The sequence below is a fragment of the Mytilus trossulus genome, chromosome 1 (genome assembly GCF_036588685.1).
Source record: "Mytilus trossulus isolate FHL-02 chromosome 1, PNRI_Mtr1.1.1.hap1, whole genome shotgun sequence".
NCBI classification, from domain to species: Eukaryota; Metazoa; Mollusca; class Bivalvia; order Mytilida; family Mytilidae; genus Mytilus; species Mytilus trossulus.
The window spans coordinates 73,488,194-73,735,936 of record NC_086373.1 but is presented as its reverse complement, the minus strand read 5'-3'; the positions used below and the strand labels follow the sequence as shown (position 1 = coordinate 73,735,936).

Genomic DNA, 247,743 nt, shown 5'->3' with positions numbered 1-247,743 from the left:
TTCAATTTAAAAATAAAAAGCACAAATATTTCCTCATTTAATAATCAGGATAATCAAATCAGTAAACGGTTCGATATAAATATTTTTATCGCTGAGTCGTCGTTTTAGGCGATATAAAAAATTGCAGGTGAGACGTGGACAATAAAGCGGCTTATGTTCATTTTGAATATTCCAAAAAGGGGGAGGGGTTGATTTCACGATATATATATACAAAAATGTAGTATACAATCGACCAAATTGTTTAGTGAAAATTCTAAAAACTCGAAATTACGTTCATTTTCAAATTCTTGAATTAGCCGCTGATAAGAGCTAGTTTTTTTCTGGAAATACATAATGTTAAAGAAAAAAACATTAATATCATGAGTTGAACAGCATGCACTCAAAAAGATTCTCATATAAACATATGCATGTAAGAAATGTATGTTCAAATATATATCTCAATTTCATATACTGAGAGTAAAAAAATGCAACCAAATAAAAACAATTTGGCATATTTTCATGTCATAGGTATTAAAAAAAAATACTATAGGTATTTCAAAAAATGACCTCATACTAATGGTAGAAGTAAAACAAAATATGAACCAGTACAATTAATCAGGTAAAAGGTTGATATTTGGCCATATGAGACACTTTAATTAATTGTATACTCATGTTTTTTCTTCTGTTTCAGTTGACATTTGTTAATCTTGACGCTTTTCAAGAAGAAGATAAATAGTTTTATACGTTTAAACATCTTTCAGTTACATTTGTCACCATGTTTCAAACGTGATATGACGCGAACAGTACTGTTTAGTTTTTGCATGTGGTGTCGTTAAGTATTGTATTGGTCAAAGTAATGGAAATATGTGTAAGAAGATGTGATATCAGTGCCAATGAGACAACTCTCCATCCAACTCACAATATTTGAAAGTAAACCATTTTAGGTCAAAGTGAAATCCAAGTAAAATCCAGTAAAACTAAAATGTGTAATTTAAGATGTATTTCATATTTTTAGGCACTTTAAATCCTATTATTTATGGTAGACCTTCTGAAAATATTTAAAAAAAAACATACATTTTTACAATTTTAAAAAAGTAAGTCGTTAGTACCTGTATACGAATAATAATATTTCTTCGACATTCTTGTTAAAAAAATACTAGACAGTTATATCCACATTCCTTCATTTCTAGTCAATCTACGCCAAAAATAGCCTGACTTAGTACTAATTGCAACCAAAAACTTTGAGTATTTATTTTACTAGTTTAAGGTATTTGTATTCACACTTTTAAAATCGCCATCAATCCACCAAGGCATTTAATAACTTTTTGGAAGAGAAAATTGGATTTCAAAGCAAAAATGTGACAAACTGTAAATAACATGTTCAACACTTTTCTTTCAAAATTCTCACGGATTTTTTTCGTTATTAAGAAATAAACGTTGCTGTCTTCGCTACCAAAAAAAGGCAACAGTAGTATACTGCTGTTTGAAATTCATAAATCGATTGAGGAAAATAACAAATCTGGGTTACAAACTAAAACTGAAGGAAATGTGGAAATGTGGAAATGTGGAAATGTGGAAATAATAGGATTTGTAGTACCAATATAAAAAAGAAGATGTAGTAATATTGCCAATGAGACAACTATCCACAAAAGAACAAAATGACACAAACATTAACAACTATAGAAAACCGTACGGCCTTCAACAATGAACAAAGCCCATACCGCATAGTCAGCTATAAAAGGCCCCGATAAGACAATGTAAAACAATTCAAACAAGAAAATTATCGGCCTTTTTATGTAAAAAAATGAAGCAAAAAAAATATATGTAGCACATAAACAAACGACAGCTACTGAATAGACAGGCTCCTGACTTGGGACAGGCACATACATAAATAATGTGGCGGGGAAAAAAATCGATAATCAATATTATTGTAGTTTTGGGTGAAACAAATCTTTTAATTTCCAAAAGACAGACAATTACTGCTAGTGTAGAAATTAGTCAATGTCTTCTTTCATGCTTTTATTTTCAGTGACATCCTTCATTATTTATTTTCAATTATTATTTTGCCCAGAAAATGAATGGGAGGAGATGATTTTTATAATTGACGTATAATTGTTACTCAAAACGACGAATATAGTTCTATCAAAAATTAATTTGACTTGAACAGTAGTTTCAATGATTCATAGACTTGTGTGACAATATTTCACGCCTTGACTGGCGCTAATACAACATTTCAATCCGGGTAATCTATGATGAGTTTATTATCATGCAGTCTATAAGAACATTACTGTATGAGATTAGAAATTTCTTATTTGATAAATTTCGGATAGCGAACTAGTAAAGATGTCTTTATTCAAAGGTTGAATTATTTTCTGATAAAAAAAAACCCAAAGATAACACTGTTTTATGATTAAGATATGTATATACGACAAAAGTTCACTATTCTTTATGAAAAAGGTTAATGGTCAACTCCTTTTTACTTGTAGCGATATTTGATATATGTTTGTAATTAGTCAACAGTTTATTTACTTGTAACATTTACATTGAGGATTATGTATGGACAGGTGATTTGTTATCAGTCTAGATTATGAAAAAAAAGGAAATACTAGTATAACGTGAGGGTATACAAATTGTACCTTTGAACAATTTTTCATCTACGTCCAGATAAAACCTTCCATTTTGTGTTTATTTTATAGATTTATCTTTATTTACTTTATAGTCCCACCAATTCAATTCTAAATCAATATTAAATCATAGACCACCAAACTACTACTTTTGTAATAAAGAATACCCAAATTGCATCAATGCTTAAATCTACTTCCGTTAAAAAAAGAATAATTGATGTAGTTCGTTTTATAACGTCAAATGTCATAAAGCAAAAAAAGACAATATCACGGCTGGTAATCTACACACGCAGAACATTTGGTTCTGCAATGAAAACCGTGAGAGGATCTTCCGGTTGTGCTTGAGTGGAGTAATTCTCACCGCTTCAAACGGTATATACATTTCTAAATCGTAATTTTCTTATTCAACAGATCAAAATATTGAAAATCGGAGAATGCTATGCTGTGGTGAATACTTTAACGAAGAGATACATGTATAATTTATTATTGTACGTGGAGCTTAACTCCGACAAAATTAGTTGCCGCACGAGAAATTGCATTTAAAAGTGACATTTGTATTCTGAAATGGTTATTTTAACAGACCTTCAAGTTCAAATTTCGTTTGTTTTCGGTCAATTCGTATGAATGTCGTTTTGGGTGGCGTGTACGCTGTCCGGTGTTGATAGACGTCTTATTAAATCTAAAAAGTACATGTTTTCATTATTTTATGCGTGAGGGGATCGGTTCTGATTGAGGACATCGTGAATGCGTGAGGGAACGTGAAATCATATCTTTATATTCAAGCTATGAGTTGTTAAAAGTTACCTAAATTTGGGTAGGTTGTTCATGAAAAAACACATTTGAGTGCATAGATAAAATATGAGAGAAATAAATTGTGGGAAGATAGGTTTTATAATATCTTTTACGGGGATAGAAAAAAGAAAATGTATAGGCCTTTTTGGTTTTTTTTTATTTAAGAAAAAAAATATTCCTATCAACCCAATATATACTTTTTACAAAAATAATTTTCTCCCCTTTATTGTTTATTTCAAAAAAATGATTGTGAAAATACAAATCTTGATGTTTGTTAACACAGCTACTTATGCATAGGTACTATTTCTGTACTAAAAAATGCAGTACTGGAAATTCACTTTTAATATTTAGTACTATTTCTTTACTTTCAAACTATTGTTATATTTAGGGACGAAATCGAAAGATCGATGAAGCATAGAAAAAAACTTAAATCAAATAGTTTTGGGGTGGAAGGGAGGGTTAAAATTCTACAAGTTTTGTATATCTAAAATCCATTTCTACATATATCCCTATTAGTAAATCAATGTTTCCCAAATTAAATTACGAGGGGGGGGGGGGGGGTTAGTGAAAAAACTATGTGAATTAAGTTTTTTATCCTTCATTGAACTTTTGATGTCGTCCCTTAAGTACTTGTATTTAACAGTACTTGATTTGTACTAAATATATTGGTACAGGAATATTATAATATTACATGTTTGAAAATCATAATTTTCAGAGATTTCAAATAGAAAAACTTTCTAAATATTGGAAATGTAACGATAGTAACAAAAAATCTGTAGTACCTAAATTGCATGTACAAATAAAGTACTGTAAAATACATGTACCTAAATATTACAATAATTTTAGAGTAAAAAAATAGTACTGAATATTAAAAGTAGATTTCCAGTACTACAAATTTTTAGTACAGACATTTTGATTTTTACAATAAACCACCAAGTCTTTGTGGGGCAGATTTGGGCAAATAATCGGTTAAGTTATTTGCCCAAATCTGCAAATATTGAGATAGATTTACAATTCATTGGTTAGACTGTTTATTTATATAAAGAAAAGTTCGGCGCAATTGAAAGATGAAATTTAAAAAAATGGTGCAAATGTTATACGCCAAATAATTCACGAATTTTCTTATATGAACTAGCAGTCAAACCATCAAATTGCAAATCTGTCTCAAAAATTTTCAGATTTTGGCAAATAACTAGGCAGATTATTTTCCCAAATTTGCATTTGAAGACAGATTTGCAATTCATAAGTAACACATATAATGACAATTATCTTCCCTAAATTTGTTTCAAAATTCTATCTCATATTTTATTTATGCGCTCAAATGTGTTTTTTCATGAACAATCTAACCAAATTTAGGTAACTTTTAACAACTCATAGCTTTGATATAAATATATAATTTCACGTCCCCTCACGCATTCACGATGTCCTCAATCAGAACCGATCCCCTCACGCATAAAATAATGAAAAAATGTACTTTTTAGATTTAATAAGACGTCTATCAACACCGGACAGCGTACACGCCGGCAAAAACGTCATTCATACGAATTGTCCGGGAAAAAACCCCGTAATTTGATCCTGTAAGTCTGTTAATATAACCATTTCAGAATACAAATGTCACTTTTAAATGCAATTTCTCGTGCGGCAACTAATTTTGTAGGAGTTTAGCTCCACGTACAACAATAAACTATACATGTATCTCTTCGTTAAAGTATTCACCACATCATAGCATTCTCCGATTTTCAATATTTTGATCAGTTGAATAAGAAAATTACGATTTAGAAATGTATATACCGTTTGAAGCGGTGAGAATTACTCCACTCAAGCACAACCGGAAGATCCTCTCACGGTTTTCATTACAGAACCAAATGTTCTGCGTGTGTAGATTACCAGCCGTGAATATATGTATTGTTTTATTTAAATGCAGCCTGATATAACAAATTAATACAAATGAAACATATTTTAAGTCAGCCAGCCTTCACAGGTTTATGATGTACTGTTCTTCTAAATTTTCAATAGTTATCTGTTAAATAGTACATGCTTACTATTCGTTTTTTAAGAAATGGATGCCTGTAACATATTTTAATTGCTTACTTTTTTTTGCCGTAAATTAGGGGTAAATACATCATCTGTGGATATATATTCTATGAACGTTTTGTGCATATTTGATTCTGATATGACGTGCTTCTTTCGATTTATAAATAAACCCATGCTCTAAATCCAATAATTTTTTTTGCACATGCGTATACTACTGTAGAATAATGAATTTTATCAAATTGGCATGCATTAACTGAAAACACTTCTAAACTCTTAAATGATGCACATGTTGATACTAATTCATTTATTATGACTGTAATGCGTTGTATTTCGAAATTGACATATTTAACCTAGGTTTTACGACAACCGTTCATGTCGGCTGTTCAAAACTTCACCCTCTGGAAAATCATAGTGTTTGCCAACAAGAAAGGGAGGTTCATGGAAGAGCCTACACGATCGCTTTTTTTCGTATACACATCGGACATAGAAATTAACTTAATTGTCCTAATGAGAATCGAAATAATTGATGCTATACTTTATTGTAGTTTTAACATGGCTTGGCATTATATTCGTGATATTTTTAGCCCTCACTATCGCTCGGCCAAAAATAATCACGAATATATATTTTATCCATGTTAAAAATACAATAAAATATAGCTTGCATCAATTATTTCTTGAATATATTTAGCTATGTTGAAAAAAGTCCTTCATGTCAAATAATAATAATAATTATCAATTCTTTGTGAAAACTTGTAAGATTTACGCTGCTATTTTGCTAAATGCGTGCTGTTTGCACAGACTCCTTCATGAATTAGAGATCTTATCTTTTTATTTGTAATTTACAGCTTAGACTCAAACATGTACACTTACTCGTAGCTTGTTAGTTGTATCATTGGCAATCACATCGTATTTTCTTTTCCATATATATACAACGAATTTTTAAAACATCTTTTCTTCTATGTAATGGTATATAAGGGAAAATGATTATGGTGAAAAAATGCAATATGTACATATAGAAAAACACATTCGAGGAGGTTTATTTCATTGAATATTATGCCAAATAATGAGAAAAATATATGGCTAACGATCACGTTTTTTGTTTATTTGATATATTTAAATATTATCATCAATACATATTTTGTTAACAGTTTCAGGAACATAAACTTCCATTATATTGGTGAATTGAGATGTGCTGCAAGATAGACGATATAGATTGAAATAAACAATTAAGTTCCCCATAGGCGACAATGGTAGCCTTTTTCGAGATACAGACTTTAGAAAGTTGATTTTCTTAACGAAACCTTGCTAGAATCAAAGAAAAGTTACTAGGACAGTATTTTTTGGTCTAAAATATATAGGGTCGCGTTGCTTTTCTTAGCGTATTTTGTACTTATCTCCCATGCCTATCAATTTTGCCCTTAAAAATACGGGTCTTGTCCTAGCGTTGAAAAGTCATCTCAGTGCCTTTAGGGCTACGGAATAATTTTTATTTTGCCTTTTGTATAAAGCAGAGTGCACGAAGTCTCTAAAAATAAAAAATAACGGGAGCACATATCGACCAATCAGGATTCGCCATACTCTTAATTCTGAATACCATGTTATGCTCATAAAATGGCTGCGCCCATAAAATCTAATGGTGTATTGTAACCTATAATATGGAAGTGACAACGAATAAGATGGAGTAGACATTAGTAAACACATTAATACATGAATACCATTTTAATCAGTGAACCCTCATTTTATGAACTTATTTGATAATTTTACATGTTTTTTAAGTTATATATTAAACAGTCAAATATTAAATTATACTAGTTTACAAGTAATATAGTAAAATGCAATACAGATTCTTAAATACTATACTTTTTAGGTTTGCTATTGAATAAAAATGTTAGACAAATGAATTAAATTACAATTACATTTAAAACAGTCGAATGTGTTTAATGCAAGGCTATGTAGAATATTATTCATTCGAAGCGTGTCTGATGATATATACTCCGGAGTATAAATCTAGATAAAATTTAAAATCTGAAAATTGACTTGACAAAACTTATCCCTGCATTTAACACGCCTTGTAACCAGTTTTGTTTTTTAGTCTCATCTCGGATATTTTGAATTTCTTGTATTAATTTTTGTTCTCTTTCTTTATATTGTTTTCTTAGGTCATCATCTATTTCTTTTCTCATTTCCTGTTGCATTTTCAGTATTTCTTTTTCTTTTTCCTTTTTGTTCTCCTCTATCTGTTTTTGCAGTTCTAGTTCTGCCTTTTGGTAATCTTTATTTGTGTAATGTGACCCTCCATTTTCTCTCACCATTTTTTCGACCATTCCTAGGAGTCTTTGCACTTGGCTGTCGGCGCTGGTTTCTTTCAAGGTATTGTCAAACTCAATGAATCGATTCCCGCATTTACTTAAAAATTCTCTCAAGGGGGGCGTAAGAGAGTCAATGAATCCTTCCATACCTGGATCAAGAGAGTTCTCTGTCCTATCACGTTTCCAATCGTCGAATCGCGTGAATAAAACAATAACATACTTTGTTAAGTTTTCACCAAAATGGGAACAAAAATGTTTTACTGTCTCCACATCTTCATTTGTAAAACGACCAATGGGAACGCATAGAATTATTGCATGCGGGCCTTCACATGTAAGCCATATGCACTTCTTTATTTCCTGTTGAACATTTTCATTATCATTCCTGTTGTCAAACACTCCTGGGGTGTCTACCAAGCTAATCTTTTTGCCAAATCTATGTGCATTTCTCAGTTGACAAGTAGTTGTCAGGGACATCGCACCGCTTCCAAAAGGGAATATCTTCTGCCCTAAAATTGTGTTCCCAGTCTTACTTTTACCATTTCCAGTTTTCCCAATCAGGACCATTCGTAATTCGTTTTCTGGAGCTTCTGCCATTTCTTTTCTGAAATTAAAAAAAGAAGATTAATAGCACTTAAGATTGTTAAAACCTGAAGAAGTAAAATCGTTATACTTTCCTTCGCAAAGCTGAGTTATCCCTTCCAGAGTATGTACCTTTATCAATAGACTCAGGCTATCCAAATCATGTTTTTGTAAGCAGCTGTTATTTGTTAGTATGTCATTTGTTTCGCGGGAGTCTGTGTGATCTGCTGAACCGTTCTGTATGTTTTGGGTTTCCATTTACCCTTTTACGTATTACATTACTGGAAGGACGTTGTTTTTTTGCAAAATTGGTGTGACTCAATTCATGTATATGAATGGTCTAGGCAGTGTTGTCTCGATATCCAAATAGCATAAGTTCGAATATCGGCGACGGAATAAAAACAAATGCTTCTACAAATTTGCAGATTTTATATAGTTATGTTGATTTTTCGAGTAGTTATGTATATTATACTATAGATATACTATAAGTCTCAATTGAAAAAAACGTTCAAATCATTCTATGATTTCCATGGATAACAATCGCAATGTGTATAGATGTGCATGAAAACATAATCTGTTAGAGGGGTATATTCATAGCACATGGAACTTTTTCCAAAAGACAAAAAAAGTGAGAAAAAAGTATAGTGTAACAAAACACCTTTGACCAGCAGTACGAACAACGGATGTTCTTTTGAAACAATGTTTACTGCCATGGTTAAGAGATATATATAAATATAAGAGAAAACCAAATGTAACAAAATGGATTTCAATTTTCAATTTAATACCAAACAGAAAATAATAAACTTGCGGAAAAAATGGTTTACCACAAACAAAAGGTGCAAATATTGGTACACCATATCCAGATTGGTACAATACATGTCTCTTTGTGTATGTTCTGAATCGAAACGGCATTTGGAAAGCCATTTAAATAACCTCAATTTAGCAGGTTTAGGATAAACTCTTGAATTTTTAAGAGTCGAAATATGTTCATGTGACACTATGTGTGTGTTTGTACATGCTACTTCTTGGGATGATATATAGTTTAATTAAATATATAAAAGTGAAAGTTTCAATGATCAATTTGAAGATACACTATACCTTTGATAAAGCAACGCCTTGAATAACCTCCAAGTGTTTAACACATACGTTATTTATACAGATATATAAGGATTTTCCTCAAAGAGAAAGCAAAATCCCATCAATTATTTTAATAAATTCTATTTATAGAATCCAGAAAATCCATATGGGTTAATATATTATGGCTATATATAAAACTTTCCCCAGTGAGTGACAACGGTAGAAAGAAAAGTAGAACCCAATATTCCATATGACTTATAAATAGTATATGGGATTTTTAAAAGTAATGGGATAAATAATACATGCTTAGTTTTGATAAAAACGTATTTGAATACTCGATGAGCTTGAATCAAGATAAGTGAATCAAACTTAACGAATTATTTAATTCCTTTAATGAAAAATACCAGAGAGTACTTAATTCTAGACTCTGGAAAATCCAGAAAGTCAATATATCATGGTTAAATTTAAATCTTGCATTAAAGTATAATTTTCTAAAAAAAGAAAAGAAAAGTAGATCTCTCATGTACTTTTACGTAGGACTTATCAAAAACATTCGGGGAGTACTCAAATTGATGAAATGCATGATTAATTATCATAAAACGTACTTAAATACAAACGTAAATTATGAGTTTGAAGTGAATCAAAATTTTGAAAAAAAACCATTTGCGACTTCTATCGCTCCCTTCTAAGTATCACAGCCTAATGTGTTTATCCTCAGGTTTTGACAAAACCATGGCTTATTTAAAACAGATCTCCTGATTACGAATACCAGAAATAGTATAAAACATACATTTTGATACTTTTTGAAAGTTTTGAGTGTTTAATAATCCAAAACTAAATATAGATAACATCGTTACACAAAGCCACAAATCTTTTTGAGGTAAACTATGGTTTCGGAATGCAAACTAATTCATTTACGTAAGCGAGGTCTTTACGTGATTTATTTTACAAAAAAAGTGAAAATTTGCAATTTTGTATCATGATGCCTTCAACAGCAACATGTAACGTGTTGAATGACATTTAATATTTCCATGAATACCTTTATATATTCAGCTGGAAGTATAACAAATACAGGGGAAATATGTCGTACCTCTTTCAAATAATCGTCAATGTCAGTAAAGTGTAAACACAGCAATGGTACCAATTATACTGTTTGATAATTAAATCAATTCAGAATGTTGAAAGCGTTGATTTCCAATTGAATTTGGAGAACAAAGAGTTACTTGATCGAATTCATCACGTTTGTTTTATGCCGTAATTTTGAAATGTATGATTACAAAACTTGGCAGTATAAGCTAGAACTTCAAGAACCTTTTTGTACCACACAATGCTGATTGTAACAATATTTTTTTTTTCAGATAACTAATATATAACTGTTATATTTGAATAATCGGACTTTCGATCTGTGTTTTTTTGTTGTTGTTGCATAAATGGGGCTTTTACTTTATGACATTATCTGCTAGTATAAAGAACCATGTTTTTACTGTTGACCATTCTCTAGAATCAAAGGACCGACTGTTTAAAAGTTACGTTAAGATGTACAAGCATGATACAATTATCCAAAATCTAGCTATTTCCTACAACTTGCACCATACACAATTTTTTGTGTTACCGGATGGACGTTGTTACATAAAGCATACAATAGTTTGGCCTAGGAAGGGGTCAACTAAGACATTTAAAATGACAAATATAACACATCCTACATAAGCTTACAAAAATGAAGATGTCAACAAACTTAATAACTTGATAACTATTAACACCACTGGGTCGATGCCACTGCTGGTGGACGTTTCGTCCCCGAGGGTATCACCAGCCCAGTAGTCAACACTTCGGTGCTGACATGAATTTCAATAATGTGGTCATTTTTATAAATTTCCTATTAAAAAAACTGTGAATTTTTCGAAAAACTAAGGATTTTCTTATTATAGGCATAGATTACCTAGCCGTTTTTGGCACAACTTTTTAGAATTTTGGATCCTCAATGCTCTTCAACTTTGTACTTGTTTGGTTTTATAGATATTTCGATTTGAGCGTCACTGATGAGTCTTATGTAGACGAAAAGCGCGTTTGGCGTACTAAATTAAAATCCTGGTACCTTTGATAACTATAAATAAACTGGCATTATTACCAAAATACATTTCCAAAAATGTATATGAACATCTCACAAATATCTTAATAAAAAGCTTAAGGTGTTGAAAGGGGATGGAGGATGAGAAAGTTTATGGTGGGTTCGTGTTGCTTATTCTGTTGTTTTCTATGTTGTGTCATGCGTTCTATTGTTTGTTTGTTTGTCTTTTTCAGTTTTAGCCAGGCGTTGTCAGTTTATATTCGATCTATGAGTTTGACTGTACCTCTGGTATCTTTCATCCCTCTTTCATGAAATCCCAAAATAAAAATCTTGTTTACAAAACCTGAGATCTGTAGATAACCTAGGATATGTTCTAAGATATATAGTGAAGAAACTAACCAATGGTTATCCAGTCAAATAATCGAAATGCAGGGTTTATCCAAAGGGTAAGAACATATTTGTTTAGTTTGTAACACGGATTTTATTTCGCTCAATTGATTTATGACTTTTGACTTCTGTACCCATATTTTGACAATTTTATTTATTGTGACTGTTTAGTTAACGCATCGTTGTAAATCTAATGGAATTTGATGAGACTGTTATCAAAATGAGAGGGTTAGCGCTATAAAACCAGGGTTAATCCACCATTTTCCACATTTAAAAATGCATGTACCAAGTCAGGAATATGACAGTTCTTGTCATTTGTTTTTAATGTGTTTTGTTATTTGATTTTGCCATGTGATTATAGACTTCCCAAATTGATTTTCCTCTGAGTTCAGTATTTTTGTGATTTTACTTTACACTACTGTAGCCTTTATTTAAACTAGGGGAAAACATCCACATTTCTTAAGGCGGAATAGGAAAATAGTATTCAAATCCTGGACAGCAGCCATATGTTTAATTTTGATTTAACAAGGCTTCAGTGCACCGGAATTTAAACTTATTGAGTTATCAAACAAAATAGAATTGGACAACACACTACAAAAACAGGTCACATCCGTTACCGTTGGGCAAAAGAAAAGTGGTTGATGGGTCACGAGAAGACATGCTATGAGCTAATGTAATTGAAAGGTCAAAGTCAACATGGTCATTACCTTTAGTAGTAGTAAATAGCTCAAACAGGATATGAGTAAACTTTAGAAAAACGCAATGAGGTACACCCACGAATCTCTTTTCATTCAGCTCTGCTTGATTACATACTAGCCTCTAATGATAGCGTTTGCTAGCATTACAACTTTTAAGATTTCAAGAGAGGCTACTGGCAGGTCCAATTGGAGCCGTTAGTAACGAACGTTGTGTATATTTCACAACTTGTTCCAAATGCCAGTCGCATTTAAAATTTCAGCGAACTTGATCAATCTATAACTGATGAATTAGTAAGTTCGGGATTTCGTAACAAAAAATTAATTGAAACCTTCACCAGGCTATTTTATAGATACAAAATTCGGTTGAAAAAAAGGATTGGCAATACACATAAGGTTATGCTTTTCTCAGGCTGTTTATGACGTTTTTACACTAATTCCGTTTGATAGATATTGATTCATACTTGAGCTTGAGAGAACATGATTTATGTATTTGTTGAAATTGCATTTGAACTAGCTGCGATTTCTTGCATTTCGCTGCTGTGTTTCTATTATTTTTATGTCAGGTGTGTAGTGTCTCGTACTTTTATGTTTAGTTGCATCAATGGCAACTGATGATTACAATTCTCCATATACTTTGTTGTTACCTCACTGTCCCACGTAAGAGGAGTGTTGAGCGCTCACAAAGATGTTTAACCCGCCATAGTCTGTAGTAAATTGTTTTGTTATAAATTTTGCGGATTGTCTTTCTATTTGAATGGTTTAACATTTGTCATTACAGAGTCTTTTATAGCTGACTATATGAGTATGGAATTTTTTATCAATGATAGGTCATACGATTGCCTATTATTGCTTACATCCACTTCATTTGAAATCTAGTTGGTAATTGTCTTATCGGAAATCATACCACATCTTCTTAATTATAAATGTTAATAGGAAACGAGATTTTCCTCTGACTATTAAGGGCAGAGATTTTTCATATTTTAATTCTATACTGTAAAATTCTAACTATGACTCATTAAAGTTTCACTTATGAACTTTTGATATGTATTCAATTCTTTTTTTGGCGAATAAGTCCCTAAATTTTCACTTTTGTTTTAAAGAGGGGAACATATACATGCATGCATATCATGTGAAAAATAAGATCTTTTTGATCATTGTATGACAAAGTTTTAATTCAAAAACCTAAATATTCTACAGCTTATCAAATGACGAAGTGAAACGTCTAAGCTTTAAACATGTATTACCAAAAATAAACCGAACTCAAATTTTGCAAGGTTAATTAGAAAAATGGAAAGTCCTACCAAATCAAATGTTCGACTAAATCAAACAACGGAACGAACGGATTTTTTTTTAACATATTCCTGACTTGATGCAGTCTTTTTCTTAATAAAATTTTGGTTATATTGGTGTCTTAAACTTCAACTTGTATGGCATGGGAAGAATTTGGTTAGTAACACAAAAAGACATAATTTGTCAACGTGACAATAATTTTGAAAGTGTGTAAAAAGACACAGATGATTTGAATATTCGAACAAACATGAATAAATCTGTCAAAGACTTCAATTACAAAAAATAATCAGTTATTCATCAATATTTTGTTTAACTATACCACAAGGAAAAAATCGAAAGTGGTTTTTGCAGCTTTGATTATTTTAGGGTTAAGTCTCTTGTCATTCCTTACCTTTATTCTCTACTATCATGAAATGATAAATACGAAAATTAGGATTAACCATTTTACCAAAACATGTTCTCAAAATATGTCACCATAATATCTTAATCACAAATACTACTAAAAAATATTTAGCAAGACATCTTCTAAATGAAAATTAAGTAAAATAAACTCAATTTTTTCTTTCAAGTATGCGTTTTCTAACTTTTAAAAAAATTATATATCTGTATTCTATTGTTTACAAATATAGAGTTTTATTCATTCTAATTGTGATAGCAATATTTAGATAGATCTATTGAATTGAACAATTGTTTCTGTGACGACTTCGGCGAGCTTGAGCTTCAGCTTCAGCTGCTTGAGCTTGAGCTTGAAGTTTCTGAGCTTGTAATTTTTGAATTGCGACTTCGTGTTCACGCTTCAATTCTTCTTCCCTCTTCCTTCTTATATTTTCTTCCCTCATTTGTATGTCTCTTATTCCTTGTTTTCGTCTGTTTTTTTCCTCTTCTATTACTTTCTTTTCTGCGTTTTCATAATCGGAGTTAGTATAATGAGTTCCTCCGTTTTCCCTTACAGTGCGTTCGACTAAAGCAATCAGATCCTTTACTTGTTGATCTGCAGATGGCCCTTTGAGAGTATTGTCAAAGGCGATGTATCGGTTATTACATTGTCCAAGGAATGACTTCAGTTCAGTTGATAACGAGCTGATATATCCATTTATACTTTGACATGCTTGTGGATCATCTTCGTTGTCGCGTTTCCAGTCATCAAAACGCGTAAATAGTACGATGACATATTTCATCAACTGCTCTCCAAAATGTTTGATGAAAAAGTCAACAGTTTGTATGTCTTCTTGTGTAAACCGAGTTATAGGAACACATAATATAATTGCATGCGGCCCTGGCAGAGTAAGAGATATGCAATTTTTAATTTCGGAAAGTACATTCGCATTATCTGTTCTGGTATCGAATAGTCCTGGTGTGTCAACTAGACTGATTTCTTTTCCAAATCTATTAGTGTTTTCTTTCTGACACTTTATTGTGACAGAACCGCTTTGACATCTTGAGTTGAACAATTGTCGACCTATTACAGTATTTCCAGTTTTGCTTTTTCCATTTCCTGTTTTGCCAATTAGAACCAATCTGAATTTACTGAAATTTGTCATTTTCCTGTTTCAACATAAAATTTTATATATAATTATTTATGTCATGTTGGGTAAATTATTCGCCTACAATTCTGATCGTATTTTATAAAAAACAAACCTTTACCTGACCGTTGAATTGTTAGTGGTTGTTATTGTTGTGGTGTATAATATGTTGCACGGTTATTTTCTTTTACTTATATTGAATTTAATTGTGCGCCACGAATAAATGCGAAAATGTCTTACATGTGGTATAAGATAAAATTATATGTGAAACCTGTAGCTCATCTTCAACTTTCTTAACTCTACAAGCCTGTTGTTTCAAATATTGTTTACATATGCTGGAAAAAAGTTAGTATCTCAATCCATACAGCGAAATAATCCATATTTACTACATGTATAAACATATACATATATGGTTTTGTTTTGTGTTTCTTCTATCGTCTTTACCAGCCAAATGTACGTTACGATTCAGTCCTTTGATCTTGACCCTTTGATAGCGAAGATGTACGTTTATAAGCTAACGACTATATACAATAAAATTGAGAATGGAAATGGGGAATGTGTCAAAGAGACAACAACCCGACCAAATAAAAAACAGCAGTTGATCGACTAGTAGAAGTATTTGGTTTGTCCTGGGATCTGTAGAACTAGTATGGTATACGCAAAGTTTGAAAAAATCTATAATAATAATAAATAAAAAATAAAAACTCGGTGAAAGATGCGCATTATACATTTTAGATAGCTTGAAAAATCGTTGCAAGAATTATTTAAGGAATGACTGTAATATTTTTTCTGTCTATGAAGAAATAACATAAAAAAATATGGTGCACACTGAATAACGCGCGTAGCGGGTTATTTAACAGTGTGCACCACATTTTTTTATGTTATTTTGATATTATTATTTATATAATATATTTATATAATTATCTAACATATAAAAACATACCTCAAATATAGTTTAACACTACCGTGAAGTCAACGTGTTTGAATATCCAAGTTTGTTTTAAGGTCTGGATATATAATACTTTTATGACGCTCTGTGGAATTTTCCTTTCCAATAATATCTATTTTAAATGTAATGCAAATTGTCTATTTATAGAATATGGAAAATTACATTGTATGATTCTGTAATATTATTAAGAAAATGGTATTATTATGAAATGCTAGCGATTCGTAACAGATTTAGGTCTGTATCAAACGAGATAAAATTTATGACTTTTCTTCATCATATTTCAATATTTTCATTTGACGAAAGGTAAAAAAAAAAGGCAATTTCTACCGTGGCGTCGTTTCATCCTTTTCCTTATCAAACATCAAGTTAGTACATTAAATAATTGTACGATATAACTTATATAGATATCAAATCATAGTACAAGTTGATTTTTTAGAGATTATTTCTATAGTCAGTATGTTTGACTAAGTTTTACTATATCACAAGTGTACGCGTACTTTCTTGTTAAAAAAAATCCTTTAAGCTAATATTTTCAAAATCGTGATCATGGTAAGAATGTACATTGAAAGGTAAATAGTAATAACTGATTGTTACAAAAAACAAACATTAAAAGATACCAAACCATTTAACAACTGTTAATGAACTGTTTAAATTAACAAATGGGAATATATGGAAAACGTGTACTTTTACGTGCTCTTTGTTGATTATCAATGTCACGATTCATTTAATTTCGGCAGCAAACTCTAAAGTTTTAAAATAAGCTCATATATTTGTCGATAATAAGTCACTGGTATAGATTCGTATTAAATGGTTAAAAATACGTACACACAAGACGTGTTTGGTTTTTTTTTTTGCCGCATGACAACAAACTTTTCGTTTTGAATACTCGGAGTTTGGTATTTTTTGCTATTTCACTTTGTAAGTCTATCAGCAGGCATTGGTTCAATGATCCCAATAAAAAAATAATAACAATATATGAACAAATTTTCATACAAAATTGAGAATGGAAATAGGGAATGTGTCAAAGAGACAACAATTTGATCAAAGGACAGAAAACAACCGAAAGACAACCAATACATATTTAAGTATTTCGTATGACAAATATAAAAACAAGATATTAAAATCAAAAGTCAGAATGGCCTGGGTTTTTTTTTATATCAAGTGGTAATACTACAAAAAAATATACATTCATTATTATATTTTAAGCATGTATTAAAAAAAACCACTATATTTTGCATGAAATACAATTCATATACAAATAATTTTATTGGCACAAACTCATTAAACAATAAATGGTTAAGACCTATGGTATTACATATAACTATAATAAATGACATGGTATCTAATGAAAGGTTCCATGATAACAAACCATGCTATAATGAAAAGTTACATATATATGTATCTGATGTATCATATAAGTTCACTATTTCTTATGTTCAGACACTCTGATATTAAATATTGACAAGCCGACATTTCAATATAAACAGATCACAATTGAGAGAAAACAATATGTATAGAATAGGGACACTGTAGCATATAACCTGTGTTTGATACAACATACAGCATCTCAAGATCAAAACACACTCAACTCGGGTGTCTGTATATGCAAAAGGACAGTGTCTGGTTTTCGTTGGTAAAAGAAATCATGCAAATTTTTGAATTAAATGGAAATAAATATGCACGCAATACATATAATATTTTTTTCCTACAACGTTACCGAACATACATAATCAGCAAATGATAAAAAGAACACGGTATAAATCTTGTGTTCGAAACGCTTAATTTCTGTATTTACTTTCATCTGGTAAGTTTTAAACCAAACATTTGAAAGTCAATAATATTTGTTTAATAACTGAAACAGTTGAAGAACTATGTGACTAAAAAGGACATAAAAAAATACCGAAAATAGTCTAAGATTAATTTAGCCTATGGAGTTGATTTTATTTTTTCTTTATAATTTCAAAATTAATTAACACAGGCAGGTTATCGTCTCACAGCTGGGAAAAAACCAAACAAACTACACGTTATAAATTTCATGCATCCGAAACTTTCAAAGATTTTAACTTCCTTCTCGAAGATCTGATAAAAAAAACTAAATTTCTACACAAGGAATTAAGTGCTTGCACATAGTGTTGTTTTCAATTCGCTTGATGAGTTTGAGGTTTTGATTTTGCCATTTGCCTAAGAACTTTTCGTTTTGAATTTTCTTTTGAAATCGGTATGTTTGTTAATTTACTTTTTGCTATAAAGCATATTCGTTTTTTAAAGATCTGCTTGTAAAACTACATTGTAATTTATAAAATGGTTTTCGCGAAAAGATAAATTAAACAATTGTTTTTGGTTTTTATTTATGTCATGCGTCCGACACGCTTTTCTGGATTTATTTTCATCGGGCACGGCTCAAAGACGAATATTTGAAAGCCACGGATGTACAAACTTTGAAAGACAGAAAGTGTTAAAGAGCTATAACGCGGAGACTTTTGGAAAATGTATTGCCTAAAATCAGACATGGAAAAATCAATATGTTATTTTTAGCATTTTCTTTCTCACCAATTTGGCTAAAAATAAGAAGTTTAAATATAGAATTTTAAATTACTGGTTAAAAATACGAATGCAAATTCCACCCACATTTGGTATTTAAATGCAGTTTGTTTATACTTTATTCCAGGTCTATAGAAGCATAAAGTTAGGCTGAGAGTATAAAAAGTCCTGAATAATAGTTAAAAATACGTATTATACAGAGGTAAGTCTTTTTCTTAACGAAAATATATATTTTGGTTTTAATGCAAAATACTTTTTATTGAAAACAGTTGATTTTACGTTGAATTAATGAATTATGGTATCATTTTTAGCTCCATCATTATATATATGTAAGGTTACTAATAATATTTATTACGAATGTTTAAATCTGACTGTATAACATCCATAACGGTATGCCCAGATCTATATCGCACTGAGTCTATTTATAAAGGCTGTGAATGAATTAAGCATACAATTCTGATTTTGACTCATTAAAAATTTTATCTTTGAAACATGATTTATCTATGAGTTGAAATTATTTACTTGAACTTACTTCCAAGTTTGTATACTTGCATGAGAAACATGACGACTGCCATATGTGGAGCATAATCTGCTTACCCATACGGAGCACCTAAGATCACTCACAGTTTTGGTGGGGTTCATGTTGCTAAGTCTTTAGTGTTCTTCGTTGTGTTTTGATAACTGATTGTTTGTGTTTTAGCCGTGGTGTTGTCAGTTTATTTTCGATGTATTAGTTTGAATTACCATCTGGTCTCTTCCTTCCGTCTTTTCCCGTAGATGCGAGTAGATTCAGATCTGTATCATGAGATTTTTATATATTTTGAGTTTTTTGTGTGTACTTTGTTCTCATTTGATAATTCGTGTATTTCCCATTTAATTTTGGTAGTTTGATCTTATTTTCTGACCCAATCCTGAAGCTGTACTCCAGTGGTTGTCGTTTCAACATAAATTCTTATTATACAATAAGATTTCTCGTTTGGGATATTCAAATTTATCACAACGGGTTCTTTTAAGGTAACTATGAGGTATAGATTTTACTTATTGTTGAAGACTGACCCTATGGTGATATATAGTTGTCTACATCCTATTGTGGACAGTTTTTTAATTGGAAGTCATAACACAGCTCCTTATGTTTATTACTATGGTATCATTTCTGCAAATCATCTAGTTATTACATTATTTCTTATTTCTTTATATTCCATTTCAGATATAGAGATATTGAAAATGGCACAACTACCTTTTGAAAACGTGCACTTAGCACCAAAAGATGAAATGCGTATAGTGTTACTTGGAAAAACAGGTAATGGAAAAAGCAAAACAGGAAACACAATTTTAGGAAAGAAAGAATTCAAATCTGCATGCAGTGGTCAGTCAATGACAGCAATATGCGATTTAGGGGTGGTAAAGAGATTCGGAAGGACTTTGAACGTTGTAGATACGCCAGGAGTGTTTGATACAAGGAAAGATAATGATAACACTCAAAAGGCAATAGAAGGTTTCATTCATCTAACAACGCCAGGCCCACATGCTTTCATCATATGTGTGCAAATGTGGCGTTTTACTGGAGAAGACGTAGCTACTGTCGATCATTTTGTAAGCCATTTCGGTGAACCATTGATGCGGTATGTTATAGTCTTGTTTACCAGATTTGATGACTATAAACGTGTTATGGAAGATCAAGGTATAGAAATAGGTCATGATGGCGAAATTATTGACAACTTTATAAAAACACTGACAGATGTTCCCAGAAATTTTCTTCAAAAATGCAACAATCGGCACATTGCATTCGATAATACTTTAAAAGGTAATGAATCAGATGAGCAAGTCAGAAGATTAATAAATCTTATTGAGAAAATGGATAAGGATAATGGAGGATCCCATTATACAAATGATGATTACAGGAAGGCCGAGAAAATTCTCCAGGATAAAATTGCAGAAGAGAAGGCACAAAAAGAGCGAGAAAGGCTTGCATTGCAGCAAAGAATACGAAACGAAACAGACGCAGAGTTGCGGAAGGAATACCAACAAAGAGAGAACAAAATTATAGATGAAATTAATAACATTCGCAATGAAATTAGGCGCGCACGATCAAAAAAAGATTGTACTATCCTATAATAAACGATTAGTAACTAACAAGCTTAAAAATCAGACTTTATACATTGAAACGTGGACTATAGTTTATACATGAAGTGTTGCATTTTTCTTTAAAATTTTCACATATTGTAACAAAGGAGTATTGATGTTAAGATATAAAAATGAATAAAATATGTGAATGTCAAAAATAAAATAGGAAACTGCCTTTGGTGTATTTTCATTCCTTTTTATTTTATACAACCGGAACCAACCCTGGCCACAACTCATCGTCGGGGTATCCAGTTGTGAACGATGATCCCACCTGCCAGCTGACATTGAAGATTGTCGGTGTAAAATGTATTCTTTTTTATTATCTGGAATCCAATATAGATATAGGGAAAAATTGAATGATCAAACTGTATGCATCAAATCTGTCAGACAACCGTTCTTATAGCAGTAATTGTCCCTTAAAGACGAATTCAAATATTTTCAATGTTGCCTCTTAAACTGAAACAGTAATTGCTCCATAATGACGATTTCAAATAAAAAACTCAGGATAGCAACAAAATATTACCAAGATCAGAACTAGCTAATCGTTTCTATATGAGGTGAAATCATATAATAACATTTAATGCTTTCCAATATTGTATGTTTTAAAACTAAGTCGCTTTGTTATCACTTTTTGACTATATCAATTCTGTATACAGTTATGTCTTCCATAGATTTGATTATCAACAGTAAAAAAAGTTAAAAATAATTCCTTTAATGTATATCTATTGAAACAATCTGCATTTATTTACCATAAAATATTGCAAAAAGAGGGGTGAAACTGTCACTTATCCCCCCAAAATTTGGATCAAACTAGAATTTCAATGCCTATGAGTGATACCTTTTTAGAAACTGTTGATATTCCTAATGATCAAGTAAAAAATTGGTGTCTTTCGCCTCATTTTTCCGTAAAATTTAATCACAAAAGTGGAAAAAAACATAATAATAATTGACGAACCAATGTATGGCATGGTATGTAGATAAAGGAAAATGTGGTGTGAGTGCCAATGAGACAACTCTCCATTCTAATAATAATTTTAAAAAGTAAACCATTATAGGTCAATGTACGGCCTTCAACACGGAGCCTTGGCTCACACCGAACAACAAGCTATAAAAAGGCCCACAATTACTAGTGTAAAACCATTTATGTAGATCCCGTCAGTATGATATTTGTCTATTATATGTCATTATGATATATTTCTATTATGAATTACTATATACGTTGAACCACAAACGTCCAAATCATTCAATGGCGTAGTGGAATTAACAATTGTTGGATTCTCATAAATTCTATGTATAACTTTTGAGAACTAGTTTGAATATCGGTCTATTTCTGTAATTTATTCTTACATACTTTGGATTTTTTAACCCTGTATGCGTACATTGCCTATGTAAATTTTAAAATTGTGTGTATGCACATTGAACGACAAATTAATGTGACGTATATAATTTTTCTGACGTCAGACACTCAAATCAATCCATGTGTTCGTAGATACTAGATGTTTTTGTGTCCTGTTAAATTGTTCCTTTTAAAAGTTTTGGATTCTCATAAATTCTATGTATAACTTTTGGACTAGTTTGAATCTCGGTCTATTTCTGAAATTTTTTCTTACATACTTTGGATTTTTTAACCCTGTATGCGTACATTGCCTATGTAAATTTTAAAATTGTTTGTATGCACATTGAACGACAAATTTATGTGACGTATATAATTTTTTTGACGTCAGACACTCAAATCAATCCATGTGTTCGTAGATAGTAGATGTTTTTGTGTCCTGTTAAATTGTTCCTTTTAAAAGTTTTGGATTCTCATAAATTCTATGTATAACTTTTGGACTAGTTTGAATCTCGGTCTATTTCTGTAATTTATTCTTACATACTTTTGATTTTATAACCCTGTATGCGTACATTGCCTATGTAAATTTTAAAATTGTTTGTATGCACATTGAACGACAAATTTATGTGACGTATATAATTTTTCTGACGTCAGACACTCAAATCAATTCAACAACAAATGGAAGTTTTTAACGACCTTGACTGGCTAAACAGCCCTTGCACGGTCGGCCCTGGCTTGCGCCTTTTTGGGCATTAAATAATTTATATTTTTACCATGTGGTAATTTAAATAATTTAGAATAATAAGAAAGTTTAATAAAAACAAAAAATTTGAAAAGCAAAAATTTGGATAAATAAATGAATAAAAAAAGTAAAAGTTTTAAGATTAAGTAAAAAATAAAATAATAAAAAGTAATAAAAGAATATAAAAATAAATATAATAAGATAATATAGCAATAATTTTGTATAAAAATAAAAATAAAATAAAACAAAATAAATAAATTATTATTAAACACGGAGCCACCGGAAGTAGGAACAGGAGGAAAGCTTGGCCAAGCAAACAGCAGTGAACGGCAGCAACGTTGTCCTGGTACACCAGCAGCCAAGTAAAGAGCGGATAATTTTGATGTGCCAAATTGTGTATGTGAATTTTTATGCCAAATATTATGTATAAACCACAATAAGCCTAAATTTGTGAATGTGAGTTTTGCAAAAATATTTAGTGGGATGTTTTATATGTACTAGAAAAAAGAAAAGTGAAATAAAATAAAATAAAATAAATAAAAAACCAAAGGGTGTATGTAAATTTTGACTGCTTTGTGCTAGCCTATCGTAGTTGCAGGACTTTAGAGTGCTAGTACACTGGAACACTTATCCGCAGGAAGACAGTGCCCCACGCTAATTAAAACTGGATTAGTGCAAACCAGATCTTGCGAAGTACCATTTTTTAAGTCTTAGATTTGACTTGCGGCTTAATGACAGGAAAAAATTATATAATGACCAAAAGTAGAAACAAAAATAATTTAGGGTGCCGCGAATTTGGAAAAAAAAACCAAAGGTTATCGTGCGTTCTTGTTTAGTTAGCATAATTCTAATAGTTTAATTAACTTATCCCTACATTCTTTTTATTTAATTTTAAATATGTTAAGTTATTTTAAATGATTAATTTTTATTATTTTTTTTTTTTTTTTTTTTTTTTTTTTAAATCATATTTAATTTGGATTTTATTTGTCTTAAAGATTTAGTTTTTACTGCCGGTTATGGCCTGACTCCATTTCTGAGTCACTGACCGGATAACTCTTGCAGTATGTTTTGCCCCTTTAATGATGCTGTGGTAAGTCGTCTTGAAGATCCATCTGTACTGCCGGTTATGGCCTGACTCCATTTCTGAGTCACTGACCCCGGATAACTCTTGCAGAGTAGTTGGTCTTCTTAACGATCTTTTCTAGTAAGTACGTACTGTATTTGTATTGAAGATTTGATTTTTACTGCCGGTTACGGCCTGACTCCATTTCTGAGTCACTGACCTGGATAACTCTTGCAGTTTGTTTGCCTATTTAATGATGTTGTGGTAAGTCGTCTTGAAGAGCCTTCTGTACTGCCGGTTATGGCCTGACTCCATTTCTGAGTCACTGACCCCGGATAACTCTTGCAGCGTAGCTGGTCTTCTTAACGGTCTTTTCTTTAGTACGTACTGTATTTGAAGTGAAGATTTAGTTTTTGACTGCCGGTTACGGCCTGACTCCATTTCTGAGTCACTGACCCGGATAACTCTTGCAGTGTATTTTAATTATTTTATTTCTATGACTGTTTTTTTTTTTTTATATATATTCTTATATAAATTTATGATAATCAATTTCTGTTAAATATTGTACCAAGCACGACCAGACATATTGTTGTTTGTCTTTAGGAGGATCTAGTAATATTTCATCAATAAATCAATTCATGTGTTCGTAGATAGTAGATGTTTTTGTGTCCTGTTAAATTGTTCCTTTAAAAATTGTTATACGATGATGACTGATGTACCCATATTTTGACTATTTTATTATTTGTGACTGTTTATTTAATGCATCATGTAAATGTAGCGGAATTTGATGAGACTGTTATTAAAGTGAGAGGGTTAGCGCTATAGAACCAGGTTTAATCCACCATTTTCTACATTTGAAAATGCCTGTACCAAGTCAGGAATATGACAGTTCTTGTCCATTCGTTTTTGATGCGTTTTGTTTTTTGATTTTGCCATGTGATTATGGACTTTCCAAATTGATTTTCCTCTGAGTTCACTATTTTTGTGATTTTACTTTTTAAACGGGAAAAACCAACGGTCTAATCTATATAAAAAAAAAGAAAAACGAGAAACTTGTATAAATTACATAAACAAACGACAACTACTGTACATCAGATTCCTGACTAAGGACAGGTGCAAACATTTGCAACGGGATTAAACGTTTAAATGGTACAAAACCTTCTCCCTTTTTCTGAAACAATAGCATAAAGCATCGCAACGTAGAAATGTAGAAAAACACACGCTTAAATATCAATTGGCAGGCATAACTCAATCAAAAAACGTAAATTAATACACTATGAACGAATAAATTTGATCTGCGATATCTGAATACAAATGCACAGTTAATTAATTATTAGGGACAAACATTCAATCCAAAAAGCAAACACACATGTCCAAACAAAGCCATGGCAAGACACCACTGCGAAATATTTAACCCTTCAAAAATAATCACTTTTGACCAAAAATAACGTTTTTTATAATACAGGTAAATCTTTAAGTTTATACAAATGAAGTAAGACGAAGTGAAAATAAGAAGATATTCAAAATAATCAAAGCTGCTATATAGACAAGATACATATTAATATAAAATAACAAAAAAGCATTATAAACAGTATCAACAGGTCGAATTAACAAGAAATTACGATTTGAGAGTACTTGCAGTTACTGATAGCTAGTTAAAGCCAAAAACAATTAATAATAAAATCATGCATCAGAGACTAAAATCAACTAAAACACATCCCAGGGATTTAGTTTTTTAACGTCATGAACATGGTATGGATATGCAAATACAGACTTTTTTTTTAACAGAAAACACCCTATATTACATACATAAAATAATCTAAATGGTCATATAAACCTAATAAGAAGGCTTTTTAATCCTCAGGTTCCAAAAATGAATTTTATTCCACACTAGCTCTCATCTTTTAAAAAATCCACGAAACTACACACCTTACTGTGGAATGCTACCTTACACCAAACATGTTTTTTTCCAGGTTTTAATAATAGAAAGACGTATCTGATTTCGAAAGTGTTTGTATTGACGCCAATGACAGAACAAATAGTACCGTTTTCCCTGTACATATAATATTGGTACGATATAATTTAACGTGTTGTTTTCAATATATTATATATTTTATATAGATATCAACATCATGGTGCCAGTTGATCTTGAGTAGATTTTAATAGATTATTTCTATAGAGTCATAATTCAAACAAAAAATTAACATATTTTATATACTTGAATGGCTAAGTTTTACTGTAAAACAATTGTACCGAAAATCTTTTATATTATCGATCGTAATCGTGATGAAGAATGTGCTCTGGAAGGTAAAACTGATTCTAAAAACAAACATGTCTATAGTTGTTAATTTCTGTGGCATTTGGTCTATAGCCTGGGATCCCGGTCCGATATCTAGCTGCGCGTCGTATACTGACAAGATTAGCCAAGAACCAGGCTATTTGGTCTATTGTGGAGAGTTGTCTTATTGTCAATCATGCCACATCTTTTTTATATTTAAAGGAACCGAACCTTTTAACAACTGTTAATGCAATAGTCAAAGTGACAAGAAAGAATGTATAGAAAAGGTGAAAGACTATCATGGCTCTATTAATTCACTTGATTTTTACGTGCTCTTGGTTATCAGTGTCACTTCGGTAACACACTCTAAGGTTACTTAATAAGCTTGCGATCTACAATCACAGAATTTTAAAATCATTTGTCGATAATTCGTTATAGATGCGTAATAAATGCATAAAAGACTTAATTAAGATATGCATGCATTGGTTGAATAATTCCAATAAAGTTATAATAACAAGAAACTCGTTTTATATGAAATATAAAATTGGGAATGGAAATGGTGAATGTGTCAAAGAAACAACTATGCGACCAAAAGGTAGAAAACAACCGAAAGCTAACCAATATGTATTTACTAAAAGTATTTCGCCTGGGAAATATAAATACATGATACTAAAATCAAAAGAATGGCATGTTCTATAATATCTAGCGGTAATACTACCAAATAATATACATTCAGTGTACCATAAATAATTAAGCAAAAACTCGATCAAGTCACTCACAAACAAATAAAAGTCCGAAGTAGTTTATAATATGTTTGTGAGTGACTTTGTCCAGTTTATACACCAATTAGTTCCTTTCAAACGCCTTTTAATCCATGTATTTTTTTAAAATGGGAGATAAGGAATATATTTTCCCTACTGGTAACCTAAATCACACATAAATTGTGTATTTGTGTCATTGAAAAAAACTGGCGCATGAATATATTTGTTGGTTAACGCAAAAATATAAACTCCATGAAATGTCCTAAAAAAAAAAACTACAAAATCTCTTATTATCATTCAAACAAATGTGTTTGTGTTTACTATTTAATTCAACCATTATCGTGCTGTGAAAATGATTTTGTTAACGTCAATGTTATTTTCGCCGCTATCTTGTTTACATTGGTCACGAAAAAAGTTTGGCCAACGTAGTCTATCGAAAAATAAACAACGTCAAGATCAACTACCGGAAGTCCTCTCAGCGATCATTCATATCAACGTATTCCCTAATATGCGAATTCTATTAGAATTATTTATCCGTAACGCTCAAAGCCGAATATTTGAGTGCCAAGGATGTATATAAGAACCGATACATTTGACGGGATAAATGCCTATAACTGACTGAAAATAGCAAAATCAAACTATAGTTAACTTTGTCGAACGGAGTTGAAACCTTATTTCTTGATAATTCAAAATTTATTCATTAACAATTTTAGAAAGTTTTTTTTTTAATTATTGTCGTGCCGAAGTAATGAGAAATGATCAGATGACACACCCAAATGACTTGTGATCCACCATCAGAAGTACCAACCCAGTGTAAAAATACAACAAGTCATAAATTTCATGCGTTCGAATGACTTAAATAAAATAAAATCAAAACTGGATAAAGTCCTTCGAATCGAAACTAACCGATAAATAAGGTTATATAATATATGTTCCTTTGTAAACGTACGTTGAATACCGAGAAATAAAATTACGGTTCAAGTTAATGAGGTTGGTTTGAGTTCTACTTGACAAATTGCAAATGTGTCATTTATGAACATATGGTATCAGTTTCAATGTTATAGGATTGAGCCAAATAGTAGGAAATAACATAAAAACAATTAAATAATATCATGTTTTTGCAAATGTGTACTTTTTAACAATAACAATTAAATTGTATCATGTTATTACAAATGTGTACTTTTTAACAATAACAATTAAAATGTATCATGTTATTGCAAATGTGTACTTTTTGACAATAACAATTTTAAAATGGTATCATGTTATTGCACCATGTGTACGTTTTGACAATGAAAGTCTTTTGAATGATGCTTGAGACCAAAAGTTTAGAAAAATCTTAAACAAACAGAAGCAAAAGTATAACAAAATCAGTACAACGATTCTCAGACTTGCAATTGATTAAGGGTATACATTTCTTAGTTTTATTCCAGCAATTTTGCGTAATTGAGTTTGGCGGGTACAACATTTAAAAAAAACAAAACAATTTGCATTCCGAGTTGGCAGCGAAAAAAATATTATCGTACAGGTTATGTAGAGGTCGATGTTATTTTAAGCCATTTTCAATTTTCCAAATTATTATTTGAAAATTTTCTGTCAATCGATAATCTGGAAAATTTAATTTCCAAATTAAGCATGGAAAATCGAACATAATTCAAATTTTCAAAATCATTCTTTTAAAAATTTGCAATTTTGCAAAAAATGAAATCGATTTTTCCATAAGGTATACAAGCAGTTTAAATATAGCAACTCGAAAGGTTTAAATATAGCAGTTCAAAATCCAACTTTGTCAATAAAGTTAAAAATACGAATGTGAATTCCAACCAAATATGCTATTTAAATACAGCTTGATAACACATTGACAAGTATTGTAATTTGGAGCATAGAAATAACGGAAAGTTGTTAAAACTGTTTAAAGTGCTATACAGCGGTAAGTCTTTTTCGAAATATTATAATTATTTTGATTCAATCTATTTTTTATTTAAAAAGACAGGTGGCTGGCCGGTTGACGTTCAATTTATGATTAATGGTATAATTTTCAGTCCTATACTTACATACTTATATGCAGTTAGAAATATATTTAAATAACACATAGCTGATCGAGAGGGTGTAAGAGCAGATTGGTACCCAGAGAAAACATTGTCAAACCATGCAAAGTGGCGCTACCGATCTAATTTTGGTAGTTTGTTCTTATGTTGAGATGTTGCACCAATATTTCAATCCTGAACCTGTACTCCATTATTATTCTTTATTATGTCAAAGGTTTTATCGTTTGAATTGTTCGTTTTTATTATGCCAGGTTTTTTTAAGCTTACTTTGAGGTATGGGTTTTGCTTTTTGTTGAACACAATACGGTGATATATATAGATACTTACATCCTATAGTGGACGGGTGTTTCATTGGAAGTTAAACCACAGCTCTAGAGAACTATTTCTGTAATTTTTCTTGTTATTAGTCATTTCTTAATTTTTAATTTTTTTTCTTCAGATAAATACTTTTTAAAATGGCACAATCACCATTTGAAAACGTGCACTTAGCACCAAAAGATGAAATGCGTATAGTGTTACTTGGAAAGACAGGTAATGGAAAAAGTAAAACTGGAAACACAATTTTAGGAAAGAAAGAATTCAAATCTGCATGCAGTGGTCAGTCAATGACAGCAATATGCGATTTAGGGGTGGCAAAGAGATTCGGAAGGACTTTGAACGTTGTAGATACGCCAGGAGTGTTTGATACAAGGAAAGATAATGATAACACTCAAAAGGCAATAGAAGGTTTCATTCATCTAACAACGCCAGGCCCACATGCTTTCATCTTATGTGTGCAAATGGGGCGTTTTACTGGAGAAGACGTAGCTACTGTCGATCATTTTGTAAGCCATTTCGGTGAACCATTGATGCGGTATGTTATAGTCTTGTTTACCAGATTTGATGACTATAAACGTGATATGGAAGATCAAGGTATAGAAATAGGCCATGATGGCGAAAATATTGACAACTTTATAAAAACACTGACAGATGTTCCCAGAAATTTTCTTCAAAAATGCAACAATCGGCACATTGCATTCGATAATACTTTAAAAGGTAATGAATCAGATGAGCAAGTCAGAAGATTAATAAATCTTATTGAGAAAATGGATAAGGATAATGGAGGATCCCATTATACAAATGATGATTACAGGAAGGCAGAGAAAATTCTCCAGGATAAAATTGCAGAAGAGAAGGCACAAAAAGAGCGAGAAAGGCTTGCATTGCAACAAAGAATACGAAACGAAACAGACGCAGAGTTGCGGAAGGAATACCAACAAAGAGAGAAAAAAATTATAGATGAAATTAATAACATTCGCAATGAAATTAGGCGCGCACGATCAAAAAAAGATTGTACTATCCTATAATAAACGATTAGTAACTAACAAGCTTAAAAATCAGACTTTATACATTGAAACGTGGACTATAGTTTTTACATGAAGTGTTTTTTATCACATAACAAAAAAGTATTGATGTTAAGATATAAAAAAATTAATAAAATATGTGAATGTCACAAATAAGACAAGAAACTGCCTTTGGTGTATTTTCATTCCTTTTTATTTTATACAACCGGAACCAACCCTGGCCACAACTCATCGTCGGGGTATCCAGTTGTGAACGATGATCCCACCTGCCACCTGACTTTGAGGATTGTCGGTGTAAAATGTATTCTTTTTTATTATCTGAAATCCAATATAGATATAGGGAATAATTGAATGATCAAACTGTATGCATCAAATATGTCAAACAACCGTTCTTATAGCAGTAATTGTCCCTTAATGACGAATTCCAATATTTTCAATGTTGCTTCTTAAACTGAAACAGTAATTGTCCCATAATGACGAATTCAAATATTTTCAATGTTGACTCTTAAACTGAAACTATAACTCAGGATAGCAACAAAATATTACCAAGATCAGAACTAGCTAATAGTTTCTATATAAGGTGAAATCATATAATAAAATTTAATGCTTTCCAATATTGTATGTTTTAAAACTAAGTCGCTTTGTTATCTCTTTTTGACAATATCAATTCTGTATACAGTTATGTCTTCCATAGATTTGATTTTCAACAGTAAAAAAAGTAAAAAATAATTCCTTTAATGTATATCTATTGAAACAATCTGCATTTATTTACCATAAAATATTGCAAAAAGAGGGGTGAATCTGTCACATATCCCCCCAAAATTTGGATCAAATTAGAATTTCAATCTTATGAGTGATACCTTTTTAGAAACTGTTGATATTCCTAATGATCAAGTAAAAAATTGGTGTCTTTCGCCTCATTTTTCCGTAAAATTTAATCACAAAGTTCGTGCCACACAAAAGTGGAAAAAAAACATAACAATAATTGACGAACCAATGTAAGGCATGGTATGTAGATATAGGAAAATGTGGTGTGAGTGCCAATGAGACAACTCTCCATCCAAATAATAATTTAAAAAAGTAAACCATTATAGGTCAATGTACGGCCTTCAACACGGAGCCTTGGCTCACACCGAACAACAAGCTATAAAAAGGCCCACAATTACTAGTGTAAAACCATTTAAACGGGAAAACCAACGGTCTAATCTATATTAAAAAAAACGAAAAACGAGAAACTTGTATAAATTACATAAACAAACGACAACTACTGTACATCAGATTCCTGACTTAGGACAGGTGCAAACATTTGCAGCGGGATTAAACGTTTAAATGGTACCAAACCTTCTCCCTTTTTCTGAAAAAATAGCATAAAGCATCGCAACGTAGAAACGTAGAAAAACACACGCTTAAATATCAATTGGCAGGCATAACTCAATCAAAAAACGTAAATTAATACACTATAACGAATAAATTTGATCTGCGTTATCTGAATACAAATGCACAGTTAATTAAATATTAGGGACAAACATTCAATCCAAAAAGCAAACAAACATGTCCAAACAAAGCCATGGCAAGACACCACTGCGAAATATTTAACCCTTCAAAAATAATCACTTTTGACAAAAAATAACGGTTTTTATAATACAGGTAAATCTTGAAGTTTATACAAATGAAGTAAAACGAAGTGAAAATAAGAAAATATTCAAAATAATCAAAGCTGGTATATAGACAAGATACATATTGATATAAAATAACAAAAAAGCATTATAAACAGTACAGTATCAACAGGTCGAATTAACAAGAAATTACGATTTGAGAGTACTTGCAGTTACTGATAGCTAGTTAAAGCCAAAAACAATTAATAATAAAATCATGCATCAGAGACTAAAATCAACTAAAACACATCCCAGGGATTTAAATTTTTAACGTCATGAACATGGTATGGATATGCAAATACAGACTTTTTTTTAACAGAAAACACCCTATATTACATACATAAAATAATCTAAATGGTCATATAAACCTAATAAGAAGGCTTTTTAATCCTCAGGTTCCAAAAATGAATTTTATTCCACACTAGCTCTCATCTTTTAAAAAATCCACGAAACTACACACCTTACTATGGAATGCTACCTTACACCAAACATGTTTTTTTTCAGGTTTTAATAATAGAAAGACGTATCTGATTTCGAAAGTGTTTGTATTGACGCCAATGACAGAACAAATAGTACCGTTTTCCCTGTACATATAATATTGGTACGATATAATTTAACGTGTTGTTTTCAATATATTATATAATTTATATAGATATCAACATCATGGTGCCAGTTGGTCTTGAGTAGATTTTTATAGATTATTTCTATAGAGTCATAATTCAAACAAAAAATTTACATATTTTATATACTTGAATGGCTAAGTTTTACTGTAAAACAATTGTACCGAATTTTCTTACAACACGCGAAAATCTTTTATATTATCGATCGTAATCGTGATGAAGAATGTGCTCTGGAAGGTAAAACTGATTCTAAAAACAAACATGTCTATAGTTGTTAATTTCTGTGGCATTTGGTCTATAGCCTGGGATCCTGTCCCGATATCTAGCTGCGCGTCGTATACTGACAAGATTAGCCAGGACCCCAGGCTATTTGGTCTATTGTGGAGAGTTGTCTTATTGTCAATCATGCCACATCTTTTTTATATTTAAAGGAACCGAACCTTTTAACAACTGTTAATGCAATAGTCAGAGTGACAAGAAAGAATGTATAGAAAAGGTGAAAGACTATCATGGCTCTATTAATTCACTTGATTTTTACGTGCTCTTGGTTATCAGTGTCACTTCGGTAACACACTCTAAGGTTACTTAATAAGCTTGCGATCTACAATCACAGAATTTTAAAATCATTTGTCGATAATTCGTTATAGATGCGTAATAAATGCATACAAGACTTAATTAAGATATGCATGCATTGGTTGAATAATTCCAATAAAGTTATAATAACAAGAAACTCGTTTCATATGAAATATAAAATTGGGAATGGAAATGGTGAATGTGTCAAAGAAACAACTATGCGACCAAAGGGTAGAAAACAACAGAAAGCTAACCAATATGTATTTACTAAAAGTATTTCGCCTGGGAAATATAAATACATGATACTAAAATCAAAAGAATGGCATGTTCTATAATATCTAGCGGTAATACTACCAAATAATATACATTCAGTGTACCATAAATAGTTAAGCAAAAACTCGATCAAGTCACTCACAAACAAATAAAAGTCCGAAGTAGTTTATGATATGTTTGTGAGTGACTTTGTCCAGTTTATACACCAATTAGTTCCTTTCAAACGCCGTTTAATCCATGTATTTTTTTAAAATGGGAGATAAGGAATATATTTTCCCTACTGGTAACCTAAATCACACATAAATTGTGTATTTGTGTCATTGAAAAAACCTGGCGCATGAATATATTTGTTGGTTAACGCAAAAATATAGACTCCATGAAATGTCCTATCTGATAAAAAAAAACTACAAAATCTCTTATTATCATTCAAACAAATGTGTTTGTGTTTACTATTTAAGGGGGCTCCTGGGTATAAAGGATTTTTTTTTTCTAATATAGGATTTCGCTATATTTTTTCATAAATGATCTTTATCATATACTTAAAAGAAAAATGAAATAAAAAAATGGGGTCACCGTTCATTTAAGCTAAAATCTGCCTCTGGAAGAAGCATACATTTTTGTCAATGTCATTTTTTTCTGTTGAACTAATAGGAGAAAAAGAAGAAATATTGAAATAAAAAAATAACCTAATATAAGAAATCGCTTAAATGTTACAATTATTTAGTTTATGTACAGCTTATTTGAAATCAATAATAAAAAATATAGGTCACCGATGAGTTAAAAAAGATATTTCAAAGTTAAGGCCAAAAAATGGCATGTTTGCACCAAAGGGAGATAATTTGGAGCTTTTTCAATTTTTAAAGTCATCTGGGGCCAAACCAAATCATTTTTGTGGGTTGTTTTTTGTACCATATCATAAAGTAACAACTAACAGTGTAATAAATTTATTCGCCGCTATCTTGTTTACATAGGTCACGAAAAAAGTTTGGCCAACGTAGTCTATCGAAAAAATAAAATGAAATGTCCTATCTGATAAAAAAAAAACTACAAAATCTCTTATTATCATTCAAACAAATGTGTTTGTGTTTACTATTTAATTCAACCATTATCGTGCTGTGAAAATGATTTTGTTAACGTCAATGTTATTTTCGCCGCTATCTTGTTTACATTGGTCACGAAAAAAGTTTGGCCAACGTAGTCTATCGAAAAATAAACAACGTCAAGATCAACTACCGGAAGTCCTCTCAGCGATCAATCATATCAACGTATTCCCTAATATGCAAATTATATTAGAATTATTTATCCGTAACGCTCAAAGCCGAATATTTGAGTGCCAAGGATGTATATAAGAACCGATACAGTTGACGGGATAAATGCCTATAACTGACTGAAAATAGCAAAATCAAACTATAGTTAACTTTGTCGAACGGAGTTGAAACCTTATTTCTTGATAATTCAAAATTTATTCATTAACAATTTTAGAAAGTTTTTTTTTAAATTATTGTCGTGCCGAAGTAATGAGAACTGATCAGATGACACACCCAAATGACTTGTGATCCACCATCAGAAGTACCAACCCAGTGTAAAAATACAACAAGTCATAAATTTCATGCGTACGAATGACTTAAATAAAATAAAATCAAAACTGGATAAAGTCCTTCGAATCGAAACTAACCGATAAATAAGGTTATATAATATATGTTCCTTTGTAAACGTACGTTGAATACCGAGAACTAAAATTACGGTTCAAGTTAATGAGGTTGGTTTGAGTTCTACTTGACAAATTGCAAATGTGTCATTTATGAACATATGGTATCAGTTTCAAAAATATCATAAAAACAATTAAATAATATCATGTTTTTGCAAATGTGTACTTTTTAACAATAACAATAAAATTGTATCATGTTATTACAAATGTGTACTTTTTAACAATAACAATTAAAATGTATCATGTTATTGCAAATGTGTACTTTTTGACAATAACAATTTTAAAATGGTATCATGTTATTGCACCATGTGTACGTTTTGACAATGAAAGTCTTTTGAATGATGCTTGAGACCAAAAGTTTAGAAAAATCTTAATCAAACAGAAGCAAAAGTATAACAAAATCAGTACAACGATTCTCAGACTTGCAATTGATTAAGGGTATACATTTCTTAGTTTTAATCCAGCAATTTTGCGTAATTGAGTTTGGCGGGTTCAAAATTAAAAAAAAAAACAATTTGCATTCCGAGTTGGCAGCGAAAAAAATATTATCGTACAGGTAATGTAGAGGTCGATGTTATTTTAAGCCATTTTCAATTTTCCAAATGATTATTTGAAAATTTTCTGTCAATCGGTAATCTGGAAAATTTAATTTCCAAATTAAGCATGGAAAATCGAACATATTTCAAATTTCAAAATCATTCTTTTAAAAATTTGCAATTTTGCAAAAAATGAAATCGATTTTTCCATAAGGTATACAAAGCAGTTTAAATATAGCAACTCGAAAGGTTTAAATATAGCAGTTCAAAATCCAACTTTGTCAATAAAGTTAAAAATACGAATGTGAATTCCAACCAAATATGCTATTTAAATACAACTTGATAACACATTGACAAGTATTGTAATTTGGAGCATAGAAATAACGGAAAGTTGTTAAAACTGTTTAAAGTGCTATACAGCGGTAAGTCTTTTTCGAAATATTATAATTATTTTGATTCAATCTATTTTTTATTTAAAAAAACAGGTGGGTGGCCGGTTGACGTTCAATTTATTATTAATGGTATAATTTTCAGTCCTATACTTACATACTTATATGCAGTTAGAAATATATTTAAATAACACATAGCTGATCGAGAGGGGGTAAGAGCAGATTGGTACCCAGAGAAAACATTGTCACACCATGCAAAGTGGCGCTACCGATCTAATTTTGGTAGTTTGTTCTTATGTTGAGATGTTGCACCAATATTTCAATCCTGAACCTGTACTCCATTATTATTCTTTATTATGTCAAAGGTTTTATCGTTTGAATTGTTCGTTTTTATTATGCCAGGTTTTTTTAAGCTTACTTTGAGGTATGGGTTTTGCTTTTTGTTGAACACAATACGGTGATATATATAGATACTTACATCCTATAGTGGACGGGTGTTTCATTGGAAGTTAAACCACAGCTCTAGAGAACTATTTCTGTAATTTTTCTTGTTATTAGTCATTTCTTTATTTTTAAATTTTTTTTTCAGATAAATACTTTTTAAAATGGCACAATCACCATTTGAAAACGTGCACTTAGCACCAAAAGATGAAATGCGTATAGTGTTACTTGGAAAGACAGGTAATGGAAAAAGTAAAACTGGAAACACAATTTTAGGAAAGAAAGAATTCAAATCTGCATGCAGTGGTCAGTCAATGACAGCAATATGCGATTTAGGGGTGGCAAAGAGATTCGGAAGGACTTTGAACGTTGTAGATACGCCAGGAGTGTTTGATACAAGGAAAGATAATGATAACACTCAAAAGGCAATAGAAGGTTTCATTCATCTAACAACGCCAGGCCCACATGCTTTCATCTTATGTGTGCAAATGGGGCGTTTTACTGAAGAAGACGTAGCTACTGTCGATCATTTTGTAAGCCATTTCGGTGAACCATTGATGCGGTATGTTATAGTCTTGTTTACCAGATTTGATGACTATAAACGTGATATGGAAGATCAAGGTATAGAAATAGGCCATGATGGCGAAAATATTGACAACTTTATAAAAACACTGACAGATGTTCCCAGAAATTTTCTTCAAAAATGCAACAATCGGCACATTGCATTCGATAATACTTTAAAAGGTAATGAATCAGATGAGCAAGTCAGAAGATTAATAAATCTTATTGAGAAAATGGATAAGGATAATGGAGGATCCCATTATACAAATGATGATTACAGGAAGGCAGAGAAAATTCTCCAGGATAAAATTGCAGAAGAGAAGGCACAAAAAGAGCGAGAAAGGCTTGCATTGCAACAAAGAATACGAAACGAAACAGACGCAGAGTTGCGGAAGGAATACCAACAAAGAGAGAAAAAAATTATAGATGAAATTAATAACATTCGCAATGAAATTAGGCACGCACGATCAAAAAAAGATTGTACTATCCTATAATAAACGATTAGTAACTAATAAGCTAAAAAATCAGACTTTATACATTAATACGTGGACTATAGTATATACATGAAGTGTTGCATTTTTTTTTTAATTTTCACATAACAAAAGAGTATTGATGTTAAGATATAAAAAAAAATAATAAAAAATGTGAATGTCACAAATAAGACAAGAAACTGCCTTTGGTGTATTTTCATTCCTTTTTATTTTATACAACCGGAACCAACCCTGGCCACAACTCATCGTCGGGGTATCCAGTTGTGAACGATGATCCCACCTGCCACCTGACATTGAGGATTGTCGGTGTAAAATGTATTCTTTTTTATTATCTGAAATCCAATATAGATATAGGGAATAATTGAATGATCAAACTGTATGCATCAAATATGTCAAACAACCGTTCTTATAGCAGTAATTGTCCCTTAATGACGAATTCAAATATTTTCAATGTTGCTTCTTAAACTGAAACAGTAATTGTCCCTTAATGACGAATTCAAATATTTTCAATGTTGACTCTTAAACTGAAACTATAACTCAGGATAGCAACAAAATATTACCAAGATCAGAACTAGCTAATAGTTTCTATATAAGGTGAAATCATATAATAAAATTTAATGCTTTCCAATATTGTATGTTTTAAAACTAAGTCGCTTTGTTATCACTTTTTGACAATATCAATTCTGTATACAGTTATGTCTTCCATAGATTTGATTATCAACAGTAAAAAAAGTGAAAAATAATTCCTTTAATGTGTATCTATGGAAACAATCTGCATTGATTTACCATAAAATATTGCAAAAAAGAGGGGTGAAACTGTCACTTATCCCCCCAAAATTTGGATCAAACTAGAATTTCAATGCCTATGAGTGGTACCTTTTTTTTGTTATCACTTTTTGACTATATCAATTATGTATACAGTTATGCAGGCGAAATATGGGGTGCACATTAAGCCCAAGCCATAGAAGATCATAGAATACACATGAATGAGTAAGAATATACTTGTTGCAAATTGTCTTCTATCAATGTTATGATTTATCAAGTACTCAGTAATTAAGTAGATTAATTGCCCTTTATTTTCACAAGAAATGCTTAATTCTCCAAACTGTATATTGAAAAATTTAAAATGTTACTATGTTGTGTCATGTGTACTATTGTTTGTCTGTTTGTCTTTTTCATTTTTAGCCATGGCGTTGTCAGTTTATTTTCGATCATATGGAGTATGAGAGAGCCGGTTTGACTGTGCCTCTGGTATCTTTCGTCCCTCTTTTGTTTATTAGAGAGATTTCAAAATACATAAATAAATAACTGCAAATAAAATTAATAATAAAAAAAAAATAATAAACGTTTTCCCATTCAAATAAAAATAGTCTCAAATCTGTGAGACTTTACAGAGTACTACAGACTATGATCAATAATCGGATACTGTTGAAGTCACCAGATCAGCTTCTTCAGGAGGAACTACTCCTAACAGAGAGAATATCAGAATAACAACCTGTAATATAGAGGGAGTGAGATCAAATACATCTTTTCTCCAGCTCCTATCTCAAGATTCACACATTGTATGCCTGCAAGAACATTTTCTTTGGGATTGCCAAGCAAATATACTACACTCAATTCTCCATGACCCCTCATACTAGTTGCCATGACACAAACGAACCGTTATCAGGCTTTAAACTTCCTAAGTCGTGCAGGAGTATCTATCTTGTGGCCAAAACAATGGAACAGCCAAATTCAAAAGCTTCCTGATAGAAAATGAGAGGGTGATAGCTATTCTGATTTCATCAGACGTGGACGTATGTTTGATAAACGTCTATATGCCAACTATGGACAAATACTCGTCTTACGAATATGGAAAATGTCTCGATCTAATTCATAACATAGCAACAAAATATCTGAATACCGTAATGCTATTATACTTTGCGGGGATCTGAATGGGACAATTCTACAAACCAGAAATAATAAGCATGATCAAACAAGGAATTCATTCAAGAACTTAACCTTACTGCTGATAAAGATAAACCTGACAGACAAACATTCTTTTACCATTCAGGACAATCATGTTCCCTAATAGATTATATCTTCTCATCTAAAGATAATCTGTTTAAAACGTATACAATATGGAATAATTCATCCTCAAATGTTTCAGCAGCATCAGTAACGACTAACAGTATCATACCCACTGGTGTAACCAAAGCCAATAAAGAAATGCAAACAGTTCAAAAGCTTCAATGGGACCAGACCGATCTCCCTCTATAAATAGAATCTGTTCAGAATGAAATTTCAAAGCTGCCACTCACTCAAAAACCATCCAACAGTATCCAAAATGTCACAAAAGCCTTACTTACAGTCTCAAACAAAGCAGTACCAACAAAACCCATTTAACTGAAAGGTCCAAAATGGAAGGCATCACCTAGAGTAAAAAAAAAACATCTAAAAAATTGCGAACAGCTATACTCAAAATGGAAATCCGAAGGCAAACAATTAAGCAGACCATCTATTCAGGAAAAAATAAAAGCAGAAAAGAAAAATCTCCGCAGTCAGCAAAGAAAGGAACATGCTGAAGATAGATTGTATTTATATCAGCAAATTATGGATAATCCATCCACAGACCTTTTCTACAAATTAATACAGGAATAGATCCAAACCTAGAACAATTAAATTCAACAGGTATAGACATAGAGGGTGAATAAGAATTTAATCCTGCTATACAGAGAAACGCATTTGCAAAGTACTATGAAGATCTTAGTATCCCAAAAGAATCAAAATTTGATAACTCATATTTGGAACTATGCCAAATAAGGCAGCATCTTGTGGAAGAAGTTCTATATAACCAACAAACAAATATAGAACCATACAAAGAAGATGACATCTCCAAAGCTATAGACAATCTAAACAGTGGCAAATCACCTGATGAGTACGGACTATGTGCAGAACATCTAAAACTTGCTAAAGAAACTGTCACACCGACGCTTACAAAGATATTTAATAACATACTCATTAACAGAACTGGCCCAATATTGAATTCAAGTCCGGAATTCTAACTCCAGAACGTAAAAAGGAAAAAAATCAATGCCTATTTTCCAGCTATACAGAAATCACTGTAACCCCTGTAATCTATAAACTCCATGAACTCTGTATCATTGGCAAACTCAGTATTACTCCTAACACTGATCTACAATTTGGATTTACAGAAGGGCTATGTCCACTAATAGCTAGTATCATTATATCAGAATCAATGCAAAATGTGAACCGGGAAAAAACAACACTCTCTATCTGGCTACTGTTGATGTCCAATCTGCCTTTGATGCAGTCCAGCATCTGATACTCCATGACAAAATGCTAGATAGGAATATACCCCCAGATCTAAGGTTTGTCATTTTAAAAGATCTATACTCTGGCCTTACATCTAAAGTCAAATGGCAAGGCTAACTTAGTGACAGCTTCAATATACTCCAAGGAGTTAGGCAGGTTGGAATATTGTCAAATCATCATTAAATTTTGTAGAGTATCGTGGAAAGTTTGGCTTCTTGTCTTACCCCTTGTCTCTGAATAAATTGATCTGACAAAGTATTGTCCCATTTCACTTTAACTGCTACGTTTTTTGTACATATTTCTAAGCAAAATTCAAATATTGCCAGTTATGCCGTCATGGTACAGTTTTTTATTGAAGAGAATCTCATGGTCTAATTTGTCAAATGCTTTCTGAGCATCAAATGTCAGGAGAACAAGTTGTGCAAGTATTTCTTTGTAAAAATCTGCGTGTGACTTTGGTTTACAATGAAGCGGCTGCATTGATTGAGTGACGATGATTTTTCAGTAAATCCACGTGGTCAATGTATAGCGCACCACCACTGGATTTTACCTTGATGTAATATATTTTGTCCCTGTTTCTTCCCCCTTTTTTTAATATTTTAATATTACCCGATAAGGGGTGTCCCTTATAATAGGAAGCTCATACGAAGAAAAGAGAGAAGAAAGAAGTCAATTTCCGATTCCTTTTTGCATTTTATATATTTCTGCACAAAAAATGATGACGTGAACACAACACATAAACCAAACCTATGAAAAATCATGCCTACAAATGCTTCAAAAAGACTTTATACACAAACCCCGGATCCAACGAGTGAAGTAATGCAAGAATAAGTCAATAATGACATAAATAGATCTTAACGCAGTTCATTTTAATCCTAATGGCATTGGTTTGTCATTTTAGAATGGTATTATGGTCAAATCATACATGCAAGTCCAAATGGTTAGGGTATCTGTATCTGTATCTGTATCCTATGAATTTCTGCCAATATAGGCACACCTCCGTTATATGGAGTAAAACAATAAAAATAGTTCCACCACCGCAACAGTATAGAATATCAATCCATCAATATATATACACTATGAGGATTATGTACACAGTTCACAGTTTTTGATATTTATTTATCCTTTTATATGTAAAAGATAAAAATTGTCTTTATACTAATAAAATTCTATTTATAAAACTTAATATTAAGCCTAGGCGATCTGCAAAAACCCTATTTGACCTATCTAACTGACTTTAAAGTTCATCTTTCTCCTGCTACTTATCAAGTCCATTTTTGAGAGTATTTCGTACCTCTTATTATGTAATTTATAAATTAATTGTCTACACAGAGGTTCAATTCTATAGCTAATATCTTTTCTGACTCAGCACTGCAAGCATAGTGGAATGGATTAATAATTAGTTGCAAAATGTCTAGCTGACTATTAGAATGTTGCAAAGCAGGAAGCTCACTACATTTATATATAATGTTTTTCAAAATTGGTGTACGAAATTGGTCAAGTGCTCTACAACACAGCAAGAAATGTGAAAGTGATTCTTCTGCTTGGTCACATAATTTACAAGTTGGATCAACGTTGTTTTGATTGTAAGCTGCTCTATTCGTTTGTAGAATGTAGGTTCCAGTTGCAATTTTTATTCTTATTGGAATTCTATTGATGTCTCTTTGATTAGCACTATTCGCTAAGGCCAAAGGATGAATTTTCCCAACTTTCCCAACCAAAATAAAGATGTTGGAATGTATTTCAAGCTTGAGTAATACATTATTTCTTCATTAATTCTTGTTGTCCAATATTTATGTACTGCTGTGGTAGTCAATTTCTTCCATTTTCCTTTTGACATATCAATATATAAAGTAGTGATAATGGGTTTTCTAGACTATATTTGATACATATCTTTTTCATGTCTATAAACCAGCTGTTACTATCAAAGCTCTTAATCTGTAGTTGTCTTTCTGCTAGCTTCCACTCAGATGAATTTTTATTTGATCTTGCAATATTTCCAAACAATGAGAGGATTTTTAAGTGTATTTCTGCTTCTATAGGTAGTAAACCAGATATTAAGTATACAGCAGGGTCAGCCACATTATCAGGTCCGTTCGCGCCCAATTTACTTTCGCACCCTACACGTTCGCACCTCGCACGTTCGCACCCAAGGTCCGTTCGCACTCTACACGTTCGCGCCCAATTTTAATTCAAATTCCAGTTGAATATTTGGAAAATCATGATTGTTGTTTTTAATTGCTTTGCTGTAAAAACTGAATGTATTTATAGCTTGGTATGAGTAAAAGATTAAATATTTTAAATGAAAACTCAAAAGATAATTGTTTTTAACAGCTTGGTCCCTTTGATCTGAAACAATGAAATAATAAAATTAGCAATACACTGTTGTATAAACCAAAACATGATAAAATCTATTCAACGCACAGAAAAAAACATAGTCAGAATCTCACTTCATTTTGAAACAAGTCAACGAAACAAAGTTATAGGCAATACACTAAACATAACATGATTAAGTGTTATTCAACACAAAATAAAACGTTGACAGACTCACATTAATTAGAAAGGAATATTATTATTTTTAACAATACACTCTCAAAAACATGATTAAGATTTATTAAACACATAAAAAATGCTGTCTCGCTTTATTTTGAGACATTGAAATCAATTATATTTTTTAAGAACACTACTTGCCAAAACTTGATTACAAAGTTATTAAACACAAAATCAATTAGAATTGGGCGCGAACATGTAGGGTGCGAACAGACTTTGGGTGCGAACATGTGGGGTGGGAAAGTGAAAGGTGGCGAATGTGAATGGGCGCGAACAGACCCGGATTCTGTAATTCAATGGTTAGGACCTCTTGCAAGGCTATATTAATTCTACAATGGAGGCATTCCAGAAAGAAGAAAAAATAGCCCTACAAGACGTCATAATTATTTGGACTAGTCTGATGATATGTTTTGTTCTGTCATCTTAATATGTGCTATGACTATGCTAGTCCAAATAATTATGACGTCTTGAAAGGCTATTATATTTTTTTTCCTAGACGCCTTACTTCGACGAAGTAAGGCGTCAAAGAAAAAAAATTATGATAGCCTTTCAAGACATCATAATTATTTGGACTATGACTATGCATGCTTTTTCAATGGAAATTGTGAAATCAAATGCATTCTTATTTGCATGAACACATTAAGACAAGGGGAGTGTCTTCTTACCACTGAATACCACAGAACCCTCAAAATGTACCATAGGACTTCGAAATTTTGATACTTCAGACATTTATTTTGTAACAAAACCGGAGCAATAAGGCTGTAGTGTTAAACTATAAATGTGTAACCCTTAGTGTGTTGCTAAATGTATCAGTTTGTTCCAGGGATGGGGTAATCGTAATCTGTAATCGTAATCGATTGTAATTGATTACATTTTTTCAAGTAATTAACAGTAATCTGTAATCGAAGACATTTTTGATTACATGTAATCGTAATTTAATCGATTACAGCAAAAATTTTGATGTAATCATCGATTACTTTCCGATTACATTTCGGTTACTTTAGTAAAATAGTTTGATGAAATATAACCTATTCAGAGGAAAATATGTATGTTATCACTTTGTAGTACAGATAAAAAATTATGCATCAACAATACTTGAGAGTTAAGCAACTGCCTATTTCTATCTATTGTCTCAAACTGCATTATGAGTAACCAGATCACCTTCCTGAATTTACTTTATATCTAGCTTTTGAAACAGATGGATGTATTTGCTTGTCAATAATTCAAGAGCTTTAATATTTAAATAAGAAAATAGATTTGAAATAATAAAATAGATCTTAAATAAGAAATGTGTTTGTCTTTCGTTAAGTTTTATACTACATTTTTAGCTCACCTGGCCCAAAGGGCCATGTGAGCTTTTCTCATCACTTAGCGTCCGGCGTCGTTAACTTTTACAAAAATCTTCTCCTCTGAAACTACTTAGCCAAATTAGACCAAACTTGACCACAATCATCATTGGGGTATCTAGTTTAAAAAATGTGTGGCGTGACCCGCCAAGCCAATCAAGATGGCAGAGATGCAAACACTTTTTTTTCCCTGTCTGACATAAGGGCCTACATGGTACCAAGTTTTGCCAGACCCATCACATTTCTGCCGGACCTCTATTTTCACTCAAAAATCAAATGAGACCTGCTTACAAATTTTCTCAGCCATGACATATTTCCTAAACTTATCAACTATGTTTAATAGACCTCCTTCCTGAAGAAAGAATTTCTAAAACCAGAAACATGAAGGAAATACGCAGAAGGGTTTGGGGTGTGATGGACATGGTATGAAAAGACTATCACTGGGCAGAAATACTGGTTCTTGAAGTTAGAAAAAGCGAGGGAACAGGAAATTTACCTTTATTTGAGATGATCACAAATTTATTAACAAAATACTCTACCAGGACAGACAGGGAATTAAGTTTTGGGGGACCCAAGAAGACTAGAATATTGCCAGCCATCAGGTCCTGCACAGCAACAAGTTTTGCCTGACCTGCAGAAATTCTGCCCCTCAGGTCTGACAGGGCTGACGATTAGTTGCATCTCTGAGATGGCCGCCATGGCTAAAAATAGAACATAGGGGTGAAATGCAGTTTTTGGCTTATAACTCAAAAATCAAAGCATTTAGAGCAAATCTGACATGGGGTCAAATTGTTTATCAGGTCTAGATCTATCTGCCATGAAATTTGCAGATGGATCAGACTACCCACTGTTAGGTTGCTGCCCCTGAATTAGTCATTTTAAGGAAATTTTGCTGTTTTTAGCTCACCTAGGCTGGCCCAAAGGGCCAAGTGAGCTTTTCTCATCACTTGGCGTCCGTCGTCTGTCGTCTTCCGTCATCTGTCGTCTTCCGTCGTCCGTCGTCGCCTGTCGTCGTTGACTTTTACAAAAATCTTCTCCTCTGAAACTACTGGGCCATATTAAACTAAACTTGGCCACACTCATCATTGGGGTATCTAGTTTAAAAAATGTGTGGCGTGACCCGTCAAACCAACCAAGATGGTCGCCATGGCTAAAAATAGAACATAGGGGTAAAGTGCAGTTTTTGGCTTATAACTCAAAAACCAAAGCATTTAAAGCAAATCTGACATGGGTTTAATTGTTCATCAGGTCTAGATCTATCTGTCCTGAAATTTTCAGATGAATTGGACAACCGGTTATTGGGTTACTGCCCCTGAATTGGTAATTTTAAGGGAATTTTGTCAGTTTTCGCTTATTATCTTGAATATGATTATAGATAGAGATAAACAGTAAACAGCAATAATGTTCAGCAAAGTAAGATTTACAAATAAGTCAACATGACCAAAATGGTCAATTGACCCCCTTAGGAGTTATTGTCCTTTATAGTCAATTTTTAACGATTTTCATAAAATTTGTAAACATTTTCCACTGAAACTACCAGGCCAAGTTCAATATAGATAGAGATAATTGTAGCAAAAAGAATGTTAAGTAAAGTAAGATTTTCAAACACATCACCATCACCAAAACATAATTTTGAAATCATGAATCCATCTGCTTCCTTTGTTTGATATTCACATAGACCAAGGTGAGCGACACAGGCTCTTTAGAGCCTCTTGTTTGTTATTATTATTATTATCAGCAAAGTAAGATTTAGAAATAAGTCAACATGACCAAAATGGTCAATTGACCCCATAAGGAGTTATTGTCCTTTATAGTCAATTTTTAACAATTTTCATAAAATTTGTAAATTTTAACTAACATTTTCGACTGAAACTTTTAGGCCAAGTTCAATATAGATAGAAATAATTGTAAGCAGCAAGATTTTTCAGTAAAGTAAGATGTACAAACACATCACCAAAACACAATTTTGTCATGAATTCCAATGCCTCCTTTGTTTAATATTCACATAGACCAAGGTGAGCGACACAGGCTCTTTGGAGCCTCTAGTTTTATATTTCCTTTATAAAAATTATAATAACTATGCTAAAATATTTTTTTTAAGAGTAAAACAAAAAGCTAACATAAGTACAGTAAGAAAGCTAAATTTTTGAAAAACAATTAGTTATGAATATGTTATTATTGCAATGCGATGACATCTTTCATTTATGTTGAAAGTCAAAATTTCAAGATTTTTTAATTATTTCTAATCTTCATCAAGAGATTTGATCTAAAAAAAAAACAGCTATTAACTTATATTTTAGAAACATTGCTTTGAATGATGCTTTTTTTTCATATCTTAAAGGGGCACTAGCTGTCAAATTCATGGTCACCGATTTGACTCAAATTCTCATATTTGATTTATAACAATGTAAAACATTTATCCAAACTACCAAAAGTCTAAAATAAACAGTATACAGAGCATGGTATAGATGATATGTAGATTCGTTTCGTGTGTATGTTAGTCCAGACCCCATCTAATTAACTATTGCTTTGACCTCAGATGACCATATAAGCGATGTAAACATAAATAACAATATGAATAGATTAAACCGACATGTGCAATTGGATTTTTATAGGTCTGTTTGATTTTATCTTATAGATTAACAATTTTTATGTCTCATTGTTTTTAACCGTATAAGAATGATTTTTTATAGATCGAATCAGTAATCAAATGCTTTACCGTAGTTTCACTTTCATTGTTGACATTCTTTTTCTTTAAATAACCTGTACACGTATAATGCATGCATTGTCAATCTCTAGCAAGGTGTTAAATTAAAGTTCACATGAATAAGAATTTAATAAGGTTGGCTAATTCACTTGCAAGTGAAACAGTAGTTATCAATGTTGTTTCATCGCTTAATTTGACAATATTAAACCATTTTGGCTGCTAAAAGCGAATTATTATTTCACTATTTCACTTTCATTATTGATTGAACAAAAAAAAAATATAATTTAAGATTTTTTATATATCTCGTAGCTAGTGCCCCTTTAATTTCCACTATACAAATGTTAAGCAATATAATTGTGTTTTACTCCTGTTATTTTTTGTTGAAATGTATGTAATTGATAGTAATCGAAAAGTAATGTAATTACTTTTGATAAAGTAATCGATTGTAATTGATTACATTTTTAAAATTTGAGTAATCGATTATTAATCAGTTGCACAAAAATCCTTCATGTAATCGATTATTATCAGTAATCGTGCCCATCCCTGGTTTGTTCGTTATAAAGTTCCAGTTAATCTAAATGCATACATAATTTGGTAAAAATCTGAGGAATTGTCAAATAATTGAAGAATGGTCCAAATTAAATGAAACTTTAAGATACTATAACTCATAATTCGAAAGCCTGAAGTCCATCTTAAAAAATTCCAAATGGCTATCGTTGCCATGCAGTCAGAAACCAGGTTGAAATAGAACAAAAGAATCGAAGCTCTCTATTAGAGAAGGCGATAAATGTTTACTGTATTGTTTACTATAGTGACAAATTTTTTTTAAAGTTAATAGAAACAAACAAAACTGCAATTTTCTTCTCAATTACGAGGTGTTTTATTTCAAAAACACCATTTGCATAAGTTTTCAATTTATCTAGTACATAATTAAGCAGAACAATTAGATATCAAGTCAACGACATGGGTATCTTTCAAGTTGGATGACAAAAATGCATAACCTCCGATTTTTTTGAAAAAATTACCACGGACGGAAAACATTTCAATCTATTAGTTCAGTTATTTTCGTGTCAGCCCTTCCATTATGTGACTGAAGAAAAAAATCCGAAAAATAGGTAACAATTGTATCCAAAAGAGAAAATCGAGTGCACCTTTTTATGTTAGGGCGTGTTTGAGTTGAGTATTTTGTCTTGATATCGTTCAAAGTAAGAATATTTCATACATCGTCTCGCTTCAGATTCTATCATTTTTATATATTAAAGCTACAGGTTGACTTTATAACACAAAAAAATAACAGTACTAAAAGATGAAATATATGGGTCAAGTGAAATACCTATCTAATTAGTCACAAAAACAGGGAAGGTGTGTTCGAATAGCTATTTTTTCACTGAAAGTACTTGACGACAGTCTTACAAGTTGGATGATGAAAATGCATATCTTCGAAAAAATTCTAATTTTTGTGTGTGATAACTAGGGTTTATAGTCATCAACCACTAAAATAATCTAGTCTGCCCTTCCACGAAATATTTAATTAAGATTTTTTTTAAATGTTTATGATTTTTCGAAAATTCCACCTGACAACCGATCAGACAATAGTTTTAAGTTGAATCAATGCAGACAAGATCATTAACTGATGCTCATTTGCTAGTTGATACATTTGTCTTTTAAAATATAAGTGACATATATATGGATCTTATTGGTGCAATGTGGATAAATTTATGTTTCCAAGAGCAAAATTGGTAACGCGTCATCGCTACAATGGCTTCCATTTTTACGATTGTGAAAATGAACTGCCGTAATGGGGAGATAATTTTGACGAAGTAAGATCCTGACTGCATGAAAACGGTCCAAACCTAATAAAAACGAAAATAATTCCTTAATTAATTCATAGTTAATCAACTCTTGAAAACCTACCCCTGCATAACAATAGAATGAACTGTAGAATTCATTGCCGTTGGAATTTTTTAGACTGCTGCTGTTACCATGGATATAATAAGTGTGTCTTTTAATTGTCAAAAGTTTAAGTTAGATGACTGTTATTAGAGTCTTCTCACGAACAGTAGGTTGTATGTGTATCTTCTTCAATTATTTGACAATTTTCAGATTTTTACCAAATTATGTATGCATTTAGATTAACTGGAACTTTATAATGAACAAACTGATATATGTAGCATTTACATATATAGCTTCTATAGTTTTTAGTCCAAAATTAATGTTGACCTTTATAGCAAGTTAATTCACCTGTACAATTAAAGTTCCATGATGTAATTAGATTAAACATAAAAAATGACCTTACTACAACAATTAATACCATCAATAAATTGTATGATTGAAGTGATGCAGATACACTATGGAACACCTTCAAAAACGATCTCAAATCAATAGCGTCAAATGTACCTCACAAAATGCTCTCATACAAGCATAGACTACCGTGGATAAACAACAACCGTAGGAACTTCTTAACAAGAAAAACAAGTGTTATATAAACAGAAATAAAAATCCTTCTAAATACAAGAAACTAAAACAAACAGTACAAAAAGAACAAAGGGAGGCCTACTGGAACTACATAGAACAAATTATTTGTGATTTACCAATCAATGAACCGGACCAACATCAGTCCACAAACACAAAACCAAAAAAGCTATTTCAGTTCATCAAAAGAACTAGAAATGATAATACGGGAATTGCGCCTCTGAAAAAAGAAGGTATACTTGTTACAGACACTACTGAAAAAGCAGACATTCTTAACCAACAATTTAAGTCAGTATTTACTAAGGAACCACCATCTAATATTCCTGATAAGGGTCCAAGCCCATACACAAAAATGCCAGAAATAAACATCACTACACCAAGTGTGGAAAAATTGTTACATAAACTAAATCCACACAAAGCAGGTGGTCCAGATAACATCAGTGGATGTGTATTAAAAGAACTAAAAGCACAAATAGCACCTATCCTTACCACCATATTTACCAAATCTCTGGAATCGGGAAAAACACCAAAAATAGATAAAGGAAGATGTGGTGTGAGTGCCAATGAGACAACTCTCCATCCAAATATCAATTTAAAAATTAAACCATTATAGGTTAAAGTACGGCCTTCAACACGGAGCCTTGGCTCACACCGAACAACAAGCTATAAGGGGCCCCAAAATTACTAGTGTAAAACCATTCAAACGGGAAAACCAACGGTCTAATCTATATAAACAAAACGAGAAACGAGAAACACGTATATATTACATAAACAAACAACAACTACTGTACATCAGATTCCTGACTTAGGACAGGTGCAAACAACATGCAATTGTTGCATTAGCATTTAAAAAGGGCAACCGATACAAGGCTGAAAATTATAGACCATTTCACTCACTTGTATTTGTTGTAAATTGATGGAGCATATACCGTAGTGACAAGTTACATCTGTCAGATATTAACTATTTAGACGCAAATAACATACTCTACAACCTCCCTACATGGTTTCCGAAAATCGAGATCATGTGAATAACAACTAATTCAATTTATACAAGAACTTCATAACAACAGCAGCAAATAATACAAACAGACCTCATTATTATGGATTTTGCCAAGGCCTTCGATAAGGTTCCCCAAAAACATCTACTCTACAAACTAAAATACTATGGCATTCAAGGTAACACTCGAAAATAGATTCAGGCTTTCTTATCAGACCGTACACAAACAGTGGTAATAGACAGAATAACCTCAAATACAGCACCAGTAACATCAGGTGTCCCCCAAGGAACTGTCCTTGGGCCTATACTCTTTTTAATTTACATTAACGATTTTCCAGAATACCTCGAACACAGCAAATTACGACTCTTTTTTCGCTGATAATAGTATTATATACCAAGAAATTTCATGTCAACAAGACTGCACAAATTTACAAAAAGAGCTTAATGCAGCAGCTAAATGGGAGGCTGATTGACTCATGCATTCCATTCAGGAAAATGCACTATCTTAACCATCACACAAAAAAGAAACCATTTAAACACGATTACATCCTACATAACCATATTTTAGAATTAGTAACATCTGCAAGATATCTCTGCATAACCCTACAGTCTAACTTAAAATGGAACTATCAAATGCAAATACCGGTAAATCTCTTGGCTTTCTGAGGCGAAACTTATTTTTTTTTTACTAACACCAATATCAAATCCCATGCTTATCAATCAATAGGGAGACCAAAACTTGAATATGCCTGTAGTGTATATATGGGATCCACACACAGCAGAATATAAAAATAAGCTAGTAATGGTACAGAAGCGTGCGGCCTGATACGTATGTTACAACACCACTAGTGTTACATCCATGTTAAACGAACTACAATGGCCCTCACTCACTGAGCGCCGCCTCAAAACCAGAATTATCATGTTCTACAAGGTCATTCATGGACTCATTGCAATCCCATCACTAGTCCTCATACCATCAGATACTAGAACAAGAAAATTACATACTCAAACGCCAAATATCCACCTCTAAATACAGCTACAAATGGTCATTCTTTCCACAAACAATCATCCAATGGAACTTGTTACCACAAGTTGTGGTAGCATGTCAAATCATTAAAACCTAAAGAGATCAGTTGACACCAACTGTTCTCCACGACATAATTTAATTCTATAGATAACAATCTACATATTTTTTAATCACTTGTTGTTTTCTTTCATGTAAATATCACCAAGTATTCTACAAATTTAAAGATAAATTTTTGTTGATATTTTTAATCATATACGCCGCACATGCTTCGCAATCTTCAATATTAATGAAACTGTAATTGTATATCAGAAGAAGAAACAATTTTGACACTTTTTGTAATCCTCAATCAAGCCAATTAAAATGCCATTTATATTTTCACACAGGTCTGAAACATCAAATACACGTAATTGAATTACCTTATTCAATCAGGTGGCAATTAAAAAAATAGAATGTTGATAGCAGTCTTCTGGTTCTAATTATCATGATTATTGTTTAATAATTCCAAAAATACATCTTTTACCATCATCATAGTTGAAAAGTTAAAATTAGTCTTGTAAGGGACATAACTCAGCTAAGTATTTTTTTTACCTACATGTGTATATAAGTAAATAAAATTCACTTGTATAAGTAACCTACAAATTGGAATATATAAGTATATAAAAATTACTTGTACAAGTAGTACCCCTAACTTTATGAATTGTCCTTTTTGTAACTAAGAAGATTGCTGTTAGCTGTCTTATTTGCTCTTTACTAAATGTTGTGATATTTAGGAGTTTTCAATTTTTCTTAGGCCGAGTTCACTTGAAACTCTTCAATCGACTTCAGAGTTAATAGATTATTACGTAGAGTTGATATTCGGAACTCTAGAGTAAGGCCACGACCAAGCATAACAAAATAAAATATTCTCATTGGTTTGATGTCATTCAAGAGTTTCTCGAGTTTAACCCTGGCTCGGCAAGGGTTAGAACAAGGGTCAGAGGGGTTAACTCGAGTGGTTTAACTTAAATCGTTTTATTGAAACCCGAGTAAGTAAAGTTAACTCGAGATTTTCAAGTGAACTCAGCCTTATTGAATTCTTGTTAACAAGTTTTTATTATGTTTAGTAACAACAGCAATTTCTTAGAAAATAATAATTTAAAAGAAAACCATTAAGTTTGAATTTATTTTTGTTTAGCCTATACAAACAGCAACTGTAGTGATTATACATCCTGGCTCATTAAATCTCAGACTTGGGAGGGCCTCAGACACATATCCAGTAACCATACCTCACTGTATAGCAAGGAGAACTACTTATCAGAAAACAGAACCATGGATTAACAGACCAGAATGTCAGGTAAAAACATAAACTGTAAATATGTTTATTTGTTTAGGAGTACTAACTGATGCTTTTGTATATGTATATAATATTCATTGACATTGTGGTCCATGTGCAGACTTGTGTAGCTAGATTACTTTTGTTGTGAAAACATATCTTCCCAAAAATGGCATAATTTAAAAAGTGATCATGTGTCACCAATACGGTATAAGAATATTGGGAATAAATTTCATATCATGCCTTGAACAAAATTGATAGTTAAAAGCTTCATTGAAGACAAAAAATATACAATGATAGTTTAATAAAAATGGTTTTTATGCCCCATCTACGATAGTAGGGGAGCATTATGTTTTCTGGTCCGTTCATCTGTTCGTCCGTTTGTCCGTCTGTCACGCTTCAGGTTAAAGTTTTTGGTCAAGGTAGTTTTTGATGAAGTTGTTCGTCCATTCGTCTGTTTGTCCGTCTGTTCGTCTGTCCCGCTTCAGGTTAAAGTTTTTGGTCAAGGTAGTTTTTGATAAAGTTGAAGTCCAATCGACTTCAAACTTGGTACACATGTTACCTATGATATGATCTTTCTAATTTTAATGCCAAATTATAAATTTTTACCCCAATGTCCCGGTCCACTGAACATGGAAAATGATAGTGCGAGTGGGACATTCGTGTACTGAGAATACATTCTTGTTTTATTGTATTTAATGATCGACCAATGTAGATCTAATTTTAGCACAGTGATGTAAAGGCATTACAGAAGTATGGACTGAAACAGTCTGAGGAAGCTGTGGCCTCCAGACCAACATCTACTGGAGAATATAGACAACCAACTTCACAAAAACTGGTCAGATATTCTAGAACATTCAATTTTAGTTATAGTTTATGATTAATTATTCAACATGGATAGAATGATCTTACACTGCCATAAACATAATCATTGCTATGTTACATGGAAAATAAGTTATTAGAATGTTAAATGTTAAAAGTAAACACACAATATTTAAAAAATAATTCATGGGGGCTTGAATATATGGTGATTTTACCACAGCTTGGCCTTTTATGACAAATATTTTAAAACATTGGCATAAATGGACAACCCGTGGTAAAATCATGATATATTCAAGGCACAAATAAAGAGTCTAATGCAGATATGAGCACGCTGATGTGCACGTTTTGAATGATGCAATGCCAATTTTAACAGATTATGTCAGAACATCAAATTAATATCGATTTTAATTCAATGTCAATCATTGGGATGGCCATCTGACTACCATAATTGCCTTTTGTGACTTTGTCTTAGGAATTAAAATTCGGATCAGATATAAAATGTCCGGCTGGCTCAGAAAAATTTTGGAAGCCCTGATTCAAGCCCCCATGAATTATTTTGATTCTAATAGGACAAATACAGTATTTCTTTTGGATCAAAGCTCTCTAGGGGTGGCGGCAAATATTTGCAGTTCTCATAAATAAATGCACTATTTAATTGGCATAAAAGAACGGAGCAAACTGAATTAGAGACATGCTTTTACCATTAAGTATTTAGATAGTTTTGGAAGGATTTAACTGATAATTTACTTATATGTCTTATAAGTATAAAAAAAATGGCTTATACCACATTTTAGTACCGTTTGTTTACGTTTCCTTGTTGTGATGATTTATGGTTTCACAAGCGTGTATTTTTTAGTAAAATGTGTATATTCTTTCGTCATTGTTATATGAGGTTGGGTACCTCATTCACAAAAAAGCATATAGAGTGGGAATATGATGGGAACAGCGGAGGCAATATATCCATATTTTACTAGGGTACTCAAAGTGTTTGAAGGACTTCAAGTTAGAATAAACTATAATCTCGTACAATTCTTAATTTTAAATAATTTGAAAATGAATAAAAGAGATGTATGCATTTTATTACTCATCAACAACACAATACAATAAAACACCAAAAAAGCCGTTGAAAAGACTACATATGACTGTCCTATTTATCAAGCTCAAATTTGAGTCTAGACTGATAGCAGTTTTTTTTTTTACTGAAAAACATAGATCTGTCATCAAAACCAAATTGATATAAGATAATTTTAACAATTCAAAGTTTAATTCTGATGCTTAGAAATTTGTCCGAATAATGGAAATCACAGAATAAAACCAAAGCTAAATATATAGGATAAGAAACTCTAAAATATATTGTTTTTACAATCTTTCATAATGTGTAAACTGTATTCTTATTTATATTTTTAAAATGTAAATATAAGAAGATATCAGATTTGATAAGATTAATAGAATAAAGATGGACAACATAGTGCAGGTGGTGCTCAGTGCTTCATTTGTCACTGTTAACTATTAAGCATTATATTTTATAGTTGAAAAATAATTATGCCCTTGATTTTTATATTGTAGATATACAGTTATAATAATAATGCAAGAGGCCAAGTTACTGATGTAGTATGTCCTCAAAAATGGTCAGACACCAAGCAAACACCATTTCTGATTGGAGAAGAGGTCAGGATTTTTTGTTTTGTTGATAATATATTATTTTCCTTCAGAAATTCCTTTTTTGCAACAGAAATTTTGTTTGGAAATTTCATATTTACAAGCAACAAGTTAGCATCATAGACCTCACATACTGAATTCTAATTAACAACAGAGTGAAGGTCACTACATACAATGATTTTCCAGACATATTGTATTGGTAGATACCAAGGCCAGATACTTTCACTTGTGAATTTTACCATTAAAAAAGGTGGTACCCAACACCTGAACTAAAACTAATTTGGCTCTTTTAATTTACTTAAAATTTTGACAAAGTATTTACTTTGGCCCTTTGACAAAAATATAAAAATTTCAAAAAATTTGAACCAACCGTTGAATCAGAAAAATTACACTGGTTATATAGCAGTCTGACCAAAACTTATTTTGATCCTTGAGAAGCTCAATATTCTCTTAACAACACAACGTCATTAAAATGTTCTGCTGATTTTACAGAGTTATCTCCCTGTAGTGTTAGGTACCACCTTAAGAGTGTTTATTTTTCATATATTAATTGATTAACAAGTAAAGAAGAATACCTTCAAAATAAAAAAAAAATCTTCTGAGAATTGAAAAGGTAAAGTTTATTCACCTAGAATTTTTTAGAGTAAAATGAAATTGTACACAGTTGTTGATTGAGAAAAGCTACCATTTTACTCTCACTTTTTATCTACTGAAGGAATAGATCTACTGCTTTGTTTCAACAAATATTGTTTTATTTAAATTTAACATTATAAAATTATAGATATTTCAGTTGTTTTAAAATTGAATTTGTATGTATATTGGATAGGATATAATATCATCTAGTCTGATCATCTATTTGTCAAGCAAGTCCTTGTTTGTTTTCTAGTGACCTTTAGAAAACCATAAGTGTATTGTCAAACAGACATGTAATTGGTTCTTTACATACCACAGCTTTAATATATACAAATTTTAAATGGCGTATAAAATTCATCAAAGTATACTTGTTAAGTCAGCTCAACCTAACTTTCATAACTGACTTTACAATGATCAATCTTTTAATTCTATCAGGCACTGCATATAAAACCAAGTGATAAATTTAGAATTCACTGGCCAATGAGAAGAGGGCGTTTAAACTTACATGATGGACCAGGGGGCACTTTGACAGCTGTGATGGAAGACTTGGAAACTCTTTGGTCTGCTGCTATACAGACTTATCTTGATATTCCTATTAAAGATCTTAAGGTAAATAGAATGTAAGATGGAATCATCTTTTACCATTTTAGAAAAGATAGATTTATATATAATTAATTTTCCCTTCCGGAATTTTTTCTCGTTATATTAAATAGAAATACTGTAAGAAGATGTGGTATTAGTGCCAAAGAGACAACTCCCCATTCAAGTCACAATGTGTTAAAAGTTAACCATTTTAGGTCTAAGTTCCTCCTTCAACATCAAGCCTTTGCAAATCTTACATATGTCATATAAGATGTGATCAATATTTTTGTGCAGAATGGAAATGATTTATGTGGGAGGAATAGCTAGACAAAAAACAAACCGTTAAATGTCTTGGACAGATAACTTTCACTGATTTAACTTATTTTATCTCTTGAAATAATATATGACTATTTTTGAATCAGCTTCTTTTTTATTCTCAGCGATATACACTATATAACCCCACTGGTGAAAAGGGGACACACTTTCATATGTTATCCTTAAAAGGATATCAACCCGAGACTGCATTTTAAGATTACAGTATTGTTTTATTTCATATTTTTATTTGAATATACATGTGTATATCTTTTAAGCTGTACTTGTATATACCGGTAGTTGATATTTATTCTTAAATGAATTTTTCCTTTTACCTTTATTGTGTTAATTTCTTAATCTACAGTAAAACCGTAATTTGACATTTTGATACAATGCTATTTGAGAAATGATCAGTTGTTGAAAATGCACACTTTTCCTAAACCCCATTTATTTTATGTTCCAGATATACAAAGTGTTACTGCTTGTACCAGATGTGTTTGTACATAACCATGTTAAACACATGACAGACATACTATTAAATAAACTTGGATTTGGTGCAGCTATTGTTATACAGGTATGACATCATTTAGTCACAAAATGGTGACTTTAATAAGCAATTTATGCGTGCAAATCTAAAACCTTTAACAACACAAATCTAAATATTTATTTAGATTTGGAACTCCAACTATCCATGTGTACTAACTTATATGATAATTTACAGGAGTCTGTGTGTGCTACATTTGGTGCTGGTGTAGGAAGTGCATGTGTTGTTGATATAGGAGACCAAAAAGTCAGTGTGTGTTGTGTGGAAGATGGAAATTCTACATTAAAAACAAGGTAAAAATTTATGACATTTTTAATAATCATTTATGGGTATGGGGATGTGTCATGTAGGAATAAAAAAACTGCAGTGACAAAAACAAAATTACTTTAATTAATGATAAGTTTTTATTGTTTAAAATTTCCATGACTTAAACTATATAAAATTTTAGTGTTGTTGTCTTTTGTGGTGACATTTTTTCATTTATTTTAAGGATGATTGCTTGTCTTGTTTTGAAATTGTTGTTCGATTTTCGGAATGCTCTGGTTTTATCCATTTGAATGCCTTAAAATAAATTGACCATTGACCCCCATTTTTAGCTCACCTGGCCCAATCTTTAACATGTATAATGATAAGCCATCAGTGAAAGTCATATAAAGTTTTGATTTTTTTTTAATAGTTTTTGAGAACTTAAACTTGTCAATGATATTTAGCTACGAAAAGTCAAGAGAGAACATTATCCCTCCAAAATTTCAATGGCTTATATTTCAAAAACAAGCACATTGACCTATATATTATTTTTGCTCTTAGGATCCCTTTATATATCCCCTATCAATATATACTAGTGTTTTGAAAAGCTTATCATTTTGAAACTGAGAAGCAAATTCCCCTTATAAGACAACTGTGAATATCTAGTGGAATCCACTGGTTTTTACCCTACCACACCACTTCAGGTGTTGGTTTACTTGATAGAAAGTGTTTAATTATATACTAAAAACAAATTCCTAACCTTCTAATAAATTATTATTAGTTTTACCCTGTAATATTTTGATTTAAACTGACCTTTATATACCATAGAATTACAATGGAATATGGTGGGAGTGATGTCACTCGATGTTTTCATTGGCTGCTTCAGAGGTCAGGGTTCAGTCCAAAGGAAATAGACCTGAATAAAGTAACAGATTGTAACATAATGCAGGAAATGAAAGAATCCTACTGTCATTTAGACCAGGTAAAATTTATTTCTGATCTCAAAATTAGTTCTCTTTGAAGGGAGATGGAATATTGAATGATTACAAGTAAGAGGCAGTAAATAGATAAGTTTAGAATATGTGAATCAGATAATATCCTTGTAAAAGTTTTTCCTCATTCCAAGCCTTCTTGGAATTTATCTCCCTCAAGAAAGTTTCAACTTTGTGGTTGAGGTTGTGTATTATTTGATGCACACCATGCTTTGTTAATGTGCAGTGGCATATTGGGATTTTAATTGAAATGATCATTTCAGTGAATTATATAATTTAAACGGTTGAGGATATTTATACCTATGCAATAAATGTTTCTGTCCTATATTGGTTTTTGTTAATTTTCCACTGAGGTTATTAAGGTATGAAAATATATATTTCTGAACCTTTTTCTAGCAATGATACCATGCTAAAGGATCAATCAATTGATTTAAATATATAAAGTGTCCAGACTAGGAAACCAAAAGAGTCTGTTTAGAACAATGTAAGGTTTGATGATAATTTGGCTGTAATTTTAGTGTATGGTTTACATATTGACATATGAAGAAAAATTTAAAATATTTAACGATTTGTTTACAGGTTTTATTTTGTATTTGTAGGATAAAACTGGTATATCAGATCATTCACTGTTAATAAGGAAACCTCAGCAACACATAGTGAAATATCCTGTTAAATTAGGTGATGAGGCTATCGTAGCACCAATGTCATTGTTTCATCCAGAACTGCTAGGTATTATGGGACCACAACTTGTAAGAACCCAGGGACGTTGTACTGGTGACCCTGAAGATCCCCATGATGAGTTTTATCTTCAGATGACCTCAAGGGAGGTAAGAACTTGGACTGTCTTCTCAAGTTATTTTATGTAGAAAATTTTTCGATTAAGAATTTGTAGACAGAAAAAATTGCTGATATTTCCTATTTTAGAATCACATCTTTGGTTTTATTTTTTAAAAAATCCACATTTTTCTTTGATTGCTTATCCATTTCTATGTTTTAAAAAGTTAAAGAGAGCAATGCTAGAAGATAAAAGTTTCAAAGGATACAAATACAGGTCATTAATTTTAGGTTATTGTACAAATACATGGTTATTAAAAATGGATTTATTAACTGTAGAGTCAGATTGAATTTTTATAAAATTGCAGGCATTTGTTGATTTACAGTGGGTTTTTTTAAATTTTTATAAAAAGTTGAACATGAATATTGAATACACATGTGGTCAATGTAAGGACATGTATATGGTAGCATTCTGGCTGAATTATAAAATTATCATACAATGATAATTTATAAAAGAACCCTTTTGTTTTACAGGCCAAACTTTCCAAGAAAAAGGACACAACAGAATCAAAAGACAATTCTGAACTGAATGTAATGGATGACTCTCAGCATCAGACTCAGATGGACGATGACTCTAATGATGCACCAGACACGTTAAATGTGACAGACACAGTGAAAAGTGGGAGGAGGGGCGAGGAAGAGGAGACTGATGTAGATACAGAAACTGTTTTACAATTAATGGGAATAGACCAAGCTATACTCAAAAGTATAGAAAGATGTGGTATGTAATTAGTGTGGTTAAAAATAAAGCAGAGAGAAATATTTTAAATGAAGATTTTCAAAGCTCTTTGCATAGTGATTGCTCTTTCTCACTATTTAAAACTTATAAACTAGGCAAGCATTCTAACTAAAGTTTTGGGCAAGTGATCTGAGTATTCATGTTGTATATACATGTTGTTTTTTTTTGCATTGTAGTTTATAAAAATTGCCATTTCAAGGTCATTTAGCAAATTAATGCAGATAGCTGCAAAGTAACAAGCAATAATGTTTCTTTGGTTTCAATGACATATTAATACTGATCTTAAATTGCAATCTTTTGCTTAGCCTGGGGATGCACTATAATGAAGAATAAGTACTATGGAATCCTCTTCCCAAAGGATTGCATCCTCTAATAAACAAGATGATTAGCATTACTGTAAAAACAAATTATTTGTTGAACAACTAAAGATGCTAGCATATTGTAATTTGTTATGCCTCCTATTCTTGTTAATCAATTAGATTTCTTTTGTTTAAAATCTTAACTAATATATGAACCAAATTATCAGGATGATTTCAAACATATGCATAAAAGCTAGATGGACAATACAGGATTCTTCCAGCCTCAGATTTATATTTTAATACACTGTAAGTTTGGAAGGTGGTAAAAGAAATCATAGAACACTTTTAAATTAATTTATATTTATTTAAGAATTGAATGCTTCTTTTTGTAATTTCATTGGGGTGTTAAAGCGTTGATGTGAAGTACGTTTTCTTAACATGTGCGCAAGGTCGACGCTTTTACAACCCTATGAAGTTACAAAAAGAAGCATTCAATACATAACACTACTTTTTTAAGCTAGGATCATGAAAACACGAATTTTATATTTTTTTAATTAATTCACTTGTGCACTTTATTGTGGGACCTCCTGTTATCATGAATGATAAGTTTTATTGAGTAATGCAATTGCTTAAGGAATAACATGTGATGTGCAGTTAGCCAATCAGAATAACCTATTATAATGAAACATACATGTAATGTAATTATTTCTGAATATTTGTATGTATTTTTTTAAGGCAATGATGAGATAAAGAAGAAAATGTACAGTTGTATAGTAGTTGTCGGAGGAGGTTTAAAGTTTGAAGGTGCACAACAGTGGTTACAGTACAAAGTGTGGGTAGGAATGCCACCACAGTATAGACTGATGTTAGAAACCATGGATGTCATCACTAGGCCTAAGGTATGTCTTATATAGAGCAGATAATACTTTATAGGTTAAGGCTAATACAACAACAAAAAAGACACTCCAGGAGTCCTCATAGAAATATTTCTTCCAACCCCAAACGGTAAATGGTCAAGACACAGAGCACTGTAAATTTAAAATTGTTCATAGCTCTTTTTTGAGTAAACTTATTTGCTTGAAGATCATATGCTACATCTGTGCATCGAAGAACATGGCTGTTGATTTGTTTCTTTAATTTGGATGATCATCCTATTAGTTCTATTGTATTGCATTGCTGTTTACCCAAATCAATGTCATATTGCATGTAATAAGTTTGGATTGAAGAAAATTAAGACTTTGAAAATCAACTTTTAAAAATGTTTGACCTCTTTATTCTCAGAAATTGAGTTATGCCTGTCGACATAATTTAAAGATATCACCTGAATTGAAAACATCAAATGTTCACTTTTAGGGTTAAGAAATTTTTCTTAGTTTGGTGTACGGTATTTCAATGTTGCAATCAGATAACAAGCTGTTTACTATAATGTTGACATGACAAGTATTTTGTCTTATTCCAGGACATGGATCCAACATTTACCTGTTGGAAAGGTGCTGCAGTTCTAGCTTGTCTCGATACAGCACAGGAATTGTGGATTAGACAGAAAGAATGGAAACAGTTCAGTGTACGAATGTTGAGGGAAAGAGCCCCATTTACATGGTGAAAGTCTTGATGACTGAAATAGATACATGCATTTGGATTATAAATCAGTTGAGTCCTACTCCAGTTAAAAACTGTTGGAACATTTAATCCAGACAGCTATGCTTGCGTTGACCAAGTAATATAAGATGGAAGAACTTGAAATGTTTTGGAATTAATACAGTTTATAATACTACGCACTATGCAGTGCTAAAGGATGGAATCCACAGGTCTGGAATGTAATAAATATGTAATGATGTTTACTTCTTGTTTTGTTTATACTCTTTACATATTTTTCTTTTAATTCACCTGGTCAACATACTCCACACAGGTAAAAAAGTTGATGCTCCCTCTGCAATTGTAGGGCCATGTTTCCTTCTATACAAGTGGATCAGTTTATCTGGTTGTTCATCCCTCCTAGATCAGATTTTTGGTCAAGGTAATTTACCATGAAGTTTTGTTAACATCTTGATACTTAGAACACATATAAATAAGAAGATATGGTACTTCCAGCGAGTAAACTCTCCATCCATGTCACAATGTATAAAAAGTAAACCATTATTAATCAAAGCATGGCCTTTAACACTCACTTATTTTGAGTATAGAATAGAGCCCGACTAATTGAAATAAAGGTAATAATTAATTTCAAAATGGCATATCTTTACCAAATTAGCAATTCAGTCTCTTAGGAGCTTCTTGATCTGAATTAGGACATAATTGCTATCAACATGTCCAGGATATTTTCATAATTTTTTACCCAGTACAATATTATACAGAATGATTTTACAATTGTGAGCTGTCCAGCAAGGTTGAGTTTTCTGGGATCTGTAGGCCACCTTCTTTTTACCAATACTTTATTTTTTTAGTTGAATGAACTGAATAGTTTCAGTCACACTTTTCTCAAAATCTATGAAAATAGAATTACTTCCTTTGGTCAGCAAATTGACAATACTGATTTGTAATGTGTGAACAATGAAAATACCACCTTCTTTCATCAAATATTTTGAGGTTTTAGCTTGTTAAATTATATGAATAGAATAACACCTTTTTATGGTATACATATTTCTATCTGTCATCTGACCTTGGTAGATAACTTTCATCTTGGCTTCAATCATCATTAAAGATGCTTTAATATACATGTTATATCTCAATCAATTGCAAGTAAGGAGTAACTAATGTAAACACTAGCCAATCAAAACTGAGGTTGTGAGTTCCAACTCCACCTGTGTGGGTGCACTCGACTCAAATCTTAATTGACAAGGATTGTCAATTTTCCTATCCAAGGTCATGAATTTCCCCCCAGACTCCGGCTTCCTTCAACAATACAAGAGTGCACACGCTAAAATGTCTCGCCTTCTTTACTAATCATTGATATTATGTTGATAGTCCTAAGCATAAAGCTTTATTGAAAACTGTCACATAAACTTAACATTAACCAAGATAACTAAACAAAGACCAATGAACCACGAAAATGAGGTCAAGGTCAGATGAACCATGCCAGGCAGACATGTACAGCTAACAATGCTTCCATACAACAAATATAGTTGACCTATTACTTATAGTTTAAGAAAAATAGACCAAAACACAAAACTTAACTCTGAGCAATGAACAGTGAAAATGAGGTGGAGGTCAAATAAAACCTGTGCGACTGACATATAGAACATAAAATATTTCCATACACCAAATATAGTTGACCTATGGCATATAGTATTAGATAAAAAGACCAAAACTAAATTTTTTTAACTTTGATCACTCAACCATGAAAATGAAGTCAAGATCAGATGACATCTGCCCGCTAGACATGCACACCTTACAATCATCCCATACAACAAATATAGTAGACCTATTGCATAAAGTATGAGAAAAACAGACCAAAACACAAAAACTTAACTATAACCACTGAACCATGAAAATGAGGTCAAGGTCAGATGACACCTGCCAGTTGGACATGTACACCTTAGTCCTTCCATACACCGAATATACTAGCCCTATTGCTTATCGTATCTGAGATATGGACTTGACCACCAAAACTTAACCTTGTTCACTGAGCCATGAAATGAGGTCGAGGTCAAGTGAAAACTGTCTGACGGGCATGAGGACCTTGCAAGGTACACACATACCAAATATAATTATCCAATATAAACCTATAAGAGATAATTCAACATTACAAAAAATCAGAACTTTTTTTTCAAGTGGTCACTGAACCATGAAAATGAGTTCAAGGACATTTGACATGTGACTGACAGAAACTTCGTATCATGAGGCATCTATATACAAAGTATGAAGCATCCAGGTCTTCCACCTTCTAAAATATAAAGCTTTTAAAAAGTAAGCTAACCCCGCCGCTGGATCACTATCCCGATGTCGAGCTTTCTGGCAAGGCTTCCAAAACGGTCATATATGCCGGTCATTTGTATAATGTCCGGTAAAAGACCGGCTGGGCAAAGCATGAAACGGTGAGTTTCTGCAACAAAAGTTGAAGGCTCAACAAAAAACAAGCCCCACTAAATAGCCCAAAAGTGCTGCATAAAAGTGGCATTAAAACACTTAATCAAACCCAGTATTGGTCCTTAGTAATGATGGATGTTGCTCGTTTTGAAAACTTAATACGCACTTTCAGTCACCAATTACATATAAAGTGTAGTTCCAGGTTTAAAAAGTTTTAGAGAAAATGGAACTTTGCACATAATTTAATTTTTATTCTATTTAGCACTGTCTGTAGATGAGAGCTCTTTAAGTATAACAACAGATTTCATAACTCTTTAGGGTTTCCAAGCTTGAGGGAGTGTTGGCAACCCACAAACATAACCAACCTTGCCACATTATATTTGTGTCTGCCCCAAGTTATGAGCCTGTAATTCTATGGAGTAAAACACAAAATCAGATCAGATAAATTTCATTTATTTTTCAGATACTCCATCTTTGGCCAAACAAAATATATTTCTATTAAGAATTACATAACTGGAACTTCTCATGTAAGCATTTTTGCAATAAAGAATATTCATGAAAAGTAAAAGTACTTACTGGCTATGACTGGATATCTCCAATTAATGATTACCATATCAATAAATATCTTTAAAACATTTTCTTAATGGAGATTTTATATTCTCTTGTCAGTAATTGTACAATTAAACAGATCCTTTTGGTTTTCCAATTTTGTTCATGCAATATCAAAAACAAATATTTATAATAATATAGTGAACTTGCTTGCTTCTTTATGGAACTCTTGAACAGACACATTTATTTTCTTGGCCTAACTTTACATAACAGTAAGATGACAATATGATGACTAGCACCAATACAACAAAATGACGAAAAATACAATGAGTTTTACATGCAAAAGTTGCTCTTAGTCATGCATGTTATTTCTTTAATACATAATAAGAGTTTTATGGCATTGCATCTTTTTGATATTTTGAAAAGTGCTATTTTAAAAAATCTTTAATGAATTATAATACATAATACTACAATTTCCTATTTCTAAAATAAATTTAATGGTCACTTGTCAATTTTCTAATAAAAAACTAAAATTCATTAAAAATAAACCAAGTCATTCACTTAGAAAAAAAAATGTTCCAATGTTTTTGAATATTAGAATCTAAAGCAAGAATAAGGAATATTTATAACGAACTTAGGTCATAAACCAACATGTATAATCAAAAATTTACAACAGATATCAATAATTTCCCTTTTATTTTAACATCAGATTTACATATATAACAATAAAAGAACTTATTTCAATGTCTGTGTTCTAATTATATGAAATATGGGTAGCTTTCACACAGATAGAATAAGAGCATATGACATCCAGTATGTACAATATAAATGCAGCTGTATAACAATATTAAATGTTTTAACTTGGAATACAATAAAAGGTCAGCAAATGCTATTCCTTTTATAATATTTAAACAAATGTGGGGATATTCAAAAATTAAAAGGTCAATATATCTTAAAGATTTTCAATGTTAGGTTTTCTAAATTATGCCATCCATGACTAATTTATAATAAAATTATGTAAGTTGAATATTTTGATATTGAAGAACATTTACATGTGACAAATCTGATGAAAACATAATCAACACAGTGTTTGTCATTCCTGGACTAGTATTATGTAGAATGGATTTTTTTATGAACACAATAAAGGTTATTCCTTTGAGGAATATGTGTTTAATTATGCCTCTTTAAACAATGAATTATTACAATATGCTGCCTTTCTCATCTGTGGTAGTTGATCAATATTCTGTCTTCTGAAAATATAGAAATAAAAAGGAAAACTTATAATAAATTCTACAAAAAGATTCTATAATTTTTCAGTGTTATCCAATCTTAAAAGTATCTGATAAATTATTCAAGTTATGTTTTCTTTTTATCATTCAGAGAACATTTAAAGATGTTTATTAAAACAGTCTTCATTTACTGAGGTAGCACTCTCAGTCTCAAGTTTATCTTGCATATAAATGGTTGTCACTTCAGGTCTCCTTCCTTTAAATGTTTTTTTTTATGCTTCAACTATAAAACATGATGCATGTCAATTTAATGTTATTTTACATTGTATCTTTCAGTTCGATATACAAAACTCATTAGGGTAACCAATGCTGATGTTCATAAAAAATCTACATAGCACAGTAATATAATATAAATATATATAATAAATGAATTTCAGTAATTCAGTACTTACAAAGAGATTCAAATGGGACTGTTCTAGTTATATTAAGTGTATCTTTTAGCATCAGATCCCTTAATGCCCATAATGCATTAGAAACATTGCCATGGTAACCTGCACCTTGAGCTAACCAGCTGGCTGGCATTCGGCTTTCATCAGTTTTGGTATTTTCTGGAGTTGCTGTTAAATTCTTCTCCCAATCCCCAACATTTGGTTTATCAGCATGTAATCCTTCAATATACCTGTAAAACAAAGAATTGTTCTAAATATCTAAATACATCACTACTTTTACCTTATATTGAAGAAATAATCAGTGAACCATGTAATCTAACTGGTTACTTTGACAGTACCTTCATAAGTAGATACCTAATTGTGTGGATTGCTGACAAAAAAAAAGTTTTATGTTCATGGAATTGAACAAATTCAGTAAAATAAATATTTTGATATTAAAATGTCTTAGTATTGATGAACCATAAACTTTGGACCCCCGAAATTTGTTATCTATAGTCATATATGAACAAGCATACTATTTCAATTGCCAGATTTGTCAAGTTGGCTCAAGTATGTGTATATTTTACTATCAGGGACACTTTTGTAAACAACTTGATTAATTTTGGTAAGGTAATCAATGCTAATTAATATAAAATATCTTACCTCAAATATGCCTCTGAATGTAGAAGTCTCTGTGTCCTTGGTGGGACGCTGACAAACACAGGTGATGGAGGCTTTGGAGGGGGTAATGGTACAGGTCCTAAGAATAAAACAGACAATTTGAAAATGTAGGGATTTCATTTTATAAACAGAAACGTCAACAAATTCTGTTAACCATGCAATTCTGGAGCAAATACTCACATAACATTGTCAGGTCTTTATGGAACCAATTTATTTATTTTGTTCGACAATTCATAAAATCAAAAACTTGGTAACTACATTGAAAATTATTTTTTATGCCCCACCTACAATAGAAGAGGGGCATTATGTTTTCTGGTCTGTACGTCCATTCATCCGTTTGTTCCGCTTCAGGTTAAAGTTTTTGGTCAAGGTAGTTTTTGATGAAGTTGAAGTCCAATCAACTTGAAACTTATTACATATGTTCCTTATGATATGATCTTTTTATGCAAAATTAGAGTTTTTACCCCAATTTCACGGTCCATTGAACATAGAAAATTAAAGTGCAAGTGGCCCGGGCATTTACTCGGGACATATTCTTGTTTTGTTTAAAAAAAAAAAAGAAAAGAAAAAAAGGATAGGTTGTAAATGTACCTTGTATAAGAATATCAGAATATTTGTAGTTTATTAATTTCAGTTAAGTTTTGTAACATTTTATTGGTTTTACTTTTGAATCGAGTGTCAAATTTTTTTATGTTACTACTTCATTATTTAATCTGGCAGATTACATGCTCTGCATTGTTCCATGCAATGTTGAAAAAGATTGTCATGTTGTTAAATGTTTATTCCTTTTATCAGACCACTCACTCTTATGTAAATCAGTATTAAACAAAAGATAACTAAGATAAGAGAGATCCCTGGATTACAGTTTTAGACACAATCTTTCTTAGCAAGAGATATGTCAGGACTATTCTTAGGTTTAGTTTGACACATACTGTTAGCAAAGGAAAAAGTCAGAATTATTCTATAGGAAACTGTTTAGATGTTATTAGAAAAACAATTTATATGCATTATATTCAAAACATTATTACATCAAAACAACAATCTAGCAATACCATACATGCATACCTATAATAACTTGGATTTGAAATAAAAACCAAAACCAGCACTAATACTTGCTTGATGAAATTTGAATTATAAAACTAGATGTGTCTGTACAACACAAATGCCCTCTCCTGAGACTTATTGAAATTTTCAGACTTATCATCTGCGGTAATTTCAACAATTCATAGATTTAGACAATTTGCTTGCAGTCAATTCAGAACTGTTCAGATCCTTTTCAGACCATTCATTATGATGTTGATGCGACTGAACAGATCGTCATTGACAGCAAGGATGGAGTATCAACACTTCTAGTCTAGACATAATAAATCTGACTTCAATTTATAACAGGTTCTGTAATCCAAAAGTATTACTTTCACCATCTTTTGTAAAAGGTAAGAACATATTATAGCTGAGGAAACTGTGGAAAGATTAATTAAAATATTCATACTATCAAATAATTTTTACAAAAGTGAAAAATTGGCTCAACAAGAATCTGTAATTTAACACTGAGCCAAAAACAGTTGTTCTTTTGTATTAAAAAAATGTGCCTTCCTTTTGCTGTGATCATTGAAATAAATCTTTACAATTTTGTATAATAATATTTAACAAAGTCTTAGCTAAAATTGAACCTGATTGGATACAGAGGTAACAGAGAAGACACATGGTATTCTTAAAAACATGGTAAGACATATTAATAACCCAATAATTCCACAGTTCCTACTATTCATACATATACATTGACTTCAGTCATACCTGCAATAGACTGTGGAGGCACATTAGCATGCGGTTGTGCATGAGGGTGGGGAGCATACTGAGGGGAGGGACTGTAACCTCCTTGTCCCATAGGTCTCATTCCAGGAAAACCTTGTTGCTGGTATGGAGACATAAATCTCTGATTGGGTGGTGTTGCTCCTCTCTGCATTGGATGATATCCATTTGTATAACCTTTATTTAGGGTGAAACAACAGAAAGCAAATGAACCATGCAAGCAAAAATAAAAATCCGCAACAAGAAGCTACGGGATGTCATGCTTAAAAAGTTACAACAATATAAACATGCTTTCATTACATCAGATTTGATGTCAAATATTTTAAATACTTAACTTGCACATTTAATTTATTTTATAAAGGTTTTTGGAGTAGCTGTGTTTGTGTTTTGGGATAATTAGAAACTGTTTTAAAGTTTTTTTAATTAAAAGATTTAGATATATGCATAAACCAAAATAATAGAAAATTCTTTTTTGAGTTGTACACCCTACACATTTGAATCAAAATTGTGAGTTATATATCAACATTGTGACTTTGTTTAACAAATTTCAAAAGTGCTGAGGCCTAACACCCAATTTCATGTGCAGACTATGGAAACATTTGGTGTACCATTTGAAAAAAATCATCAGAAACGACTGGACATTGTTGAATATTCGTGGTCAGATCAGATATGAAGTGCAGTTGTTAGCATATTAAGTAAATGTTCTGTTTCAAGAAGAGATGCTCTTTTATTTTGAACATGTTTCAATAAAGGTTAAATGAAGTGCTTAGAATTCTTCCATATTTAAAATCTTAGATTTCAAATACAAATGGTTGCAGCCCCTATTAATTAATCTGAAAATTTTTAAAATAAAAAGCTTTTTTTTGGTTTTGCCAAAGCAGAGTATATCAATCCACTCAACCATATTATAGGAAATGAAATATCATTTGAAAAAATAAATAGAAACTAAGGCATTGTACATTTATCTAATGAACAATATAACCCAAATTTTTTTGTTTCAATACTCAATCCCAAGTAACCTTATGCTGTATTTATCAAGACTTAACAAAGTTTTGGACTACCATGTAGTTGTCATTTTACATGTCTAGTTAATACAAAATGCTCTATATTTACAACTTGTTCCATACATTTATTGACCAATTTTCTAGTAAGTAGCTAAATCTTTTACATATCATCAACAGCATTTAGGCAATATTTCACAGGTGAAACTCCTGGTGATCTAAGGGAAATGTAAGTCTAAATTTTTATTCAAAAGCATGTCTCCAACACTGCATATTGTTCAGATTACAGATTCAGAGAACTGTAAAGGGGACACCACAAACATTCATACTTGATCTGTGTTTTTCATAGTAAGAAGCATAACATTTGGTTGAAAGAGTGTAAACATGTTACTTTCAAAACTCCAAAGGCAAATATCATTTCCCTTACTAAATATAAGAATAATATTATTCTCTTGTATTGAATTAAACAGTATTGATAAACCAGTTATAAATGAGTCATATTAATACCAGTTTCTTAGGCTGGAAACAAACACAATTTTCGAGGTGCAAATTTACATTGAACAAGACAAACAATATTGACACAGTTAGATATATACCTTGAGCTGGTGTGGAAGGTCTAGATATCGAGGGAGACATCTTTGATAGATCTCCCCATGGACTCTGTTGTTGCTGTTGTTGCTGCTGCTGTTGTGAAAGACTCTCATTGAAGGCACGTTCAGCTTCTTGCTGCTTAGCCACTTGTTCCTCTGCTATTTTCTTGGCTCTACCTTCATACATTTGTTTCTCATCAAGACTTAAATTTCTCCACTAAAAGTTGAATACAGTAAAAAGAAATCATATAGCATGCAAAGTTAAACAATTTTTAGATAAGGTAAATCCTTTTTTTTTTTTTTCTTAAAAATCTTACATTTATTGTTTAACTACTTTTGCCCAACAACAGTAAAGAATGATAACTTTGATAAATTTTTTGTTCTTGATTTCTTTTAAAATCTTCTTTTTAACATCAACTAAGATTCATTCTTAAACAATTTTTGTTCTTGATTTCCTTTAAAATCTTCTTTTTAACATCAACTAAGATTCACTCTTAATGTTTAAGTAGTTTTAAGGCTTCCAGAAACTTGTTACCTCAGGCCTGACACACTTCAAATAATCCTTAATAAGAACTTTTGCATCCCAAGAATTTTAACTCTATCACTTATTGTTTAATGTTAAATAATACAATATTACAATGGGAAAGAAAAAAATTCTTCTGCATTTTATCATCCATTAGCTCTGTGATTAATCAGTAAGGTGCAAGATTTCTAAAAAAATCTTGCTGAACAATGCAATGTCATGCAGACAGTCCATTCTGATTTTTTATACTCTACTTCATTTTTGAAAAGGATTTAGTAAAATAAAATATTGAATCAACGGTGATTAGATCGAATGACTCTACAGAGGAACACCTTTACAGCAGATTAGTTATGAGTTATTCATTTTACTTTTACTAAACTTTTTAACCTGTTAGGTTAATTATGGGATATTATAAGAAAGAGACAATGAAAGAACAGATCAAACTTTTTATATGATTTTTTTTTTAGTTTCTTTATTTCTTTTTTTTTTCCCCTTATTTTTTTTTTTTAACAAGGAATGACTTTGAATGGCAAGTGGTGTAATCAAATCAAAAGACTGGTTTATAAATAGTTAAAAGTAATCTATAAATTCTCAAAATCTGTACCTTTAACTTCACACAATAATTGTTCGGATTTCTGTTGAAGGATATTAATTTATTTATTTAATTATGAAATCTAAATTTAAAAAAAAAAACAGGAAATTCATGCTAATTTTTTTTCAGTATCCATGAAGATATTATCCTTTTCTCCAGGTGCAAAGAAAGGTTTTTTAATATTGGAAACAATAACGACTTATGTTTATATTTTCACACAATGCATTTATAGCTTTTGATGAAATCAGATAATGAATTCAGCATTAGATGGTTTATTATGATAATTAAATATTGTAAATTTACTATCTCAATTTATTATCAATCAGTTATTCAAAGTATTTCCTAATGTAACTAAATATGTATAGAATATGTAACATGCAAAAGCTATTAAATATGAAAATGATGCTAACAAAAATTAAAAATAATGAAATATTCTTAAAATTAGCATATAACTTGCATGCCTCTGGGTTTTTAGAATAGCGCGATGTAGTTTCTCAACTTTTTTTGGTTTAACTTTCAATTAAGGTGAATAAAACAGTGGTTTTTTTAAAACTTTTTAACAATAATCATGCTTTTAATAGCTCACCTATTCAAATTAATAATGAAATTGTACACATTACAGACATTAATGTAATTACTTCAGCATAATCAAATTCAAACCATAAAGTAATGTTTAAAATTAGAACTTCGCATTGATAAAAAAATCTTGCAGACGTTTTTAAATTGTATTTGTTTATACATGACATATAAGTTAGCACATAACACATTTACATCTATCTATTCTAGGTTAAAAACAAAATTCAAAATGCAGGGAATGTAAATACACAAAATATTTTGGGAGCTACTATACATATATACAGTACACAATATACATCTACATGGACAAAACATAACAACATGTCAGCACATAAACAAATAAATGTATATAATAAAACTTTTTCAAAGAGGACACCAGTAGCGCTATTTTCTCATGAAGTGTTTAAGACCCATTGTTGTCCTTGGGCTGTTTTATGCTCTTCGACTCATTCCCTGTTTACGTTCTCAATTTTATTTTGATTCACCTATGATATCTTCTGATCACACTTTATGATGATGAGTGTTGGGTTGATGAGCAATAAACCAATGTCATTTGAAAGGCAAATAAACCATTTGCTTGTCCTCATTTAATAAGCTTCTAGAACTTTTACCCTTCTGCCAAAATATTGTGACGGAAATGAATAAAACTTTTAATTGTGCTCTCATGTCAAAAGTTCATTAAAATTAACACCTAGCTTATTTCATAATTCTGGGAAAAAATTATTCTTAAATAAGCAGATATTGTTTAAATCATTTCCTGTATTGTTGTAATCTTTGATTCTTAGTATGTAACAAAATGTGATCTTAACTGACAACTTGACTTTAGAAATGCAGACAAGACTATATTCACTTTACCTTAAACAAGTAACACAGTTTTGTTATCCCTAATTGTTAAATCTTATTTATAGATAGTACCAGTTTTATATTAAATCAAAGAAAAATGTAAGATTGGGCTATGATTACTATAGAAAATATATACAAGTAACTTTCTTGAGGTTAAAGGTCAATAAAGACTTCCTTACTTATGTAAAACCATTTATCAAGTTATTTAGATATTTTTACCTTTTCTCCCACCATACGACTCATTTCACCAAAAGATATTGATTGATTTTTCTGTTGAGTCTGTCGGCGAAAGTCCTTTGAAAACAATATATAACCGCTAGGTACTCGTGGCTTTCTATCCTACAAAATTTATATAAATCAAAACAAAATGCAACATAAAAATAATGTTACTAAGGTCCATTTAGGAAACATTAAACATATGTAATGGTCATAGAGAGTTTCTTAGTTTTACTTTTGTTTTCCTATATGGACCTTTGTCATGCATCATGCACAGTTAAACACGAGGCAACTTGGCTACATGCCACATTTTACCTTTGTCCCCACAATACGACTGATGTCCCCAAAGGAACAATCAGGATTATCATGCTGTATTTGTTTTCTTATTACTCCAGAATATACAATATATCCACTGATCTGTCTCCTCATTCCTGGTTTGGCCTAAAATATCAAAACTGCTATAATACTGAACATTTTTATTCCATTCCTTTTTAAATTATAAAAAAAAATTACATAAAAAAAAAAAAAAATCCTATTTCCTTGAATTCAAGTGCCTTCACTGCACTTCTGTGAACATACAAATCTATTTTGTAAACTCTAAAAATAGTGTTCAGGGATTAAAGTTTAGAAGACGTGAAGTTTAAATAAATAGTAAAGAAATAATAAATGAAAGTGTCTCATATAAAACTTTCAGTTGATATCAACAACTAATGCTCCTATAGGTTTACACCCAAAAGCATCCTATTAGCTGATTCTTTTGCAGACGTGGGTCAAATTTCATGAGAAAGTAATTAATTACTTGTTGATTACTGTTGCAATATAAACTGTATCATTCAAATAAAATGTAAACCATCAAGAATGAGATTCCCTGTTCTCCATAACATGGAAAAGGCAATGTAAATATTAACTTACAAGTACATTTTATTCAAAATATGCTCATATTCTTTGTTTTTTCTATTCACTTACACATAACATTAAATTAATCTACTTAGTGATCAATTCCATGCAATTACATTTACATTTGTAATTACCCCAGATCTGTTCTTTTGTACTACCTTTTTACTAGAAGATGACATTTGTTGTTTTTCTGGCTGTGGAGTAAACGATTCGAATACAGAACTAATACTGGTATCCATGGATCGACTGTCCTCATCGATGAACGACTCCTGCTCAACAAAAGAAGTGTTGGTATCTTCATTTACTTTCATCAACAAAGGAGAAGGCTCCTGAAAATCAAGACATGAAGCAGGTTAAAGCATAAGCTAGCAAACTTGGTGTTAGTGACAAAAAACAGTAACAGCACAACACTTACAGAAAATGTATAACATTTAAAAAAACTTTAAAGGAACAAGACTCCAATCTTGATCTTCTCTAGGCACTCTGGCTTCCTCCACCAATTAAAAGTGGCTGCCATAAAATAGCCCAAATGTGGCACTTAAAAGTGGCGTTAAAACACCAACAACAATCAATCAATCAATCAATCACTGACCATTATTCACTCACATCACCAAAATGTTTTATGAAAATCTGTCAAATTCCAATGGATCAAGCAAGCATCAGGCATTTGGAAAATTTAAAACGTTAAACTTGAGATAATACCAAATGTAACAACTATAAGCTAAAACTGATAATTCATTTGGAAAAAATGTTTAGTGATTTAATTTTTTTTTTCATCAATGCAAAAATTGATCTTGAGATTAAGAAAAAACAAGAATGTGTCCAAAGTACACGATGCCCCACTTGCACTATCGTTTTCCATATTCAATGGACCGTGAAATTGGGTAAAAAATCTAACTTGGCATTTAAATAAGAAAGATCTTACCATAGAGAACATGTGTTTCAAGTTGATTGGACTTCAACTTCATCAAAAACTACCTTGACCAAAAACTTTAACCTGAAACTCCCACTTTCATTTTCTATGCTCAGTGAACCATGGAATTAAGGTCAAAAGTCTAATTTGGCTTTATAATTCGAAAGATCATATCATAAGCAACAAGTATACTAAGTTTGAAGTTGATTGGACTTCAGCTTCATCAAAAACTACCTTGACTAAAAACTTTAACCTGAAGTGGGATGAATGGACAGATGAACGGACAGATGAATGCACAGACCAGAAAACATAATGCCACTCTACTATCGTAGGTGGGGCATAAAAAACTTCACTTAAACGGATATAATAACTATCTGGTTTTTAATTTCTGCCCCCAAATTTCTTATTCAGGGACAGTGTATTGACATAACTGGATCGGGTACATAAAATTAACTATATACTGTGGATTCATTAATATTCGTTGGATACCAATTTTCGTGGATTTGTGGGTACAAAGGAACCACAAATTTAAATGTTCAACAAATTTTCCAAAGAAATGTATGCTGACTTTGCCAAAACAATGAAATCAAATATCCACGAAAATAAAAGTTTTCCTCAATACACGAAAAGTGATGCTCAGTAAATAAATGAATCCACATTATCACTAGTATTTAACACAAGTAAAAAACAAAACAATAATAAACAATACTGTATCAAAGTATACTCTCAATTACAGAAAGTAGGTTCTAAAGACTAAACCTTGTGATTCAAAATCATACTGTCCTATACTCTCTATACACTTCTGTTTATAGGATTATTTGAGTCTATCAAATGATTTTCATAGATAGGTTTTGCATATGTCTATGTAATAGGCAATAGAACATTGTAATTCCAGAAACACTTTAATTTGTGTTTCCCACAAAAATTGGTAACCAACAAATAATTATAAATCCACTATAAAAGAAATCAATATCATACCTTCTTTCTATGTAAACAAATAATGTCTTATCAACGAAATAAAATGTTATTAATGTCATGCTTAAAATGGAATAAATGACTAACTAAACATAAAAACATAAAGGACTGTACATTATGAGTAATGAAACATAAAGCTAAAGTTGGCAAAATAAAGCAAGAATGATCGAGAGCCATTACAGAAATATTTTATCTCAGACTTTGTAAAACTTTTTAAACATGGATATCTGTATATTCACTAAAATGGCATTTTTTGTAATATTGTGTAGGATAAAAGAGTCAAAGAAGTAACAAAATGCTTTATTTTTAATATAATACAAAGAAAAAGTTGGTTTTTTTTGCAATCTTTTCCTAAATCTTGAAATTTTTTATAGTTGAATTTTTTTTTAAATTACAAATTTAAAAAAAATGACACAAAGCAGCACAAGTATTTTATGGTGATGATCTGTAATAACTCTAATACATAAACAATGAAAAAGCAACAGACAGATCCCTACTGTAGTTTTGATTCCATAAAGTTGACTAGAATTTATCTGGAAATACACATGCAATAATGTACATTGTCAATAACTAACTAGGTATGTTTATGAAGATATGAAACTGAATATAAGGATTATTATAAATACCGCATTCTACATAAATAAGCAATTCCCTTTCTATTTTTTATATTCAAATTATGTCATGGAACATAGTTGGCAATTCTCATTTTCCTAGATTTAACCATTACTGTTTCCTTTTCAACACAACTTCTCTCCGAGAATGTAGACATCTTGCTGTTGATATCGTAGTATTATCTACAAATCATTTTTCCCTACCATTTTTCATAAAGATGATCTAAAAAGGCATCCATACATGATAGCAAATTTCAGAATGCCTGTCATCTCATTTTTAAAGGGAACAGCTACTTTAGATTTTTGACATTCAATTTCTTTATATAGGAAACTTTTATTAACAATTTTTAATTTATTGATTTTAAGTGACATATTTTAAAAGATCTTTTATGTATTCAAAAGTTCAATATTTTGTAGACATGTTTGAACACTGTAAAACACAATTTGCAAGTGTCTTTATTTATTGGTTGTGATATCTATTATGCATATTTTCTATCTTACAAGTGTTTTAATGACCCTCTGAAGCCTCGATAATCTGTACATTCTTCATTTTTCACTCAAAATTTAAAACAAAATTGAAACGTTTTTGAAGGCTAAAATTTTCAATGGAAAACCCTATTTATAACTAACTATTAGAAAAGTCCATTAAGATTGTGTCAACAGTTTACGGTAGGTGAAATAAATGTAGTGATTTAAAACTGTGCAATCTTGTTGCAGTGAATAAACACCTTTTACTTTTATGTAAAGTTTGACCAATTGCTTTTAATCCATGCAAACTATTTTTACATTTCTGCACATTTATAATGTCACACTAAAATAATCTGAGGTCACACAAACACTAAGAAAAGCATTTCTTTTGATGTGATATAATTACTGTTACAAATTTAGTTATAACCCCTCCAAATACCACTACATTTACTGCAGAAATGTTAAAATACATATTCTGAAAACTTAAATTCTGGAAAAAAACCAGCAGCATCATATTGGAAATAAATTTTCTTTTTGTTAATGTGACCTTGACCTTAAAGTTCATATAAAACTTACCTTTTGTAGAGTAAGAGGTTTTTTGAAGAAGTAAAGTTCATCATCCGTAACCAATGGTGACAGGGTGTATTTCTGGAAAATTACATTCATAGGTAATTCAATCATTTCAAATTACAGAATAACTTGCTACAAGGGCACTGCTTGTGAAAACATGATCAGAGGAAGACCATAATTATTAAAAGATAATTGAGATTTCTTCAAATACATTTGTTTACCAGGATAAAAATATCAATGTTTAACGACTGTGTACAATTACAATTTAGTACAAACAATAGTGTTTGTGATTTCTTTGGATAAAACTAGGATATATTTGTGCATTTTATATGATTGCAAAAATTAGCAGAGTTAACAAGTGTTACAGCATATAAATTAACCATTTTAGATGATGTGTAAATAAGAAGCTATTTAGTTTTTTTTTAAATAAACAAAAATAATCTATCTACCAGAACTTGATATCATTGTAACTTTACATTATCAATCTGCATAAGGACAATGAGCATGTCCTTTTAAAAATATTTACACACAGCCACAATTTTTTATAAAAAATACTTGTAAGATCATATACCTTCAATCCTTTTCCTAATTTTTTTATAGTTTTTTCTGGTTCTAGATATTTGGACTCACAAACATATACATCATCTTCAGGAATATCTCCAATACGACCTGAAAAACAAAACAATGAAATGATTAATACTCATTACTTATTGAATCTGATAAAAGAAAGAATGCGTCCATCACATTTCCAGGTGAAGATAACTTGAAATCGAAAAATCAAAACCTTAATTTGTCAGATAATTAAAAAGTTGTCATCAAAATATACAAGTGCTCTATAAGTTTCAAGTTTATGTAACCACAATTTCGTGTACATTAAAACTAAAACTTGAAGTGATACAGGAAAGATGGATGAACAAACATACAGACAAGGTAATATTATGCCCACCTTCTATTGTTAAACCAAACAAATAAAACTGTAAAACAATTATTTTTTAGTAACACGATAGGGTGTTTTTTTATTTGGTTGACATATTTGTTTGCAGGGGTGACCTTCATATACATTTTTTAAACAATTCACTCAAGAATAATTGTGGCCAAATTTGGTTATAATTGTGCCAGTAGTTTCAGAGAAGATTTTTTGTAAAAGTTGTGAACTACGACAGACATAGATACTAAGTGATAGCAATAGATCACACTGGCCCTTTGGACCAGGTGAGCTAAATACTGTAACAAATAACTTACTGGTATAGTAATCCTTGATGTGAAGCACTGAACATTTTCCTTCAATATTATTCATTGATAATGTTTCTTCTGTTGTTGTCAAGAAAATTTCCTTCTTGTAAAACAGACGAGTTGGTGAATGTTCAATATCAACAGGAAATACAAAACATGTACTGTTAATAATGGGTTCCCCACTGTAAAAAATCATGTTGAGTAAGACTTATTAAATCCACAGTATTTAAAATTAAACTACACAAATCATGAAAGGAGAATGGTCATTGTTTTCAAAGGAATTAGATACTTTTCTACAAAACTAAGAATGTCATCATTGTTTGCTTTGAATTTTTTTAATAAATTTTGAAACAATTAGTGAAAACATATTTCATTAAACATATTTGTGATTGCTCTTTTTTTTGTCTCCTCTTCATTATCATAAACTGTCAAAGATGATTATCAAACTGAATTATTTTCAGCAACAAATCAATGTGCTTCAAAAAATTAGAACATGAGGTAAACTATCATATGAAACAATAGACAACTTTCAATGGATTTCTGTCAAAAACTTTGGTTTTAGTGAACGTCACTCGTGTGTTTAGGTGCGTCATGACATCTGTTTCAATATTGAGCGAGTGGTTGAAAAACTATAAAGCTATATTGTACAAATTATTTGGCAAATTAAATTCTTATAATTGACAATCTGCACCGCTGTCATTAGGAATTTGTGATTAAGTACCTACTGAACAAAGTTTATTTCCAGTTTATCCTACACAAAGACGATCACTAAGACGCTTGATAAACGTTTATAGGGCAGGGATACAGGCAGGCCCCTCTATCTGGTAAAAGACGTCACAAAGGCGCTTATAATTGACGAGTTTTTTCAGATGATGGATGAACTCGAAAGTGGTCTATTTCCTCCTTTTCTCATAAGAAGTTAAAAAAATAATCTAATGATTATTTAACTTACACTTGATTTGACCAAATCTTATCTATTCTACTAATAACAGGTCTGTCTTTGGCTGATCTAGCATAAACACAGTCACCAATTTTAAATGAACCAGCTTTACAGGTCAACTGTTCAAAGTAGGTCAAACCTTCTTCCCCTACTATATTTTCTATACGAACATCCTGCAAGAAAAAAATAAATTGGTTGTCCTTTGTTACTGTGTTACATTTTGGTTTTTCATTCATTATTTTGTACATCAGTATTTTTTTTTTTTTCGTTTGAATTGTTTTACATTTCAGGGCGTTTTATAGCTGACAATGCTGAATAAGCTTTCCTCATTGTTGAAGGCCGTACTGTGTCCTACTGTTAATTTATGTTTCATTTGGTCTCTTGTGAAGAGTTGTCTTGTTGGCAATTATACCATATTTTCTTTTCCATATTAACATATACTTCATATGTTTAGGACGTACAAAATAAATTAAACTAGAGGCTCTAAAGAGCCTGTGTCGCTCACCTTGGTCTATGTGCATATTAAACAAAGGACACAAATGGATTCATGACAAAATTGTATTTTGGTGATGGTGATGTGTTTGAAGTTCTTACTTTACTGAACGTTCTTGCTTCTTACAATTATATCTATAATGAACCTTGCCCATTAGTAACAGAGAAAAATATTTGGTAAAAATTTACATAAATTTACCGAATTAATGAAAATTGTTAAAAATTGACTATAAAGGGCAATAACTCCTTAAGGGGTCAATTGACCATTTAGGTCATGTTGACTTATTTGTAGATCTTACTTTGCTGAACATTATTGCTGTTTACAGTTTATCTCTATCTATAATAGTATTCAAGATAATAACCAAAAACGGCAAAATTTCTTTAAAAATTACCAATTGGAGGGCAGCAAGCCAACAACCGATTGTCCAATTCATCTGAAAATTTCAGGGCAGATAGATATTGACCTGATAAACATTTTTATCCAATGTCAAATTTCCTCAAAATGCTTTGGTTTTTGAGTTATAAGCCAAAAACTGCATTTTACCCCTATATTCTATTTTTAGCCGTGGCGGCCATCTTGGTTGGTTGACCGGGTCACGCCACACATTTTTTAAACTAGATACCCCAAAGATGATTGTGGCCAAGTTTGGATTAATTTGGCTCAGTAGTTTCAGAGGAGAAGATTTTTGTAAAAGATTACTTAGATTTATGAAAAATGGTTAAAAATTGACTATAAAGGGCAATAACTCCTAAAGGGGTCAACTGACCATTTCGGTCATGTTGACTTATTTGTAAATCTAACTTTGCTGAACATTATTACTGTTTACAGTTTATCTCTATCTATAATAATATTCAAGATAATAACCAAAAACAGCAAAATTTCCTCAAAATTACCAATTCAGGGGCAGCAACCCAACAACAGGTTAACCGATTCATCTGAAAATTTCAGGGCAGATAGATCTTGACCTGATAAACATTTTTACCCCCATGTCAGATTTCCTCTAAATGGTTTGGTTTTTGAGTTATAAGCCAAAAACTGCATTTTACCCCTATGTTCTATTTTTAGCCGTGGCGGCCATCTTGGTTGGATGACCAGGTCACGCCACACATTTTTTAAACTAGATACCCCAATGATGATTGTGGCCAAGTTTGGTTTGATTTGGCCCAGTAGTTTCAGAGGAGAAGATTTTTGTAAAAGTTAACGAAGACGGACGACGACGACGGACGACGACGACGGACGCCGGACGCCAAGTGATGAGAAAAGCTCACTTGGCCCTGCGGGCCAGGTGAGCTAAAAAAGGTTGGAATGCATTAAGTTATATAACATTTGATATTTGACATAGAAAAATTGCAGATGAATTTGGCTATTTGGTTTAGGTTTCCTTTTTATGGTATAGCTCTGATTCTATGCATTCTGGTTTTCAAATTATAGTTTTTTCCTGATGGAGGAGAAAAACTCTTAAGACCCGCAAAATTATCTACTGGTATTTTCATTTAATCTTTGAATATTAAGATATGTGTTAATTTAACTAAATTTAACAAAAAACAGACTGCAAATGGACATAGAAATATAAAATTTTATAATTTCCTCTAATCCTTAAATGTTCAGATGTTGTCTGCACTTTGGTCGGGTTGTTGACTCTTTGACATAGTCACCATTTCCATTCTCAATTTTTTAACAAATAAACCCCCCAAAAATGCATAAAAATTATCCTCCAGTCCTGTTACAATGTACCTACCAGTCTGACTTTGTCCAGGACACTATTGTCTCCATCGTCAGCTTCATCTTTCTCTTTGTCAACAAATACAGAAGCTACTCTGATAGGTACCAGGGGAACCTCCCTAGGTATTAACATCACTTGGTCATTCCTTGGAACTGGCCAAATCTACAAATAAATGTACTGAAGTAAGTATAAGATTATTTTATCAACCTGTGGCAACAGTGGCAGGTTATAGAGGTATTTCTCATTGTTAGTAATATCAAACTGAAAATAATTATATAAAAAAACCTTAAATTGTGATCAACAGAAACTTCTCTTTATAAGATAAGATCTGAATTTTACTTTTACCTTTATCTTCTTAAAACCTCTGAGTCTTGACGAGTATCTTGATTCACACACATATACATCTTTATCTGAAAATCCCTGAAAATATATGTATATTATATAATGTCTAAGTTGTTGAGTTCTTAATTTTTCATACCTTTTCTCCATTATAATTTGTAACAACCCTTAAAACAAGAATTTAAACTTGAATCTCTTTAAGTCACTTTTTGTAACTTTTGCTGCAGATGATAAAAAAATGTTCTTTCAATTATTTTGTTTAGATATATTTGAAATACACATGTAACTGTCACTTGAAGAATACATACAAAAATAAATAAATGGTGTTATTCAAAAAGGAAACAGAAAGTTTAAGATAATGTATCATAGTATTACTAGGACTGACATACCTCAGGTTTCATTTTGAAGTACTCCTTGACATGCATGACAAAACATCGACCTATGACCTGTGTTAATGGTACGTTTGTGTACACATCACTCTTGAATACTTCCTGTAATAAGAACGACATGCATTGTACATTGAAACTGTTAAAAGTCTGATTTTGTCTCTAAACCTATCTGGTATATAGAATAAGTCTTTATTTTGGGTTCTTGCAAATGAGTTCCTTATCATCAAAAGATCATTTTTTTTGCTATAAAATGGTACCAGTTGGTTAGTTCTTTGTATCATAATGATAATCAAGAACATAACACCCACTCCAATATTACAATAAATGAATCTTGATTTTTATTTTTTTTTTTTGGTGTTTTTATGCCCCTTTTAAGCACCGCATTTAGGCTATTTCATGGCGGCCAGTTCATATTGGTGGATGAAGCCAGAGTGCCCAGAAAAATCATAACCTTCGATAGGAAAACTGACAATCCTACTCAATTAAGATTTGAGTCCAGTGCACTCACAAGAGCGGGGTTTGAACTCACAACTTCAGTGTTGACTGGCTAGTGATTACAGTAGTAACTACTTAGACCACTCAGCCACCGAGGCACCTAAATGAATCTTGTATGGAACCTTTATAATCAAAGAAAATATCTATAAGAAGAAGTCATACTAACCTTCTCTAGAAATTTTCTGGTAGCAGAATGAAAGGTTTCATTTGGACGATAAAACCAGAAGCCATACAATGTTTGTACACCAGCACTGTCCACAAATAATTTCTCAATACACAGAATATGTGGTTCCTGGACTTCTTCTCTGAAAAACATATGGTATTCATCAGATTAAAGCTAAATGCATTACAATTGTTTACAGTAAGGAGACTGATCTGAAGAAAAAAGCTTGGTGTTTGAGTTTAAAAAACACATAAAAAAACTAAGGCAAAAGAAATTTTTCTCTAAGTTACAACTGAATATTCAAATAAAAAATATTTTTAAAAACTAAAGCTATCAAATTCAAAAAACAAAACTTTTAACAGTAATCAAAGGTTTACTCTGATCTGAATATTATTTTCTTGTACAAGAGTGTCTTTAAATAATTCAAATGAATACAAAAGAAGCAATGAGAAGTCCTGAGAGCCTGAATCGCTCACCTTTCAAACAATAACTTGTATTGCTGATCATTTTTATTGTTTAAAGTTTCAATCTATAGTTTTTAACATAATGCCAAAAAGCCCCAAAAGGTTTAACTATCCATTAGAGGCAATAACTCCTACTGTTTTGTTCAAATAAACAGTACTGAGTCTGAAGATCACTAAATTTTTAACATTTTTGCCTAATCTGTGTACTATTATCTATACCTGGTGTTTTTTTTGATACAATAAATAGGGATGTCTTGGTTGTAGTTTACTTTGGTTAATTTGGTGCCTCAGATGAAGTGCAAAAATTATTCACACAAAAATAAAATATGGATGGTCATTATGTGATTTTCAAATCAGGAGTGGAAGATTATGGGCAATGATATTCATTTAAAAATAAAATTAGCCCAAACACATAAACCAAATTAATGAGTGAAAAAAAACACACTAATTATATAATAAGTAGGATCAACACATCAAATCAAAAGTGTAATTATACCTTTTAATGATTAGAAAAATAGAAAAAATATTATAATTTTTGAATGATTGAAATAGGGGTAAAAAAGCTCTAGCTGCAGTTCTATTTTAAGGGCATACGATACAGTTACAGGGAAGGTAATGACGTTGCTAACGTAATTTGTTATTTTCGCGACGTCAAACTATGACATATCGGGAAAAGATGCATTTTTCGACTGATTTTTATCATTCAAACTGATTTAATTTGAAAACGAGTTCATGGACCCCTATGTTTCAAAACGGCATTTGGTTTCATTTTGCAGGGAGATTATGTGACCCAAATTTTATAAAACTGTAAATAGAGGATTTTTTTTAATTGTGATAAACATGCAGTAAAAATTTACGTTTTTTCCTCAATTCATGAACATTTGATAAATATGAGTTATTTCTGAATAAAAAATTGCTTATTTTTTAAGATAATTATAAAATACAGAAATTACCGATTATTTAACAAAAAACAATTTGTTTTTATCTTTTATAACAAAAAAGTTATGTCTTTCTTTCGAAAAAGAAATTACGGCCACAAATCTGAATTTCGAGCAAATATACAAAATTTCGACCTCATTTTACTCAAAAAGTAGCACATGAAAGTATATTTTTTATTACATATTTGATTTAATCAGGTGAAAAATAGCATATACGCAAATTTTCATGAACTTGTAAATACAGGATCTAAACTGTATCGTATGCCCTTAATTAACATGTCATCGAAAGAAACAACTTTCGAAAAATTTACAACTTGGACATGATTTGTTTTTGAACATGGTTGATTCAATAACCTGTGATTTTAGTATTTGACACATTTTTCACCTTCATTGTAATTCAATTAGACTTTTGATATCTTGAGAGCAAAATTTTCCCCACATATATACTGCCAAATTGGATTTGAATGTTACTATTTAAGATAATTTAACACCTATCAATAAAGTATAGTGTAAATTCCCTAATTATTCTGTTTAAAACATGATTTTAAAATTTATTTAAAAACAAAAACTAAAAAGTTGGCTTATAAGAGCCTGATTCGCTCACCTGTTATTATTTTGCTATTTTTAAGTTCTACTTATCTGCTATAGGTTTCTAGGTGAAGAGATGTATATGAGAAAAGTAATGCATTTGGCCTCATGTTCTATGTTTAGCCTTTGCCACCAGGAAATGTTGACTGACCAGAATAAACAACACAAACTTTAATCAGTAGAGTTATACAAGATCTTTAATAAAGTTTTAAGACGACAGACCAAGATGGATGCCAAGTGATAACAGAGTATATGACTCCTGCTTAGGAGCACCCCAAAATCTGATTAAAACACTATCTAAGAATATATCCTCCACCAGTGTTAATAAATAGAACAAGATTGCAGGTGATGTTCTGATTAGCATATGTACACCTCTTTTACTCATACATTGCAACTCATCATTGCTTAGATGATAACTAAATATGAAATAATTCTGTTTACTAACCTTGAAGAAAGTGTGACAAAAATGTTTAAGTATTAGCATGTCTGACAGTTCCTAAAGAAGGCTCATTACAAGTTATGACTTTTAAGCTGCCGATTAAATATAAAGAGATAAGTGTGACCATAATAACTGATTGACAGACAGACCACAGACCCTAATATGAACAAACTGAAGAACAAGTAGAATGCATAATAACACTACTGATACTCTTTCAGATCCTGTATAAATTTAAACTATCAGGGAACTTTTAAAACAAGTTTGATTAAACTATGTATATTTAACTGCAAAAAGTTCAGAAAACAACTCTTACTTAGAATATCTATCTAGAAACTTAAACTTATCAGAACTCAATAGTATGGCACTTGATACTTCTGAACTGCAAATTTAAACCTTGCATACTGACAGGAAAAAGTTATTACATGAATTAATTTAACAGTCATAATAGTTTCTTGCAACATTCTGAATACACTTTGAGACAAAATTTATGTTTTTTTTAATTTTTATATAAAAATAATAAATAATTAATAAATATGCTATGAATATTACTCTTTGAGTAATGATTTGGTACATGTATAGGTGAAAAAAAATGCAAATAATAGTTTGTTGGCAAGGATATAATAATAATATATTGACCTGATTTCTGTTCATACTGCAGGACATGCATGACCTGTATTTTCACTTTCAGAGGTTGTTAGGTACATCAAATATGGACAATAAATTAAACTAGAATTGGCTCAAAGAGCCAAAATTTGACACATCAAAATTTAACCACTACTGTTTGGTGAAAAAGACAAAAACATCCTGATGTGTAGTATTTAATAATGACTGACATGTAACCAATATATTCATTTTTTAGCCATGTTGGCAGAGAGGGGACCATTAGACACAATGATTAAACTCAATACACTAAGAATGAAGTGGCTATCTTAATTTTTTTCCGGAGTAGTCAACTAGTTTTTAACAGACAACAGACGCCAAGTGATGGCAACAGCTCCATCTGGCCCTCTGGGCCTGGCAATATAATAAACACCATGCAAATTATGAAATAATAAAGCGATGGGACTTACCTGTATATACTTGTAGATTTTCTCTTCAAACCAGATCTATCCAAACATTAAAATCCTTTTATAATCCAATGTATGGCCAAAATCAGTGGCCAAAATAGCAAACTTTAAAAGGGCTAACCAGAAAAATGATTTTTTTAAGGTACGAAGAACTAATAATCCTTATTATATAAAAGAATCTGAGAGTTTTATAGATTTCTAAAAAAAAATTACATAGAGGGGTTTTGAGTTTAAACTCTTACTTTGCATAGCCTTTATTATAAAAAAAATCAGTGTATCTTAAATAAAAGAATCATCTTATTTCAATATACATGTGGTTTTTTTTAGAATCCAGAAGAGAATCACTCCCCCAACTACTTATTTTTCATTCTATTTTGGGCCTTACCTTGGTTCAATGTACACTGTATCACCAATATGAAATGTTTGCTCTTTGTACTTGAAAAAATCTTCACTACTGACCTATATAACATAAAATATAAGTCATATCATTTACATGCATTTGTAAATAAGAATGTGTCCATAGGACACAGATGCCCCATTCACAATATCATTTTCTATGTTCAGTTATTAGACGTGAAATTGGGGTAAAAATATAATTTAGCATTTAAATTAGAAAGATCATACCATAGGGAACATGTATACTGAGTTTGAAGTTGATTGGACTTCAACTTCATTTCAAAAAACTACCTTGACCAAAAACTTTAACCTGAAGTGGGACAAAGAGACGAAAAGACAGACAAACAAACGAATGGACACACGGACCAGAAAACAAAATGCCTCTCTACTATTGTAGGTGGGACATTAAAAGTCAGTTAAGTAAAATTTCTTATGGTAGTTGTGATCATCAACCAGAATTCCGAAAGGGGGCAAAAAGTTGTATTTCGAGAATCTAAATCTTAAAGGTTAATTTAAAGTTTCTGAATACTATTTGTTAAGCAATTGTGTAAGTAACTGTAAATAGTTTGTCATATGTTGGCAGTAGTAATCATTCAAAACATTATGGGCATCAATAATTGATTTCCCTTAAGTTTGGCTTGGATCCTTAGATTTGTTTTTAAGAGTTTTTATTGAATGATTTGTCAAATTCATCATTTAATTTAACAGTGGCATCCATATAATGGACATTCAAAATATCACAATAACTATCAAAAGAAATAATGTTCCAAAATTTTGAGAATTATCATAAGGTTCCTTAGATTCAAAACAGATTATTCCTACTGAAGTAGAATCAAACATTACTGTATTTTGAAGTTGTCTTTCTTCTGACTCTCTTTTAGCCTTTTCTGTTCCCTCTTTCTCTAGAAGCATTTTCCTGTTTCTTTCAGCATCAAGGGCTGCCTGTAGGTGGCGCTCTGTGTAACTTAAAGCTGGAGTCAACAAGATCTCTCCATTCTTACATATCTCATCTCTTTTCTTTATAAAGAAATGCTGCATTTCCACTGCATCTTCATAAAGCTGAACAAATAAACCATCAAATAATACAAAATTATGAACAGCAGATATGTGTATATGTACATTTACCTTTTCTTTGTTTATGTGTGCTACAAGCCAATCTGATTTTTATAGTTTGTTCTAATGTTGTGCTTTTACACCACTGTCTTCAGTAAGGGGAAGGTTGAGCCCTCTCAAACATGTTTGGCCAACCCATATTTATTGTCTTGAGTCAAGGGCCTGTAATTCAGTGGTTGTTGCAAGTTGCTGTCTATCATATTTTTGTTTGTTTGCTGTATCAGCATAGATTGGCTTCTTGTTTGTTTGTCATTTAGTCAAGTCAGGGCTCTTTATAGCTTAATATGTAGTACAGGTTTTTATTTTGACTTATCCTACAAAATGTAAAATAAACCTCTATTGTTGCCAGGCATATTTAATATCAAAACTTCACATGCATTTGCTGTCATCATGTTCTGTATTTAAATTCAATGATGTATAACAGTAATAATATGGAAAATATCTTAAAACATTGGGTGTCCATAGTTACAATGCCCATGGTAAGTGAACAGTGGAATCAAATTCCAAGACCTTATTTTTCGTACATGGTTAAAGGGTCTTTAACCATGTACGAAAATATTTAAGAAATCATCCAAGTTGCAATTTTGTACAAAGTTTACCTGTGAATCAGTTCTACAGAGTCGTCTCGCTCTCTCAAAGACTAAGAACATATCCTCCTGAAACTTGTCCATTCTTCTGTATCTTCCCTGTTGTAAAAAAATATCATTTAGAATATCATCTTCATATTTCAATAAATGTATAAAACAAGAACACTAATTCTTTAATCATGCAGATAATCTTTATCCGCTCTTCAGCATGTTGACATGAGTTTTTTTAAATGACTGACTACAACAAATAAGTTAAATTGCATAATACAGTACATTCCGGTTATTTGCATAGCCTATTTGTCAGACGAAATTATGCAATAAAGCGGAGTATGCTTATATCCGAAATGCCAAAATACGGAGTCAAATAACATCGATAGTGCAGATCAGTAAAGGAAATCCTGAAGAAAGATGAACGTCCATAATCCACTTACAACATATTGAATTATTATTTATTCTAATAAAAGTTATTTGTCTAGTGTCATGCATTTTATTTCATTGTTTATTCTTTCAATAAAGTTTATAAACACATTTAGTTTTAGTTTATTTATGTACCGACTTTTCCTTTACCCGAGATACGAAAATAAAATTGTTCTAAAAATAGATTTGTTTCTATGACACGGATGTACTAATTATATTGTTACGCTTTGATTAAAACAAACTGTTGAACAATGCTACACAGTTTATAATCATTTGATACAATAAATGTGTAATGAACTGCCTTTAATATGCAGTATTTACCGATTGCACAGTGATGTAACACTGTTACTTTAACCTCGTTAGTTTTGGATATGCAAAGCAGTTAACAGGTAATGGGGCCCTGCACGGGTTATTTGCTGGACACAAGTGTTAAAAGTGAGACAATATAATAATTTTAAGTTAATGTTCTTTTCAAAAAATATTTAAAATGAAAGATTAATGTTGAAATTCTTCAACCATATATAAATGCCCTGTAATATTTTACATATCGAATGTAGATCAGCCCTTGCCAAATTACGAGATTGCACATTGGGATAATGATCGATCATTAGCAGGCGTTATTGTTTTAAAAATGCACCCAAAATGTTATCTATGAACAATGTTTGAAATGCAATCAATAATTAACACCTTTTGAGATATAAGATCATAGAATGGTTGTGTTTTTACAACAATCAGCTGATTGACATTTTTATGACCTCGAGGCTTAAAATAGAATATGGGAAACTTTACCTGTGTACACAACGAGGCCTTTTTTATATTCATATAAACACGAAAGTAACTGTTTTAAAACTTTATTTAAATATCACAGAAGTAAATGTGAAATAATAAAAAAAATATGATGCATTCAAGAAAAATATACTTACCAAATTACCGGTTTCCGGTCAAAAATCTCGTCAGTTTTAACTAAGCATATCTAGCTGGCGATTATTTTCTATGCAATTAACCGAAATGCCACTTGTGGGGCTATGCATATAACCGTACAATTTAACATTAGATGAATGGGAAATGGTTTTGTGCAGGAGAAAAGTATGCAATTAACCGAATTATGCTATTAAGCGGTATGCAATTAAGTGGAATCTACTGTATTATCACTTTTGCAATATCTATATCCATATATATGATAAAAGATTTATGATTAGTTTTTAACTACTTTTCTTTTAATAAGTTTTGAGAACCAATAAGTTGTTTCCTTGGTTAGTTCAGATCATATCAAAGGATGGCTAAACACTATAACATTAGTAATACCTTCTGATCCAAACAACAGGATTAATTTCTTTTAATCTAACTTATGCAACAGAATACCTACCCTGTCAATGTTCCTTTTGATTTGATCAAATGATAATGGTTTCCTGAAAGTAGAAATAATTGTCAATACTAATAACAATGCTTGTTTGGGCCAGTCATAAGACACATATCTATAGAATTTAATAATTTATTAGAAAACTCCTATGAACTAAAATTCAAGTCAAAATTGTTAAGTTTTTAAACCCATCATCCTTTATATTATATCAAATTACAAGTTTTATTTGCCTTGAATACAACCTAAAAAACAAAAGTTACCCTTTCTTAAAATAACTCTTTGGATAAAAATCTGTATATATTAAATTGATAAGAGCTTATTGAAGTAAGGACAAAACAATGTGATTTTTTCAGAGGGAGGAGTTTTGAATAGCCAGCATAAAAATAAGGACATAACAGACTGGTTTTTATGTTTTTTTCTGACATTAGAATTTCGTTCTAGAACCATTCACTTTTATATCTAAAGTATGCCAATTGATTAATATTGGAACACACAGAAATGATACAGTTTAATATCTCGACTTACTCTGTAAGTTTAGATGTCTCTAAATCTTCCTCTGGGTCTCTCTCAGGTAACTCAGAGAATGAATCACTCAAACATCGTCCTTCTTCATCCTGTTATTACAAATTATAGTACAAATGTAAATAATGTCAAAATTCAAACATAATTTGAACATTTAGTTGTGTACATATATAAATTTATTTCTTGCAAATGCTCAGAATGTGTGTTTAATTTGTTATCACATGTAGGGAAAGAGATAAGCTCTTTGCATCTTAAAGACCACTTTAAACAACTCTAAAAAGCTATAGGTGACCTGTTGCACAGCAATATCTCTCATCATATTCAGCATGCCCCCATTATATAGTGGTATATAATGCAATAATTGCTAAACCAGAAAGAAACTCGAACTCATTCATTAACTATTTATGGTAGGACTATATGTCAAGTTTTTAATCAGTTGGTTCATATATAAGTTAAGAACATTTCAAAAATAAACAAGGGTTATACTCTTAGATATTGAGCAGTAGTCATATATAGCCATAGATTAATATATAAATGTTATTACCTGATAATTATATGTAGATATAAACAGGTTAGTTGTGAGCTCCTGGATAATGTGTCTTACATCAGGTATTTCACATGATCCTTCCTCTGTTAACTCCATTTTCTTCTCAAGACATACTCTTTGTAAAGTCAATGCATCCTAAAATTAAATTGGACAGACAACTTGTTTTATAATGCATCTCAATTTGATGTAATTACACTTGTTTGCTTTGATGAATAAGGTAAATACACTGCAATTAAAAAAATTGTAGATTTGTTTCAAATATTTTGAAGATTGTTTATATTACTCCATATTTCTTGTTACTTAAGAGAAATTTTCATAATAAAAATCATATCTATAGATGCTTATAAAATATTCCCACGAAGAAATGTTTGAGTGATGATATTCAAGGTTCAAGAAGTATCCTTCTCCTGATTCTCCTTGATGTGGATTGTTTTATTGCTGGACAGCGGTTGCATTTAGCTACATTACCCCTTTTGAGTATCTTATATCTTGTAAATGATTGAATCTGTCTCATTTTGTTGTTGCTGAGTTTCTGTATCACTGACAGATACCCACATCGCCTTTTTTTAATTATCTTGTGAGTGAATCATGTTTATTATGTTGTAACTGCGCCGCTCTCACACTGATACCCACAACCCCCTTTTTCATTTTACCTTGTAAATAAGTGAATCAGGTTCATTATATTTAGAAGCATTATCAAACATCTGTACAAAGTCAGCCACCATATCTTCTACTGATTCATACTGATTTAACAGTAACTTCTGTTGTATCCTCTGCATATCTATTGGCTTCTTTATAATCTCAAAATAATCTGGATATTCCTATAAACAACAGAAAACATAAACAATAACTTCGGTTGTATCCTCTGCATATCTGTAGGCTTCTTTATAATCTCAAAATAATCTGGATATTCCTATAAACAACAGAAAACATAAACAATAACTTCGGTTGTATCCTCTGCATATCTATTGGCTTCTTTATAATCTCAAAATAATCTGGATATTCCTATAAACAACAGAAAACATAAACAATAACTTCGGTTGTATCCTCTGCATATCTGTAGGCTTCTTTATAATCTCAAAATAATCTGGAAATTCCTATAAACAACAGAAAACATAAACAATAACTTCGGTTGTATCCTCTGCATATCTGTAGGCTTCTTTATAATCTCAAAATAGTCAGGATATTCCTATACACACCAGGAACCAATAACAGTATGAAACCTTCATTTTGTTTTGTTTTTCTATCCAACTCTCCTTACTTTCATATTGATCTTTCTTTCTTTTGTAAGTTAGAAATATTGTCAACAATCTACTTATACTTTTCAGATGTAGTTTAAAGAATGTCATTGACAACGAAAACATACTTTCCAGAAATTGCTTTGAAATTATGTGGCGACAAGCTACTCAAACTTTCCAGCAAAAATTTAAGAAATAGAGACATAAAAATTCAGGAATGATGGAAACAATCTACTGGCCTATCAAAAGTATTTCAAATTAAGTTAGCTGATGAGGACAATCAAGTCCTCACATTTAATATATGCAATATGTGTTTATTATTGTATTTTATTATACAAAATTTATTTGTACAGGCTATGGAAGCTTGAGAAAAACCAACAATGTATAATTTTTGAAACTGTGTTTTAAAAATACAGCCTAAAAGTTACAAACCTAAAAGGTCAAGTTACAATGTGTCTTGTCGTGAATATAGGCCAAGAGACTTTTTATCATTTTCTTATGTAATTGTTTCCCGTACTTTTGCGCACACTATTGTTAATGTAACGTAACGTTATTGTTACGTATATCTATCATCTTACGATCATAAAGCATCTAAAATTGCAAGACGTTATTTTTCTTACACAACAAAAGTGATATGTCTTAATCAAATAATGCTTTGAAGCTATTTTCCTGTATTGACCTAGCTCCCATGAAAAATTTTGGCAAGACTATTGAGTGCCTGTTCATATTTACAATTTTTTGTTTTATGCGACACTTTTTTTTGTGCAGGAACAAAGACAAGGGGTACAATCAAAATCATGTGATGGATATACACACACCGGAAGTAACAGTCTAGCAGACCGCTTGAAAGGTAAGTAGTCGTATTTACTTGTTTATATCAATAAAATTTAATAAATAAGGTAGTGCACGGAATGTTGGATACTATCTAGTTTTGAAATACACAATTATCCTTGCTGGAAAGCGTGCAGTTAATGCTAACACTTCGACACAGTTCCAAAATTTCACCAGATAACTGTGTCCAAGAGTTTGCAATAACTGCACGCTTTCTAGCAAAAACAATTGTGTATTTTAAAACTACATACTATCCGACATTCTGTGTGCCAACTTATTAATCAAAATTTAATAGATATAAACAAGATATTGCAACTACAAACCTTTCAAGCGGCGAGTTTGACTGTAACTTCCGGTGTGTGTATATCCATCACGTGATTTTGATTGTACCCCTTGAAAGAAATGAATACAAAAATTTCTCTGATCAAAGAGATTAGAAGTCTAGAGTTTTCTTTGTGGTGATGTGTTTATCAAATCAATAGACATCAAATATCTATTTATTCTAATTCATATTTTAGTGGCAATTTAAAGAATGACAAGGACAATGTACTTACACTTTTCAATGGTAGTTTTAGGAATGGTGTAGATAATGTTCTTCCATGAACATCTGAAAAGTTGTTGATAGCATCATACAGTCTTTGTAGTTTACTTGGGATATTTTTGGCTTCAACTCTGCTGAAAAATGGTAATTAGAAAAATGGATGTTAGAAATAAAACTATTGCTTGATATTTTCAATTTGATGATAGCTTACTTATTGTTGCTATGATCTTCACTTATACTTTTCCCCCAAACAACATTGAACAAAGAACATGTACAGTAGGAATAATATTTGATAAGCTGTTAATATATTTGATTGTACATAGGATTGGTTCTTTAACAACTGCAACATATTTGAAAGAAAAGATTAATATTAGAAATTTCACATATAGCATTCTAACACTTTCATATCAAAAATCCAAAATTTTCTATCAGACATTTCTAGATTTGGATTTTATAATTTCAATATTAAATTTTCATGTACATTGTATGAAAATAAAGAAAAGCATACTTCAAATCATACAAGACCCTAAAAATTCAACATCAGAGAACTTTTTAGAATCGTACACAAACCTTTTACTGAGTGCTTTCCTGGCCTCGTTAGTCTGGCAGATATTTTTCCATTTTAATTTCAAGGCCTTCTGTAATGTGTTAGCATCATTATAAACCAATGATCCCTCCTCATTGTAACGACGAGCATTGTTAAACATCAATTCAAAATCTGTCAGTAATACATCAGGATTAGCATACTGAAATAAACAGTTAAATTCACAGTAAGAACACCCAATTAAAAAGCATGAGAATATGGCTGATTTACAGACTCATTTTGTAAAGATTGAATGCAGAATTCAAAATATAATATTTGGAATGAAACAAAAATTGAAAAGATTCAGTAGATTGCTGCTAAAACCTTCATCTTTGACTTAATGATTTCAAAAGTCAAAACTCAGTATGAATTAACCACTAAACAGAATTATAATAGCTTCTGTTTTATCTTAGACATTTTATAAAAATTTGTGCTGAAAAGGCTGTTTGATTAGTGAAGATGAGTTGCAATTTATTTTGCCTAGTAAAGATCTTATTTTCTGTTCAATAAATGTATAACAATAAGATAACTATTAACAGCAAAACAGTCTTAATTCTAACAATTTAATTTTACTGTACCTGGTTAGATTTGATTTTCTGTTCTATCATTGACATGTCAATAGGATTAGTAATTACATCATAATAATCTGGATATTCTTTCTTTGATGGAAGCTGCATGAAAATAAATCTCAAAGGACGACTTTCATTGTCCTAATAAAAAAAGTAATATTAGATCTATTATCATTTCTTGCATTATCAATATCATGACAATAATTTAAATGTGTTAAAAAATATGACAGAATGGAAAATTAACATTTTTCAAACTCAAAATAAGAGTCTTAAGAATCTCCTTCCAAAGAAAAGATGATTGCATCAATGGATTTATTCAAAATAATCATATTCTTCATCATAAAATTCTTGTTGGTAAAATAGACTTCTCCTTACATTGTAATCAAAGACACATTTATACAATGTCATTAATCGTTTCCTGAGAACATCAGGATTAGGTTTACGTCCAGGACGTTTCTTCTCAGCCTCGGGAATTCTTCCAGGTTTCTTTATAGGGATACTTTGAAGACTGTCCTCCTCAAATAGCTCACGAGATACTTTCTGAAAAAAGTCAAATACATTTTTCAAGATTGTAAGATATTACAAAAATGCACCACTTTTAAAATTATAATTATACACTATGTGGATTATGCAAGAAAATGTGGTTCCAAGTTTTCTTATGACAATAATCTACATGAACATTATTCATCATTTAAACATCTCTCATAAGTGACATAGAAAAACCATCAAACCTTGACCTATAAATATTGGATCAACTGTTACATAAGATTTCATTTCTTTGAGGCAAAGTTGATCTTCCACAGTTTTGCAGTTCTATATTTGACCTGTTTCCCTTACTGTACAATATTGCTACACACAGACATAATGAAATGTTATAAATGCATATTTCTCAAGGTTAATTTTAATTTAATATGAAGCTTAGGCTAGATTTAGATTACACTTCATGAAAACACAGGCTAGAGATTCACCACTCTAAGATAATTAAAGAGAACAAGTCATATATATATATGATGATTTTTTATTGTCTTTAGTATTAATCTGATGGAATTAGCTTAAAATTATGACTTTTGTGAATAAAAATGTATTTTTTTTATATATGTTGAGCCTTATAAGTAACTATGGTCAATCTTTTGATTTTCAGATTTCCTGTTTGGCAGTGAAAATCTTTATAATGTTGCCAAGCCTTTTTCTTGAACCCATTTAAAACTCTAATTTACTCAAACTTACTTTTTCACATTATTTAGATTCTATTTTTTTAATTTATAAATCGTGCAATATTCAGCTCACTCATATCTATACCAAGAATAAAGCAAACTGCATGACTAGTTCCAAAACACGCACAAAATATGTATTAAACAACATTGCAGATCTCAAATGGTATGTTAACAAAGAACATGTATATCATATGTAATATATTGCTTATTCAAAAGATGCAAGCACAAGATGAAAATCTGCCTTCTTTAGTTAGAAACCCTTCAAATTTAATTTGATGTGTCTTTACATCAAATAATATGAATGTAGGTCACAGTAACTAGCTTTTGATGTGTGAATGTTATTCAAATGCAGTCTTCACGACGAGTGGCAGCCCTGGCAGCCCAGGCTGGTAAAATTGCTATCGCGCCTGTAAAATTCAGACCTACAGGCCAACAGAATCTAACTAAAAAATTTCAAAAATTGAGCTGCGGGCCTGTAGATTTAGAAGTTCAGCGTTAAGACTGCAAATGCATCATTTTGGCAAGTAATATGGTTTTGGGTTAATTAGTTGAATATCTTCGTCAGCAATTGTGTATTTAAAGGCATATTAATATTAGTACACAATACAAAAGTCAATATATAAAAATATGCTGCCATAGTCAGAAAATCAGTACATTGAGAAAATTTCAGAATGATACATATAATTACAAATAAATAGAAGAATAAATATTAAATGAAAGTGCTGGACAGCAACCAGGCCATCGACCTTCAAATCAGCCAATACTTCATAATTGAAGAATCTGTTTGTTATCAACAATGAAGCAAAGCATCTCCTTATTTTAAGTGATTCAGGTTAGAGGAATCTTCTTGCCATGACCACAATCACATGTTTGCCCTCCAACATCTCAAGAGCAACTCAATTTCCCTCAACATCTTCTCCTTCAATAACCTCTATCCACAAAACATTATAATTTGAAGAAAAACAAATAAATATCTTATTTTTTTCTCTAAATGTAACACAAATTTATTGATAAAAAAAGAATACCGGAATTGACATCTGAACAACCAATTAATGCCATAAATGACTTCAAGCACCATTTACAAAGTCTCGAGATCTAACATTCTAATTATTATTAAATCAATTTACATGTAAAATATCATGCCACAAAATACATTGTTAATATCAAATATGCAAAAAGAATGAGTCAAGTAAGATTAATATTGTAATTCAATGAATAGAATTAGCATGCAAAATATCAATTTTGAATTATTGGGTTTTCATAGAGGATTTCATGATGAATATGAATGCTGAAATAAATATCTGGAGCTGACATGTCAGTTGTCCTTTAGTATTTAATGTTAATCATTATCATTATGCTTAGTTTCTTCTATTATCTGTTCTAAATTCAGAATCAGACTTCTTTTAAGCAGAATCTTACTGTGTATTTATTTATTCCACATTGGCTAGATGTATAAGGGGAGGGTTGAAAACTTACAAAAAATGTTGAACCCTTTCTTTTTTTGCACCTGTCTAAAGTCAGGAACTTCTAACCTTTTGTTAATTATCTTGTGTGTTTTTTTAAATCTTAGTGTGGCCTCCATTTTTCTGTACCAGTATACACTATTGTAAAGGGGCCAGATAAAGCCTGCCTCTGGGTACAATTTATTCTCACTGTGATGAAGACCAATTGTTTTTCATTTTAGATATAATTTTCCACAATACTGCATTTCAATTTCATTAAAATCAGCTGTTAGTTTTTGCTATGACATTCTCCACCATAGAGGGAGTGTAGAATATCACATGGGGACATTTTAATCAAATTGACTACATTTGATACAGGAACCAAAAAACAGCTGTCTTATTAACATATCATATAAAAGTTGGAATATAAAAACTATCTTTAATTTTGTTTCAACTGTCAAAAGTCATTCAATAAAAATATAAATATTAGTCAGAATTTTCTTCTCAATTGAATGCCTAAATCATCTTATTACATCCAAAAACATAAGTTGTCAAAATACTTTCAGCATGTTATTCCATCAATAAGTAAAATAATTGAATACTAACTACAAAGGTTGCTTTCATGGTCACATTACATAATTTCTCATACATTTATACACATTGGAAACTATAATTCTAAATAAAACATTCTAAACTGAAACAAACACAGCATTAATCAAATTATATGATATTCAAAATATATGCAAAAAACAAAGAAGAAAGATCTAATCTACTACAACACTCAAAGCAAATAAAAAATACTGTCTCAGACAACTCTTATCTAAATAAATAGGATCCATATTGAATCAAATTTGTACCTCACTGCAGCTTTAAAATAGGCTCTACAAAAGCATTGAGATGAGGAAGCTCCAGAACAAAAGTTCTATGGGGCAGCGTACTTATAATCTCACAGATATTTGAAATACATGGTCAAAAATGTTATCAGTTTTTAACAGATATATATCTTAACTATGTAATTATATGTAAGCTATTGATTCAATATGAACAAAAATTGGTATCTGGACAAAGTATCTAAAGCAAGACAACATCACCACTCACCGGGATACAGGGCACCTCAAAATCAACGCTATTATCATCTAGTATACTAAAGTCCTATAGTGAACAAGATATATAGGAAGATAAAGTATGTGGTGGAAACTAAAACTAGGCTAAAAAATCAACTTTAAAATAACAAAAAATATATTAGAGAAATAAAATGTCATAATTAAACAAGTTTTTTTTAAGTCTTTATGCCTTACCTGATTAATGTATATGAATAATTCTGTATTATTCTTAATTAATAGCCATTGCTGTGAATTTTACAGAACATGTATTCATGAACTACAGCAAAATTTAAGATTAGACAAAAAAGAAATAACAAAGTCAGGGTAACATCTTTGTCCTTAGATAAGGTAATACAAAAATAACTTTAGGATAAATTATTATAAGTCAGATATTGCATGAAGTATGCTTGCTAACCTGTCATCAACTCATATTACTGACAGTTGTTTCCTCAAAATTTGACAGTTATTATGCTAAAATGAATTGTCCCCAGATTTTATTTAAATATTTTATATGACAGAGACCTGGACCTGCGGTTAATTTTTAGTTACTTCTGTCCTTTGTTAAGGGACAACATCAAAAATTCAATGTAGGATAAAAAACTTAATTCACATAGTTTTTCCACTGACCCCACCCCTTTTTTAACTTAATTTGGGAATAATTGATTGACCAATAGGGATATATGTAAAAATTGATTTTATATATACAAAACTTGCAGAATCTTAACCCCACCCCCAAACTATTTGATTTAAGTTTTTTTCCTACATCGATCTTTTGATGTCATTCCTAAGTTTTTGAGATAAAAACCAAAAACTGCTGTTCTATAACCATGTTTGTTTATTTATCACATTCCTGGATACAATTTTAAAACTAAATACCCTAAGGACCAGTAGGTTTAAGTTTTTTAAACATTTCCCTCAGCTGTTTCCTAGAAAAAGACTTTTAAAAAGTTTAAGATAATAGATGTCAGAGACGTCAAGTGATGAAAAAGCTCAAATGGCATTTAAGGAACTATTTGAACTAAAAATCATCATAAATATTAATCAAATATCTAAAATTAAGAATTAAAGTAGATCCAAAACCTGAAAATACTATTATATTTAAAATATAATGGCAATAATTTTGAGTGTTCATTATAATATCGATATCTACTTCAAATCTTGTCATTACATTTAAAATGAACATTATTTGTTACTGAGCATTATGATAACTATGGCAATCTGACTACAAAACTAAAGTAAAGTTTTGAATTAATTTTCTACATTATCAACTGGCCATTTAAATAATCTCTTCTCATTTTCATTGGTTTAATTATTACCGATAATGAAATATTGCAATTTCCATTTTTTAGCATTTCATTTTTCATTCTTCTACATGTATTATGTTTTGAGAATTATCAATCAGATATTGTACATGTTTGCACTTCACATAAAGTTTAAATACCCTAAGATCTTTATACCCCATTTTTCATTGTGTACAACTGCACACAAACAGCACATGCATTAGTTTGCCAAGCAGTGTGTGCTGCAGACACAGTGTGTACATGACATTAGCCTGTGTGGTTGATTTTGGACTACTAATAAACATGTCATGCTATGATTCATGTAGGATTTTTTTCTGAACGTTGACATTTTATGTATACATTGTTATACTAACCTTTCCATCCAAATCCTTTTTCTTGTCATATAAAACTTTTTGTAATATCACAGCATCCTATAAAGAAATAAACAATGTTTACCGGTACCTCAGAAAATTTCTTTCAAAACAAATCAAATAAACAAACTATTTTAATTATCTAATGACGCATTCAATAATTTTGCTTATATATCTAAGACATGCTCCAGACAACATTATTCATTAAATAAAAGAGATAAGACCCTGTATGTACACAAGTTATGTTTTAGGCTCAAAATATCCTTCAATCAGGATTTGACCTTTGATTTATAATGGTTTACTTTTACAAATTGTGACTTGCGTGGAGAGTTGTCTCATTGCTGATACCAAATCTTCTTATATCTGTTGAACATCTGAAAGATTCTACTGTTATAGAATTTATAATTCTGATCAACTTTTGAATAAAAGGGGCCAAAAAAAGTGAAAATATCATACAGACTCCTTAATAACAAATGATATACATGTATAACATTTACTGGTATTTGTAATATTTGTTCTGAAAGCAAGTTATATTGTCCGTTACATACCTGGTGGATTTTAGACTCCTCTTTATTATACTGTTTAGCATTTTCAAACACAAGGTTCAAATCTGTGGCTATTTTCTCAATTGTTCTGTACTGTTTATACTGAAATTTTTAATCATGTTTTAGTAAATTTTCAAATGATGATATCAATTCTGTAAAACAACCAATAAAACTTTTGTTTTTTATGAAAATGTGTAGTTCTGTCCAGGTCCGTCTTTTCAATCATGTGATTCGAATACAAAATATATATGCTTTTACTATTTCCATAAGTTTTTAATAAATCTTTGTAATAAAAGAAAACTTTGTACATTCATCTATTACTTTTATTTTGATAGAAAAGAAACACCACAACACAGAATCTTTCACAATAAAATTCAGCCTCTTATTTTTTAAAATATTAAAAACATTAAGAAAATGCAATCATACTTGCATTATTAAAGAGAAGTATATTTTTCAAATTTTCTACACCATATGGTTGGACATAATGTTATATAACAAAAGAATGAATCTGAACACATGAATGCTCCAGCTCACTACTTGCATATTTCGAAAAATCTAGAATGATAAATGACTCACAAGGAGGAGGCATAATTTTTTTCAGCATTATGGGAATCCATTATAAAAAACTGAAAAATTTACTAAAGGAATATTATTTCTCTAGTTTTCCAATGTTTGCCAAAAAGTGATGAAATTTGTTTTGCATAGAACATTTAAACCATGTGGTCAATAATGGTCATTATAACTTAAAACATGCTAACCTTAATCTTCTTTCTGATATTTGCTAATGACATTGGTCTGTCTATTTCGTCATAATAGTCTGGATAAAACCTGAAATACAAAATCAAAAGTAATGAATACATGAGAACAACTAGAAAACTGACATGACAGCAAGGGCCCTGCCTTGACAATTTTGTTCAAGGTACAGAAGAAAAAAAATAACATTAATTCAAACAAAGCAATACATGTTCACCCTTCATTGTCATTGGCAGTTTATGCAGCATTCATACAAATGAGAGGTTTAACTAGCTATCAAACCTGTTTAATCCACCATTTTCTACATTACAAAATGCCTGTACTAATTAAGGAATATGACAGTTGTTATCCATTTATTTCATGTCTTTGAGCTTTTGATTTTGCCATTTGATTCTGGATTTCCATTTTGAATTTCTCGCAGAGTTCAGTTTTTTTATGATTTTACTTTTCATGGATTCCATGATACATGAGAAAAAGGGAAATCTTCATAGACAGAAAAAATATTACAGTCATTCCTTAAATAAACAATAAAATATAAAATTAATGAAACCATTATTTTCAAATTCTCAAATCAATGATAGATGTCCTTATAAACCACAAAAATTGATACCCAAAAATAAAATAACTTCAGTAAACACAGTAAAATATTATGATTCAATTTATCATATCCTATTCTACCTAAATAATGAACACTGTATCAATAAGAACAGAAATCTAGGCATAACACTTGTATTTTGAAATTATCTTAACTTTCAGATTGTTAACATCACATGTACACTTGTGTACAATGAAAGTAAAAATAAATTTACTATCTTATTTCATAGATAAAATCTCTACTCTGCATGAAGTTAAAAGAAGTATTATATTTTCTAATTTATAGTTCAGTATGAACAAGTGTATATTTATATATTAACCTTCTGCTTGGCAGTTTGACAAATGGTTCATAAATTGTCTGTCCATTAGCATCGCGGAAAGCTTTGACAGCATTAAATATTGTCCAGAAAGGGCTCTCATTATCTTCTGATGCCACTGTCTCAGCCCCAGAATCATCATCATATTCCATCTGACTATTTTCTAGCATGCTATCCTCATCCTCATCAATATCATCGTATTGGACCTGAGGTACATCATCGTCTGTTGGGTACTGTAAATCAGCACATATATCTGTCATCTTTATTATCATCTTAGTTTCTCTTTTCCTTAAATTAAAAGATTACATTCTTGATAATACATCAATTGGCCATGGATGCACACTAAGTAATATTCTACTAGATAAAAGTTCCACTATAAAGGAAATGGCAGCGATATGTTTTTAGTTACATACATGTAATATGTACAGGTCATTAAGAGAAATTTTCAAAATTCTTTTCTATTCAATTGTAAATAAAAAAAATCTCCTCAATAAGAAGTAAAAGACTTTTAAATGATTTCAGCATTTTGCAAAGTACTGGTTATTCAAAACAAAGCAATTTATTTTAAGGCAGAGCATAGGATAAAGATAACTAATCCCCATAAGGCAAACATAATGCGCCTGTTTGAACAATTCTACTGTATATTTGTGTAACATAGAACACAGTGATATTTTATTTCAAGATTAACCTTACTTCTTTCTATCAGACAATGGAAGCTGTGCTCTTTTAGTTTGTAGTTCTATCTTTTTATTTTGAACAATTTTCTTTATGGTACAAGCATCCTGAAATAAATATAAAATACATATAATAAAGCATATAATTTTTAAAAGCATCGGGCAAAAATAGTACCATCTGTTCTTAAAACTTTGGAGATGTTGTTGTACAAGGCGTTGTATCACAAATACCTTATTATGTAAAACTAAAAATTGTTCAACACATATGTAGACTTAATTTGACTTATATTTGTAAAATCAACTTTACAATGAATATCTGTATTAAGTTTCATGTTGATATCACCACAACTGCATGGTACGTAGTAAACTACCTGAAACCCATAAAATCATCTATGGCAATGACAGACGAACAGGAACATGATGGCCTCTTTTAACCTATGGTGGAATAAAAATGTTTACAACTATAATGTCCTAGGATTTATTAAATAGTACCTTATATATGAGTGACTTGGGTTCATTGAAAGTTTTGGCATTCTTCACCATTTGCAACAGATCTCTTTCAACTTCATCTAATGTCCTGTAGCGACCATGTTTTATATTCTGTGCAACCATCTTAAGGTCAACTGGTTGTTTTATTATCTGGTAGTACTCTGGATATTTCTGAAATACATAATAATGATGGTAAATTATAAAAAAGGTATCAATAAAAGGCTAGTTTGTCTACAAGGGCAATTCATGTAAAACAAGTGAAACTGCGAGCTACTGCTCACTGATGATACCCCCGCCGCAAGTAGATAACATTAATAGTGTAAAAATATGCAAGTGTTTGGTAAACAGGAAGTTGCCGGGTGATGAATGTGAAAACGCATCACACAATATAGCTGACTTATATAAATCCTGAAACCAAATTTCAGAAATCCTTGTATTGTAGTTCCTGAGAAAAATGTGACGAAAATTTTCAACTTGGCTATCATGTGTAAAATCATACAAGTGTTCGGTAAACAGGAAGTTGTCGAGTGATGAATCTGAAAATGCATCACACTGTATAGCTGACTTATATAAATCATGAAACCAAATTTCAGAAATCCTTGTATTGTAGTTCCTGAGAAAAATGTGACGAAAATTTTCAACTTGGCTATCATGTGTAAAATCATACAAGTGTTCGGTAAACAGGAAGTTGTCGAGTGATGAATCTGAAAACGCATCACACAGTATAGCTGACTTATGTAAATCCTAAAACCAAATTTCAGAAATCCTTGTATTGTAGTTTCTGAGAAAAATGTGACGAAAATTTTCAACTTGGCTATCATGTGTAAAAACATACAAGTGTTTGGTAAACAGGAAGTTGTCAAGTGCTCAATCTGAAAACGCATCACACGGTAAAGCTGACTTAGATTAACCCTGAAACCAAATTTCAGAAATCCTTGTATTTTAGTTCCTGAGAAAAATGTGACGAAAGTTTCATGGGACGGACGGACTGATGGACGGACGGACGCACGGACTGACAGACAGAGGTAAAACAGTATACCCCCCTTTTTTAAAGCGGGGTTATAAAAATACCTAGGGGTTTACCATTAACTCAATTTTAATTGTTTTAATATGTTATAAATCAACATATTAAAATGAAACTGAGAAAATACTAAACGGTCAAGGCAAACTAAAATTACATAATCTGACTTGCATAAGTCTCCTTTCTATCTGACTTGTTATGTCCCAGCTCAGATGGTATGAAACACTGTACTTATTAAGATATTTTTGTAACAAAGTATATATGAAAGTTTTAAAATTATAATGTAAACTTACTGATTTGGGAGGTAGTAACTGGAACACAGTACTAATATCCCTATCATTATCCTTGGCTGTCACCACAGATCCAAATAAAGCCTCAAAATCTTCAGGGTCATCCAGCTGATCATCTAATATCTGAAGTAGAATAAACCTATAATCAATTACTTTAAAACATGGACAAACATTTGATACTATTTAAAATTAAGAACCTTTAAGAACACACTCATATACCCAATGCCCCCCACATGTCACTAGGCAAACAAAATCTTACCATATTCCTAAGGAGAAAAACTCACACAAGCTCCTACAAAATCAATTGATAAATATTTCTTCTACAAATCTACATGCTATGTCCTCATTTACTGTAAAGTTTCATGAAATTCTTCTGTTGTGTGGTTTCAAAGGAGTTGCACTGACAACTAAGGCTTTTTTTGACAACTAAGGCTTTTCTAACTCAGGAGTAGATTACCTTAGCTGTATTTGGTAATACTTTTATTTTTGGTCCTCAATGCTCTTCAACTTTGTACTTTATTATGCCTTTTAAACATTTTTTGATTCCAGCGTCACTGATGAGTCTTATGTAGACGAAATGCGCGTCTGGCGTAAATATAAAATTTTAATCCTTGTATCTATGATGAGTTTATTTTTTATGACAAACTATTGCAGTAGTATCTATAAGTCACAATTCTAAGCTTTATTGAACACAAAAGAGGCCTTTATTTATGGATAACTACACTACATCTCATATATAATAACTAAAACATTGAGGAAAGTTGAGGCAAAATTATATTAAATTCAACCAAATGGTTTCAAGAGTTCTTTGAAACCGATTAGACAAGGTAAGCAAGATACCAAGACAATGATTCAAATACAAGTATGAAATATAGATATGCAGACCTTGGTATCATCACTTTTTTCTTCTTCATCTTCATCATCATCATCACCCTCCATAGTAGAAACTTTTCTCAAACTTCTACGTCTTCCTGGATCTTGTTTAGATGATTCTCCTAATGCTTCAGCTATCAGGTCATTTCTCGTGTTGACGTACAAATCCCACAAATCACAAGCATCCTTATATTCTTGGGTAGTTTTCTAGAATAATTTAAAAATTAATGTTATCATATCTATAATGGTGAATACATGATATGTACTTCTACATTTAGTGTTGTTTAGTGTTACCCCCAGTTGTTTTTCCTGAGTTGTTTTAGAACTTGAACTTTTCATACGTCATACTTTTCTTAGAACTTGCTTTGGCCCATGAAACCTATAATCATTTATTGTCATGTGGGAATCGTAACCTCAATGATTTATTTTTTAAGAGGCTGTCTAGTTAGGTTGTTGAATCATTCCATCATACCCTGTAGTAGGGTTTTGATTGTAGAATACAGGCACATATGTAAAAAACAACTTTATATATAGTATGATTTTGATGTTATAAAACTGACAAACATCATCACATGTAACAAGTACCTTGTAGTATATTTTTGCATTAGTAATCATCAGTTCCATATCAGCTGTTAACTGTTCTATTTCTTCATACTCTTCTGTTTTCAGTTTATGGCCTATCTGTAGGAGATCTATAGGTGTTGATACTACTTCATAGTAGTCTGCTGCAGTTCTACAAATAATCGAATTATTGTACATGTAATTTAGTTTACACCTTATGTATCAACACAAAAATCATAGTATGTCAGTAAAAAGAGGCTGTCAAATTGACATTAAACACGATTTTCCTGCATGAAGGATATTCGAAAATCTTGTCCCCCCCTCCCCCCGGACTGGATCAAGTAAAAAAAATAAATGCTCTTTTCAGCTTTCAGAAATTTGATATAAGGCCAAAAACAAGCGAATATCACTTTGTCCAACTTAGAGGTCTACAACTCAATAAACGATGTAAGCTAAAATGTGAAAATAAATTTGATCTTCATTTAGTCACAGAAAGAAACATATCTCAAAGAAAAATCAAAACAGTTTCAACTTATAGATAAAGGAAGATGTGGAGTGAGTGCCAATGAGACAACTCTCCATCCAAATAACAATTTTAAAAAAAAAAGAAGAAAGTAAACCATTATAGGTCAATGTACAGCCTTCAACACGGAGCCTTGGCTCACACCGAACAACAAGCTATAAAGGGTTCCAAAATTACTAGTGTAAAACCATTCAAACGGGAAAACCACAGTTATCAACTTACAACAACATTGTTTGGCAGACGATCAGCCATTGTACATTTAATTAAATAACCAATATTTTCCTTAAAAATCCGGTTTCAAATCCTTTCTGCATCTTCCTTTCATCACATAATAAAGGGATAACATCAATGGACAAAATTAATGTTAATTTTGTGTATAAGAACATTTTTTTATTCTTTTTCATTTCAGATTTCTTGTTTTTAAGTTGGCTAATAACAAAGTCAGTGTGACTAAATATTGCACCCACTATGTACTCTCTCTTTTGTAAGTGGTGTTTATCTTACATCAGATAGAACCAAAATGACATTTTTTACTTTTAATGGTAAGGGAAAAGGAAATGACTGATTTCAGATACACCAGAAAAAACACTCTTGTTACTCTCTTTTTGAAACGAAGTTTTTTTACAAAGGACCCATAACCTGACATTCAATTACATCTAGATCTATTTGATATTTTTAAACTGGATCAATATCCCAACAAGATTCTTAAATCAAAACTCTATGACTCACCTTCTTTTAGGTGCCCTGATAAAAGTTTCACAGAGAAAGCGGCTATCATCTGTTTTATGATTACGAATTGTTTCATACAGCTCTTGACAAATCTCAGTCTACAACGAATGTAAATTTTCATGAAATATTATATATATCATTGTATATTAATAATTCTAACATGACGTCCTTCAAACGCTTTGAGTACACACCTACAGGTGGTAAAATGCATGTCACTAATTCAGTTTGCTCCATTTTTTTACGTGAATTTAATAGTGTGTTTATTTCTGGGAATGGCAAATATTTGCCTCCACCTAGAGCGCTTCGATCCAAAAGAATTGACGTATTTGACCTATTAGAATCGAAATAATTCATGGGGGCTTGAATATATCTAGATTTTACCACGGTTTGTCCCTTTATGCCAATATTTTATCCCTTGCTATCGCTCAGGGTAAATTATTTGTCATAAAGGGCCAACCAGTGGTAAAAGCACAATATATTCAAGCCCCCTTGAATAATTTCTTAATTAATATGTACATCTAGAATACAGATCTATCTTCAGTTTTGAAATATATTCAAATGCAAACCCTGCTATAAACATATATACATTGTAATGCTCTGGCATCCTCCAGGTTTTTAGGAGTTTATAAGATACATGTACACTTTGGAGTCTACTACACACATTCTCCATTTCAAATGTACAAATGCTTACTCCAAATAGTTTTGTCATAAATTGATTGATTTATAAAATCTATTTCTTCATTCTTGTATAACTTCAATCTGACATCTGGAATTGCCATATTTTAGTTTTTCATTCAGCATCAGATAGAGTGATTTTTAACTTAATCAATTGGTTTTTTACTTAAATACAATGTTCTGACAAACAACAAATTTTTGGTGTTGCAGAAAAAAATAATGAAGTTTGTTTAAAAAAACAACATAAAAGATTGGATTAAAAGATTTTTCAATCAATAACAAAATACATTTTTCCTACTCTTAGTAAACGGTACTTACTGGACTGTAATGTGGTGATTTTTTACGTCTCTTAGTTTGACTTGATGGACCAGCTGGGGGACCAGGAGATTCTTCTCTATCTTCACTCTGCTGTTCACCAATGGCCGATATTCTTTTTCTTTTAGCTCCCATATTCTATCTAAAATGTAATTAAAAAAATAGAAATTAAAAGATCCTTTAAAGAGCCATCTAAGCCCCGCTCACAAGCACAATGCCCTCCACAATGGCATGACCCAAACAGGAAGTTGTGTACATGTAAATGACTGTTGTTCCCGAATTGGACTAAATAGCGATCATAAGGTGTATACACCAGACACTCAAATCAATCCATGTGTTCGTAGATAGTAGATGTTTTTGTGTCCTGTTAAATTGTTCCTTTTAAAAGTTTTGGATTCTCATAAATTCTATGTATAACTTTTGGACTAGTTTGAATCTCGGTCTATTTCTGTAATTTATTCTTACATACTTTTGATTTTTTAACCCTGCATGCGTACATTGCCTATGTAAATTTTAAAATTGTTTGTATGCACATTGAACGTCAAATTTATGTGACGTATATAATTTTTCTGACGTCAGACACTCAAATCAATCCATGTGTTCGTAGATAGTAGATGTTTTTGTGTCCTGTTAAATTGTTCCTTTTGAAATTGTTATACGATGATGACTGATGTACCCATATTTTGACTATTTTATTAATTGTGACTGTTTATGTAACGCATCATGTAAATGTAGCGGAATTTGATGAGACTGTTATTAAAGTGAGAGGGTTAGCGCTATAGAACCAGGTTTAATCCACCATTTTCTACATTTGAAAATGCCTGTACCAAGTCAGGAATATGACAGTTCTTGTCCATTCGTTTTTGATGCATTTTGTTTTTTTGATTTTGCCATGTGATTATGGACTTTCCAAATTGATTTTCCTCTGAGTTCAGTATTTTTGTGATTTTACTTTTGGCTATTAGCCTACTGGGCTGGCCGACCTGGCCGCTTGACCTTTTGACGCATACAACAATCACTTTTCCATAGTGGCGTCAGATATTTTGTTTTATGATGTTAAAATTTAACGGGAACCTGATTGATATCCAGTAATGGCGGACAAATAGCGATAACGTGTATTGGTATTGCATATAAAAAAATATAATCTAATAATTGAACTGGAATTTGAATAAAAAATGGGTGCGAAAGTGTAGGGTGGGAACGTGTTGGGCCTGAAAGTGTATTGACTATTGGGCATGAGAGGACCTGATAACTGTGGGGGCAGGCAGACACTGGCACTGCCTTTTTTGTTATAGTTATTTTTTCTGTTAGTGTTATTCAACAGCATCATGCTGGGCCTTATGGAATTCGTGTTAATTCAGCTCAAGCCTCAAAATTCCACTGTGTCTATTGTATAAAACATGTTCAAGACAAGCAAAATCTTACAAACTTGTATGACAATAAAAATGCTTCAAAATCAAGGCCTAAACTGTAGCCCGTATAGGTTGTTTTTTGGATTACTGCTTCATTTTCCGTAAAGCACATTTACTGATATTTGATTCTTGGATATTTATCATCAATTTGAAACTAGATTTATCCAAAATTTAGGTTTTTTGCATTGTTTTTGTAATCATTTGTTGTGTTTTCTTACTTTTCTTTGTGACAGACGCCGTCCATCAGCGTCAATGTGGTGCTTGCATCGTCTGATTCAGTTTTGTGTTTGTTTACAGTGCGCGGTGATGAGGGAAATTTAATCAAAATAAATGTTTTTTTCTACTGAAAATTTAGTAAAACTACTTGTTTCTTTGAAAATTTAAACTAAAATAAAACAATTGATGATTAAATGCAATTTATATGGACATAAAAAAAAATTAAAACAGTTTCATTAGAAAAGGTATCTTTTTGTCTCAAATCAACACTTTCCCATGATAGTGAGTTTAGGAGTTGTGAGTAGTGGCTGAAACTCACAGTTGAAAAATGGTTGCTCACTTTGCCACTATCCTTTTTACAGGATTTATGATATATTCGGCTGTTCCAGGCTCAAGTATAAACAGCTCTATTTTTATTTTAAAACAAAGATCAGGGAGACTTTATAATTTCCCTTTTCCTGTAAACATTTGACCCCCTCCCCATTTATGATTAAGAAAAAAAATCGCCTCAGTTTCACCACCTGTCAAAAATGAAGTTGTTTTGAAAATCTATTCTGTGATTGATTATTACTGTTTATCAAAACAAAGGTAGAAATACATTTCAGGTCATCAAATGCTTCTGTTCCCTGATCTTATTGATTTGAGCGTGTTTCCTGGTCACGGGACCATAAATGTAGCGATTAAAATTGAGGTAATCTACGCTGAGATATACTAACACGTCTGTTCAGCCAATATAGGAGCAATACTTTCTTAAATAGAATTAAAATAATTGCTCCTCTGCAGTTCAGTCAATATATCCCTGCTTTCCTGACCTTGAATTATTCATGAATATTCATGAACAATTCATGAATATTCATGAATAATATTCATGAATATTCAAGGTAACAGTTCATGAATATTCATGAATGTTAAATGGCACCTTGAATATACATGAATATTGTTTGAACTGATTAAGCTTGAATATACATGAATATTGTATGAGCTGAATAAGCTTGAATATACATGAATATTGTATGAACTGAATAACCACGATTAAACATGAATAATTATCTGTAGAATATTCATGAACATGAAATAGGATGTCTATGAATAATGCATGATTAGAATCACCATGAATGAAAAATATATATCTATCCCAATTTTGAATGCTAAATACATACTCTAGAATAACCTTGAATATTTAATGAATATTGAAAGGTTGAATATTCTAGAATAACCATGAATATTAAAAGGTTGAATATTCTAGAATAACTATGAATATTGAATGGTTGAATATTCTAGATTAACCATGAATATTGAAATAAGTGTCCTTGAGAGGTTTTTTGAAAACCAAAAGCAAATACAGACATTTAAGTTTAAAATATTTTTTAATCATGATAGCTGTGAAATATGAATTTTACAATCACTTTCATTAAAAGCTAGCAAAATTGTCCACTATTTAATCTAGAATTTAATCCAAACCTGTTTAGTCGGATAGCTTTTTGAACATTTTGTAATTATGCAATGATATTTTTTCTCATTTATCTGGGAATTGTTCAAAAATTGTTATTGTCAATAATTCTTATGTAGGCCTATCTAATGCTGGATTGACGTCGTCCTTTGCATTGGCTTTTCTTCCTTTCATTAACTTTACCCAACCCGCTAATTTTCTCCAAAAATGAACAGGAAAACGGCTATTGGTACTTTACGGAACGGAACGGAACGGAACAGAATTTCATTTAAGGTATCCAAAGGGGGCATTTATCAAAATTTCGAAAAATCTTTAAAACAAAACAAACTTTAAAATTTCTGTGTTTTACGGTTTTCCATATACAAATAACACAAATGTATACTTAATCTCATCTTCACAGGTGAAATGTGCAATAATGTATAACATCGGGAACTATTCTGTAAATGAATATGTCGGATTGTCCTGATAAATTATCATGAAATTAACGCATTTGCAAGTCATGCATTATGATATCTAGACTGACCTCACGTCGTCCTTTCCGACGATGATTAGAAACATTGGTTCTGATTTTAACTTTTTAAATTTATTATTCCGTTCCGTTCCGTTCCGCAAAGTACCAATTGCTCTGAGGAATTGGTATTTAACGGAATCGAACGGAAACAGACATCTTTAATGTAATTAAAGCAGTATGATAAAAAAAATTGTCTGACACCTCTTTTTGCATTAGTGGTATGTGTTTTAGATAGCATTTTCGACTTGATCAATAAAAATTTTTTTAACACAAAGCCAGGTTACACAAAAAGTCTTTCTCCTTCCATCGGTAATTATATTTTAAAAAAGAGGCATACAACAGCCCGTTCCGACGATGATTAGAGACAGTGATCAAGTTGAATCTGATTTAAACTTTTTAATTTATTATTCCGTTCCGTTCCGTTCCGCAAAGTACCAATTGCTCTGAGGAATTGGTATTTAACGGAATCGAACGGAACCAGACATTTATAATGTAATAAAAGCAGTATGATAAAAAAAATGTGTCTGACACCCCTTTTTGCAGAAGAAATAAGTGTTTTAGATAGCATTCCCGACCAGATAAATAATTAAGAATTTAAAACAAAGGCAGCTTAGACAAAAACAAAAAATCTTACTCCTTCCATTGGTAATTATATTTTTTAAAAGAAGCCTTCCACCTCTCGTGCCGACGAGAATTAGAAACAGTAATCAAGTTGAATCTGATTTAAACTTTTTAATTTATTATTCCGTTCCGTTCCGTTCCGCAAAGTACCAATTGCTCTGAGGAATTGGTATTTAACGGAATCGAACGGAACCAGACATTTATAATGTAATAAAAGCAGTATGATGAAAAAAATGTGTCTGACACCCCTTTTTGCAGAAGAAATAAGTGTTTTAGATAGCATTCCCGACCAGATAAATAATTAAGAATTTAAAACAAAGGCAGCTTAGACAAAAACAAAAAATCTTACTCCTTCCATTGGTAATTATATTTTTTAAAAGAGGCCTTCCACCTCTCGTGCCGACGAGAACTAGAAACAGTAATCAAGTTGAATCTGATTTAAACTTTTCAATTTATTATTCCGTTCCGTTCCGTTCCGTTCCGTTCCGTTCCGCAAAGTACCAATTGCTCTGAGGAATTGGTATTTAACGGAATCGAACGGAACCAGACATTTATAATGTAATAAAAGCAGTATGATAAAAAAAAATGTGTCTGACACCCCTTTTTGCAGAAGAAATAAGTGTTTTAGATAGCATTCCCGACCAGATAAATAATTAAGAATTTAAAACAAAGGCAGCTTAGACAAAAACAAAAAATCTTACTCCTTCCATTGGTAATTATATTTTTTAAAAGAGGCCTTCCACCTCTCGTGCCGACGAGAATTAGAAACAGTAATCAAGTTGAATCTGATTTAAACTTTTTAATTTATTATTCCGTTCCGTTCCGTTCCGCAAAGTACCAATTGCTCTGAGGAATTGGTATTTAACGGAATCGAACGGAACCAGACATTTATAATGTAATAAAAGCAGTATGATAAAAAAAATGTGTCTGACACCCCTTTTTGCAGAAGAAATAAGTGTTTTAGATAGCATTTTCGACTTGATCAATAATAAAAAAATTAACACAAAGGCAGGTTACACAAAAAGTCTTTCTCCTTCCATCGGTAATTATATTTTTTAAAAGAGGCCTTCCACCTCTCGTGCCGACGAGAATTAGAAACAGTAATCAAGTTGAATCTGATTTAAACTTTTTAATTTATTATTCCGTTCCGTTCCGTTCCGCAAAGTACCAATTGCTCTGAGGAATTGGTATTTAACGGAATCGAACGGAACCAGACATTTATAATGTAATAAAAGCAGTATGATGAAAAAAATGTGTCTGACACCCCTTTTTGCAGAAGAAATAAGTGTTTTAGATAGCATTCCCGACCAGATAAATAATTAAGAATTTAAAACAAAGGCAGCTTAGACAAAAACAAAAAATCTTACTCCTTCCATTGGTAATTATATTTTTTAAAAGAGGCCTTCCACCTCTCGTGCCGACGAGAACTAGAAACAGTAATCAAGTTGAATCTGATTTAAACTTTTCAATTTATTATTCCGTTCCGTTCCGTTCCGTTCCGTTCCGCAAAGTACCAATTGCTCTGAGGAATTGGTATTTAACGGAATCGAACGGAACCAGACATTTATAATGTAATAAAAGCAGTATGATAAAAAAAATGTGTCTGACACCCCTTTTTGCAGAAGAAATAAGTGTTTTAGATAGCATTCCCGACCAGATAAATAATTAAGAATTTAAAACAAAGGCAGCTTAGACAAAAACAAAAAATCTTACTCCTTCCATTGGTAATTATATTTTTTAAAAGAGGCCTTCCACCTCTCGTGCCGACGAGAATTAGAAACAGTAATCAAGTTGAATCTGATTTAAACTTTTTAATTTATTATTCCGTTCCGTTCCGTTCCGCAAAGTACCAATTGCTCTGAGGAATTGGTATTTAACGGAATCGAACGGAACCAGACATTTATAATGTAATAAAAGCAGTATGATAAAAAAAATGTGTCTGACACCCCTTTTTGCAGAAGAAATAAGTGTTTTAGATAGCATTTTCGACTTGATCAATAATAAAAAAATTAACACAAAGGCAGGTTACACAAAAAGTCTTTCTCCTTCCATCGGTAATTATATTTTTTAAAAGAGGCCTTCCACCTCTCGTTCCGACGATGATTAGAAACAGTAATCAAGTTGAATCTGATTTAAACTTTTTAATTTATTATTCCGTTCCGTTCCGTTCCGCAAAGTACCAATTGCTCTGAGGAATTGGTATTTAACGGAATCGAACGGAACCAGACATTTAAAATGTAATAAAAGCAGTATGATAAAAAAAAAAATGTGTCTGACAACCCTTTTTACAGAAGAAATAAGTGTTTTAGATAGCATTCCCGACCAGATAAATAATTAAGAATTTAAAACAAAGGCAGCTTAGACAAAAACAAAAAATCTTACTCCTTCCATTGGTAATTATATTTTTTAAAAGAGGCCTTCCACCTCTCGTGCCGACGAGAATTAGAAACAGTAATCAAGTTGAATCTGATTTAAACTTTTTAATTTATTATTCCGTTCCGTTCCGTTCCGTTCCGTTCCGCAAAGTACCAATTGCTCTGAGGAATTGGTATTTAACGGAATCGAACGGAACCAGACATTTATAATGTAATAAAAGCAGTATGATAAAAAAAAATGTGTCTGACACCCCTTTTTGCAGAAGAAATAAGTGTTTTAGATAGCATTCCCGACCAGATAAATAATTAAGAATTTAACACAAAGGCCGGATAGACAAAAAGTCTTACTTCTTCCATTGGTAATTATATTTTTTAAAAGAGGCCTTCCACCTTTCGTTCCGACGAGGATTAGAAACAGTGATCAAGTTGAATATGATTTAAACTTTTTAATTTATTATTCTGTTCCGTTCCGTTCCGCAAAGTACCAATTGCTCTGAGGAATTGGTATTTAACGGAATCGAACGGAACCAGACATTTATAATGTAATAAAAGCAGTATGATAAAAAAAATGTGTCTGACACCCCTTTTTGCAGAAGAAATAAGTGTTTTAGATAGCATTCCCGACCAGATAAATAATTAAGAATTTAAAACAAAGGCAGCTTAGACAAAAACAAAAAATCTTACTCCTTCCATTGGTAATTATATTTTTTAAAAGAGGCCTTCCACCTCTCGTGCCGACGAGAATTAGAAACAGTAATCAAGTTGAATCTGATTTAAACTTTTTAATTTATTATTCCGTTCCGTTCCGTTCCGCAAAGTACCAATTGCTCTGAGGAATTGGTATTTAACGGAATCGAACGGAAACCGACATCTATAATGTAATAAAAGCAGTATGATAAAAACAAGTCAGACCCTTCTTTTTTGAATGAGTGGTAAGTGTTTTAGATAGCATTTCGACTTGATCAATATTTAAATAAACAGCTGCGCCATGAGCGCATGATACGCCCGTCGTCTTGTGAAAAAACATAAATCTTTTTTGAATAACACAGGGTTGTACAGGATGTCATGCTTAGTATATCCTAACTCCTTCCTTATTCCCGCTCAATAGGAAGATTCATCATTGTACAAGATGTATTTGGAAACCCGACGCAACATTAGCCTGTTAAGTTTTAAGCAACATGTGAAAAAAACCCTCTTTTTTTACAAAAAACTCAAGAACTCGAAAATATAAAAATGAATCATCACCAAAAAGTATACAGATCTTTAGATTAATATAACAAAGAAGTGTGTAAAGTTTTAAGCAATAATCATAAATCGTTTTTGAGATATGGTGCGACATGTAAACCCCCCCTTAATAACTCAATAACACAAAAATTAAATTTTGAATCATCACCAAAAAGTATACAGATATTAAGATTAATATAACTAAGAAGTATTTAAAGTTTTAAGCCATAATCAAGAATCGTTTTTGAGATACGGTGCGACATGTGAAAAAACACACCCCTGTGTTAGTTACAAAGTGCCGTAACTCAAAAAGTTGTAATCTTATTTTCACAAAAAAGTATACAGATCATTTGACCATCATAAGAAACAACTATGTTAAGTTTCATGAAATTTGGATAAGTCGTTCTCAAGTTACGGTGCGACATGTTTACACCGGACAGACGGACAGACGGGCGGACGGACGGACGGACACTTGACATTTGTATACCATAATACGTCCCGTCAAAATTGACGGACGTATAAAAAATAACACAAAGACAGGTTCGACAAAAGGTCTTTCTACTTCCATTGGTAATTATAAATTAAAAAAGGGGCCTTCCGAAGATGATTAGAAACAGTGATCAAAACTTGACAGACAAAAGATTGACGTGCGAGTTTAACACAATGTAATGTGATGCCTGAAACACTTCTCAAGCAACGTGGGTCATATTTGGCACCACAAATAGCAGAGATCTTCAAAAAGCTTGGCTGTGACAAAGAGACGTCTGCAGTACTCAAACTTTATTTATAGAACGAACAACATAAAAACAAGTACACAATCCCGAACCCAATAACCGTTACACTATTCCCCCTTTTCTTCATAAACAGACAGTTCTCAATAAGAATATCTCTTATTTTTTTGCACAAATGTTTTTGTCAATCTTTGAAACGTAAGGGTTGGTTTATTTTGCGTCCATATCGACTGATTTTAGGTGGGTGCTTTTCTTTTGTCATCTGATGATTCCCAGGTAAGTCTGGAGCCTGTGTCCTCGACTCACTGGAATCTGAACTGTCATCCATCTTGGGTGAAATCTTTGGATTTAAAGCATCATTGAGAGACCCTATCTTCTTGGTTACGTTTGCATGGGTCTTACTACCACTTGAGACTGGACTCAGTGTCCCCGAATCACGTGATATAATCTCCTTCTGTTCTGATTCATCATCTTGTTTGGTTGAATTCTTGCCCGAATCTAAACTTTGTATCGTCTGTTCTAATGAACATATGATATAGTCTTCAAATAGTGAATTCTCTTTCTTTGAACTATCAGATTTATCGTCGTTAGCCGCATCATAAGCATCTGAAATTTCGACAACAAATTCTTGCGAAAGCTTAATATTCTTGTTCTCAAACCCACCTGAGTCTGGAGCCTGTGTCCTCGGCTCATGTGGCACATTTGAACCAATCGCACTTACCTCGTCCATGTCTGAAACATTATCTTTTTCAAGATTATCCTGTAGGCGAGTTTCCACTAAAACCGACCCAGTGTTGTTATTGTCTTGTAAGGAAGCTGGGTCTAAAACATCAACAATACTTTCTTTTAGACTTTCAACTCCTCCATATACATCTGTCTCGTCCATGGGCTTTAAAGTATCTAAAGTGGGTTCCATTTCAGCCGTCACTCTTGATATTTGGCAATCATTTTCTTTTCGATACCGTCCTGGTATCAGCTCATTATTTATCAGCAGATCACCTTGTTTGGCCATTATGATACCATCTACTTCTTTCAGTAAGTCTATTCCAATTAAAATATCATCTCTTATGGGGGCAATACATACTTTCCAAATTATCTCCTTTTTACCCAGTTGAAGCTTTGCAACAATATTCATGTCAGCCTCCATTTCTTTCCCATTTTCTGCAAAATAAGCAAGCTTTTAAACCGGTAGTACCGCTCAAATCAATACAATTTGCAAAGGATCTTGAAAGTACCGTTACATCTGCTCCTGTATCAACAATAGCATCGACCTTATTGTCATTGACTTGAATTGGAATGAGTAAATCTTGTCCTCTGCCAATTTGATAATATATCTCCATTCACAATCAGCACCAGTATCTTGTCTTCTCATAGGGCTGGGGGATCGTGATCTTTTGGGACAATCACGTTTGAAATGGCTTTTATCGCCACATAAATAACATCCCGTTGACTGTGCTGTCAAGGTAGCTGGTTTTGAATCATGCAGCATGGCCCTTTCTAAAAGATCTCTTAGTGCTTTGATTTCATTCTGTAATGTTTGATTATCTGGTTTCCGAAATGAATTTACCAACTGCCTAACGCTGTCCATCACTTCATATTGGTCAGTACTGTTTTCCTCTTCATCTTTCCACGTAACGCGTCTGGTCCTTTGTTTTGTATTATAATCAACATCCCTGCATGATAATTGTGTTGTAGTTGTACAACAATATCTAGTGCTGAAGATACAGTCTTAGGTTGGTGGTTTAAAGCTTCATATGCTATTTTGGCGTACTTGTGGCCCTTCAAAAAGTGTTCCGCTGCAAGTTCCTCTTGTAACTCGATACTACTTGTTGGGTATGCTCTTGAGACTAATCGTCTTAATTCTTCAGCAAGCTCTTCATTCTTTTCATTGTGTTGTCTTAAATCAGATAGTTTTTTTCGTGCAGTGGATGGGGGCTCTTTTCGGTTGAACCTGTTTTCCATGTGACGCGAAATGGATTCAAAACTATCTCTTTCCTGTCGAGGAATTGCGGTCATAAATTTACTCGCCTGTCCTCGCAGGCATTCAATGTACCTATCTAACTTTTCCTCCTCTGTCCATTCGTTTCTCCTAGCTGCCCTGTTGAATGGGATAATAAACCCCTCATAATCATCCTTCCCGTCGAATGTTGGAAGTTTTTGGTGGGGAACGTCACTCTTTGGTACTTTTTGTCTTGTCTGCTGTGTATTGTTACTACTGTAGCTTCAATATCACTAGAAAACGAAGGTTGTATGTTTCTTATCAAATCTTGTCTATTATTTGTGTTCATAGAACTCGACCTAGACTCCCATCTTTCTATAGTGCTTAACAACGGTTTAAAAGGGGGGAGTGTTGTGGTATCCCTTGGTGTTGATGACAATGGTGTGTGTGAATTAGCATTTGGTCTGGGACTGTTCCCGCGACCAAACTGCAAACTCCCGTTCTGTCTGTCATCATCTAAATTCTGTGTTGTTGTATCCCTCTGTGTTGATGACAATGGTGTGTGAATTTGCATTTGGTCTGGGACTGTTCCCGCGACCAAACTGCAAACTTCCGGTCTGTATGTCATCATCTGTATTCTGGGACGATGGCCTGGGACTGTTCCCTCGACCGAACTGCAAATATCCTATTGGTTGATTATCTAAACTAAATGAAGGTGGTCTGGGACTGTTCCCACGACCGAATTGTAAATCCGATTTCGGCTTGCTATCTTGACCGAACAGAGATTGTCGGTGACTGTTCTCTTGGCCAACGCGAAACTGTCAACTGGTTTGTTTTCGCCTAACTTAGGGTCTAGGTGTTCATTATTTCCATCATATAATCCATACTTTGGACAAATAGAAGACCCAGAAAAATCGTCAACTGTGTAACCGGAAGTATTAGTTCCTGTGCTCTTAATGTCGGATTTCGATGTCTCCCGGTTCTGCAAAAACGTATTGTTCAATTCTTCTATACTTCTACTTTGTTGGTAGAGTAGCTGCATTGTATTGGCAGAAACCTCATCCTGTTTTCTAAACATATGTCATGGTGTCAGCCAAGGTTCCCATGTCGTTCCCCATTCTTTCTAACACGTTAAGCATTTTTATGCCCAACTGATCACCATTTGGCGGGGAATCTTCGCTGACTTTTCGATAAGAACCCGTCTCTACTACTGTATCGTCATTCTTGTTTATTATTAAATTGCAATTTATAAAAGATTGTAATTTTCAATCCTGTGGATCGACGTGTACTGAAAATGATTCCCTATCTAACCAATACTCTTGGCATATGTCAAGTGGTAATTTTCTAAACCACTTTTGTGCCCATATTCTTTTAGGATGAAGCCCGTCTCTTAGCAGGTGAAAATTAATATTTTGTCTGTTGTGTGATGACCAGTGGAATAGACCTGAGATAGTTGTGTAGAACAGTTTCACTCATAAGTCCTTTATTTTCTAAATTCGATCTGTAATACTTAAAAAACACGTATTACATGAAACAGTCAAAAAATATGCAAATCATTATGATACAAAATGCAAATCTTGACTAAAAAAAAATAAATTAAAAAATAAAAATGTTTTTGTATGTCCGGTAATTTGGTGACGAGGTCGGAGCCACCGGAATTATTTTTTTTCAAATGCAAATTTTCGTCAGCTAAATTTTTTGTAAAATTAAAACAATTTTCAGTATTTAAAGTATAAAAATCATACGATCTCACCGGAATAATTATGTTTGGGTTGTGATTGACAGGGATCCGCATCTGGATCGCCCAATCGTCAACTCACGTGGTTTTCCAAACTGGCAACTTTCCGATGAATTTCCAAACTTCTCAGTCGAATAAATTCACAATAGTCGACACTTCTGACACCAGTGTGATGCCTGAAACATTTCTCAAGCAACGTGGGTCCTATTTGGCAACACAAATAGCAGAGATCTACAAAAAGCTTGGCTGTGACAAAAAGACGTCTGCAGTACTCAAACTTTATTTATAGAACGAACAACATAAAAACAAGTACACAATCCCGAACCCAATAACCGTTACAGTAATTAAAAATTTGACACTGTCATAGTTTAAGTACACTTGTATTTCTACATCAAAAGCTTATGTCATTCGCACTGTATATTGTCAAAGTTGCGGACTTCTAATTTAATAAAAGGTTGATTTTGATATTTTCATTTGTAACCACTGTAATGACGCCGGGTATAATTGACGAGAGCTTTGTTTTTATTCAAGACATTTTTTTTCATTTTTTTTTAACTTAAATACACATGCATGATATTCATTAGCACAATTTAAAACTTACATTCAAATGAATACCAAGAGGATCAACATTACTTTAGACATACAAATGTAGCATCTCATTCCGAACTTTAATAATTAACGACAACTTTTTTTTGCCCATTTCATCATTTTTAAATTTTAAAATATAATAAGGAATGGATGGATTTTGGGTAACCTGCATTTGTGTTAAATTATTTATTAATGATCAGGTCGAGAATGCTATCTAAAACAATTACCACTCATTCAAAAAAGAAGTGTCAGCCTTTTTTTTATCATGCTGATTTTATTACATTTGTAGATGTCTGTTTCTGTTCGATTCCGTTAAATACCAATTCCTCAGACCAATTGGAACTTTGCGGAACGTGCAATGTGAAAAATGCCCGGCAGGCATGGCTTTTTATCAGGAATTTAATGTAAAAAAAACTCATCAAAATCGGACTTGAAATAAAAAACAAATATATTTTTTCAGGCCCCCCCCCCATTGGCCCCCTTAATCTCGGGTCCCATCAGAGCAATATAAATCCGTAGGCAGTCTACAAATAGAAAATTTATAAGGAATATAAAGAACAGGTTTTTATTACATTATAGATGTCTGTTTCCGTTCGATTCCGTTAAATACCAATTCCTCAGAGCAATTGGTACTTTGCGGAACGGAACGGAACGGAATAATAAATTAAAAAGTTTAAATCAGATTCAACTTAATCAATATTTCTAATCCTCGTCTGAACGAGAGGTGGGAGGCCTCTTTTAAAAAATATAATTACGAATGGAAGAAGTAAGACTTTTTGTCTATCCGGCCTTTGTGTTAAATTCTTAATTATTTATCTGGTCGGGAATGCTATCTAAAACACTTATTTCTTCTGCAAAAAGAGGTGTCAGACACATTTTTTTTTATCATACTGCTTTTATTACATTATAAATGTCTGGTTCTGTTCGATTCCGTTAAATACCAATTCCTCAGAGCAATTGGTACTTTGCGGAACGGAACGGAACGGAATAATAAATTAAAAAGTTTAAATCAGATTCAACTTGATCACTGTTTCTAATCCTCGTCGGAACGAGAGGTGGGAGGCCTCTTTTAAAAAAATATAATTACCAATGGAAGGAGTAAGACTTTTTGTCTAAGCTGCCTTTGTTTTAAATTCTTAATTATTTATCAGGTCGGGAATGCTATCTAAAACACTTATTTCTTCTGCAAAAAGGGTTGTCAGACACATTTTTTTTTATCATACTGCTTTTATTACATTATAAATGTCTGGTTCCGTTCGATTCCGTTAAATACCAATTCCTCAGAGCAATTGGTACTTTGCGGAACGGAACGGAACAGATAATAAATTAAAAAGTTTAAATCAGATTCAACTTGATCACTGTTTCTAATCCTCGTCGGAACGAGAGGTGGGAGGCCTCTTTTAAAAAAATATAATTACCAATGGAAGAAGTAAGACTTTTTTTCTATCCGGCCTTTGTGTTAAATTCTTAATTATTTATCTGGTCGGGAATGCTATCTAAAACACTTATTTCTTCTGCAAAAAGGGGTGTCAGACACATTTTTTTTTATCATACTGCTTTTATTACATTATAAATGTCTGGTTCCGTTCGATTCCGTTAAATACCAATTCCTCAGAGCAATTGGTACTTTGCGGAACGGAACGGAACGGAATAATAAATTAAAAAGTTTAAATCAGATTCAACTTGATCACTGTCTCTAATCATCGTCGGAACGGGCTGTTGAAGGCCTCTTTTTTAAAATATAATTACCGATGGAAGGAGAAAGACTTTTTGTGTAACCTGCCTTTGTGTTAAATTTTTTATTATTGATCAAGTCGAAAATGCTATCTAAAACACATACCACTCATGCAAAAAGAGGTGTCAGACAATTTTTTTTTATCATACTGCTTTAATTACATTAAAGATGTCTGTTCCGTTCGATTCCGTTAAATACCAATTCCTCAGAGCAATTGGTACTTTGCGGAACGGAACGGAACGGAATAATAAATTTAAAAAGTTAAAATCAGAACCAATGTTTCTAATCATCGTCGGAAAGGACGACGTGAGGTCAGTCTAGATATCATAATGCATGACTTGCAAATGCGTTAATTTCATGATAATTTATCAGGACAATCCGACATATTCATCTACAGAATAGTTCCCGATGTTATACATTATTACACATTTCACCTGTGAAGATGAGATTAAGTATTCATTTGTGTTATTTGTATATGGAAAACCGTAAAACACAGAAATTTTAAAGTTTGTTTTGTTTTAAAGATTTTTCGAAATTTTGATAAATGCCCCCTTTGGATACCTTAAATGAAATTCCGTTCCGTTCCGTTCCGTTCCGTTCCGTTCCGTAAAGTACCAATAGCCCAGGAAAACATCTATGACACATGACTGAAAGTCACTTTTGTTGCTTATTATTTTCTTGACATCAGTGTTTTGTATAAAGATGTTATGAATATCACCTACATGAGCTATCTATTAAAATTATCATATATTTTTTTCATTTAACTGTGGAATACATACATGTACATGTATGTTATTCCGCATCAACAATCAAGTAAAAATATACGTATACAAAAGTCCTAGAACAAATTTCATTATCAATTTTTATGCCGTTTACCACAAATAGTTCTGAGTCATTATCATGCAGCTTTATTCATGCTTATTCATGTTTGTCACACAATGGAAAAAATATTCTAAGTCCAAAATTTATTCCTCATTATTCATTCTTATTCATGAAATGTATGCAAAAAAATTCTAAGTCCAAACATTCATTCTTATTCATGTTTATTCATATTGACAAAAAGGGTTTTATTACCACAAAAAAACAATTTTGAATGAAGGAAACTTGATTATACTATGATATAGTAAGTGACTAGCATTTTAAGAACATTTATTTGTTGTCTCCAAACAGTTATTAAGAATTCATGTATATTCCACTTAATTCATGTTTCATATTCATGAATAATTTTGACACTGGAATAGTAACCATGAATGGAAGTGGAATATTCATGAATATTCATGAATATTCTACTTTATTCATGAATACATGAATATCATGAAAGCAGGGATGTGTTGGTGATTTTAAGTTATATCAGACATATATTTATAGGTCTGCAGAGGAGCATAAAGATACCATAAATATGCAGCAGCAAACTTATTTAAAAAGCGATTTTGAAAAGATGGATAAACTATAAAAATTGCCTCCATTTAGGGATTATCAGTCATCTTCTGATTTTATTGTTTATAATCTTTAACTTAATTTTTTAATAGTTATTTTTATTTTATACATTTATATGAGGGGGGGCAAGGGGTTTAACTGTTATGCTGTTATGGCCCTTTTTAATTCTTTGTTATCTGTTATTCTGAAAATATATTTACTGTTAGCTGTTCTTGTCCTATTCTTTGTTAGCTGTTATAGTACTATTATCTATTTTGTTATCTGTTATTGTGAGAATCTATTTGCTGTTAACTGTTATTGAAAATTGGAATTTTGGCATTTTGACAGCCAATTTTCCGTGAGAAATTGAAGATAACTGAAAATTGTGATTTGAACAGTTGAATGGATAATAGTCTTATTGGCACGCTTACCACATCTTCTTTACAATTTTGTATCTATTGGGGTCTTTCTGCTGGTAATATTGGGTGGCCCTCTATTTGCAGAAGAATTTCAGTAACATACATCACATAAACATATTAAAATCAATTGGACCCAGGACCATTGCAGTATATTTTATTATTATTCTTTGTAATACATTCTGTTGTCTGTGAACATGCAGCATTTTGTACAAATTAGAATTCACTTATTACTTGTACAATAACTTATAGTATTGATTGTGTTATGAAAAAGCATTGGTACACCATATATATTAGATTTTTTTTATTCAATGACCACATAATAATCTTTATACTGTACTATTACACCACTGTCCCTGATTAGGGCAGGATTGTACACCAACTAGCATGCTTAAGTTGACGCAGTCACATTCTGTATGTGCCTATTTCCAAGTCAGGAGCCTGGATTCAGTAGTTGAAGTTTGTTACTGTGTTACTAAGTTTCTCAATCATTATTTTGTGGATAAATTAGGCTGTTATTTTTCTCCTTTGGACTGTTTTACATTACTAAGTGGTATGGGTTTGAATTATGGCTTTGGGAATTATACAACATCATAGCATTTATATTATAAGTGCTTACATGAAAGAGAACCCTGACCACCATACTTTTTAAAAGCTTTTTAACTGCTTCACATGGCGAAAATTGAAGCTCAGAAACCAGTGATGCAAAAACAGATGTGTGTTTAATTTAATTTTTCGACAAATACCTTTTTAAAAATCCTACAGCTTCTCCAATGCTGTACCCAAATTATTCATATTCAAAAAACAGAAACTAGTAATTTCGTTCAGAAAAATTCAACATCTATACTATAACTTATTGTACAAGTTACGGAAAAAATAACCAAGGCAGAACTGCCTCAACGGCCGAAACGTCTGGTTTACATAAATTACAATTTTCTAGGTCCATACCACAAGTTATATACTAAGATCTACGAGTCATCTACTTGATTGGTCCTCGACAGATTTATTTTCATATTTCATTTACTGTTATCTGTTATTGTCCCTTTTCAATTCCTTGTTATCTGTTTTTCACCAATTCAATTCACTGTTTTGCTGTTATGAGGACCCCCCTTGCCCCCCCTCTTATATAGTTTTTGTTTTTAAGATGAACATCTTTTTTTTTTAAATTTCAGGTCTATTTTCATGGCATCCTACACTAATGACAATAGCTGTAAGTAATTTGGATACTAACTGTCTTGAAATATTGGCTTGAATGAGTTAAATAATATTATTTTTTGAGGAAAAAATGTCTACTTTTATTCATTACTTCAAAACTCTACATTTTGTAAAAAACAGAGAATTGTCTCCCCTTAGTAGTATATGGTTCGAGTTGAAAGTAAAATAAAGAAAGATAGTGTCTATCCTACATTTAATGCAAGTGATGTTTTAATTCTTTTACATTTATTTTAGATGATGTTCCTTATGTTTGAAGCTATAATGCTGTTTAACCAACAAAGCTCATTGTTTTTAAGTTGGAGCCGATTGATTCGAGGGACAATACATGGGGTCATGATGTTTTTTGGAGTTGTGTGTGCAGCTGGAGGCTTCACTGCTATTTACCTGAACAAAGACAGAAATAATAAACCACACTTTCAAACCTGGCATTCATGGTTTGGAGTTGGAACTTTATGTTACTTGATATTGCAAACAATAGGAGGCATTGGATTAAAATACTACAATATTTTTCGTTTACCGGCAAAATTAGTAGACATGAAACTTTATCATGCCACTTCTGGCTTGCTTGCTTTTACAGGCATTTCAATAACTGTTTATCTAGCATTGTTTTCTGACTGGTTTTCATCAGTAGCTGATGGCACCACATGGTTTGCCTGTGTGGCATGTTTATCTTGTATGTCATTGACTGTCATGATGCAGGTTACATCCAATTATATGCCACAGACCAAAAAAGTCCCACAAAATGTTGATACCAGACAAAAACATGGAAAAAAGAAATAAAATTTATCAATTTTTAATTTCTTACTTTTTTCTAGCCTCTTGTCATCAGTTTTATTAGTCTCCTTCGTTCAGAATACTTTAGTTTTGCACTCTGTTTGTCTGTCTTTCAGGCTGTCCTGGCGCCCTTCCAGCAAATCAGTTTTCACCACTTTTTTTCTTCCAGCTCGAAGATATTGATTTGATACTTTTTGTATTGTTATTTTATGACGTGTTACTAATCAAGTTTAAATTTTGTTCTAGTTTGAAGATTTTGTGCAGAGTTATGGTCCTTGGACTTAACAAATTCACTCAAATATTAAGTTTTCAGCATTTTTACTGCCTTGCTTGAAGATATTTATTCAATAATTGGTACATTGGTTTTCATTACAAGTTACAGATCAAGTTCAAATTTTGATCCAGTCTGAATATTTTGTGCAGAGTTGTGGTCCTTGGATTTTTTTTTAACAGTTTCTATCATTTCAACTGAAACTAGTGTTCCAAATCAAATAAAAGTAGGCGCTTCACTGGTAGAGTTGGTTAATGTGTTTATCTACAGTAATCACTTTACAAAAGGTGGTGGTTATGATTGACAATGAGACAACAATCCAACAGTGTCCAAATGATGCAGATTAAATCAATGTAGGTAATCATATGGCCTTCAACTATGAGCAAAACTCATACCTTATAGTAATATAAAAAAGGCCTCAGCATTCCACAATGTTTAACAATTAAAATGAAAAAACTAACAATCTTATTTAAGTCCAAACAATACACAAAATAGATATAACAGCTATCTACCAAAGAAAACCCTGAATTACAGCCTTTTGACATTGGACAGGCACATACATGTATACAATTCGTCAGGGCTGTGCATGTTTTTCAGTGCTCTGACATCCCGTTCCCCTAACCTCGGAAAGTCCTGCACCAGCACAACCAGAGACAAATAATACAATAGTATTTGCATTATTGTCTCCAATTCTATACAGTAGGGTCTGGTTGGGGTTTTCAAAATAGAGAATAATGAACAAAAGTGCAGAATAAATGGCTAGGCAAATTAAGAATTGGCAAAAATAGCCCTAAAAATAAAGAATAGAGAAAAACAGTATAAAATTATTAAAGATGAAGGACCTCATCCAATCAATCAAAACATTTAAGCAATATAACAACACATTACCATTTATAATGCTAAAAGGCCATGAGAAGAACACTAAATCAGCTCTGAATCAAAATCTTCTTGAACTTTCTCTACTCAGGATTTGGATATTGAGTCACATTCATATATAGATGTGTCAAAAATTATGACTCGTGAATAAAATTACTGCATAAAAAAACATCACATTCGTCAGATTTCGGTGTTTTGTTAAAAGAAGCTTGAATAAATGAGCATAATATAATTATAAATAAATGACTTGTCAAAACACGACCTTTTAAAAGATGAAATAGCATCAACATGTAAAATGGAGTTCAGTTCTGTCATGATTTGACAGGCAGTCTAGTATCTGCATAATGGTTTGGGTTAACCATATAAAGATATTAGAAGATGTGGTAGGAGTACAAATGAGACAAATCTCAACCTAAGTCACAATTCATAAAAGTAAACCATTATAGGTCAAAGTACGATCTTGAACAATGAGCCTTGGCTCACATCGAACAACAAGCACAGGCACTTGTCTCAGAAAGAAAAAAACCTATATAACATATAACAGCTATAAATGGCCTCAACAAATTACTAGTGTAAAACCATTCAAATGGGAAAACCAATCATGTTTAGCATGAAGATGTGATTACATCAATTTGAAAGTTAGTATGCATGTTGATGTTAACTTTCTATAAATGTTTGCTCAAATATAGTTTTAACCTCGTATTTCATGGTATAATATTATTAAGGCACTGGCTACGGTTACATGGAAATGTAACAATAATAAAAATATTATTGTTACATTGGAGACTAATTGCCGGAATGCAAAGTTGGGTAAGGAACCGATTAATTGCCAATTTAACAATAATTATTGAGGCTACGGTTACATTGCGTTATTGCTACATGGAAAAACGGCAATGTACGATGGGACTAGTAATATGTACTAAAGTAATAAAAGTTGAAAAGATTTATTTTATATTTACAATACATACAATGTTTACATACATTTTTTTATTTTTTTTGTACAATGACAGTTTCTACATATCCAGTAAGTGGTTTTTGGAGCATTTAAAAGTCAATTAGTCTCCAATGTAACAATAATATTTTTATCTCAATAGTCTAAGTATCTGATCTACAGTATATTGAGGCTGTCAACACCTCTCGTGGTTGAAAGTTCGAATCCCGAGGCGGGATGTTCTTCATTCTTAATTGACTAGAACTGCCAGTTTTCTTGCAAAATGTAGGTGGTTATCTGCAGGTACTCCGATATAAACTGCCAGCCACGATATAGTCATGAGGCACAGACAATCAATCAACAAGTTCACAACTGTACTTTGGGAACCGAGAAAGACCTGGAATTGTTATCAGTTGTTTCAGGCAGGAACATATATATTAACTTGTGTTTTTGTCCATCTGATGAGTTAAGCCTTTTCCAACTATTTTTTATAGTTCGTGTTGTCGTTTGTTTATGTGTTACATGTATTAAATATGTTTTTTGTTTATTTTTTTACATAAATAAGGCCGTTAGTTTTCTCGTTTGAATTGTTTTACATTGTCTTATCGGTGCCGTTTCAATGATAGCTGACTATGCGTTATGGGCTTTGTTCATTGTTGAAGGCCGTACGGTGACCTATAGTTGTTAATGTCTCTGTCATTTTGATCTTTTGTGGATAGTTGTCTCATTGACAATCATACCGCATCTTCTTTTTTTTTTTATAAGATATCGGTAACCAAAACATACACTTCATTTTTTTTTAATCTGACTAACAAGAAATAAATTGAGTTTTTGTTAATGACGTAGCATCTGTGTATTAAGACAATCTACTATCATTCAGATATAAGTTTATTGATTTTATTTATTCCAAACTATTCTGTACAACAAAGGAATTATGGCACATGAGTTATGGCTGATCAAACTGTCACAGTGAAAAAATAGCTAACACCCTAAATATATAAAACAATACATTTATCTTCTTTTTTTCTAAGACAAATTTTGATTTTAACAATTCTTCATTTTTTACCGTATAAAACATATCTGAAAGTACGCACCTTTGGCACCAATGCGACAATGAAATGAATTTTAAAATAATGTGTGCAATAAATATAATGTTCATTTCCTCTTTTGACAATGTAGTCCGCGGTCCTAGACATGGTTAAAGAAAAGTGGCATAATGGTCTGTTATGGTAGAAATATAGTCGAGCATAGCGAGGCGATACTTTTTTGTACGACTTTAGGACAAAAAAAATGATTTTGTTCTGTGCTCTATTTTGTTTTCGTTAACCACTATCCCCTTTGAATCCACTACTGTTCATGGTAAAGGTCGGAATACGCATCCTATCCCTTTGTAGAAGTTGATTTCATCTATGTTCTGCTGTTGTCACAACCTGCAGATCAGTATAGTTATGATTACACATATGATTTTCTCCGTTTCAGTCCATGTTTCCTACACCACTCCAACATCTCGTCGGTGAAGCCTCCAATCGCAGATTTATTTTCATACGATATACTCCTACCAACATAAGCAGTGTGTTTGGGAGTTTGCTCATGAACTGGGTTGACAGGTACATAATCCTCCTGAGAGTTGAAGGGATCCACGACATTATAGTTGCCATAATATTGGGAATTCTCGTCTCTACTAAAATGTGGTTCTGTTATAATAATAGCGTTCACTTTATTATTACCATACCTGTAAAAAGTATAAAAATTAATCTATTTTCAACCATACTTTGCATACATGATGTGTAAAAGATGGACAATGACATTTAACCACAAACTAAATTATAGTTATGTAAGAAAAGTTGTCGGAGTTTAAGTTTTTGCGTTCAGTTGAATTCTTTATACGAAAGTTCCATGGATTTGTAAAAAGTGAACATGTTCTCTTTTTTTTGGTGATTTTAATCTGGTTTTACAAAAACTGATGGAAGGTACAAAAAAATGTACTGCAAAGACAGAAATATTAGGGACAACCTTCAGACCTTTGTGTTTTAAGTACAACTAAAATCGCCTTTACAGTTCTTGCAGATATAGTATCATATCTATCAATTTGTAGCTTTTTTGTCTATTCTCTACCTAGAGGTTTACTTTGAACATATTGGTATAATTAGATCTTTGGGTATAAAAATTAGGTGTTTTGTAGTCTCAGACAGACTTAGTATACGAGGGCAAGATAGTAGTAAACAATTCTATGAATAATTGTCCTTGCAATATTTCGATTTTGCTTATTTAAATTTAATGTAACAAATGTATACTGTGGTTCCATAACTGCGTCCGGTTACTTTTATCATGTTGGTTTTGCCGTTTTTAAAATTTGACCTAGGTACTGCATAAGGTAACTTCTCTTTCTACACTTATAAAGTGTCAGTAGTGTATGATTTTTGTTATGCAGTACAGCAACCGATATTACAGGTTAGACTGTAGGACCATGATCTGGTTGCTTTAATTACAGTTACCGCAAACATTCTGTAGTACGACATAAAATTGTTTGTCGTTTTGTGATTTCTTGATCTTTTATGTCTTTTTTTTTTTTTACAAACAACAAGCATGTGCTTTGTCTGTACTGTTTAAAAGTTCTTGTGTTATTTTATGTAGTTGAGTAGTTCACTGGTAGAATGGTTGAAATATCAGAAAGCTTTTTTTTTATCCACGTATAAATAAATACCTGTCCAACTCCAGCAGTTGACTTATTGAATACGTTCTTTTGTTGGTGAAAATAATGTACTAGTAATTAATTTCGGCAAATCATTGATATCTTTTTATTTAATCAATTCACAAGTCTTAGAGGCTGGGCCGTGGCACGAATATTATATAGACACCGGTCTATTGTTAAATACTGTATGCTGCCGTGTAGATGTAGATGTTTGATTGCTACTTTTTATGGGGTGCTGTCTCATTGACTAACACTCCTCATCTCCATGTATTGTACAGTCGGGTTAGTAACAAGAAGCATGGATAATAGTTTGATTTGAAATACTGTTTGATATTGAAATACTATGGTCAGTTACTTGTGTCTTGGAGTTGATTAGATCAATACCCTTTACCAACATCTAAGAATTATACTTAGAATGTTGATGGTGTACACATTTGATTACGGGGTGGTCAATGTTTCCGCAGAATACATTATCACTCACAAACTATCTTGAAACAAAAAAGTTTACCTATTCCAAGTACCATCGTGTTGAACTGAGGACCTCAACAACAATTAGAAACTAGAAGTTGAACACCCTTACATATGCCACCACCAGTGCTGGTAGTCTTAGAATGTTCCACCTCGACCACCACCCAGCATGTTTACAACTTCAGTCACAGAATGGATAACACAAATTACCCTTTTTCTTTCTAAATATATCACATGGGCACCCAAAAGTGAGACAATAATGAATGTAATTATAGTGACCCGTAATTGTAGATTGATTGGTTGATTATAGGTGGCCTAATGTCCAGTGGCAAATATTCTGTGCATGTTCAGGACGAGAACAAATTAACAACCCATGCAATAGGTAAAAGTAGAAGCAGTGGTCAGTAACTTATTTATATTAAAGAGTAGATAAAAGATATGTTAAAAAAAAAAAAAAGTTAAAAAAAAAAGAAAGATAAAAGTGACCAGTGGATAGCAAATCGTCTAGTGCACAAGTAATGGACAGTTTGTACTATATACTCTTCCAACATCACACGATAGCATTCCATAAATAGCTGAAGAATACTATACCGTAACCATCTCAATGATAAACCTGAACAAGTAACTTGTAAATTTTGACATTGATCTTACCAAGATATTCTGAGAATCTCTGCATCATGGTACCTACTGCAAATGCCATTTCTTATAACAACCTTGTATCTGATTTACTATGTATAACATTACCATATTTTGGACTAAATAGAAGAATTTTGAGATATCTGAAGTGACCTTATACTTTGTTAGTCTTGTATTATTTTAATTTTAGTTTCTCCTGTACAATTTGGAAATAAGTATGGCGTTCATTATCACTGAACTAGTATATATTTGTTGAGGGGCCAGCTGAAGGACGCCTCCGGGTGCGGGAATTTCTCGCTACATTGAAGACCTGTTGGTGACCTTCAGCTGTTGTTTTTTTATTTGGTCAGGTTGTTGTCTCTTTGACACATTCCCCATTTCCATTCTCAATTTTATTATACTGTAAGCTCTCAGTTTCATGGTTAAGTAGTGCCATATCCTATTATATATTGTTTTTTTTACATGATTAACATCATGATTTGCACATATACCAAATATCAATTCTGTACCTCCTGACAAATGAAATCTTATAATTCCTTGGTTTTACCATGAAAAGTGGCACAAGCATAGTTTTTCTTGTTAAGGCGAATCTAGTTTCTTGTACAAAGTTTGTATATATATATAATAATAGGACTGCACAAAGTTGTATCAATAGTTTTCTAGCTCTTTGAATCTGAAAAAAAACGTATACCTGACAATACAATTTTCAAATTGAACCAATGGAAGCAAAGCAGACATTACAAAACACCAAATGCTGACATTAGCTTATTTGTCCATTCAGTCAATACACCAACAGATATCATTAGCTTTTTTTTTAACCATTTCTTCACAACACACATAAAAGGGTAACAACAGGGTATAGGCCTTACAAGCTAGGAGAGCCAAAAGCAACAAGTGAACATATCAATGCTCTATGGCCATACATTAATTTGTGGTTCTTTGCATTTGTTCTCATTCTATTTTGTTAAAAGAAGTTTAACAAAAAAATCCCCACACACCACACAATAGATATAGGAAGATGTTGTATTAGTGTCAATGAAACAACACTCAACAACATGTTGAATGTGTATATTTGAAATGAATTGAAATGAAGATTTTTTCAAAATTTATCCTCATTACTTATTATTTATTTTTACCTCTGAATAGCAATGTTTCTTAAATTTATATTCAACATCTAGGGCACACCATATGAGGTCATGTTCTGCATTTAACTTTTCAAGATTTCAAACTTTTCTGTGACTTTTTGTTTCTGAAAGATCCTGGACATTAAAATCTTGTGTGGCCTGATGGGGGAGGGTTTTGACAGTAAATGAAAACAATGATATTATATATATATTTATTTTTTTGTGTTTATTTTGCCAGTTTATTTGTTACTGACCACATGTATTCATTCATACATAAAATAACAGTATTAACTACTCCACCAGAGGTTAAAAAGTAGGAGTATCGAACTTAAAAACAATCATCTCATTAATTTGGATTAAACTTAATTTACCAGTAAGATTCTTTGGAATGTCATTAAAATACTGAGAACAAGTAATATCATATAATCAAGACAGTAATATCACTGACATACGGCTAGTTCAAACGCTTTATTTGGTGACCAGTTAAATAGTCAAAATACAATTCTATTTTTAACACAACTGCTTTACAATGAAAGCTGTTTTATCTATTAAACTGTATCTAAACAAGTTCACGTTTTGCCAATTGGTAGAAGAGAACACTTAAATTCCACTAAAACATAGAATTCCTTTTTTTTAAAACTTGTATTTAGAATAACTGTGTATTAGAGAATTTATCAACTTTTTGCACTTTATTAGCTTAGTACACACCTGGTAAATGAAATTGCACTAGGTTAAATGTGAGATAATTTTCTGATGTATTATATCATTAATATTCTTTTTTAAATTAGCCACCAAGATATAAACCATCCTTATCTTCCTTCATCCAGTTAGTATGATGATTGTTGATTATTAAAACAAAAATTTCCTTGTCTGCTTTATGTTTCTTAGCATTTATACATGCTTTTTTATAAAATAATCTGTTAATGTAAAGTTAATAAATGAAGTATTGTATGATGAAAACCAGGTATAAATCTTAGTTCCAGAAGTTCAACGGTACAACCTACATACAATTCTGGACAAGATAGTACTGCAAAACAACATATGAACTTGTAATCATAACCTTAACCATGTCAAACTTACTGATATCTCAAAGTTCTAAATAGCTGATGGAGTCTTTTCATTGTAGCCCAATTGGTGGATGTTTGTTAGGGATTCTGTATTTAAATGAATGTTGGAGGGTGGCAGCCCCCTTTCCCCTTATGGAGCTACAAGTATGGTTAATGCATTTGTTTTCTTTTTAATTACAATGTACTATAACTTAACAATTATCATAGGCTGTGGACCACAAACATGTGTCTCTAAAAAGAACAATGCCTTAATATAAGGTATATACATTTTTTTCATATACACATGTCTGTGAAGTGACATGTCTTGGTCTTTCAGTTAACTATTCATATCAATAAATGTGCCTCTTTTTTTTTTTTATCAAAACATTGCAGAATATATATTTCAATCACTTTTACAAGAACTGTTCAACTTTAATCCACTTTATATTTTCCCCCATACCAAATATGTCTCAAAAAATTATACAGCATAATTTGGTAGGAATTGATTATTCTTATTTGCATATATAATAAGATATCAAATATGTCTTGTTGGCATATTCTATTACATCAATCTCTTCTTAACAGACATCAACAGCATTTACAGGCAGAAATAATCTGAGTTTTAGTAGAAAATAATATTCTTTATGATTACAAGTTCAAATGTTTTGTTTATCAGCATCTCAGATCTCCTTCCTTTAAACATTTCCTTAATATATTGATTACCAAGTACTGTTTCTTTAAAATTAAATCAATATAAAAAATAATGTATCATATATCAGATCTGTGTAATTAATTCAACATGTGTCCTTACAATCCTGAACAAGATCCTTGTTGACATGACTTTTGCTTGTAAAGATAAAGTTAAACAAATAAATATTAAAATTTTAAAAGCTTTGGTTGAACGGTTCATGAGTAAATGCACGGACAACATTAGGTTGCCGCCCACCAGCCACCGTACATCTCCAAATCAATAACCGACATTTTTGTCACAAAAATCTGGTTAAAAATGAATACAAGATTCAAGAATGCAAAAGTTATATCTCTTTTATCAATCTTTTAGCACTTAATTTTAATGTAAAATGAAAGATATTTTGGGATTTTTTCTCTGTTAAAAGTCCTAAATCATATTGCATTTTTCAAAGAGAAGAAGAAATAGAAACAACAAGAATTTCATTCAGGATAGTATTATAGGACATTTCAATTATGAGTTAAATGTTGGAAAACTAAAATTAGATATATTAAAAAAAAAGTTTTTTTACAATAGAAAATAAAAAATATCAGTAATTTTAAAATTAAAATAAAACTTGGAGACTTTTTAAAGTTACATATATATATTTGTAAATATTAAGCTTCTGTTACCATTACAAAAATTCACAAGGTTGTATAAAATAGTTTTCATCAAATAAATACATGAAATATGTATAAATTACTACTTCGTTAATATCTTGCAATTTTTTTTAATAAATGTATCGAAGATTTTACATTTAGCATAAATTATTTGTATTTAGACAAAAGTTCCAAATCCTTATTAATTTCCAAGGAAGTTCTCCATTGAATCATACATGTATTTGTAATGGAAACAGTATTTATACTTAAATTGTATTTATAATCTGCTTTCTGCAATACTGATGTGTTTACAAATATGTAAAATGAAAAAAAAAAGCTTTAAAGCCATTCAGTAAAGCATTCAATTACATGCTAAAACAATTATAATCTCATTAAAGTATGTAAAATTAGTCTGAACATTATATTAGTATAAAATTATTGCAACAATAATAATATTCAAATATTGCAACAGCATGAAATCTGTTTTTTTTAAATGTTCATATTTAGCACAGCTTTTTTCTGATCATGGAAAAAAGGTGTGCAACAATTGTTTTGGTACTGTCACCAAGTGCAGACCTCATTCCATGATAGCATGTATGGAACAGCACAAACAAGACTCACAGTGAATTAAAATGGGCCACTGTCACATTGTGTCACATAACCACCATCCAAGCACACAACTTGCAACATTTAAACACATACAACCTGAAATTGGTGCTCCAATACACTACCCTCACCTATTTGTTGGATTGTAATTCTGTGAGGATGGCGTTCTCGACTGTTTATGAATTGGGTCACATTTCAATGGAGTCAATGGTTGATATTGAGTATGTTTTGTAGTGGTATGCACTGATTTAACAACACGTCCTCCTGAAGCTGTCTGCACTGAATATTGCACATGTGTACTTTGTGACTGATATTTGGGCATACTGGCACTTTGACTAGATGAATCATAATCTCCTTTCCTTGTTAGATAAGGGGATTGTGTTCGTACTGGCGTAGAATGATTTGAAGGTGCCATAGGGTAGTGACTGTGACCTGATGAAGATGATGAATGTGACGGACTGTAGTTAGGGTGTGGATATTTATGTACAGAATTATAACCCGTTGACCCATCTCCACTATCGGTTGAATGTTGTGAAGGAGAACTACACCGCGATAATGAGTCACCTAATAATTGCTGTTGGTAATTCTCAATCATTCTTTGTCTACGTATTTTTTCACTATATTTATAAAAGTCTGACATTTCAAATGGTTTAGATACTAATTCTACACTACGATGAGGTTGCATTTTTGTAACAGTTACAACAGCACTAGAATTGGGAGATTCCACTCTTTTAGTCATTATACTACGTTCTATGTAAGGGCTTCCTCGCCCACCTTGTCTTTTTCCTTCATAACTCCTAGGACTATAACAATGAGGTTCACTGCTCTCACGATATTCCTGATTGGGACTTTGTATAAGGGGAGATGGCTCCGTGTGAGCCACATCATTCCAACGACCATGCTGTCGTCTATTATCTCCTTGTTCCTCGTGTCTAACTGGCAGCTCAATTAAATTACTTTTTTGTCCCGTTAAATCATATTCGGATTGAGACGCCCTTTTACTACCATATTTGGAAGTGTCAATATCGGACAGATGACTTATACTTGCATCACTATCACTATGTTGTCTATCACGAGGCTGCCACGTTTCATTTTTACGTCTGGAATTACGTTCTAAACTTCCATAGTTTTTTGGATTACCAGTCTTTCTATAACTGCTATCTAAACTATTATGGTTTGCAGCTTTGTCCTCGAATACATTTTCTAAGCTCTCAGAATAGTTTTTATTTGTAGGTGTTTTTAGCTGGTCTGAACTTTCATAATGTGAAGTCTGTTGAGTAGTTAAATTATACATATTATTAGCTGAACTAAAGCCACTATCCTGACTTCCCGTATAGTCTTTGTAGTTGTTAACATTTTCATATTCTGACTGGTTTGACATATTACTACCAGATGAATGGCTCCGGTTGGTTAGAGGTGTGTAAAGTTGGTTACTTGACTGTGATCCTCCACCACAATCTCGAAATAAAGCAGGACTAAAAAAAAAAATGACAAGTTCTTCACTAATGTAAATTAGATTCATTTTACAAGTACTTCCTGCTACAAAAACATGTATACAATAACATGAATAATATGTCTTTATATGCTTACTTAAATGGTGAAAAGGGTATTTACATAGGCTATGTTTTAAAAGGTATTTATAAACATGTTATTTGAAAAGTCTAAATGCTCATCTCATACAGTCATTACTTATTGACTGACTTATCATATTTTTTGAATCCAAATCACACTTGTATAAAATTTTGCAAGCCATAATAGAGAATCTATTACTTTCAAGCTAGATTTAACTTTGTTTCAGTTTCAGATTTCTTTTATCTCTATAAATCATCTATAATTGCTTCCTTATACATTTTATTCATATTAGACACCACTCTATTGCTGAGGATGGAAGTTGACCTCTGGATTTCTGTTTTTTGTGTCATTGGATCACTATCTTTTTGACATTTCCCTTTTATCGTCTTTTATTCATTTTGGACATCAATCTTGTAGCGGATGGAGATTGACCTCTACATGTCTGGTTTTGTTTGTTTGTGTAAATGGATTGCTGTCTCAATAACATGTACACCACACTGCTTTTTATTCATATGAAATGCTAGTAAATTTTTCAAAAGATGGAATTGCAAAATTTTATTCTATTGTATGTCTATATTAATTTTTTATGTACTAGTTCTCCTACACTTCTTGAGAGAACAAAACATTCCATGTAAACCATATCCCATACCTGCTTAATGTTGGACTTAAAGGTGGCCTACTTTCTGTTGGTGACAATTCTCTGACAGTGTTTGAGCGTTGCATTGGCGGATGTACTACCTGACGACTAGGCGATTCCCGTCTAGGTTTCTGTGAATGTGGATCATCATTGTCATTCATCTGTAACAGAAACTGAAGAATAACGTGGACGTTAGCATCCACTATAAAGAAAGCAAACAGAAGAACAAGCACACTACATGTAAACCATTCAGCAGATGGAAGGATCAGTATTATCTACTTTTTCATTTCCTTAATTTGATTACATAGTTTTATAAACTCATTTTATATAATGGTTTTATACATCTAAGATAACACTATGCTGTGATCACATGGATAGGTTCTACTACATACCGGTAGTTAATTCCTGTATGTCAACTGCTAACAAATAGTCATAGACTATACAATTAAGTTAATTGTTAACCAATCTGTGGAGATATTTTTGAATGAGCAAACTGGCTATCCATTACAAAATGAAAAATAAAACATTCTGCTGTATGGTTTTAAACACATGCTGTCAGTTAAATGGAAATAAACAGACAAAACATGCAAACAAACGTGCATAAGGAAATATTGTTTTAATAACTCATGCTTAATTTCTAAATAATATGTGAAACTTTTGAATCTGTGATGTTTGTTAGTTTTTAAGAGGGGATAACATTGTATAGGAATAACAGATTTACAGCAGAATGCATTGATTTAGTAGGTAAAGATAAAATCTTTGATTCGCTTGCTTGAAAGCTGAAACTGGAAGTCATCATTATGCAAGGTATACTACCCTCCTTTCAAAGTAGTCTAGTCCTACAGACATATAGATTGGTTATCTGTCAGGCTAGTCTACTCTTAAAGAAGGGTAGTACACCTAACCTAATAACGACTTCACAGTTCAGCAAGCAAGCTAGTTAAAGATAATAACTTTTCCTACACACTCAATGCATTTTGCTGTAAAGTAGTTAAATAATCAAAGTGATGTTGTGCAATTTTCCTTTTATCAGCAAAGTCAAAACTAGATAACATGAAAATCCAATCATGCACTGTAACAGCTACATATAAATGAACTTATAATCAACATGGCTAGTTTCACACTATCTTCATTCTTATTTTATTACTTAATTTTTCTACAATATATTGATTGGTGTTGAGTAATTTACACTTTTTTTTCTTTCAAAAAATATTACATATTCTACTAGAATATAAAAACAATTATTATCTGTATATAGATTATCAAAATGAATCACTACACTTTGAAGTATTTCATATTATAAAGGAATACATATCAAGCATTCTATTTTAAATACTTACAAAGCTTTGGTTTCTGGACATACCAGATTTGTATTTTCCTGCAATTAAAAAAGTTAAATTCAATATAAGAATTTACGTTGTTTAATTCATGATATGAACAATTCAAAAACCATCATTTGTTGCATGCTTTTGCTCACAGAAATATAAGTGAAGTAAATACAAATTTTACCGACATATTTTAAAAGGAATTCATGCATCTGAACTCACAAATTTTTCTGCTAACTAAAAACTTACAGACAGCATGCCAGACATTCATGGTACAATAAAAAATTGGTTGTGATTTGTAAACAAACAACAACATTTTTATTTTATTTTAAAACCAAAATTAAAACGTTATTTTTTCCAATTCCTGTTTTGTATCTGAATCAATTTGCATATTCAACACATAGTCACTGTATAACATTAGACTACAATATAATTTATGATGAAAGCACTTTTTTTTCAATCTTGTATTGTGACTGTTTCTTTCTTCTAGAGTTTTGGTGCAAAAAGCAAAAAAGGTGTAAAAAAAAATCATAATTCAGAAGGTAGGTATTACTAAATGTATAATAATTTGACTAACAATTTTCCAGATGCTGATTTGCTTGTTGAAAATGTCTTGCTGTAATTTGCTGTTTAACGTGATTTAATCTTTATCAATCTTGACCAATTTACGGGAAATAAAATGGGACAGATAATTTCTGCAATGGTAACTTATCTTGTACTGTTGATCTTTTTTGGCTATCAACAGTCTCTATTTTGACCAAAAGTCCATAACTTTTTAAGGGCAATTTCTCAAATAAGGAGTAATTCTACTGTTGTCAGATTTCCTCATGTAAAATGCTTTTCAAGATAATAGGAAATATTTGCATTTTGTCCATACATTCAATTTTTTGCCATGCCAGTCAAAATTATTTGACAAAAATGTAACACTACCATTTTCAGGTTTGAATATAACTTCAGAGGATACAATTTTGATAATATTATAAGATGATGCTGAAAACAGATGACACCAGACAAAATGGATGGCAATAGTTCACACTGGGTGATTTGGTCAGATTTGCTAGCAAAAGGTGATTTGAGAATAGCAACCTAATTTCACCATGAACCAAAAGACATCAAAGGAAAACATAAGTCATGAGATTGCTGCATCAATTCTTCTAATATCAGTAACTTTACTTCAATGGAATGTCAAACATGTGACTATTAAAAGGAAATTAATATTTTTTGATAGTTGCATTCTGGTCATTAAGAAAGTTCCAATTGAGAGAACAGGGAATCTATTTAAATAAAGGTAATTAAGGAGTGCATAACTTCAATCAGAAAATGCATTTTCCTGTAATTAGAGTAAATGGCTCCATCTATTAGTTATCAGAAGATCTTATCTGATTTTTCGATGCAGGATTGAATGTTTTTTGTATGTAATTAAACAAGGATTAGTCATTGCCTATGTGTGTGTGTGGTTATAAATCTTATTTAATTATCTGTTAAAGCATCTCCTCATCAACATGCAGATGGGAATACTTTGTTTGGGGTTAAATTATAGTAAAATCATGTGATTCAGTAGACAGATTTTCGAATATGAATTATGATGATGATAGTTTTTTCATCAATTTTAAGCTAAGAAGGTTTCACTGTAATTTGAGTCATAGGGTGAAATGTACTTTTCAGCAGAGTGTAGAAAATTATGTTGTAAATGGAGTATATCTCATGTATGATGCAATGTTCACCTATGACATAACTACAAATGTATCATAAGAAAGAACTTGTATAACAATTCACATTAAATTTATGAATTGTAAAATAAAGTTCTGATTTATCATGAAAGGTCTAGTTTGTTTACATTCTATACAGGGTATAAAATTAGCATAGGACCACAGGCCAATGGCCATTAAAATCTGGTGTGGGCTACAGAAATTTATGCTTTTCTTGTATAGGACTATGGTTCTAATAGCACACATGGCATTCAATTATTTTTATTTCGAGTCACTAAGAATTCATATTTACCATTATTGATATAAAATGATTTTTTGGCAAAGGTATTAGCTGTAATCTTGATGCAACTTATTAAAAAATTGGTCTCATAATTGACTATTTGAAATGTTTACCAGGTGCTACATGTGCTAGGTGATTCAGAATGAGGTCATGATTTAGGATGTTACTTTCACAGTAGGATGTTACTTCTGGTCCAGATAAGATCGGCACTTTACAAAGCAGGTGTTGAAGAACATAAAAAAGCTCTAAGTTTCCCTATGTGTTGCATGTTATTATCATGTCTGAAATGCGCAACTTTTCTGCCATAAAACTGTGTGGTATCTCTGATCATTTAAAGGTATATTGATGTTCATTAGTCTTCTGATTTAACATTACAAAGGTTCTTGGTTAACCAGTTGTATTATTGTATGTTACATACAGAGTGACTACAAGGAAACTTTTAAATGAGGTCTTGATAACAGAAAGCTTCAAACAATTTTCAATATTTTAGCAAAATTGAAACTTAGGCAAAACAAATAAACAGGAAGGTGATATTTTGACCCAATAACTCCTCCAAAGAGACTATGATTTATAGATTTAATCCTTGACCATCACCGCACATTAAATACCTAATATCAGACCTTTCAACATATACCAAAATTACATGTTGGAACTTTTTTTTCATAGCTTATTTTTTTTATTGGTGAATTAATTTCTAAAATACTTGAACTCCTTTTTCTTTTTTTTTCCCTTTTATATCAGAACTCTATGTCATTACATTCTCTGCATGAAAAAATCAACTCAGGGTGAAGTCAGCTGACAGTAAACAGGATGCGAAAGTAAAACAAAATGAGTGTAATTTTTGAACTTGAAATCTATTGAAGCATGTCCTTTGCTTTTATTGGCTTATGTGAAAGACTTGAGAATTGCATGAAATGTGATGTGATATAACTTTTTAAACCTTCACATTGAAACAGCAACAACTAAGGAACCCTCGAATAAGTTTATGTTGTAATAGTGACCATGAACTTTACTATGACCTTGATACTATGAGCTATATTGTGCATGGTGATGTTTTCTTTGAAATGATTAGATGTTTGTGATAAGTGGAAGTGAATTATTGCATTGTAAACTGTAATGTCAACAATTGAGTTGAAAATGAAAAATATATTTCTTGGGTCTTTATAAATGTTACTAGCACCAGATGATCTACCGAGTATATGAATATATGAATATATATAAATGCAGAAGTATGTTTGTATATGTAAGCAAAGATGGAAGAAAGAACAAAGATATAATATGAATATATAAAATGTTTATTAGAAAGACAGTAGAAAAACTAAATGAGAGATGACATACAAATACACAATATGATTCAAAGTTGTTCTTCAATTAATTGGTCCCTGTTCAGTAAAACTGTGATGGATAAAATCATCAGTCAATAAAAAAATCACAATAAAAAAATGATAATGAAACCTTATGATCTGAAACTGTTGATTAAAACATGATTTAAAAAAACGAAAAACGATGAGCACTAAAATATCTAAGGTTCATTCAGGGATAAAACATTTGTGAATTAAAACACTTTTGATGAAAATTTGGTATGTAGCAAAAACATCAAGTGATTCTATGGTCTAAAACTTTGAATCATATCTAATAACAAGCATTGAAAATATCATGAAATGTTTTAAACTATCCATGATATTTATCAAACTTCACCACATGCAAACAAACATTCATACATACATACATACAGCCATTCATGCAGACACAAGCAAACAAACATGCATATACACACACAAACATTTAAGACAGGATGTGAAGTAAATACACAAGCAAGCAATATAATAAGCAGATGCACAAGTACAAACAAGCAGACATACATATAAAGCAAAGCAAGTGTTATTATGCATGATAATGATTGTCATGATGAAGAGTTATCTCCCATGAAGTTTTTCTGATTATCTTTCTTGGCACTATTGGAAGATTTTATCAATAAATTAGTATTAGCACATTATTCACAGTTCATAACAAAATTGCACAAATTGACTAGACTCTGCTTTCTGTTGATGGATGACTGGATTTCTGGAACTTGTAGTGATGCCATGATGCACGATGTGAAACAGTAATGTCATGTGGGTCTGCGACAGTAGCATTAAACAACACAGTAGAGTCCAACATAGATGTATCAAACTGACGCTTAGCTACCATGTCGTGGAAAGACTTATTCAACTTACTTTTAACTGAATACCTGTCCCTGAAAGACTTATACAAACGACTAGTAAAAGATGACTTAACCCGGCGACCGTCACGGATAGACATGTCGTCAAGGAAGGCGTCTGAGAAACACTTGTCAAGTTCACACTCGTCTAAACTCTTGTTAACACAGTACGTACCATCGAGTGGAAGGGTAGAGTCACCTCCCTTGCCATCAGCTAACTTCTTCTCCATCTCTCTTAACTGAAATAGAAAACATCTACTTAATGATATGAAATTACACTTTACAAGTTACAAATAGTAATACATGAAAATACACTTCATAAGTAACAAATACCCATTCATAATATTTCTTATGGTAATGGAACATCAAGAAAAATGCACCAGTTTCTTTTCTATGAACCCTACATTTTTTTTATATAACTTTTAAGTATTGTTCTCCTTTACAAACTAATATTTAAAAGGCTGTATGATTCTTAGAATTAAAATTATTTAGTAAGGGCACTGCATTTGAATGGTTGTCTCATTGGCATTCATGCCACATCTTATTTTTATAGTTATCTCATTGGCAGTCATACCACCTCTTCTTATTTTTATAGTTATCTCATTGGCAATTATACCACATTTTCTTTATAGAGTAACAACTAAAACCTACCTTTTTCTCTGCTCTGTGGAATGAATGACGTCTCTGTTTACGAACGTACTTGCTGACAGACTTGTCTAGTGAGAGACGGTTTGCTGCCTGGGTGATCTGTTTCTGTAACTCATACTCAAGCTCTAGCTTGGACAAGGACTCAGCCTATAAAAGTAAGATTTACATTACAAATAGGAATAATACAAAAAGTATGCACAGATATTAAGACAATGAACTTTTTAGCTTTTAATTCATAATAGACATAAAACTTTACTTAAAATATTGGGAAAATTACATATAATTTGAATTACCATTGCATCACTAAATAAAACTATTCTAATAAAGTTTTTCATGTAAATGGCAAAAGATTTAAGACTATATAAACTTTTCACAAAAAAATAAAATAACAAACAACTAGTAAATCATTTATAACAATGTTTGCACATTGTTGAAGGTGTACTTATGTTGTTTACATCCTCCTCATTTGGACTCTTATGATTAGTTGTCTCATTGTCAATCATACAACATTTTGATATTTTTTTTGTGGTTGAGCGGCACATTAGGGTATTTAAGTAATGTTTTAAATACCTGTTGAATGTATTATAAAGGTCTCTTGTGAAAAGTTGTCTCATTGGTAATGATACCACATCTTCTTTTATAAATGTACTACACATATACATATATAAGAATTTTAACTTGTAGTAAGTATAGTTATCAAAACATACCTGGTCATCTTGTACTTTTGATGCTAGAGAGAATGCTGTGCCGACACGGCGTCTGATGGCAGGAGCCTGTTCCCCTGTAGCAAGAGGATACTCTCTCGGTAACCTGCCTGTCAATTCCTATAAAAATAAACAAAACATTAGTAAGATTATTAAACATATAACAATTTCATAAATAAGGAAATACTTTAAAAATTAATTTCTTAAACAAATCAACTACATTTACAATGCTATAATCTTTAATTCACAAAAACTTTGAAGAAATATGGAGTTTATTTTGTCTTTTACAAAAATCCAAACAGGCTATTGACTAAACAAAAAACAAATGACCAGCACTTACAGGTATGTTATAATCTTATACTCTAAACATTAACTTTAACATTACAGCATATACTAATAAACAAATATTTAAATGATACTTCTTGTGGATGATAAGTGTTGCTCATTGTTGAAGATCTCATCATACTTTATTTATTATGAATTCATATCTCTATTTAATTATATTATAAATAGAAATATGTAAAGTGAAAAATGATTATTCTTTAGTAACATTAAATACTAATTATTTTACAAGATTGCTCTACTTGAATACGTATAATTTTAAAGTACCCCATCATATTCAATCTGTATCATTTGGTCTCCTTTGAAGAGTTCTCTCATTGGCAATCATTACATATCTTCTTATTTTAAAAAATAATTATTAACTATTTTTATTATTATTAATTAATAACTTACCCCTTCTTGCATACATAGTACTTTGAGTTCTTCTGTCTTCTTGCGTAGCTTCTCGTCTAAAGCTTCTTTTCTGGCTTTTAGTGCTTCAAACATCTCTCTTTGTGCTTTGATAGCGTCTAGTTGATCTAGATTTACTGAAAAAGGATATAAAGATTAAGAGACAATATTTAACCTAAATTTCTCATTCTGTCATTAGAGCTTGTGATTATTGCAGAAATGAGTTACTGTAAATTTTTACCTGTCAAGATGAAATTTGACATAACACAATCAGGTTAAAATTCTACAAATTTCTCAATATGCCAACAGTTGTTTACCTTATAGTTTGTGGTTATTAACTGCATTCTTTATATAATTAAGATTAATAAGTCATAAACTAAATGTTTCACCTAAAAATTACAACACATATTATATATACTTACAAAAAAACAAAAACATTTTTTTTAAAATGTTTAAAAATTCAAATTAAATTATTTAAAACTTGAAATAATCAACATATACAATTTGCAATAAAATCAAGTTCTTTTTTTTAACTTACAACTTCTAAACCAATGTTTACAATACTTTCTCCCCATCCAGAATTTATAACAACAAAGTGATGTACAAGTGAGTAATGTCTAGTTCTAATCTGGTAAGAAAATTTAATTTCCTCACTTTAAATTAAGATTCTCTCTAACGATAAAGATCTCTAACCAACCAAAAAGTAGTAAGAAACAGTTGCCTCTAACATGTAGTAATCTTATCAGTTAAACCAGATATCAATTAAATCATATGATGATACTATGATTAGTTGTTTACATCAAAGGACCTGGATAATCCATATGTCTTATGAACTTATAATAATTTAGTCTAGACAAGGTTTACAATTATGCCTTTGGAATATTCATGTACAGTATTTTTTGTTAATCCTGTTTTCAGTAAGTTTCTAAATTGATCAAACAAGCTGTGATATTTTGATAAGACTGCTTTGGGGTCAAAAGACAAAGTGTTAAAGTTAGAACATTATTAACTGGATTAACATGATGGACTGATATCAACGTTATTTACTTTGATATGGAATATATATACTGTATTAAAAAACAATGTGCAATATTTAATCTATTTATAGGGTAAAAAAAATAAACAAACACAACTATTTTTAAAGTAAGAGGAAATTATTTTAAACACATTTGTCAGTACAGGATATGCTTATATGTTATTGAATTAACAAATGTCAATAAAATAATAGATTATGCATCAGATGTGGTAATTGTCATTCTGTGGCATTATATTTTTATTATAACTCTCTCTGATGTCACTTAATAAGTTTGAACAGATATTTTCCCATCTTACACTTCCTTTGATAATTACTAGTTTTCAGTTGCAATGTTTGGCTTATATTTAAAATGCATGTAAAGATATAAGAAAAATATATAAATAAAGCTATCCTTAACAAATATCTGTCTTCAAAATGTTTGTGAAAAATGTGTGATTTCCCGTAAGTTATTTAAAGCACTCATTCCTATGTTATATACTAGTGTTCATTTGCAATGTTTTGCTTATGTTTAAAATGCATGTATGTACAGAAAAGTTTTAAGTGTCTATGATGAAAACAACAAATTTTATAAAGAAAGCTATTATAAACATTTTTTTTTCTTATGTTGAAAGAAATATGTGACTTTAACCTAAACTTATTTTAAGCACTTATTAATATTCTTATGAACAGTTTGAAACAATACAGAATTAGCTGAAAACATTGCCTATTCACTATTATACAATAAACTAACTATAAAGTTAAGAATAATATAAGAACTTACTGGTATAATTACTGTTAAACATAACTGAAGTATCAAAGATGGTAGAATCCAATGTAATATCCATGTTAAATGAACTAGGCAAGCTCATTCTCAAAGTCGTAATCACTTCAAACTAACTCAATAAACTAAACTTTCTACTATAACTCAAAATGTCACTATGTTATTGGCACCAAGTACTTTCACCTTTTTGTCCAGTACTTAATTATTTTGAGTTACTCAAAATTAACAAAAGCTTTTGCTTTCATCTCATTATGGCCCCATGCACAAACAAATGTATATATTCTAGAGATCCCAAGCTGACTGATAATACTTCCATACAAATCACCTGTTTATATTGAATACCTATAAAAACAATTGTCACCTCTGATGACCTTAATGAGGTGTGTTGACCTCATTAGCATATTTGTTGCAGGTGAGGTAATGAGTTTAATTAAGTAGTTAGTTGACCACTGATTAGTTTACAAAGGTACCCCAAAGACCTAAGGACTAAACTTTTGTAATCCCATAATTATTACAAATTACTTGTCTTTTGTGTCCAAAGATTTTTTATAATATATTGAGGATTTTTTACTTTAATGATTGTGGGCCTATTGTTTAGGGTGTTATAATGAAAGATTAATACATGATCAATGTTGTTAACTCAAGTGAAATTTACACTTTTACTTGATAAATTATATGATATAATTTTTACACCAAAGAAATGTTCTATTATGTAAAAAAATCAATTTATTACATAATCTAAAAAAAACATTATTGAATACTCAATTCCACTACTAATTCTACAAAATATCATATGTCCATAAATACCAGTGGTCACATATTAATTAAAATAAATATGTATTCATTTGTAATAATACTTCCTCACTATGGACATAATACCTTATCTCCAAATAAGAGTGTTTGCATTCAACCAAAATTACTTAAAAATGTATTTGTATGTACATTTTTGTCCCTGATTGATAAATTTTAAAAAGAATATTTTCCTCTTATTACAATCGTCCTGGATATGCGAAAAAAATAGCTCACATGATCTATTCTGATATTTAATGCCTAAAAATTTAAAGGATTACTCCTTAAGTTCAATATTTGTAGTGTATTCTGTCATATATATGAATAATTGTCTCCATTATGTCCAGTTGCAAATATTACATTCGTTTATGAATGGTACAGAAACACATAAACTCCGAAGGAAATTTCAAACACTAATGCTGAACATTCCAAAATCATTGTCCTAAAGATGTAAATGAAAAACAACACACACCACTTTGATTATATATGTTCTAAGATAGCTCCTAACAAAAATAAATTGAGCAGCATGGAAATTGGGGATAATAGTTAATAATTAATAAATGATTAATGCTTTAAATTCAACTATCAGTATCCATCATTTCATATTAAACTGAGACCTTATTATTAAGAATGTTTTAAACTTATATGAGCAGATACAATAACTATACAAAATTCATATAACATTTATAATGAAATATGCTCATTATATGTGGTGACAAAGGCAGAAATGTCAAAATATGGCATCATTTTTATCAAATTATGCAGTTTACAAATGATCAATCAGACATTTGTCTCTTTATAATGTCTAATGGTTTACAACTTTAATGTGTTAACAAAGTAATGCTGAACAGCATCATGTTATTATCTATAAATAGAGAGATATACAAATAGTTATCAAAGGTACCAGGATTATAATTTAATATGCCAAACAGACTCATCAGTGACGCTCATATCATCAAGTATCTAGAAAGCCAAATAAAAAGAAAGTTGAAGAGCATTGAGGATTCAAAATTCCAAAAAGTTGTGCCAAATACGAAGACCAGCTCAACCACCATAAATCCTTCTCAACATTTCCTATAGGAAATAATATTACAGCTTTTCATTCTACAGGACTGTTACTCCAAGCCTAGTCTCATTTCTGCATTTAAAGATGATTTTGATGAAGTACACATAGAAGAAACTAGTTTGTAATTATCTTTGAGTAGGACCTTTGTTTGACTTTGACAACAATCTAACAGGATTTAGAATCTGTTTATGGGTCCAATATTCCTTACTAAGGTGTACCATCTTTTAACTGGCTATCCTCTTAAAGAGACATTTATAAGAGCATTAAATACTTTGCATTTTCAAAAATTTGTATAAAATGTTGGTCTTTTGATAAATAGGCCTATTCATTACTTTTCCTCATGAAATATTGTTTCATTTGTTATATTCCCATTGGAAACATTAGCTACCATATTCCATTTTATTCAGTATAAAATTCATTTATTCTTTTTAATACTCATGTATGTCTACATAATGATTATACTATTCCATATAATGCACCTTTATTATAAGATTTAAATTTTAGGACTATATGAAGTTTATGATTGTGAATAGAAGGTAACATGAATGATACTGTTTCAAGGTTAATAATGTTTGGCTAATGAAAAGGTTCATATAGTTTACTTAATAAGTTTCATTGTCTCATAAAGAAGTAGCTAAATCTAAAGACCGTCTCTGATGTCCTAATTGGTAAATCATTTTAAGTGCACTTAGTGTATTGTCCATTTTGCCATAGGCATTGACTAAAATTTCTTTAGAACTGTTTTCAACTAAAAATTTCAAATGAAAATAAGTAGTTAAAATCCCTTTTTCTTAAAAGCAAATGACACAAATTAAAAAATACATTTTTCAAATAAGGAATAACACCCCATTTACACAATTTTCCTTAAAACCTGTTTGAGTAATGACTTTTTAAAAGGACCTTTACACTTCCTACAATTATCAATGGTATCTTAAATGCTACAAATGTTGTAGAGTGTTAATTCAATTCCACCTTTATCATTGCTGGTTTGTTGAAGGTGATACTTTTGTATCAATAATTGTTAAAAGGATTTAAATTTATTTTTGCTGTTGACGCCAAATCAGGTAATTTAAAAATATCTTTTGTTACTTTCACAAAATACCCCATCTGCATTTTGGAAAAAAAAATCCATCAAAATCATGTTTATTTCCCACTGTCATTATAGATTTAAAATACAGATCCTATTGGAAAACTAATTACAAGTATGTAAAAAAAAGACTTGTTATGTTAATTTATTTAAAAAAATTTCCATACAGCTTCACTAAAATGATAACATTTACATCTGAACTCAAGCAGATGATATCCATATATTCTGGGAATGATGAAATATAAATGAGTTGAAAAAATACAAACTTACTATCAAATCTTGATCCTGACAAGTTTGGAAGACTTGATGAACTGGCACTGCGACTGATATCAGAAAATGAACCGGGTAGAGATGACGAACTTTTGTTACTACACGTTAAATCAGCAGCGATTTCACTGGAACTTCTAACTGTGTGTAAACTACTCTGTAAAATAAAATAAATTAAATATTATAACTGAATTATCTCCCTTACTATATCATTTGTCTTAATCAGAGGTATGGAAAACAAAATTCTTCTAGGTTCAAGACTTCAACTGAAACAATCATTGAAATAAATGAAATGTTAATTCTAAATGAATACAGAAAATAAACCAAAAATGTTGATTACCATTATTCTACAGTTATTATTAAAATGTTGGAATCTTTTGTTCAAACTAACACACCTAGAGCACAATATGACCACAGGTTCCTGAACTAGTTTAAAGTCTGACAGCATGTAACATTTAAGATTGCTATTAACATCTGCAGCTGATATCAATGTTCAACTGCAGTTCCAAAAATAAGAAGAATAATGTCAACATATCCTCATCTCATTCTGATAGGAGGTAAGTAAGTATACCTTGCTGTGTTTTCTGTCTAAGTAAAACTGATGTTGAGCCACGGCCATGGACCAGATACATTTTGTGAGCTGAGAAGTACAACCAAACCAAGCATGGACTGCAACGTTTCCAGGACCGAAAGTTCTACGGCTTACAGATACTCTGGAAAATATATCAATTCTAATGAACAATGGTTGCTTTATATAAAGTTCATAGGTCTTGTATGATATACTTAATGTATTTCAATTAAATTTAATTACAACAAATTTATGTTTTCAATTAAACACAAGGTTTTATGCATTTGTTTCATAACTCTGTTTAGAAAATGAAATTGCCTGTAAAGATTTTATTCTAATTTGATTAAGAATTATAAATTAGAATTCAACTTTCAAATCATTTCAATTAAACTAGACTAGTTATGCACTTTAATTTTGTTTCACAATATTCCAAATATTCATGCATGTTAATGTTGGTCTGATTATATAGTTTCTTTTAGTTTTACCTCTCTTATTCCAACTATTTTAGTAAAATACAATCTATAAAGGGGGCATTTTTTTTTTATTAAGAAGAAGGAATTTCAATATATTGTAAAATTAGTCAAATTGGATTTACACAACCATTGAAAATTGAAAAATTAAAAAAAAATATATAAAATAGAGACAGCAAGAAAAAACAACATTAGTAAAGTAATAATTTTATAATTTATGACTACTGGTGTACATTGCTTCACATGCACTCTAATTTTTTTCTCCTTACACTTAAGATATATAAAGCTCTGTATGAACATAAGTATATACAATATATAAAGCTGATTCTGAGTACAGTCAAACACTTGAGAAGCTGTGTTCTACACACATGTGATGGCCATTAAGTCATTTTGTTGCATTAAAAATCATTCTTATAAATGTTCTTACATATAAATTGACTATGAGAGATCACATGTATGTGCTTAGTTATAATTAATTGTGAAGATTATGAGTGCCAAAACGAAATAAAATTGAGAATGGAAGTATACATAGAATTTTTTATGTCCACTGGATCAACATAGCTGGAAGATCTCCATCGGTTATAATACCTGAAAATTTGGTCAACAAATATTACAAGCTTTAATAACATATCAATAAATTAGACATATAAAGATACTAGGACTGATATACTGCAGCCAACAAAAAGCTTCAAGCAAAACAGCATACCCAAACATAAATGATGAGGATGGCTAAATAATGAGGGCAACTAATGAAAAACCATGCAGGATAACAAAAATAAAACATGCCTAGAGTTATTTCCCCTGAAATAAAAAGAATGTAATGTTTTGAATGAGATTTCTAGTTTCTATTGAAAAAATATTTCATATAATGAAGAAAAGCATGATCAGATAGCACATGGCACATTGACTGATACAAGCAGTCGCTGCATATCTATCTACTACATATTTGATCTTAGATTTGAGGCTATTGTGAATACTAAGCAGCTGTGACGGTACAGGATAAATATCCAGATCGACATGAACAAAGCTATGGTTTACCAGTCAATATATACAAATAGGTGAGAATGAAAGCTTAAGACTATGACAACAGAGACCTAAGATTCAATAAGTTTACAGATGAGAGGATTATTACTTACTGTGTACTTGGGTCTACAATGGCATCAGAGAGTTCGTCCCCTTCGTCAACAGGTTCTCTGATCGCGTCCTCATACAAGTTGTAACTGCTTAATGTTTGAATGACACTACAACACCAACAACCATGCGTTACACAGTCATCTTTAACTTAGTCTTTTCAAAATTCAAATTTCAAATTCACAATTTCTAACATTTATTTTCTTGAACTATAAACCTGTTTATTATGACTATAAATTAGAAAGCAACATTATTTTTTTGTAGACATACATATAATTCTTTTCATGAATATTTAAAAAAAACATCTGTCTAAAAGCCCAATAAATTGTAAATTTGGCTTATTAACCAATATCACAGTTATAAACAAATAAAAACGCATGTCCTTTATACAAATTATCAAAAAATGAAAGTTTGATTTGAAAAGACTAATTCATCAATACTGGATATGTGTTAAAATGGTGTGTATCATGTTAAAAGAAGCTACAGAGTTTATGAAAATACAAAGATCTCTAAATAACTTGTATTAAAATCTATCTGACACCAAGTTAAAATGATAAGTTTTTAAAGATGTATGTAATAGATAAAATAAAAGATTTTTGTTTTGTAAAGATATGAATAAGACAGATATTCATTGTTTATCATTTATTCTAATTCATAACAATTATAATTAAAAACAAATTTCATCACAAAATCCTACTTTTAATGCCTATTCAATAAATTCCACATCTGAACTTGTGCTAAGAATGTTTTCATAAACGATTTGAAATATAAGAGGGAAATAGATCAGTTATTAGCAAAAGCTTCAATGCATTGTAAAAGTTCTTAAATAAACTGACTGGCAATGAAACACATAGAAAACTGGCAATGCAAAAAAGCAATGTCAATTAAAGGGTATGGCAAACAATTGCCAAGAAAAAGATTCTTTCAAAGGTTCAAAGCAGAAAATAGCAAGCACTGGGCAGAGTGGAACATGTCTGTTTAAACAATAGCAAACAAGATATGCCTTAAGCTTATTATAGCTCTGTTATATAAGCAATTGGGACAAATGCAAGAATTAATGGTAATTTAGAATGAGGTAGAAAAATATACATAGAAATTTTGCTTCCTTTATATGAATAAATTCTTCGCCTCTTGAAAAGGCATTCAACATGCTCCTTCAAAATAAAATTTACGACAGATGTGTATAATGATGCAAAAGAAAAATATAAACTAAATCAAACTAAACGTGAACTGAGAGAAATGGCTAGTTATTAGAAAAGAAAATAATAATGTAGTGAGATGAATCTTACCGTTTTGGGTCGTGAACCTCTATTGAGAATTTCTTGTCTCTATAGTACAAATTTTCCAGTAATTTCCATGTGAAAATCTGGGAAAAAAACACAATATGAAAACATAAATGTGATATAATCAAAGAGCTTTGTAACTCTGAAGGAATAAACTATGTCAGAGTTTCTCAAAATATTCCACTCACATTGCAAGACAAATTTGATACTTTATAATTGCCCCTACTTGCATATATAATGTCATACATGTTATAAAGGGACATAACTCAAGAATAGTTAAAGCAATGCACCCCAAATTTGATCTTTAACTTGTGTTTTGTGGTAAGAAACATTGTGGTGTATATGTTTCATAACATTTGGTTGCGGTGAAACTCAAGTTAGAGAATGAAAACCAATTTTGGAACATATTGTAGTACTTATGTACTGACTGATGGACAAGTGTAACACTCAATGCCCATTTCTCTTTGAAAGTGCATAAAAATCCTGCCCAAAGGGACAGTATAAAAGTATCAACATCCCTTTATATTCTTATATATGACTGCTACTACTAGGGTGTTAAAATGAATCTCATAGGATCTGGAATGGTCAGTATTTGTTAATCATGTGGTCAGTTGGTGGGGATATTAAATGTCCTACACTACAACTTACTGTCTAGAGTAGTTAAATACTAGCAGTACTTTGTGGTGCTTGTAGAGTAATTCGGTTGGAGACAATATACAGAAAATAACTAAATTTGAACATACCTTTCTTGGTTCTTTTTTATCTGATTTATCATAAACAGCTATTCCTTTATAACTTAGTCCTAACCACCATGGAATGTCTTTTTTGTCCTAAATGGAAAAAAAAAAAATAACAAATAAATCCTTATTACTTTTCTAGGTAACTGTCTTTTAGATTTTTTTCCAATCATAGAATAGCAATCATATTTTTATGGTTTTTAAAACTATTTCATCTTAAAAAAGTTCAGTTATTTCCATTATGTATGACGAATTATTTGTTTTTATAGAAAATAACACTTTTAATGATCATATGGTGATAGAAAATTCTTCTATCAGTTTTTAAACACATCTTCTTTAAATCTCTACATTGAAATCAATAAGTATATATTTTTTTTGAAACAATGCAACTCAATAGATTTGTTCTCCTTTTTACCAAATCTTGTACAATTTTATCCATAATGTTAAGCTGACTGACAGTAAGAACCTTACCTTTACTTCATAATAGTGTATACCGTATGTAGGCAAACTCTCAACTATGGACATATAACTGTAAAACAAAAGGAAACTCGTTTCAGACCACTGTCTACCTTAACACTTCTACAACCTCTTGAAAAAGCTTAATTAATTTATAATTATTGAAAACAATCTCAAATTATTTGATCATTATATACAACCAATGATTTTTTGATAACATTCAGTAGAGGCAGGCTGTCTGTAAACATCCTAAAGAAATTGTGGGAAAATAGCCTTCTTTTATCATGTTTATTTTACCATAGTGTCCTCTTCTAAAATATTGGTATATTTCTATATACCTGAAACCAGTACACATATATACATCTGTATGCATCAACGTTTGTGTGTATATTTTCCTTATTTGTGCATTGAATTTCAGTAAAATATAAAGTTTAAAATTACTTCAACAAGGGTTTTAGATGCACTTGAATAACCATGAGGGAAGAATGCTCAACATTATAAGATGGTCAACTGACTATGCAGTATGGGATTTGATCATTGTTAAAGACCATACAGTGACCTATATTTGTTAATTTCTTATGTCATTTTGTCTCTTGTGGAGATTTCTCTCATTGGCAACCATAGCACATCTTCTTATATTTATATCATAAGGTGTTCATAATTGTGATATCACAATACTTTGATCTAAATTTCAGGAGGAATGGACCATCAAAAACAACTTATACTTTCAAGTGGTAGAGCTTTTTACAATTTACAAAATAAAATCCAACTAATTCATTTACTAAGTTTTATAATTCACTCTAAGTCTTCCAACAAAATAACATTCTGTAATTTCCAAATTTGTGTGTGTTAACAATATGACATTATCTCCCCTGGTATAATGGTACTTACTTGACAATAGCCAATCCTTTTGATATTCCTAATAACTTCTGATAATGTCCTATAACTTTGTCTTCACTGAAAATAGAAATAAATAAGCATTTAGAATTCTGAAACAATTCATTCATGTGTTTGAATGATAACACTTATCATATCTTGAGATGTTAATTAAATGGGATACTAAAAGAAAGAAATAATAATAAAAATACTTGGAACTGATGTATTATTCCAATCTATTATTTGTATTTCTGACTTTTTCACCCAAACTTTTATGTATCTACAAGATACACTAAAACATAACTGTAACAAACGCCTCATTGAAAACTCATCATTTCTCTGACATTATGCCTGCTAAGTACTTTAATTTGCATGACCGGAAAACTGGGAGCTAAATGCACCTAAAAACCAAACAGATAAAGAACTGAGGCAAAAAAAATGAACTTGTAGAAAATCAATTGTCCATATAAAAAGAGAAACTCTTTAGAGTTCATCCTTCAAATGTCTGCTTAATAATAGCATTAAATGTCTTCTAACTATCTGTAACAACTGAAGTGGAAGGCACTGTTAAGTCTTGTCTGCCTCATTAAAATCATGCTATAATAATACAATGCTGAAAGCTTTAGGAAATGGATTTTCATTATAACAGCAGTGAAATTGTATAAATGCTTGAAGCTGACATTTATCATTTCTGTAACTCTCATCAACATGTGCACTATCATAATGGATTAAGAGATAATCTCCCAGAAGGACAAAGGATTATTAATGTAGTATCACTAAGCTATCATTTTCAGACTGCTGACACAATATTTTTTACAATCTCAAGGGAGAAAATCAAGATTGCGTCTGTCTATAAAAATCCAAACAACAGGACTCAATATAAACGTAAATTTATCTACTAAAACAATAGCTGTACTCCAAGGAATTTTAACCACTCTGTGTAATATTAAACATAAAACAAAACTGTTTATAATTTCTATCATATGCACTTAAAAGAAATGGTATTGTTATCAAACTTTTGAAAGCAACTGACCTGTTTTCAACCAAGAGATTAAATTCTAAATATTTCCAATGTTTTCTTCAGTCTTTGTAAGACTAAATACATACAAAAAATGTAGAATGTCCAACATCAACGTATGAATTATTAACCAAACTATCAATATACATCAAGTTCAGCAAAGAGATGGACCTGAATGACTGTCTTTGTTACTTTCACTCTTTGCCAGCAGCCTTTCACTTTTATATATCAAGTACTGAACAGCCTTTTGGTTGTAGTATTATTTATGCTTCTCTTTGATTTTTACAATTAATGATGTTTTTTCATGAAAAGAAAACACTAAGTACAAAGAAGACATAAGTTTGTTTTGTGGTAAGGCAGCTGTTATAAACATTAACCGACACTGTTTGTATAAATGACAACCTGAGCATACAATCTTGTTTCTTTTTATAACATTTGGAATTCAACAAGTGCAATATTGCAATGAAAAATGTGATTATAGCATATCATTATAAGGTCTAACAAATACCTTACCATTAAAAACAGAAACTGAACATTTTAAAAATAGAAACATGATTTTCAGAAAGACTTACAATGCAAAAGCTGTAAACAGGCACAATTGAAGTGACGAAATGTTGAAAATACCTGTAGCTCAGTGGCGGTTGCAGGAATTTTCGAAAGGGGGGTGCTAACCCAGGGCAAAGGGGGGGTGCAAAACATATGTCCCGATACAAATGCATTGATCGGCAAAAATAAAGGGGGGGTGCGCACCCCCGGAACCCCCCCTCTGGATCCGCCACTGTAGCTTTATACCAAATGCTGGAGAAATAACTGTTGAACTAATGTTAAGGAAAGAGATGTGCACTGCACTCAAGACATTAAATATATTGAAAGGAACAAGCTTCCCTACATTGACCTCAAAGATACAAAACAAGAAATATGGTTGTGGACTACTTAGATGTTTGACAATGTAGAAATCAAATGTGGAGTACCAGGATCATGACAATGTGACAATAAAACATAATGAATCAGAATAACTGTCCTAATAACATCTACAGGAATGAAAGAAATGTGATCAGAGTCTGTGAGGCACAGGAATAACTTCGTTAGTATGAATCAAGATGGTTGGGAAATATATTGCATTTGATGTAACAACAATAGGAATTGATTCAAGATGGAAAATTTGGAAGTCAGTCTTTTCCTATCATTGACCAAACATTTAAAGAGGAAGAAAAATTTGCGACCTGATGATTATTGTATTACAAGCTTCCTTAATATTGCTTTCAAGATATCTTCAACACATAATCTAAATGACATTTGATCTTACTGAGATACCTATCACCCATACTTCACAAATTATAGACAGATTTATACTTGTGAAGACAGCTGCATATAGAGGGATCAAGTTAAATCTACATTCCAAGTCAACTGATGCAGTTTTTATACACTTAATCAATTTACAAGTCAATTAATCTTATCAAAATTAATTGCATGCTATGTATTAAAACATTGTTATCTCCAAACAAAACTTATTTTAATCAGATATTTCAATAGGTTTGACATGGTTTTGATATTTCAATCCACATCGTCTTTATATTAGAAGCAATATGATAGACCTCAAAGAAAAGTCAAGTGCCACATCTTTGATATTCTAATGAATGTTAAATCAGGAAATAGTTGTTGTTTTTCTAAGATATGTTTTCCCTTGGAGAGAATATTGCATAAGTGTATACTGTAAGATTTTATCACAAAAACTTTTAACAGTTCAAAAGCAGTAAGAACTAGAACCCAAAATATGCAAATAAATATGCAGTATGTTTAATTTCTCACAGTAATATTACAACAAAATTATCAGTAGAAATTCTGATTCTATCTTATCTTTATTGACAAATGACTTTATGCTAAGACTGCACCCTAAATTTTCCAACTTATCATTGGTAAAACATTGCTGACATCTCAGTTACTTCTATTCAATCTCTAATTAATCTACTTTTATCTTATACCACAGGGTTTCAATATCACAGATCAAAACAATGATAGAAACTGTGTACCCTACAAGATTTCTGAGTATGAAAATACAGCTGCCTGAAGTCAATGAGACTTTTGATTAAAACATTCTGGATTGAAATTATTACAGAGCAATCATTTTAATGCAAAGAATTGGTTAACCACAAAAACTTGTGTAACAGCAAATAACTTTTAGGCTTACCGTATTAGACGCCCCTTTGAGAGTTGCGGTAAGGAAGTAATAGTCCTTTATCTTAGAAACTTTTTACAATAAAAAAACTGACAGCACTTGTAAATATGTCAATAAAATACAATATCCTTATAAACTGGTAACTTTTAGATAATCAATATTCACTAAGAAGGACTGTCAAATGACTGGCATAGACTGGACTTGATGTGGCATTTATCCCAGGTCATCAGGTTGTTATAGAGATGCTACACCTGATCAGACACAGTTCACACAACTTATTCCTAATATATCACCAGCATCTATAAATCCTCTCTGTATCAAAATAATTGGTGAATTACTAGGACCTGAGCATCTTAACAGACAAAACATATAACATTACATTTTCTGTTTGTAGTAGATAATCTGAGTTTATCCAATAATGGACAGTAAATATTACCACTGACCAGACTAGTGATGTAATCATAAGTAATATCAATGTTTTCTTTTGGAGGTCTTATCTAATCATTAAAGGATTATTTCTCATAAGAGAAGGGTCAAGGTAAACTAAAAAAGGCTTTTAGTCAATGAATTTTGGTCTCATCATTTAGTTCACATTCTTTTTTAATAATTTTTATTTTTGTCATTTAAAAATAGACAATTATATGAAATTTATGCTTTCAAAAAATATTCATAATCTTTAAAAGTCCCTAATTAAAAAAAACCATGTTCTACACATTTAACACTTTTTATTTAATATACTTAATTATAACCTATTTTTTATTTTGTGTATTTATTCTTTCAAAATAAAGTTCAAGATATAAGAAAATCATTCACCAGGATAGTGTTTTTTAACCTACTTGGCCACAGGATGTTAGGTGTGGATGTATGTCCATTTACTTATATCAATATACTTATCAGCAAAAATAAACAAGGTCAATCTCACCTGCCAAAGTCATATTGTTTGCTTAATACCCTAACATAAACAGGCTTTAATAATATAAAGGTTTCAAAATATCTAAAATAAATAGGTCTTTATGAAATTCCATACAAATTCATTTCCTATTCTATTCTAATTTGGTCAAGTTATTAAAATAACTTATACAACATATAAATGAAATTAGGATAATTGGATTTTAACTTTCCAAATGGTGTTTCTTACTGTAAAGGAAAAATAGTTATCTAAAAGATATAGTCTATGCAATTTTTATACAGTACTGAACTGTTTCAAAGCAAGCCTAACTTTGAATATTTTATGCTCACAAAGTCAATCCTCATAGAATTTGAAATGCAGTTTAAATAATTTAAAACATGAATTTAAAGTTAAGTATAAAATACAACTTACAATTGAGATGATTCTTCTCTGACTACTTCAATACACAGTCATGATAACAAGCATACATTTTAGAGAAGGTTAGATAACCCCATGCTGGGGAACAGTCATGTGACCAAAATATTTATCAAACTTCAAAAGGAAGCTACATTTTGAAAAACTCTGTTGTCCTAGTTTGATATTTTATTTGGGGTTAATTGTCACTTTTCTAGTCTATGAAAGGTCATGAGATCTGAACATTAATTTCAAACATTAGTTTTCCCAGGCAAGTATATTTGATTAAATATGATTCAGTGAGAATTATACATCATTATAAAAAAATCAAATTGCTATACATAGCGTTTTATGACATCCAAATTACCATGAACTATGATATTTTAATGACAACCATGTTCCGTAAACTTGAATCAATTTTTTACAAGAAGATAAAGTTAAATGTTCATTTCATGTTCTGTTAGATTTTTCCTCTTAACATTAAGTTTGTCTTTAACTCATAAAAGTTAAGTCTGTAATGAAACTATGATAAAATCTTAACAAACATTTCAAAATGGTTCTGAAAATTTAATTTAACAAATCTAGAAACTCAGCATGAAGGGTCTGATACTAGTTTTAAATGCTTCAATTCCATCATGGTAATCTAAGTTAAGCTCTTCATTACATTTTTCGTAGCTGGATAATGATTTTCTTGGTCCTTAATTGACATTACCACTATCATTAGATTAGATTTAATCAGGATAGCATTCTTTTTTATCACCAGTACAAATAGTTTCCAGAAAAGAAACCTTTTTATATTCGCAAGTGACCAATGTCCTGTGAATGACAAACACTTGCCTGTATATAATTGTTATATAAGATAACTGATTCTTTTGTTGATCAGTCTTCATTTCAATGTTTTGCTGGTTTATATTTTGGCTCAAATTATATGTCACATTTTCAAGTTTTCATGAACTACAAAGATCAAACTTGTGCTATAATGGACTATAACACGTTTGACATTTGTCCTATAGTTGTTAATTTCTGTGTCATTTGACCTCTTGTGGAGAGTTGTTCCATTAGCAATCATACCACATCTTCTTATCTTTATATTGTTTCAGTCATTATAGTGCTACAGAAAATGCTACTTTTAAATATTGAGCATTCTGACTTTTCAATTACTATGAAAAGTAAATTAACTGGAATAATTTGAGTATTTCCATAAATAAATCAAAGCATTTATGCTTAGTAGCATATACACAGAAATAATTAATGGAGACATCTAAAGGAATGTGTTGAAACATTTAATGAACCAATTATACACATTAAACAATTCTTCAGTGTGTGTACTATGTAAGGTATACTAAAACAAAGATTGAGATTATTCTCTGACATAAATATTTGGGAAAAACATGGCACTTAAAGTACAAAATGTATCTCATTATGATTTATAGCTTTAATTAGTGGACCTATCATGAAAATCAAGGCTTCATTTTAATATCTGGACTAACCTTTATTTTATCGCCATTATAGTTTACTTTTTAGAAAGGTAGTTAGTCTTACCTGATAAACAAACAACATCTGAATTACGTAACAATGAAAATTTGCCCAGAGCTACAATAACAAACTGATGAATACATACATTCCTCAACACTAAACTACTGCAAAATATACTCTTAAAACTAAACTATCCTTTAACCAATAGTTTAGAGTTGGTGACAAAATTATGACAATCGGTTCATACATGAAAATCAATACGTAACTTATTTGTCTGAACCAAAATCTCTTCCATCTGAGAAGAAAACATTATTAAATAATGCCATCGCATGTCATACAAATCAACAAATATGCGAAAACCATTCCAACAAAAATCCATTAGACTGACATTTCAATTAAACTTTACGATCCTATCTCTAACAATTTCTTAACTATTATCTAATAAAAACAATGCAAATTGCTGGCATTATCACATTTTACAGTTTCTGTCAAGTCGGCTTATTCAAATCAATTTCCTCCGAGGAGTTATCAGTTCTATTGATCAATATCATGCAATCAGATTACATAATTAAAATCTGTTTACCATGGAATATAAATAGACTGCAATATGGCTTAATTTGCAATATTGCAGATTTCTGAGTGAATTACAACTGTTTGCAAGGCCTGCCCTTTTATATAACTTCACTCTGAGGTGGTATCTAAAATCAAATGAATAACCACTGAACAGCCATATCTCTTGACAAGCCACCATTGGTTATGGTATTGTCTTTGAGATGAAGATCATGAGACTAAATCATCATGACACACACAAAACTATTTCCCGATGCAGAACCCTTTTTGAGCAATCACTCATTCTGTACACCTTATCACTGTTTGTCTGCCATTACTGGACATCACAAAGATTTCTGTAAAATGTTGGCTACATAATACAAAATATCTGAGCCACAATGGAAAAAGGATGGTTGTATGACAACTATTGTACAAGCAGGGCAGATTCTCATATTCAGGAGAGATTTCCAAATGGGAACAAGGTATATTAAATAGAGACAATTTTTTTTTTTCTCTCTCAAATTTGAAAAGAACGATGCCACGTCTTCTGGTTGGCAAAGTTTGTGTATTGGAATTGTAAGCAAATGACTTAAAGGTACTTATTACATCTAAATTTATAAATAAGCTGATTAATATGTAGTAATGTGACAAGACCTTAAATCACTTTCAAAAACATATTCCATACACGTCCTCTTATTTCTATATATGGTTAAGACAAAGTACCGATTAAATATCATAGACAGAAATAATAACATTAATATGAAGACAAAATAGAAAGGATAGCTATAAGCAGTCCCTGATGACAAGAAATGATATTAGAAAACCAAAATAAATCACAGACATTTTCTAATGCATTTTGTTATCTGATGCAGACTTATTTTCCCAATTTGTTCTGGAAAAATTCAATTTCATGCTCATTTGCCTGAAAAGCACTGATGATTCTGCACAAAATTATCTTTTTTTATACCAGAGATTATCTTTCATATCAAAATCATTGAAAACAAACAAATTTTTTTTTTTTTGCGTGGCTATGAAAACAGGTACTCAAAAAGGTAAAATAAAATTCACTTTACCTACTATCAAGTTATTGTTTACTAAAATTTGTATGCACTTACCAATATGAAATGGATGGATGTTCTCGTAAGGCACTTGTTGGAATCAGAGGTAACTTCTTTAATTCAGATCGCACACTTTCTTCACTGAAAAACAAACCAATCAAAAATGATAAATAACTCATTATTTGACAATCATTTTTCATTCAGAAAAACAAATTAAAAGAGACTTAGGGCCATACATCAATGAACTAGACAAAAAAGACTGAAATAGTTATACCTACATTTCAAAGCATAATACAACAGTTGCACTTTCTACCAACATTTACTGCACTAAAGACATGCAGACAGATGCATATCATCCAGTAAATTTTTATTATATCAGATTGATCAGGGTCGTTGCTGATGTTTTTATTATGATTACAACCACCCTGACTATCAAGCATCCATGTGATAGAAGTTATCATAGTAATAGATGTTTCTTTTACTAACTGAAGCCGGTTATATATATATACATTCAACCATGTCTTTAATTTAGCTTTTCAAAAAACAATATATCCATAGAGAAATTATATTATCTTATTTCTGAAATTCTCAGCAGTTGTAACAGTAGGAGATCATGTTATTCTTATATTTTGGTATAAATTTAGATTTCTTGTATCTTGACTGACCTTGCCTATAATAACATTTTAATATAGGAATAGAATTTACATGAAGCTTTGTACAATATCAGAATACTAAAAATAGTTCTTCTGAAGCAAAGATAGGTGCATTAACTAGAGGCTCTAAAGAGCCTGTGTCGCTCACCTTGGTCTATGTGAATATTAAACAAAGGAAGCAGATTGAAAATTGACTACAAAGGTCAATAACTCCTACAGGGGTCAATTGACCATTTCGTTCATGTTGACTTATTTGTAGATCTTACTTTGCTGAACATTATTGCTGTTTACAGTTTACCTATATCTATAATAATATTCAATATAAAACAGCAAAATTTCCTTAAAATTACCAATTCAGGGGCCGCAACCCAAAAACAGGTTGTCCAATTCATCTGAAAATTTCAGGGCAGATAGATCTTGACCTGATTAACAATTTTACTTCATGTCAGATTTTCTCTAAATTATTTGGTTTTTGAGTTTTAAGCCAAAAACTGCATTTTACCCCTATGTTCTATTTTTAGCCGTGGCGGCCATCTTGGTTTGATGGCCAGGTCACCGGACACATTTTTTAAACAAGAAACCCCAAAGATGATTGTGGCCAAGTTTGGATCAATTTGGCACAGCAGTTTCAGAGAAGAAGATTTTAGTAAAAGATATATAAAATTTACAAAAAATGGTTAAAAATTGACTTTAAAGGGCAATAACTCCTAAAGAGGTCAACTGACCATTTTGGTCATGTTGACTTATTTGTAAATCTGACCTTGCTGAACATTATTGCTGTTTACAGTTTACCTATATCTATAATAATATTCAATATAATAACCAAAAACAGCAAAATTTCCTTAAAATTACCAATTCAGGGGCCGCAACCCAAAAACAGGTTGTCCAATTCATCTGAAAATTTCAGGGCAGATAGATCTTCACCTGATTAACAATTTTACCCATGTCAGATTTGCTCTAAATGCTTTGGTTTTTGAGTTATAAGCCAAAAACTGCATTTTACCCCTATGTTCTATTTATAGCCATGGCGGTCATCTTGGTTAGTTGGCGGGGTCACCGGACACAATTTTTAAACTAGATACCCCAATGATGATTGTGGCCAAGTTTCAAATAATTTGGCCCAGCAGTTTCAGAGGAGAAGATTTTTCTAAAAGATTACTAAGATTTATGAAAAATGGTTAAAAATTGACTATAAAGGGCAATAACTCCTAAAGTGGTCAACTGATCATTTTGGTCATGTTGACTTATTTGTAGATCTTACTTTGCTGAACATTATTGCTTTTACAGTTTATCTCTATCTGAAATAATATTCAAGATAATAACCAAAAACAACAAAATTTCCTTAAAATTACCAATTCAGGGGCAGCAACCTAACAACGGAATGTCAGATTCATCTGAAAATTTCAGGGCAGATAGATCTTAACCTGATTAACAATATTACCCCATGTCAGATTTGCCCTAAATGCTTTGGTTTTTGAGTTATAAGCCAAAAACTGCATTTTACCCCTATGTTCTATTTATAGCCATGGCGGCCATCTTGGTTAGTTGGCGGGGTCACCGGACACAATTTTTAAACTAGATACCCCAATGATGATTGTGGCCAAGTTTGGTTAAATTTGGCCCAGTAGTTTCAGAGGAGAAGATTTTTGTAAAAGTTAACGCAGGACGACGACGACGGACGCCAAGTGATGAGAAAAGCTCACTTGGCCCTTCGGGCCAGGTGAGCTAAAAATATATGTACAAAGATTCTACATTTGTTAGTTTCTTTCCATTTTGTCATCCAAATGATAAAAGGCTATAGCCATTAAAAAGACTTACTCAAGAAAATCTCCATACGTTGCTTGTAAAACATAAGCTGCCAATTCAAATACAGTATCGCTATCACATTCTATCTGGTCCTGCAAAAATGAATTATACAATGTATATAGGAACAATTCATGGTTTTAGTAACATCATGTAATAATTATAAGTTATAAGATAAGTAGAGTTGCATTTCAAAGTATTGGTAACAATACATTTTACTTTTTTCTCATTTCCCCCTTACAAAATCCAACAGATACATAATAACATGTATATAACATACTTTTAGAATTAATCAAATATTTCGTAACGTAAAGCACTCAAATATTCTCAGTGAAATAGTTCTACGATGACTAGTAAACTTCATGGGATATTTTTATATACAGATACATCTGACATCAGTGTTTTTGACCGACCAATATACACTTGTAATTACGACTTAATTTTGGCTATATTTAGCATCGCCTATAAACTTATAAGCCCACACTTTGTCATTGAAAACACTTCACTTTTGTACCAGTCACTACCTCTTGGTCTCAGAGAGAACAATGAATTTCATGTTAATGACCTCATAGGAAATATGGTCATTGTCCAATGATATATTCATATCAATCATTACTATGTATTCTTAGGATAAAATGTAATTCATATGAACAAACAAGCTACTGGTCAAACTGTCCTGCTATGCATGACATCATAAGAAACTAAGCCTTAAATAATGAGAGCAATGGTCACTATAACTTCTAACAGAATATCAGATAGTGTGTAGCAATAGGATATCTTACTCCTAGACTATAGTTCTCAAAATCTTTTTATGTCTATAAAGTGGTCCCTGAAGAAAAACTGCTGATCCTCAATATAATTTCTATTACAAAATACCCAAATTGTGTCAGTCTTTTGTAAATTTTGGTGGTCTAATCCCTCGGACCACCACTGTTTAAGAACTCTCCAAGACAGCAATAGAGACACACTGGAACAACTGTAATATGTCTACACTTTTAATGTGGAAAGAAATAATGCTTACCCGAAATATAAGTTGTTTTGCATTTAGATGAAATAATTCTACAGTTGCTGTGTCCCTGAGACTTGAAATAGAGTCTGCGTAAAACCTACAGTAATTAAAACAACATTATGGCAATTGTCATGTTACTATTTTATAAAATGTCAACATTCTGTTTACAATATGTACATCAAAATTGAATTATAGATTTTTAGCATGGCAGGTATTGGAATGAGATGAATTCAGGATTGTCAGACAAATGAAACCTTTTTTTTGTCAGTTTGATTGATAGCTATTTTTTTTTTAAATCAAAATTTTAATTCCAAATAACTCATGCCTGTTTGTGAGCACTTTTTTCTTTGATCAATGTCTGTGAAATATATTCTACCTTATTGATGAGGATTAGCTTTAGATTAACAGATGTATGAAATAACTATGATTGACACTCAGTGGAAATTTGTTTGACCATATTTAGGATATGAATCCTCCTTGGTACTAGACCAATTTGTCAAGACAGAATATTTCAACATGCATACTTATTCAAAAGGTTACATTTCATATGAAAAAAGTCAATCTATTTGTAAATAACATTGTAGGAGTCTTTACTTCACTGTTAAATGTTGTATAAAAAGTGGTGAAGTAGCAAACATCAATTTTGAAGTCTTTAGTTTGGATCAGACATTGGGTCAAACAGATGAACTCCAGGATCCGACATGGGATCAAACAGATGAACTTCAGGACTCAACGTCAGGCAACATTACCATAACACCACAATTTTTTTAATGGGCGGTGGAAGCTTTACTATACTTTAATATGTTTACTTTTTTCACAGAGAAAAAAATCCTACTGCCTTTCAATTAACATAAACAAATTTAAAATATTAAACCAGATGCCTGAGTTTGAGCTGTTCACTTTTATCAAGTACAGAATACAAATTTTATTTTAAGAATTATTACCTACACATCCCATTAACATATTGGTTCTAATAAGTTGACTTCACTTTCTTTTTAAATTGGTAATGAACTAGGACCGTCCTACGGTGGCCTACAGTCGTTTCATTGGCAATCACACCTTATTATTATATAAATGGTCCTCTTCTTGAATCTCTTATGGGCATACGATACAGTTTCGATCCTGTATTTACAAGTTCGTGAAAATTTGCATATAGGCTATTTTTTACCTGATTAAATCAAATATGTTATAAAAAATAAACCTTCATGTGCTACTTTTTGAGTAAGATGAGGTCTAAATTTTGTATATTTGCTCAAAATTCAGATTTGTGGCCGTAATTTCTTTTTCGAAAGAAAGACACAACTTTTTTGTTATAAAAGATAAAAACAAATTGTTTTTTATAAAATAATCGGTAATTTCTGTATGTTATAGGTATCCTAAAAAAATATGCATTTTTTATTTAGAAATAACTCATATTTATGAAATGTTCATGAATTGAGGAAAATATGTCATTTTTTGCTGCATGTTTATCAAAATTAAAAAAAACCCTCTATTTACAGTTTTATAAAATTTGGGTCACATAATTTCCCTGCAAAATGAAACAAATTGCTGTTTTGAAAAATAGGGGTCCATAGACACGTTATCAAATTAAATCAGTTTGAATGATAAAAATCAGTCAAAAAATGCATCTTTTCCCGATATGTCACAGTTTGACGTCGCGAAAATAACATTTTATGTTAGCAACGTCATTACCTCCCCTGTAACTGTATCGTATGCCCTTAAGTGAATACATCAAAATGAACTGTACCACTACAGAATAACTCTAGAATAAAGTTGCATACACAAGTATTGCTTACTATCAACAATATCAGGTGGTCAATTTATCTTTTACCCTTCCTACAGTTGTGTGTTCCCCCCCTAAAATCAATTCAAGAATTTATTAATTCCCCCTAAATATATCATGCTCAACTACCGACTGTCAAATAATTAGCAATCAACATTCATACCACAACTAAAATTTAGGTTTGTGGTTAATAATACTTATAAACTTCATGTCTCCTGTTATGCATTTTTATAAACAAACTGCCTACATATATCCTGGTATATTGAAGTACAAGTGTACTCACCTGACAGAAAAGTTGAGTGTCAATATCCCAGTTTTTCTTGGAAAATCATGTTCTAAAACTTTTTTGTCTAAATTTAACCAATTACTATGACCCCTGAAAAGATACAATTATAAACAATCAACATACTGTTGTAAGTACAAATCAGAATTATCTGAAACAAACGTTTTTAAATAAATGGAATGAATATGAGAAAAAAATTGCTGAATGAATCTGTACAATATTTCCATTACTGATTGATTGTTTGTTGGTGTTTAATGCCACATTAAGGACGGTTGGGTATGTTGGGGTGGCCAATTTTTGTTGGTGGAATCTGTGAAATTTTGGTTGAATTCTGTCACTTTGTTTTCAAGCCATTTCACCTGAACAGAAAATGTGACATGTGACCACAATAAGGACTCATGATGACAGGACGTCAGATGTGATTCCTATGTGTCACTACACCTTTTAGTCAGGGATGTAGTGTAAATATCTAATGGGGATTCAATCGGCACATTGCATTTGCGCCAATTTTGGAAAGTCGCAGCAAAAGGACTATTGGCAGATGTGCATTTACTAGTAAAACGAAATCTTTTATGTGATGATTGAAGTATTTTTTATTTTTTTTCCACAGGTTACCTACTCCAAGATAGGATATCCTGGTTCTTGGTCAAGTAAGAGCAAGGTAGAGAAGTAAAACAAAGCCTTTCATCATTACAATTTTGAGGGAAATTAACTGTTTTGGTGTTTTCCTTTACATGACAAAATAATCAAAACAGTTAACTTCCCCCCACCCCCTCAAATGGATTAATTGATTTTACTTCTTTTGGTTGCTCTAACTTGACCATGTACAATAAAATCATATCCAAAGAAAAAGTGACCTATCTAGAAAATAATATAAAGTCAGGAATCAAAAGTTTGTAATATGAAAATAGTCTATAGAGTGTATACATGCCAGGAGAATACAGCAAGCAAATAATGCTTTTGTTATATGCTTTTGAAAAATCGTATATACATGTAAGGAACCTTAAGTTAAGCCTATGTGTACTAAATCATTAATGTTTATGTGTTTATTAGAACAATAGCTAACAGCAAAGGTGTGTAGTTGTTTTACATGTAGTCCATATTTAATCATCCATTGATCTCTTACAGTTTTTCTCACATTATTTATGTGAAAATAACACCTACATTTATAATATATAATCATTATTTACTCTTCAATGATTTTATGAATTATTGCAATAAATTTGTCTCCATTTCTAATAGTACACCTTGTGGTAACAAGTGTAACAGAAACTAAGATCAATCAGCCATAATATATATGGTATTAAAACCTAGCAAATTACTCCTAGTGTAAACAGGGATAGGTAAATCCTCATTCAATATCACATATACATGCTTTTACTTTTAAGAACAAGGTTAACACTGGAAATAAGTGACTTATTAAGATCTCCAGTCCCCTCAAGTTCTATCAAAAATATTTCTATTCACTAATATTAAAGTACCCATCTTTACTGATAGCAAAGTTGGAAATAGTGTTCAAATTAGAGAAACTGAAATTTAATTTAAAAAAAAAAAAGATTTTGTCCAAGATCTTTTTTAACCTTTTCAATTATCAAAGTAAATTGAATGAGTACCTTAGTACATTAATTAACCCGAACAACCTCTGACCCATTATACCCAGACAAATTACATCCTACATGACAGCCTATAAAAGTGTCAGAAGACAAACACCTGATTGAAATCATATATTTTCATGTTTATACATCAAAAGTATGTTAGGAAGACCAGATTTTTTACATTAAAAATTAGAGGGCAAGTACAAAATTCAGTGCTGACTTTAAAAAAAAAAAAAAAAAAAAATCATCCATAGACAATTAGAATTAAACAGATTGATCACATACCTTTAATGTGTTAACCAATCCTTCAATCGATCCTATACTTCCTAATAGATCACGAAATTTTACAACCATACGATTTCCTCCAATTAAAAAATCTTTTCTAATAATTTAATATTTGCAAGTATGTAAAATATTTTTCTTATCCCAAGTTAAGTACAATCCTAAATCCATCTATACAAACAAACCTGTGCTTTAAAAAGTGAATTATGACGACTTGAGAATTAGTCACCTCAATACACAAAATCAAATTTATGTCTTCTCAGCTCTTTAAATTTTTCGAAACTACATGCTAGTTTTTGATTTCGGGTTAATCTGGGGACAATAAACAAAAGATTTGCCAAATCAGCCACCCACTACTACATGTACATGCTTGATAGACTTGGCTTAATGAATAGACATGTTGTATAGCTAATTATTGTCAAGAAATATTTGGTTGATGAAGCTTATCTATTTAATATCAGGTAATATAAATAATACACACAATCCCTTCATATGCTGCTCATGAGAACCTATAATGTTTTATTGCTTCTACTACAGTTAATCTTTTAATAAACTTGAAGTAAATGACTTTTTTTAATGAACCATCTTACTACACTTAAGTTTTTAATAACTTGAAAAGAATGACATTATGTTTTTTTTTTAAATGCAATATAACTCACCAAATAGATTTTTAAATACTTCCACTGATAAATTTAAGTATGTGTTTGTGACAAAAAAGTCCTATAAACAAATGGTTATACTTGATGGTGATAGATTATTTCTTACAATACATCATTTGTCCATGTGGTCCCTCAGGCATTTAGGTGTACCATGGAACACAGGTCATGTAATACAAACTATGGTAGGAAGGATGTGTATTCACCAAAAAATGATTGATAGCCAAAAGGTGATACAAATACAAAAACAAATATCAACAAAAACAAATATCAACGAAAGCAAAAACTTTTTGAACATAAACTATAAATTTTACATGATACTCACACCAACCTTCAAAATAAATCCAGAGATAATAAGGAATTAAATGTTTGCCTTTGAACTTTTGTAAGTACTTTAAATAGAGAAAATTCTTGATATATGACACCGTAATGGATACTTAAGGAAAATATTTGTGGTTTCTTGACATAAGCCACATTATATAAAATAATATTTCTCTTTTAAAGTCTATTGCTGATTTCACAAATGAAGATAAAATACTGAATACAATTCAATGTGAACATGCTAGAATGGGTCTATGTAGTGTGTGTTTGCCTTTTTACAATGAAATTGAACATTATAAAAGTGATGTTAGACCCCTGACTCAGGGGGCAAACATTTAGGAGATTTGGATTTAAAATATTAAAAGTAAAGAAACAATTATTTCATCAGATGAAGAACTTAAGAGTTGCAGTTGCTTTCAGTAAACAGTAAAAGCAAATATTGTTTGGTATAATTGTATCTTATTTGTGTGGTTTGTTTTTGTTTGTACTTGTGAATGTTTATAACTATTTTTAATACACCTGGCATTATTTTGTCATTTTTCAAATATATTTTTTGGGGTATTTGGAGAATTTTGTGTTAGTGAAAGATCTCTTATATATGTCTCTGCAGTATAATTCATAACATGTAAAAGACTTGGACAATTATGAAGCTGACATATTTCATAAACAGCTGTCTATTGTTAAAGAATGTATTGCACTCTTGATGCAGGTAACATTTGTCATTTGTTTGCTGTCTTTAAGGATTAATATCCCACCTATACATTTTATTCATTGGAACTGACAGTACTTAATATTGAAGGCATTTATATTATAGTACAAAAATATGTGTGTAGGAACAATTATAACAATAGACAAGAGTACACACTGAAATGTTCAGCCTGTTTAATAATCATGGTAAAGTTGTACTGCAGATCTTTAGAATCAAGGTTTTACTACAAATATCACACAAACTTAACATTATCAAGCAATGATCCATGATATTGAGGTGAAGGTCAGATGAACCTTTTCATAATGAACTGTTACACCTTACAATCTTTCCATATACCAAATATAGTTAGTTGACCTATTGCTTATGAGAACTCATAAACATTGATCAATAATCCATGCATTGGATTTAAGGTTCGAGGATACCTGTCGGACAGACATGTAGATCTTACAATATTTTCAAGCATTGCCACCAATCCAACTCATCCCCTGAAAATTTGAGTTATCCCCCTCTTTCAAACATCTTATATTTCAATGCAATAATGGTCACTTTATCATAAATATCTAATCAAGTGATTCTTGCATTGCCTTGACAACAAAAAAATCAAATTCTAAGCAACATAATTTGTTTTTCATATATGCCAAATCACTTTATTTAATAGTCATTCACTTTCAAAATGCAACTATTACTTAAAATGTTAACAGTTCTATATACAAAATTAAACTCTATAAGAGGAGTTAAATTTTATGTATCATGTTTATGAGTATATGATAAGGCTGACAGAGTTACTTCCCATGTATTACTTTATGATATAAGTGATAATGAATTGTCTCCCTTTCAATGGACAATAAATATCATAACATCAATAATACTCACGTATCATCTGTAAAATTTATTCCAAAATACTCTTTTTCTTTTAATTTGAAATGGGAGGAAACTAAATCTAAAAGTTCTCTTGTGTAAAGTTTTGGCTGAAAAGAAACAAAAATAAATATATATCAATATTAACTAAAACTTCATTCAATACAATTTGCATAATAACAGCAAATTGCTTGATATTAAAAAGTAAACTGGTATTCTTGTTACAGTAACAACTATTATGAAGAGAAATAAAAAATCTGATTCATTACAGTTCTATAAGTATTACGGACATTTATACTTTTCAATATAAAATGTTATAGCATGTCATATACAGGCTTAGCAACAATGCTCTGATAGAAAATTGACAACAAAGAAAAGATGATTGATGGAAGAATGGCAAAGTAAAGTGAGAGAGCAGGAACCAATTAAGGGACGTATGGAGGTACATACAGATGGACAAGAGTAAAACTTAATGCCCTCTCTACTACAGCAGGGTCATAAAAAGGAACCAACAGACTCACACTCCTAGAAGGTTTTACCTTGAAACAAGGTTACATGAAATCATTCAAATTTATCAGGAAACATCTTAAAAGTTTTATTTTATACCAGCTCTTACCAACTTTACAAGTCAATAAGCAACATAATTAAAATCAATTATAATATAATACTAAAATTATTATAACAATTTCATATACTAATCTATCTTCCTTCTACTGGTTCCTCAATTATGAAAGTATAAAGTAATAATGCCAGTTTAAAGCTGTCTGATTGGAGGTGAAAAAATCATGATATTGTGCTACCTTAAATCACTGATAAAAAATAATCCATGTTAAACAAAAAACCAATACTGTGGCAGAATTACCACAGAAAACCAATTATACTGGATTCAATACAGTATAGCTGACTGTAGTCTTTGAGTAACATTACCTATATCTTTTACATTTCAACAGTCTCAACAGTAAAGACTTGTAGACCAAACAAACAACTAATTCATCACTAATAGCCAAAAATCTGGTTATTATCATTGCTTCACAAATGAATTTCTAACTGCCTTTGAGTATTTATAATAGATAGGTTTCCATGAAAACATGAACATTAATAGTTACCTGAATGAGTAGGTCTAATCTTCTTTCATCTGGTAATACTATTTGACTTTTCCTCCCTTCATTCATCTGGAAAATAAACAAATGTTCATTACTACATTGTAATTACTTTTTCATTACATGTAAACAGCCTTATTAAACTTTGTACCTTATTGTGTTTCTCTAAAATAATGTCTAATACATATTGTATATATGCTCCTTTGCAATTGTCAGCCAATTGATTTGAAATCAAACATAATGCTTTTAAATAACTTGCCTAGAAATCATAGAAGTTGGTAATTTTTTTTTACAGTTATTGTTTTATTTATTCAAAACTTTTATGGACTTGGGTCTTACGGAATTTGATTGCTTGACATATTTGTAGACCTTTTTATGTCTTCTGTAAATTTGTGCCATTTGGTTACGGTTTATTAAAAGCATACTCCACATCTCTTTTTATTCATATACTGTAGCAGTATTTATTGATTTAACCCTTATATCTTTAAATGGAACTAATGCCACATACTTGTTTTGATGGCAAAAATGCCATGTTGAAATTGTTTGAGAAACAGTTAAGGGGAAATAACTCTAATCAATTGTTACTCAAGCTGTTTTTTTTGAAAAGATGTACATCTGATTTTAATATGAAAGGTTTCACAAATAAAATATGTTCCTGTTAAAATGTTAAAAAATTAAATCATAATGCAACAATGAAGCTGTTCTTCAGTGCACTTCCCTAACATGCCTAAAGTAGACGTAATTTCATACTAACAGGATAATAGATCCAGTTACCATACTTAAAACATTTCCTGTCGATTGGCCTTTTCTTGTTAAACTACTTTTAATAAGGACCAAAGAACAGAGTTTATATAAAGTGCTAAAACAAATACTGTATTTGTTATTGCATAGTGTGACAGTTTTTAAGACCTATAATAAATAATAACAGTAAATAACTTGTAGGGTTTAATGTCTAACTAATAGGCATATATCTTCTATGGTATGATAGTGATTTTTTTTTCTTTTACAGTGTACATTTTATAAGATCTATCATTTCTGACAAAAGAGTTTAAATTTGAATCAAGATTATAAGATGGATTCAATCATCTTCATTACAACAAAACAGTAATCTTATGTTTTCTATCCTCCATCTTGGTATGGTAGCTATATATATATAGTGACTGAACCAGCTGATTGTATTTGTATGCATTTAGAGATTCTTTGTCAGAATCCTTACCTGGACCATATATTCTACTCATGTGAGAAATGCTATGACAAACACATAAAGAGACAAGCAAGATTCTTATTAAAAAAAAATAATTTCAAATGGACTATAACATATTTCTGATGCAATAGAAACCAATCATCATCAGATAATAGAAGTAGTACCTTGAAAGAGGAAAAGACATTGATAGCATTATGGTTCACTAGTTGTTCTATTTACTTCATAACTTGTTTACAACTTTGAAAAAAATATTATTTAAAAGAGGGAAATATATGTTTTTGTATGTTTGTTAAGACATTGCTAAGACTTAAGACTCATCAAACTGTTCTTAATTTTTGATTTTTATTTTACACCATATTCCCTTAATGTATGCATGGATCATAATGTATAGACAATTTCAAAACAATGTTGATTGTTTTGGTAGACAATTCTCACAATTACTCAATTAATCAATACATGTATAATGAAATGTTTCAGCTTTATCTGTTAATTTCATCATTAACAGCAGAAGTCACTGCACCACTACAATATATCTTGTCATAAAGATGATGTTCATTTGAAAAAGATTGATTTGCAACTGAATTCAAGATATTTTGATATTTATAAACATTCATAAGACAACTGCTTCAAAAGTGATTCCTTTTTTTTCTAATTTTTATAACACATCATCTTTTGCAAAATACTCTCAGTCTGTAATCACCACCAGCATCTATTCTATGTATTGATACTTCTGTCACTAAGCTGACAATCATGACAATATATTGAATGGAACTAAACTCATCTGTGTCCCCACACTGTGTTTGGGAATAAAACAAATGAATCCAGCAGTTTATCTGATAGAAACATCTGTCACAGAAACAAGTTCATGTATCTAAATAGAATTTTATATCAACAATTTCCTAAACTGTTTACAGTGATTACTATATTATCTCTACTTTTCTCTTGAATGATTATGTTCAGACTTCATCACAAATTATGCAATAAACAATACAATTTCTGATGAGTACAGTGATGGCTATTAGAGGCTTTCTCAATTGGTGATGATATTATAAGTGCCGACAAGTGCAAGGAAGTCATAGCATGTTGAGGGCTACCCTCTAAATGACACCAATTATATATTATATCATATCACTTCAAAATTAAAACGCATCCTATATTAGCTTGGAAGATAAAATGTAAACCTGGACCAATGATTTTCAATCCCAATAAGATGGTGAAGCAATATAGTAGTCAATATAAGCACTAAATTGTCTATTTTATACCATACTGTTACAAATTTCTTGGACAAATAGCACCTTATTAAATTGAATGACTATTTATGACAGTCCTTTTATGTGTCCAGACAAACCAATATGGCTTTGAATTTAACAAACAGAGATGACTTAATATTGTTTAATCTTAGTCACCATTTACAATTTATTTCATGTCTTTTGTTTTGTTGAGTTTTGTTTTGGGAAAGTGACAAAGTCTCCAAGAGACAATGACTCATATATTATATGCATTCTCAATGCAATCTTGATGCACTTTCATAATAATTTATAACGTTACCAAACTTTATGATTCCAGACTGCCAAAGAACCGAAATATCAAAGAAACAAATGTGAAATAGCACAGATAAAACAATTACTGCATATTTTACATGTGTTGGTGCATTGTATGCATGTTTAAAATGGAGGTTCTCCAATTACCCCAGTTGTGAAATTCTTTTGTGAAGCATTACATAATTATTTTTGATCATATCATGACTGGGTGTTACAAAACATCTGCTGCTGTTAAATGTTTATTATTGTGACCTAACATGCAGGGCTATGATCCTGCCAAAATGAATATTCACTGATAGCAAATTTTGTGGTTTGAACAGAACAGATTTTTATGATAAAAATTGCATGTAAATATAAACCTTGTTATAGGAGTAATACTACACTCAAATTCTAGGACAATGCATTGTACTTAAAGTAAAAGATGAACAAATTGTTCACACTGGGCCTAAGGTTGATCAGTTTGATCTAAATTAATTTTAAAATATCTTAAAGTACTCAGACAACAATACACACACTAAAATATCATGTTGCTTCACTGATCATATTTGAACATTATGTTGAAAACCTAAATGTTCAACTGCAGGTATAACATAAAATAAATGAAGTCAAGGTCAGAAAAACCCTGCAAGACTACATGTTCACCAAACAATCAATACACAAATAAAGTTATGTTTTACCATTGAGAACGAAAAAATGAGGTCAAGGTCAGAAGACAGCAGCTGGCAGACAAAAATATTCCCTTTAAAATCATTCCATATACCATAGATGTAATACCTATGCATATACCAAATATAGATTTTGCAAAGTATGAGTTTTTGTATTTTTAGAATATCTTTCATAAAATGGAATAATTCGTAATACTAATTTTGTGAAGTTATTGGGTTGTATGAATGAAGTTGTATGCATTTAATTAAATTAATTGACGCGTGAGGTGATCCCTTTTAAGCATGTCTTCAACTTTCCCATTGTATTTCTGTCTTTTGGTCTATGTGACTACCCTCAAATATAAGCTATAAAAATTCAGTAATAAAAGTTTATATCATTAGTAACATTTACATGTAAAATAATTTGGCACATTTCTACATTAAATGTAACATCAGACCAGGCATTTTTTCTTTTATTATCTAATCAAATTATTTGTTTCCCCTTATTCTTTTGCATACACGTATAAAGGTATAAAATACATCAAAAGTTGACTGATTGTTACTTACACTTTCTTTAATGTAAAGTAATAAGTTCATCCTTTATAATGAAATATTCCTATTAAAACAAAATATACAAATCATAAAAAAAAAATTCCATCTGAACATTCACAACTTCAGGGAACAACAACTTCAGGGAACAAACCCAGACAATGGTCAGCTACAAAATCACCTTTGATTTCCATGAAACACACTCATACAGAAGTCATACCAAGAAAATCTCACCTTAACTAGCTTCCAGCTGGAGACTTGACAACAAATCACAAAAAGTTTGACTTGACACCTAAACAAACAATAAGAAATCTATCTTCCTCTATCATCAATATCACAGAAGATACAATCCCTCATTACAACAGTACAGACTGGCTTCCTAATTGTTTTCATTTATAAACCCATTGATTTGTATATAATGTTCACCTAAACAATATTACATTAAATATTCATTGATTTATAGATGCTATGGTCATCTGGGTACAATATCTTTAAAGGATAATATCTGTAACAATCAAATAGCCATTCTTTGGGCCCTGTCCAGCTGCTTTTACTACTTAAATGTTCTATACAGTAGACACATTACTTAATCCTCTCTCCATACATTTAGTAATACAATTAAATCTAGATCAGTTATTATTCCTGAACATTTCATATTTGAATCTTAGTACATATGAATTTTTATATAGCTAGCAACTGAGTCAACTTTGTTCTGAAACATGTTTAAAACTTCTTCACATTCAATTGTTATGCTTTTCAGCCTGTGGGAGATTACATAGGGATAGAACTTTTTGGTATAGTTGTGCCCCTCTAAAAATTTCCCCTATTCAGTGTTTATACTCTTGAAATGATAGAGAAGATTAAAGAACATATAGTCATGCCAATATACAGGTCACATTGATCCAGTTGAGTTAAAACTCGACTCTAATGAGTCTATTTTTCACCTGGATTTAAGTCAGCAGTCTTCACACTGAACCACAGGCCCAGCGGCCCAGGCTTGTAAAATTGATGTCAGGTCTGTAAAAATAAGGTCTACCGGCCAAAAGAAATAACTAATATTGTAGTAAATTGAGCATCAGGATTAAAAAGGTTATCTTGAAGACTGAATGCATCTTCAACAATGACCACTTTCCAACATTGTAGACTAGAATATTTTTCATGAATTAAATCTATTTTTTATTGATCTTATCTTGCTGGTGACAGTATTAATCATCTATAGTTCTTATTTACAAGTAGAGCTAGTTTCTCTTTATCTATCAATTCATATTTTCTTTAGATAAAAATAAAATAAATAAATGGGGAATGTGTCGGTTGGACACAGATGATGTCCTCCTTTACATATCATATAAAGTTATAAAGGGACATAACTGAAGAACAGTAAAGTGAGGGTACCCAAATTTGAACTTGATCTGAGTTTTGCGATAGTATGTATAATTGTCAAAACATTTGGTCATGGCAAACTTAAGCTGGAGAACGAAATAAAAAATAAAGCAACTTTTCCAATTATAAAGGGGCATAACTCTAGAACAGTTAAAGTGACTCCACCAAAATTCAAACTTGATCTGTATTTTATGGTTATAAGCATTATTTATAAGTTTCATATATCAGTTGGGTGAGGCAAACTAAAGTTAGAGAATGAAACCAAATTTGGGATGTACGGAACATACATACAGACAGACAAGGCTACTACTGAATGCCTCCTCAGCTATAGCGGAGGCATAAAAAAGGGGAAATTAGTAATAAAAGACTATAACTTTTGTAAGAAGTTGTGCAACAGTTTTGATAAAAAACAGAAGCTAAATCTCAACATTCTGAACATTTCACTATCTGTCAGATTTTTTTTAACATATAGCATTTTTCAAGATAAGAGACACAGGTAAAGAGATCTAAAACATCTACAACATGTAGGTACATAAGACAGTTAGACTTAGAACACAAACTGCAGCATAAAACTTCTTTACCATACTTCCTGAATAACATCAAGTTTTATGCAACATTGAGCCAGTGAAAGTGATGTTGATTACCTGTAACACCTGATGTATGTTTCTCCAGGTGTTGAGAGATGAAGATCTTTTATAAAGCAGGTGGAAACTAGTACCTAGCTAGCTTATATTCTTAAGTTAATCAATTCTCAAGATGTAAAAAGAAAAATGAATTATTCTTTTAGAAGTAATATCTTCAACTTCAAAATAAGATATTGGATATTCAGATTTCCGACTCTCATTTATTAATGACACTCTCTGTGATTATATGTAATGTATTTGTAGGTACATGATTAAAATCAAGACAAAATGGATTAGAATTTTCTATACATGTTCTTCAGCACGCAAACTGCTATGAACATCGATATTTCTACTTGTACATAAAACTACTGGTACATGGGATATTGACCAATGTGGGTTTTGAAATGGGTACCTAAAATTTAACCTTTTCCAAAATCCTGATGAATCATACAACTGAGAACACCCTAATATTGTTTGTACTAGCTAGTAGAAGTCGGACATTCAATTGCAAGATTTGTCATAAATTACCAAATACTAATGAAACCTTATAATCAAAGGACCAATACTGTTCTTCTTATCAGATTCAATCTTAAAAATTTTCTTTCAGATACTAAATATTCTTATTCAATACTAAAAATTCATTTTTTCAAATTCTGAACTGCATCTTCTCAAATGTATATATGTAGACTAGAATGGGTAAGTCAACTGGATTATCAAAATGATGCCAGATTGGCACTGTAAGCACTCCCAACAACTTCTTATTAGTTTAACTTGACATATATGTTTATGACCTTGATATAGAGGTCATCCTCTTTCAACATGCTATGAGATTACATGTAACAACTTCTTTTGGCAGACACATAAAGTGACAGAAAAAATGTATTTTTTCTACTGTCTAACTTTTTCGCAAGGATGTAAATATCCTTAAATTTGCATGTATGACAAAATAAGTTCAGTTTGTATCTTACTTTGCAACTTTACATTTATAACAAACCTACCTCACAGACATGGGACAAAAAGAAAAAGAGAACAAAAACTAAAGTGAGCCAAGAAAATGAGGTCAAGGTCAGGTGAATATAGTTATCTTAAAACTTATAAATGAAAAAAGTCATGTAATAGAATGCAGTCACTGAACAATGAAAATCATTAATGAGGTCAAGGACAACACTGTCAACATACATATGCTAAACATAAACTTTCTAACACAGGGTTTAACTTGACTGATTGTTGAATGCTTAATTTTCAGTGGCTAATATTTCATGCAAACATATCGATACAATAGATAGGTTCTGCAAGGATGTCAACCAGGAAGAAGGATGAGACTTATTAACTGCTATTGTAAAATGAAAGTTCACTATAATATGTAAAGAGGAATGCGCAGAAATCAGAACATAAGGCACTTGTCTACAAAGTGAAGAACCCAGGTCTTCTACATTTTGTATCGGCAGAAACATAGAGCTTCAAATAATACATAAAGTTAAGAACCTTGCCAGACACATCTACTGAATTTGCATCCCTTTATTTTGCATTATGTGACATTCATAACAAGCGAGACAAAAACATGACAAATGTTCTATATATACAATGTAAATACCATCACTTATAACAACTTAATTAAATAAACAATCTACAGGACTTAATGTAGCCTAAACAAAAATTTTGCTAACAATGTATTTTTACAAACGACATGTAAAGAGAACCGATTTATGACATTTAAACAACTTTTATAACATTCTATTCTCATCTGGTGCGTTTTGGTATACAAAATTATCCATTGAAAAATTTCCTCAAAATTGAGGACATTATTAAAGCATTGAACTGTTTATAACAAAATTGAAACACATTGATTTCATTAACACTAAGGTGTTCTTGGGAAGTAATTTTCTAAAGTTATGTTATGAAAAGCATCATAATACAACTTCAAACGATACTTAATTAAAATAAAAAGGAATTCTAAATACTTTCTATATATAAATATGAACAATATTAATAGTACTTTTCTTGTGTGTTAATTACACTTCATTGAACTCACCCATTTTTTAGTAAGACGTCTTCTTAAAGTCCCAGACATGGTTTATTTGACAATATTATATCCACAATATAATTAGGAAATTCACAAAAATACTGACATGATAATGTGAAGTTTATATTAACCACAGAAGCGACACACGCCATCAACAGCAGTCACACAATCCTTCCTTTCCTTCAGCCTCATTTTAACTTCCTGTTAAAACTTCAAACTTTAATTATTTCACTTCAATAACCACTTTTTATTGTAAATCATATTTTATATTTTTGTATAATGCCGTATGTTCCATTTCACAATTGCAGACAGCATAAAACATATGTTTTGAAGGTATTTCAGTTAGATAATCCATTTATACAAGTTTACATCATGTATATAGCTATATAGTGTATACGTCTTTCACAGTCAATACTTACGTAAAGGATTGACTGGTAAATTGAATATCATATAATATTACATGTATGTCGTAAAGAAAATAAAACAAATTCAATGTCAACTGAACTTGAAAATTGATTTTTTCATGTCTTGACGATTTTCTCCTTTGTTCTATTGTACAGTTCATTAAATTTTAAGTCTTTTTTATAAAGACCTGATTAAAATTTTCAGACATAATCTGATTATCTTAATAGGCCAAACTTAATAAGAAGTTAGTTATGAAATCCAACACTTGAAGTAATTATGATATAAAAGGACCTTGTAACATTATTTATGAATTGTCTACAACTCTTTGCTCCATTGACACCTTATCATTCAATCTTTTAAAAGTCAAGTTTAATTTTAAATTTCAAATTGTAATCTCATACTGTAGAAGATTGTAAAGACTCAACCCAGTGTTTATTAAATGTTATGGCAGAAACAGTATTGTCCATATCATAAATACTATTGTACTATGCTGTTCACACTTCAGCTACAAATTATGTGGTAATGGTTAATGGGCTTATTTATGATCATTATGATGAAAATAATACCTTCAAAATATCAAGAAGCTTTTAATCCACTTACATAGAGCAAGGTTTTAATCACAAACATTTACAATGGTGGTATGGAACATTTGCAACTTTAATATGATCTTAAGTAATTAACTAGTAATTAGAAATCATTTCTTCATATTTAGTCACATGAACTGCAGTCAATTAATACAAACAGGCCCACCAGCCCAGTCTTGTAAAACTAAGGTCAAGCCTGTAAAAACTTCTTCTGGGATTTTTTTTTTTATCTTTTTGCAATTAGCATCAGGCCTGTGGTAGCAAAAGTTTATTCTGAAACTGGAACAGGTCTTCAAATGTAATTTTGATTACATTATTGCAGACTCATCATGTTAAGTGATCAGTAAGAGTTCAGAATCTTCTTCAAACCATCCATGACCCAGATATCTGAAGGTTTTTAATAATACAGATGCTTAATGATTTAAACAATTTACTGTATATATTTTTATGACTTCTTTCCTGTGGATTATTGTAGCCACATGGAGAGATAAGTGCCTCATGTTTTTATTAATAGATAAAATGCATTGTCTTCAGGTGCAAAGTATCTCACAGTCAAATAAATCATATTTAATAAGCTCTGCAGTCAAATAAAACATTGCATTAAAATGATTTTATTTGAATTACTTCAAAAATTCTATAATTTGGCTGAGACTTTTTTGCAGTGATTTCAGATATATCTTGGTCACGGAAAAGTAAAATTAAACATAACCCTTATTCTTTTTGAAAGATGTGAGGACATTCTTATCGCATGAAGCACATTGAGAAAAATAGTATCCCATTTAGCGGTATATTTTATTTTTACTCATGGTGGACATGTTGGTTGATTGGTAGGAACAAACTATACAAACTTTATTATTCTAAATACTGTAAACCAACTTATTTTTGCAGATACTTTATTTTGTGTTTAGTCCTTTCTAGTCTATTTCATGGCAATTTAATTTTGCTATTATTGCGTTTCCTAGATGAAGTCAGGTAAGGAAAAATCCTGGTTTTACAAATTTGCGGCAATTTATATTCCCAACATTTTTCTACTAGCGAAAATAAATCGCTTGCTAAAATAAGATGGTTTACGGTATCATAAAGATCACCAATTCCCAGTTTGGCCAATAAGTTGTTTCCTATAATATTTCAAAAAGTTTCTGACACCAGACTTATATATTGATTGTTGCTTGATTAATGTCCAGTGTCCAGTGACACAACAGACAAAGATCAAAATGATGGCAAAAGTTCACATGGTCATCACAAAAATGTCAGTTCAGACTTCTAATTCCTTTATTCAGAGAATCAGAGAAATATTAATTATTGATACGAAAAATATGAACGGATATCAAGATAAAGATGACGTTCTCCTTTGAAGATGACATTTCCTTTGTATGACTATAGCTAACCAACAACTATAAATATCAACATGAATAAGGTCAGAAGAATCTCCACAGAAAACTCAATCATACTTAATTGTACAAACTAAAAACTATCATTGAAATCTTTCTTGGTCCTGCAATATTTGATTTTCATTTCCAACAAGTCACAGTTTACTCACATTTAAGTTTCAGTGTTTGTCTTGGGTATCCTGTCATTTGTGTCATATAATTTAGAAGATACATTTTTTTGAACAATGAAAAAACTGGATAACACCATGTCCGCAAAGTAGAACAATGAAATGACAGACAGCCCACAAAACACCATAAACTACACCTAATCACAAACTAAAACATTGTTGACGCCATCACACCGCCACTGCCAACACCATACCTATGTCTCACTTTTTTACTCCGTCAATACTCCAGGCAAGACAAAAACCACATATTCACCAACATGATCAAATTAATGATTTTGACATACCTATACCCGTGAACTGGAGAACATGGGTGGTCACTATCAGTTTGACTTTTTATACATAAGCAAACACTTTTGCTGCATACATGACCCAACAAGTAAGTTTAGCCCTCATAAGAACTGAAGGTAAACTGAACAATAATCTTATGTTTGTGTAAATATATACATGTAATACTTGCTGAGTTCACACGTAATTCGAATTCGATTCGCATTAACTAATTCGAATTAGTTTAATTGGCATTCGAAACGTTGATAGTCCTAACGTCAATTCTAATTAATTGGAATTGGAATGCGCGTCAAATTCGCTTTATTGTCCTAACGTCGTTAACTTTAAATTCAGATTAACAAAAGCGTATTTCTAATGCGAATTAGCCAATTCGAATCAATTCGAATTAAAAAAGAAGAGTGTGTAAACGCGATTAGCGAATTCGATTCGTATTCAATTTGAATTAAAGATACGTGTGAACGAGGCAACAGTATATATATTGCTACCTCTGCATGCACAATTTGTAACTTTCATATCTTGCAAATCATGTGACTTGTTTCAGTATACTGTGCATTGTACCTTTAACATTGATATTGACCACAGAACTGAAATACTGTTACCTGTCCTTCCCTATGATTGATTTTTCAAAGTTTCAAAAGAACAGCTGTTAATAATTGTCTTGTAATGTGTTCATCTTTCTCAATCTGCCAAGAGGATGAATATTCAATACTTATTTCAACTGTTGTCTATATTGATAGAAACAATCTTAATGTATCATCAGTATGTATCCATCATTGGGTTTTTAATTTTGATACCATAGGGTAAACTTGTAATTTAATACAATTTGAACTTGCTCTTAACAAATTGTTCATGTTGATTAAAAAAAAGACAAATGCCATATATAGCTTTCTAGAGTTTTCATTGTGTGGTAAATACTTCTTTTTGAAGAAAAAATTGTGACCTTGACCTTACTGCAGGAAATGTGCATTTGTACCATTTTCCAATCTGATTTTCTTCTGTTTTTCATGTCAACTTTTGAACTCTGTTGACATGAAAAACAGAAGAAAATTGTTACATATAAATGATCATGCATAACTCTGAAAAAATATAATGCAATACTTATTCATAATGTCATGAATGTATACACTGTAAAGCAGACTATTTTTGCACTGAAAAACCAGATGCTCCGCAGGGCGTAGCTTTATACGACCGCAGAGGTCGAACCCTGAACGGTTGGGGCAAGTATGGACACAACATTCAAGCTGGATTCCGCTCTAAATTTGGATTGTGATTAAATAGTTGACACAGCATAGGTTTCTGACACAGAATGAATGTATTCAAATGAACTTAAAATTTTTGTTTTCTCTTAGAGCAATTCACTATGCTGTTGAATATTAATCCTCTCAAAAAAATGTTTGAAGAAATTTTCTTTTTATTTATGAAATTTCAAATGAGAAAAATTGAACCCAATTTTTTAATCACATCCCCCTTTCCTTATTCCAAAACTAATTTCAATTAAAATATTCTAATGGAGTTTGCAACAATTACTACTCATTTAAATACATCATAAAATATATAGATGTAAAAAAACTGCTTGTTATCACTGAATGGTAAAGATTATTTAAATTTATCAGTTGGTAGTAAAAAGTGAATATACATTGTATATTGTATATAACAAAGATTTAAGTTGATTCTGGACAAAGAAAGATAACTCCAATTAAAAAAATTCTTGCAGATATTTCTTGCTTACTATACTGGACAAAGAAAGATAACTCTTAATTAAAAAAAAATTGCTATTTCACAATATTGTGAAATTAGATATTTCTTGCCATTGCACAATACTGTGCAACTGAAAAGACTTGCTATTGCACAATACTTAATATAATAATTTTAGATCCTGATTTGGACCAACTTGAAAACTGGGCCAATAATCAAAAATCTAAGTACATTTTTAGATTCAGCATATCAAAGAACCCCAAGGTTTCAATTTTTGTTCAAATCAAACTAAGTTTAATTTTGGACCCTTTGGACCTTAATGTAGACCAATTTGAAAACGGGACCAAAAATTAAGAATCTACATACACAGTTAGATTCGGCATATTAAAGAACCCCAATTATTCAATTTTGATGAAATCAAACAAAGTTTAATTTTGGACCCTTTGGGCCCCTTTTTCCTTAACTGTTGGGACCAAAACTCCCAAAATCAATACCAACCTTCCTTTTATAGTCATAAACCTTGTGTTTAAATTTCATAGATTTCTATTTACTTATACTAACGCTATGGTGCGAAAACCAAGAAAAATGCTTATTTGGGTCCCTTTTTGGCCCCTAATTCCTTAACTGTTGGGATCGAAACTCCCAAAATCAATACCAACCTTCCTTTTGTGGTCATAAACATTGTGTTTAAATTTCATTGATATCTATTTAGTTTAACTAAAGTTATTGTGCGAAAACCAAGAATAATGCTTATTTGGGCCCTTTTTGGCCCCTAATTCCTAAACTGTTGAAACCAAAACTCCCAAAATCAATCCCAACCTTTCTTTCGTGGTCATAAACCTTGTGTCAAAATTTCATAGATTTCTATTAACTCAAACTAAAGTTATAGTGCGAAAACCAAGAAAATGCTTATTTGGGCCCTTTTTGGTCCCTAATTCCTAAATGTTGGGACCAAAACTCCCAAAATCAATACCAGCCTTCCTTTTATGGTCATAAACCTTGTGTTAAAATTTCATAGATTTCTATTCACTTTTACTAAAGTTAGAGTGCGAAAACTAAAAGTATTCGGACGACGACGACGACGACGACGACGACGACGACGACGACGACGACGCCAACGTGATAGCAATATACGACGAAAATTTTTTCAAAATTTGCGGTCGTATAAAAACACAAACCATACAAATGAAATCGCCCCTTTAAAAAATGCAACATTAAATGATAATGTTTCAACTTTCATTAGTTATTTAAATGACCACCCAATCTGAGAAAAAAGGAAATATCATATCATAAATAAGCAGATTCAACAGTTGGCTAACAAGCCATTAGGGCATTAGTGCCAATATTAATATGAACAAATACAGATTTGAGTCTCCTATATATATATATATATACTGTGACTGTATCTTACATTAATTTGTAGGATCCTTTACTATAGACAATTTAGCTGATCTGTAACAATAACATCTTCATGCCTTATATATCATGTACTGTATTACGCCGCTAGATTAAAACTGACGTGGAAAGGTAACACATGGCCAGCGAAAGCTCTTTTTTTGAGAGCCCAGGTGGTTGTGTGGTCTAGCGGGACGGCTGCAGTGCAGGCGATTTGGTGTCACGATATCACAGTAGCATGGGTTCGAATATTGGCGAATGAAGAACCAAAAATTTGCGAAAGCAAATTTACAGATCTAACATTGTTGGGTTGATGTTTAGACGAGTTGTGTATATATATATATATATATAAACCAGTCTAAATTGAAAACTACGTTCAAACCTATGACTGCGTTGGATAAAAACCGCAATTTTTATTCGCGTGCATGTCAAACAAATTTCGTTGTAGAAGGGTCTAAAAACAGCACAAACAACATTTTCCAAAAGACCAAAAGAGTGAAAAAGTATATTTAAACAAAACGCATTTGACTAACAGGTTGAACAACTGATGTTCTTTAACCCTGCTGACTGCCATTGGCGATTGCCAAATAAAATTGATCACAGGTTGTAACAAAATGGATCTTATTATAAATTTAATACGTCACAGAAAAAAAATTTGTTAACTTGTGGACAGGATGTTGTGCCACAAACATTCGGTGTCAATATTTCTTTAGTACACCATATCCGGATTTCGACAATAAATGTCTCTTCAGTGATGTTAGGGATCGAAACGGTATTTGGAAGGCCATATAAAAAGCACCCTCATTTTTAGAGAAAGTACCCTCATTTTTAGATTAACTCTTGAATTTTAAGAGTCAATATATAGGATGAACGGATCATATAAACCGGAGGGAAAATATGATACATGCCCAAACAAAAAATATAAACGAGTCTAAATTGAAAACTACGTTCAAACCTATGACTGCGTTGGATAAAAACCGCAATTTTTATACATGTGCATGTCAAACAAATTTCGTTGTAGAAGGTATATATATATACATGATATAGAGGACATATGTCTCCTATATTTCCTGTTTGCCTTTTAGCATCATCAGAAATAAATAATAAATATATGTTCAAATTTAAAATAGTAAAACTGCATATCCTCTCTTCCTGCAGAACAATCTGCGGAGGTTTGGTTCTGTTGTGTAGTCTAGCTTTTCATTTGATAGTTATTTGTGATCATTTCCCTTCCTCCCGTAGTCCAGCGGATATAAGAATAATTGATCACTTTATGGTATAAGCATGAAACTTGGCATAGCAGGGACAGAACTGTAACTTTTGCAATGGTAGCTTAAATTTTATGACTCACATAATATGTATACATATTATATATATTATATATGTCATGTATGTATAGTCCTATACAAGAAAAGCAGAAATTTAAGTAGTCCACACCAAATTTTAGGGGTCATTGGCCTGTGGGCCCCTGCTAATTTCAAACCCTGCATAGTGAAAGATATAAGTATATAAACAAAATTTAGATATGTAGCCACAAAAAAAAATCCAATATGGCCAATTTTATGTATTTTGAATACAAAATCATACACTTGACTAAGTCTACGAATAAGCATGAGTTTAGTAGATATCACAAATTTAAGAAAACACAATAAAGAACTGTATGACAACCTTGTTGGGCAATGAGAATCCGCAGAAATCAAATCAATATTGGTAATAATGAATCCAAAACTGGAGGTTGAAAGTTTCATTTCCTGCAGAAGAGAGTGTTGAAGTATCAACTATGATTTCTTTTGGTCAGGACTGTAGCAGACAAAAAGTATGTGACCCCTTCGGATTATCACTGAACAATCCAGTTTGGCAAAGGGAGATATCAATATCAATATGTATAACTACATTGTATTAAAATGTGAGGTGTACACATTAAATTCTTTAAAAAGTCTGTTAAAAAATAATTAAGTGTATAAATAAGAAGAAATGCAGATTAACAAATTAAATATGTGTTGAGAAAAGACAATGTATATCAATCCATTGAGTTCAGCTTTTTTCAACTTATCTTTTTTTGTAGTTAGCTCTTAAGCCACTAACCCAGGTTAGGAGAGGGTTGATGTGCATGTCCCAAGCCTGAAGATGATGGGGAAAAAATCAAAATATGTGTGATGGTCATTGTTAAACAAGGACTTTTAGATGGATTTGTAAATTTTGCCTTTCAACTGACCAATCTAGTTACTCCAAAACAAGAGTTGTTAAAGTTCTAACTTCTCATAACCTCTCAGATTCTGATCTTATATTCCCCATCCATCAACAAAAGATATCTAGTTTTACAGGCTTCACCCTGTTCTACCAAACATTAATTTCTGTTAATTTACTTCAAATACTATACAGCTACAGTAATGTACTACAATTTACAACTGCACTCTTACTGTGTAAGGTGGTTCGGTTGATTTGTAAGCAGTTTTTTGGCACTGAAAATATCTCAACACAGACAATTGTGTATGATGCTTCTGTGCTCCAAATAAAAAGCCTCATGAAACAAACTGATCTAAACCAACAAAGAAATTCCTGTATTCTCATCAGACATAAAAATAGTAGGATAAATAGCAAAAAATAGCACAAATTGATGTAGCAGTAATACCACACATCAAAAGAACGAAACTGTTAATCTGACGCAGATCTGCTTCACCAATTCATACCTGCCGACTTTCATCAAATTATATGTAATTTTGTTAAAAACTTATCTTTGAGTTGTTGGTTTTTACAATTTGAGGTTGATTTTTTGTCTTATAAAAAAGAATGAAAGATGTACATTCAAAACATTCCTTCATTCGGTATCATTGTTCAAAGACTCAGCATATTATTTGTAGATTTGGATTTTTAAAACTTACAAATGTATCTGGTCTGACTTTTTATTAATAAGGAACTGTACTTTACTTGACATCTGCACTTTTATATAATTGAATGTCCAACTTTTTTTTGTTACTTTTCTGTGGCATTTAAAATTTTAATAAGTCTTAATCTACATGCTTTTACTACTTACTGTTTTAGATTCAAAAAGTCTGACAAGGTTTCTGACTGAGTTTCTTCCTCCATCACGAACCATAGAAACTAAACTTCGCTCCCTTTTTTTAGGAATGTTTTCCTTATTTGAGACTAACACTTCAGACTTTGACCGTCTCTCTCGACCACTCCGACTCCTGAATCTACTTCTTGATTCTCTAGATTTACATGGTTTGTCATCTTCCACAAATCCCACTTTCTTGTTAGACTTGTTTGACTTGCTTGATTTTGTTGACATTTTCAAAGAAAATTTTTCCCACTATGAGTGACAATCTGTTTATGATATCTGCACGAATTGCTGATTTTTAAACAGATAGTTCACATATCTGTTAACCATAAACTGAATCTGTTTATATGAAATTCCCATCAAATAATATAAAAAACATCTTCCTTAATATGAAAAAAACTAAAATATCATAACACCAATTTCAAGGAGTCAACAAAATTGACAACCACTAAGGAGCAATTATATTTACCACTTTAAAATCCACTTGTTTTTCAAAATATAATTATGAAGAAATAAATATTTCTATTTACTAACGCCTAGATCAGTTATGCTGGAATTTCACTTTCACAACTGTTTCACTTATTAGTTTTCTTTCATTTCTTTTGTAATGTAACCTGATTGTTACAAACTAGATAAAAACCGTGTTTGAAGTAATCACTCATTCATAAAAGTCTGTTGTATTTTATATATTACACCTTTAGACAGTCAATATAGTTATATATTGGTTTGATTGTATCACACTTATATTTCAATTGTTTATGTCAAAATATATTGAATTTTCACAAGGTATTTCTTTCATATATACTAAACTTTTATGGTTTATTACCCAATGCTGAAATAATTTCCCCCATATAATTATAGATGTATATGTTATGCACTTTTCAAGTAGAAAATATCAGCAACACTCATTAATAAAAATATAATATGAAGTGTTCACTCTATGAACTTTCTTAACTATCACAACATATATAGGTTCCATCAAATATCTTTTCGAGCGAAAAAAATGTCCAAATTGAAAGAAGGTTCCATGCTTTCACGAAATATTCCTGGAATGATTTTATAGTCTCTGGTGTAGTTCATCAATTGATTTCACATTCATCATGTTAACGAGCATCCTTAATCCATGTACAAACTAATTAATAATCGTTTGTAATGGTATGTCTTTTTATACATATGCTACCTTGACGGCTCTTTTCAAGTCAATGATTCTGACATTTATTTCCATTCAAGCAATGTTGATTTCCTGATCAATTATAACATGGATTTGTCAATATCAATTAATTCTAAACCATGTGCTCAATTTTCATGTTCAATAATTTTAACAAAAGGAGCTGTTTAACACTAAATAAAGCAGTATACTTCACAATGAGATCCAAGTAAGAAAGTCATTAGCCTTCCTGCAATTGTGATGGAAATTTCAGTATTTTTCTCACACAATCTCCACTATTGGTAAACTAATTCCAACTTAATTGAAAAAATTTCAACATCACTACTCTAAAATCTCCAAGCCTACACAGATTTCTATTTAAAAAGTGAATACACAACAAATAAGACTAAGATCCTTATCACTAGATGAAATTGTTACAATATTAGGACATACCGTGACAATACCAAAGCCTTCTGACAGATCACCTTTCATTTAATCTCATTAAAATGATGAATACTAGATTCCCAGTAAGATCTTCTATTCAATAAAACTATGGTCATCAAGCAAATTAGCTCTTTTCCATTTGTCACATTTCCAAGTCATGCAGCTTTTTATCAAGAAAAACAAATTGGAACTTTTTCGAGAGCAAAGATTTCAATGAAGTGTACAATATACCTCTTGTTTGAAATTCCACCTGTTAACACAAGTATGAATTGATGTAACTACTTATCTCTCCATCTTTCTGCATTGAAGGAATTTTTATTTAACAAACTCACACTTTTTTTTACAATTGATATCTTAATGACTTTTAGCTTACTACACAAAATTTAAATAACACCATAAAAAACATTTCACTAGGTTTCTGATGGATAATTTACCCACCAGGTGATCTGTAAATGATCTTAGCTGCCAAAAGGTTAACTGCAAATCATCTTATGATGTAAATTTCACCACTTCCTGTGTATATAATGCAAGAAATTGAGCTTCTTAGATCTTCCTCAAGGGTTTCAATGATTATTACTGACCATATGATATCGTAATTATCTTATAAACACTTTCTCCTGTTACCTGATAGAAGGTAAAAATATTTCACATAAAAACATCAACTGTTGAGAATAATCTACGAAGACTTGTCCAAACAGGCAGAAATAGTTCCTCTATAGTTTCAAAACATGTTCTTATACAAAGGCACCATTCCAAAACTTCCTTATTTTTGACAAATATTTGAACAAATTTCATAATTTCATTTCCTTTCCAGAAATTATTACTTCTCGTAAATATTATGGCATCAATTTAGATTATACTATTTACAAACTCCCAAGCTTGAACACACAACTATATAACAAGACCGTTCCTACTTTTCCATTCTTAGCGATCAACATGATAAAATATTAAAATGTAAATCCCAACAGAAAATATGTATGATTAATGGATATATTGGTTAAGAAGATTTACAGGTAAGAAATGGTGTCATATTGTGTATTACATCACTATTAAATAATCATTTATTATTATTTGTCATGTTTCTATTATATATATGTTTTGTACATGTACTTAAAATTGAGATTGAAAATGAGGAATGTGTCCAAGAGACATCTTCCCCACCAAAGAGCAGAAAGCAGCCAAAGACCACCAATGGGTCTTCAACACAGCGAGGAAAATCCTGCACCCTATGAAGTTTTTTCCCCCTGTTGAAGCCTCATGACACAAAATAGAATCCTCTTATTTGAACAGATTAAAATACCATTGCCCTATTTACAAATCAATATAGAAATTTCAATATGTTCCACAGATCATTCAGTAAAAGAGCTATCAATGTGTACATTGTAATTCTATCCTTTTATATTGTGCTTCAAGAAAAGATTGCAAATGCATAATTGATCGTCCTTTCAATAAGCTGCTGTAAGGCATATAAATTTTAATATTTTTTATATCAAAATCATTTGTCTTTTTGAAATATACACACTTTTTAAAAGGTTTTCAATTTTTACATCCCTCCATTTGTTAAGTCATTGATTGAAACAAGGGTATTTAAACAATATTCTATCTCCAGGTCAGTGAAAGTAGAAAATTATTGATGAAACCACAAAAACTTCATTGATTTGCAATATATTAACATTTAAATACCCATCAGCATACCGATTGGAATAATACCAACATTTTCAAGGTCGAGTAGAAGTGATGATATAATTTCTCATGATATTTATAAATTTAAATATATATAAACGAAACAAATATCCATTATTTATTCAAGACAAACGTTATTGTTTATTTGTCATGGTAATAATAATTAGAAAATAACTTCTCTGGTTACTAACAGCTACAAGAGTAAATATATTGTAAGTTCTACATGCAGTGGGGAGTTGAAGCCTTACCATCTCACCATCATTACATCATTGCAGCTAGGTTCTAAGGAGACTTTTATAAGTTACATGTATTTAAGGATGGCCATCATGTTAGCTTGTCATAACTGAAGAACGATAAAAGTGATGCTACCAAAATTTGTCCTTGATCTGAGTTTGGTGGTAATAATCTTAAGTATTGTGTAAAGTTTCATAATATTTGATTCAGGCAAACCTTAGTTAGAGATTCGAAACTAAAACTTTTTCAGTTTTTCTATTAATAAAGGATTAAAGGGGCAAAACTCTAGAATGCTTAAAGTGTTGCCATCAAAACTAAAACTTGATCTGTGTTTTGTGATAATGTTAAAGCATCCTGCATAATGTTACATAACATTTGGTAGAGGCAAACTTCATTAATTAAAGTTATGAATCTAAAAATTCAGCATTTTTTCCATCTATAAAGGGGCATAACACTAAAACAATTAAAGTGTCACCAAAATCCAAACTTGATCTGTATTTTGTGGTAATAAGCATTAAGCATAAGTTTCATAATATTTGGTTGAGGCAAACTAAAGTTAGTGATTGGAAACCAACATTGGGTCTAATGGGACGTACAGAATTACAAAATGTACAATGTATGAATGGACAGAAAAGGGTAAAACTGCATACTTGCAAAGTGATTGTTTTGGGTTGCTGCATACACCAAGGTATATGTGTCTATAACACAGCAACCTTTACAATGACACAAAAGCTGTAAGAAACCCAGACAATTTTTTTAAAAGCCAAAATACATCTCTTCAAAAAGAAGATACAGATTATAGTACCTTATGCAAATACAGACAACAAAACTGGAAAGGCAAAGAAGCTACCTTTCTCAAGATCAAGATAAGAACCATGCTCTTTTGCATTAAACTTAAAGGATTAAACTATACTTTAAATGTTATATATGTGTGCAATCAATTGCTAAACTATTTTTATTTCATTTGATTTATTGAACAATTATTACAGCCTTTAAAGACTGCAATCTTAGAATTGCTGTAAAGCAGTCTTATATTTCGAATCTGCTTTTAATGTTCTATTCCAATTCAGTGTTTATACATTGGTTTATACTTGTACTTGTAAAATGCAAGAAATAACCTTATTTTGATCGATACATTATATATACATATAAATTTACACCAGCTGTTGTGCATACTTGGACTGTGACGAAGGAATAATACATCGTACGACTTTGTTATTACGTTGTTACTAAGGCAATAAAGTATTAAAAAATATATAGATTTGAAAAAGTATTGACCATTAACAAACTACATAACAACATGTGTATGAATTCATCATATTGTTTAATCAATAATCAATAAAGACAAAAACTAGTTTGTGTAACTGTCAAATGATGAAGCTTTGACACAAGACAATGAGTCATGTGAAATGTAGTGTTAAGTACACATGTACTGATCATGAAGGCATGCTTGTTTCTGTAATTCAGGGATCAGTCACAATAATTGTAAACCAGATGTGTTGGTACATTTTTGTACATCTTGTTTGCTTCAGCCTGCACTTTTTATGTATTGCCTGTCAACAGAACAGGGACTTATAAATGCAAAGTCATTCTCAAAGTCATCACTGATTATTATACTCGAAGTAATTTACAAAAATTCAACTTATAATTAAGGGTTGATGTGTTAAATAACTTCTGTCTTCAAACTAAACCTACACCAATAGAAAATATGATAGCTATGTTTTGCTTTCACTGCAAAATGTTTCAATCTTGACAAAGAGGAAAGTTAGGTATGGCAAAGTTGAAATTGTCTTTTTCTGATTGTATACATACAATGTATATATCATAAATAATTTCATTTATCAATTATGTAAGGAATCTTAGGATACAGTTATTTCTAAAAATGGACAACATTTACAGTTATTTTAAGTCCTATTGGATAAATCCATCGATATAATATATCTCTTTCATGGCACATACAACAAGGTGACTTATGTTGGGCCTAAATTAAAATATTGTTTGTTTGCCCTTTTCCGACCCTATGTTTTGAAACAGGGTAGGAAGGTAGGTAAAATATTTTATTTTTTTCCCCAAAAAAAATAACTTGGCTCGGTATATTATTTGTTATAGGTAGGCAGGTAGGTATAATATTTTATTTTAAAGATACAAAATCTGCATAATGACATTTTTGTCCGTTTTGTTTTTGCAAATAAGTTTTCTGGGACTATTTATTTGTTTTGAAAAAAAAAATATCAAGTAGAATGTGAAGCTAGTTCATATGCACTACTATTTTGTTTTCAAATATCAAAAAATAGAGCTGTGCCGCATATCTTCAATGTTTATATGCCTGGAACTTTGAAGAGTTTGAACTTGCACTTATATTCTGTACTACGTACCTTGTACACTTACCTTAAGTTTTTCTGTAAAAGATAACTTTGTACTGGTAAGATATGTCAGAGCAGACATACATTACTAGTAGAAAAAGTCCCTAGATTGTTAAAAATTTCGTGTGTTCCTTTGTTTCCAATAAAAATGCTACAAAACTTAAAACTCTATTGTCTCGTATTTTATATCACATTTATAAATGATCTGTATGGAAAACTTGGCGATTTTACTGCCAGATATACTCCACTTTACAGGATTTGGTGACTTTTGTTCATGTCAGATATAAATAATATAGCGGCATTGTTAACATAATCATCCTGATCTGCGGATCACAAAAGGCCATCCCTACATAGAGTACAACGTCCTTTTACAAATTAGTTTAATTGTACACACGTTGATAATTTTGTATCAAACAAACTTTTTTGTAAATGAACCCTGCTCTTTTAAGTATAAAGGTACAGAATAACGTACGTCATATCATGATTTCAGGAAGCGTTCAACATCGATTTCAAACAAATGCTTTGAAACTTCAAATGCAAGTGTTCATGTCAAACGCTCAGGCAGGGTTTCCGCTGGCGGTCGCCATTTTCGCAATTTGCGAAAAAATAATAATTGTGGCGATTAAAATTCGTCATTGGCGAAAGAATTTGGCGAAAGAAATATATAAAACGATTTATTTTCAGCCATCTTGTTTATTTACTTTTTACGGGTTTCTCTGACTTTACCGATCAGACTCGGAATTCACCTTGAACTCGTTAAGATTTTGACAGAAAATCAATAATCAGCTGATTTCATTCAAAGCTATCGACATCAAAGGACTAATTAATAAAGGTGTTGATTGTATGATATTACAAAATGAAATTATGGTTAAATGGCTTCTGTCACATGTCACAAAAGGGATTTATTAACAACTTTGCAACGCATGTGTTTGAAGCAAAATTTTTACGCTTCTTCTCCTTCTTTTAATTATAGTCCAGAAAAGAAAATTGTTGTTATGACGAAAAATATTCAAAGCAAGAAAGGGTCTGATTTAAAACTTTATCATTTAACTTTCATATAGATCATTGATTTGAGTGGGTACTTTAAATCCGTTTCAGTTACACACATGTTTCAAGCATAAAGTTTTACTTATTTACGATGGTCTAGAAAAGAAAACTGTCGTTATGAAATATATCCAAAAGGTTGGCATGAGAGTAACCCTTCAATGTAATGACTACACCTTACACGAGGGATCAATTCCAAGTGATAAGATGCTTCATTTTGTTGAAAAAACAATTCTTATTTGGGCGGTGAGGGGGGGGGGGGGGGGGTGGTGCTGGAAAAAAAGGAAAATTTTATAAGAAATATATATTTGTGTTACTTGGCGAAAAAAATAATAAAGTGGCGAAAAATATATTGTTTTGGCGAAAGAGGTGGCGAAAAAAATAATTGACCCAGGGGAAACCCTGCGCTCAGGTGATACCAACAAAATGGACCTTATACATTAAAGATAAAACCCGAGGATTCCGGTAAAAAGTTTTGAGCGGGAAATACAAATATAAGATTTTTGGTAGGAACAAAAATATAAAATAAAATCTTGCTGGTAAATACAAATAAAAGATTTTTAGGCAGAACGAATTTATAGGGTCGGTTGGTAAAGGGCAAACAAACAATATTTTAATTTAAGCCTTGTTCTTCTATAAAAGAATGCCAATGAAAATTACCTTGCTTACTAAAAAATGTCTGCTGAGTCTTGAGAATCAAAACTTTAAATGTTCAAAGGGAGATAACTACAACTGATAAAAGCACCAACTGTCGTATCATCTACAATTGCAATGCTTTCATATTGCAGCATTTGAAATTATCTGACAAACCTCACTATTCCTGTATATATACATGTATATGCTTTGTCCAAAAGTTATATTTGCAGACACAAAGACAGTATTTACAAATATACTGATACAAAATGTATTATATATTTACAACAGCAAATACAGGCAGAGCTCATAATCACACTTCTTCAAAATCATAGCACATAGGCAGAAGCTACTTTTCTTTCAGAAAATTGAAAGGGAGAAGTGGTAAGATTTATAATAATATAATAATATAAATACTTTATATAAAGTACTTCTCTTTCTTCTGTGTAATTTGAAAGGGAAGTGTTCACTGGTTTGCAGTCCTACAATATTGGGTTTTTACTACATATTTCTTTAAACTATATATTATATATATTGTTCAATTCACACCTAGGTACATGTATTTATACTAAGATTCAAATTGTTCAGCTTCAACTCATCAAAATATTGAGTCCTTCACAAATAACTTCAACCTGGAGTAGGACAGACAAATGGACTAACAAACTGACAAATGAACACACACTGACACAGAATGAAAATCATATATAATTACATCCCTAGGTGGGGCATAAACATTGCTGTTCCGTCAACTTGGTAAAAGTTGAATCTTTTTTAACAACACATCATGTGGAGTAAATATTGCTTTTGACATTTGGAAAAAGCGTATCGACGGAGAGGAAAGTAATTTGTTCGCCTCACTAAGTATACTGCTTGTGCAATCCCTGTACAGATATACATGTATACTAGTTTTACAATGAACTATTTGGCAATGTGTTTTGAATTATTCTGATTTAGATTCATTCATAGATAGGGAATATTACATATATTTTAATTGTATTACTAGACTGAGCTTGATGTTTTATGTTTATAATCAAATATTAACATGAAAAGTTACTATAAATGTAGATCTTGATGGATGAAGAAATCTTTTCTTACAAATTTTGATTTTACAAGTAAATAAATTACATGGGACTACATTTTTTTTTAAATAAAAGAACTCTGTATTAAGCACAACAACTGTGTCCTGTCCCTTAACTCAGTTGCACCAAAGTTTCAAAATATCTAGGATCCTTTGTACCAAACATAAAGTAAAATAACATTGCTACCCAATACCAGATGACTTGACAGTTATAAAACTTGGAGCATGAAATGCATGCAAGAAAGATAAAGGTACATGTATCAATAATAAATGACACAGAAGAATTAGAGAATTAGATAAATTAGAGAATTGGCAAAAATTACCTCATCTTTTACAACAGTCCCAATTAAGAAAAAGCTAGAAAACTGGAAAACAGAATCTAATCCGGAAACTTACATCTCTCCAATTGGAAAAATGATACTACAGGCAGATGATATGAAAAAGGAAACATCAATTGAAGTAAATAATATTGAACAGCAATATGAATGTCGTGGCATGTGTGCAATAAGAAGGGCACCGGAGTACTGGACCACATTGGGAAGTTCCAAAACAAGAACCAGTGAACAAGCCATTGAAGGACAAAGACTTATAAAACAACAATTAGAAGAACTTCCTCCAAATACAACAGTGGCATTCACAGATGGCTCATGCATAGGAAATCCTGGGCCTTGTGGTGCAGGAGCCATTATATACAATAATGAAGAAGAGGAAACAATACAGTACCCTGTATCAAACAGAGGATCAATACTACTAGCAGAACTAGTAGCCATTAAACTTGTGCTGGAAAAAATAGACAATTATAATTATCGCAATGTTAAACAACTTAACATATACTCTGACAGCCAATCCGCCATAGGCATTATAACCTTAAATTGGAAATCAGAAAATTATCACAAAACCATACAAGAAATCAAAAACAGGAAAATAAAATTGGAACAAAAGGGTTTTAGTATCAACATCATTTGGACACCGGGGCACTCTGATATAGAGGGAAATGAACAGGCTGACCGTCTGGCAAAAGCAGCGGCAAAAGAAGCAGATAATAGGAAGGAAATGTCTTCAATCAAAACAAAACAAGACATCAAACAAGCGGCGAGAACATCAGTCATTAAAAAATGGAAGACACAATGGGAATCTAGTGAGGTTGGGAGAAGATTTTTTAATCATCACCCAGATGCATCAAAAAGAATCAAACTCGACTTCCCATCAAAAAAACACTTCAATATACAAAACAGTCTCAGATCAGGATACTCCAAACTAAAGGGGTATCAACATTTCATTAACAGACATGTAGAAGACAACAAATGTACTTGCGGAGAAATAGAATCTGTAGAACATTTTTTATTATCTTGTGACAATTACAGTTTGGATAGAGAAAAACTCCGCCAGTCAATATATTTCAAAACAGGAACACTTAATCTAGATCTAGAAGAATTACTTAACACCGAAGCCAGTGCAGACATACAATATGCAGTTTCCGAGTTTATAGACGATACTCGAAGATTTGATCATTTGTTTTTATAAATCAGTATCAACAGCGCCTACCTAAATTAAAGTGAAAGTACAAAGAGAAAATACAAACGTGATTAATGTATACAAACGCGCAAGTGACCAAAGTACATATGAGAAAATCAGTGTCAAGATGACGCATACTAAAGACTAAAGAAGATTTAAAGTTGATGGGTTAATTCTAGTTCAATTTATAACTTATATATATAATAAACATAATAGCACTAGTCATTTCTAGAAAACAGCATTGAACTAAATTTTAAAAACTGACTTTATCGAAATGTGAAACTATCCTTCATACTCATACATGTACATGTACACCTAATTGCTATTCAATGCTGACCCCAGAATCTGTCTGCTTGAACTATTGACATCAAACAACGATCACTTTTCCATGGTAGCGTCAGATATTTTGTATTGTGACGCTAAAATTTTACAGGAACCTGTGGGATTTCCAGTATTGGCGGACAAATAGCGATAAGGTGTTTAGTAAAAATCTCTTTTTCAAATAACTGACATTTTTAGTTTTAGTGAATGCATACTGTGGTTAGTCTTTATACTGCATTCACATGCACTTTCGTAGCATGTCAACATTATATAGGTCAGGTTTATAAATTGTATAATGTATTTGAAAATAAAAACAAATAACAAATGTTATATATATCTTGCATTCTTTGGAAAAATTTAGTCTTTCTGTGATGATATTTACTGTAGAACTTTGCATTTTATTTTAAATAAACGGCATTAAATCATGTAAAGTTTGTCATGTCAATTGAAGTTTACTAAAATGTTTAACGTCTTCATATATATAAGCACTTGTTAGAAAGGAAATAGAGACTTAAATAATTGTAACAACGGATTTAGTGGCGACCTGAGCTTGTTGACAAACGGAAATCGAAATGTGAATCATCGCATTAATCATAGCTGAAGTTTAAGCCCGCTGCTTTATAAACTAAAGAGGACAGAATACTTACTATGATAAGTTTTGGGCACAAGCGTGTTAGTTATCCTGGAAACATTGTGTACTTTATGGTAAACCGTGTCATTTAACTTGGAAGTCTAAATTTTCTCCGCCATTTGCAATTGTCTTTCCAGTTTCCGGTTTGTCATGCGCTTTCTGTACTTTCACTATGCGGTTTCGGTTTGGCACACATGGCCAAACCTAAATAAACACACTGTTAAAAATTATAACTGTATTTAGACAGGGTTTTGTCTGATAACTTTCCATATCCTGTAGCTGTACCGACTTATTTTAGGCAGGTATTGAAATAGCACTAAATCTGTTTAGAGAGGTATTCAAAAACTTTTTTTTAGCACAAGTACCACAGGCACTTGTCTCTCAAAAAAAATTTCCTATATACCTTAACATAACATAAGTTACTTAACTAATTTTTTTGAATAATGACAGCCAGTCCCAAATTCCCGTTATTTTTTTTATTTCTAGGTTGTCAAATATGCCGTCAATCTAAATTGATTTATCTACACAATGGTATATGACACAACTATCATTGTTGTCGGGATCATTAGAAGAAGGCCTCAGAAGTCAGTCAACGGGATGTTTTTTTGCATTCGTCTCAAACTTTGGCAACACCCAGTCCGCATGTTATTTTATACTGGTTTCTCATTGGTCAATTGTCTGGCCAAAAATAAATGTAAGAAATTTTGGTCAATTTATAACTCTACATTAGTGTCCTTGTGTACACATGTGTTTCATAATAAACTTATTTGGGTTTGTTTCACATAATCTGTAAATAATTTACAATAAAGGTAATAATTCATAGTCAGAGGGAAGCTGACAGTTTTTATTTTAATAATTTTTTATAATAATCTAATCACTGCGGGCTGGGTGTTGCCAAAGTTTGAGACGAATGCAAAAAAACATCCCATTGACCGACTTCTGAGGCCTGCTACTAATGCTCCCGACAACAATGATAGTCGTGTCATATACCATTGTGTAGATAAATCAATTTAGATTTACGGTATATTAAGTTTAAGTAGGTTTGACAACCGAGAAATAAAAAAAATAATGGGAATTTGGGACTGGGTGTCATTATTCAATAAATTTAGTTAAGTACCTTGTGTTATATTAAGGTATATAGGCATTTTTTTTTGAGACAAGTGCCTGAGACAAGTACTGACACAGACAGAACTTTCAAATGATTTTTTATCATATTACTAAACGGGTTTTTTTCTCATTTAATATATTATGAAAATACTATAACCACAGCACACGGTTCTACAAAATCAATTTGTCTCTTCCTTGACTCAAACCTGAAACCTTTATGTTATAGGCAGCGCTTTACCAACTAAGCTAAGGATGTACTTCCTTAGCTTTACTACTTTTAAAAGGCTGACTAAGTATCTTATGATAAAGGGAAGGGATTCTGTCAAATTTCCCTCACCTCAAGAGTCCTTATACCTTTATGACTCTGACATGTGACATCTTAGCTAGAACTCCTCTCTAACCATTGTGTTTTTTTTTTACTTGAGTGCCAAATGTAAATACATGTAGAGAGGCTGGGTTTTTTTTTTTTGCTCAATTACTTTGTCTCCTCTAAGACTCAAACCCTTGACCTCTGTTTAACAAGGAAGCGTGTTAACAGACTGAAATGAAGAAGTGCTACCTAAGCTCAATGGCTTATTTAGCTTAGGTCTAGGAGTATTGTACTAACAATATGATATGCCCAGCTACAGTGAAGGAGGAAAAATAAATAACTGCCAAATAATTAAAAAAATGTCTTCCACAGTTTTGGTTTATTTATCCATGGCATTAAAATATTTCCAAATCAGTCAAGTCTGGCATATATGACCGTTTCCACACCCTTGGTTGTGATGTTACACTTTTGTTTCAGCTAAGGGTGAAGGTTGGTACCTATTAAATGGTTTAAACTGGTTGCATTTGTTTGTACCTGTCCTAACTCAGGAATCTAATGTTCAGTAGTTGTCCTTTGTTGATGTGGTAATCACATAAGTCACAGTGTTTGTTGTTTCCTTTTTTTTTTTAATATACTAGTAGATTGAACTTATGGTTTTCCAGTTTGAATGGTTTTACAATGGTCCTTTATAGCTTGCTGTTCTGTGTGAGCCAAGGCTATGTGTTGAAGACTGTAATTTGACCTATAATGGTTTACTTTTACAAGTAATGACTTGGATGGAGGTTTGTTTCATTGGCACTCATGTCATATCTTCTTATATATCTATTAAGACAATATGTTGCACATTTTATAGACATTTAAAATAACTCTTACAAACGCTAATACCTAAAGCAAAGGGACAATTTCAAAGAACAAACAAAGGATGAGACCAAGTACAACTCTTATCATGTTAAAAGAAGAAAAATTAATGAACAATTTTCCTTTCTTTATTTTGAAGGTTATCTATCTGTTTCTGTAGAAAAAATAAGCTTGGCCTTCAAAAATTCACAGCTTTGAATTTTATCTTATATTGCACTTATAAGTTATTGTAAAAGAGGATCCAAACTCTACAATGCACCCACATATTAGACATATCTCGCATAATAAAATTCTAAGAAATCATGAAGACAATGACTACATATGCAATAGTTAATTTTTGAGTAAAATATGATTTTTTTAAGATTTGTCTACAGCACAGTTACCTGGAAAGGGAGTAAGTTCCATACATGTCTGAAAAGGATTCAACCAAATAAAACTTATCTTAGTAAAAAATTTAAAACAAAGATTATTTCATTTTTAAAAATATCTAACATAAAATTGTTTCAAATTTTTTTTTTAACCTATATGATAAACTTATTATTCCAAAATTAAGTCAAAATCAATGTTAATGTTCTCAAAATACCTGCCATTGCAAAATAATAATGCTTGTTAAAATGACAATAAAACTAAGATTTTCCAGCAATTGATTGGTTCCTTGTCTTTAATCAGTTTGCTTTAACATCTGGAGCCAAAAAATTTCTAGAATTAAACTTTTTTTCTTCACCTGATTTTTTGTTTATACACATGACTGTAAAAAAATTATTGGTGAAGAAAAAAATCATATGACGGTGCACTTCTGTTTTTGCTATGGCCATTTGAAAGTACCCTTTTCTGATATTTTCCCATTTTATCAATTTTTACCCATTTTAGGGCTATTAATTATCATGAAAATAATTAAGAAATAATTGATGCAAGCTATACTTTATTGTAGTTTTAACATGGGAAGGCATTATATTTGTGATTATTTTGGCCCGAGCGATCTAGTGAGGGCTAAAATAACACAAATATAATGCCTACAATTATTTCAATTCTGATCAGAACAATTTAGGTACTTTCTATGTCTGATCGGTATAAGTGTAGTGTGCTTAATGTGTAGGCTCTTCCATGAACCTCTCTCTTTTTTTTTGTAAATAAGCTTACCACTAGCAATGTGATTTTTCAGAAGGAAAAGTTTTGTGGAACAACCAGCATGAACGGTTGTCGTATCTAGGTCAAATATGTCAATTTTGAATTGCAACACATTGCCATCATGATAAATGAATAAGTAAGGAAGTGTTTTAAGTTAATGAAATATATTAAATGCATGCCAATTTGGTAAAATTCATTATTGTGCACTTAGTCAATTTATGCATGCGCAAACAATTTTTATTGGATTTAGAGCATGGGTTTATTCACAAAGCAAATGAAGCACATCATATTAGAATCACAGTTTTAACATATGATTTTTGTTCATACTTTTAAAAGAGATAAAGAGGAACAATCTGAATAAAATTAACTTAAACAAACTATAGGTAGGTATTAATATAAGAAAGTTTTATAAAATTTTGTTGCTGTTTGTGTCAAATTAACCATGCTGCCAATTTCGTTAATTTGGTATTTTTCTCTTTGTTTAGAACAAAAAGCATAGTATTTTCAACTTCTTTATTTTAATGATTGAAAAAAAAAATATTAAAGAAATTTGAAAAGATTTTTTTACATGAGATGTACAATGTTTCTAGTAAAATTGTTTCTTTTATCCCTCAACCATTTTCCAAAAATTTTGGTTGATTAGAATGACTTGAAAATTCTATTTCTCAAAAACTTCTTTAATATTGTGAATATACAATTTTTTCACAGAGTTAATTTGATTTTTTTAAAATTCATTGATGTTTTCCAATTGTATCACATGTTTTGGAAATAATTCCAGAATGAAATTTAACGAGACTGAAACATCAGAAGAATACATCCTTAAACCAAAACTTTTTTAAGCCAAAGATGTATATGACCAAAATGAACCTGAAATAATATCCAAATAAGTCATAATTTAAAATGATTTTGTATGATTGGTTGTACATGTGTATCAATATTTTAATCTCTCCAATATTTTATATATAATAAATTTGTATTCCTTCACATTGTGAAGTTATAATTATTGTATTAAATCATAGTTGTGGGATTACTTTAGCAAAGGGAATTAAACAATTGACCCTATCTTCACCCTTGTGACCCTAGATTGTGAGAAATTTGAAACTCAGAAAACATTAAAAAAAATCCTATCTTTTCAATGCCAAAAACTTGAATTTTAAACTGAAATATGCATTTTCTTTAGCTTTTGATCTTGTGCTGTCACACTTTCTGACTGGTGTACACACTCTTAAACATGAAAAACCAACAATTTTAAAAATGTACATTAAGGAATATTATTATGGATTGACAAATATAGGTATAGTAAAGAAGTCTGTCATTTAAAAAAAAACTAAAGAAAGGATATAGTGTATTCATTCTTGACAAAAATCTTTGCATACACTTCTCAAAAACAAAGGACATCATGTTATTGTATATATATATTATTAAACAAAGATGAGAAGTAACTGATAAAAATTACAAATCACTTGTTTACGGATGTATACAAAAGGAAATGAAATCAACTTATCTATTTTTAACATATCTCATAAATGATGTTCTTGACTGTCTTCAAATACAGATACAAGGTTATTTGTTTTTGTCAATACATATCATACTTATTCCATTTTACTTTAAATGATCCAACCAACAACAACAACAATTTTTATTTGTCAATCAAGATGCCCAGAGGAGCAGTACAATTACAGTTTAAATTAAAGTGTACAAATAATTGTGGTGATTTTTTTTCCCCATTGGAATTACAATACATGACCATAAAACTAAAACTGTATTATATAAGAGAAGGGAGACAACAAACACAGTATATATTCTCAAAGATAATGAGCGAGTGAACACAATCGGTACCAACCAAACATAAAAGAGTGTGAGAGTCCTGATATTAATTTTATTTTAATAGATGTGGTATGATTGCCTATCAGACAACTGTCAACAAGAGACCAAAATAACACAGAAATTAACAACTATAGTTCATGGTACGGCCTTTAACAATGAGAAAAGCCCATACCACATAGTCAGCTATAAAAGGCCCCAATATGACAATGTACAACAATTCAAACGGGATTTATTGGTAAAAAAAAGGTAAATTCTGCACATATTTTTGAAAAGTGCATTTAACAAATTCTATATTTAGTTAAATTTTTCACTGTAAAAAGGGACAATAGTTCTCAGTGGTGGATCCTGAAATTTTCATAAGTGGGGGACCACTAACTGCCTAAGAATGGGCCCAGTCCGGTCACATTTAATTGATTCCCTATATAATCAACCAAATTTTTACCAGAAAAGGGGGCTCCAGCAGCACCCCATACCCCCCCCCCCCCCCCCCCCCCCCCCCCCTTTTTTTTACCCCCACTAAATCCGCCTCTGGATCTTATCACTCATACAAATACTGAAACAGAATGACTTTGTTGCAGTGAGATAGTGAATTAGGGTAGATATCAAGATTTTGATAGATCTATTTGATTCTTTACCATTATTTATTTGTGTGGTTTAAAATATGACATTATTATATATATATATTATATATTTATTATAAACATACCCAAAATAATATTTTAAGAAGTTGTGGCATTGCCTCCCTTGACTCACTGCAACAATGAATGATCCATGAATTATCAGAAACATATTATAAAATATCAGATTATTCAATCCATCTTGTATGGGAAAGCATTTAAACAGATTTTACCTTTTATCCAATTTTTTTGTTTAAACATTTGTTTGATATTTGAACATTTTTTTTTTTTAATTGAAATAGAAAGTGTGCAAAGGAAGACAACTCCTAGTAGAATCATCAGATTCCTTGTCTCAGGTGTGTGATCTGAACCCATCTAGTTCCAGCTGGATTTTGTGTATATTCGATTTTTTCAGCAGAGCTTCTTGTGTGTTTTGATGCAAATATTATGTATGAAATTTCTAGCAAATAGCTGGTCTTTTAATAGGTGAACAAATTCTGTGATGACTCCACAATGAAAGTATAATTTGGTAATGACATATTGTTACGTGTATTGTTATCACTTGCAGATATAGACAATAGAAGTTGATAAATAAGAAAAATAAATTATGCCAGCCAGAAATTTCATTTATGTTGTGGATAGATGCAATAGTTTCCTGCTACCAGGTAAATATTACTAACTATTGTTAATATTGTTCTTTTATATATTAATTTTATTATGAGAGCAAGACTGGTTCATGTTATTCAACATTAGCATATTTAACTTCCACATATACATCAAAGCTAAGAGCTTATATAATATATTTTTTTTACAATGACTAGAAGGGTAAACAAGTTTGTTTGAACACATGCTTTTGAACCCAATTGCTACCTGTCAAAAGTAAGGACTACATATGCATTCACATACAAGTGACATAGCTTAATCTGTCATGTTAGCCTTTGTCTAGATGCATTATAGTTCTAGACACAATAGCGACATTGTGTCTGTCTAGATGCTGTGAAATGCATTACACCTTTCGTGTAGACAGTGACTGAGGTCTGTGCAAGATCAGTTAGACAACAAGGTGTGCAACACCAGTAAGCTCTTACTAAAAAGCTAAAATAAGCGGTTGTTTTATCAACCAAATGGCTTATGTAAACAAGCCCAGTACAATTATTTAAATCAGCAATTATTTAACAAATACTATTCAAATATAAACACTCTATAACTGAATTATGAGTTGCAAATTCAACAAAATCTGAGAATAAATTCAATGAACTATAGCACAATAATGTAACTAAATATATAAACATGTTAAACAACAATTTTTATCAATAATTCATATTAACAATAGTAATTAAATGTTAATTTTACAACAGTCCATTTTAAAGGGACATAATTCTGTTCCAAAACATAGGGTCGCCGTTACATACCCAAACATTGTCAGGGGCGGATCCAGCCATTTAAAAAGGGGGGGTGTTCCAACCACATGTACCCATTCAAATACATGTCGGATTGTCGAACCCCCCCTCCTTCTGGATCCGCCAATGATGGTCTGCTGCATTTCTTATATTTATATTTAGAAGACTCGGGACAGGCTGCCACATATTTCAGTCATTTTTGGCAGTGTACATATCTTTTCTTTAAAGTAAAAAATAACTATATTAACTTTTCATGCCCCTGCCATAATTGAGGGGACATTATCAGTCTGTACAAATGTCTGTATGTACTTGCATATATATGTAAGTTGGTTTCCGTTCACTTACTTTACATATGCTTTAGTTTGCTTCAATCAAAAGTTATGAAACTTATACAAAATGCTAAATTACCTCAAAACACAGATCACGTTTGAATTTTGGTGGTGTCACTTCAACCGTCCAGAGTTAAAGGCTCCTTTACAAATGGAAAAATAGGAATGTAATATCTATTCTAATTTATGTTTAATCTACAGGATCCTCGAAACTGAAATGTCTTCCATTTTATGTAAGTGACAAGCAAGTAGGAATAATACGACCAAATGTACTTCCCCATCTAGAGAAATACACTGATGTGTTTATTTCATCACCTACTATGCTGAAATTGTCTGATGACCTGAAAACTTTAAAGGAAAGAAGTGAGAAAGTTCAAAAAGTTTTGACAGATTTACGAGAACAAAAAGTACTAGTGACTCTAAATGGATGGAGAAATGAAGTAAGAAATATATCATACTTTGTATTTAAATCATTGTAATACATTTAGTATTGTTAACTGTTGAGGTAAGATATAATATACTGCAAACCCCAAAATAGTAAAATAAAAACACTCCAAAAACATGCAAGTACTGTGATTTTTAACCAATCCACAGGCTGGATATTCAGACTAATTTGGTTAAAATGGTTTTCTTTTTTGATTGTGTGAGATCTTTTATATAGGTCCCCTCTTTTGTGTAAAAAGTTAAGTTGACTATATATATAGGGAATCAATGAAGCATGACTAGTGCAGGCTCACTCTTAAGCAGTCAGATGGCTCTCTCTTATGCAAATTTCTGTATCTACCACTAATTTAGGATTATTGTTTCTGAATTATTTTTTTAACTAACAGTAAGTGGCTACTTCATCAACGGTGTCAACATTTAGGTTCAGTCTATTGTTAAATTATTTAGACATCAATAACTTCCTGTTCAAACCATCATGAAATTTACAAAACTGTTATTTTAAAATACAACCTACAATCATGGGTGAAAAAACATCTGAAGAATCTAAGTTCTATATCTAGCTGTTTAGCTATACAATATATAACATGTATATTTTAGACTTTTGACATTAGAACATCACCTAAAGAGAAAGCTTATATGGAAGTTGAAAGGTCTGGAGTATGTAAGTCTAGCTAGAGTAGATATTTTATTAGCTCTTTGTCATGTTAAGACATTTTGTAACTAAAATTTTCATTCATTATAGCTAGATTAATTTAATGTTAAAATGTAAAAAAGATACAGGATGTATGTGTATTTTAAAAGCGAAAGTTATGCCCACGTAGATATTTTACTAACTCTTTATGTTATTTCAAATTTTATCAAATAAACCTAAATGTATATTTAAATGGGGAAAAAAATATAAAGGATGTATGCATTATGATAATATATTTACAAGCAAAATTTAAAAGAATTGAAATTATTGAAACTCTTAAACTTGATTCAATATAGATATGCCAAAATATAATTCTGAAGCACAAAAATGCCAAAGAAAACTAAAAATGTATAAATAAGAAGATGTGGTATGACATTTGTGAGTGCCAATGATATGTCTGAAATTGTTATAAAGTATCGTTGATTCCTTACTGGACTGTCTGATTAATTCATTACATCACCCACTAACACTGTTGATGTGCAAGTGACCCTGTAATAATTATAAGGCAATGAAATAGTATGTGTGGTTCCAGTTACATTTTTTTAAGGTAGGTAGATAGTAATTTTTTAATTTTATGTTTTATTTTTACATTGAGTCTATGGGAGCAACATTTTAACTTCAACAGTGCTGAATGAAAAATGACAAAAAAATATTTAGGGTAGGCTATTTTAGAGACTAAAAAGTAGGGTAGGAAAGGTAACTGGAACCACACATATATTTTTAACCAACAGCTAAACATAAAAAAACCAAAGAGAACAAATAGAAACTTGCAACAGTCTTAGGTCAGTTTTGTTTGTTCTGTTTGTTCTCATTTCTAAACAGTAAAAAAAAATAATTAAGGAATGACTGTAATATTTTTTCTGTCTATGAAGAAATAACATAAAAAATTTGGTGCACACTGAATAACGCGCGTACAGTCATTTCTTATAATTTAATTCTAAATTCCATTTAAAACCGTAGAAAACCATGAAAAACGTTGATGACGTCACGGTCACATGACTAAATTATGTCTATGGGCTCATAACATAATAACGCCAGCCAATCAGAAGATGCGTTACATCCAAAATTAAATTATATACAAATAAAAAACTGTATTCTCAAATATTTTTCAGGTTTATTTGGAGCTATAAGTTATGGTGTACATATCAATGGTTTTATAGAAAAAGACAATCAGTTAATGATGTGGATTGCTAGAAGATCACCAACTAAACCTACATACCCTAATAAGTTAGATAATATGGTTAGTATGATGCTTAAGGTCAGGCTCTGGTGAGAACAAAAACATGCAAGAAAAAGAGGAGGGTCCAGAAGATCAGCCACTTAACCTACATACCCTAATAAGTTAGATAATATGGTTAGTGTGACACGTAAGGTTGGGCTCTGGTGAGAACAAGAACATGCAAGAAAAAGAGAAGGGTCCAGATGATCAGCCACTAAACCTACATACCCTAATAAGTTAGATAATATGGTTAGTATGACGCGTAAGGTTGGGCTCTGGTGAGAAAAAGAACATGCAAGAAAAAGAGAAGGGTCCAGATGATCAGCCACTAAACCTACATACCCTAATAAGTTTGATAATATGGTTAGTATGACGCGTAAGGTTGGGCTCTGGTGAGAAAAAGAACATGCAAGAAAAAGAGAAGGGTCCAGATGATCAGCCACTAAACCTACATACCCTAATAAGTTAGATAATATGGTTAGTGTGTCACTTATAAAGGCAGGGCTCTGGTGAGAACAAAAACATACAAAAAAAGACTAGGCCAGAAGATCAAACACTAAACCTACATACCCTTATAAGTTAGATAACATGGTGAGTACCGGTAGGTAGCTTAAGGGTGGGATCTGGTGAGAACAAAAAAATACAAAAAAAAGAGAAGAGTCCATTATGGTCGAAGAATAAATATCAAAGGAATATTCATTGTATATTGTGATGAACGATTGTTCAGAAGACTTTGGGAGAAGAATTTCTAAGTTTGATTGAGTTGTGTCTCATCCCTTTTGCATATTAAAGCAAATTAAATATGCTTGAATTGATGTTGTTCTCATCTTTGTTTTTTGGTCATTATAATATAATACCCCAGCTTTAAAAAAAGTGGGGGTATACTGTTTTACATCTGTCTGTCCATCAGTCCGTCCGTCCGTCCCATAAATATTTATCAGCACATCTGTCCAGGAACTACAATACAAGCATTTCTGAAATTTGGTGTCGCTCAACAACTTTCTTTTTATACGACCGCAAAAAAATCGGTCGTATATTGGTATCACGTTGGCATCGTCGTCGTTGTCTGTGTTGTCCGAATACTTTTAGTTTTCGTACTCTAACTTTAGTAAAAGTGAATAGAAATCTATGAAATTTTAACACAAGGTTTATGACAACAAAAGGAAGGCTGGGATTGGTTTTGGGAGTTTTGGTCCCAACATTTTAGGAATAAGGGGCCAAAAAGGGCCCGAATAAGCATTTTCTTGGTTTTCGCACTATAACTTCAGTTTAAGTAAATAGAAATCTAAATCTATGAAATTTTGAGAAGGTTTATGACCACAAAAGAAAGGTTGGGATTGATTTTGGGAGGTTTGGTTCCAACAGTTTAAGAATTAGGGGCCAAAAAAGGGCCCAAATAAGCATTATTCTTGGTTTTCACACAATAACTTAAGTATAAGTAAATAGAAATCAATGAAATTTAAACACAAGGTTTATGACCACAACAGAAAGGTTGGGATTGATTTAAGGAGTTGAGGTCCAAACAGTTTAGGAATTAGGGGCCAAAAAGGGGCCCAATTAAGCATTTTTCTTGGTTTTCGCACCATAACTTTAGTATAAGTTAATAGAAATCTATGAAATTTAAAAACAAGGTTTATGACCATAAAAGGAAGGTTGAGGATTGATTTTGGGAGTATTGGTCCCAACAGTTTAGGAAAAAGGGGCCCAAAGGGTCCAAAGTTAAACTTTGTTTGATTTCATCAAAAATTAAGTAATTGGGGTTCTTTGATATGCCGAATCTAAATGTGTATGTAGATTCTTCATTTTTGGTCCTGTTTTCAAATTGGTCTACATTAAGGTCCAAAGGGTCCAAAATTAAACTTAGTTTGATTTTAACAAAAAAGAATTCTTGGGCTTCTTTGATATGCTGAATCTAAACATGTACTTAGATTTTTGATTATGGGCCCAGTTTTCAAGTTGGTCCAAATCAGGATCCAAAATTATCATATTAAGTATTGTGCAATAGCAAGAAATTTTCAATTGCATAGTATTCAGCAATAGCAAGAAATCTTCAATTGCACAGTATTGTGCAATTGCAAGAAATTTTCAATTGTACAGTCAATTGCACAGTATTGGGCAATGGCAAGTATTTTCAATTGCACAGTATTGTGCAATGGCAAGAAATATCTAATTGCACAATATTGTGCAATAGCAAGAAATTTTCAATATTCTTTGAAAATTTGAGTTATCTTTCTTTGTCCAGAATAGTAGTTGAATCAACTTAAATCATTGTTTTATAAAATGTACAATGTATATTCACTTTTACTACCAACTGATAAATTAAAATAATCTTTACCATTCAGTGATAACAAGCACTTTTTTATATGGAGAAGACGTTACTAAGTTGAAAAACTTGTGTCTAATCCATTTGTCTCTTTTTGGAACAATAAAATATGTTTAAACTAAACTTTTTTACATTTTAATATTTTATGATGTATTTAAATGAGTAGTTATTGTTAGGGGCCATTAGAAATTTGAATTGAGATCAGTTTTAGAATAAGGGAAAGGGGGATGTGAAAAAAAAGTTATTAATATTCAACAGCATAGTGAATTGCTCAAAGACAAAACAAAAGATTTAAGTTCATTAGACCACATTCATTCTGTGTCAGAAACCTATGCTGTGTCAACTATTTAATCACAATCCAAATTTAGAGCTGAATCCAGCTTGAATGTTGTGTCCATACTTGCCCCAACCGCATCTTGTAACCATATACTTTTAGCGGGGAGGGGTATCATTCGACAGCAGTAGCTCACAGATTCACTTGTTGATAATTTTCTCATTGGCAATTTTACCTCATCTTTTTATATTTACATTGACAGTATATATGATTAGGTGATTTTGAATGTTTTTTTGACATATTTCAGTGTGCAGGTGGGCTGGCCTCAGGATTAAAAGTAAGACACTGTGCTATTAAAGAATGTGAAGAGGAAGCATCAATACCTAAAGATCTAACAGACAAACTAATAGGAGTAGGATGTGTTAGGTTAGTGGGAAATCTTATAATTTTAAAAGAGGAATATGGATATAAAAGGAGCTGTGGGATATATGATCTGATCATATATTTTCGTACGTCATATGAATTGTACTATGCATGCTTTTTCAATGGATATTGTGACATCAAAATGCATTAAAAGCACGAAAACACACGAGACAAGGATACATCAATGAGACAGAATTCAAACAAAAAAAGAAATTAAAAGCAACATACAGTCTTTTACAATATACAGAAGTATATACGTTTGCCATGCTATAAATCATCCTAACAAAAAATAAGAAAAGTTAACAGGAGAAAAATTATCAAAGATTTACTCTTGGCACTCATAAGTTATATCATATGACATCTACTGACAAAGTCTTTGACTTGGCACAGGCACATTCAAATGTGATAGGATCAACACAATTTTACAAATCTTTGTTTTCTTATTTATCTTTTACAAAAGACTTACAAAATATGCCAAATTGCCAATACATAAAAGAATATAGATTAAAAAACAGTACAGGAAAAGTACTTCAAGTGATTGATCTTGTGCAATGTCACCCAAATAACTGTGCAGACAAACAACAGATTTTGAATTATTGCTTCATGCTTTAAGTTATTACTGTTTTACTGGGGTAGTCCAAAAAAATATCAGTTTGATGAAATATTACATTCTTTAAATCAAAGACTTCACTGCAAACATGCACATTCCTCAGACAATGGCCTCAATAAAGTGGAAAGGGATTAATATAAGTTGCAAAACTTGTTTGCCAATCCACTATAAATAAATATGTTTAAACTAATAAGAAGTAGCCAACAGGACACAAATGAAAATTAGATTGGAAAAGTCTTTCTGTTTATCATAAATTTTGATGTATATATAACCATGTGAAATTTTAATATCAAGGTCTGAGAAGTTTAGTTAGAATTGAGGGCATGAGGATTAATTTCATTGTATTTTTAGAAACATCTGGATTGTTTATAAAATATGTCATGTACATACATGCTTATGCTTCCATCACTAAAAATATCTGTGAAGTTATGATTTTGTGATCATGTTTTGATGAGACAGCACCTAGTAATCTAAAAGCATATTATATCTGTTTGCCTTCATATCAGAAAGTTAACTGTATATATATTTGAGGATGCTGTTATTTTAAGTACATATTTAAATGATACTGACACATATCGTACAACATTTCATTAAAAATGGCCCACAATTTTTTGACAGTTAATCAGTTTGAAGAAATGATTTTAAACCTCAACTTAAAAAAGTATTTCTTTATGGGCAAAGCCTCTGGAATAAGCAGGTCCATTTGTAAATGGGCAAAGCCTCTGGAATAAGCAGAGTAATACTTGATGGTTGGTCAGTCAAGGTTGGTCTATTCCAATGAAACCACTAAACGTGAGTATCCCTTGAATCGGCAATACATTAAAAAATCTGCCGATTCTATAAGAGGTTATTCAATTGTATGTCCATTACTAAATGTTAAATAATAAAGAAATGGTTGTTTTGGACATACATATTTTTGTAAGTACTACTGTAAAATGGTTTATTTTTGCAATACTTAACTTTCAAGATTTCTACAGATTAACCTGTTCATGAGGTTAAATTTTAGCAATTTTAATGTCTCTGGCTCTGGTCTTCCTTAAAGATCAAATTAATGTGAGAATTTATGTTAGTAACTTTCTCTCTGTCATGATTTTTGTAAAGGTCTGATTCTGGTAAAAATTTCACATTTTACAGTACTTTCCTCCATTTAAAGACTGAACAATTTATACAATAAATGTTTTTTTCCAGAAATGACATCTTAATATTATATTTCATTTTATTATGTTTACAGCTATATATTAGAAGATAAACGAGGCATTTTTCCTGCATGTGAATATTTATTTGACCTAAAGTTACCAGCTGATTACCAACCTGTGAATGCTGATGGTGAAGTTGGAGCTTTTGAACTGATGACTATGGAACAGGTAGACATTTATGTATATAATACTATAGACATATGTATTCCTAATTTACAAGTGGTATTTAAAAAAAGCACCAGATGCACATTAACCATGCTGCTGCTTAAACATAAAAACTTGAAAATTTGAAAATTACAGAAGCACCATTGGTGCATTAGCCAGATTAAGATCTTAAATTGTGTTGGAAAAGGGGGGGTTTCCCAAACCTTCAGTCTAATTGCTTCTGTAACCTTGACCTTTCACCAAATATCAAAAGCAGTTTTTTTCACCTTAAGGTGCATTATCAACCAAAGATAATGAATGATCTGATTTATGGCTCAAAAGTAATGCATTACACTCAAAATCTTTCTTCAAGCTTTTAGTTTAGTTGTAAACCTGGACAGGATTTTTTTATTTTTAGTGTCACCAAGTGGCATTCTCCAGCTAAGGTTGGATTGTTTAAAAGATAACTAGTTGAAATGAAATCCCATTCCATGGGCTGCTGTGACACTGGGCTTCAATAAAAAATATATAAGGGTCTGCTTAATCCCATGAGTCATTTCTAAACCAAGTTTGGTAAAATATATGGCAAATGATAAAATCCTTTTATTTAAACAATACGTTTGCCAAACTTTCAGTCTGTCAATAGCTGTTGACTTTGTACCTTTTGACACCAAAATCAGTTTGGAACTTTCTAATAGGAGTTTATCTAGCCAAGTTTGGCAAATATTGGCCAGTTGGTTCAAAATATTACTTTTGAAAAGTAAAGTTTGCCACAATTTCTGTCATAATAGTTGCTTTGACTTGACTCATACTAATAACGGGCGTATGACATTTGCGCGGATTTTGAAATTTTTCATTCTTTCATTTGCGCCGATTTCATTTTTTCATTTGCGCCAATTTTATATTTTTTCCTAATTGGCTTTACAGGTAAGTTACAGGTAAGTTTATACTTTTACATTGGCTGAGCACAGAGTATACAGACAAATCAAGTGACATTGCAATTGGTAAATGGCTATCCCAATGTTTCGGGTTACCCTAAATGAAATCGATGACTGCTTCACGTTTGACATTGTCTGACGCTCCGCTCCTTATGATGACAAATGTCATACATTCTTAAACAACATACAAGTACACATTCCATAACAGTCAACCAATTTGTGATGGCCTCCATAAAATTAACGAAGGGATGAATTCAACTTCACCATTTGGAACTCTTGGTTTATTAGCTTACTTGTGAGAAAATGCGAGCCCCCACAAAAACGTATGCCAGACAAAGAAAAGATGACCTTCGTTATTGACAATAACGCCAAAATATAGAAAAGACGAAATCATAAGAAAGGAATATATTAGATGTGTTGCCTATACATACTCGGCAAGAACAGATTTATGATTTGAATGTATTCCGTTTTTATGGATTTGAATGCTGTACATATATTTTTAATTCGTCATTTAAGTATAAACAAAGTGCTTTTATCTTAGGTTTTTACTTCTTTCTTGATATTAAGCAGGAGACAACAGTTATATACATGTTATGATTGACAATTCATAACATGTACAACTGGCTAACAGAGGAGGTCTTTAATGATAAATGAAAATAACATTACTGGAATGGAGAGTTGTCCCATCGGCACTCATACCCTATCTTCTTTTATCATTTCACCTGTATTTACCTGTTATTTACCTGAATAAAAATCGGCGCAAATGGAAAAAAAAAATCGGCGCAAATGAAAGAAAAAATCGGCGCAAATGAAATGCAGATCGGCGCAAATGCAAAACGCCGCTAATAACCTTGATTAAGAAATCAATAGTGTATAAATAAAACTTCACTGTATAGTTATAAATAATTCATTGGTCAATCAGATGCCAAAAATAAGATGAAAGGGAATGACATGTTTTTATACGACCGCAAATTTTGAAAAAATTTTCGTCGTATATTGCTATCACGTTGGCGTCGTCGTCGTCGTCGTCCGAATACTTTTAGTTTTCGCACTCTAACTTTAGTAAAAGTGAATAGAAATCTATGAAATTTTAACACAAGGTTTATGACCATAAAAGGAAGGCTGGTATTGATTTTGGGAGTTTTGGTCCCAACATTTTAGGAATTAGGGGCCAAAAAGGGCCCAAATAAGCATTTTCTTGGTTTTCGCACTATAACTTTAGTTTAAGTTCATAGAAATCTATGAAATTTTGACACAAGGTTTATAACCACAAAATAAAGGTTGGGATTGATTTTGGGAGTTTTATTTTCAACAGTTTAGGAATTAGGGGCCAAAAAAGGGCCCAAATAAGCATTATTCTTGGTTTTCGCACAATAACTTTAGTTAAAGTAAATAGAAATCAATGAAATTTAAACACAATGTTTATGACCACAAAAGGAAGGTTGGTATTGATTTTGGGAGTTTCGGTCTCAACAGTTTAGGAATTAGGGGCCAAAAAGGGACCCAAATAAGCATTTTTCTTGGTTTTCGCACCATAGCGTTAGTATAAGTGAATAGAAATCTATGAAATTTAAACACAAGGTTTATGACTATATAAGGAAGGTTGGTATTGATTTTGGAAGTTTTGGTCCCAACAGTTAAGGAAAAAGGGGCCCAAAGGGTCCAAAATTAAACTTTGTTTGATTTCATCAAAATTGAATAATTGGGGTTCTTTAATATGCCGAATCTAACTGTGTATGTAGATTCTTAATTTTTGGTCCCTTTTTCAAATTGGTCTACATTAAGGTCCAAAGGGTCCAAAATTAAACTTAGTTTGATTTTAACAAAAATTGAAACCTTGGGGTTCTTTGATATGCTGAATCTAAAAATGTACTTAGATTTTTGATTATTGGCCCAGTTTTCAAGTTGGCCCAAATCGGGGTCCAAAATTAAACATTGTTTGATTTCATCAAAAATGAATAATTGGAGTTCTTTGATATGCCAAATCTAACTGTGTATGTAGATTCTTAATTTTTGGTCCAGTTTTAAAATTGGTCTAAATTAAAGTGCAAAGGGTCCAAAATTAAACTGAGTTTGATTTTAACAAAAAATAAATTCTTGGGCCTCTTTGATATGCTGAATCTAAACATGTACTTAGATTTTTGATTATGGGCCCAGTTTTCAAGTTGGTCCAAATCAGGATCTAAAATTATTATATTAAGTATTGTGCAATAGCAAGTCTTTTTAATTGCACAGTATTGTGCAATGGCAAGAAATATCTAATTTCACAATATTGTGAAATAGCAAATTTTTTTTTAATTAAGAGTTATCTTTCTTTGTCCAGTATAGTAAGCAAGAAATATCTGCAAGAATTTTTTTTAATTGGAGTTATCTTTCTTTGTCCAGAATCAACTTAAATCTTTGTTATATACAATATACAATGTATATTCACTTTTTACTACCAACTGATAAATTTAAATAATCTTTACCATTCAGTGATAACAAGCAGTTTTTTTACATCATGTATTTAAATGAGTAGTAATTGTTGCAAACTCCATTAGAATATTTTAATTGAAATTAGTTTTGGAATAAGGGAAAGGGGGATGTGAATAAAAAATTGGGTTAAATTTTTCTCATTTGAAATTTCATAAATAAAAAAAGAAAATTTCTTCAAAAATTTTTTTTGAGAGGATTAATATTCAACAGCATAGTGAATTGCTCTAAGAGAAAACAAAAATTTTAAGTTCATTTGAACAATTCATTCTGTGTCAGAAACCCATGCTGTGTCAACTATTTAATCACAATCCAAATTTAGAGTGGAATCCAGCTTGAATGTTGTGTCCATACTTGCCCCAACCGTTCAGGGTTCAACCTCTGCGGTCGTATAAAGCTACACCCTGCGGAGCATCTGGTTGAAAATGCGATGTGTCATACCTATTTGTAAAAATATCAAAAGGAATTTAAAGAATTTATTGATACTTGAATATCATTTATGTTTTTGCACAACTTACTTTAAAATATCAAATTAAAACCTAATTTTTTATTTTGCCAGGTTATGGATGCCATAGTATCAGATGACTTTAAACCTAATTCTGCTCTGATTGTATTGGACTTCCTTGTTAGACATGGATTTATTACACCTGAAAATGGTAAATATTCTTTAATTTATACTTCTTTTTACCTTGCTGAACCAAAAAATATTGCTTATTCTAATATGCAACCTATATATCATCAACATGGACTTTGATACCTAAATAATGTGATGTGATATGCATGCTTCATGGGTCAAATGATAACACTGGGAATTTTCAGGCTTAGTCATATTGAATTCTTGAAATCCACAAGTTTGACTATTATTATGTTATTGAAAATGAAAACATCACCTACTTTTATACATGTAATAAGAATGTTTTCATGACAGTTCATACAAAAAATGTAAATAAAACAAGTAATGGCATAACTCTCATTGTGAAAGTTTTCTTTTATTTGACCTCATCATTTGCCATGAAGTTAATACACTACATAAAAATAATTCAAAAATTTTTGGCAGATATTTTAATTTTATTAATATCTTATTTTAAATTTTTTTAATAGCTCAATGAAATTTAATTTTTGATGCAATAAAAAAGGTTCTGTATTTGTCAAAGGATATTTAATGGTTGCAATTTTTCAAATACTGGTTCTTTTATTTACTTTTCTTTTCTTTTTTTCAGAGAGGAATTATGCATACTTAGTAGAAATGATGCACATACCATTACAGAGTTACTTTGCTAATACAACTTACATGTTGAGTCGATAGCGTTAACAGTTCTATAGGAAACATTAATGATGGATCAAATGAAGAAACCAATTTATAGTGTGTGGGATAAAAGTAAAATCAGCAGATCAAGATTTTCCTCCTTTTGCACATTTTTATATTTGAATTGACATATTGTATTTGTTTTATTATGGAATATAATTGAAATCTTTCTTTATGTACGGTGTTTGCTATTCTGTTTATAGTGTTTTAACTATGAAAATCAATGATAATGCACAGAGAATGACAGAATTCTAATATATAAGTTTTTGTTGATGTTATATAAACAAACCTACACTCTAAAATAACAATTATATTTTTGACACCTGTACGCAACTCATTTCACCTTTTCTTGTATATTTCATACTTTCATTCCATTAGAATACATTTTTTAGTTGATTTGAAGATTTGTTTTAAAAATATTCTTCAAATGATTTATCTATTAGAGTGGGGTGCTCATTTTCGCCGGGGACACAATTTCGCCGTTTGAGGATTTTGAGGTGTAAAAACTTCAAAGGATGGCTGAAATGGAAGAAATGTACCGGTAATTTATATTTTTATAACAAATATGATATTTTTTTAAACCTAGATAAAATTGCGGCTCCTACCGAAAATGACAGAAAAACGGACAATGATTTTCTGACAATTTCCTGAATAAAAAACGCGATTTCAAAGAAGTATTTCTAAGTAAATATTTGACTGAATGCCCTAATTTTGAATTCTTTACACCTTTGAAATGTCTGCTATTCATCTATAATGCAATTGATTTGATAAAATTGTTAAAAGCTGCGGTTATTTGGTTTTAAATAGATGTGTAAAAACGGCGAATATGTGTCCCCCGTTGACAAAACATTCGGAAATTTCATACACCCTTTAATCTAACTTTTCAGATGATTTTTTTCAAACAAACCCGTTTTCAAGTTTAAGAATATTTTGCATTTGAAGTTATCTTCATATAGAAATATCAGTTTACTTCAAAAACTTTTAGACCTGTCCATAAACTGTAGAAAACATGGAAAGATGTGGCGAAAATGAGCACCCCACTCTAGGCTTTAATGAATATTGTCCATTATAATTCCATGCAGTTCAATCACTCTAAATGAAAGACAGGTGGATGGGACCAGAAAAAATATTTTGTAGTGATTTGCCATTTGCTTAATAGATCTAGATCAAGTATGTACTGGCTTTATTAGAGTCTAAATCCTTATAATGCCCTATGGTAATTTTGATATAGAAGGCATTAAATTGTCAGTATTTTACACTTCCCTAACTTCATGACAAATTCAATGCCAACCAATGTTAAAATGAGTCCAATTATGAAAATACACATCAAACCATTCCTTCCACATTTGCAGTTTCTTTGAAACAAAAAATGGTAGGGAGTATTGAGGGCTGTCATACTGTGTGATAGGTATATCTGTAACCAAAGTGACAATTATTGTCCTGAGATTTTAAATTAAAAAAGTCATATTTGTTGAACTCTTGAACAGCAGTTTTCAAATGGAATTTAGACACTTTAACATTCCATAAATGTTTCCTGATTACATATGCAATTAACTTTATTCATTTTTCTAATATAAAATTATTTGTTTTTCGTTTCCTGGTCTGTTTTGGTATAATCAAGATATATATGAGTTCCATAACAATTGGTCTCAGTCTTTAGGATGGGAGGCTACCAGGTCCTAATATTAAATTTTTTTTCAGTTGTTTCAATTCCCCAAGGCTATCATAAAATACCCTGTTGTTAAAAGATATTCTAACCATAATTGTGACAGTTTATTGGACTTTTTTGAATGTACGAATTGCTTGATTGATGGAATAAATGCTGCTGTATGTCGTTCAGTGCAATGTGATGATAGCTGCTTATCCAAAACTTTTCATATTTTGATATGTTATGTATAATTACAAAACTGAGGTCATGTTTTGTTTGAAGGATTTTCACTTGTTCTGTTCATGAGTTATTGATCTTGATTGCTTTAATTATGACACAAAAAGGGATAAGGAAAACCTAATTTGTAGTCATTTTGATAGCCTTTTGTTATATTCTGATATCCTTGATATTGTTGAAAATATTCTCAGTCATAAAACAATAGAGTTGGTTCAAAATGGTTAAATACTCAGAAAATTATTTGATAAATGATAAGAATCATTTAAATGATAATTGTAACCATTTATTTTAGTAGTATTCAGGAGATAACTGTATTGTATTTTAAGCTCTAACGGCATCAATTGGAGATTACAGGTATTTGCAGCCATCAAATCCCCAATTGATGCTTTAGGAGCTTAAAATGCAACATTGTTATCTCCATTCTAATGAAACTGACAGAAAACCAAGTTAAATCATGTATTTAAAATCTGGTATATGCCGTCTGTGCTTGCACATACTTCCAAGAGCATCAATTGTCAATTGACGCCATGTAGATAAGTGACGTTATCCAATCAAAATGAACATTACAAACCGTGTTTCATTTGAATCTGTGTTTTATGTAGTTGTTTGATGGCGTTTGAAAACTAATTTTGTATGTATTTTAGTTAACTGATATGTTCAATAAATCCCTGTAAGAGAACATATTTGTTCTGTTATTAATAGAGATCATGTTTGAAGAAATTTATGGTGGATTGTAAACATTTAATTTTAAAGGTTTTTTTTTTTAAATAGAGTTGTATGTGTGTGCATTAAAAATTCAATTTTAGAAATGGTTGGTTACATGAATACTTTTGATAAATATTTGGTTTCAAAATTTTACCAATTGGTAAAAAAATAATTGTTAAAAATACATTATTTTGTGAATTAATCAAGACACATTATTGGTATTTTTAATTTTGATTATATCTCTTTATCACATGCTTATGGATAAAACATTGTTACAAAGGGCATGCTTGGAAAATAAGTAGCTCAAAACGGTATTGGATTAAAAAAAGCTCAATAACTGTAGTATATTTTCTAAAATTGGTGTTCTGAATAAGATAATATGTTTTGAACAAGTGAATTTCTTAGAAAATAAAAATTGATCCTTAGTTTAATCTTATTCTTTGCAAATGATAAGCAAAGTTCATGGTCCTGTTTGGTATAGCCAAAGTCACGAATGAAATATAATGATATTACATTTTACCTGTTAACCTAATTATATCATTTGAATATCTGTTTCGCCTTGAGGAAAGCCAAAAAGTGAGACTTCAGCATGATTTTTAGTGTTCTGAACTGCCATTGAGTAAACACATCGTCTATTTGATTTAGTGGAAACATGTATAGTATGTCAATGATATTTGGTATGCAGTTAAAGTAGTATTAGACCATCTTATTTCTTACTGGGATATGTCAATGTGACAGCAAATGCAAATATATTGAGATCAAAATATTCTCTTCAACAAATACCAGGTGTCATCTCTTCAACAAGTACTAGGTGTCAATATCCATTGTCAATCACCTGGAGTCTAGAATAGGAATATCAAAGATCTGCCATTGACTCCTTGTTTACTATAAAACAAAAACCCCAAAAGATGTGACATAGGACCGACCATATCCCCTTGTATGCATATTATTTCTTACTATGTATTGACTTGATATGAACAACATCATCCCTGATATAATCACTGATTTTACTGCATGTATCAATACAAACAAAACAAACTTGAAAGAAGTGTATCTGAGTTGACAATTTACATAAAAAACAAAGAAGAAACATAGAATGGAGGACAAAAAGTCACAATTCAGTTTTGAGATTATTTTCTTTGAACAAGAAAACACTTATTTTAGAGATATTATATTTGTATTTTTCTTGAAGTTTATATATGAAGCAACTTATTTAAAAAAATATCAAATTATTGTAATGAAAACAAAATGTCAAAGTGGCTTGGTACTTAAATGGCTTCATTTTGCCAATAAATAAATCCTTTGATTTGAGTGTCACTGATGAGTCTTTTGTAGACGAAACGCACGTCTGGTGTATATACAAAGTTTTGTCCTGGTATCTATGATGAGTTTATTTACTACTGCTGGTGGAGATTTATTTCCCCGAGGGTATCACCAGCCCAGTAGTCAGCACTTTTGTGCTGACATGAATTATCATTGATATGGTTATTTTTATAAATTAACTGTTTACAAAATTTAGAATTTTTAAAATACTAAGGCTTTCTACCTCAGGCATAGATTATCTTAGCTGTATTTGGCAAACTTTTTAGGAATTTTGGTTCTCAATGCTCTTCAACTTCGTACTTTATTTGGCCTATTTAACTTTTTTTTATTCGAGCGTCACTAAAAAGTCTTTTGTAGACGAAACGCGTGTCTGGCGTCTATACAAAATTTAGTCCTGGTATCTATGATGAGTTTATTATGGAGGATTAAAATTTAATACATTTTCATTTATCAAGGTTTTTGAGCAATTTTCTTATTTAAAAATGTGAATAAATGTAACAGAAAGAAAATATTTCAACCTTTATCTAAACAATTGTCAAAAAAATTATTTGTCACTTTTTGTCCTATCAAATTTGAGACTTTATGTCCTGTGACTTTCTGTCTGTTTACCGAAACATAGTAGTGTTAATTATGTGGTTGCATATCCAGTCAAAACGATAACAACAAAACTAATATCAAAATCCTGAACACAAGCACATGTGATATAACTGTCCTTTTTAAACGATAAAGACGAAATTGACTTCAATATCATACAACTGATGTTCTACATTTCTATCAGTGGAATAATAGACATCATGTCCAAGCACATAATGTTATTATCATTTTGATTCAAAAGAATTCATTCGTTTGGTGTGTTTGAGCTTTTTATTTTGCTATTTGATTAGGGACTTTCAGTTTTGAATTTTCCTCAGAGTTCAGTATTTTGTGATTTTACTTTGCTTAAAGTTGAGACTCTCTCTGGATGATAAGTTTGGATGCATTATTAGACGCACTATTCTGATAAAACTATGTTTGAGCAATATCTTAAGATAAAACGCACACATACTGATAATAGAAGTTACACTGAGAGTATATTTTGTTTTTAAATTAAACCTTCTGAAATAAGAATTTAGAAAACAAGTTTATTTGGGTAAATAACCCATGTCTTCGATAGAAGAGGGACGAAAAATACCAGAGGGATAGTCAAACTCGTAGACTGAAAATAAACTGACAACGCCATGGCTAAACGGACAAATAATAGTACAGAAGACACAACATAGAAAACTAAAGACTAAGCAACACGAACCTTACCAAACACTGGGGTGATCTCTGGAAGTGTAAGCAGATCTTGCTCCACATGTTCAAAGAAGATGAACGATGGGTACCCGAATTCGTCAATTGGATTCAAATGACTCGAATCCCAAAAAGTTTTAAAAAAAACCAAAATAAAGTGCGAAGTTTAAGAGCATTGAGTACCAACATTCCTAAAAGTTTGCCAAATACAGCTAAGGTAATATCTGCCCGAGGTAGAAAAGCCTTAGTTTTTCAACAGTTCAAAATTTTGTAGACGGTTTATTTATAAATATAAACATATCAATGATAATTCATGTCAGCACAAAAAGTGCTGACTACTAGGCTGGTGATACCCATCGGGGAGACAAATATCCACCAGCAGTTGCATCGACCCAGTGGTCGTAAATAAACTCATCAAATTTGTTTTTCAAAAGTTAAAATTTTTGCTAACTTGGCTTCAGTACTGGCCCACACAAGAATGTTAATAATGACCAATCAAAATGTCGTCTTTAAATGGTTAATTTATTTAATTTTAGAAACAATTATTCTGATGGTTTTCGAGCATGATTAATAAACTCATCATAGATACCAGGATTAAATTGTGTATTAACGCCAGACGCGTGTTGCGTCTACAATAGACTTATCAGTGGAGATCGAATCTAAAACAGTTAAATAGGCAAAATAAGATACGAAATTAAAGATCATTGAGGAACAAAATTCCTAAAAGTTTTGCCAAATACAGCTAAGGTAATCTATTCCTGGGGGTAGAAAAGCCTTAGTATTTTAAAATTCAAAAGTTTTGTAAACATTTAATTTAATCTATAAATAAGATCATATGAAAGATAATTCATGTCAGCACAGAAGTGCTGACCACTGGGCCAGTGATAACCTCGTTGAACACATTTTGCATAACATAAAACATCAATAACTTTGGCACCAAATTCCTTCGTATACAAAGAGAACTTTGGGATCAAATAAGACTATACAAATCAAAAACGTCATGTATATGTCATATTGTTTGAAATTTATAACTTATCAACTGGAGTTAATTCAGACATTATGTTTGCAGCCAATTGATATCTTTTCATTCTATACTCAGACTGTTAAGTGATTCCCATTTACCTGTACACATTACACCACGCTGAAATGTCTGAGTCGCTTTAAAAAGACTGTATGCGAATTTTCAGAACAGTTCTTAATATTCCACTGTTGATTGGTATAAAAATTGATCGTAACAATAAACATAAATTAACTATTTTTTATAAAACATTTTTAAATGATCATAACAACGATCTAATTACCGTTTCTGACTTAAATTCATTTACTAAACATTAATGTATGTTTGTTAAGTGTCTTATCAAGTTTGATAAGGGAGAGAATTGAGATACAATAAAACAAACAATATACAAACCAAACAATTGTTTAAAACCGCCAGATGTTCACGTACCTGACTTAATAGAACAACCATTTCACTTCAAACTGATGGGACGGGTTCCTCAAAAGATATTCTGATTCCAAATTTAATAAAAAAAAAAAAAAAAGATGCTGAATACTGATTTTTACCTTCTTTAAACGTGTTAAATGTTGAACAAGAAAAAAAAAAAGATCGGTAGTGTCGAAAAACTAAAAAAAAAAAAAATATTAAAAAAAATTCTGACTTTTTTCAAGCTAAATGGTTGCTACGTTATTATGTTCTCCTTTAAATTTTGTTTATCGATTTCAAAATAGAGTCCCAAGTCGGACCTTTAATGTATTGTACACAATCATGGAATATTATCTGATTTCTATCTTATTGTCTTTTACTCTATATTGACTTTTTTTCTTATACATATGCTTCTATTCTTTAAAACAAAGTGACTATCGTCAGTCTAATTATGTGTATCTTGAAATGTATATACAATTAAGGGAAACATAAATTGTGTACAGAATACACATTGTTTGATCTCCTATATTGTTATTGCAACCATTTTATAGGTCCGACAGTCCAGTATGTTTAACTTCTTTTTGTAGACATTAATCAAGGCAACAGTTATTTACCGCTATTCAAATTGAAAAGTCATAACAAATCTGGGTTACAAACTAGAACCAATGTATAAGAGAAAAAACGGAACAACAAAAACACGAACGGCAACAAAAACGTTAACATACATAAAAACGGAATCTTTGATAACAACTGCCATATTCCTGACTTAGTAAAGGATTTTCTAAGATAAACTGATGGACTGAACTTGTTTTTTGGCTAGCTGAACCTCTCGCATTCCGATGATAAAAATATCACTTAAATGAAAAAACTACATGACAGAACTTGGTAAATTACAAACAAATTCATAAAAACCCAGCACAGAGAAATGAATAGAAGAATAATATAAAAGTAACATGTAAACCACATAATAGTCGTAATAGCAACTGTTATCTCCCATTAACGACATGCATTGACACCATAAACGGTGTCGTGTTTTTGTGACGTATATTTGATCTTGAAATTCATACACTTATATGGAACACTATCCAAATATTGAGAATTAGTTTCTTAAAAGGCTATTTTAAACTAATGCTGTGACGGCATAATTATTAGGAATAACATAATACTTTATCCATATAATAGGTACCAGGCTTTTAATTTGATACGCCAGACACGCGTTTCGTCTTCATAAGACTCATCAGTGACGCTCAGATCAAAATAGTTTCAAAGCTAAACAAATTCAAAGTATAAAGAGCATTGATGATCCAAAATTTCCAAAACAAATATACCAAATACGGCGAAGGTAATCTATGCGCGGGAAAAGAAAATCCTTAGTATTTTGAACAATGTATACTTTTGTAAACAGTAAATTTATGAAAATGTTATACAATTGCTATTCATGTCAACACCGAAGTGCTGATTATTGCGATGATGATACCATAGGGGACGAAACGTCCACTAGCAGTGACATCAACACAGTGGTGTAAAAAGTAATCAAAGATACCCGGCTTATAATTTGATACGCCATGGGAAATGGAAATTAACTTGACTATTATAACAATAAGACATATTTATGCTAAAATGTACCGAAATACAGAATTCAAACCACAAACCGTAAGCCATAACACAATATCAAACCGGACTAACAAAAGAAACGTCTTAACTAAATACATGCATATTGGATTAATAAATACTGACACACGTCGTATAGCAATGATAATGTCCTATTGAAAAACAGTCATATTCGGGTATACGTACTTAGCAGAGAGACGGCGTAGATTGTTAACCACAGTCTGAGACGCGAGCTAAGACGTGGTAAAATGGATAAATGGATGTCCCAAATATTATAAACAAGAAACTAGAAATAGAAATATAAAGGTTCAACCAAAAAAGTCAAAATTATTCAATCGCGTCGTGGAATGAACTACTACTGAGTGGATTCTTATAATTTCTATAGAACTTTTAGACTATTTTAAATCTTGGTCTATTTCTGAAATTAATTCTTACATACTTTTGATTTTTTTAACCCTGTATGCTAACATTGCCCATGTGAAATTTTAAAATTGTTTGTATACACATTGAACGACAAAATATGTGACGTATAAAATTTTCTGACGTCAGTCACGCGAATCAATGAATGTGTTTGAGGATAGATGTTTTTGTGTTCCGTTAAATTGTTCCTTTTAAGATTGTTACACGATGATGACTGCTGTACCCATATTTTAACTATTTTATTTATATGTCTGTTTAGTTCACGCATCATTGTAAATATAGCGGAATTTGATGAGACTATCATTAGAATGAGAGGTTTAGCGCTTTAAAACCAGATTTAATCCACCATTTTCTACATTTGAAATTGTCTGTACCAATTCAGGAATAAGACAGTTTTTGTCCGTTCGTTATTGATGTGTTTTGTCATTCAATTTAGCCATGGACTTTCCGATTAGATTTTCCTCTGAGTTCAGTACTTTTGTGATTTTACTTTTTAATTGTTTTTTTTAAAGAACATGAACAAAGTTAACATTCACAATGTAAAAGTATACTTCAACTCAAATACAATTGTTTTTGATACAACTACACAGCTGTGGAAGTATAAGTTCATATTTTTGCCATTTCTGCCATTGTCTTGTACAGTAAAACCATATATCTTACGTCCTCGGTGCTGCAGGTAGACATTTGTTTGGTTGTCTACTGCCACACGACCCCCTTAAAAAGATAAAGAGATGATTTTTACTTACACAAAAGTTATCAGAAGGGAAATGAGAAGGAGATACAAATAAGGAATAACTTTTTTGATCTGGACTTATATTTCTATACATAACAACAACAACAAATTGTTGTTATAACAAAAGATAATTAGAATAAAACTGAAACAATAAGTTTAAACAATACGAGCATATTCATGCCTTTGGTTTTCCAGTTTCAATTGTTTTAATTTCGAAACCTTTTTTAAATGATTAAACGGTATGAGGTTTTATCATTGTAGAATGCCATACACTTCTCTAGAGATGTTTTCATTCTGGTCATTTGATTTATACGACGGATGGATAATTGATTTATTGGCGAACATACCACAACTCAATGAGATCATACACCTCTATCACTAAATATCATTCAACGCAAACATTTGTATCACTCGAATTATAACGATCCCAAGTATTCACTCGTCGTGATTCTTTGAGAAAAAAACTAAAATGGTATTTCGAGTGATTATACAAAAGAATACAAACATGTAGTTTTAATTCGAGTTTCGGGATACTTATAACAGACAAATCATTTACGCTTAGACTTAGAATAGTGTTCAAAACAGATTCTTTGTTTTAACTTTCTTGTAATGAACGTAGCATTGATCAAGCGCGCCTTACATTTTCTTTATATACCGACTGCCGCTGACGTGCAGAACGGATTTAATGATTATAACCTTATAGATAAAAAAAAAGATCAAAAGATCAAATATTTATCACTATTCAACACATGGACAGTTTTGTAAATTTTGCACTGATTGGCATTCGGAATGATAAAAGTATACTTACGAGCATTGTGTGAATAAAAATTTCTTGTTTTTGAAGCCATTATGAACCCAACATTCAGTTCCTTAAAATACAACTTTATCTTTGAATGTGAAAAAGCGTCTAGTTGCGATGCATGCATTCTCATTAGGAATATTATTTGAACTTACTGTCGATGAGGACTGCCAGTTATTTTGCTGATCTGTGAATTTCTGCACCTTGCTGGCCTTTGGAATATGCTGTACACCCGTAAATTTGTTAACGGGTACATTTTCCCAATCTGTTTGAGGATTTGCGGGAACACTAATCGCATTTGAAAACTGAGTATCATGTTCATTCGGAGAAGTGAATTGGTGATGTGAAGGTATACTAATTACACCTGGAAATTGAGTATCTGGTACATTTCGAGAATTGGTTTGGTGATTTGATGGTATACTAATAACACCTAGAAATTGAGTATCAGGTGCATTTCGAACATTGATTTGGCGGTTTGCAGGTATACTTATAACACCTGGAAATTGAGTATCTGGTACATTCCGAGAGTTGGTTTGGTGATTGGAAGGTATACTAATAACACCCGGAAATTGAGTATCAGGTGCATTTCGAACATTGGATTTGCGGTTTGCAGGTATATTAATAACACCCGGAAACTGAGTATCTGGTACATTCCGAGAACTGAATTGGTGATTTGAAGGTATACTAATAACACCCGGAAATTGAGTACTAGGTTTATTTCGAGCATTGGATTGGCGGTTTGCAGGTTTACTAAAAACACCCCGAAGTTGAGTATCAGGTGCATTCCGAGAATTGGATCTGTGATTTGCAGGTATACTAATGACACCCGGAAACTGAGCTTTTGGTACTTTCCGAGTTTTAGTCTTGCGATTTGCAGGTACACTGATAACACCCTGAAATTGAGTATCAGGTGCATTCCGAGAATTGGATTGGTGATTAGCAGGTATACTAATGACACCTGGAAACTGAGTATCTGGTACATTCCAAGAATTAGTTTGGTGATTTGAAGGTATGCTTATGACACCTGGAAACTGAGAATCTGGTACATTACGAATATGTGTTTGTGTAGTCGCTGTTTTCCCGCCAGCCTTTCCTTTGAGCTCATTAAACTCGTTTTCAGTTATTTCTATGACTCTCCCTTCCTTGTCCTTACCATGCGTTCTTTTCAATTTATCAAAATCTGCTTGACTTATTTCCATTGGCGGTCCCATATCTTCTTCAACTGGGCTTCCAGAGAAACCAAAACTGAAATCAGCCAATAAATGAAAAGCAATAGCATTCATGCTAATTAATTGAGAAAGTATATAAAACGTGTACATAAATCACGAATGAAGAGGAAAGATAACATAACTAGACAAAGTGACCCCCTTTCTCCACTCTGAAGTATCTGTATTGTTATAAATGGGTATTGATAATAATCACAAAGAAATAAAACATTTCATATTTCAAATTTTTATTGGAATATCCGAAAACTTGAAAAATAACGGTCTTAGATGATTTTCATACACTAAGACAATTTGGCAACTCAATTTGGTGAGATAAAATTACATTTTTTTATAACTTGTACGACTGTTATCAGATACCATAACATTTAACATAACGTCAATCAACTTATCAAGTTGACATAGCGGTAAAATTCAACTGTCACTGTCAGGGGGTAATGGGTTTATGAAACATGTTTGTTGGTACCTATTCTTTCAGACTCAGTGTTATTTGACACATCGTTGGGGTAGTTTTCCCTTAAATTCCATCGTGGCGAGTGCTTGTTTACGTATTGGAAGTTGTCATTCCAACTAATGGTCACTTCCGGCTAACAGTACTTCTTTATAAAGTAATGATAATACATAAAAGTATTTACATATGATTAAATTACTTGCTGGCTTTTCTTTTATTGTTTAGGATATTCAATAAAAGGATATAATAACGTTAAGTACGTTTATGTGAAGCGCCGTTTATGAACTATTTCATGTTGTTATTTCAATGACGCCAGATAGAAGCGTAGGTGATAACGCTACGAGTATGGAATTTTAAGGTTTATAATTAATATGTCACTTATTTATTGGAATTAAAGGCAAATTTTCGCGATTTTATTGATTTATAACGACATTTTGGGACATGAGCCAGAGTTTCCCTTAGTATTTCAAAGTTAAAGTTGATTTTCAATTCTGTCAGTCGCGGATGTATTTCACCGTCAAGTGTAAATACGGCGTCGAACTAGCACTTTGGCATATGTTATCTGGCTGTCAAGCTGAGCAGAACAATAAACAATTCAACCCTTAAAGTCAATAAAGCTATTTAGGTACAGGATGCGTTTCGATATACAGCTATTTTACCTTAAGCTATGCGATAGCGTTTCAGGTCTATATTTATCTTTTTACATCTTTTGGAATATTAAACTAAAAGCTTACATAAGGACGTCCAGGAACCAAATACCTTTTTTTATAGATATTCCCGCTTAAGCAGGAAGTGGTTTCATATTTAGACAAGATGCAGAACCAGTTCAATGTTTACAATTTCTAATAGCGGTTTTTTGCAAATTATACAATAGTTCACTGTAGGGCTACCTCTGGTACAAATAAATGCTACAAAAATAACAAAGTTCAACTTTTTCCCAAAAGAGCAATTATTAATAGAATCAAAACCTTGACCACATCTTCAATATATGTACAAACAGCCAACAAAGTGAAAACATCCTAGCATTCAAAATACAACAGGAGCTATGCGGATTAGCTATATAGCCATAATGAGAAGGACGAAAGAACAGACAGACGGACGGTCAGGGGCAAACAGTATACCCCAAAACTTTCAGTTGTTGAGGCATAAAAATGAAATTGCAAAAACATGTTTATATTATTTGCGACAAGACGGGGAAAGAATATGATATACAATATGCTTCAATTACAATTTCATACTTTTTTTCATTTCCAAAATGTAAAAATTATTACTTGATTGCAATGAGAAATCTTTTAATTAACATATCTAGTACATGCAATATAGTGTGATTGCTTATTTAATTTTCTTGCTATCATATGCCGGAAGGTATTCTTATTGTTTATGCAAGATAAAACAATAACATTACACGATTATTATCTCGAAATGACATTTGAGCTGTAATGATTAAAATTAAAGTAGCAATCATATAAGGTGTAAAAGACAAAAAGGAGTAGGTCCGGTAACGGCAGATTGTCGCCTCAAATTTCAGTTTCATTAAATGAACCATTTTAGACACATTTTAAACACTTAAAAGTGTCTATTCCAGTTGATTGAATTAGTTAATGTGAAAGATTTTAACTGATAAACTCATTAAAAACGCTCCGATTCTAGCTTAAATGTGAAAAATCTATCAAATATGCCAAAGAAATGTCACTTTTGAGATGTTTTTTGTCAAAAATGAAAGTGGCCGCATCCGTGGTTATCCTCAACCTTAATATATGTTATGTACTATCATCAGATACAACTTAAATTTCAATATAATGAATGAACACGAATGCGGCCACTTTCATTTAAGACGGAAACCGTCTAAAATTTAACTAAAATGCTAAAATTGTGATATTTTCAGTAATTTAGCATGACTTAAGGATGCTAGTACCCGATACATGTGTATTGTATTGCAAAAACAGCTAATATTTATGTAGCAGAAGCATTCTACTTTCCAATAAATAACAAATTGTTTAAATTTTAACAATTCTGTAAAACTGCTATATTTTGGGGTCAAAAAGGGGTCTTACCGAACCTATTCCTTTAGTTAAATTAATAATAGCTGTAGTTTACATATTGATGCAAAAATAAAATGAAATATTAAGAACGGTTTTAATCAGACATAAGTAAGAATTTGAAAATTAGATGTGTCGTACTGCGCGATTAAAGATGGTCATTAGAACAACCGACAAATGAAGGCAACAGCAGTATACCGCTGTTCGAAATTCATAGATCGATTGAGAAAAAAACAAATCCGGGTTACAAACAAAAACTGAGGGAAACGCATCAAATATAAGAGGAGAACTACGACACAAAGGAAACACAACATTAAAATGTAGCACACACAGAAACGAACTATAATATAAGTTCGACAAGTCGAACAAAGGTATATCAAAGATACGTCCCGTCTAAAAAGCACAATACCAATTACACATCTATTGGAACAAATTTACGCCATCACGAATAGGCCAATCTTTCTCAGGATTTAAACAATTGCTTGCACAAATATATTCCGAAGAACATCCCGTACTGTGAAAGATTGGTTATTTCGGTCTTAACAAAGGAGTAGGTCCGGTAATAGCCAATTTTGGCCTCAAATTTCAGGTTCATCTGAAGAAAGGTTTTAAACACTTTTAAACACTTAAGTGTCTATTTCAGTTGATTCAATTTGTTTCTGTGAAAGATTTTTACCTCTTTAGTCATTAAAAACGCTCCATTCAAGTTTAAATATGAAAAATCTATCAAATATGCAACAAAATGTCAATATTCTGATGGTTTTTGTCCAAAATGAAAGTGGCCGCATCCATGGTCATCCTCAACCTTTATATATGATATGTATTATCATCAGAAACAACTTACATTCCATTATTAAAAATTAACACAAATGCGGCCACATTCATTTAAGACAGAAACCGTCTAAAATTTACCTAAAATGCAAAAATTGTGAAGATTTCAGTAATTTAGCATACCTTAATAATGCTAGTACCCGATATATATATATATGTGCATTGTATTGTCAAATAGTTATCAAAGGTACCAGGATTATAATTTAGTACGCCAGACGCCCATATTTATGTAGCAGGAGCATTCTACTTTCCAATAAATAACTAAAAGTTAACATTTAAACAATTTTGTAAAACTGCTATATTTTGGGGCCAAAAAGGAGTCTTACTGGACTACTCCTTTAAATTACCGATATCTTTGATTTCGATTTTCTAACTGTAGACAAATTGTGTGTTTGGGGTACAAACTTACTGGTATCTAATGAGTTTTTATTTAATATATAACAAAATACTTGGTCGATGTCACTGCTGGTTGAATTTTCCTTTCCTAAGTGTACTCACTTTAAATATATTTAATGTGGTTATTCCACTTATAGTATAGTATTCATTAAATATTTAAATTATTGGAAACAATAAAGAGGTTTTTACTCCATACAATACATTACAATAACAAAATATATTACTTTTTAGGATTTTTCTTTTTACAATTTCCTTAATTCAGTTTCACAAATGTTCTGCAGTGATCGCCTATGAAGACTTTATGTCAACGTGAAACCATCTATTCTGAGATGACATGATATATCATTAATCATCTGTATTTACTTTTTCTGCTTTCTATAAAATCACACCTTTATTATGAAATAATTGATGCAAGCTTTTCTTTATTGTAGTTTTAACATGAGTAGGCATTATATTCGTGATTGTTTTTGCCCGGGCGAATGTTAAAACTACTATAAAGTATAGCTTGCATATATATATACATTATTTCGATTCTGATTAGAACAATTAACAATTTCTATGTCCGATGTGTATGAGTGCGGAACGTTTGTGTAGGCTCTTCCATGAACCTCCCTCTTTTGTTTGTAAACAAACAAACGACTGGCAATGTAATTTTTCAGAAGGGGAGATTTGAACAGCTAGCATGAACGGTTGTCGTATGTTGTTGTCAATTTCGAAATGCAACATGCTACAGGTTGCATTTATGCAAATATTGGCAATGCAATTTCCAATAGGAACTCCTGTTACGGTTCAAACTGTACCACTTTTACTATGAAGTTTTGAAAAAGATCTTATCCTAGAGTTTATAGTTCTTTGTAAATACAGCTGTTTCTCAAAACAACGCTTCTTTTGGGGAGATCTGGTATATTCATAGAAAATTGATTTTGTTAAAATTCTGGTTCCCAGTTATGCTCTCTGTGTTCCATCTCAAAGAGACATAACTTGGAAATGTTATCAGTAAATATACATAAAAGTGTTAGTTTAAACTCTGAAAAGTTCAGGGCATATGCACGTTGAAAGTATAACGCACAGACCTATATTTTGACCTTTGAAAAAAATTGTAGTGAAATATCAATTCTAGGATAAGATTTTTTTCATAGTAAAAGTGGTACAGTTTTAGCCGTAAAAGGAGTTCCTATTGGAAATTGCATTGTCAATATTTACAGAAATGCAACTATACAGTAATGATAATTGAATAAGTAACACTATGTGCATCATTTCACAGGTTGGAAGTGTTTTAAGTTAATCAAATATATTAAATGAATGCCAATTTGATAAAATTCATTATTCTGCAGAAGTCAATAAATGCAGGTGCAAACAAATTTATTGGATTTAAAGCATGGGTTTATTTACAAAGCGAATGAAACATGTCATATTAGAATACACCTTTTTAATAAAAACAAACTAATAAATAAGAAATTTTACCCCATAAAACGCAGGACAAATCTGTTTGCTGTCAACTGTATGTTTTCATCAAAAATCTGATTGACTTCTCTGAAAGGATATAAACATTGAAGATAAAATGTTGGTGACAACGTATATCACGTGATATTATTGAAAATTAAAATAAGTTTACATACATTTCCATTTACAATTATATGTATATGAATACTTTATTTAATGATAAAACGTTTTCGTGTTTTTCTGGTGGTTGATGAGGCGACGGATTTCTTTCCAATAAAAAGCCACGGGCATAATAGTGTGAGGGTCGCAATTGTTTATGTAACATTGCCGAAAACATTAAAAACATGAACATACTCTGGTGATTTCGAAGCGCATTATTAGATTTTTAAAGTTATCATGACTAATAACAATCATCTCCAAACGTCAAACAACTAAATATGTATTCAAACATTAAAAGTTGAGCAAAAATACCCATTGATGAGCGATATCTGTGTTTGTTCCTTAATAATTTATATGTTGTGATCTGCTTTTAAGAAGCAATCTATATTTTTATTTTTTTCTACCGATTACTGCATCGTTTTCATTTTTTCAAGAAAAAGGAATGTCATACAAATTAAAAAAATTACGAGTTTCTTTTGTGTCTTCTTAAACCAGTGATCTTTGGTAGAATTCTTTTAGCCATTCTTATCTGTTTTCGAATACCACTATTGCGTCTGAGCTGCATTACCATTTCTCTTCTACAAGAAATGTTAGTTTATGAATAATAAAATGAAAAAGAGAAGTTCTTTTCAAGTTGTTATAATAACTATCATGATTTTTTTCTTTTTTTTTCTCCGTTCATGTACAAAATACTTAATAGCAAGATCGATTAAAATAGCATCGTTGATGTTAGTGGGACTCTGTGATATATATCAGGTGAAGACTTCCTTGACTAAATCTTGAACATAAAAAAGAAGATGTGGTATGGTTGCTAATGAAACAACTCTCCACAAGAGACCAAAATGACACAGATATTAACATCTATAGATCACCGTACGGTCTTCAACAATGAGCAAAGCCCATCCCGCATAGTCAGATATAAAAGGCCATGAAATGACAATGTAAAACAATTCGGACGAGAAAACTAACGGCCTCTGTACAAAAACATTCTACGTGCATTTTTATCTGCTAATGTTCAGTTACTTTACGACTATTTAAAATATTCTGTAGACATTAAAAAGTAAAAGATTAAACTAATCTAATTTTCTTAATAAGAAATTATAACTGACATACTTTGGGTAAGGATCGCTGCTGTAATAAGTCGTTATATCAGGTCTTTTTGGAATACCACTGCACGCTGTTTCAATGCTCACAACAACGTTCAACAGTACGAACACCAGCTCCAATAAAACGTTATAATTCTAAAATAAATATACATAGATAACATAACCTCTGAAAAGCATTACTTGAGCAGGTTGTTGTTCAGTATTTCTTAATCTGACGTCTAAAAATTTGAATGGTAAATACATGTACCCTTCCAAAGTCATGTGATTAAAACGAAACGTTTGATGTTTTGAATAGTTGTACTATAAAAAATGATTTTTTTAGACATTCTTTTTCAACGAGAATGCTTTATTTTATTTAAAGGTTCAGAAATCCGTTGTTCACGAATTCTTGTCTCTTCATATTTTAATTGGTCAAACACATTTCCGTATGAAGATACATATTTCGTAAGAAATCACACAGCGCTAGTGCATGATAAAACCATGATGAAAGAAAGGTTAACAAACGTGTAAGGAAGATAGAAGTATTGATTATGAAAGAACTAGCGAAACTGCGAGGTACTGATCACTGATGATACCCCGCCCAAATACTTGACCATAAACAGGAAGTTGTTGAGAGATGAATCTGAGAATGCGTCACGCGGTATTCATTAAAAATTGCGTATTTTGGCTTTAACATTGATTCACTTATAGGGTCTTTGCTTCGGAACTAAACAAAAAGAAGATGTGGTATGATTGCCAATGAGACAACTATCCACAAAAGACCAAACTGACACAAACATTAACAACTATAGGTCACCGTACGGCCTTCAACAATGAGCAAAGCCCATACCGCATAGTCAGTTATAAAAGGCCCCGATAAGATTATGTAAAACAATTCAAACGAGAAAACTAACGGCCTCTTATGTTCTTCTCATATATCTTATGATAGTATGATACTAAACCCCTAACGGGAGGGATTGTGCCTAATATTCATATGATGAAGAATTATCTTTCAATTAGTTTAATTGAGATCTGGAGCTGGCATATCAGTTAACTGCTAGCAGTCTATTGTTATTTATGTATTATTTTCATTTTATTTATTATCCATTGTTACATCTTCTGACATCGGACTCGGACTTCTCTTGATCTGAATTTTAATACGCGTATTGTTATGCGTTTACTTTTCTACATTGGCTAGATGTATAGGGGGAGGGTTGAGATCTAATAAACATGCTTGGTATTCCTAATTATTGGAATTTTATACACATAAGAGGTACCTAAAACGACAAAGTGTTTTTTTCATTTACCTGTAGATATTTTTAAAACCGTGGTAGCTATGATGAGTTAATTTGCCATGGCTTTGTTTGACATATTTTTTTTGGTCTTAATGTTTGTCCCTAATATTTTATTTACTTTGCATTTAGGTATCTCAGATCAAATTTATTCGTACATAGTGTTAATTTACGTTTTTTATTGAGTTCAGCCTTCTAATTGATATGTTATCGTGTGGTTTTTTATGTTGTGATGTTATGCTGTTTCAGAAAAAGGGTGAACGTTTGGTACCATTAAAACGTTTAATCCCGCTTCAACTGCTTGCACCTGTCCTAAGTCAGTAATCTGATGTACAGTAGTTGTCGTTTGTTTGTGTAATTTATACGTGTTTCTCATTTCTTGCTTTTTATATAGATTAGACCGTTGGTTTCCCGTTTGAATGGTTTAAAACTAGTAATTTTGGGGCCCTTTAATTGCTTTTTGTTCGATGTGAGTCAAGGCTCCGTGTTGAATGCCATACATTGACCTATAATGGTTTACTTTTATAAATTGTTATTTGGATGGAGATTTGTCTCATTGGCACTCACACCACATTTTCCTATATCTATTAACCCCGACGCAATTTTTCCGCCTGTCCAAAGTCAGGAGCCTCTGGCCTTTGTTAGTCTTGTATGATTTTTAATTTCAGTTTTTTGTGTATAATTCAGAATTATTATGACGTTCTTTATCACTGTACTAGTATACATACTTTTTAAGGGACCAGCTGAATGACGCCTACGGATGCGGGAGTTTCTCGCTACATTGAATAACCATTGGTGGCCTTCAGCTGTTGTATGCTCTATCGTTGGGTTGTTGTCGCTTTGACACATTCCCCATTTCCTTCCTCATTTTTTTTATGGTATAGCTGACTTATATAAACCCTGACACCAGATTTCAGAAACCCTTGTAATGTAGTTTCTGAGACAAGTGTGCAGAAAGTTTTCAACTTAGATGTCATATGAAAAATGATGCAAGTGTTCGGTTGACATGAAATTGTTGAGTGATGAATCTGAAAACGTATTACAAGGTAAAAGCTGACGTAAACCATGAAATCAAATTTTTGAAATCTTTATTATGTAGTTCCCGAGAAAGATGCGACAAAAGTTATTTATCGAATTGACGGACTGGCTGACGGACGGATAGAGAGGAAAAACGGTATACTCCAACAATTATTTCTCACATGCTTCAGACTCTGGAATGATTGACAAACATCAACACTAAAATCTGAAAGTTCATTAGTAGCCAAGATTGTCCGTCATCAATCACATAATAAAATATTTTTTGGCATCGATTATATTGTTACATTATTTATTATTGATTTGTAATAAATGAAAAAAAAATACGTGCTGAGAGAACTCCGTAAGTATTTATGTATGCCTCGGTTGAATTATGTTCATAACATCATAATTAGCAGAAACTAGTTTCATATGACTTTCAGCAAAGGTTCAAAAGTGTTTTTCTTGTCTTATATCTTATGTTTATGTGAGATGCATAAAAGCACACTCAACGTCCAGTTTCATGAAGTGACATGATCGCAAAAATAAGAAATAGACGCAATACAAAATTAGGACTACGGAAATCATTCATGGAAAGTCCGTGGGTATCTTAACGGAATAAATTCTTTAATAAATAGCAATGTTTTTCTCCAATTTGTTGGTTAATTTCTTTTTTTTTTAGATCTTAATTTTTTTTTGCAAATTGATTTGTTTAAAACGACTGTAAATCTCATCACTGGGACCATCAACACTTAAGTGACCATTTCAGCTTGCTATTTCAACTTCCATTCCATTGCATACACGCTGTGTTCGTTATAATGAAAAACTAAGATAAATCAGTAATCTCGATAGACAGTACAAGCGACATAGAAGCTTCATGTGGTTAAGCTCTATTGTTCTACTTATCTACCATGATAAAATGTGATTTTCTAAAATCATGAATTTGAGAGAAAAAATGTAAACTTACCATGGTCACACTAATATTTTTTAGCTCTTATTTAATATCCAAGTACATTATTCCTAAAGTTAAATCATTGAAAAATCCATTTTCAGTATTGTAGGTATTGTAAAGCGACGGTTTGGGTATATGCAACTGATGTGTAATAAATTAAGAGCTTTCTTAGCTTGCTAAATTTGTCATATAGCTAATCCTGCTAAACAGATTATAAGAAGCTATCTGGGCGTACAAAAACTGTGACGTAATAATGATCTTTTCAAATATATAAATTTAAGCACATAAACCCTCTGTACAATTCAGAAAGTGATTGGAATTGATCATACATAAATAGTCACACATTGTTTGACAATAAAATCGGACAGGAGGGAAATAAAAAAGTAGAAAAACAATCATTCGATATTCGGATTTTCTCCAGATTTATACATGCTTTCTATATAAACTCACCTGACACCTCTACAAATTATTTTTAACATACGTGAGTACCATTTAACGTATGTATCGACGTTATGTATCAGATAAAAATTTTAAACTATAAGACAAGATTAGTTTTGTTAAATTTGGCTAGTTAATCATAGAAAACGGACTTGATTTATGTCAAAACAACAAACGGAAACAAGAACGACAGAGAGCAACCCAAACAACCAATTATTATAAGCTCCTGATTTGAGACAGGCACAATATATTTTTTAAACAAACTTGTTTTTGAAAATAAACTGTATTTCAAAACGGTTCTTAATAACTACATGTTGATATATTTCCAATGACTTTTAGTGTAATATAAATAAATCACTTATAAATACAGTTAAGCCGTTAAGGTTGTTGACGTTATTAAATTTTATGTTACAGACTAGCTGTCTGTAACTATGTCCTTGGAAATTGTGTCTTTCGATTTGTGTGAACTTTGGTAAATTCTGTCTATTTCAATTACTGGTTTCATTAATATTATAATTCTTATATAATATGTAAAGTCTTTCGCATGAGTTTGTCTAAGAAAAAAAATATGTTTCTATTTGTTCTTTTGTTTAGTGAATAAAAGAATTGCGTTTATCGATTCAACAGAAGTTTGCAAAATGAGAAAGGTAAAATCGATAAGATACAAATATAAAAAAACAAAACAAAAGTATATAAAAGAACAATAAACACAGAAAGCTTTGGTTTTCACTAGATAAATGAGCATAACGCATGTATTATCCACGTGGTATTATCTCATGATATATGTTTACAGTTGGATTAAGACGAAAAACAGACATAGCTAGATAATACATTTAATTATCCAAAACAACACAATTCTATAGTAATAGTCTTGTA

At 31.4% G+C, this 247,743-nt stretch overlaps 11 protein-coding genes across 30 annotated transcripts; 7 read left to right on the top strand and 4 right to left on the bottom strand.

The window, feature by feature from the left end:
* Positions 1-7,133: 7,133 nt before the first annotated feature.
* On the bottom strand, positions 7,134-9,525 carry LOC134684698 (GTPase IMAP family member 9-like). The gene is made up of 2 exons (XM_063544005.1): positions 9,416-9,525; positions 7,134-8,339 (listed from the first exon to the last, which is right to left on the bottom strand). The coding sequence occupies exon 2, from the start codon at positions 8,330-8,332 to the stop codon at positions 7,448-7,450; it is 885 nt and encodes a 294-aa protein (XP_063400075.1). The 5' UTR covers positions 8,333-8,339; positions 9,416-9,525; the 3' UTR covers positions 7,134-7,447.
* A 4,905-nt stretch (positions 9,526-14,430) lies between these two features.
* On the bottom strand, positions 14,431-16,407 carry LOC134684687 (GTPase IMAP family member 4-like). Its single transcript, XM_063543995.1, has 2 exons — positions 16,304-16,407; positions 14,431-15,382 (listed from the first exon to the last, which is right to left on the bottom strand). The coding sequence occupies exon 2, from the start codon at positions 15,376-15,378 to the stop codon at positions 14,509-14,511; it is 870 nt and encodes a 289-aa protein (XP_063400065.1). The 5' UTR covers positions 15,379-15,382; positions 16,304-16,407; the 3' UTR covers positions 14,431-14,508.
* Positions 16,408-18,943: 2,536 nt separating this feature from the next.
* Positions 18,944-21,164, top strand: LOC134709986 (GTPase IMAP family member 4-like). Its single transcript, XM_063570117.1, has 2 exons — positions 18,944-19,052; positions 20,058-21,164. Exon 2 carries the CDS (start codon positions 20,075-20,077, stop codon positions 20,963-20,965), a length of 891 nt encoding a protein of 296 aa, XP_063426187.1. The 5' UTR covers positions 18,944-19,052; positions 20,058-20,074; the 3' UTR covers positions 20,966-21,164.
* Positions 21,165-29,004: 7,840 nt separating this feature from the next.
* LOC134709976 (GTPase IMAP family member 4-like) lies at positions 29,005-30,613 on the top strand. The gene is made up of 2 exons (XM_063570109.1): positions 29,005-29,078; positions 29,636-30,613. The coding sequence occupies exon 2, from the start codon at positions 29,652-29,654 to the stop codon at positions 30,540-30,542; it is 891 nt and encodes a 296-aa protein (XP_063426179.1). The 5' UTR covers positions 29,005-29,078; positions 29,636-29,651; the 3' UTR covers positions 30,543-30,613.
* A 5,639-nt stretch (positions 30,614-36,252) lies between these two features.
* On the top strand, positions 36,253-38,184 carry LOC134684677 (GTPase IMAP family member 4-like). The gene is made up of 2 exons (XM_063543983.1): positions 36,253-36,326; positions 36,883-38,184. Exon 2 carries the CDS (start codon positions 36,899-36,901, stop codon positions 37,787-37,789), a length of 891 nt encoding a protein of 296 aa, XP_063400053.1. The 5' UTR covers positions 36,253-36,326; positions 36,883-36,898; the 3' UTR covers positions 37,790-38,184.
* Positions 38,185-41,801: 3,617 nt separating this feature from the next.
* Positions 41,802-63,011, top strand: LOC134684666 (actin-related protein 8-like). The gene is made up of 12 exons (XM_063543973.1): positions 41,802-41,917; positions 53,375-53,533; positions 54,240-54,350; positions 55,901-56,002; positions 57,062-57,235; positions 57,984-58,094; positions 58,242-58,357; positions 59,139-59,292; positions 59,902-60,129; positions 60,611-60,857; positions 61,910-62,073; positions 62,634-63,011. Exons 1-12 carry the CDS (start codon positions 41,861-41,863, stop codon positions 62,775-62,777), a joined length of 1,767 nt encoding a protein of 588 aa, XP_063400043.1. The 5' UTR covers positions 41,802-41,860; the 3' UTR covers positions 62,778-63,011.
* Positions 63,012-65,637: 2,626 nt separating this feature from the next.
* LOC134684573 (protein polybromo-1-like) lies at positions 65,638-112,149 on the bottom strand. Of its 13 annotated transcripts, none has more exons than XM_063543871.1 (41): positions 112,046-112,149; positions 110,419-110,557; positions 109,426-109,523; positions 108,198-108,345; positions 107,625-107,819; positions 106,743-106,862; positions 105,432-105,599; positions 104,959-105,047; positions 104,269-104,553; positions 103,360-103,429; positions 102,605-102,703; positions 102,060-102,116; positions 100,401-100,454; positions 97,022-97,186; positions 96,656-96,787; positions 96,065-96,240; positions 95,508-95,628; positions 93,538-93,705; positions 92,882-93,019; positions 92,341-92,429; positions 91,822-91,864; positions 90,051-90,137; positions 89,182-89,397; positions 88,328-88,401; positions 87,946-87,981; positions 84,450-84,588; positions 83,789-83,890; positions 83,406-83,480; positions 83,076-83,222; positions 80,857-81,017; positions 79,914-80,086; positions 79,243-79,340; positions 78,678-78,749; positions 77,520-77,555; positions 75,269-75,463; positions 74,553-74,678; positions 71,494-71,704; positions 69,882-70,073; positions 68,070-68,166; positions 67,431-67,657; positions 65,638-66,999 (listed from the first exon to the last, which is right to left on the bottom strand). In XM_063543871.1, coding segments are annotated over exons 2-41 (5,013 nt in total). In that variant the 5' UTR covers positions 110,551-110,557; positions 112,046-112,149; the 3' UTR covers positions 65,638-66,997. The 13 variants fall into 13 exon arrangements, with proteins under 13 accessions (XP_063399941.1, XP_063399963.1, XP_063399970.1 ...); XM_063543893.1 differs by lacking the exon at positions 74,553-74,678 and adding an exon at positions 74,241-74,360; XM_063543900.1 differs by having other exon boundaries at positions 75,293-75,463.
* A 133-nt stretch (positions 112,150-112,282) lies between these two features.
* On the top strand, positions 112,283-128,799 carry LOC134684656 (transmembrane reductase CYB561D2-like). Its single transcript, XM_063543963.1, has 3 exons — positions 112,283-112,438; positions 127,960-127,997; positions 128,237-128,799. Exons 1-3 carry the CDS (start codon positions 112,372-112,374, stop codon positions 128,780-128,782), a joined length of 651 nt encoding a protein of 216 aa, XP_063400033.1. The 5' UTR covers positions 112,283-112,371; the 3' UTR covers positions 128,783-128,799.
* A 3,048-nt stretch (positions 128,800-131,847) lies between these two features.
* On the bottom strand, positions 131,848-205,926 carry LOC134684518 (FERM domain-containing protein 4A-like). 5 transcript variants are annotated; one of them, XM_063543811.1, is made up of 22 exons: positions 194,638-195,009; positions 177,724-177,789; positions 176,633-176,727; positions 172,197-172,289; positions 170,143-170,227; positions 169,137-169,216; positions 166,723-166,806; positions 159,101-159,166; positions 158,225-158,282; positions 157,760-157,846; positions 157,023-157,099; positions 155,739-155,843; positions 154,136-154,277; positions 153,568-153,721; positions 148,563-148,696; positions 147,831-147,947; positions 147,127-147,270; positions 146,651-146,714; positions 142,302-142,339; positions 140,974-141,134; positions 138,884-140,227; positions 131,849-132,586 (listed from the first exon to the last, which is right to left on the bottom strand). In XM_063543811.1, exons 1-22 carry the CDS (start codon positions 194,893-194,895, stop codon positions 132,307-132,309), a joined length of 3,732 nt encoding a protein of 1,243 aa, XP_063399881.1. In that variant the 5' UTR covers positions 194,896-195,009; the 3' UTR covers positions 131,849-132,306. The 5 variants fall into 5 exon arrangements, with proteins under 5 accessions (XP_063399894.1, XP_063399881.1, XP_063399887.1 ...); XM_063543817.1 differs by having other exon boundaries at positions 131,850-132,586; positions 140,974-141,122; positions 194,638-195,008; XM_063543828.1 differs by lacking the exon at positions 194,638-195,009 and adding an exon at positions 185,691-186,100 and having other exon boundaries at positions 131,852-132,586.
* Positions 197,176-227,937, top strand: LOC134684548 (uncharacterized). 4 transcript variants are annotated; one of them, XM_063543848.1, is made up of 9 exons: positions 197,176-197,268; positions 212,173-212,269; positions 213,535-213,773; positions 214,375-214,438; positions 215,581-215,708; positions 218,592-218,710; positions 220,549-220,681; positions 224,627-224,723; positions 225,288-227,937. In XM_063543848.1, exons 2-9 carry the CDS (start codon positions 212,212-212,214, stop codon positions 225,371-225,373), a joined length of 924 nt encoding a protein of 307 aa, XP_063399918.1. In that variant the 5' UTR covers positions 197,176-197,268; positions 212,173-212,211; the 3' UTR covers positions 225,374-227,937. The 4 variants fall into 4 exon arrangements, with proteins under 4 accessions (XP_063399918.1, XP_063399932.1, XP_063399924.1 ...); XM_063543862.1 differs by lacking the exon at positions 197,176-197,268 and adding an exon at positions 205,918-206,091; XM_063543854.1 differs by lacking the exon at positions 197,176-197,268 and adding an exon at positions 207,830-207,956.
* LOC134693645 (uncharacterized) lies at positions 203,705-204,814 on the top strand. Its single transcript, XM_063554551.1, has one exon. The coding sequence runs from the start codon at positions 203,705-203,707 to the stop codon at positions 204,812-204,814; it is 1,110 nt and encodes a 369-aa protein (XP_063410621.1).
* Positions 227,938-247,743: the final 19,806 nt, after the last annotated feature.

Coding starts and splice junctions, on each gene's coding strand:
- LOC134684698 (XM_063544005.1), bottom strand. CDS start 8,332: ATGGCAGAAGCTCCAGAAAACGAATTACGAATGGTCCTGATTGGGAAA.
- LOC134684687 (XM_063543995.1), bottom strand. CDS start 15,378: ATGACAAATTTCAGTAAATTCAGATTGGTTCTAATTGGCAAAACAGGA.
- LOC134709986 (XM_063570117.1), top strand. CDS start 20,075: ATGGCACAACTACCTTTTGAAAACGTGCACTTAGCACCAAAAGATGAA.
- LOC134709976 (XM_063570109.1), top strand. CDS start 29,652: ATGGCACAATCACCATTTGAAAACGTGCACTTAGCACCAAAAGATGAA.
- LOC134684677 (XM_063543983.1), top strand. CDS start 36,899: ATGGCACAATCACCATTTGAAAACGTGCACTTAGCACCAAAAGATGAA.
- LOC134684666 (XM_063543973.1), top strand. CDS start 41,861: ATGCCTACAAATGCTTCAAAAAGACTTTATACACAAACCCCGGATCCA. Junction 41,918..53,374: donor CCCCGGATCCAACGAGTGAA/GTAATGCAAGAA, acceptor ATTTTTGTTTAG/CCTATACAAACAGCAACTGT. Junction 53,534..54,239: donor TTAACAGACCAGAATGTCAG/GTAAAAACATAA, acceptor ATCTAATTTTAG/CACAGTGATGTAAAGGCATT.
- LOC134684573 (XM_063543871.1), bottom strand. CDS start 110,550: ATGGGAGCTAAAAGAAAAAGAATATCGGCCATTGGTGAACAGCAGAGT. Junction 102,704..103,359: donor ATATCAGAAAGAAGATTAAG/GTTAGCATGTTT, acceptor TAAAAATTTCAG/TATAAACAGTACAGAACAAT. Junction 77,556..78,677: donor AACCTCTTACTCTACAAAAG/GTAAGTTTTATA, acceptor GTGTATTTCCAG/ATAAATTCTAGTCAACTTTA.
- LOC134684656 (XM_063543963.1), top strand. CDS start 112,372: ATGGTTGCTCACTTTGCCACTATCCTTTTTACAGGATTTATGATATAT. Junction 112,439..127,959: donor TTCGGCTGTTCCAGGCTCAA/GTATAAACAGCT, acceptor TTTAAATTTCAG/GTCTATTTTCATGGCATCCT. Junction 127,998..128,236: donor CTACACTAATGACAATAGCT/GTAAGTAATTTG, acceptor CATTTATTTTAG/ATGATGTTCCTTATGTTTGA.
- LOC134684518 (XM_063543811.1), bottom strand. CDS start 194,895: ATGTCAACAAAATCAAGCAAGTCAAACAAGTCTAACAAGAAAGTGGGA. Junction 166,807..169,136: donor ACGTATGGAGATTTTCTTGA/GTAAGTCTTTTT, acceptor TTTGTTTTTCAG/TGAAGAAAGTGTGCGATCTG. Junction 158,283..159,100: donor AAAGGATTGGCTATTGTCAA/GTAAGTACCATT, acceptor TTTGTTTTACAG/TTATATGTCCATAGTTGAGA.
- LOC134693645 (XM_063554551.1), top strand. CDS start 203,705: ATGATACTACAGGCAGATGATATGAAAAAGGAAACATCAATTGAAGTA.
- LOC134684548 (XM_063543848.1), top strand. CDS start 212,212: ATGCCAGCCAGAAATTTCATTTATGTTGTGGATAGATGCAATAGTTTC. Junction 220,682..224,626: donor AACTGATGACTATGGAACAG/GTAGACATTTAT, acceptor TTATTTTGCCAG/GTTATGGATGCCATAGTATC. Junction 224,724..225,287: donor ATTTATTACACCTGAAAATG/GTAAATATTCTT, acceptor TCTTTTTTTCAG/AGAGGAATTATGCATACTTA.